A 213596-nucleotide genomic window follows, 5' to 3' on the forward strand; every position below is an offset into this window, starting at 1 on the left:
TACTATGGAAAATGCAAACTTCTAACTAACGCCTTATATATCTGTTCTTATTGATTTACTGCATCTCTCTTCTGTCTAGTTTCACTCTGGCACTAATAAGAACAGAGATATAAGGCGTTATTTAGATGTTTGCATTTTCCATAGTACAAAGCCATAGGATACAGTGTCCCAAGGTACAAATTTAATCGTGTCCCAAGGTACAAAAAAGCAATATTTAATAAAATTTAAATATCTTTATTTTTAATTAATAGGAATCTTTCAGATAATTGCCATGTCATAAAATTAAATAACTGAAAAGTTATACGTGACATCCATGTCTTTATTTTGAGCATGCCTCAATGAGATAAAGCAACACAAAAAACTATACAAAAGCTACTTTTGACTCCAAAAAACTTCATATTGTCTTCACCACACACTCGATGCTGGTATGATCACGAGACTCACTAGTTTTGCCAAGCGAGTAAAATACTATGCCTAGGGTAGAATTTTAATGTGTTTATTTAGCCGGTTTTTAAAATACAATCAATGTCCCGAGGTACAAGCGTCCCAAGGTACGTTACGTTACCCTACCAACTTTTTTTATACATAGGTATATTTGTGGTTATAATATGTAGAGGTATAATTAATAGGCAGTTATTAACTGCTATTCCCAAATAACTAATATCTGGTATAAGATGGGTTTTACAATGTCAATATTAAACCACAAAAATAAGCCACAGTTGGATCATATAAAAAACTATTTTAATGTAAGATTAATTGTTATCCCTGCTCTTAGGAACTAATAACACTTACCTGTACAGATAGAGATATCTATGTCAGTCAGTAAAAGGCCAATTAAACCAAAAAGCATTTGAACAAAATCTGTAATGGCGGTGTCTGTTATTAATTCACTTTCAGTCGGCGCGTGCGACACGCAGTCATTCTACTATGTACTTGTACATATATTGTACATCTTATATACCAACTTTGTTGAAAAATCACCCATAACACAAGGTAGTAGAGTGCTAGAGACAGCTGCGTCTAGGCACTGATAGTACTGGGAGATATAGATCTTAGGCAACGGTTCGCAGGAATTTTGAAGATTATGAAAGTTTGTAAAAGTATGAATATTGATTACGTTACATGCTAGTGTTTAGCAGAACCTCTGCTGTTGATTTGAAGTAACACATTCTTAATAGAGGTAGTCATAATTTCATCGAAAGATATTATATAAATGGCGGTCTTTATCACTGGAGATGCTTTAACAATTTTCAAAATCGCGTTTGAAATTTGACATGACCGTCATCAGCAGCTTAGCGTCTATCTTATCAAAATCTGCTGTTCAGCAGTAATGAGCTTAATGCTTATCATTGTTCATTACCACGAAACTCATTAGCACTTCCATCTTCATCATAAACTCAGTGATACATAAAAGAAGGAAGGAAGTAGATACCAAGGAGTCACCACGAAGGTCGCAAACATAAACGGCAGCCTAACTGCTAACAATACTATCAGCTTTCTCGCCAGGTCAACGGCCGGGAAAGCGAACAGCTGACCGGCGCCGGCGCAGCCTCGCTCCTTGCTCATTGGTTGTCTTAGACGCTGCTGATTGGCTGTCGCAAATATGTACTAATGTGATATTTGCAAAACAAATAGGTATAAGTTCATTGATACACCGTGTATCTATGTAATAATGTACAATGTATTTCCATACATTAGGTATTACACTTTAACAAATCGAAGGTATCGGTATCGTGAAAAACTTTTCCCGATAAGACAGATTCAACAATGGTGACATTGTTGAATCGATCCCTCATTTCAATATCTTAAAATATTAGCCACTCAAAATTGCGCATATCATGCATAGGTACTTTTAGCAGCTAAATTTTATGTAAAAAATGCTATAAGTTATGGCTATACTAACAGCAGTCAGTCAGTCTTGAAAACAGCCACAACAACTAAAACAACGCTTTTCCGAAGCATTTACCCATTTAAACTGTGACTGTAGCAAATATAGCTATCGTAAAGGATTTTTATTATTTATCGGTAGCAAGCGATAATCATCAATTGCCATAAACCCATGGTAAAGTTTGTTCGGTACCTTTTACACACGTAGTTAAATCATGCAATGGTTATATTGACTCTAGCCGGTCTCATAATGAAAAACTACTTTCATAATGTATTCTTACCTAGACCTACGTTATACAGAGTTATGCTGAACGACTTTTCCACCACGCCTGGTCCTGTTTGTCCAGATTTTAGCATAATCTCGGCCTTAGGTCTTTGACTCCATCATACAAGTTATTTTATGACGTTCTAACACGAACGTAACTAGTTCTTATGTTGGTATGTTTATGAAGATTACTTAAATTGATGAATATTATAAAGGAATATTCTGGGCTGTCACTGTGATATAAAAAGGTTAATTAAGTAAGTATAGTGCCACAAACTTATCTGTTCCGGTGAGAGCGAACTAAATTGGTCCATACCTCATTACTTACTAAATGAATTTCATATTGACATAGATTATATGGACCAATTTAGTTCGCTCTCACCGGAACAGATAAGTTTGTGGCACTATACTTATAAATTCATTGGTTATTGACTGAACTCATTACACAATCGTACAATGGACTTAAACTCTATAGATAGATAAAGCACTTCAGATCGCACATTCAAATTAATAAGTACGATTTCTCAAAAGCATGAGATACGGAGTATACTTTAATATTATTTTGGCATGTGCGTTTTAATGTAATTATCTTAACACGCGATGTACGATGTACCTACAATTGTACAATGTACATACACGTCACATTAAACAGTGCACATGAAAAACCTGCATAATTTTTATTAACATATTTTAGTACCTACTTATCTACTCTTATATCATGTTATGTATGATCTATGTAATCTTTCGCCTTTGGTTGGTGACAAAACAGAACTTTCTCTTTGTCATCAAAAAGCGGATTGAATAAGATTTAACATTACATTCATATGTCGCACGTGTTTTAATAGATATGTACCTAACTATACTTGCATGTTTGGTTGTTAAACATAAAAGTTCATTACTTACCTTCTTCCTCCTTCCGGTAAAATTAAGGTTTACCTATGCAAGAAAGTATGCTTATAATGATTAATTAGTACCTATAGTATACACTCGGGTGTATTTCACTCGCTATCAGTTTTCAGTATACAGCTTTTATTTTTATTGGTCTCCATCTATGCTGGCAGTTTTTATATAAATGCTTATTAATTTACGAATATTATAGATCATTTACGTATTTAAGTAAATATAACGTAGGTATAACCGGGCGCTTTACGGCTGAACACAGGCGTCTTAAGCATAATAGTTTCTGAAGAAGCCTGAAACATTAGTATGTACTTTCGTTTTCGGCTCCGCTGGTCGATTTCTCCGCGTTAGGTCATCCGCTAACGGGACCACTGCGCCCGCGCAGACGCGAGCTGGAGGGAACTAGCTTACCGGCTTATTGTTACCACCTGTACAGATTATTGTCTCTGTGTATTGGTACTTAGTGTATAAAATGTAACTCCCTTATTCATAGAAACGTTTTACCTATTGAACTATTTTGTCTCTGTCTGTCAAATTTTAAATAGCTAATACGTCCTCTAACTTTTCTATGAAGCAATATAGGTACTTACTGCCGTTTTCATAAATAGTGGGGTTTACACGTTAAGAGATTTGCTCTAATGAAAATACAGCATGTTCCAATACTTCCAATACGAATAGCTCAGGTGTGTAATTCTTTTAAGTATTTTGTGAGTAACGAGATTTATTTATTTATTTATTTTATTTTATTTTATTCAACAGACAACTAAAGGTCTAGGTATATTTGTTACAATGTACTTAGCCTATGTTAGTATCTATATTCTAGATTTAACACCTTGTTATACCTATCTAGAGCAGTGTTTTTCAACCTGTGGGTCGCGACCCCCTGGGGGGTCGCGAAGCTTCTGTAGGGGGGTCGCCAAAGGGTGAAAAACTGAGAACTTTAGTAAAAAAACAATAAAGACAATTAGTATTAATTTATTAACAAAGACTCTTACTTTAAAAATACTTTAACTTAAAATTTTGAGCTGAGCTTGTTTTTTATTAATTAAATTATCTCATCGTGGATCTGTTTTAGTACAATAGAATACATCCACACAGTAAGGAAGATTACACAGAAGACCGAAGAGTATAATCAGCCTCTGCATCTAGCCTTTGTGGACGATGAAAACGCCTTCAACTCCATCGAGACATGGGCAACTTTGGAAGCATTGCAGAGACTTCAAATCGACTGGCGCTATATCGAGGAGTTGAGGAGTCTGTACGATGCCGCTGGACATGGCTTATGTATAAATGGCGAGTACACGTCACACCTCCGCTTCGCGGACGACATCGTTATTACGGCAGAATCTCTGCAGGAACTCAGCTGGATGCTAAGTGGCCTAAATGCTGCTTCTCGACGTGTAGGCCTCGGTATGAACTTGGACAAAACGAAAGTCATGTACAATGCTCACATCAAACCGGAGCCGGTCGCCGTTGGTGAGGCAACACTCGAAGTTGTGCAAGAATATGTCTACCTCGGGCAGACTATTCGGCTAGGCAGAAGCAACTTCGACAAGGAGGCTGCAAGGCGCATCCAACTGGGTTGGGCTGCATTCGGAAAACTTCGTCAGCACGTATTCTTTGGCCATCCCTCAGAGCTTGAAGACTAAAGATTTCAACCAGTGCGTCCTGCCAGTGATGATGTATGGTGCAGAGACGTGGGCACTGACGGTAGGACTGGTCCACCGATTTAAAGTCGCTCAGCGTGCTATGGTGAGAGCTATGCTTGGGGTTTCTCTGATAAATCGTATCAGAAATGAGGTTTTCCGTCAGTCAGAGAATTAAGATTAGTGACATAGCTGTCAAAATATGCAAGCTGAAGTGGTAGTGTGCTGGTCATATCTGCCGAAGAACCGATTAACATTGGAGTAAACGAGTTCTCGAGTAGAGACCACGAATAGGCAAACATAGTGTGGAAGGCCTTCCTGCCTGGTTCAAAGACGACGACCACAAGTATTTATGTCTTGTAAAGCCAGGTATTTTGACTTTTTATTTTCATTTCACCATTGAAAACTTTTATTCAAGATATTTAAATGCTCAAAAAAGTCAAAAAGAAAAAGCTAATTTCGAAAAAGAAACTTCGGTGTAATTGTAAAATAATGTGTTTTTAAACCCGATAAGTACGTATACTACTTCGAATCCTAATCATGGAGACCATAAATACGTCGTATGGAATGAATATTGGGAATACTGTAACAGTATACACATACATACATGATAAAAAACCGAAAGGGTCAAGGGGGTCGCGAAATATATTTTTTATACCAGGGGGGTCGCGTCATGAAAAAGGTTGAAAAACACTGATCTAGAGTATTAACAAACGTATTTATAAATATCTATTTTTAGATCGCGACAAAGAAGCTTAATACTCAAAATGCATCGTCATCATCACTGTCACTCAAAAAGAAGAAGGTCGCGTCAATATTATACACCTATTGTATGCAGTAACTTATTGACTAGCTAAACGTAAACCCGAAAAAGATAACCACAATTGACGTCGCCACCGCCGCCGCCGCCGCGCGCGCCGCTCACTCTATTTTCCTTTCATTTGGCCGCTGGCAGGAAGTGTGTCAGTGGGGTGAGGTCATCTCGGAGGGGGCATGTGTGAAGACGGGGGGAGGGGTATAACGGCACTCGCGGCTTAGGAGCCCGCGTGGAATGTGGGCAACAACAGGTTAGCTTTTTTTGAGGGAATGCGTGGATGATTGGGATTGAGTGAGATGGATAGAGATAAAGAATCCGTAATCTACTGCACGGATTTTCTTGAAATTTATACTTATCACCCTGGGTTTATACAAATGCTATATACTTTTTATGTCTCAATTCCCATGGGAAAACGTTTTAAGGCGAATTCTAAGATTCACTGTAATCGGGGAACCTATAATTGGTTTTCTTCTTCTAGTGCCGTCTACTGGTGAAGGTCGGCAATCATCCTGCTTATTTTCGTCTTGGAGGCTTAGGAATTAGTTCTCTACTATCTAATAAGTTAATACTGATGAGATGATTGTTACCACCCATAAGTACTCTATCTACTAAATATCTCTTTGGCCTGCCTCTGTACAAGCGCTATTCTTGCGTCAAATAAAGAATATTAACTATAACTTATATACTTAACTATGAAACTGGTGCGGCGGCGGCGGCGGCAGAAGACTCGTAAAGTAATTCGATGATCAATAATCACATTAAATGACGTGAGTGAGCGCGGTGGCGACGTCGTGACGACCGTTACGTCGACGCATTCCGAGATGCCACGGAGATCAGGTTGGCACCCATCAGACTACAAACTTAAGCCTCAATTATAAGGCTAAATTTAAAAAATAAGGCTTCTTTAGGCACTACCTACTGAATAATTACTGACAGATATAAATACACTTTTAACCCCCAATCAGCCATGGATAGGATATAAATATGCATCCAGTTAAAAACAACGGGGGCTTTGTTTCGCCCTGTAGTCCCTTAAGTTACAACCACGAAAACCAATGAAATAAATTATCGAATTGGGAGATAAAACACTACGTTATAAGTAAAAAATCAAAGTCAAGGGTATTTATATTCATCATAACTAAGTAGTTATATTTTTTTCTGATGAACGTATGGAGGAGGGTAATGTTTTTTTACAAACTTCTCCGTACGAAGTGTACGAACATAAAATAACGACTGTACTCGTACTTCTGTGGTACGGAGAAGGGGCTCTTGTTGTCGTAAAAACATACTTTATTATGAGAGCTGCCTATCCTAGACAGGGTCGAACCGTATGGTCCAGCGCGTCTAGCGCCAATGCCATGCGTCTGCGAGCAGTGACCGGGTCGTAACGGGTCGGCGCCACCTGATTCCGATTACAACTGTAATCACTGATGTCAAGTGTAATCACTGATCTCAAGTGTAATCACTAATGTCAAGTGTAATCACTAATCCCAAATATAATCATTAATTAAAGGGTAATCGGACCACTCAATTTGGTAATTGATATGTCCCTGATTGAAGATAGGAAGACGTTTGGGTTTATTGTTTAATTTATAGAGTTAATTTAACTTATTGCTAGTAACACTCTCTTCTTCTTCTTTGGGTACCATCTCCTATCGGAGGTCGGCAATCATCTGGCTTATTCTTTCCTTCGAGACTGCTGCTCGGAACAAGGTACCTGTTAGGTAATTATTGTGAGTTCATATTTACTAAAGTTAATATGATTAGCCTTTTCCAGCAAGTTCCCATTGATGTTAGCGTTGTGGCTGCGTTTTGAAAGATGTAAATTAAAACTCCCCCGTCATTGCACTCATAGTACATCCTATATACCTAGTAGACCCATAAACTAAACATCTAACCAATTCACTCCCTGCAGGTCTTCATGATACCCTCCTGAACTAAACAGATAACCCCCTCTCCCCTAATTCTTCCAGACACGCTAGCTAAACTCATCAAGTCAATAATCTAAGTTCTTCCTCTTTCTCTCCCTTCAGGCTTCCTAAACACCCCCGCCAATCAATGGAACTTTTCTCTGCGAGAGTTCTCAAACACGGAATCTATTTCCTCTCTCATCTAACCCTCCCTTTCCCTCCTAGACACATCTACATAATTATCTAACCCTACCTGTCTCCCGCAGGTCTCCTATACACACCTAGACAACAAAACCTTTATTTCGCCCTCAGGTCTACTAGACACACCTAAACATCAAACCCTCTTCCCCGCAGGTCTACTAGACACGCTAGACACCCAAGTGGACGCCAAGAACTGCCCCGGCGTGTGCATGCACGCACTGGCCACGCTGATCTGCCCGCAGGTGCTCGACGACGTGGAGTGCCCCAACCCCTCCATGAAGTGCTGTGCTGATGAGCCGCCAGGTGGGTGAAGAATAGTGGGGCGTAATCAACCCGCATAGGTCGTATTTAAGACGTGACAAAAGATGTCGCCCTTGAGGCTGCGCGATGTGAGTGAGCGCGATGCAAAACCTTTGTCACGTCTTGCACTTCATTATTTCAGTACCGAGTTAAGCTATTGGACAAAAAAAACTTGCGACGGTTACGTTAAGTATTTCATAAATGACAGAAAATAAAATATCCTCAAAAGACTGCATCAGTGTACACTCTCAACAATGATGAGTTACCCAACTACTTTTGTATACATTGGTCCTCACCCCACAAACTAATCAGACAGTTTTATCGCTGTTTATAATTATTCTGTTTTATCTGATCAAGTCTTTTATTACTCTTGTAAAAAGCTAAAATCGTTATATCGCCCATACAAAAGACATCAACGCGTAGTGTAAGTTCTTAATATTAATATAATTATGTGTTTTAATTAAGTACTACCTATTGTTAACCATTGAATTGTAACTTGTAATCAGTGCTGTAAAATGCCCAATAAATCTGTCGAGTACTATTCTAAACACCTACTTAGCGTAATTTAAACTTAATAGTGTTAATACAGTTGCTAAAATGCTTAAAATTCCTAATAAAGTAAAAAATTAAATAAGTAAATATAAAATCAAATATCCTCTACCACTAAACGTAAGCGTCTACCTATCATACGTATCGCACCAAACGGATTTTCAGAATGTAGATGAGTAGACGCACTTGTGTGAATTTCTATACAATGAATACAGAATGCGATGCATCTGTTGCCTACGATGCCGAAGCGCTCACGCTTACCTTACAAGTTATCTGTAATACGAAGTACTTACCTATAACATTTATTCTCCCTCCCTCACTAACCCCCCCCTGTTTCCCCCTTCCCAGGCAACGAGACGCTCCCGACGACTCGCAAGCCGCCGACCACGCGCTACACCACCACGCCGGAGCCAGACGACGACGATGATGAGGAGGAGACCACGCCGCGCCCGCCGCCGCCGCGACCGGAGAAACACAAAGACAGTGGTAATTGTTAGGTACCGGTGTACTGTTGCACTGTTGCAGAGATGATGGGGTAGTGATGTTGGAGCTTTCTGCGTAGGTAGTCAAGGAATTGGGGTTGTTGAGGAAGTAGGGATAGCATACCAAATTGGGTGTGAAACTTCAGCTTGAATGTACCTACCTACTGAGTGGTAACCGACATGATTTGTAGAGCTCTCTGCTTACTTTTCATTACGCTGTATTGTGTACTGACTGACGTAATATAGGTTGGGCATTTGATCAAAAAGCCGCCAATGTAGATACTCGAGTAACAGTAGCCCTTTTTGCACGTATCTATAATTTCTACTCTAGTCACTCTGCAATTTGAATTATTGAGCCTTTTCAAAAAAGTTAAACTAGCGTTACCAAATTCCTCGTCTCTGAACCCCATTTCAATTCGTGGGTCTTTTCTACCACCTACTTAGCGTCCGGCAATCCCACGTCTCTTATTGACAAACATCTGCTAAACCGCTTAACCAACCTCTCTTCCAGGCAACATAGGCTGCCCCGGAGTCTGCGTAGAAGACCGCATCGCTCGCTACTGCGAGGCCTACCTTCCGTCGGAGCGGCTGTGCGCGGCCGGCATGCGCTGCTGTGTGGCGCGCGACGCCTACTCCGAGAGCAGCGAGCTGGTGGTGCCCAATGAGAAGACCACTAAGAAGCCCAGCACTGCGGTAAGGGTTCCTGGCACTACGTTAAGTGTTTAGGAATACTGTTCTGTTCTACTGTTTTAAAGACCAGCAACCGCCATATGGTTTGTTATCGAAGTAGATAAAGTAAAAGTAAACGGCACTATATCGCGATTCATCATAAATACGGGGCTGTGATTGGTGGAGAGAGCATTAAACGCGCGCGCCGCTGAGTTGAAAGACTAAGATGGCGGAATGACTTGAATTAGTTGGCTTATTGGCCGGAAGAGACGCAGGACTGGGATCCGTGGACATCATAAGGAACTTTTACCTAAAAGTACGACACAATACGATAGGCTACTGGAATATGCTACAGTTTTGTGTGTTTCTTTAGCACCGCGAAAATTTTTACTGTGTTACATCGGGCCCTTTCCAAAAATTCATTTTTTTCTAGAAGTACCTATATAGCAACTTCTTAACCAAGTCATCCGCATATTGGCACACTAATAAAAAACCTCTTCTTCCACTTCCAGCTAACAACGACCTCCCAGCCGCCACCAAAAGGAGGCAAGCCACACAAGTGCCGCGGCGACTGCATCAGCGGCCTGTTCGCGTTGCTCTGTGACCATGTGGATGAGAGCGCCACCTGCCCCGGGGAAGGCACGTGTTGTGTGCACGACGCGCCGCCGGGCAAGACTGAACCCACTACCACGACGACGCCGAGGCCTACCACTCCGGTAAGTTATTTGGGGAGCCTTGTGTAGCATGTAGAGATTGTACTTAAGTGAATGTTAGTAAAAGATGAAGAGGAGAGTTAGCTTTGTCAGAAGCTATATCTAGATATCAATCCATCAATAATTCCAAGATCGCTAAGGATTATGGTAGAAAGAGACAAGATTTCTGCATCTGCTTCGATTTTAAACAGCAGCTGTGATAATCTCCAAATTCGTATCACTTAGCTTCGCCAGATTCATTTGCACCCTCTTTATAAGGCCACCCACTAATCATGTTTTGCCCATCCCACTCCCCAGCCGCCGCTGCCGCGCTGCCCAGGCTACTGTCTGCTTACTATCTATAAGGGTCCCACCCTGCCCTGGTTGAGTTGTTACACTCAGCGCATTGAGGCTTATTGTTGACTCTACATCCTGTGATTTCTAAAGAATTCCTCATCGTCTGATATATTTTATCTACCTGTACTAATCAAGATTCTTCCATTACTTCCGCAGCCGCCGCTCCCCCGCTGCCCCGGCTACTGTCTGCTCAACATCATGGCGGCGTTCTGCGAGCGGCCGGCCGTGCTGCTGTCGCACACGCACTGCAAGCTCAGCGGCTCCGTGTGCTGTGACAACACCAGGTATGAGGACAGGGATAGCGGGCATTATATTATTGACAGACGAAAATTCAGGGACGTCATAAAGAGAAGCGAAATTTGGGAAACACTGCTCCAACCGACCTAACCATGACTTCATTAGAATAACCCTATAGCGACTTTTCAAGCTATTTTGAGCAGAACGAAGACATAGGATAGGTAATCCTCATCATCAGCCAATTGTTGTCCATCGCTGCTTCTCCAGGCGCGCCAGGACATTCTGACCTCGATCTTCCACATCCACCTGTGACGTACTACCACTCACTTTTCGACCATGGCTGAGGAATGGCTAGATAAAGGGATAGGGATTGAGTTCTGTAACTATGTTCATTCAAACGTGTGTATAAGGGATCTCCTTAGCAGGCTTCACTTCTATATTCACAAAATAATCCCACAACTTTACTCTCTACTCCGCAGGGTGCAACGCCGTACGACCCCGCGCCCCACGACGACCCCGCGTCCCACCACGCCGGCGCCCACCAGCCCCGCGCCCGCAGACCCGCGTCCCGACTGTCCCGGCTCCTGTATCGTGTCGCTGCTGTCTTTCACTTGCTTCCGTGAGTAACTTAACCTTAACTTAACCAGTAAACCAGACACAATTGGAATTGTGTTGTGTTGAAAGGTTCCGCGCTTAGGCGTACCAAAGGCTCATGGTATGGTTAAGAATCTAAAGAAGAATAGAAGCTCGATGTCTCTAATTGAGAATCACCTAATAAACTAATGGAAACCTTCGAGCATTGATAATGTTGGTGTCTGGACAATTTGACTTCCAATTAGTGTCACCTATTGAAGGCGAAGGCTTGTAGAACCTCAATGCGTCAATGCCTTCCTCATCTATCGCCTATCACCCCTATATCGTCGGTCTAGCTGACCAGAACACATCTCACTTGCCCGCTATACGCTTGCTCGCTCTTGAGTCGTGCTCGTGGTCTTCACTCAAGAACTCATTTACACCACCGGTCATCGTATCCTAATACAGAAGCCTAACCATGATAAACACCCAACTGTTCCCCCTTCCACAGGCAACGCCGAAATGACGGACGTGTTCAAGTGCAAAAAAGCCGGCACCCAGTGCTGCGCACCCAAGTCCCGCATCCAGGAGGCGCTGGGAGTGAGACCCGACGCGCGCAACGACACCGCCGCGCTCAGCACCGCCGGCTACGCGCAGTATACCACGCCAGTGCCGCATACCACGCCAGGGGATTATAGTGAGTGGTATCTTTTAATATGAGCTAAGCGAAGCGCACGGGTCACTTTCTGCTGTCAGCCGACTCGCCAGCTAAGTAAAAGTAGGGCTTGCAGGGATTTAGGGCTGGTAAAGTTAGACACTCGGCTCTAGCAGAGACAATGGTCAGTGGTATATTTTAATACGAGCTAAGCGAAGCGCAAGTGCCCTACCTACGGTCAGCCGACTCGCCAGCTAAGTAAAATTGTAGGGATTTAGGGCTGGTAAGGTTAGACACTCAGCCCTACCAGAGTCTATCCCACTTCTGATTCCCGACGCCCAAGTCGCGCATCCAGGAGGCGCTGGGCGTGCGCCCCGAGCAGCGCAACGACACCGCCGCGCTCAGCACCGCCGGCTACGCGCAGTATACCACGCCAGTACCGCATACCACGCCAGGAGATTATACAATACAATACAATACAATACAATACAATACAATACAATACAATACAATAATCTTTATTTGCACACCATAAAAAAACTTAAATCTAACTTAAATAACAGAGATGCACAAATGGCGGTCTTATCGCTAAAAGCGATCTCTTCCAGACAACCGTTGTAAGAAAAGAACTAAACATAGAAAAGGGCATTTACAAGGTGTATTTACAAATAATATTTTAAAAAGAAAAATACATATCCAAATAACATTGATACTTACTAACTATTATTAATTAAATACTCATATAAATACATAAATAAATAAATATATAATATATATATATATATTATATACATATATAGTATGGATAAATATACAATATACCTATATCAGCTCAAAGTACGCTTAATACAACAAAAAATATATTAGATAAATAGAATTTAACATAGATTAATAAAATAATATAACTATTTATTCTTGAAGATAATGGTTTTTTACCATGCGTTTGAAAGATGCAGGTGATGGGGCTTGCCTTATGTTCAAGGGGAGAGCGTTCCAAAGATGGATGGCTTGGACAGTAAAAGAGTTTGAGTAAAAACTGGTTGTATGGGACGGAATATTTATTCGCAGGTTTTCATTGGAACGCAGATTTCTATTGTGAGTCGTGAAACGAAACTCAAAACGTTCCTTAAGATATGCAGGTGAAGATGGGTTAAACAGTATCGAATAAAGCAGAGAGAGAATATGGGTATTCCGGCGAAGGCGAATAGGGAGCCACTTGAGTTTGCGACGAAATTCAGAAACATGGTCATATTTGCGCAAACCATATATGAACCGAATGCAGAAGTTTTGTAGTCTCTCAAGTTTATTGAGTTGCTCCTCGGTTAAATCAATATAGCAACTGTCGGCATAATCAAGAATAGGGAGAAGGAGAGATTGTGCGTGGTGTCTTTATGCGATTATAGTGAGTGGTGTCTTTTAATACGAGCTAAGCGAAGCGCACGGGGACTATTTACCGTCAGCCGACTCATCAGGGATTTAGGGCTGGTAAGGTTAGACACTCGGCCCTACAAGACACCCTATCCCACTTCTGTTTCTGGGGCCCAAGTCGTGGAACGATACCTCCGCCGGCTACGCGCAGTATACGACCCCTGTGCCGCATACGACGCCTGGCGGGGACTATAGTGAGTGGATTATAGTCAAATTTACGAAACCAGTTATGTATCTAGTTTCACAAACACACACACATCCACAATCCACTGTAGTCACGGTCGTGTTGGAGGTATTTACTGAAAGTAGTAGATAACAGTATGATGAACGAAAAAGAGTAGTAGGTATATGGCTTGCCCTTGCCCTTATTTAATGTACCTGTTTGTTGTGTTGATAAGACGTGGTTTAAAAGAGTTTTATTATAAAGTTAGGTATTAAGATTATGCATCTTTACTAATTCTATGTAATATCTGTTTCAGCTCCGTACGACCCTCCAAACTACGCATCTACGATGAGGATACCGGAGAAATACAACAAATACGTCTGCGGAGTTAAAGGTGACCACTTATATTCAAATATCAATTGCCTACTTATCTAGTGCTATGCCTGGAGATGATAAATATGTCGGAGTTTTTAGCTTAGTGATGACTGTGTTTACCTATATTGCACAAAAACAATTCAGCAAAAGCTGCTCTTCCCAACGAACGCCTTAGCATTAGCCTTCAACTGAAACACACTGTGCAGCTGTCGTAAGAACCACCATCGACACATTTCAATAAAATAATGCTTTTAGCAACTAACTATTTACTTATAGGTACCTACGAAGAAAAAATGGCAGCTGAACCAACTAATTAGAACTGGGGAATTAAGCATAGTCCCCTAAGGCGCCATCTGTAAGTAACTTTTAGTTTTTCTCTCCATTACTAACTTCATCCCCTCCCCAGGCACGTCATCCCGCGGCGCGCGAGTGATGGGCGGCGCGGACGGCGCGCGCGGCGAGTGGTGCTGGCAGGTGGCGCTCATCAACTCACTGAACCAGTACCTGTGCGGAGCTGCGCTGATAGGCACCCAGTGGGTGTTGACCGCTGCGCACTGTGTTACTAAGTGAGTGATCGTCACTATCATCTTCGGCCTAAGTCCTCAAGGGTGCACGAATGAAGCCTCCTAATGTGAAGGATCACTGGTACCTTATTTACGTCCGACGCACCCTTGGAAGACAGCGATGCTTATTACATTTGATCTGACATCCTTACACCAGCGTGACAAACCCTCTTCTAGCTCTAGTATTTGTCGCCGACCTGTTCAATAAAGAAAATAAATATGCGATTGCGCTGATTAGGCACCCATTCCTAACAAAGTCTTTATGAATCATGTTGGGGTCACCAGTGCGGAGATGCTAAGATGTTGGCTCATCCCCAATGAAAAGAGTCCTCTGACTTGGAGGTTGCGCGCCATGATGGGGCTTTAACGACACCTTCTCAATGTCTTAATTTATTTCCATCCCTTACAAAAACACACTCAATCACCCATTAAAACCTAATCTCTCCCCCCATTCTTCCAGCATCGTCCGTTCAGGCGACGCGATCTACGTCCGCGTCGGCGACCACGACCTGACGCGCAAGTACGGCTCCCCCGGCGCGCAGACGCTGCGGGTCGCCACCACCTACATACACCACAACCATAACAGCCAGACGCTGGATAACGATATTGCGTTGTTGAAGCTGCATGGGAAGGCTGAGCTGAAAGAAGGTTTGTGGTTTTGGTTGTAGTTTTATTATTAGAGTTGAGTATTCCTGTGTACTGTACTGTGTCTAAGCGATATCTTAGATTGGATGAAGAGGTGCCAGATTCTGCTAGATTTAATTGACAAGCCTACAGCTTACAATCAGCAGACGTTGGATCATAAAATAGGGCATTTATCCATACTCCATACAATCTGTAGCTGAAACTGAAATAAATATAGGCCTATCTACAGGATACATACAAAACCCTGTATAGTAGACCACTGTCAATACATTACATACTTTCATTTCAATTTGAAAAGAGTTCCTATATTATAAAGCTCTACCTCAGCGCACACAATCCTCCAACCCTACCGCGTATTCTAGAACATTCCTCTCTGCTTCCAGGAGTCTGCCTGGTGTGTCTGCCGGCGCGCGGGGTGTCCCACGCCGCCGGCAAGCGATGCACCGTCACCGGGTACGGGTACATGGGAGAGAGTGAGTATTACATGTTTATACTACGCTTAAGGTAGGCACTAGTTCACAGTAGAAGTTAGTCATAACTCTGAAGTTATCTACGATGATTGTTAGATGACAATGCTGAAAGTGTGACGACATGTTTTACGTTTACTACACTCATCCTAGCCTACGTATAAATCTTGTTTGTTTCCATAGTAGTCGGAAGTCACGTTAAAATATCTTAAGCAGGTATAGAGGTAGGTATCTAGTTAATGTAGTGGTGTAACGAATGTAACGATACGGTCTAGACTTTCAATCCTGTATGGATTCGGATTAGCATATCATGCTATGTTTATTTATTTATTTAATTCTTTATTGCACAAATATATAATAAATGCACAAAAGGTGGGCTTAATGCTAAGAGCATTTTTTACCAGCCAACCTACATGAGGTACATACGTAGGTACAGTACGAGCCTACGAGGAGTACTATGTAGCATCCGTATTTTTATTCCGTAATTCCCACGGGAAACCTTTTTAAGGCGAAGCGAACCTCGCGGGACCAGCTAGTAATGTATAATTTCTCTCCCCCACAGCCGGTCCCATCCCCCTGCGAGTGCGTGAGGCCGAGCTGCCCATCGTGAGCGACGCCGAGTGCATCCGCAAGGTGAACGCCGTCACGGAGAAGATCTTCATCCTGCCAGCCAGCTCCTTCTGCGCGGGCGGGGAGGAGGGGAATGATGCGTGCCAGGTATGTCCACCAATGAGAGGATAGAGGTAATGTTGCTGCATGAGTGCACCAATGGGAGGTAAGATGTAGCGCTTCATCGAAGTTATAGGCGAATAGCGGCTGATTTAGGCCGGTCATGACTCATCTCATGATGTATTTCATCCGCCATTTCTTCCATTCCATTACCTAGGTACGTTCTGCAATTTGTCCAAATTACATAAACCGGTATTCATCAGGAATTGCTGCTTAGGTACTATAGTTGTCCAACATACCCAAACTATTTACGAATAGTGATTTGGCCGAATACCGAATATTCGGCCGGCGCTCTCAGCCGAATACCGAATATTCGGCCACCGAATATTCGGCAGGTGATCTAGTATAATTCAATAAGTTGATGTTTTATTTAAAGAGTGTTCTTCTTAATCTTAAGGCAGATCCGTACAACTGGTGGTCAACCAACTCGAATCAGTAGCCAAACCTTATATATTTTGTTAAAAATACCTACCCGTGTCTCAGTTGCAGGTATTGTATATTTTATGAAGAAAAGCGCAATCGTCGCAAGCACGATTTGTATTAAGGTTTTCGCAATTAATTGTTGTTTGATAGTTAAATGTTTCGATTAAATTGTTTTTTTTATTCCCTTTTGTATGATATTTGCTACTTTTTTAAGTATTCGGTATTCGGCCGAATACTACTTACTATTCGGCCGAATACCGAATAGTGAAAAAAGTGGCCGAATAGGCCGAATACCGAATACTTGCCGAATATTCGTGGCATCTCTAACCCAAACATAATGCTTCAACGATTTTAATTCGATTGCCGGACTTCTTAAAGTAGAGCAAGTTTGTAGTGGGATGTGGCTCTCGCGACCCTTAAAACATAATCATAGCCAATGGCCACTAGACTTTTTAGGCGTTAAATCCTGGACCCTTCAGCATTTATAATAAATTTATTTATTCGAAGTATAAGGTGATTACAGTAAAGTTGTTATGGCTAGGATTAGGATGAAAATACATCATTGGTAGACTGTTGCCGTAGCGTCTGCTCTCATAGCTAGGCTATAGAATAGCCTGTATTAATGAGAAGCAGGCCCCTGACTTAAATAGTTTAGGTAGTTACAGTGCACTGTAACTGTACACTGCAGTGTTGAAAAAATAATAATATTTTGATTACTTTTATTACAGTTATTGTAAATACATAGCCTAGTAAATTTTTTGTGAAATACATTTACTTACATCTTATTAGTACCTATATTATATAAGTAGGTATAGGTATGTTTTATGTGTGAGCATTAAACCCCATTCTACTTACCTCAGCATACACCTACAGTTAACCCCACTTTCCCCCCCAGGGCGACGGCGGCGGCCCGCTGGTCTGCCAAGACGACGGGTTCTACGAGCTGGCGGGTCTCGTCTCCTGGGGCTTCGGCTGCGGCCGCCAGGACGTGCCCGGCGTGTATGTCAAGGTGTCCGCCTTCATCGGATGGATCAACCAGATTATTTCGGTCAATAATCTATAGGAGCATGGTGGGATGGGTAACGGGATTGGTGAGATGAAAATGTAGAGTGACGTTCGCATGGGCGTTTATACAACGTCCGATAAAAATCATTCACTTAGAAAAGTGTTAGAAAAGTTGTTGACTAGTAAATATGTTCGCAAGTTTTTTATCGAACACTATGTTAATTATGTACAGGGGCGTATTTAAAGATTTCGCGCCCTGGGCTGCTGTAGTTTTCCGCCCCATCAAGGAATGAAAGAAAACCAAAAGAACAGTCAGTGTAGAGTACCTACTGATCTTCATATGTATAAGAACATTGTGGTGATAGATTTGCATCAATAATGATATCTTCCGAACGAAAAAAAAGATTTTTCTGCATAGACGAAGTACATTTAGAACGTTTAGAAATAAACTTGTGCAGGGCGACGAAGTGAGGCATTTTTTTTTTCTTTAGATATCCTTCAAAAAAATACGTAGGCGGAAAAAAATATACTATTCCACCGGTTCAGAAAAGAAAAAAGGCCGGCTTTCATACTTAAAAAATCCAGCGCTCCTCGTCACCAAAATACCTCGGAGTGACCCTGGATAGATCCCTCACGTACAACACCCACTGCCAAAACACCAAGAAAAAGGTCAGCTCCCGAAACAATCTTCTGCTGCGACGGCTTACGTCTACCAGCTGGGGCGCCTCTCCCCTCTCCGCAAGTTCTACGAACAAGTAGCCTAGCACTCTACTTCTCAGCCGAATTTGCCTGCCCCATATTGAGCAAGATTCCCATGCCTCAAAGCCTGAAGACAAAAGTCTTCGACGTGGACACTGAAGGTAGAACTGGACTCCCGATTTAAAGTCGCTCAGCGTGCTATGGAGACATGCTTGGGGTTTTTCTGATGGATCGTATCAGAAATGAGGTTATCCGTCAGAGGACTAAGGTTACCGACATAGCTGTCAAAATATGCAAGCTGAACTGGCAGTGGGCTGGTCATATCTGCCGAAGAACCGAGAACCGTTGGGGTAGACGAGTTCTTGAGTGGAGACCACGAACAGACAAACGCAGCGTGGGACGCCCTCCTGCCCGCTGGACTGGCGACCTTAGACGCGTAGAGCCGGTAGTGGTTGGATGAGGAAGGCCGAGTACCGAGTGTTGTGGCGCTCCTTGGGAGAAGGCTATGTCCAGCAGTGGATGATTATTGGCTGATTATGATGATGATGATGATGATATGGGCAAGGTCCGCGCATGCTAGAGAAGTAGATTTTGCTCTTAACGACACAGTTCGTATAGTAACGGGATGCCTCAAACCGACACCGCTCTACAAAGTCTACTCTCTGGCTGGGATAGCACCCCTAGCATACGGCAAAAAGTGGCATGTTCTGTTGAGAAAGCCAAACAAGAAGCGACTCCAGACATCCACTATGAGTAATCACATACTGCCGCCCTTCCCGCTTTAAGAGCCGCAAAGCGTTTCTAAATAGTGAGGTGTCCTTAACGGATGAGAACCCACAAAACGCAAGGCTAAAAGCAGCCCCAGGATCCTTTCCTACCTCTTGCTCCCGGTAACAGTCTCCCCTGGCACATTAATTGGAAGACTCTAAATCGATTGCGAGCAGAGGTAGGCTGCTGCAAGGTCAATCTTTGCAAGTGGGGCTATACCGTTGGTACCAACTATGTGACTGTGGTACCGCCCACTGGCTATGGAGAATTTACTCTCCTGTCCCCTGTGCCCTTCCACATGCACTCGAGAAGACTTACTCCAGGCCAACCAGAATGCTACTAAAAATGCTTCTTTTCGGTCTAGACAAACTTAAAAATTCGCATGTTCACTGACATGAAAGAAGAAGAAGTGTAGAGTACCTACCGACCTACATAAATGTATAAGAACAAATGCAAATCTATCACCACAAGATTTGCATGGATAATGATATCTTCCGAACAAAAAAAAAAAGATTTTTCTGGATAGACGAGTACATTTTAGAGCGTTTAGAAATAAACTTGTGCAGGGCGACTGAGTGAGGCAGTTATTTTTTTCTTTAGATTTCCTTTAAAAAATTCCGAGGTGAAAAAAATTAGACTATTCCACTGGTTCAGAAAAGAACGAAGGCCGGACAACATGTGGAAAGATGGCTCAGGGCCGTTCTAGGCTTACGACCTAAAATATTGTTCTGTACTTTTTTAATCCTCCAACCTAAAGCCTAAGGGCGGCCTGCCGGCCGCCCCTGGGCCGCCCTTCACCGCCTGCCGCCCCGGGCTGTAGCCCTTTTAGCCCTAGGGTAAATACGCCCCTGATTATGTATGTAGTGTTTAATTTTTTTCATTGAGCATTGAATGTTTTAGCAGTAATATCGGGGATAACACTTTTAAACCTTCGTTCGTGCAAATGCGTAGATAAACATAATAAGGTTATTTTGGAGTCTAAAGCAAACACAGTTTTTTGGGTCCACGAGTAACTGCAAGAAATTTGTAATGCTACTACTAACAATGTACAGCATCAGATTTAAATAAAAAATATGAACCAATCCCGTTACCCGTTCTGACCTGCCAAGGTGGTCCCAGTGTAAGTGAAGTCCTATGATGAATGGTTGTGAGTGAATGTATGTAGGTATGTATAGTTTTTTGCTGTTTAAAGCTTGAACTTGTTTCTATTTCATCGACATCCCAAGGGATATTTTGTTTTCCTTAAAAATTAATGTACCGGATTTAAACCTTAAATAGGAGTATATTTTAGGTATTGTTTGTCACTCACATGATGTTATTTTTGAATTTATTGTAACAACAGTATTCACAATTTAATAGCTGTGTATAATTTGTACACGATCCAATAAAAATGTAAATACAAAACTTCTATTTTGTAGTTTTAGGTAAATACATTTTATTTATATCTAGTTTTAAGTTAATTTATTCTCGATGGCATTTAAACAATTCTCTCCCACCATTTTCTACTTATTTTTTTATTTATTGTGCCAAAATGCAACTATTTTGTATTATGTTCAATTATTTATATTTTTGGCGCCCTATTTATTTTAGTTTATTGTAGCTTTTTAGTCATAGAACGAAAGACCAAACTTTTATAAAGAATATTAAGTATAGTTATTTATTAGTTTTTTTAAGTGGCTATGTTATGTATTGTATTTCTTGTAATTTTCGGAGCCATAATATTAATTCTAGTTAGCATTTATCTCGAACTTAGTGCTCTGAGCGAGCTTTTGTAAATAGACCTATCTGGACGTTTTTCTACTTTCTTATTCATTTATCTGCCTGACAAGAATACCTTTACGGTCACGCGGATACATCGATGAGCAAGAGTGAAAACGCTACTGCAGTACTGTATTATAAATGTACTTCGTCTGTTTGCTAAATAAACAATTGAAAAACTATATACGTTTTTATTTCTGATTTACAACCGTCGTAGGTACAGTGGCCTGCAGAGAAAACTGGCCCCTCTTGGTGGGACTTGGCTACTGAGAGAAGGTGTAAGTTTGTACATTGACAGATGCTCATAGTTCATAGTTCATAGTTATTTATTCATAAACAATATACATTGTGTGTGAATTTTTTAAAACTAACTTAACCTAGGTAGTTACACAATTTAATAAAGTTTTGTGGTATCCAACCTATACTTTACAATATGCAATCAACTTTTTACGATTAATATAATTTGAAAAAGTCATTAAAATAATAAGTATACTTAATACAATTTGTCGAAATTACCAATTTAAAAAAAACCTCAATGACTTTTAAATAGTCTTTGCTGTCCTTTTCCGCAGCTGGCCACAGTTTACTCGTTCATAGGTACTGCGTAATAAATTTAATGTGTCCAGTTCTTCTGATTACGAGAATTCTTCCAGAACTTAATTTAGAAAAAAAATATCAACTTTTGAAATATACTAACGACTGCCATTATAACCTAAAAGTCATTGAGAAAGGAATAAAGAGAGGACCTGGCATAAAAATCGGTACTTAAAAATATATCGTCGTCTCTTTTTAACTTATTGGTGTTATCCTACGTAAAAAAGGACAACAGTAGTTTTGTCTTTGCCTAAAATTACAACATTGCGACCGGTCGCCATTTTGATTGACATCCAAACACAAGGTACTTCAGCTGTCAAACAATTTGTTTGTTTACATTTTTCAAGAAAAAAGCCGCCATTTTAATTGAAACCAAAGTTTAGGTAGGCCCATTTTTTTCGTGGATATGCCATGTCCTCTCTTTATTCCTTTGTCAATGCTAAAAGTAGAAAGAGCAACTTGTGTCATGTTCATGTCATAATACTTACAATACAAATTTAATTTTATTGTGTTGCAATATGGAGCATATTTGAGCGGTTCGTTGACTAGCGAATGGCTGTTTACGCCTAATTACAATAGAACAACTAGTGGCAGCCCATACACTACCAACAAAAAATATAAAAAGTCCTAAACTTTGCAAACAAACAAGCATATCAAGAGAGAATTGGAAGAATTTTTATGTGATCCATCGTATCTGATCACAACGAGCATCACAAACACTCGGTGACATTAACATTTCTTTGTTAACACTCATTGAGTATGAATGGTCTGGAGACGAAATAGGCTTCCGTGCTTCGGACGGCACGTTAAGCCGTGGGTCCCGGTTGCTGCTTCGGCAGCAGTCGTTAAGCCTAGTCAGAGGCCGCCCGAAGGGGCGGCTTGAAAGCATCTGACCGTCGGGTTGCCCACTTACCCGACAACTTCAGTGCATTGTACTCATTCAAAAACGGCGATACGGCTCGCGACCTATCACCTGAGTATAAATGTACAGCGAAAAGCGGGTGACTTCGTTTATTAATCATTCCTAATTCAATTTAACTATACATAATTAATTTGAAATTAGTATCATTCATCGATAACACTTATCGATAATTGTTACATCCATTGGCAAGAAAAATGAAGACACTGTGTTCATTATTAAATGTCACTTCACGTAACCCTTATTGCTGGGAATTAAAACTCATAATGATATGTCCCATGAGACATAATCATGGTAAACGGTAAAATTTCCCCCCGCAAAAATTGGCAGGCTTTTTTGTATCAAGAAAGATCGCTATGACGCTTCCCGAGGGTACACCCGAGTCCGCGTTGTTCTTTGTTAACACTTGACATTTATTTAACTTCCGCCGTAAACGCAAATAAGTTATTATTCTGAGATTGATATATAAAGAATTTTGACGTCACATCCGCCCTAAGAAAATGGGTGACGTTTCTCTGAAGTTAGAATTTACCGAAGTTTTTTTAACCGACTTCAAAAAAAGGAAGAGGTTCTCAATTCGTCGGGATATATTTTTTTTTGTACTTTTCAACTTCATTTACTTGGTCAAAAATAAATTATACTCGAAAATATTGATGGAGTCGTAGTTATAAAGTTTATTATAAATAATATTTGACCTTTATTTGACATACTCGCATATTCCCTATTGTAATAATTAATACTTATAATAACATACAGTGCCACAAACTTATCTGTTCCGGTGAGAGCTCACGTAAATGTCTAATATTTCTTAATTCTATAAGATTTTAGGTTTGCTCGTAGTTGTGATTCGCCCTTGCGGTTTTAATAAACCCACCTAATCTATATCAATACATAATTCATTAGTAAGTAATGAGATATGGAACAATTGAGTTCGCTCTCACAGGAACAGATAAGTTTGTCGCACTGTACAGTCAAAATTATACAGTCACAATGTGGCGCCTCTAGCGGAAAATATCATGAAAATCTCCCGCCATCACCGCGTGGTGTTCCGTTCGCTGAGCGGCTTGTTGGCGGAGCTGGGCGCCGGCAGCTTGGACGGCTTCTTGCCGGACTGCACCGCGCGCTCGTTCTCCTTGCCGTTCTGTTGCTGCTGTGGACAATGTTCCCAATGTTAGCCTGTAATCTAGAACAATGACTATCGAATCTTAGAAGTGGACGAGACAAAACACAGAATTCAACTTGTTATGGATGCGAAATTCTGTTTGTTCTTAAGTACATATGCATAGGTATTTAAGGACGTCGTAGCTATGATCTACATCCACACTGTGCAATTTTAATTTAAATATCTCTGACAAAGACAGATTGAATCTTAGATACAATACAAAAGCGATATGCCAAGTTTGCACACAATGATTTCTGTCCACCGGAAATGTTTATATGTGTGTAGCTTGACACTCACCCTCCGTATAGCATAGATATCCGTCTCGGACGTGCACTTGACCACCCCCTGCGCGGGGGGCGCGGGGGGCGCGGCGGGGGTGGGGGGCGCGGCGGGGGCGGGGGGCGAGGGCTCCGCGAACACGGCCGAGTCCTCCGACAGGGTCGAGTCGGTGTCGCTGTTGGAAGGCTCGTTGTCGGATTCCACTACTATGCAGTCCTGTGGAAAGTGGGGAGAATTGTTAGCATTACATCATCACAACCCATCACATCCCCACTGCTGGGGCACGGATCTCTCCTTCCAATGAAGGAAGGGTTTTAGGACTAGTTACCACACTGGCCTAGTGCGGGTTGGTGGACATAACATAATACCCAATCATTCACCAAGAAATATATATACCTACTGTGCAACTTTTATACTCCAAGGGAACTGTATAGGTGCAGTTTCATTAAAAACGTAATCATTAGCCAGTTATCGTCAGCTGCTGCACTTAATAAATAATAATAAATGATTTGAATTTGAATTTAAACCTGGTGCTCAGAAAAAGGACCTTGTGCCAAGCAGTCTCTAGAAAAAAATGACACTCCTTTGGGTATCACAGGATTCACTAGGGTTTGTCATAATTATATAATAGTTACCTGCTGCTCTCGCTGCCTGGGCGTGTCCCGGTAGCGGGCCAGGATGCGCTCGTGCGGCGAGGTGGCGGCCAGCGCGCGCGGGAAGCGGTACTGCTGCCGCGCTGGCGTCGCGCCTGGAATGACACATCGTTCATATTATATTAGAGTATATTATGTATTTACGGCGATATGGTTCGCAACCTATCACGTGAGTACAAATGTGCTGCGAAAAGTGGGTGGCTCGCTTGTGAGCCACCTCTGACTACCCCTTCGGGGATTACAGCCGTGAGTGCATATGTATATGTATGTATTTATCTATTAGCCAAACTATACTTCATTCATAAAATGCAACTCTGCCAAATAATGTTGTTACAACGTTTTAAAAGAGAGAGTTGAATCATGAACTAGTTAAACTGTTTTTTAGGAGTTTCCTTTCAGCTAATGTACAGATATAATGGCAATTCACACTTTAGGGGCATCTCACTCACGGGCACGGGTAAGCTTTACAATAATTTACATATTCTATAAGTCTATGTTTATGAATTAATCTATTTCAAATTATAACTTTGTTGCAAAAAGAACTAACGATATTGAAAACTAACATGACCTACAAAGATAATGTAAAAACTGAACAGTTAATCAAGAAGGCGAGCTGAGTAACAATGAAAAGTTAATACCAAAAAAATCACTCACCAGAAGGCGAATACACTTTGTACTCATTCATCAGATATGTCCTATCCAACTCGGCCAGTTTCTCCAGCTCTCTCTGCAGAGTGTCTCGGAAGGCGCTCGCAAGTTGGCTGGAAGACTGTAAGGCCTCGTCCTGGCTGGCGAGGAAGGCTCTAGAGGAGGGCACGAGCGCCGCGGAGGCTGACGCGACGGAGGAGAGGGTGGATTGCGAGGAGGTGGACGCTTCCTGTGGACGAGATGAGTTTGAAATAAATCAAATAAAAGAGTAAAAAAATTTCATGCACCTTGACTACTATTATCATACCTAGTGTTAATTTGAAACTATAATGGATGATTGTATAACGCGTGCGTATAACGAAAAAGTATGCACATATTATACATGTCATTACAGAGGTATTCATCTTCTTCAACTATATGTATTTTAGCTTGTGTAAGGATTAGTTTGTCCGTCGCTGACTAGGTACTCAGAATGTGCATAAATAGCTATGATAAGAGCATATCCGGACAAAATGATACCGTCCGCCATTTTTCTACTGTCTTCTCTTATCCACCCTACCCGTGGTAATGCTAGTCTAGAATCTATATCTCACCTCAACCGCGCTGGCGACATGTTGCAGGTCTTGTCCACATTCTTCCATTTGTTGGGTATACACGGCATCCGACTCGCGCTTGAACGACGCGATGTGCTGCTGCTCCGTCGATACGGCCTCCTTCACGCCGGACTGTGGATATTAGATGTGTTGTGAGTATAAGTAATAAAGTAATAAACAAATGCTCTAGGTGAAAGTAACAAGTAACTGAAAAGACAACAAGGGGCAAATAAATATAAATATGAATGTTAATAAATCTTTAGTAATGTTACAAAAACCTCATCAATTCAACATCACCCAAATCGGTTTTTTAGGCGTCTCAGAAGAAGTGCCACAAAACTATGTCGTCGACATATCTATAACATATGTTACAAAAAGCTCAACAATGCAAAATCAACCAAATCGGCTTTTATTGGACATAGGCGTCTCAGCAGAATTGCCACAAAACTATGTCGTCGACATTATTTTTTTTTTGTTATTGATCCAGAGTTTCTTCTTCTTCTGCCTAGCCTTGTCCTTATTTAGGGTCGGTTTTGTCCGTCATGTCACGCCATTTTACCCTATCCTCTGTCATTCCTCATTCACTCCGCATTGATCTATTGGTCGCTATTTATCCAGAGTTTAAATGGTTGAAAATATATACAACACTAGCTGTTCCCGCGCGCTTCGCTTCGCCTTAAAAAGTTTCCCCGTGGGAATTCCGGGATAAAAAGGAGCCTATGTTCTTTCCCAGGGTCTAGACCGTATGTATACCAAATTTCATTAAAATCCGTTCAGTAGTTTTGGCGTGAAAGAGTAACAGACAGACAGATACAGTTACTTTCGCATTTATAATATTATTAGGATTAGTAAGTAGTCCTCACCTCAATCCCCTGCTTCGTGTCCCTCAGAGCCGTCATGAGCTCCGCAGTGACGTGTGTCAGCACCTCCACCACGTTGTGGCTGAACGCTTCCATGTCCGCACTTATTGCACTCGTGCCTGCAAACACATACAACATAATATCACTTTAGTTTTCCACCAACCAAGGGTTGGGAAGAAATTGCTTCTAGGCAATAAGGCCGACTTTGTGTACTTCTTACTTTTCCGTCTTCATGTTTATGTCTGTGTATGTTTTGTGTATACAATAATTCTATTGTTCTACTTTCAAATTGAATCAAAGTTTTCCTAAAAATAAATAAATAAAGTGTCTACTATAAAATTAGGATTACTTTTAGTGTTAAACTGATGTAATTTGACTACCTCCCGTAGTCATTTAGGTCTCCTTGGAGGTGCTAGTGAAATGAATGCCGCTCGGGTACTGCTCTAGAGATGACATGCGCAAAGACAGAAAGTGGGACTGGTCCACCGATTAATAACCGTGATATAGAAGGAACTTTTATTTATTTATATATTATTATAAACTTTATTGCACACGAAAAACTAATTTTTCACAGAAGCATTTAAAACATATTTAATAATTTGCGCACAAAGGCCGACTTATTGCTAAAAAGCAATTTCTAATAGCCAACGGAACTCTTCTGCGGGTTTCTCTGAAGAATCAGAAGTAAAGTTCATAAGAGATCCAAGTTGTTAGTTGGCTATTCGTTTGCTGCGGCAAAGAGGCGTTCTGAAAACTCCGCTGCTTGCATTTTGTTCAAGAGACATGTTACTCAAACCTGGCGGTCTAGTACAGGTTTGATAGTTTGGCGAAAACTATAAAAGTTTACGTTTTCTCGCATACTAAGTGGCGCCTCTTGCGTCAACTATCATGAAATTTTTGACAGATAATGTATGCAGATGACAGGAGATAACGTAAACTTTTTTAGTTTTCTAAAAGAGCAAATCCCGTACTAGAGGCCCTGTCGACTTACCTTGGTCGAAGGCAGTACCGTAGGTCTCGACGACCCCGGCGGCGGCGGCGGCCCCGCTCGTGAACTCCTGTAGCGCCGCCTCGTCGTGACTCTCCTCTTCAGTACAAAGGTCAAGTTGCGAGCGCTGCAGTTCGACACATCTGGGGAACAATAACACATGTTTAGGATAGGACAGGGAAGACCTAGGCGGAGATTTAGTTATTTGAACACTTTATTGAAACACAAAAACATAGCACTAATACACAACAAATTAAAAATACAGTAAAAGCACAGGGGTATAATCGTGACAGTTCTGACATTGCGAAAAAGAGACGCTTAGCTACATTAAGCGTGAGAAAGAAACGTTAAGCTGTAAATGTTTTTTGTCCTTTTTGCTGAGGCGCCTGTTTACGTCAGTTCTCTGTGCCAAACAATGAAACAAATGAAAAATCTGTGCCAAACAAAGGCTGACAGTTACAACAAAATTTTCTAAATGCTATTTATTTTTGATTTGCTAGTGATTTGTGGGTGTTTATTAAGTTTATTAGACTATTATCATCACTTAACGAGTGTGTGACATGGGTGGGTGGATTTTGTTCGGTTGTATAGAGCATATTGAACGAAAACACGATGGAATGATGGATGAGATATATTTTCACATGTAAGTAGATACTATCAAGTTTAACAAGCTTACATTCATCATAGTACTATCTATTGGCTCGATTTTAATATAAAACGATACTAATTTTAATACTGTAAGGTCTTTTAGTATCAGTTTTAAGTAAAAATTACGAGGTACCATATCATAACAAATCACATGGTGTTGCAAGTTTTTGAAAATTTATTTTACCCACAAATATTATAGTATGCAAAGAAAATACTAGAAATTGTAACGGACTCGGGTTGGGTTTACAAATGGGGCGCACGAATTCGGTTTTTGTGAAGATTGTATTTTGTAGAAGTCATTCTCCTGTTTCAAATGAGGTGCCTCTCATTGTGAGGAAACGTTCGTTTCGTTTTTTTCTTCTATATGTGATTTCTTCTGTATAATATAAAGTTTATTGTATTGATACGAAATACGTGTTTCCTTTAAAAAACCCCCATCACATATTTGGCCCACGATTATAATGCTCATGCTCATCCATTTATCTCTGCTTCATAGGTTTCCGACAGACAAAAATATATCAAGAAAATGGATAGACATTAACGGTCGCACAAATTGGGAACCAAGGAAACATATAAAAATTGTGTTCGGCACATTTTGAAGAGGATTATTTCGATTGGACGAAGACAATGAATTATACAATCCATTCAGTTTGTGTATATTAAATAATTATATTGAAATCAAATAAGTATGAGTAAAGTTTTTTTTCTTATATCGTCGGTTGACAGGAAAAACTCACTAAGGCTGATTTTTCAATATTCAGATAAATGTTATCTGGGTAATACAAACATTGAGAAACATTGAGACGCAACAGCATCAAAATTATTTCCCAGCAAAACTTTTGTCTGGCTATTGAAAAATTAGCCTTTAGTGTCTTTTTCCTGTCAACCGACGATATAAGAAAAAAAACTCAAGTTTTGTTTTTGTTATTATGATAAGTTAAATTTCCCCATATTTAGGTTTTATTTTTTTGTCGGCAACATCTATGGTTTGAGTGAGAAAGAGAATAGTGCACACGGCGATTGCGAATCTATTGGTAGTTGATCTGAGAGTAAAAGCATACAAGGACGGGTTCATTGCCAAAAAGCGATTTCTTCGAGCCAACCGCAACTCGCTGATGAGTGAGATGGCGGGACGACATGAACAAGCTCCTACCTGAGTGGTCCGGAGTTGCCGAGGATCGCGATCATTGGACAAAACATAAGGAGACCTTTGCTCAGCAGTGAAACACAGTATAGACTGTCTATAGACTATAGCCAGTAGTGTCTGGGTTCCATGAGGAAAACCGGAACGAGTGTTGTGGCGGTGCTGCATACACCTACAATACAATCCGCACTCAAAAACTAATCTACAAAAACCTGCACAAACCTCTGGAAAAGTTCCTCGCCCCGCTTCAGCTCGTCTTCCAATGCTTCCGCCTTTTTCCTCAGTCTGTCCTCTAGAGCGGCCTTCTGCTCCTCCAAGTGCCTCTCGAGCCTGCGCTTCTCTTCCTCGAACCACTGCTGCAGGCGAGCTTGTGTCTCGAGACGCTCGCTCTCGATGTCTGACAGCTGTGTCGTGATGCGCTGGTTGAGGGCAATGCGGTCCTGTTCCAACTCCTGAAAAAGAAAATATATTGCAAGAATTTTGTAAATAACTTTGTTTTATTTACAAATGTTTTTATTGCTTCTGTTTGTCTGGACGGTTTTAATTAAAATGTCCGATAGTAAGATCCAAATAGGATCGTAAGAGCTGAGTCGAGCTTTACTCGCTGCATGGATCCGTTATCGATGTAGAAAAATCACTTTATCGTAATTCGTATCGGCCGTAAATACCTATCGTAATTCGCATCCGCCGTAAATACCGCGCTGCGTTTAGTCGAACGCGCATTATATTAAACTCGTTTAGTTTATTGACGTGGATAAGTAACTCGATAACAGAAAGGTTTATGATACTTTATTTCTCATAAGAAAATTATAAAAAACATTCACTCAAAATGAGAACTTAAAATTCTAAATATTGTTACTTACAGTCCAACTACAAGTCGTGAAAACGGAAGTGGATTCTAACAATTTTAAGATCGTATTTAACAATTCAGGACTTTATAGTTTGTCTGTAGTTAATTATACTTATTACTAAAAAAATGCGGAACAAGTAAAATGCGGGTTAGAGCTGGAGGGGGGCTAACGGACGAGTTTGAAGTCGTGACCGGACTTCAAACTCGTCGATATATGCCGATGACCTTGCGATCCTTGGGCAAAGTGAACGAGAAGAGGGGAAAGGTGTGGGTCTCAGACTCAGCCACGAGAAAACCGAATACCTTCACATGAAACGATATAAAGACCGCTCAACAAAGCGAAAAGACCTTCATGTGAATGGTATAACCTACAGGGGTGTCGACAAGTTGAAACGACGTGGATGAAATCGACATCCGTATAGTTAACGCCCTAAGATGTACCGCAGCCCTTCACAAGGTGTTAGTGTCCAAGTTGTTAAGCAGAACCACTAAAATCCGGATCTACAAAACTGTCATCAGGCCGATTTTAATGTATGGGTGCGAAACGTGGACGCTAACTTTAAAGGAGGAATAAACTTCTAGTGGCGGAACGGAAGATATTGCGGAAGATTCTGGGGCCGACAATAGGAGAAGATGGGGAATGGAGGCAGAGGTACAATCGGGAGATTGAAAATATAGTGTCCGAGCCCAACATCATCGGAGAAATAAAATCTTCCAGACTCCGCTGGCTAGGACATGTCGAGAGGATGGGAGAGGATCGAGCCGTAAGAAAAGCATATCTTGGTCAACCTTCTGGGCGTCGCCCGGTGGGGCGGCCGAGATACCGCTGGAAGGACGAAGTCGCCAAAGACCTGAAAGAGCTGGAACAGAATGGTGCTAGGGGCTGCTGGTGTGCTACACGAGGTTGTACAAATAAGAAAGAAAGAAAGAAAAAAATATTTACTGCCGAAACGTTTGCAAACATGCGGTAAGAAACACTAGTACTAATACTATTATTATTATTATTAATAAACATAATATTAAATTATTATAATTATACTATTACTAAACATAATTATTCCTATAAATACAGACTTTCGGCAAAAGGTGCCATGCTCAGCATGTGCTGCCGTAAACAGATGTTTTGTTTCTGTTTTTCAGCACGTCCCTGGGTGTTGTAACTAAATAAGTACCTCAAGCTGCGCCTGCAGCTGCCGGCGCTCCCGCCCCCGCTGCCCCGCGCGCCGCCCCCGCCGCGCCCGCGCCGCCCGCGCCCGCCCGCCCTCCGCCGCGCGCCACGCGCACAGGAACGAGGCGTGAGCGGAGCGGAGCGAGGCGAGCCGGTCCGAGCTGCCGGAGTACTGGGGAAAACCGACCATAAATAAGGAAAAGGCAGGAAAAGACAAAAAGAAGGGCGTTGGTTAATCATTTAGGGTCACTTGCAGAAACATTTAAATCTAGATTTAGTGTCAAATCTCGATTTAAGGAACGTCAATCCATATAAAATTTGACACTAAATCGAGATTTAACACTAAATCTAGATTTAATATGTTTCTGCAAGAGGCCCTTAGAAATTTGTCCGGATTAAAATAGCCAATTGGGAAGCAGTATTTGCCTTGCTATATACTAAAACATCTGTGTGTTCTTTTTAAATTACTATACTTCGGCCGTTGAGAGAATGCCTTTTGGACGCTATGTCTGGTAAGTAAGTAAATTTGGGTTTCCTTTGCAGTCGTCAAATATCTATGGGATTTCGAATGTCATAAACGCATTCTCTCAACGGCCATACTATAATTTATCCAAGATGTCTTTTTTATTATTATTATAGCATTTTCAAATATGACGACCGAATGGCGTAGTGGTTAGTGACCTGACTACTGAGCCGATGGTCCCGGGTTCGATTCCCGGCTGGGGCAGATATTTGTTTAAACACAAATATTTGTTCTCGGGTCTTGGGTGTGCCCGTAAAATGGCAATAGGCCCGCCCCCTATTACATTGGGACTAACATAACACTCTGGCGAAAAGTGGGTGCAGACATGCACCTCTGCCTACCCCGCAAGGGAGTACATTAGTACAAGGCGTGAGTGCGTGCGTGTGTGTGTTTCAAATATGATATAAAAAAATATTCGTATCTTTATATAGTTGTTTGATAACAATTCTTGTCATAATCATAAAATCCACTTACCCATTGCTCCACAAAGCTCTTCACACTCTGTTGTCCCTTCGTATCAGCACCCTCAGCCATCGCCACGCTCGCCTCCACCGCCGCCAGGAACTTGTTCAACAATAGCTCTAAACCCCCCGACTGACGGTCCAAACTCGCGTGCAGGTTGTCACGCTGTTTGGTCATTTGTTCGCTGATGTTGGTTGCTCTTTGTTCTGTTAGGGTTTTCACCTGTGGAGTGGGAATTGAGGTGTTGGATATGTGCTTACGGTATTAAAAAAAAAACTAAAACGCGTGGTTTACAAAGTTATCAATAACGAGATAAATATATAAATAAACGTTATTTGCATAGATTAGAAAGTAGATGGTGGATTTACCTTTGATACAACTTCACCAAGCTTCTGAACTAGCTCATCAATCTTGAATTTGTTTTCTTCTAGAACTTTTACATTGTCTGTGCTGTGTGCCTCTGTAAATGGAAAAAAGCAGATAAAATGTTGATGATATAAACAATCGTGATTTAAACGGTTTTGCTACGTTCGGTGCTGCGTCGGCAGCAGTCGTTAACCTCTAGTCACCTTTGGACAGCTTAAAAACATCTGACAGTTGGGCTGCCCAATTACACGACAACTCGTCCACCAGTTCACCAACCCGCACTAGGCCAGTATGGTGGACTAGGCCTAAAACCCTTTCTTCATTAGAGAAGGAGATGTGATGGGTCGTGATGATGATTATGATACATTTTTTGTGTCGGGTTTTGGACACAGAACATGTCATTTAATCTTGATCTCTACTCACCAGTACTCTGGTACAAGTTCGTCAGCGCGTCTGTGAGTCCGTCGACGAAGGCCGCGACGCTGTCGGCCACCAGTGCCCGCTGCTCGGCTGCTTGTTGTCTATATGTCTTTGTCACTTGTAGGTTTGTGGACTCCACGTTGCTATGAAGAAATTAGTAATATGAAAATACATAGTACATATATAATGCTCATGACTATAATCCCCGAAGGTGTAGTCAGAGGTGACTCGCGAGCGAGCGTTTTTCGTTGAACGTTTTGTACAATATGAAAATATTGACCGATACATTCATGGGAGAAGGTAGAGTAGACAGAGCTAAAATAAGCGTGGGATGATATGAATGCGTCCGCCGTTTAGAAATTGATCAGCCCTATGAACTTTATTGTCACTGCGATTATTTATACACTCATGATGATATCAAGGTAAAGGCGCCGCTTGTTGTCTGTATATCTTTGTCACTTCCAGGTTCGTGGACTCCACGTTTCTGTGAATAGATTGTGAATTTATAGAGGATGGATGGCGGATGTGAAGAAAAACAAGGTTACTGAATCTTATCGTACCTACTTACCACTTTAACAAGCACGGACAACGGACATGTTTGTGAACACAGTTTCTAGAAACGGTGATGATGATATTTGCCACACTCACCGTCGTCTATCCACCGTGTCGTGTAGTTTGCTGACATGCTCCGTCGCCACATCAGCAGTGGCCAGCAGCGCGCGAGCTTGTGCTGACAACTGGCGTTCGGTTTCCTCACGTTTGGCCACCAGGTGCTTCTGCTCTTCGTAGTTGAGCTTCGTCGTTTCTAGCAACTGGAATGGAATGGTTATTTATTGTATTGTTTACTTATTGGGAAATAGGAAGATACGTACAATGTTCGCTCTTGCATGGTAGGCAATAATGTATTGTTGTACAATTTATTACGTAATAAATAGGTATTCCTAACTCTCAGATACAATTAATAGTTTACCTCGTACCTAAGCAAAATTTTATACTTTAGTAACCGGTGAAAGGAAACATCGTAAGGAAACCTGCATATCTAGATTTAGCACATCTAGATATGTGAACCCACCAACCCGCAGTGGACCAGCGTGGTGGGAAATGGTCCAAGCTTAGGAAGGCAGTTTAGACCTTGGGGATATGCACAAAGGTTCCATTCGAGAGAGCCAGGTGCAGCTACTGACACCCCCACAGAGAATAAAATAGAATATAATAGAATAGGTATTCCTAACTCTCAGATACAATTAATAGTTTACCTCGCGGCCTCGTACCTAAGCAAAATTTTATACTTTAGTAACCACGTAATTTATGTTTGACCAACTTAAACATTTTGCATTAATAACGACTTATAAACCCTCCCCACGCCAAAACGTGCTATTTCGACATCTGGGGTAGATACTTGACATCCGCATCCACAGCGGTTTTGACACACCTCCTAGGGGACCCATACAGCTTCTTCTATGCATCGGTCAAGTTACCCTATTCTACAACATTCATTAACTATTTCTACAACAGTCAAACACTCACATTGCTAGTACTGCTAAGTTTCTCCTCCTTAGACCTGGTTTCTCATGATTCTGTTAGTTACAGTCTCAATAACGGATTTGCTGACGACGCGTTTAAGGATTATTACCCTTGTTAACTGGATGAGTCCCACGACGAAAATCTAACAGACCATTCATAAATCCAGCATGATGTGTATCATTCACTCACACTTCACTCAATATTCTGTCATATTCATTGAAATTTGTTGTCTATGTCTCTGTGATATCAAACAACCTCAAACAAACAAACTTTTTGGTTTTGAGGTTGCCATGGTTACTATTTCTACCGAGATTGTTTTTTGACATCCGTCGTTGAAAATAATATTATTACGCCATACCCTTTGAAAAACAATACAACGAACAAGATGGAGTGTCAGTGCAAAAGAAACTTCTCGGGAAATAACATATTAATTTCTAAGTAAGGTCTTATTTTAAAATATTTTGTTAGAAGATTTTTCACTTAATTCAATAGTACTCATTAAGTCATTAGGTTTAACTTCTTGAATCTACCTCTGTGGTCTAGTGGTAGAAGCTCAGCTTCATCATCCAGGGATCCCGGGTTCGATTTCCAGGTAGGGCCATGAATTTGTGTTTCTATATTGCAGTTCCAAGTTAGGTTAGGACATTAAATTTAAACTTTTATCTCGGTTTGACATTATATAAAACCCAGACAGTATTTTGCTTAATTTTTTATGTCACACAACATCTAGTTCGTATATTGTTTATCAAAGGCTCTGTTCATTTTTCCATCTTGAATCTTGACAGAATGAGTGACAAGTAAACAACCCGTTGCCTGGTTACCGGTCTCAACCAAGTCTTAGCGGAACCCCACAGCAGCAATCAAGTTTATCACCCGATCAAGGGAGTTAACCCCGTGATTTAGCATGGTGGGACACTCACTAACCTTAACGGTCCAACATGTAACCAAACCGAGGTATTTTTAACCTAACCGAATTGTGTGAAATTAGGCCTTAGGCTGCGTTGCACCATTTAACTTTAACTATTACAAACGTCACTTCGTCTGTCAAAGCATCGGTTAAGCGAAAAATTGGTTGCACCATTCAACTATGGTTAAAATGACGTCATAACTTTAACGATAACCATAACCACCCCATGTTGGCCGGTTACTGTTAAAGTTAAAGTCAGGTAGCTGTCAAACCCGTTGTATAACCTCAAAGTAACAATATTACGTACAAATATTAATATTCAATCATTCTTATCATGTCGCTTCTACGTGAAATATTGCTTGAAAGTTCCTCAGAAATTGAGATTGAGGTGGAGTAAGTACGGAACTTACGAAATATGAATAGAAAGGTGTACTTTCAGAGAACTGATAGATTCGCAGGTTCCAGGTCTCAAAAATGTGGCTCGTGTATTGGCTTTAAAACTAGAACCTTTCTTACTGCCTCCAACGACGAAGTAAGTGCACCTATTATTATGTTGTAGGTGTAATGATCATCTTCACCACCAAATAAGTGTCCACTTCTAGCCATGGGCTCTTCCAAGGAGCGAAACAACACTGTGCCCTCGGCCTTCCTTATCCAGCCACTACCGGCTACCTGCCGGTTGCCGGTCCAGCGCAGCAATCTAATATCAAAGTAACCTACGTAACTCTTTAATTGAATAACCTTGTTTTCAGAAATTTTGCAATGACTCAAATACAGAAATATATCAATGAAAATAAGGACAGAACTAAGAAGAGTGCAGCCCATTATTGTGGCTACGGCATAGCTGCATAATATATTATGTAAACAAAATAGAGACCCTGTGCTGTACCACCAGCTAGGTTTTTTATGATGATTCATCATCTGATGACGAGAACCTGTCTATGCAGTTAACAGGAATGATGAGCATAATCGAAGGATGTCAATAAATAATTATTTTAATAGATTACATCGTTAGTTTTTATTTGAACTTGTTAAGAATTAATTAATAAGATAATTAATAATAAAGGCTTCTATTCTATTCTATTCTCTGGGGGTGTAAGTACCTGCACCTGGCTCTCTCTCTAAACTGCCTTCCAAAGCTTGGACCATTGCTCCACCACGCTGGTACACTGCGGGTTGGTGGGGTCACATATCTAGTTGTGCTAAATCTAGATATGCAGGTTTCCTCACGATGTTTTCCTCACCGTAAGAGCGATGGTATACATTGTACTTATGTTAAAAGAACTCATTGGTACATGTCAGCGCCGGGATCGGACCCGCATCTCTGGCGTGAGAAGCGGGCGCTTACCTGACTGAGCTACCACCGCTCTTAATAAAGGCTTATTAGAGTCTACTTTGTCGCGGGTTTTATTGATGATAATCTTTTGGTCAATATTTGGAGGAACAACAGACTTAGTTCCTATGACATGTTGACTTTGAGTGCTTTGATAGAGAATGACGGCTACAATGTACTCTGTGACGGCTTCAGTCCGACCGCTAGATTTGGTATTGCCTTACATAAAAACGTTTCCCACAATAACTTTGGGGATAATTATGTCTCAAACGAATAACATTACACCTAATAAACGAATAACATTAACCCTAATAACATTAACAATGACCGACGATTTGATGGTGCAACACGTTACAGTAAAATATTAACTGTAACGACTCTGTCATTGCTAAGTTTAACCTTAACTATTACGATAACCGGGATGTTGATGCAACCCACCCTTAGTATCCAACCGCCTCACAGTCTCATTCAGCTGGCTCTCCCGCTGTTTCAATGCGGTCCTGAGCTCCGCGAACACCGACTCCGCCTTGTCTCACTCCATAATAATTATCTAAATTATTTCTACAACTGAACACCTGGAAACCTATGGATGCAATAAATTATTGAGTATAGAGAACACTCACATTGCTAGTACTGCTGAGTTTCTCCTCCGTAGTATCCAACCGCCTCACGGTCTCATTCAGCTGGCTCTCCCGCTGTTTCAACGCGGTCCTGAGCTCCGCGAACACCGACTCGGCCTTGTCCCGCTCGTCCTCGAGGGCTCGCTTGTGTAGGATGAGCTCTTGGATCTCCTTGCGTTGTTCCTCGGATTGGAGCGTCATTTCCGCGTAGGTCTCGCTTGCTAGGTACACGCCTGGGGAAAGAAATTATGTTTAGAATTTAGGGCCATTGATTGTGAATACTGTGATTGAAAAAAAAAAGAGTCGTTAGTTAGTCAGATTAATTTACGCGAGTCATCGGTTATTAATCGTCCACTGCTGATAGAGTGTTATGACGATCCATAGCATAGCAGAGTCCTAGGTATTATAAGCAGTGAAGGTTTACGGGCTAATGCTGATGATGATGATTATAATGAACCGTCGGCAATAGCCAACTAAGCTACACCATCCAGCTTAGTTGTAGAATCCTCCCTCATCAATGATTCAGTCGTCACACCTTTCGCTCTTTCATGTTATTATTAAATCAATCATAATTTCACACTTGGATGTCAGACACCTACACCGCCTCGACTCTTGAGCAGTGAGAGGAGCGCCAAGTAATCAGTAGCTGACACAACGGCTCACAGTTCTTGTCCCTGCTTGGTGACAAACCCTAGGCCTAGTCCGGCATTTGCCATCATGGTACACAGACTACCATGCCTGTCAGCTAAGTAGTTCTGCCGCTATGATGAAAGACCTGTGAGCTAAGGGCCCGGCCACAACACTGCGTTGCAACGTCGCATAGCAAAAATCTGCGACAGTACAGCTGAACACAAAAGAGTAGAGATTAATGTTTTTGGAACTAAACAGATTTAAACCTGGCAATTAAAAAAAACTTGTGATTTGTGGTCTGTTTCTATGGTTTGAATGTCAAACTCGCCCTGTTCCTGTATAAACAAATCGAATTTTGCTTAATTTTGGAGTTTTGTGGATTGTTGAGTTTGTTCACGAAGTGAAAATGAATAAAACCATTCGCAGAGAAGCTAGACAGATGATTTACAGCGTTTACCTACGATGTTTGGCGGAGAATGAGGCTGGAGAAGTATTAGTCAATATATACGATGTTTATGAAAGAGCAGCGTTTTATACTGGTGAGTAGGTACTTAATTTCTAACCATTAACATACATTGCTTATATTTCTTGTAAAAAAGTACTATTTTGATGTAATAGAATGCCTTTCAATGTGTATTTGTTATTCTTATAGAGGTTAGAAAATACTAGTGTCAAACGTTACATGACATCAGGGTCTGGATGCTAATGTTGTCAAAACATCAGGTCTAGATACTTTTTTACTAACCCCCGACTCAAAAAGGGTATCGATAAGTTTTACAGCTGTAGGTGTCTATGTGTGTCGGTCTCTCCGTGTAGAGTACCTATTGTAAAAATATGTGTAAGAATATGTAATGCCGAGTTGCAGCAAGGGACTTTAAGCTAATGTGGACATTAAATCTATGTCTGTCTCTTTCTGTCCGTATACTGTCAAAGCAAGGCAACAATAACTTTAATGCCGACATTAACTTAAAGATCCTTTCTGCAACTCAGTGTAAGAGTCGGAATAAATTCTCCAGACATAATAATTTGCAAGTCACTGCTTTTCTGACCAATTAAATAATTTGTTGCAGGAAAATCGGTAAACACAGTTTAAGAAGAATTGCCGGGGCACATTTGAACTTTTTCCTGAGCAAGAAAAAACTGTAATAAAATATCGATGTGTGATACTATCACTTTTCTCCTATAGTAATTACATAATGGGATAACCAACACATGTTTCAGTGCAAAAAAACATTATGAAATACACAATGAAATAAAAGTTACAGTTGATTTGATTTAATGAAATTCATTCAAGACTGCCCCCCTCTCCCCTACTAATTTCTTCTCTTAACATAAACCTCCCCAAAAAGTCGCATTTTATAATTAGTAAATATTTGAAACATTTCTCGTTTTGATTTTTTCTGCTAAAGTATCGTGATACTTTTGTCCGTTTTCTATACTATAATAGTGTGGCCACTTTCTTAGATTGCAACGCCCTCAATTATTCTCTACTCTTTTATGTTCCATTGTAATCAAGCATTTGTCTTGAAAAGCTGTCAAAATTGTCGCAGATTTTTGCGATGCGACGTCACAACGCAGTGTTGTGGCCGAGCGCTAAGTAGTCAGTAGCTGACACAACTCACCGTTCTTGTCCCTGCTGGCCTGCAGGTCGCGCTTGAGGCGGTCGATCTCCTCCGCGTACTCCTTCAGAATGGCTTTCTTCGTCATCTTCTGGTTCACTTCCGGCTTGTTCTGTTACATACGACAAAAATATTTAATATTTATTACTTGTGGAAAAACAGACATGGTAATATGTGTGCAGGGAGGAAAAAAACTGTGCATGTTGCATAAATGCCCCGTTAAACGGTGCTTGTAAGTATCTATGTTTGTGTAGAAAACACGCACAGTCCAACACACAGAAAACGTAGAAGCACTGGGAGAACTGCCTAAGGCTGCTTTGTCCGAGCGACAAGGTCACATGAACATAATATTTGTGGACGGAAATCGAACCCGGGTCCGGCATATCAGTCAGGGTCACTAACCACTACACCATTTGGTCGTCTGAAAAACACCCACCTGTATGTTCTTGGCCCTATGCGCGTACTCCAGTGTACTCATGGTCTCCTCCACGTCCTTGTGTCCGGGCGACACGGTCGCTATGATGGACGTCTTGGTGCGCCCGCCGAGAGACTCTTGCAGGATTCGCGTCAGTTTTGACTCTCTGGAAGATAGAAGTAGTTGGATATCATTTAAATACAGTAAGCTATCGTCTGAAGGGCTATCACGGGCGCATTTAGGACGTGACAAAAGTATCGTCCTCTGAGGGAGTCAATTAGGTATGTCAGTATTTTAGGTGGTCGAATAACCAGATCTGTTTATCAGGGTGTCCACTATGAATGCTTCAAAAAATTCCCTGACTTTTCCCTGACTTTCCATGACCATTTCAGAAAATTTCCCTGACCAGAGAGCAAAATAAAAACCCAATTTGAGTAATTTGAAGACGCAAACCTGAAGTTTTGCTTTCTTTTCTTTGAGTCTTATTGAAATATCGACTGTGTAAAATATTTTTACCCGGGGCTGCAAAAGCGGTAAATATACTAAGCTAAAAGTACGTGAGTTACCTGACCCAGGATAGGTTCTCTATTTTTTTATGTACTCCTACATTTACGGACCTTTTTTGATAAAAATAAATTATGTTATGGGTTGGACCTTAGGGTTGGAAAAAGAGTAAAATATAGTATTTATTTAAATTTTAGGCACGTATTAACCGATGTTAACAAAAAAATATTATGGTGACCTGGAGCTGATCTGATGATGGAGACGGAAGGCAGTCAATAAAACTCATCAACGGTATAGCAACTACCTCGTGTTTAGACTTGAATGATTCGTAATGACTAGTAGGACTTGGTATCATTTGCACCTTACATTAATTGACTGTCAATTATTGCAAATAAACTAAAACCTTTTAAACAAAATAATAATTTATTTAATGTTTAGAACGATTCTATGTGACACTACAAATATATCTTCCATATATGCCATATTTCTTCAGATTAAGCACTTCTTCACCGCACCAACATAAAAAAAGAATCGTTCCTACTTAGGTAAGTATAGTTGTACTGTCATGTCACTTAGAATTGGTCTACACATTAAATTAATTATTATTACTTTTTAGAGGTTCTATGAAGTCAGTATTTTTGTTCTTTAAATTCCCAAAAAAAACTCTGCATACAAACTCACGTTTGTTTTACCATAAATGTGTAAGTCTATCGTGTATTTGCGATAATGACTACGTAGTATTAAGATTTTTAGATAAATACTTAAAAAGACCAGTGTACAAATTGGAAAGCCAAGCGACATTCACTGGTTTTTATTGCAAAAAGATAAGTTTCAGCTGTTTGAAGTTGGTTATGGTGGATCTAGTAAGGAGATATGATTTTTTATGAAAACTAAGTATCTAAAACTTTAAAATGGCCGCCATTTCTAGAATATTGAGATTTGACCCCACATATGGGGTGTTTTCTCGGTGAAATCACTCGTAGAATACACCCTTAAAGTTTGTCGGGTTCGAAAAACAACACATAGTATATTGGACATCATTAGGTATACCACCCAAAACCTCTGAACTGAGACTGAGATCTACTCCTAGCTAATCTTTTAAATTCCTAGCACTTTTTTTTCCATCTTAGTCATATTTTATTAAATCACCATACTTTATGTAATAGTGACTATGGATCAGTTAAAAATGTTTGAAAACTAAACGAGATTTTATTTTATTATTTATGTATTTCACGTTTTTCTAGCATCTGTTACATTTTACATAGTCGTAATTTTAAATAAATAAAACTTTCACGTATAAAATTATAACGTTACGTACTAATATTTTTTCAAAAATATGCTGGAATAGTCATTTTTCCCTGACTTTCCAGGTGGCCCATCAATTTCACTGACTTTCCCTGACCACCTTGAGCTTCCCTGACTTTCCCTGACTTTCCAGATAGTGGACACCCTGGTTTATGACAGTGACTATACTTAGTCGCTAAATAAGTGGTAGATTATCTACTACCTAGAGTTACTTCTCATAATTGCATTAAAATAAAACTGGTGTAAGGTGAGTTGGTATAATGGTAAACCTACCTACCCCGTATAGTATCCAGCACCATTATAAAACCAGCGTAACACTAACCTGTAAGGTATATGCGGATGTCGCTCAACCAGCGCAGTGATCACCCTGCCCAGGGTCAACAGACTCTGGTTTATATTCACACATTCCCTCGCCCTTTCCTTCTTAGCGGGGTTATCAGACCCGGCCTTACTGATGTTCTCTGACCCTGCCAGGTCCACCAGGTTGAGTTTACCGATTTTCACTAGTTCTTCGCCTTCTGGACTGTTCTCTTTCATGTGGACTACTATTGTGAAGACGGTGTGGGAGCGGCTGTGGGGGGAAAAAGGGTTGAATGATTATTTATTTGCTAGAATATGGGTATACTGTATAAGGTGATACAAAAAAATTTGTCCAGCATATTCTACCTGTTGTATGGTTATGAATTGAGGTGGGGTGAAATTATCAAAATTGAGTGAAACATAACTACAACAAGATACCAGAAACTAATATCATGTAGTGTGGGTTCGTGAATACAAATAATAATGAGGATTATAATTACATCTTCGTCTAGCGATATGAGCAATAGGAATAAGATACATATAAATGTTTGAATATGCTTCCTCGTTTTCTTTGCAGCAACCAATCAAAAACCTGACATTGTAAAGAAAAGCTATTTTTTTTGAACAGAGGAAACATAAACAAAATTAAAATAATACTTCAATCTGATTTTTATTACGACTTACGACGATATGCTTCGAGATTGGTTACTGCAAATGAATAATAACTTCTTTAGGTTGTAATTGAAACTTGCGAATGTTTATTAAAAATAGTATTATACTCGTATCAGGCTAGTGATTTGAGAGGGAACTGACTAGACGCTCATAAAAATACATCGGGGCAAAACAGAATCATTTATACCGCGTAAATTAATGTATTATTTTGTTCATGGTTGGTTATGTTTTAAGGGTAGTTAAAATAGTATATCTTCGTACCTGGACTGCGAGTTCATGAGAGTGGAAGCCACTCGCTTCCTCTCCTGTCCCTGAGACATTATCTTGTACACTTCGTTCTTGTTGTACACCTGGGGACAGACATCGTGTCAGTAAATATAGTCGTTAATTATGTATACTCAACATTTATACACGATAGCGGATGGTTTTGCTCTATTGAAGATGGGTGTGCGAACGGCACGGTAATTTTCTAAAACGACTTGGCCAGTCAATCTCCCCTTGCTTTTGCTCTCTTTGTTTTGCAGCACAGTGTACAAATCAAAGTTTTTTTGCCGGCATTTTATACAGGTAGGTGTGGATAAAGTTTAGAATCTTAGCATGGCACCCATTGGCACCTTATTTAGCCTTTAGCTAACCACACCTAATTATACAGCTCGAGGTACAGGACCCGCAAGCCAGTTCCTTATACAGGGTGTATTAAGCCGAAAGAGGTGACTCTTGGGGTCAATGTGAACCACTTTTATACTACATCTTTTGGTAAGTATATTTGCTTCTCCATAGTAACTTTGATGGTCACATGACTTTGACTATGGAGAAGCAATGTTAGGATGAAAACGTAAGACTCACAGTAATTTCTTCCAGCCCGTTGACAATATTGCTGCCTTTCCTCGTGACATCCTCGTAGATCCTCAGCTTGCTGTTGTCCTCGGACGGGGACAGCAAGTCGAACAGCTCCTCGTTGTACAGCTCGAGGTACGACACGCGCACCGTGTACTCCGTGTTGGACAGGCGCAGCTCGTCGAACAGCTCGGAGAGCGCGCGCGGGATGATGCCGGCTAGCGGGTCCTGGGAAATGGAGGATTATTAGTATTATACTAATTCGAATCGAACGCTATTTTGCGAAATCAAAAGGCCTTACATTGCCTTTTGATTTCGCAAAATAGCGTTCGTCGCCGGTCTGCTCGCCCACCATGGTGTGGGTCTTGCCGGTCCCGGTCTGCCCATACCCAAACACGGTGCAGTTGTAGCCTTTTTACAACTTTTGTTGTGTTTTCATTTTTAAATTTTTACTAGGTAGTATTTGACTGATAAATCATGATAATGCTATAAGCACTTTTCACATTACACCGTGTCATGTCCAAGCGAAGCTTAGCGATAACTTGTTGCTGATCAGTATACCTTGAGTGGGTTCTTATAAAATTTATGCCACAATAGTTGACTGAGCTATGGCCAACGCTCGGGTCGGACCCAGGGTCTGTATACTCACATTCTGCCACGTGGTCCCGTCCGCGTCGCCGGGCTGCTCGCCCACCATGGTGTGGGTCTTGCCGGTGCCGGTCTGTCCGTACGCGAACACGGTGCAGTTGTACCCGGCCAGCACCTCCTCGATCAGCGGGCTCACCACGTCCTGGTACACTTCCACCTGTAGGGGGGAGAGGGGGGGGTTACAGATGTAAGAGGGATAAGTATGCTGTGGTGATCCTTGAAAGACAATTGTTGGCTACAGTGTGGAATTGAAAGAAATAAGAAGAGTTGTTAGTAGCTTCAAAACCAAAAACTTAACTTCCAGTGGCATGACTACCAGGCGTCATGAGAAATGTACCAGATTAAAAATGAATGATTTCTTGCAAACAGTATCCCCTGTGATCATATTGAAGGATTGCTCAAATTCATTATGGGTCAAAGTTTTTTTTATAAATCAAAATGCGGCCAGCACAGATAAGATTGTTCATATAAAAATTGTATTGGATTACAACACTATCTTCCTCCTTACCTGCTTGGCATGCGGTCCGAAGGCGCGGTCGAAGGTGAACTTCTTGGTGAGCGAGGTCTGCTGCGACTGGCGCACCACCACCTCGCGGTTGTTCACCACCTCCACGCATCCCAGCGACTTGATGTCCCTCTCGCGCTGGTTCAACGGCCTGGAATGAGATGTGGTGCGTGAGGTTCTGTGATCCTGATTGCTACCGTGCTGACATATTAGAAAGAAGCAGTGTTGCACCCCTGTCAAAAATCTGTCCGATCCATACATGTTAGATTTCACAAGCTGCTGATAAACAGGTCTGGAAGTGTAGATGACTATCTTAAATTCTATTCTATTATCAGGTATAAGTACCTGCACCTGGCTCTCTTGAATGGAACCTTTGTGCATATCCCCAAGGTCTAAACATATATCTAGATGTGCTAAATCTAGACATGCAGGTTTCCTCACTATGTTTTTCCTTCACCATAAGAGCGATGGTATACATTGTATTTATGTTAAAAGAACTCATTGGTACATGTCAGCACCAGGATTCAAACCTGAATCTCTTGCGTGAAAAGCAGGCCTTACCCGATTGAGCTACCAAGCGGGCGCTTACCGCTGAGCTACAACCACTCCCCCAACTGAGCTACCACCGCTCCAAGTGAGGGTTGTTAAGGATTTCTTATTGCTAATGTTCAGTGGTGGTAACTTCTCTGATAGGGAACATGTCTAGAAGTGTAGATAACTATTTACATTTGCTGATCTCCAAACAAACAAACACTAATCCCTTTTAAAATTTCCTAATCTATTTCCAGTAATAATCCATGAACACCAGGCAGGCATGGTGTTTATGCATACTTGACCAAACTGATGAGCACTTAATAAGAAAGGGGTGTTTTGGGAAACATGGCATTTAAGCAAATCTTTTAATAGAAAGATTAATATGCAGTAAGAGGATTCATTGCAAAACTAATATTTTAAAAAGTGATGTTTGGCATTAAGAACACATTGCCAATATTTCCAACTAATGTAGGGTGTATAAAAGGAGCCTTCCAGAGTGATGTATGTATGTACATAAATATAACTGTTTCCCGCGAGCCCTGCTTCAAGATAAAAAGTTCCCATTGAAAATTCAACACTAAAAAGTCTAGCCTATGTCCTCCTCCTGGTTCTTAACTATTATAAGTATAAGTACTTCCATATTATTATTTATAAAGATTACAGATTTACATGCAGTCTATAATAGGAGGTGGTAGGTACTTTATTTACAAATAAGTTAGCTTATAACTTAAAAATTAAGCATATACATACTATAAAAATCATGCTTTCATCAAATCATCTAAGTGAGAGCTTAATAACAATACTGAGGTATGTTTATGAGAAATTATGACTCACAAGTTGACCCACTAAATTTCATGGTATATCACAAGAAAATAAAGAGAAACACTTTGTTAGTTATTTACAAAGTGTTTCAGCACGGTTTCCTGGATAGAATCCAGCTTATACAGCATCATAGCGACATACCAGATTCCTGTAATGTGAACATCCTAGCAAAATATTATTAGACTTTGCATCTTTGACCGTGTATGGTCACATGCTTGGTATAGTCTAGTATCGTGCTTGATTACGTTGTTAAATGCATAAATTGTTTCATTAAAATAAGAATTCTATCAAGTTTTAACGGTGGTTTACCTGAGTCTTACAAAAACCTGGATATTTTGGTTTTTATCCGTTCTTCTTGCCTTTTCAGACATCATTTTGAATTAACGAACATAAAATGTGTCACAATATTATCACTCAATCAAAAACACAGCACTAAACTAAACCACAAAATAATTCTCAAATATTTCTCCAATAAGCGCATCAGCAAAAGTCCGTTGATTGAAGTCGTTGAACTAGTTCAAAACTTCAAATCACCTTCAAATCAAACAAAATTCAAATTTCGTAAACGGTGTTGCCATATATTGTTTGCTTCAGAATCGATCGATTATATAATATAACGTAAAAATATATCGTTTAAATATGATAACGCAGGCAGAAAACATATTATTATTCCGAGGAAGCTAATAAAATAAAAAGGGTGAAAATTTATCCAGCTGTGAATAAAGTGGTATATAGGCGGTTAATTTTATATTTCTGAAGTTGCTCAGTTAGTTAAATATCGCGTAATGACTTACAAACTAGATAACTGCTCATATACTCAGTACAAGTACCTACTTACAGTGTACAGCCTTCCTAGACCTTAGACCAGCAGACTATGACTAGCTCCCCGATATACCTACTGGTAAAACTGAACAACTTTCACAAGAATTTTATAGCCTGTGTACCTGAGTACTGTGTAGGGATCCTGGCAGTTTACTGACAGCTTATTAACTACCCAATCGACCGCGGGTGTGCCACGTACGTATATCGAGTATAATGTAGGTACTTACAATGTTTATAAAATACTTATAATTATCAATATCTGTATAGCAAGCCCCGTGGAACGACTTTCCTATAAATAATAATATTTTTTTGTCAACTACACATTTAAGTTATCGCATCTCTCTCTCTCTCTCAGAAAAAGACACTGATTAATCACTGAGCAGTTGAGCATGGTTGTGGTTGAGCCAAGGACTTTGTAAAGTCCTTGGGTTGAGCACAATGACGAAAGAACAAAGGTTGAGCACCACTGAGCACAGATAAAATTATAGTAGAATACTCTGTGTACAAAATGTCAATGTCACCAAGTTTGTTTCGTTTGTAATTTTAACTTTTATTTTTTGGTTGAAACTAGAGATCAGTCAATCCTGTCCTTGAAGTGACCGGACATGCACCGTGTCTTCTTCGGTGCGGACAGGGTTCCGTTAGTATAGTCCGCGGAGTATACTATAGTCCGGCACAGGGAGACGCGTTCCCGGAGTACACGATCTCGTTCTCGGTCCGCGGAGGTGGAAACTAATGATCTCAGTCCTTGGAGTATAGCTATTTGGCCAGTTTAGTTCATGTGATCTTGTCTATGGTTATGATAATCAATTGATTTACCTTCATACTTAACAGGCTTAGGACTGTCAACCAAAACTACATAATTTCAACTTTTACATTTGTTTGTACATACATGTAAAAGTTCAATTCAATTCAAAATTGAATTGAATTGAACTTTTACATGTATGTACAAACAAATGTAATGATTTTGTGACTAACATTGCTATTTTGATTATTTATTTATTTAATTAGTAAGTACATTTTGGTTGGCGTATTTATAAATCAACTGATTGTATATACATGATCTTTATTTTTTTATTTATTACGTATATACGTTGTTTTTTTTGTTTTTTTGTTGTTTTTTTTTTTTTTTTGTTTTTTTTGTTTTTTTTTTTTTTATATATAATTTTATGTGTTATTTTTAGTGGCATACGTATTATGTACATATTTACAAATATTTCTTTACTTATAGTTATGTCCTATAAACAGTAATTGTGATACTTTCTTCGCCTTTAATCTTCTCCTTCGGTTAGTCAAAGTCAACCCCGCTTTGGAAAACAACCTTTCACAGGGCACTGACGTGGCTACGATGTTCAATCTTTTTAATACATATCTGTATAATAGGGGATACACCATTTTTCTCGCTTGCCACCAAAGCAGTGGATCTTCTGACCTATTAATAATAGGTTCCTGCAGATATTTATTAATTTCGACTATTCCCGCCGCTGTATTGTTTGCTGGAACTAGGTTTGCTATTTCCGTATCAAATTCGTTCCAGATTGAGTTTCCCGAGGTTGCAGTTGCAGATGGTGTGTTCGATGCGATAGCAGAAGGAGGCGCAGGTTCAGCCAGGTGCGGCGTATTTGCTGGTCGCATTGCTCCTACTTTTGTTTTCAGGTCTGCTAAAGCTTTTTCGTAGTTCTGTTCAAGTCGGAAACCTCGGTGCTTGAATCTGGGGTCCAGTATCGTACTCTCCGCATGCAACACGCTCGTTTCTATATTTTTGAAACGCTTTTTCAATTGATCTTGCAATGTTTGCAGCAGATTCTTGATCTGGGTTGGATCTTCTAATTCTGTTCGCGACACGCGCTGATCTATGTGTCGCGAAAGTAGTCTACAATAGACGATCACTTTGGAGAGACTTACTGTTTTCTCGCTTGAAATTTCAGTAGTGACTTCGTAGAAAATTTTTAAAATCGGGACAGCACTTTCGATTACCCTCCAGTCTTCAGCGGATAGTACTAAATCTTGTCTGATAAGCGCCAATGTAGCAATCAAGGCTTCTTTTATCTTTGTGGCCCTATCCAGCATGTCATACGTTGAGTTCCAGCGTGTAATAACGTCCTGCTTCAATTTCAATTGGGGTGCATTCATTTGTAGTTGTATACTTTTTAGTTTATTTAATCCTGTTGTCGATCTATGGAAAAATTCTACAATTTTTTTTACTTTGCCTGTAATTTCCGATATACATCCGAGGGCAGTTTGTACAATTAGGTTAAGCGTGTGAGCAAAACAGCTGACTGACCGCCAATCACTTAAGTGGATTGCAGCCAAAATGTTAGCTGCATTATCACTTACGATCGCCCCCACTTTATGTCCAATATCCCACTCCTTGAACTGCTCTCTCAAAAACTGATGAAGATTTTCTGCCGTATGACTTTCTTCATATTCGATGCAGCCGAGTAAATATGAACAAAGTTCACTGGTCTCCGGGTCAATATAATGTGCAGTGACACCGATAAAACTCTCATTGTTGTCTGAAGTCCAGCCATCGGTTGTGACGCATACTGCAAGAGCCTTTGATAACTGATCCTTAACTTTTTGTTTGAGCTTTAGATATTGTTGGGGCAGGAGGTTTTCTGACAGGGTTTTCGGGGTCGGTAAAGTGTAGGATGGATTCAATAGGGTCACGAATTTTCTGAACTCTATGTCGTTTACTAAATTAAAGGGCTGGTATTCTTTTGCTATCATGAGCAGCAATTGCATGTCTAATTGGGCTTTTTTGCTCAGTGTAATGGGCCTTTTCGTAAATCCGTCCATTTTCAATTGTTCAGAAGATTTCGGTTTTGGGTTGTTTGCGGGGCGGAAATTTGTGTTGGCTGACAGCAGGTCTGGTTGTTCAAATTGCACTTGGGGTACGTCTGTTACAGGCATTGGTAAACGTTCTTCTGGCGCTAATGAAATCGTCGGGTGTTTCCTTTTCAAATGTCGACTTAAATTGCCCAATGTCCCTGAAGTGAATGAGATAAAATCGGAGCAATAATTGCACTTTCCTTTTTTACCGTTTTCTTCAGTAAAATGATCCCATAGTATGCTAGTTTTTTTCCGTGATGCCATTTTAAAAAGTATGCAAGTAGAATCACCAATGTACTTATTGAAATCAATTTAACTTTTTGTTTCACTTTAAACAGTCCAATAGTCCTTTATTTTAAAAATAGCTACGCACTTGACACACTAAATACTTGACAACACACTAAATATTTACAATTGCAGAGCAACACGAAATATTATATTTCAACATTATTCAATCGTCAAAACAATCCAATATAGTCCTTTATTTTTAAAATAGCTACGCACTTGACCCACTTAATACCTACTTGATACACAATAATATTTGCAATTGCAGAGCAACACGAAATACTATATTTCAGCATTTACGGCACGCGTAATTTATTCAAATTGTCAAAACAAAACTAAAAAACTTACGGAAACAAAAGCGGAAATACGGAAAACGGAAGTATGCAATGCAGGTGTCTATCCAAACCGAAAAAGCAATAACTCAAGAGACTCGAGTGCATCAATTGTGACTTATTTATAAGTTGTTTAGGTCGAAAATTCAATAACGGAGAGCATCTGTGTTCGCTGCACTCGGTCGGATGTCGGTTCACAAGTTCACAATCTCCAGCGGAGAATTGGCAACGTCGCGCTATCTCGCGTTCGGAGTTCAGGTTGGAGCGGAGCGGCAACGTCACAAGTTGTTCATTCACGATCATTGCGACAGTACGTATTGCCTGCCGGACATGTGGAGTATACTAATTTAGGCAGGTCGGACAGGAACGATATCGGTCCGGGATCGGACATGTCTCCTTGAACTATTACGGTCCGGAACGACTTATCTCTAGTTGAAACTTGATAGAATTTATAATTCATGAATTTATGCCTCAGAGGCAAAATAAATTTGTTGATAATGTAATTTTATATATTATAGTATAAACGCCTAAAACAGTGTACATGTCGGAAAATTACTCTTGTATCGGTTAGGCAGTGGTTCATTTTCTTAACCATTCATCGACATTTTTCGGGTCTAGAAAAGCCGAGAAGTAATAAATACGTGAATTGAATATCAAATTGTGTTTTAAAGCCTCTAAAGATGCAAGACAGTTCTGGCAAGAGAATCGCTCAAGAAGCTCAGTTACTAGCAGAAGAAAAATGGATAGTAGATGCACTTAGAAAAATTAGGTCCGAGCGAAATGGGCTACAGGTAACTGAAAATCACCTGTTTGTCTTAATATTAATAGCACATTAAAAGAATAAATACCAAAAAAAAACCTTTAAACTTTATTTATCCTCAAAACATTATACTTAACCTTTTTATTGCAGATAGAAAGACTGCAACTGGAAAGCATGTTGACACAACTGAAATATGGAAAAGTAAGTGAGACAGCTACCAATGACGCCGTTCCTCAGCCAATCGGTCCACAGTCCACTGCTACTTTGGATGAAAAACTGTTACAAAGCAGAAGTGATACTATGGCTATGTTTAGTGTGTCTCAGCCTATGGTTGAGAAGTCCTCTGAGGTGCAGATATTGGATGAAGGAGTCTGTAACTTTGAAGAACTGAACCTCTGTGTGACTAATCCTGTGCTGAGTAAGTTTTATATCTTCAAAATTAACTACCTCTTAGCATCTCTTCTTAAACCATCTGTTCAAGTTAAGCAGTGGTTAAGATTTGTTAATATCAATCAAATAACTTAAATACCTACCTTTTGCACTGTTCTCAACAATCTTTTGTAAAATTAGAAATAAATGAGATCATACCAATACTAGAAGTCTCTATAACAAATGATGTGTTTAAATTCCCCCATTCTACTCCAGATCGCAAGGGTGCCCTCGACTCGTACAACATGGACTTTGATGAAGAGGAGGAAGATGACGAGAATGAGACTGATAATGTTCTCATTGACATGAACATGTTCATGAACTCGGCACAAGATCAGGACTGAAGGGCAGCGGAGCAGAGCTGAAGCTAATACTGGCCAGGGGAGGAAGACCGAGGATAGTGTTGTGGCGCCTTTGGAAGAAGTGTAGTTCAGCTTGACAATGATGATGATGAGATTATTTTAAAACTATTTAAAAGTTCAATATCTCACTGGTGTTCATGTTTAGATTTCATTTCAAAGTTTGAACTGTAAAGGGTGTTTTGGAGACTGTATAAAAGGTACACGATCTTGATAAAAATATAGTTTGAATAAAAAGACACATCAAGATTACATACCTTTTGTATCAAGTGTAGTTTTTTTTAATGACACTCTGCTAGACTGATACTAATAAAAAAGTCAAATAATAAACAAAGAATTTTAATAAATTTGCCTTACATTTATAATTTATTTTTGTTTTTTATATAGTTAAGGTAGCAATATGTACAATTTCTGTCAATAGTTAAAACAGATTTATGTTTCTGATGCACAAGAACTTAGCTTTGCCAATACAACTGTAGAAATATGTCTTTACTTACAATTACAAATATAGCAAAACAACCAATTTTGCTTCATGTACTATGACTAATTAGCAAAACGTCCAACCAATGGTGGTCAGAGAAGAATATCTTGGACATTAAATTTTTATTTATTGACACTCTGAACAGAAAGTTAAAATGAGTAGTTATAGGGTCAAAGGTCATATTTTTAGACTTGGTTTCAATCAATGAAATGGCACAGAATTATGGAAACTCCGTAGTTTTAGGCACTAACATTCGTCATCTGTTTACATAATGTACCTACATTTAATTTAAACATTGTGATGAATGTATCACTCACGAGGTTCTGATTGGACCGATGTGAAATGTGTAAATTTAAATTCTCTATACTATGGCTGCATCAGCCTTCGAAGACATACAGTGAGAAACATTAATTTATACACATACGTAGGTGCAGATATCCGCATATCAAGTGCTTTTTAAACCGACTTCGCAAAAAAGGTGGTTCTCTGTTCGTATGTACAGTCAGCTGCATAAGTAGCTATACACTTTTGTACCTTGTCAATCTGAAACCGCCTATCCATCCATTGAAATATTGACGGTTCGTCAGTTTTACAAGTTACAAAAGTGTATAACGACTTATGCAGCTGACCGTATGTGTTTTAGTATGCGAATGTTGGCACAGACCGGCTGTGTTTTACACTGAACGCTCTAAGAATATGATGGAGCTGTAAAGCATAAAATTAAGATAAAAGTTTTATAGGCCATTTAATTACATTTAAATGATAACTGTGTCACTCAAAAACGTATTTTCAGAGTACTTATTATCACGTCGAGTCGTAATGCGATAATGTTGACACGGCGTTGCTTTTATTCTAAATTTTATAAATAATCATCATACGGTTTCTTTTTAATTTCCTTTGTCACTTGATATGCCGTTGCCTGCATTATGTGTGTTATTCCTAAGTTCAGCGCTACCATAATACAAAATACAGTATTTTCTGTTTATCTTTAAGTATCTAGCAGAAGCAATTATTTACATTTCTCCAAATGGATGGTAGGTCAAATATAATAACATTATTAACACATAATACAGAAAGAAAAATACTAAACTTTTAGACAACAAAATTTTAAAGTGGTAAGCATAACGCGCACAGATAAACATACAATAGGATAATGGCGAAAGAGGGAATATTAAGAAACTAAGAATTCAGCTTGTCCATTTTCAAATAGTTTATACCTGTGCGCGTAATGTTCAATTAAACCATTGGGACCCAAGGTAAGTAGGTATTTATACAACTTATTAGGTAAATCAAATCTATTACTTGTATTAACAAAAACAATTCTACACTATAACATACAAAATAAAATTACTGGGTGCTACTTTATACATTTAGGAAATTAACTACGGCTACATAAAAATAATGTTTTTTAAATAATTATAATAATCACAACATACAAAATCTCTTACATTCTGTGGTGACATTCCCTTGTAACAAGATATCCAAATAAGTAATTATATTATGGATCGCCAAATTTAAATAAAATGCTTTAAAAACTAAGATTTTATTACCTCATACTAAAGTACTGGATGATGATAAAATATGCCACTTATCATAGGGCTATTACTGTAGAATTTGGTGTACAAATGTAGTACATACTATAAAATTTCTAACCCTATGTAAACTTTATCCATGCAAAAGTATATAATTATAGCCATCAATAAATCCTGATAAAACATTGGTTATTCTTGATACAAGGGAAAACTCTAAGACATTGAATACTCTAATAATATTTTTACAAGTAGTTTTTTTATACAAATACATGTCGCTACAAACCTTATGTTCTCTTTCTAGCTGTGATCACAGACGCGTATACCCTTATTTCATTTGACGTCTTTTACATAATGCTCAACAAGTGTGGAATCCAATGTATCAGATTTTACACATCATATTTTTCACAAATCCAAAATTTTATCTTGCCAAAGAGTGAAACGGTAGCGAGTACATTGGGACGACTAGGGTAGGGAACGAAATGATCGCGATAACAATACACGTTTACACTTGTAGAACCATCCAAGACACGTCAATTTATGCACCAACCGCACTCGCTCACAAATTCAATACTACAAACAGCGCACTCATTAAGTTACTCGAGCACTATAGTCTGATCGGCCAATCATTGCAACAGGCACCAGAACTTCCAAGATATCTTTTATAAATGAGACTGCATTACATAATTGCGTCCAAGAAATATATCGTAATTTCCGTTTTTAAGATTACAATTTTTACATACGTGACAAGTGACACTCAAAATTTTTGACCACCAAAATATGCTACACCGAAATTTCCAGCACAAACAGCAACCATATTCACACGGAATTTTACCACAATTTTTCGCTACTCCCCGCCACAAAGGCTGGCCAATCAGACGCGTGGTGCGAGCGAGAGCGCCGCTACTGCCGTCTCGCTCTAGCATCACGTGACGCTGCGCGACGTGTAGAACAGGATGTAGGCGGCCGAGGACTTCACCTCGCTCGCCGGGATCTCGGTCACCACGTGGTCGTCGTATTTGTACCATCTGCGAACGGACGGATTATAGTATTAGTATTAGTTTGCTGCAAATAGATGTCCACTAACCCGCACTAGGCCAGCATGGTGGACTAGACCTAAAACCCTTCCTTCATTGGTAGGGAGATCCGTGCCAATTTATTTTACATTTCGGATAGGCTCGTACAATGGCCAGTAAACACGGACCCTATTCAAGGCAACAGAAGTCATACATATCGTATGCAGGGCACCTCCGCTTATACAATGTTATAGTGAATTCATGTGGATCGATATCCATATTATAAAGTTAAGTCGTGAATACAAAGTCTAGTTTTCTTCCTAATTAGGACTCCGGAAGATTTATCTATGTGTAAATCATGCGTTATATTGTAGACATATGACGCATGATCAACCTACATAGTAAAAACCTAAAAAATACTCACTTTCCATAAACACTACTCTTGCAATATGCCGTATAATGCCCTCCTTCCATCGACCCATAATGATTGGACACCGCGTACAAATTATACAGTTGATTCGAAGACCCATGCAGGGAAAACGGCCTCATATCTAGATCCTCCAACGGAAAGTCTATATACGTCTGTTTCTTTCTATACGCATTGCACATGTATTCTTTGGGGTCGACGTAGAATCGCTTGAAGTGGATGACTAAGATTGGGGGTAGACGGGAAATGTCTAGTTTCTTTACGGCGTCTCGCTTTTCTTTGCAGTTCGGGCAATTCCAGCCCGGGATTGTTTCGCCGTGCAGGTATAGGTTGAGGCAGTCCTGTGGAGAAAAATACGGTTTAGTGTTTGTAAAATAATATTTTTTAATATAATAGTCGGTCTTGCACAAATATTAAACAACGAAATGTATGCGCAATAAATAAGATGTTATAAGCTAATCACGTCAGGGTCACCACGTAAAATAAAATAAAATTATAATTGATTCAAAGAAGATTCGTTGTTTGGTAATTGAAATGCATGTATTGACTACGTACACAGGTGATCAGGGCGTCTAATCAAAAATGTTCTATTGACTGTGATTATTCTACAGTGTGTAGCCAAAAATTATCTTCCTGTTTCTTGCAATGTCGTTAACAGTGAGCCACTTACTCACGTTTACTATAGAGCTTCCACTAAATTATTGTATTTTTGACGTTTCCTTATGTCTGCTAAGTAAAGTTGGTTTTCCTTTGCAGTCATCAAATATGTATGGGAATTGGAACGTCAAAAAACCAATAATATAATGGACAGCAAAAGCGATAGCAAAAGTGTTATAATATACTGTGTCCATCTTTTGATAACCCTCCTTTAAAAACACTCAAAATCTCCAACTCACCTGCAACGTACACCGATTATGCTTCGACGGCAGCTCCAAGGACAGGTTACTAAACGACTCGTAGGTCAGTGAACTAGCGGAGCAAGTCTTGCAGTGGACGGACGACTTCATCTGCCCGTAGAACAAGCGGAGGACGAGGCTCTCCTTGCACTTGGTGTATTCTTGCCACGCCTTCTCGGCTGGCGGGAGGGTTTCCTGAAATATAATTGTAGGGTAGGTAAATTGTTACTTCTAATTTATAGTGTTTAACTTAGTTAAGAAGGTTCAAGGCCGATGCTACTCCATGACTGGATAAGAAAGGCTGAGAATAATTTATTGTGTTGTGTGTCGTTCCTTGGGAGAGTCCTCCATAAAAGGCTGATGCATAGTTGGCTTGGTGGGCTCCTGTATAGTTTACTTAGTGGAGTCACACACACACACACAATTACTTGGTAAGCTTGTCTGTAGTTGACCTAGTAGGTAGGCTGGTGCACAGATAGATAGATAGATACACTTTATTTGTACACCAACAAAGAATAATAATATTAACAAATTTCAACTCAATTAGGGTACAAAAGGCGGTCTTATCACTAAAAGCGATCTCTGCCAGACAACCTTTGGATGGAGGGAAACAGAGATTAAGATTGGATGTAGTGTACATGTTAAAAGGAAATGTAGATTAATTAATATATTACACACAGTTGATTTGGTAAGCTGGTGAATGTACTTGGTGGGCTGATGTACAGTTATTATGGGCTAGTCTGCAATTTGCTTGGTGGGCTGGTGTGCCACTTCACTTCCTTGGGGGGCTATTCCACAGTCGACCTGGTGGGCATGTCTATTACCTTGGTGGGCTGGTGCGTGGCCACCTGCAGGTCGTCGTGCAGCCAGTCCATGAGGATGGTGGGCTAGTCGACCTGGTGGGCTAGTCGACGTGGTGGGCTAGTCTATTACCTTGGTGGGCTGGTGCGTGGGCACCTGCAGGTCGTCGTGCAGCCAGTCCATGAGGATGGTGAGTCCTGCTGCAGCTTGGTGGGCTAGTCTGTCATTACCTTGGTGGGCTAGTCGACTTGGTGGGCTAGTCTGTCATTACCTTGGTGGGCTAGTCGACTTGGTGGGCTAGTCCGCCATAACTTGGTGTTCTAATGTACAGTCGACTTGGTGGGATAGTCTGCACTTACAGTACAGTCGACATGGTGGGCAAGTCTATTACCTTGGTGGGCTGGTGGGTGGGCACCTGCAGGTCGTCGTGCAGCCAGTCCATGAGGATGGTGAGGAACTCGTGCGAGTCCTGCTGCTCGCAGCCGCGGAACGCGCGCTGGTGCTTGCCCACCTCGTTCTGGGGGGTAGAAGATGTGGGTTCAGATGAGTGTGAAAAGTGATGGATTAGATAGAGAATGTACTTTCAAAAATTGTGGCAACGTTATATGTTTATAGGAAGAGCAGCGTCTCACTAAAAGCTGAAAAAGAGGCCTCAACTTTTGAAAAACAATCAATGTATGTTTTAAAAAAATATAGTGTTTTTTTCTGATAACTGGTATAATATTTTTGTTCTTTATTTCCTTGAAATTCAATTGGAACTTATAATGGTATTATTATGGTTCAACCATCAAATTCGCAACCAATATAATGCGAAATATAAATACCATGTTATTCGCGGAAAATAGTCGTGAGCTTATGTATGTTTTATTCAGTTGCCATCACAAATTTACATGTCTACGCTTATCGCAACCACGATCTTTCATTTGTTCCAAAAGTACACAAATAGGCTTTCACATTTGGAAACACTCCAAAAAACACGAAACCTAGTGTTTCCGGGATGTATAAATACCAAACACTTACAGCGTATAAAAATGTGGGATTATTTACTACTAATGAAAAGTTCATCGCATGTTCTAGGCCTATTAGTCTTAAATTAGCGATACGAAGGTATGAAAATATACTTGGCAAGAAAAATGCAAGAATAGGCAGAATTATAGTTGGTTGCTCCAAATTTATTATTATAATACAGCCTAACATTACATCATTAAAATATGTTAATTATCTGACTATTGAAAAATCGAAGATTATTTAAAACATTTAAATAAGATATAAACGCAAGTTATGACCAAAGCAACAAGGCTAACATTGCAAAACAAAAACTTCTTTAGCGATTACCGTTGGAGCTAAAAAACCGTACGGTTGATTTGATCGAATACAATCACTTGGCAAGCTCCACGCGAGCGGAACTTTCCTGCACAAATAGTTTGACAGTCCCTGATCACAAGGGGAGGGGTGTTTTCTATAGTAATTGCGACCTTCAACTTCGCCGTGTGTTGCTCGGCCGATAATCGCGCGCTTTGGATGGCTTTTCAAACGTTTTATATCGTTTATCGAGCTTTTATGAGATTATTGCGGAATCGCTTACGATATCGGAAGGTCGGCCTTGACATAATTATTATCTTCTCGTCATCATAATTTGTAACATATTCTACCACTATTGGTCCCCAGTCGCTGCGTCATTGACGACGAAGTAGCTCTATTTGGAAGTGAATCTTAATTACTGGTTGTCTTTAGTACTGGATTACTGATTGATAATAATTAATTACTAACCCACTTAAACTCTGCCAAAACACATTAATTTTGTATGTCAATAATTGTAATACTTAACTAGAATTGTTCACTGTTTGGAAGGAACTGGTTCCTGACACACAGGTCACCCTAGTTTAGGAACCAGGGCTACCCCACTTTGTATGTTTTTACTTATTACAATAAAGATATGTTTATGTTTATGTTTATAAAGTTTACATACGGTACCAACTCTTCCCTGTTCCTGAATGTCAAAGAATATTGATTGATAACGTTAACATACGGTACCACCCACGCCTTCCCTATCCCAAGTGTTATCTTTATGATTGCGAGTCACCCGGAGATCCAGTTACTCTTAAGGATTACTGATTGATAACAGTCACATACGGTGCCAAGTCTTCCCCATTCCAAGTGTTATCCTTCTCTCTCATTACAACTCACCCGCAGGTCTTTGGTGGCGATGAACCGGTACTGTCCGGACCACAGCGCGCGCACCACCGCCGCCAGCTCCTCGGCGATCTGCCCGCGCGTGCCGTGAGATCTACAGAGAAATTGTACTACAGTTAGTAAAGGTTTCATGGCAAAATACACGTCTGGAAAATCTAGTAAAATTCACTGGTTTCAGCTGAGCACTGGCACATTCTTGGGTCTTAAAGAAGGAACTCAGTGGAACAATTGCCAGCAAAAAAAGATAAGCCGGTAGTGATTGAATGAAAGAATATTTTTTAAATTAAAGAATGTGTAATGAAAGAAACGATTTGACTTAGATAGCAAACATTTAGAGACAAAACAACATTCATCCTTCCCCACATGTAATGACAAAGCAACTTTTCTCCGTCTTTCCCTACACCGTCACCCAGAGTTCATACACCGTCAAGTCCCAGCCAACACGCAACCCGCGTTGCCACAAACGTGCGTTAACTGGATTAGCTACGACGCGGCAGTAAGAGTCACCGCTGACGCAATACTGTGAGTTTCCTGCATGACTGTACTGGGGGATGCGAGAAAATTCGAGATGATGTAGGATGTTGCAAGAAAGAGGTGATTATTAAATTTGAGGTGAATACTTAGTTGGACGCTCTACAGCCTGTTTGACTGTCACCTTTAGGTAGAGGATAGTGATAGGCTGAGGACGATTGACGATAGAGTGTTGTGGAGCTCATATCTTAAGATTTTTCTTTTAGCGATAAGGCCACCTATTGTTTGCTGTATGTGGTGTTAAATAAACTAATATTAAAATCTATTGTCTTCTACCCACTGACCTGTTAACATGCTGCAAGTACTGTCCATTACAGAAGTAGTTGACCAAGATGGCGGTGTTGTTGAGGCACTGGATGATGGAGTTCATGTAGCACGTGTTGCCCAGGTTCTTGAGGCCCGTGAGCCCGCGGCTCTGTGGGGGGAGAGGGGTCAGATTAACTGGTCAAGGTTTTTAAAAGTATAAGGCTCGTCTCCAGTTGGAAAACAGTTTGCAGAGACTGAGTTAGCGGCGTAGTGATGCTGCACACTGCCGCTGAGTTGCACAAAGGAACTATCTAATTTCGGCCTGAAATATATTTCAGCCTTGGCAAACATGCGAACGGAAAGAGACAGGCATAGGTTTAAAAGTTCCTTTTTTCAATTAATCAAGTAACTGCTTCGCTGGCTTACTATATTAGCTAAATCAAACTGCGGCAAACAGTTTGCCTGGTGGAGACGCAGCCTAAGCCCCGCATATTACTGTTACATCTGGCTGCCAATAATAATAAGTGTTATTGACATGGATTATGAGATGAGATGTTTGGATGGCAAAAATTCAGGCGTATTAGCAATTAGCTGGGATTATACAAAGCAAACATTTTAACAACGTATCCTAGGATACACTGGAAAGACATAAGATGAACGTCATAGACGGCTCGCCTCTTCGATCCATTTTCATACAAAATATTTAAAAGCGTCGCGATTCGACACATGTAAATATAATATTTATACATGTAGGTACATACGACGTGTAAATATATAATGTATAAATGCCCCGCCGTCTGCTACCCTTCGTCGTCTTAAGTCTTTTCTGTGTGTCTTTTGCCTTACCGATAACTGAGGTTTTATTGTTAGACTGTCTCAAAGTGACCATGTTATAAATCGGCACAGTTAAGTTATAAGTGACATAGCTTGTATAAACTTATCAGCGAAAATGAGTAAAACAATTTGGTGGTTTGGTTCACACATCGGACCTTATAGTCGCAAACCTAAGTAAATTTACAGCTTCATGTGATTTGTAAAATAATATGATAAATAATTATTTGGGAATAAGTCTTCCAGTTTATACTTCCTCGCTACGACCAACAGGCGGTATGTATTATGCCACTTCAAAGATTTAGTAACGTTAACCCTAATCATATCCCAACAACATAAAGCAGAATCATAGTCTTTAGGGACTTGACATTTGAAGTGAAGTTCAAGGGGAAAACACGTGGAAAAATGTAATAATTCTTATTCTTATAAGTTTTCCTTACATATTATTATGTATGATGGACTGAATTGAAACTTAAGGTAATAGAATAAATAGTGTAATCGCCAGTGATTTTGATGGTAGTAAAATAAAATGCTACAGTTTGAAGCACTTAGCTCATTATGCATGCAACGTTACTTCGGCCAATAAAATTCATAACTAGATTTCGTGGAATCAACATAAAAAGAAATATGAAAAGGACTTAGCTAGACCAGTTGAATTTTCAGGTAGATGATGTAGTAAATAATGAATTTTGACGACCTTTTCACGAATTCTTTAAAGCCTCTATCTATACATTTAAAATTCTTCGAAGAAATATAGAGGGTTTTAACTGGAAAATCTGTCTGGCATGTTTTATATTATGAAACAGTTAGGTAGTTGTAAGACTAAAGTATTTCATGACCACAATTAATACTTTAAATTTCGTAAAAGATTTAAGTTTTTCATTTCCGTTTCGGGTCTGAATAACGATTCTTTCAATTAAATTTTGTAGATATTATGTGCTTGTAACGTTTACACGTGCTAAAAGTTTAATAACAAACTATTAGAATAGGTATAAATCCAATCAACAAAAGTAAGTATTTGTGCTATGCAGGGTGTTTTTTTACGACGGATCGTGCTACGATAAAATCTGTCTGAATGTTACTATGTTTAAAAAGGGAAATAGATAATATTTAAACTATGCCATTTTTTATACAAAACCAAGATCCTCTTGCTTCTTGCGGGTAAAAAAACACCCAGCATACAAGGATTCAAATCCATAGCGGCGATATTCGCATAGAGTCGGACAACGTTAACTTTGTAACGGATGAAAGTTGGTGGCCTAATGAAAAAAATAAATCGCACCATGACTGTCAGTGTCAGTGTCAGACATTACAAAGAATATTTTTGGCCCCAAAAAACTTTTTCAGCCGCTGGCACTACTGGTTTCTGTTGCAAAGTTAGCGTTACCTGACTCTACAAACGTCTCGGCACACATACTTACCCTTCTGAACAGCCACACAATATGGTTCTGGGAGTACTTTAGCCTCACTTTGACTTTGAGCACCATGTTAGCTGTGTCCAGTGGGATGCATCTGTGGTCGTATCGCACGCTCACTTTACACGCCAGCGCGTTCGCTCACTTTACCCACTTGAGTTCGTTTTCACTCACTTTAAGTCCGTGTTCTGAGCTTTCGTAATGTCCGAATGATTAAGACTTTTGATTTTTCTTCACAATGTTTTTAGCTTAGTTTTTAATACTGTAATAGTTTCTAAGTTAATCAATGATTAAGTTAAGTTTGTAAGTAACAGAGGGTTGAAGTTTTCCATTCGTGACTGTCGCCGGTTACTCTCCGTCGTGTCACTCGCACCAGACAGATTGGGGGCGACGAACTTATTCACGTTCAACAGTTTACAGCCAAAAAGCTTTCAGTCTTTTAGAGAAAACTACGTATTTTAGTGTACTTTGATAATGGAAACACTAGCACAAGAAGAAATATTAGATACAGCATGAAAATCGTCGACAAAACCGAACGCAGCATTTGTTTTGATTTCCGAACGTAAACTTTTTAAATTGAGCTGCAAAAGCAACGAACACTTTTTTCTTAATTTGAATATTTTTTCGTGTAAAAAGAGGTCGCTTCTTGTTTATTTTCGTTTATGGTTTGTTTGCGTGCGTTAGCGAGCATAGTTGTGGGGAAACTGAAGTTCACATGTAGGGGGTAAGTCACCCCCCAGTCTTGGGGAGGCGTGGGGTGGCAAGGTCAACGTCGGAGGTGAAATTTAATTGCAGGTTTTTTTCTTATTTGATCTCTCAGTTAAAGGTCGGGAAGATCTTATTTCTGATGGATTTGTGCTCTTCAAACGTTGTGTGATTGTTACGTGCTCGAATGATTATTTGGAAGCTTACGTTACATATTTTTTTTTTGGAGGTTTTCGAGGAATTTGTTATGACTAAAAGCTTAACGGATGCCATTATATTTTTCGTGAATTTCGAAAACTCGTAGGACTGAAGTTGTTTACAATAAGTTTGCAAAATAACTTTTGACTAATAATACCTACTTATGTATTTTGAGATACTCTTTAAATAATACCTCCACACTACCCACACACCCTCTTTCTTTCTTTATATCTTGTTTAAGATAGAAATCTTCGCATTTAGCTTTATTTATTTATTTATTTGTAAGTTACAAAAAAAAAAAAAAAAGAAAACTCTGAAAAATTGATATCTATTTCTGGTTTTGATAGATTTTCTTATGTGGGTGTATGCTTCGCTGTTATAAATTCAGTACACCATAAGAGAAAGGTCTTCACTTTGAGATCTATTTATAGTTTTTATAGATTTTCTCATGTGGGTGTATTTGGTATCCGCATCACTGGTTTATTAATAGTTAAATCTATTTTCACAATTATCGATTTTGCAGTGGGTAGGTATATCGTATCCTTAGAATTTACGAAAATAGTTATTATTTCCTTATTTGTTCAGACAACATATTTTTCATACTTTTTTTTTCAATTCTCATGTATTATGGGCACTCTAAAACGGTTTCCTTCGTGCAAAATATGATCGAATATGACTTGTAAAACAGTTCTATGTATACCTAAGCATATGACCTTGCCTATTCCACATTGCTTCGCCAACCGAAGTGGTTAAACCATTAATAATTTTATGGATCAAGTCTGAAAGGCATTAATTTTATTCAGTATGCGGTAGTTAAAAATAGAACAGCGGATTTATGGGGTAGCGGTATGTACCTATAGTGGTTTTACTAACCTAGACAAGTTAGTTTTTATTTGTTACGAATATGGCGTATGTAATTATGGGTCAAAATCAGAGAGGTGAGCATTATGCTTCCGACAAAGTTTTTCCTCATTTTATTACATGATATTACTAAAATACTTATTTCAAAATAAAGGTTCTGTGCATATAATTACGGTACACTCAGCCTATTTGTTTCGCTATGGTTAGTTTTATTTGATTTTAAACAAAAAAGGTCTAAATCGTCATTTCGGGAATGCGTCCTTATTCCATGTTTCATAGTTCAGACAAGTCAATTTTTTTTTTAATTATCACTTAATACTGTCATATTTTAATATTAGCTTTTAGTATAATTAAATTAAGAATATACGTATAAATTACATTATTACAAGTAAAACTTCTCCATATTTTGGCTATTCAAATGCTGTCCGTCGTTTATCAAATCATTCCGTGAACGTGGTGGATATCGGTCGATGTAAATAAAACAACACACGCCAGGTGGCGTTAGCGAGCAGCAGTGTAAAGTTCACAATTCAAAGCGAAAGGCGTGTGCTGTGTTTTCGAAAAATATATATTAGATTTTGTTGGTAAGTGCCTTTTAATTTCATATGTGTGAAGCGTACTTTAATTCCCTGTCACTACGGGAACGCTCTTTAGTAATTAGTTTTTCGAAAATTTGCGTACTTATAGCAAAATTCTTATAAATATTGTTGCTCACTTGTTCATAATCTCTAAAACCAATATTTAACATGGCGGCGTCAAGCGTGACATGAAAATATTTAACGAATAATCATTTCGGGAACGGTCATTTCGGGAACGTTCTGGTATATGACAGATGTTCCCGAAATGACGCCTACGTTCCTGAAATGCCATTTTTATGGGCAAAATGATGCTTTAATGCTTATAAAACCATAAACTTGCAAAATTTTGGTTTTAGGTATCCATTTAGTACGAGTAAGATGGAGAACGATAAAAATTAAGAGAAGGGGAAGTCAAAAAAGGCGTCAGAAAAAACCTTAGCGTTGGTAGCTCAGTCGGGTAAGCGCCCGCTTCTCACGCAAGAGATGCGGGTTCAAATCTCGGAGCTAACATGTACCAATGAGTTATTTTAACTGAAGTACCATGTATACCATCGCTCCGGTGAAGGAAAACCTCGTGAGGAAACCTGCATATGAACCCACCAACCCGCAGTGGACCAGCGTGGTGGGAAATGGTCCAAGCTTAGGAAGGCAGTTTAGACCTTGGGGATATGCGCAAAGGTTCCACTCGAGAGAGCCAGGTGCAGGTACTTGCACCGCCACAGAGAAAAGAATAGAACCTTAACGTTTGTGGACTATCAGAAGGCCTTTGATTCGATCGAGACGTGGGCGGTGCTAAACGCCTTACAACGGTGTCACATTGACTACGGGTATATCGAAGTGTTGAAACGCCACCATGTCAGTTTGAGTACAGGACCAGACTACGGAAGCAATTCTATTGCAGAGAGGTGTGAGACAAGGAGATGTTATAAGTATCTCCAAAGCTCTTCACTAATGCGATGGAAGATGTCTTCAAGCTCCTAGACTGGGAAGAACTCGGCAATCAACGGCGAATACATCTCTCACCTTCGGTTTGCCGACGATATCGTGGTTATGGCAGAATCGTTGGAAGACCTCAGCAAAATGAATATGGACAAGTTGAGAGTCATGGCCAATTCTCAGGTAGCGCCCACCTCAATATCTATAGGGAACTCGATTCTTGAAGTGGTGGAAAATTACGTTTACCTTGGACAAACAGTCCAACTAGGAAGATCCAACTTCGAGATAGAGGTCACTCGGCGAATCCAACTTGGCTGGGCAGCTTTTGGGAAATTACGAAGCGTCTTCACTTCCCCAGTGCCTCAAGACGAAAGTCTTCGAACAGTGCGTGTTGCCAGTGATGACCTACGGTGCCGAGACGTGGTCTCTAACTTTAGGCCTCTTGAATAGGCTTGGAGTCACCCAGCGAGCTATGGAAATGGCTATGCTCGGCGTGTTTCTACGTGATCGAATCAGAAATGAAGAGATCCGTAGAAGAACCAAAGTAACCGACATAGCTTATCGAATCAGTAAGCTGAAATGGAAGTGGGCCGGACACATTGCTCGAAGGACTGATGGTCGGTGGAGCAGAAGAGTCCTCGAGTGAAAACCACGTACCGGCAAGCGCACTGTTGGGCGGCCCCCCGCGATATGAACGGACGATATACTCAAGTCCGCGGGGAAGCACTGGATGCGGGCCGCCTCCGATCGGACAAGGTGGAAATCATTGGGGGAGGCCTATGTTCAGCAGTGGACGTCCTATGGCTGAGATGATGATGATGATGATTATATTATTTTCATGCACCAAATGTACCAAAAACCTAGCTTTGCGTTCATTTAGAGAAGGTCAACGTCATTTAGGGAACTTCGTTGTCATTTTGGGAACACTCCCATCATTTTCGGGAACATCACAAAAACGGCAAATAAGTCACTATTATGTAATGCTATTATTAAATCTTGCATATACAGCATTAAATTACCTTGAAACCTTTGTATTTATAATAATAATATATAACGTAGTGCAAAAATGTATACAATAAATTGAAATTATGGAACGAAATTTGCACAAATTGGAAATTTATGGAGAGTAATTTGAAAAATAAGTGTTTTCATTATGAAAAAAATCAAAATAATAATATTTTCTGATTTAGGAAAAGGTTAATTACAATTTGTTGAAGGGGATTCTTAAACGTGTTCGTTATAATATTATTTAAAAAATAATTAAAAGTGTTCCCGAAATGACTCTTGACCCTGTCATTATTCTTATTAACAGGTATAATTTCTAAAATATATAATTTTGTGCGTGCCTCATCACAGGATAGGTTCATGACAAATGCCACAACAGACTCCACTTGTTAGTTTTCTTCAAAATAAAACTTAATTTCTCAGATATTTGAAAACCTAAAATGCTCACCTCTCTGATTTTGACCCTTATATGTAAGCTGTTATAATCGAACATTTTATAGATGTAGGTGTATATTAATTTTATCTAATCAGGACAATTTTTGAAATTGTAAAAGCTCATTTTATCCTTGTTAGGGTTCGTACATGTTTCATTGTAACATTGTGGGCTTGTCTTATAAGAATAATGATCTGTATTTCAGTGCTTTATTGATGTTTTTATGTAATTTAATTCACATCTTTCTATCTTGGCTCTTCATAAGTTAGTTTAATCTATGACGCCGACTACGGCGTATCATGAACGAAGGTTAGAGTCCGACTACGCTAACTTTGCAACAGAAACCTGTGACAACACGACAAAAAATGGTACAAATTGCTCATCTTCATTAATTTACGGATACCAGTTAAAGAAAATATAATCTCCCTAGATTTACCCGCTGCCAAGTCAGCATTTTCTTTCTCTATTTCCGCCTAACATGTGTAGATGACAACAGTGGTCACCCAGACATATCAATTACACAATGTGAGGTGCCGTCACGTTGGCGGCCATGTTGCCTCGTGAGAATTGGGCGCTAATCCCGCACACACGTGTGGCGGACGTGTGGTGACCGATTAGGCGGTTCGGACATTTATTGTCGGGTTGCTATCGCATTATCACGTGTCTGAAGTTGGCAACGCAACTTTGCAATATTAACAAAAGTGTAAAAATAAAAATAAAGTTAATTGGCGCAACAAACAAATGATTTATCCTTTGTACTTATTTTCTCGAAGGACGTTGTTAATTTCTTCTTCATTCGTTTAGGGTTACTAGAAGAAAATACTATCCCATATTTTACTCATAGCAAAGTTAGCGTTATCTTCCTCTATCAATCAGTGTAGGTACGGTCAGCTGCATAACTAGCTATACTTCTGTACCTTGTCAAACTGACGAACCGTCAATGTTTCAATGAATTGACAGGCGGTTTCAGATAAAAAGGTAAAAAAGTGTATAGCTACTTATGCAGCTGACTGTACATTCAGCTGCCGATAACTGGGTGTTTTGAGAAATGAATAGGAAATTAAAAAAATTGGGACTTCAATGACTTGTGACAGATATGTCACTTCCTAACGTATCGTTACAAAGCTACAGACACATAACGTATAACCCCCTCTAGTTCAACAAGTGAGTCTACTAACCACAAAGACGCAAAGCGCACACACACATACGCGCATATAATGATGGACTAATCGTGTAACGTACACGTTGATTGTTTAGTAACGTAGGTCTTAGTGCGTTGCCTAGGCTTCCCGGCCTTGGCTGGGTACAGGCGGCATTGATTGCTCAAAGGGTTATAGGTCATCTGTGTGGCTAGTTAAAAATTGTTATAGGTGTAATGCATATTTTATGATTAAGTTACAGGTTCGCTTTTTGGCTTCTTCATCTTTTTTAGATTACCTATGGAAGTGTAGTATTTTAGAGAACAAAACCATCACCATTTGTGTCCCTAAATTATAGTTATGCTTTCGAATTCATACAAGCTATGTCACTTTGATTACCGCTTCTTTTAGTGTCGGTGACAAACACTAGAGTAAAGGAAAAAACGAAAATAACAGCCGTTTCACATAAGTGAGAGTGACTGCCACATGCGTCAGCTCGCCATTTTACATAGGTATTCCTTCTTTACCTGTAAGCGTCACAATCATCTCATATTTGTCGTTTTTCCTCACTACCTACAAAACCTCAACATTATCTTGTGCTGCTACCCCACTTGACTATTCAGTAAGTGATCAGTATATTCAGCGTATTTGCCTATAAAATGTCTATTTGAGAAAATTAACTATAGCCAGTGGAAGATTTGGCAAATACGCAAATACGAATAGCCAATTGTTATAGCAGCATTACATCTACACTCACCACGTCCCCCCAAACCGGCTGGAAGTCCCTCTGCTTGAGGTCGCTAGAGGGCGCCACCTTGGGCACGGGCTTGGTGCTGCGGTCGAATGTGGGGACGGCTGGTTCGTCCTCGTCAGAGGATATCTGGTGGGAGAGAGTGGGTTAAACTGCGAATGTAGGTAATAATACTCATAATCTTAACAATAAGTCAAAAAATTGGCAATTTAACGTATTGAAAATGTACAAAAATTCAGACACTATTGAATTGATAGATTTATTTATGTCTGTAAAATAAAGCATGAGCTCTATGACAGTGGTCAAATCCATACATTTTAGTTTTTTTTTTCAAGAGAAAATGACTGGTAAATAAAGTTTATTTACCAGTCATAAGCATTTTTCAATGAAACGTTATAGGACTCATGGTAGGTATATTTTACAAAGTATACAATAATAATCGGAAATGGTATAAATCTCCACGGTATTTTACAAAATGATTGACTTCATAGATTTCCCGTAACAGTTTATATTGCTGCCACTGATGGCGCGGTTCTTTTTAAATAACTGTCAACCTGTCATTTTGTAGCTGATAACAGTTTTTCCAATAAACTAATTTTAGTAAGTTTTATTTATGGTTTTTTACCTTGGCGATGTTGGGCGAGGAGTGCGAGCGGTTGAGGCCGGGCGGGGGACTGTCGCCCGGGGACACCATGTATGTGTCGCCATCTTCATCCTGACGGAATGATACACTTGTTAGAAATATCAGGAATAATGTACCGGGTAAAAATATCACATGGGTTTCAACAAAAGCCTTTATGTGCTACCACAAAAAACTTAAAACTGTTTAACTAGTATTTAAAACCAAATTTAATAGGTTTTATAGGCGTTTGACAGCGCAAAAAATCTGTTGAATACTGTCTAAGTTTTTGTGGTAAGGCATAAAAAGGTTTAAATTCGTAATCAGCGTTAGAATTTCTTCGGCAGTTCGGCACCGATGACAGTGAAATTGGGCAGAAGATTACATGTTTTTTTATTTAATGAAATTTAATATACACTGAGTTTTGTAAAACAGTGCCCACGTATTGCTACGTTTGGTTTGAGCCGCAAAAAGGAAACTTGGATTAGCTTCTACATTGGCTCTGCTTTTTTTGGATCGCAGTAAAGATACATCATTTGCGTTTACTATACCGTTCTGGAAAGGAAAGATTCTCTTCCTATTTACCTGATTCTATTACCTTGTCTACTGGCTTTCGGCTCTTGTCTGTATGTACGGTCATGTGCAGAGAAACCTGAGCCCCTCTCATAGTAACAATGCTTCTGAGAGGGGTCAGATTTCTCTGCCTTACACTGTATATGTATTTATATGTATATGTGTAGACTGTATAAGATAATATACTTATTTACCTTCTCGACGGGCTTGCGGCTGGCCCTGGCCTGCGCCAGGCGTCTCTTCCGCTGCGCCTCCAGCCGCTCCCGCGTGCGGTCCAGCCGCGCCCGCTGAGCCTCCACTTGCTGGATGCGTTGCCTCTTGAGCGCCAAGTCGGCGGAGACTAGCTGGTGGTCTTGGAGGAGGCGGGCCGTTTCTGGAGGGGGAAAGGTTTTGGGTTGGTATTTGAAAATGTAAAAACATATAACCGTAAAGTAGGCAGAGCCCTGGTCACTATAGAAATCAGACGAAAAATGTGCTGACTACGTAACCGATGTCGGTACCCTGCTATGGGCCTAATCTATGGGTATCAGACAGCTGATAATACGCATTACAAAGCAACATTTTTGGAAGAAGTTTTAGCTTCTACTCCTCTGCCTAATGGGACGATGATCATGTTGGATCTTCCTTAATCTGTTGAGCAGCCATCCATCCATCCTTAAGCTATGGTTGATGATAATGATATTGACTCACCGCTCTGCTGTAGATCACTTTGCGCGGGCGCACTACTACTGGTGATGGTCTCCGCCAGTTGTTCCGCTTCTTCTTTCTCTTTACGTTGGTATTCCTCGAGCTTCTCCCGGAGAGATTGGTTCTCTTGTTCCTGTTTTTGAGGATATTGGGGAATATAAGTGGATTTTATATGAAGTTTTAAAGACCTAGCTGGATCCACTGAAGCAATTTTGAAATAATTTGGCGGTCGAATGGCGTAGTGGTTAGTTGCCCTGACTGCTATGCCGAAGGTCCCGGGTTCGATTCCCGGCTGGGGCAGATATTTGTTTAAAGACAGATATTTGTACTCGGGTCTTGGGTGTTGGTGAAAGGTTTCTCGTTCTGCTTATTCCAAGATTCACCCGTATCATACTTGTAAATACCAGATACTCAGATCTACCAAACAATAAAAGTACAAAATACTACAGCATCGATGTTTAAATACTGTGACATACAGCACTTTTTCTGCCTCTTCTTTTCAAAAACATGTTTTAAACTGTAATAACCAATTCACTCACCATGTCATACTGTTTGTTTTCCAACTGCATCAGCTGTGAGATGATCTCCTGCTCTCTCAGTTGGAAGAGAGCCTTCAGCTCGTCTCTTTCTGCAGTCTCTTGTTGAACGCGGGTTTTCTCCCAGTCCTGGAAATTATTGTGAAGTGTTAGAATTTTGAGTGTAATGGGTAGAATAAAATATAAAATAATTTTAAAAAAGGTTGTAAAATGAAAACATTCAACCTATTTTCGCTCGCGCTCTTTCTCTTTCTGTCCTTTCCACACTATCTCTCATCTGTTCTATCTCTCTCTATCTCTCACCTGTTCTCTCTCTCTCCCTCTATCTCTCACCTGTTCGCACTCGATCCTCTGCATCTCCAGCGTGAGCGAGGTGTCTGCGATGGTCTCCTACTAGTCCAGGATCTATCTCTCTCTCTCTGTCTCTCACCTGTTCTCTCTCTCTCTCTCTCTCTCACCTGTTCGCACTCGATCCTCTGCATCTCTAGCGTGAGCGAGGTGTCGGCGATGTTCTCCTACTAGTCCAGGATCTATCTCTCTCTCTCTCACCGGTTCGCACTCGATCCTCTGCATCTCCAGCGTGAGCGAGGTGTCGGCGATGTTCTCCTACTAGTCCAGGATCTATCTCTCTCTCTCTCTCACCTTTTCGCACTCGATCCTCTGCATCTCCAGCGTGAGCGAGGTGTCGGCAATGTTCTCCTACTAGTCCAGGATCTATCTCTCTCTCTATCTCTCACCTGTTCGCACTCGATCCTCTGCATCTCCAGCGTGAGCGAGGTGTCGGCGATGTTCTCCTACTAGTCCAGGATCTATCTCTCTCTCTCTCTCTATCTCTCACCTGTTCGCACTCGATCCTCTGCATCTCCAGCGTGAGCGAGGTGTCGGCGATGGTCTCCTACTAGTCCAGGATCTATCTCTCTCTCTCACCTGTTCGCACTCGATCCTCTGCATCTCCAGCGTGAGCGAGGTGTCTGCGATTGTCTCCTACTAGTCCTGGATCTATATCTCTCTCTCTATCTCTCACCTGTTCACACTCGATCCTCTGCATCTCCAGCGTAAGCGAGGTGTCAGCGATGGTCTCCTACTAGTCCTGGATCTCTCTCTCTCTCTCTCTCTATCTCTCACCTGTTCGCACTCGATCCTCTGCATCTCCAGCGTCAGTGATGTGTCAGCGATGGTCTCCTGGCGCTCCAGGATCTGCGCCATGCTGCGGGAGCGCTCGCGGTACACCTGTACTGCCGCCGCCTGGGAATGTGATACAGGGTGTTCAGAAATAATAATAATATGTGGGGACATCTCACACACGGCCATCCGACCCCAAGCTAGGCAGAACCTGTGTTAGATAGATAGATACTTAATATAAATATCAACACCCAAGACCCGAGTACAAATATCTGTCTTTAAACAAATATCTGCCCCAGCCGGGAATCGAACCCGGGACCTTCGGCTCAGTAGTCAGCTCAGTGGGTCACTAACCACTACGCCATTCGGTCGTCAATGAAATAAATGTCGTAAATAAAAAAAATGTTAAAGGGGGCCCGAAAATATTCAATGATTTAAATATATAATTCCAGATACAGCATTCTATGCGGTAATATTTTAATTATAGTACTTTTTTTTAAAGTTACCTGGGAATGTAACAGAGATAGTTATTATGTACAGGTTTAAAGAAAAACGGGGTAGCTGCTGATCAATTTTTGTTTGCGACTTTGGGAAATTAAAAACTTATTATTGGTTTCATTTAGGGCTGATTTTTCAATAGTCAGATAAAAGTTATCTGAGGAATAATTATGATGCTGTCGCGACTGAATGTTTGTATTAGACAGTGACAGCTAAAATTTTATTCCTCAGATAACACTTATCTGACTATGGAAAAATCAGCCCTTAAACGAATGTAAACTTGAAAGGTTCTGCCCTATCAGAAGACTTCGTAAGTGAAACAAGTTTCTATAGATGTTCAAATACCCTATGAAAGACTCGAATACCGTGTTGAACATCCATTTAAAATGATGAAGCTGATGTCTTTTAGTTACGAAATATCAAATACATGAAATGAGTCAAAATCTCTGATTCTTGAATAAATTCTACATGAAAAATATTTTTATAAGTAGTACAGTGTATATCACAATTCCTATTACAAAAGTACCACTTTTCCTCACCTTACTACTCCGGTCGACGACGGGCTCCCCGAGTTTGTTTCTGTTCACAGTCTGCGGCGGGACGCCCGACGCCGGCGCCGCGATGTCCGACCAACTCGGGTACTCTATCTCACCTGGAACATGATACATAATTACCCCCTTATTCATAGAGAAGTTACAGAACGTTTTAACTAATAAACTGTTTTGTCCCTCTCTGTCAAAGAACAAATTGTTCTTTGTCGGAGAGGGACAAAACAGTTTATTAGTTGAAACAGTTGTTATGTGTGTAAATAAATTAACAATCTCAGCTATTGCTACACCCAGGCTTGCTGCTCCAGTTTACTCGGGAGCTAGGCTGGCTGAGCTGAAATCAAGGGGATATGTACAAAGGTTCCACTCGAGAGAGCCACGTATAGGAACTTCGACCCTCTAAGAATAGAATAGAAAGGAACAATATGATAATGGTTGATTGGCATAAAATGCTTTTGGCATTAATTCCACCTGATTGTACATTATTACTGTTTTAAATTGTGCAATAAAGTTTAAATAAATAAATAGATAATGGCGGACGGATTCATCATACGCCTGTCTATACTCTCTTGTACTCTCAATTATGTTTCGATCCTTTTCACATTGTTTATCTACTTACAGGTTTTATACTTCCTGTACTGTTATTATATTGCATAATTTACAGAAGTAATAATGTTACGATAGATATAAGATAGTAATAATATAATAGTATCGAACAAATAATGTACAATCAGGTAGATTTAATGGCGGTCGAATGGCGTAGTGGTTAGTGGCCCTGACTGCTATGCCGAAGGTCCCGGGTTCGATTCCCGGCTGGGGCAGATATTTGTTTAAAGACAGATATTTGTACTCGGGTCTTGGGTGTTGATATTTATATTTAGTATCTATCTATCTATGTATTTGTGTAGATATATCAGCTGTCCGACACCCATAACACAGGTTCTGCCTAGCTTGGGGTCGGATGGCCGTGTGTCAGATGTCCCCACATATTTATTTATTTATATTTATTTATTTAATACTTAAATCCTCTTTTAATTGAACTAGGTATACTTAATTCAAAATAGAAGCTCATTTGAAAAGTGAGACATTTATTTTGCACCGACACTCCATCAAGCCCGTAGTATTGTCTATCAAAGTGTCGCCACTTGTGTCCTTACCTCCAGGGTTGACTGGAAGAGATCGCGTTGAGGCGATAAGTCCGCCCTTGTATACTAGTCTAGTTTCATGCTCTCAATTTTTTATTGTTATACCTATGTATATTGTATACAATAAAGTGTTTAAATAAAATAAATAAGTAAAAGTGCAACTCACTGAGCATGTCCCGGGCGGGGGCGGGCGCAGGGCGGGCGGCGGGGGCGGTGGCGAGCGCGGGGTAGCGCAGCAGCCACTCGGAGTAGCCCCCCCACAGGGCGAGCGGGGCGCGCGCGTATTGCACTTTCACGTCCCACTGTGGATGGAAGGGTTTGTGTGTTAGAATTAAAGTACAATTACTTTATATGACTAACGTTGAGTTGCAGAAAGGTACTTTAAACTAATGTCGACCTTAAATGACTAGCTGCCCTGCTTTGACAGTATACGGGCAGAAAGAGACAGACATATATTTAATGCCGACATTAGCTTAATGTCCCTTTCTGCAACTCAGCGTTAGTCATCTTTAAAAGTAATGCGGTTATTTAAGCTTTGCTACACAAATTTACTATTTACTCTTGATTTACTTGATGAAATACATAAAATGACACATAATCTGGCTTAATATTTAACGGCCGAAAGAAAAAAGAACTTTTGAAGCACCAAAAGTTACTTATTGTTTTTTACTATTTTTCATGATTTAGGTTTGATACCAGCTATGACAGCAGTCATACATTTTGGAGCTGTCCACGGGCCTATCATATTTCGACGAATATAAGGGTGCGTTGCACCATTTAACTTTAACTATTGCAAACGTCACATCGTCTGTCAAAGCATCGGTTAAGCGAAAAATTGGTTGCACCATTCAACTATGGTTAAAATGACGTCATAACTTTAACGATAACCATAACCACCCCATGTTGGCCGGTTACTGTTAAAGTTAAAGTCAGGTAGCTGTCAAACCCGTTGTATAACCTCAAAGTAACAGTATTACGTACAAATATTAATATTCAATAATTCTTATCATGTCGCTTCTACGTGAAATAGTGCTTGAAACAAGTTCCTCAGAAATTGAGATTGAGGTGGAGTAAGTACGGAACTTACGAAATATGAAGAGAAAGGTGTACTTTCAGAGAACTGATAGATTCGCAGGTTCCAGGTCTCAAAAATGTGGCTCGTGTGTTGGCTTTAAAACTAGAACCTTTCTTACTGCCTCCAACGACTAAGTAAGTGCACCTATTATTATGTTGTAGGTGTAATGATCATCTTCACCACCAAATAAGCGTCCACTTCTAGCCATGGGCTCTTCCAAGGAGCGAAACAACACTGTGCCCTCGGCCTTCCTTATCCAGCCACTACCGGCTACCTGCCGGTTGCCGGTTCAGCGCAGCAATCTAATATCAAAGTAACCTACGTAACTCTTTAATTGAATAACCTTGTTTTCAGAAATTTTGCAATCACTCAAATACAGAAATATATCAATGAAAATAAGGACAGAACTAAGAAGAGTGCAGCCCATTATTGTGGCTACGGCATAGCTGCATAATATATTATGTAAACAAAATAGAGACCCTGTGCTGTACCACCAGCTAGGTTTTTTATGATGATTCATCATCTGATGAAGAGGAACCTGTCTATGCAGTTAACAGGAATGATGAGCATAATCGAAGGATGTCAATAAATAATTATTTTAATAGATTACATCGTTAGTTTTTATTTCAACTTGTTAAGAATTAATTAATAAGATAATTAATAATAAAGGCTTCTATTCTATTCTATTCTCTGAGGGTGTAAGTACCTGCACCTGGCTCTCTCGAATGGAACCTTTGTGCATATCCCCAAGGTCTAAACTGCCTTCCAAAGCTTGGACCATTTCTCCACCACGCTGGTACACTGCGGGTTGGTGGGTTCACATATCTAGATGTGCTAAATCTAGATATGCAGGTTTCCTCACGATGTTTTCCTCACCGTAAGAGCGATGGTATACATTGTACTTATGTTAAAAGAACTCATTGGTACATGTCAGCGCCGGGATCGGACCCGCATCTCTGGCATGAGAAGCGGGCGCTTACCCGACTGAGCTACCACCGCTCTTAATAAAAGGCTTATTAGAGTCTACTTTGTCGCGGGTTTTATTGATGATAATTTTTTGGTAAATATTTGGAGGAACAACAGACTTAGTTCCTATGACATGTTGACTTTGACTGCTTTGACAGAGAATGACGGCTACAATGTACTCTGTGACGGCTTCAGTCCGACAGCTAGATTTGGTATTGCCTTACATAAAAACGTTTCCCACAATAACTTTGGGGATAATTATGTCTCAAACGAATAGCAACCCTAATAACATTAACAATGACCGACGATTTGATGGTGCAACACGTTGCAGTAAAATATTAACTGTAACGACTCTGTCATTGCTAAGTTTAACCTTAACTATTACGATAACCGGGATGTTGATGCAACCCACCCTAAGTATTATATGCTTTATGTGCCGGATTTAGTATATTTAGGGCATTGCCCAAAAAACTCTGGCTGTTGTGTTGTCTATTGTCTATAATACGCTGGGCACTATAATATGCTAGGGCACTATAACTTTGCCAATAATGCATGCGAAGTGTGAATTTGTATGATGCGGCACAGTCTCCATCTAGCGGTACAGGGCTGCAATACTTCTAAATTCGAGTTAATTTTCGCTGTTTGATATCAACAACACGCCTGCCAAGCGCAGAGGTTATACTAATAACCTTATAGTATTCAATAAGGACCATTGCGATGTATTATTACGGGTTGTCCGTTTGAAAACTCCCACTAGGCTATCTGTACCTTGAGCAGTATAGTCTTGAGCAGGTACAACGCCTGCCCGGGGATGGCGGCGCGACTGCCCCAGTCCAGCATCACGATGAGCTCGACGGCGGCTCGCCCCGCCCACACCGCTCGGGATTCCGCCGGCAGGTTCTGTTCAAGGATGTTCGCTGAACGGCTGGAAGGGATGGTAAGAGGTAAATTAGTTATTTAATTTTAAAAAATCAAGCGAATTTGTCCCTTACTGCTGAGCATAGGCCTCCTTATAAACTGTCCATCATTTTGTGGTCATGTGTTTCCTTCTTCATATAACGTATAGAAAGGGCGGACTTGGTTATTGGAGGGCTTTTTATTATGATGGTGTTTATAATGTAGAAGGTAGTAGTAAGCGCCTGCTCTTTACGACAGAGATGTGGGTTTTAATTTCAGCTGACAGTTAATCTATGGAATTATTTGGAATTTGGGAAGGAAGAATACACGTGAAGAAATCTGCACACATAATGTGAGCCCACCAACCTGCAATATGGTGGGCATTGGTCCAAGCTTAGGAAAACAGTTTAGACCTTATGAACAAATGTTCTATTCAAGGGAGCCTCATACATAAAACAGACAAGGGTTCCATATAGTGTTAGTGTACAAGTTAGTGTCTTTGATATCTTGAGCATGTATTCTATTTTTCTCTTTGAATTATTTATGCACGCTGCTTGGCGGACGGTGCTGGAGGCCAAAACTCAGGTCTACACCTATCTTGGTCTTCAACGTTACCCATTAACTATTGTAATATTAAATTTATTAAATGTAACTTAGTTTGTATGTGTTCTAAGACTTTGTATACTGAATAAATATTTTTTTTCATTTTTTTTTTCAGTGTGCTGACTCACCCAGGAGTAATAACCTCCTCCGGCACACTAATACAGGCGTGGTGGTTGATGTGCGACCGCACAAAGTCGTCCCTTGGCCGCGCGTCCAGGATCATCACCTTCACCTTGCCGCTCTTGAGGATTGCGTAGAGCTGCTCGCACTTGATGGTCACTTCGTCTGGGCCTGTGGAGTGGGGGAAAGATGTGATAATATCTATGATAAAGACAACTGTAGCTCCTCATTAGATGAGTTGTAAAATATATTCATTAAGCAATAAGGCCACTTTTTTGTATTTTCCTCTAGGTGCAAATAAAGTGTGTGGTATTGTTGTATGATCCATGATCTTTATCCTGCTTATAAACCTGCTTTAGACTACTGGTATGTACAAAAGCTCTGGGTTAAACCATTTGGAAACCAGGACTATAGTTAGTGTATATTTCATATTTCCGTGGTAAGTCTAGGCTTTAGTCAATAGTGAATAATATTCAGTGTTTGTATTCAATCATCATCATCATAATCAGCCTTCTATCACCCACTGTTGGGTATAGGCCTCCTTATTTGTATGCCAATTCTTCAGGTCCTGCGCCGCTGTGGTCCACTAGGCCTGGTCTGTATTCAATCAAAAATCTGGCATAACTAACCATACATTTTTAAGTTTTCTAATGTTTCAAAACATCAATATAATGTATAAAAAAACAACTTTGAACACTCAGTACCAGTTATAGTTGTACAGTTATGTAACCTTTATGTACACTATGTTGATTGTAACTTTTTGCTTGCTTTTATATGGTTTCAGGAGGCCACACTTTACTTCTACCATTTTATTCTTAATCAAGTTTAAATTATGTAACAGTATTTCATGCTTAACCCATTGACTCGGAAATTCTAACTCTAAAGTGGTCATGAATCAGTCATATCCTCAGAAGAGAAAGGCAGAAGAAAGGGGGGATGTCTGAAAACCACTTGCCGCTGTTCAGTTGAGAAAGAGGCAACTGCGCTGGGACTTGGCAATCTCAAAAAAAAACTCAATCAAAAGAGTCAAATCAAGCCAAATGGAGGAAGATACTGCTAGCCCTATGTACCTGATTAGTAATCCAACGACCTGATGATGATGATTTCCTACTTACCAGGCAGTGTGACCTGCAAGCTGGTGTCACTCGGAGGGGCGGCCTCCATGGCCTTCTTGCGGCTGTCTTCAATCTTCTGCTTGATCTCTTCATGTTCCTTGATGTCGTTGAGACGCTTGGCTTTCTGCTCCTTGGAATACCTGGAAGAATATGAGAAGGAATTAAGTTGGTGTGTTTAGCTTTAATGAATTCATATAATGAGAATATGGAATGCTTTTTGTGTGGGGAAACCTGATCAGAAGATACTGAAGCTACTTATCAATTCTGATCTCTTCAAGAAAAAGCTAGGCTTAACAACTTGGCTTAGAATAAGCAAAAAGAATTTAATTTACAATGAATTTTACACATAAAATATAATCCAATAGGATTTTGTTTCAGAAAAAATTCAGTCACTCATGTTATTTTAAGCAAACTAAAACTCATGTTTATCATTATTTTGTCAATGTTATCTTGATATGAACAAAAACCTTATCAGTCACCATCAAATATGGCTGTTTACCCTCCATCCTAACATTAACCACCTAATCATCACACTGACCTTTCAATAAGGCTATTTTTCAGCTTCTCTGCGGCATCAATAGCTTTGTTGGGGTTCTTTGGTCCGAGCATGTCGGTGTAGTACTTTTTGTGTCGCTGGTAGTCCTGGTCCTTGCTGATGAAGCCGATGACGCGGAGGTACTTCATGTAGTACACGTAGGAATACTCCTCGTCACCCTTCTCCCGCGCTTGTTCAGCACTCTCAAGCAGCTTCTGGGCAGTCTTGCATAACCTACAATAATGGCCAAAATTAGAGGAGAAAAACTTACGGATTAAGGACAGAGGTGGTGGTAATGGTGGATGGACTCACAGTTTCACTTTCTTCGTCTTCAGATCGGGGACGTTGTGAAGATTGTCCAGATCCTCGATGCATTTGCCAAGGTGAAGCTGTATTCGACGCGCCTCCATTTTGATGGTTTCCGCACCGGCTGTTCGGCCACTGGGTAAGTATGGGATGCAATCTATTCGTCACTAAAACCACTTGACGCTACATTTGTGGATAAAAACAATAAGATTTTTCCAAAAATTCTTAGAGAAAAAATTTGCAAACAAAAACCTCCGCGAACGTCATTTGCAAATGTCAAAGTTTTTTTTCTGAATGTAGTGTTGGGCTATATAACGAATATTTAGATAAATAACGAAATATTTCGATTATGATTATCACTTTCCTCTTTACATTGTCTATGGTAAAAGCAAAACGTTTTGTTTTTGCAAAAATTGTGACATTTACATTGACAGTCTTGAATCTAGATTCTTCATTTCAAAACAAAAACCAAACGCAACCCTGAATTTTAGTACGCAACTCAAATGGCGCAAGTTTTCATGCGCACTGAATTCCCGTTTTCCCTGGTCGATCGCGGTTTTTCACTTAGTTTTCCAGCTGATCGCGCATTCCACAGCCGTGTCGCCCTGCCGTACTGTGTGTCATGTTCGAAACTGTTGAAGCGTAGTGAATTTGGCCGCGTTTGTGATCTTGTGTAGTTTACCAGTTTAGATAGTGCAAGTGAAAATGTTTTCAGGACTCACGAATCAGGTCAGCTCGTGGATGGGAGCCGCGAAGGGCGAGCCTCAAGATGAGGAAGTGCCCACTCCCACCAAGGAGGCCGGGGAGCCTTCCGTCGAAGGCGAAAAACAAAGGTCAGGCTCTTTGTTTACTTTTGTAAAATCTATTAAACACCTCAGTTTTAAAGTATTTTGTGTAATCTAAATTAATTTCGTTACGCGTTTTAATCGTCACTTTATACCTAGAATGGAGTTTATAAGTTTTTATGACTAATCAATAATCAAATGGGATTCTGATTAGCTTTTAGATAAGCACCCTGCACTGCAGGTACTGTAAAAATAGTTTAGTAATAATAGAAAAGCTGCACATGGTCATTGCATAAGCTATTTGCATACCTTATTGATCCATTTGAAAAAATCTGGGTCAACCATCACAATGCTCACTTTCAATGTCAATAGCTTTCTACATTCATTCCAATTTGATGAGAATCTTTGTTAATTGAATTTATAAACAATTTTGAATTAAAATCTGTATTCTAGAATGTTCTGTGTGACTAACAGAGACATGTATGTTACAGCCCAACAAAAGGGGCAAGCAAGTTGGAGCTGCTGAACAACGCAAAGTCACAGATCACTGGCTGGCTGGGCTCCGGGATCCCCATTCCAGGGCTGAGGAAAAACGAGGCCGCCCCTGCAGATGCTGCTGAAGCCGCCCCCGCCGAGCCGGCCGAGCCAACTGAGCCCAAGCCCGAGCCGAAGGATGATGATGATAACTCTAGGTACACTAGGTATGAGGGGCTAGCAGATGCGATGAGTTTACAATTCTCTTTTACAATCTCTGCTTGTGCACACAATACGCTGGAGATACCTTAAAGGAACTATTTAAATATGGGCTTTGCTTTTCTTTGTCTTTGGTGTGCTATTTCTAGAGTCTAGACCTGTGTGTAAAAGGCTTAAGTCTCACAGGAGTTCTAGGTCTAGGATATCACATCAAATATGCACATTTCCATGTTAAAGTAATTAATCTGTATTTAATTAAATGAGTAATTTTATTAATAATTATATATTAATAATTATACACCCTGTCATTGCTTTTACCTCTTCAGCTTAGTGTAAATCACCAATTATTTATTATTTCTCATCTTACTGTTGCACCAATTAACTATAATTATAATGATTAACATATTTTTAAATTTCTAGTTTTAATTAACTTTCTTAAACTTAAAATAAAACATGCCAGTGACAAAGGGTTTTAAGATAACTGGAATTAGTACTTCACCAGTTATCTAAGGTCTCCATATGATAATACCTGCAAGTCTACATCATTTAGATTTTTCTTCAACTAGTTTTCGTCAAGGTGAACTCATTTATTCTGCTCGACCCCATTTTTTATTTTTCATTGTTGTGCATTCTATTTAGTCAACTTTCCTAAGTACCTGCAGTTAAACACACACACTAAAAGACTGAATAAATAGCATAGCGCAAACATAATACATAGTTAACAGGCATTTACTGGGTAGATAGCGTATTATATTGAAAGAAGAGTCTGTTTTTTTATTATACTGAACTGGGCGTAGTCTGTTACGTGATCAACGTAAAACGGCCGTTTAGGTAAATACTAATCAGGTAGGTAAATATTTTCGCACTCCTCTCTGTCTTCTGAGTGTAGGTACTGTGACTTCTGGACGAACACGAGTAACTACATGCCGACTAGGGGTTTGTCACCGTGGTGGTGAAAAGACTAGCCAGTCAGGATAGCGTCGGTCTTTGGATGCCGGGGGGCGCCGGACTTAAATAAGTATACATATATATAGTACAGTTACATCGTCCCTGGAGGCCGTTTTCGTGCACCGTAGTTATTTCCCTAGGACAAGATATTATTAAAATGTCATTCGCCTTTTAAATTCAGTGATACTGTGTTAGTAAGTTTATTCACAAAGGACTTCCTGGATGACTTATTCTATAGAGACCCACCCTACATTCAAAATGAATCGCTTTATCAAAACCAGCCCAAAAATATTCGAGTCAATAGCCAGAGATGGAATTGTATCGAATTCAGAACCTTTTCGACTACCTACATTCAGAATCGTGCTCGTATTGCATAGTAATACTTACGTAATATATGAAAATACGGTATCCTACTGAATAATTCTCTAGAGGAACTCACAATATCCCCTCCCTATATTCTAGAATAAACCATTCGATTTGGTCGGATGACTTTTAGTTCTGCTCCAGGAATAGGTAACCAAAGTATTGATCTTGAATTTCTAAGAGAGTCTTAGTGTTTTACATTCATTCTCTGTATTGTGGGTGCTTGCAAAGTTACATTGGAAACCTTTTCGCATTTTCGCAATTGTTTTTATAGTCCAGAATCAATACACTTAGGACTAGGGCATGCAATACCGGAACAATTTTCAATACCGGTATTGAGTTCCGGTATTACAACTCAATACCGGGATCCCGGTGTTAATACCGGTATTAGACTACCTTGTAATAAATGGCATATACTGTGTTTAAAGGTCGTATACGTCAAAATAAAACAAGAAAATGCAATCATATTCTGTATTTTGTTGTAGATTTTTACGGGAATTAAGTTTTAGAGTTTAAATTTTAGAATAAATTATTTTTTTACATCCGGTGTCGGTTTACGCATTGTCAACAGTAGATTTCTAGCAGCCGAAAACTGCATTAAACGATTGGAAACAAGTGCGCATTCACAGTATATAGGAAAACAAGGCTAACTAAATCTTAATCGCTTTATTTATAGCCTAAAAAAGTCCGATTCCGGTATTACTTCAATACCGGTATTAACTTTCAATACCGGTATTGAAAAAAGCAGGAATTTCGTCCGGGATCCCGGTATTACGGATACCGGTATTGCGGTATTGCATGCCCTACTTAGGACTTAGGTACCTAACCTACATTTGCTAGTATCGATATAAAAGTTAATCGAGCATTATGTACCTTATTTGTTTAGAACTACGTATCGTATTTATAGTATGTTAACCCCAGAAAAGGTTTCTATCAATGACTGAGACTTATTTTATTTAATCGCTCTACAAGAACGAATTACATTATTATAATCGTAAGTTATACAGTCAGCGTAACATCCTCTTCTGAATTGATAAGCCTCACTACGAAGTTGAGTCTCCTTGAGAAATCCTCAGCCTACACCAACACACCTTTAGGCGTCATCCAAATAGAACGCGAATCGCGATCATTGCTCTACATCGAAGACCTTTTTAATATCAATATCTTTGCGCATTCATACGAGTAAAGCGCTCCGCTCACTGCACGTAAGCCGAGGCGGCGGTGACCAAGAGACGTGCCTTCTCTATATTTTCTATATGCCATCAAGTCGATGGTTACTGCTAAAGTCGAAGCAGAGTCGCGGAGCAGGCGAGGCGAGTTAAATTGTATATGAGACATAATTCCCTGTGCGTTAAAGCCGATGCGATGCCACCACGACGCCGCCTCGGCTCCAGTATAGTGAGCGGAGCGACCAAGAATTGCGCCAACTCGCAATAAGCGCGCTCCATACTCTCTGAGAGGTTTTGTCTCGGGTCTCGACAAAACTATCCACTATTAAAGCTACTGACGAGACCTGCCGAAAAGGGCTTCTACACTTCTAAAAGGTATTCGCTGCGTCTCGTGCAGTTTTGTCTTGACTCTGGAACGCGCTTTAAAGCTACCTTTCCCCCCTCCTGCCACCACCAGCACCATCTAACCCCCATCTCCCCGCAGCGCGACGGGCGGCGCGGACAGCCGGCCGGGCTCCACGGGCGGCACGCCCACGGACGAGCAGCCCGCCGCCGTCGGAGGGAACGGTGAGTTCAGCTGCTGACGAGGAGATGGATGTCGGTAACTTAGATTACTTAAGGCTGTTTTTAGGCGCGCGGGATGGCCGTCATCTTCCCGCGTCTCGAGAGCTCTGTCATACGAATGACCGCGTGCGGGGCAATCCCGCATGCGTGATCAATGCCGCACGCTGTTAAAACAGTTTAAGCTGGGTTGCTACAAGCTAAATGCTTATGACTGATGAAATTTAGCAATCCGCTTGGCTGATTAATCTGGTTTCTCAGTGCGCAAAAAATGCGCTAGTCTGAAACCGCTCTTATTCGTAAATTACGTATTAAAGTAGACTTTACCTATGTTATATATTATACATATTCGATACATTATATTTCACGAGTGGAAAACCGCGTATAAATGATACCTAAGCATTGCTAGCTAAGTTTTCTTTGATGAAATATGTAGAATATATGAACAAAGGAAAATAGTAGGTACATCGTCTACGTAAGCCCTTAAACAAGAAAAGGGGGACAAAGGTAACGTCTGCAATTTTAAAATCTGCGCGCTTCCCTCGCCGCTTCAGGCTGTCTGACGTCAATTGTGTGTACCTACCACCCACTTGCCTATTATCTTATTTTTAATATCGTATATGTTGAGTTGTTTATTTAAGTTTTAATACTCCTCTGTTATTATTATAATTCCTTTTCAGTGTAGTTTACTTTATAATTGTAGTATTGATTCTTATATACCTTCCTTTATACATATAATTTTTATGTTACCTTTTGTAGTTTGCTACTTTTATGTTGCTACCCTTTTTGTTTTGAAATTCACAGCCGCTCGCAGTAAAAAGATGTTCGGAGTCGATGCTAGCGATGTGCCAGACATGCAAGAGCGTTAGTATTTATATTTTCGTTTTTATTTTTTGTTTTATCTGTACTCCTCTCCAGTTTCTGTTTTTGCTTATTTCTGCCATTGATTTTAGTATCTTTTGTGATCTTTCTTTGAAGAAGACATATTGAGAAATACTGCTTATCGCGTTGACGACGATTGAAATTGAAATTCTATAATATGTAGGTATATTCCTAGGACCATTTTATAGTCTAACCCATGTATTTGTGCGCAAAACTATTCAATTTAAAGGAGAATTCCATATACATAAAGATTACTGGTAAAACTTCATTACCATCAGCCCACAACATAACCCGATTCAACTATCTATATTGAGTATAGGCTGATGAATGATGACTTAGGTATCTCCATCTCCAGTATCTTACACTAGTGATTTCCTCCCGCAGTGACCACTAAGGCCGTGGCTGGGGCCAAGTCTCTGGGCAACTTCCTGTACTCGGCCGTCAACAAGGCCGGGGCGAAGGTCAGCGAGGCCAGCGCCAAGATCAAGGAGACCGTCGAGAAGAACGTGAGTACTCTTAGAATGTTCTAGAAGTAGATCTTCCATTAGAATTGAACTAGCGTTTCAGGTCACCGCCTTGATGTTGAGATAGAAGAGGAATAAAATGGGGCCGAGTACCGTGCCTTGAGGAACGCCCGCTGAAAGAACTTACCGTTTATATTGAGCCTATTCATCGATGCCCGATGGAAGAAATAAATGATCCTGTATTAATTTTCCTCTACATCAGACTCAAATGACGAGCTCGATGTTGATTTTTCTCAATCTCTATAAAACCTTTTACTTCCGGAAAGAGGACATAAAAAGACTCGATAACTCGATTCAGCTGGTTGTGCAGCTTTAAACGATTCAATTTATCGTAACTTCTACTCGATTAAACACGGCATCTTATCATCATATGAGAAGTTAACATCGGAAAATGATTTTAAAGCTGAATTTTTCAATATTTATATCTATTGCAAACCTTCATCGCCTTCGCAGCCTGAATTTCTATTTATATGAGATATATTTGACTCAGAGCGACCGGAACAAATAGGGGGAAAGTAAATATTGACGATTAAATCGTTCCAAGGGTTGTGTCTTATGAAAATACATGGCTCCGATAAGAAAACAGATCGTGTTTTCCCTGTAAATCTGTCTTGATACAGATAGTCAATACAATCCGATTTGTGGGATATTTTCGGTTAAAGTTAACTGTATTGTGGTTATTTTTTTATGTAGATTATTCGATTTCAACCTAAGAAAAATATAAATAATCTGATTTAACGCTTCTCTGTAATTATGTAATTTTCTATATCCATCCATACACCCGTACTCATTGTGTATTTGCCATTGATGTCAATGTTGATTAATTTATAATGAAGCACGCCGAAACTAATATAGATCACTTAATATAGCCAAACCACTTCCTTTAATTAACTGGCTGTCATGGCGAATCATAGCTAATTGAAGATATTGTTGGATTAATAACGGGATCCCGATTCTGATTTTGATAGATAATTATTGATTTGATTTACTAAATATGTTATGGAGCTGCCTTATAATAAAACGTAATACATACCTAACTATTTGTATACTGACTGAATAACCTGTAATGTTTTCGAAAAAGCATACCTTAACTACAATAAATTTCAGATCCAAACGAGTTCCAATCGAATAGAAAAGCACTTAAAGGCCAAGAACCATTCGATCGGGCCGAAGCTTCTTTCTTTAACTGAATTGGGAACCTTTAAGGGTGGATAGCATTAGCTGACCTTACGACCTTATATCGTGGTAGTCTGTTGATAAATAGTGTGAAACGACGTACGAAGTTAAGCTTTTAGTAGCCGCACCGTCGCGACAATATGAGACGATTATTGTTATTTACTACTCCTTTTATATCTTCAGTCGTAATATTGTTGGAAACGGCTTGTGTTTTATTTCGCCTTTTGAGGGAAGCTTTTTCTGCGGCCCGGTTTTAATTAACATCGTGTTAATCGATAAGTTTGTGCCACTTATGACTTGAGTCATAAAAAGGTATATGCATTTATCTTTTTATCTTAGCCAGAGCTGGGTTAGAGTTTGTCGCCGTGGTGAAAGGATTTGCCAGTCAGAATAGCGTCAGTCTCTCACTGATTGTGCGTATATAAAATATAGTTTATACCTCACTATCGGAGGCTTCTTTCTTGCACCCCATGACGGAAGGGAAGGAGGAAAGGCCAATTCCCTGTTAAATAATAAAAAATAATTCTCCCTTGGCATTCCCGTGCCCTCTATAAATGCGGCCATTAGTAGACGAAAAGCTCTCAAGTCTGTACCGAAGCGTTAACGAGTCGTCAGGAACAAACGTAAAAACTGCTCCAGATCCCAACACATCCCCGCTAACATCTGCTAATGGCATCCACTGAGTACCAACAGTCGTGAACAGAATCACTGTTGGCTGTTTTCATTTATATCAATTTAGCGAAACGGACATGGGCCGGATATGTGCAAAATTATTGAATGTGGTTGATTGAAACGTGAATACTGTGCATGAAAGCGCAAATGAGTAGGTACGAAAGAAAAAATGGGTTCGATACAAAAACAGCTGCTATTTTCTATATTAGTTAAGCATTTGTCAGATGAATACAAATTATGTCCGATTTAACTGATCAACCTGCATATGAGATGGTGCTACGAATTGTAGGAATGGTTGTAGGAATTGGAAATACGCCTCTATATTTGTGGCACCCATTTATTTGGGAAGGGCAAAGGTATTGTTTCAAATCTAGTTCATTATAAACTCTCGTTAGTAGGTTTACTTCGATAGTGTTTTCATATTAATTAACGGACCATTGTTATTAAATTCTGTTGTAAATAATGTTGTTTACAGAATCAGTATAATTTAACTATTTCGTTGTATTTAACCATTGATTTGGTATTCATTTGATTAACTAAACGTCGACAGTTAGAATGGGATAATATTGGAAATTTAATAATGAACACAGTGATATTCTGCAGCAGAGGAATTTTGCTTTTGCAATAACGTTTTATGTTTCCATTTCAAAGCCTTTTCGGTTCTATTTGACATTGTTTCGTGAAAATATTATGCTCAAAGTAATTACTTATACAGCGTTTATAAAATGAAGCTTTGAACAAAGTTTCAGCACATATTCAACATACACACAAAAACAATAAAATCACAACTTGAAATTATCAATTGTGGAAATTATATTATTACTGTATATTTTTAAGAGCAAAATTATGCTTAGATTAATGAAAATATCGAGTTTTCTTCTACTTATCCGTCTTGCTCTTGTATTTGACGCGACTTTAGATACTTTTTATTTCTTTTTGCAAGAAATTATCAGTTGGAAATTACTTTCTTGTTGACTCTCCTCTTTGCGAGATTGAGGTCAGCGCTTGAACGAGGTCTTTGAATGTTAAATTATAGAAGTGACTTCATAAGATAACGGAATGCTAGACTACTCGTTTCTTTTCAATTATTCATCGTTCATATTCGCCCGCACTGCAACCCATTTCTTTACTTAATTACTTTTCTCCTTTGATCTTTTTTGCTAACATTATTAACTCCTATAGCTGGGGAAAAGATTTCAAATTTTCTTCATTTACATTTCCTACTTCCTTCCGACTGCTTTATCAAAATGAATCCAGTTCATTCCCTCAAAACTTCAACGTTCAAAAAATCTTCCAAACGACTCGTAACCAATCTACCCCTAAGAGTGCAGCCAAAACCTCCAGTGTTCCACTTACGTGAGGCCGCCGGGCCTATTGCTCCGGTTGTGTGTGGGGCTCCGTTGGCACGGCTCCAAGGTGCATGGATGTGGAACTGGGCCGCGCACTGCAGCCTTCCGATGTCAGCGGATACTTGTAATGAGCTGCGTTGTGGGTGCGATTGCGTCAGCTGGCAATGTAACTAGACATGATGAAAAATTGCCCTCACATAGGCGAGTGAACTAGGCTTTAGGGTGAGTAATGAAAAAGTTCCACTGACAAAATGCCGACACTAAATGGCCCCATTTTATTCTAAGGCTGGTGGATAGCCGCCGACGCCGTCTGCAATGTTGAAATGTACTTTAAAATTGCAGACGCCGTGATTAAGTTATCCTCTTCTGTTTAGGAGTAATTTGGCGCTCTGTCACTGGAACTTTTACATTGCTCGCGAGTGTATTATGTGTTGCGCATCATGCCTCCTTATAGTACATGGTGTGGAGAAGTTTGAAACGGATAATCACAGTCGAATATATCTATATCTATACGCTCTCTCTTCCTGAAATTCTAGATCCTAATGAGACCACAACACGAAAACCACATTTTCATCACATCGTTTGTGCTTAACGCTAAAAACTGAACATTTCTGTCCGTCAAACCAAAACCCCATTAGCGCTAGTTGCTGCTAGTTTCTTAGCACACCTGCTGCCGGCTAATGCAGCCTTCGCTTTAAGTTATTTGTAAAGCGCTACAGCGGTAATTACTGAGGCGCTTTTAAATTACACGATATCTCAAGGAGTAGAACCGCTATTGTTTAAGATTGCTTTACAAAGGAACTACGAGGTAGAAGCAAAAATATTTCTTTTGAATATTGCAGAGGCTGTGTTTGTATTATTTTAGAATCTTAGGTCAGGTGTGAGTGAGTATGGAGTGAATGAGGATATGACAGAGGATAGGGTAAAATGGCGTGACATGACGCACAAATCCGACTGTAAATAAGGACAAGTCTAGGAAGAAGAAGGTGTATATCAGGTTGAAGCAGATTATGTGTTGCAACGTCACTATTGGTTTCTATGTATTTCTATAGACGTATTGTCGACCGTCATGGTGTCGTCGCAAGATGCCAAATGAATCCCATAAAACTATATGGAAACCTTGACTTCACGACACGCCGCGACGCTCAGTCGAGTCCTCTTGTCGTCTGCCAACAATTTACACCTAAACAGTTAAACAAGTCAAAAGTCCGAGACCGCGACCTCAAAAATATCCTTCGGTCCCACACTTTACGCTGCTTAAAACTCGATATCGGAAAATGCTATTAGGGTGGTATTTCCTTTCCGCTTGTCAGGGTTCTTGGAACTTATTGCGCGGTTGGAGAGCCTTGAGCGGGGATCGAGTCTGTAATGCCGAGGCTGATCCAATCCCACTCGGAACATGAAGTCGCGGGTTCCGCTGTTAATGAACCGTTTCAGGATTAATCTGGATTGATGTGTGCTTTGTTTGGTTGCTGTGCGGGATAGTGAGATTATTTGTTTGTGATTATTTCTTTGTTCGTGTTTTGTCTCCACTTTGATACATTTCATAATGCGGGAAAGTAACCTCCTCGAGTGACGTATCACCTGTTTCTTAACTACATCCAGCGCTGACTGACGCTAATCTGACTAGAAAATACTTTCACAACATTGATAAACCCTTGTGTAGTGTTTAATGGGGAGAAAAACTAAAAGCTAATTACAGATGGCGCCTTAGGCGACTATTTTCCCAGTTCTAATTGGTTGGTTCAGTCGCCATTTTTCTCCCCAACAATGTAATTGGTCAGAATCAAAAAGGCACACTCGCTAGTGCTGCCAAAGTTTCACTTGTTTTCTTCCCCATTGTCATCGATAGAAGAGTGTGGGGAATGCACTAAAACGAAATTAAATTCACATTTTCCTCCATCCAATACACTACCGCATAATACTGCTAATACGGCAGCATTTTTAATTCCATTTGCACCGCCACCGGCACTAAGCCCCCATGGCCACTAATCTCAACTTTCCTAAGTCTTTTATACGCTGTGACCCAGATATGCGGCGGCTGACACGGCCTTCCTCCCCTTTCATCCCGCTCGCACCTACACTCTTGGTCGCTTCGTCGTCTATGACTTGGCTTTTTTTTAAGTCATGTGAATAAATATTTGATCGTGGTTTACAGAGAAATTTACACAGTACATGGTGCTTTTACTAGATACATAGTTTTCATTGCAAATCTTGACTAACACCTTGTTTGATGAAACTCTTACCTCGACCATGACTAATAAATATCTTACTTCGACTAACGAGTTAATAATATCAAATTTAAAAACCAATTAATTAAACGGAGGTAATGTTTACGTTACAGAGCGCCCTCTGTCTTTAATATCAAATTAGTATAGAAAAAGAAAAAGTTATTTCAATGCACAGTAGTGTATGTAAAAAAAAAAACCGTCTCAGACCGTAAGACGCCGTTACAAATATTATTATGTAAGTGAGTCACGGGTCATGTAATTAGTAGAATAGCCGAGCTTTTTGCCCCAGTTCCTTTGTCCGGTGTTAATTTGCATACAGAGCTGCGCGGCGATGTGCCCACTCGCTACTTGGGACTAAATTACATTTACCTCCTTGTGTTTCGAGGGTGTGAGCGCAAAATAAAATAATTCTTGGCGCCCAACGTGGGCCGTCGTTAAAAGTTTATAACTCGCCAACGTCGTTATCAGGCCGTGGAGGTTGTAAAAAACTTATTGCGTTATTCTATGCTTGGAGTTTTCGAATAAAGCGTATTAATTAGGTTGCCAATAACTTTGCCATGGCTTGGCATAGAAAAATTAAATGGATAAATAGTATCTGAACGAGAGACTAGGTATAGTTTGGATTGCAAAACTTTAGCTATTACAAAAATCCCATTGTACAAATATGATTTTCAATTACGAAGCTGAAGTATTATGTTACACATGAAACAACATGTTACAATAATTATTCAGTCGGCTTCTTTTCAATCTCGCTGTAATGTGATGAAAGTTCTTGTTTCAATTTACCGTCATGTATAAATATGAAATTGGATACAACCTTCGTGAAAAGAGATTATCTTATGTTTTTTTGCGGCAATCTTTTTTATTTTATTTTATCTGGATTATTTTTTTTTCCTATTCTTGGAATTTCCACAAAGTAACCATGCGTAAGTGAATTACTTATCAACCGACGGCAAACGTCCATTTCTTTGTGGTCAATCTCCTTCCTTACCTAATAAAAGGTCAAATACAACCTTTTTGGGCTCTCTGAGGTTCTGTGGGGCCGTTCTACTCTGTGTCCCGGGATCCCCGCAATGGCCCCGTGATTGCTTCAGTTATTCTGTCTTTTCTGGCTTTTATTTTCGGAATGGTAAACGTGCATGAATTTCTTTGTAAATATTGTTATAGCTGGGTGGAATTTGACCAGTATGATACTACGACTACTGAATTGGCAGAGCTATTGGGACAGTTCAAGTTATGTAATTTTGTAAGTTTAATAAACAATAATTTATTTTATTATCAACTTTTAAAACAGGGATTCTCAGATCGACCTGTATGTTGGCATTTATATGGCGTTGGGCTGAACCGTTTTGATCCTCAAACATTCTTTTTTTTCTTTGTACCAAACGTAGTGGTCAAACTCAGTTCAGTATTATTACTGATTAAATTCAACTCTGAATTGGACTTGGCTTTGTTTGTTTGAACTTGTTCATTAGTTTTGGTTGTCTTCGGTGTTCCGGGTTTCTCATTAATGTTTGTGTTGACTTGTTTGTCGGATTGGTGATTAGATTTGGCGATTCAATCGACGTCCGCCTCTTTAGGAGGCAATATTATTCATGAACAACCTTTCCCAGAAATGGAACGAAAAACATGATTTTAATTAAGTGTTATTTTGAGTGACGCAAATCAAGATAAAGAATAATAATGTTTTTTTTTTAACTGGTATTCCTAAATGAATGAAGAAGAAAAAATCCAACCACTTTAGTGTCAAAGAATAATAAAATTGCTAACCATATTTTTTTGTGTGGGCAATTTTTTCTGTTATCTAAGTTAGCATTGTCGGACTCTACTAAGTATAATACGTGTATTTCTATGCAAGTTTCCACAAAGCGCCAGAACCTGACAGCCATCGCCGCTGTCGCACGCATCTGTGCACCAACTTGTCGGCCATTTTGTAACCTATAGAACTATCGCGATGATGTTATGTAACTGGGGAACTTTGAACTTTGACCGCACTATTGATGTAACCCGGCCAATTAGAGTAGAATTGTGCTCCTGAGATTTAGGTTTAGGGTATACATAGTAGCGTTTAAAATAATGGTAGAATATTATATAGGCATATCCTAAGAGCCTATTTTGATCCATGTAAAATCGGTAATTCAGTTAGGTGATTCTGTTAGTTAACTAATAAGTACACGGTGATTGCAAAATGTAATTCAATAATAAGTTTTTCTATTTGATATTAGCATCCACAGTGTATTTCTCTACAAACTTACCACTAGCCTGTGCCCATACAATGTATGACAATGAAGGACCGTTCGTTCTTACCAAAACGCCTTTTCACCTAATAATTTGTTTATTCTGTGATACAGTTATCAATTTATATCACTCGCTGGCTGTATCACGCCCGAGTTCTAATAATCATAACTCCCACCGCCCATTACGCTCCAGAACATGCCGTGTAATCATAACATAAACCTGATTTATGCTCTCATATATTTGTATGTTCGTCGACGTACAATGCTATTGGACAATTCAGAAATGGTAGCAGCTAACAATAGGTCCCAATGGAGCCTTAAGGAGAGATGCGCAACCCGTCGCGGCGATAAGTTCGTATATTAGACGTCTTAGGGTGAATTCGTCCAAACATCACGTTACACGAGAATAACTATACCGGAATTAAAATTATACGCGAGTAAATATCTAGGATAAGTACATTTGCATTCTACCAAGTTATACCATGATTAAATTGAATGAACGAGGAACGAAACTGTAATGCAACTAAAATAAAAATAGCTGCGTTTCAAAGCATGCAATAGAAATGACATGCCAACTTAGTTTGAATGGATTATAAAAGTATGAAATTGTTTATGTTTTAATATTTTATTCGCTGTTGTTATTCTGAGACTTTGCCTTTAAACGTACTTTTGTTTATGTTTTGACAGATGTGTTTATATGTCATTATGACTGTTTTCTAATCAGCTGATGTGCTGCCGCCATTACAAAATTACTCTCGGATAAGCTCGTTACACGGTCAATTTTGGCGGTATAACATTTTATTCTTGGGATAAGCTACTTATCTTGGTTTCAGGTTTGGTAGAATGAAAAATCTGCTTACTCGAGAGTAAACTACCAGTTACTCGCGAGTAAGCAGTTACTCGACGTTGGTCGAATCCGCCCTTAAAGGATAAAGGAAATATCGTGAAGAGATTAGCATTGCTTTTGTCGACATCTGTGCTAGAAGCTCTGTTAAAGTTTTGTGTAGTGCAATGGAACCGTGTTTGTTTCTAAAATAAGATTAAGTATGTTTTCATTTGAAATATCATCAGAAATAGCCAGAACTTCTTTATAATTAATACTTTCCTGAAAATTTCAAGTAGGTACCATTATTCTTCCACAAAGCTACAACTGACAAACAGTTTTATACTTGCGAGCTTTTAAGATCTTTAAATTCTTATTATTTTATCCTCATCAGTTTTTTTTAGGATCTATTATTTAATTAATCGAATGATGCTTGATAGCCGTCGATGACCCTGTTTATTATTAAAGTTTATATGGGTATATAGCAGATTTTCCTCATTTCAATATGTTTTTATTCTATTGTTTCAATTTTACGAAACACATCAGAAAACAAATTCTTGTCTTTTATAAGTCCAACATACTTTAATTCAATTTGGTAAGAACTCTTCAAATCTAAAAATATTTTCCATATCGTGTTCCCATTATAAATTCACCGAATAGAAAGTGCCGAAAGCTCTCTCACGACAACATTGTGAACTACGTTTGGATCGCGTGCTCTTTGTAATTCAATTGGCTACAACCTCATATTTCACGTTTCTTCTCTTTTATTTTCTGTAGGTACCATTTGCGTTATCATTATCATAAGTTCTTCTAAATTATGTTATTTCTCTTCTTTCCTCTTACTTTGCGTTGTTATTTCTGGCCAGTGTTCTTGTACTTACTTCTTCTGAGTGTCTCGTGTTTTGCCCTCATCTTCGTCATCTTCACTTAAAAGTTGACAGAATACGTGACCTGCGAGACAATTCCCTTAACAATTTCCACGAACGAAAATAACCTCTAATTTGCCAGTCCAAAGTCGTTTCTTGTCTGTTTCGAGGGCAATTTGTATCCTCTTATTATGATGCAACAACAAAGTTTGCCAATTTTTTTGGCGAAATTGTCGCTTTATTTAATGTCAAGGGAGTTTTTATCCCGTAAATGGGGCATCAAACGTTTCTCGCTTACAGACGATGGTTTTAATTAAGGGTTTCTTAGTTGTTAATTGTTCTTTTATTGTTATTTGTCTACTCTGACTAATTACTTGGCTTTCTGTTGACCAAGAGTAATCGTGTTGTTGTTAATAAGTTGGTTGGCTCACTTAAATATGATTGTAGTGATCGTGAGGATACGATATTTCCCTGAAATCCAGGTATTGATAAGATTGCGTCTTTCGACCTTTGAACGGTTTTCTCAAAAAGGTTTCCTTTGATCCTGAGAGTGTGTGGAGTGGGTAGCGCCCTCTCAGGGATATCCAGGATGGGAGTAATTGGACGTTGGAATTCGGGAACCTATCAAATGTACTTTTGCCACCGAACCGAAGCACCGTTTTGGTTGAATACAAAACGTATTAAAAAGGTATAAGTTCCTACTTCGGCTAAAAGCGCCAGGTAGGTAATTTCACTAGAAACTTGTTTCAGCGTGCAGAATACTTATTTCTGAATATACCCAGAAATATTAAAAAAAACTGCAAGAGTTTTTTTTTCTGATGCGGGATGTCCAATTGTAAAGGTATTTATTTGAAATACTTATTTTGTTCCTATGGTGATTGTTTCTTTCAGTTTTTATTTCAAGTAGAACCTTTCCACACAACAAGACTGAAGACCCGAAGCTCATAAATATTCAAATATCGTTAGATACCCTACTTTATTTGTTCTTCTTGAACAATATAAGCACGCCCTAATGTATCGTTTATTTCGCTCTAATGAAATTACTGCGTAATTACTTTTTTATTGCATTAATTCTTGCGAGAAAATATATTTTCATTTTTACTTGCTCCTGAGTGTCTCCATTATTTTTTATTACCATCACGATGGTATGGTTGGCGTCTCTATTGTACACACGCTAATGGACCATTTATTTGAGTGAAACAAAATGTATCTTTAGAAATATGTTACTTTTATTGTTAATTGTGAAATAGGATTCTGAAATATACGGACTTTAGCTTGACTACATCGTAATTATACAATAGCTGTTCCAAAAGCTTAAGCTGTGTGCCCTCATTCCAGCTGTATGCCCTGATTCCATTTGTTATGGAATCAAATCGTCCTGCGTCATTAGTCATGCGTCCTGATTGTAGCACATCAGTCTTCATTCTCCGCGTCGACCGAAATTACTATTCACGCAAATCCCGCCCCTATTGACCGACTTCGAGTTATTAATCCTACGTTGAATGTCATTCAATATTCGCATTTATCGCCGAGGTGCTTTAGCTCTTTTACGTTTTTCTTCTGGTGAATATTGCCCCGTATTCTGCGTCGTTCGTAAGGTGAGTAATAAATCGGAGCGGAAGCGGGAGATGGGCTCTGCTATTGGTTATTGTTCCATTTCCGAGTCATCGCGCCTGAAACGACTTATTAGCACCGTCTCTGACGTAAATCCCAAATTATACTCCTTGTTACTATCCCAAGATTAATGAACAAAGCAATTTGCTTTATAACTTCGTAATTTAAATTAATTATCTCGCTGATCAAAAGCGCGAATTCCCTTTGCCCAGTAAAAATGGTGTTTATTCTCGAACGCGTGCGTCACAAAGCTCCGTCATAATTAAAACTTGCGGACTCAAAGTGCTTTGCGCTATACAAAAGCGCTTTCTCTCAAAGGACGTTTCAGTTCCGACGTAAAAATGGTTTTCGCACGCAGCGCCAGTATGTGACGAAATCAAACACGTGCTTTGTGACTACAGCGCGCGCCGACCAATCAGGGGCGCGACCGTTCGAAACGGCTATCGAATTAAAATTAAACCGCGCGTTGTGATTGGCCGGCGTAAGAGAGAGACGGCTGCGGCGTGCGAGCGGGACGGAGCTGGATCAATACATCGTCGGTTACGTAAGCGAGCGGCGGCCTTAAGGGACAGTTTCCTCAGTTATGTTCGCCCGCACATCGCACATTTTCGCCCGCAGAATCGCGGTTCATTCATACAATTTTCGGTCCTCTTTGTCTTCGTTACTTCATTTTCAACTGGTTAATTTCGCAGCCGCACTGCTGTAGCCGTTAGTTTTGATTATGTCATTATGACATAAGCACTTATCATGTTACAGCATACCTGAAACAAAATATTTATAAAATTATGTAAAAGCAAAAACTCATTCTATCCTAGGCTTTGGTATTGAAAATATTAATGACTTTAATTTTATTTCACTATATTTCAGTAGATAACACATTGCGCATTGGTGTTACAGAAATAAAATAAAAATACTCAAGAAAAACATATCATATTTCCGCCCCATATAATCTTAATATCCAATTGAATGGTCTTGTGACAAGCGTGTCTAACTAGGCTATAAAGGCTCATGTTGGAACCTTGTCTCGCTAAGGGTGGCCCAAATTGCTCCCTTGTAAATGAACACTTGTAACACGAATATGCAAGCTAGCTGAGCCTATACATTTTTACACATATATGTTTAATAATATATAATCACCGAAGGAGTAGTCAGAGGTGACTTGAAAGTGAGTCACCCGCTTTTCGCATAATTTTACACATCTCTGTTTAATATACATATAATCCCCGAATGAGTAGTCAGAAGTGACTTGAATTGAAAGTGAGTCACCCGCTTTTCGCTGTACATTTGCTCCCACGAGATAGGTCGCGAGCCGTATCGCAGTTTGCTGCAACAGCTATGGGGTGAATCATGAAGTCACTTAAACATTCACACAGATAATTTTATGCAGATACAGTGGCACCGGTATACTAGATATTAAAAAATATATATTTATTAAGAATAAAATGTGCTACTAATTATAATAATTACGCGACTGTTGATAACAAATTTCAATACTAAAACTGAAAAGAATTTTACGGCTACGGGCTACGGGCTACGAGTTTCGTAGCGCGTAGCGGCTACGACGCGGCGTAGCAATGGCTACGGCGGCGGCGGTGGCGGATGTACAATCAATTTAATCTACTTGGCATTTTTGTAATATTAAGAATGACCAGTTGTGTCCTTATCTTTCAGATGTGTCACTTTAACCTGGGACACCCTGTATTATTCTATTCATGCCCTATTCTATTCTCTACTCACACGCAATAAAAGCTAGAGTAAGTACTTTTTTTTTTTTTTTTTTTTAAATTTTATTCATCAAAAACTTACGACTATTTTTAACAATTTGTTTCGCCAAACTGGTAACAGTTTGTTGGCGGTACGCTCTTATCATATACCTACCGACATCATCATCATCATCAGCCAATAATCATCCACTGCTGGACATAGGCCTCTCCCAACCTACCGACATACATATAGGTTTTTTTTCCAATAGGTGAGTTGGATTCTCGTTGCCCTCTGTAAGGTCCAAATTGAAACCTTCATCAATCCCTGTCAATTAGGGTCCTCCTCAGCCAGCGGTTGGACTGGACCGGGCCAATTAGGTGTTCCGTTGACATAAATTTACGCGTTTGTTAGGGCCACCAACAAAACTTACCCTCAAATTCATAGAACTTATTGTAAATTTACAACAAGGTTAAAATTGATTTTGAATCACACGAGTTTCGACTCTTAACGTCAGTGAAAAGCTTGAAATTCGTATATCATAACGTCAATTTTAAGCCTATTGTAAAGTGTCAAAAATCTCTATGAATTTGGGCGCTAGACACATGCTTAACGCTGTCAGTTTGCTATCAAACGCTTTATTAAATGCTGTTTGGACCGCACTGTACATATTTCACCGTACAGCCGGCACTCTCAGTTAGGTATTCAAAGCGGAGAGCGAGCACTCACAGAATGTCGCTGTATTTTTAGAACTGTCCACTTTGGAGCAGTTTTTTACCTTCACACTTTTTCTGAGGGCCCTTCCGAATGTATTCCTATGTTTGACTTTCGTCTCTACTGCGCTGGAATAGAGTTTACTTTTGCTAGCTCGTTGTTGTGGGAGTCTTTATGAATATTTTTGTCGGTGTCAGGGTAATATTCTCAGTTTGTTACGTTGCTCGAAAGAGTTGGTAAAGGGATTTTGTTTCTTGTTTTTATCGTGTTACTTAGTGAATAAATGAGTTCACCTTCTTTAATAGACTACATTTTTAGTTTATATTAAAATAAACATGATTTTTCAATCATGGTTTTATGTTTAATCTAATGACAACCATTGTACCAATGAATAAAGTCACAAATCTTCTATCCGAACCAATTCAAAGTAAGAGCTCAGTGGTAGAAGTGTAGTGTTATTTGTCGCAACTTTTCTTTTGCACAGACACTCCATCTAGTTGGCATTAAAATATCTTTGGTATGTTCGAAACTACATAATTATTATATACATATGTAGAATTTATTTAAGCAGATACATAATAATATTAAATAAACTAATAATAGAAAACTTATATTTAACCAGATGTATAGGGAGTCCCGCTTCTGACAGATCAAACGTATGTAGCTAAATTAGTATTTAAATAAAATGTATGTGTGTTAAATTTTTCATCTGTTTGTTTCAGGTAAGTACTGTAAACTCACATGCAAGTAAAATAAATAGGAAATGATTCAACCAGAGGTAAGTTTTTGTCACCTGAGCCGCGAGCACAGGATTCGATACTATTTTCGAATCTACACAAACATAATGGAAAAAACAAATGCCACTTTTGGAACTAACAAATTTGCCTTACATTTTGACTGTGACATTTGACGATACGCAACGCAAACGGAGGTTTCGAATCCTGTGCTCGCGGCTCTGCGCAGCGAGCACCGGATTCGATACTATTTTCGAATTTTATTTTATTTTATTTTATTTATTAAAACACAAAACGGATTACAATTAATACATCACAATAATATGATTACGTACTATAAATTTAGATCTGAATTGAAATCCAAAATATGTGTTTACAGCATAATTAATTTAAACAAATCGTGCTTATGCTTAACCTATAGTATAACTAAGCAACTAAAAGACTTACACTAAATAACAAAAATGGTTGAATGAAACCAGAAATGGAGAAAAAAAAAGAAGAAAATAATAATAAAATTAAATTAAAGGTATTTGTATCTATTTAGTCTATGCGTCTGAGCGCATCTGCCAAGGATCCCTTAAATTTAATATAGTTCGCAACATAAATATCTATATTAGAGTCTATTGACACAATGCTGTTGTAGAGTCTGCACATTCGCACAATAGGGTTGTAAAACGAGGTGTTGTTAATATAGGACCTAAGGGCAAACGGTTTAAAAGCTCGAGTTCTATTATTTGTGTTGAAAGACAGTAGTGACAAAAGATAGCTGGAGTCAATACCATTGTATTGATTTGAATCTACACGAAGGGTCACTTTTACCAAACGCTAAACGTATTTAAATCAAATTTTAAATACATTTTGTACTAACTGACAGACGTATGACAGGCTACTAATAATAAAATAATAATACGTTTAGCGTTTGGTGAAATTCCACCTAACATATGGAAAAAACAAATGTCGCTGGTCAACGAATACTTTTACCAATTTCGTTTTCCGAAGCCCAATCTAATATCTATTCATTCTACCGTCTATTTTTCGGGTGAAAATTGAAAACTATTTTCGATTAAAAGTGAAAAAAACATTTAGGTCTGAAAGTTTCACCGCGACCAACATTCGGCCTGGGTCCGAATTTTTATTCGACGCCTGCAATTCCAATTAAAAATGGCTACCTCAGGATTGGTATATTTTTATGGCTTAGCTTCTTGGATACATTTTGTTCATGGCATTAAGATCCCATTGATTTTCCTTTTCCAATAAGTGGAATTGTGTTTATACTGTGTTTTGTGTACAATAAAGTATTCATAAGATAAATGTTATATCAGCACAATTAATCAAATATTTAAAGTAAAATACAATAGTATGAATCTGGCTGCTTCTAGCCTTCTAGCTAAATACGATTGAAGTCCAAATAGCTATCTTTTATATTACCTAATTTTTTACCACACATCTTTCTTTTACCTTATTGCGGTACCTAAAACCTGTAAATCACGTAGCATTACTTCAAATAACCGGTAATTGTTAAGAAGTATTTTCGAAATTTCCAGTGATAGTGTTCAAGCAGGGATGGACACGGAAACGCAAGCGTGAACCATCTGTGCATGAAAGCGGAAACACTGCAGAAAGCTAATGTTATTTTCCAGAACCTCCTGCTAAATTGGCATCGTCCAACTTGGAGGTTATAAACCGACGGCGCCGTGCAGACTCGAATTATTATCGTATTTAATTTGTGCAGCTCCGTCTGAACTTCGCCCATAAACGGTGGCTCCTAGTCCGGAGCTGCAGAGAAAATGTTCTGTTAGGATATTTTTTGGCAATGTTTTTTATCGTATGGACTTCTTGATGAATATGGAAAAACACACACACACACACACACTCACGCCTTGTACTAATGTACTCCCTTGCGGGGTAGGCAGAGGTGCATTGCTGCACCCACTTTTCGCCAGAGTGTTATGTTAGTCCCAATGTAATAGGGAGCGGGCCTATTGCCATTTTACGGGCACATCCAAGACCCGAGAACAAATATCTGTGACAAATATCTGCCCCAGCCGGGAATCGAACCGGGGACCTTCGGCTCAGTAGTCAGGGTCACTAACCACTACGAAAAAAATGCAACGTTATTTATTAGGTTTAGTTCAGAGAGATAGTCGAATATTTTAAATACTTTCCAGTAGTGGTCTTATGATTTCTGATGATGATGACTGAACAGTAACTACTGTACCTACCCTACCTAGCCAACCCCTAAAAACCTGCAGTTGCACCTAATTTAGTTGGCTAGGTATTATTAAATAAGGAGAAGTATATTTTTTCTCCTTACAAAGTTTAATATTAAATGCAACGTTAATTTCCATTACTGAAACAGCCATTTTATCTGTTCCCTACCGCCTGGACTAGAAATTGCTTCTTCCGCTTCACTTATAGTTTCCAGCTCGTAACTTTATTAAAGTGAATAAAACAGGATGAATACTAATTGCCGTCACTCACTTCGGAATGTTCCATCTTTTGCAGATGGCATATTACCTACCGTATATCGTCAGTATACCATACACCATCATCGATAAAGTATTTTGTTATTACCTTCTTAGACTTTTGAGCGTGATTTGTCGGTGCTTGGGTTTTACGAGAGACCTGCCCTGTGTGTGTACTCGTATATCCATTCCTTTTTACGCCCCGTGTCATATTTTCATCTCCTTTCTGTAGCAAAGCGGCACTTTATATTTGCTTACCAAACAAAATGTCTCTTCCCTCTTCTACCCTTTCAACGCAGCGATAGTGAACAAAGACACTCGAGACCTCTTATCTGAAAAGACTGAAAACTTGGAACGAGCTGCGTAATATCCATTCAATATTTAAATAAAAACTTTCGCCGTCACAAACGTTCGTAAAGCATACGAAGGAAAGCTGTTGAGTTGTAAAAGTTGAATGAATATGAAATACAAACAACTTTCACAAGTCTCAAAGGTAAACTCTAACGAGTAGCAGCCTTTAAACTTCGTACAATTTTAATGTCAGTGTTCCTTGCGTCGTCTGCCGTCCTTCAGCAACTGCCTTTGAAATATTGACTGACGCTAGTCAAAGAGCTGCCGGCGCCGCCTTTTCAAAGAACCGGAATGTTGTAACTACTTCCTGAAAGTAATTTCCATCGATCGTTCAGGTCACTGTAATTCCACGACAACTTAAATGTTCCGTAACAATTTGTCTGAATGATCTAATTCCTTATTCACGTTTACATGTTCACAGTGTTTTATAATGTTCAAAAATATAAATAATTTGTTTCAATTTATCTTGTACCTTCATATGTCTACATAATGCTAGTTAATTATATAATCTGTGATGGTTCTAAATATATTGCAATTAGTGATATCTGCTTCATTTAATTTATAAGTAATGAAATTGGTAGTTGCGTAGAGGGACCAATTCTGAAACAACAAATTTTATTTTATTGCTTCAAACTTATAAACATTATTGACAAGGCCAACTTTGTAACTTTTTTTTTGTGATAACTTATTTTATTAGCCTTCATTAAAGTCTTCCCGTTACACTCAACTTGTCTTCACCACAACTATCGTAGGCATACTCTTCCATCATTACGGCGGCTTTACTCGGCATTTCCTCTTTGCTTTTAGTTGCTAAACCAATTTGCAGTTCAATTTCCGCTTTGTCCTCGGAAAGCTTCTGTCAAAGGCTGTTACATTGTAAAGCATAGTAAAAAGTGAGGCCGCGTCGGGCCAATTTATAGTTTGGGCGCCCCAACGTTTGATCTATTGGAGAGGGAACAAATGAGTTTAATGTTACTTGAGTTGAGCGTCATAATGAGGCTCAGTTCTGGATGAGTTTATCTCTATAGTCTTAGTTTACAAAATTGTGCCCTAAAGATATGATGTATGTGATTTCAGACGTGAGCTTATGTTTATAAATGTTGATAAGGTAAATCCAATTTCAAACTGTGTATTTTGTTGTTCGAAGAAGTAATAAAAAAGACTTTCATCAACGATGTTACACAAAACAATAAACCTGATAAAATATTCCCAATATTTCCATTGGACCAATGTTAAAAATATTTGTAAATAAAAGTTTTTTTTTACAATCAAACTGGAAACGCCGAGATTAAATTATTTGGCAGGCAAACCATTTTAATCTACATAGCATCCTTGATTTACGGGGTTTTTTTGCTGCGTAAATATTGCACATAGTTAAACGTATTTGTGGCTGATTCAAATACCTATTTACCAGTACACACATATTCTGGGTTCAAATTCAAATTCAAATTCAAATGGTTTAATCGACGTAAAATTTTACAATTATTTGTCGATAGTCATCTACCACCATTTCACAAAGGCCCCGTCATCATTGAGAAGGAAAGAAATGGCGAAAGAAACTCCTCGAGCATCTTTTCAACTTTTTCCTTATAATCTATTACAATTTTTACTTATATCTAGTACCTACAATTTTACTTAAGTACCTATATCCATTTCATTTTTTCAATATTCATCTATAAGTTCATCTATAAGTTATGCTTTTTCTCTTTAAACAGTGTAAGTGCATGTCAAGTAAACGAAGCGATAATCGAATTTTCTGCCATGTATGATGCAAATGCAACTTTATAATCTGAATCATATTTTAATTTTCTAAATGTTTTTTATTCTCAAAATGGTACTTCTAACTTTCAACGCTTGGTCTTGCGCAATTATGCCGATGAGTTTTATCATCGGCATAATTGCAAAAACGAGTTAATCTGTCCAAAAGTGGGTTTATTTCGAGAAGGACTGGCTAAATGAAGATATATGACGCGCTCTCGAGCCCCGCCGGCGCCATTGTCCTTGCAGCTGAATATTCAACATTCTATTAAAGAGATTTGTGGGCGAGCATTACGAGGTGCTTCTCGTAATCACCTCTAGTTTCAGAACGAACTAGAGTTTCAGTGCAAGGAATTAATATGCGAATTATGAGAAAAGAGCTGATATGACACTGAAATTTTGTGGTGACAAAGAAACATCTTTTAAAAATGTCGTACGAAAATAAATAAGTTTTTTTTGGCATTTTTGATGAAATGTGAAACGAGTTATTGGCAAAACTGTTGAATTTCACGTTATGTATTTATTATTGGCCGTGGCTGAACCACTAACAAACACTATTAAAGCAGACGGTAGTCAGATGCGGCTAATACAAGACTATCAAAATAACTGTTCCACCGTTATCTCTGTGTTAATGGTTAATGAAATGTGTTGAAGACCCTTGCAGCCGTCCGCCGTAAACTCTTGAAGATAAATACGAATCGTTATTGCTTTGATTGTAATGAAAAGGTATATGAGACTGAAGCACTTTGCAGAGCTGTAAAAAAGGCTACTGTTTTTCTGTGAACTCTCCTCGATATTCTATTTCCATTTTCTCTGTCGACACTATGTTTCGGTGTCAAACATCATCTCCAGAGTAACTCCAGTTCAGGGAATTGTTACGATTCACCTCCCAAAGGGTAGTCTCTATTTCAAAAGCAGCATCGACCTCATTTCTCACGAGTTTTTCTCGCAAACAAAAGTAATGTGCACCAGTCGCAGCATCGATCTTTCCGGACAGCCGCCCCATTAATAATAGCTGTGCTGTATACTGCGATACTCTGTCTCCCTTTTGTTTTGTCTGCGTTCTTTGTTCTCGGCTTATGTTTGTTGGATTAGAGGCTGTATGGTGTCGGTTATTGATATTTTTTGCTATGAATTTGTGGTTCATTATTTATTTATTTTATTTATTTTTATTTTTATTTATTATAAATTACACAAAGTTACATTTTATATAAAAAGACAGTTACAGTGTGACAAAAACCAGTTTAGGTTTGACCGCACACCGACATTCGCACGGCTTCACTCATTATATTACATTGTACATTGGTCTTAAAATACTTAAAGATAAGGCTTACATTCTAACACATTATAAATAACATCGAGTCCGTGATGTTCTATGATGAATAACATGCAAGAGTAGTTGTTTGTGTAGACACACTAGGTGATTATTTTACATATTTATGATTGTAAGAAGAAAAGTGTAAGTTTGTTTTTAATATTACTGGTTGTTATTTGTTGTCTTATATTTAGCGGGAGTTGGTTTATTAAGGTAGGTATTTGGTATTGCAGTAGCTGTTTTCCATATAAATTACGATACTGGGGGACTTGTAGTTTATTATTTAGACCGCTTCGGGTATTTTTTGGATTATGTATTACGTTTTGATATTTATGATTAAAGAAGTTATCGATCAAAAGGCTATATTTAACTTGGTTATGTATAGGTATTATTTTGCAGTGGTGGAATAGTTGGTGGTAGTTGTCTTGGTGCTTAATTTTAGTTTTAAATGGGACAATCGCTTTAATAATTCTTAGTTGTAGTGCGTATATGGAGTCTAGGTTTGTTTTACAAGTTCTGCCATAAGAACTAAGCCCATAGTATATGGTAGTTTCACCCAGTGCTTTATATAGCTGCAGCAGTATATTGTATGGGATTTTTTGTTTGATAATTTTTATTTTTGCTAGTATTGCTCGCAGTTTATCACATACGTGGTTGATGTGTTCTGTCCATTTGAGCCTGTCGTCGAATATCAGCCCAAGATATTTTTGTTTGCTGACGACTTCGACTGGTGGGCAACAACAATGTTGGTTGTCCTGCATGTGGAGGCAGCGGTGGTTGTGTACAATTAGTTTAGGTTCTGTGGTTATTCTATTTTGACTAGAGCTAATATACATCAAGGTTGTCTTCTTCGCATTGAGGACCAAACCTGCATCATGGGACCACTTGGTTAGTAGGGTGAAGTCACTCTGCAGTTGTTTTAAAGCCGTTTCTATGTCTTTACTGGCTGCAATGAGGCATGTATCATCGGCAAATTGGTAGATTTCACAGTATTTTATAAGTTTGACCACGTCATTTACATATGTTATGTAGTGCAGGGGACCCAAGACAGATCCCTGTGCTGTACCTTCAGATACTGCTATTTTTTTGCTCAGTGAGTCACCGACTTTAACTGTGAAAGATCTTTCTTTGAGATAGTTTTTACACCATTCGCCAAGAGGTCCCCGAATGCCGCAGTCGCTTAGTTTTTCACCCAACTGTAATCATAAAATGATTACAGTTTTTTATGTCGTAGACTCTGTCGTATATCCCACTTTAGCTTCAAAAACAGGCAATCAATAATGTTAACCCTACTACGGTACATATTCGCTATTCCACCCATCTTCAGGAACATACAAACGACGAATTTTATTAATTTATGAATTTGGAAACAATTTCCGAATCGTTTTCCAAAATGGAGTTGTGGTTATTAAGCTTTTATGGAAATCGGATGTCTTCTATCAAATATTGAAATTGAATCCGTTCTCACCAGTACTATCCGATAAGCTGTTAACTTCCATTGAGGTCTCTCGTGTGGGCGTGCCCAATGTGATCAGCATTTTTAACATCCAATATCGTTGGGACGGTTACATTGCAGCCTGTAACGAAAATATATTTAAATTTTCACTCACTAACAGACCCCTATAAACCCTGATTTCATAATTCCACCAGAGAGTTCAGAATGTATATCGAGAGGACTTCCAAGTGCCCGAGAACTTGTTATAAGATTTCAGAGTCTCCTTCGTTACGAGAGCAAACTCAATTTAGGTAAACGTTTCAAACTAACAGAATTAAGTTGCGGAGTGAAACTCTAAGTCCTCAGTTTGATGTGTGCCGTGAGCTGACAGGGCTTAGCGCAAGGGTTCTCGGGTAAACTGATTTTGATAGATCCTGCTAAAGGGTTCTATCAACTCTCGCGTAAGTGGATTTCCGTAAAGGTTGTTGATCTAGTTAATACTCACACACTTTGTTCACATGAATGAAATTGCTAGCGGAACCCAAGAGTAGGTTGGAATCAGGGTAGCACCCTAACGTGTCCATGTCAAACTCACAAACAATATTTTCTTTTCTTTTAGTAAGTTTTACGTTAAGGTTAGCGTAACAAATGAGATCATATCTTGTTAAAACTTCGCAGAGATTTAGCGATGGCCTTAATCTTTTACGCTGTGTCCACTTGAATTTGATTTCTTATCTTTTTTGCGAAGTTTATCTCCAGCCGTGACCTACAGTTTCTTTGGAAGATACTTTCAAAGCTTTTGTATGGCGTGTCACTTCATCTTGTTATTGTTTCTAACAAGTGGCTTGATCGTCAATATAATCTGAAGTGCTTAATTTAAAGCTTGTAAGTTTTGTGAATGTCCTTACTTTCCTTATTAATCCTCAATAAATAAAATATTTCGAACGGTTTATGATTTCTGTGTTTAAATTATTTTTTACAATCAAATCCTTTTCACACATTGTTAAGTACGTTTGTTGTTATGTTTTCAGATCAGTTCACGCCCAAACAGGTATTGAGATAAATTTTATGAAGCCGTATTTATTTTTCTCTGTTATTTTGCTGCCTCCAAATTGAATTAGTACAATTTTTCATATTCCACGAATCCAATTTCGTTTCGTTTCGCGCGTGATCCAGACTCTCCGTGGTGGCTGGTTTCATATAGGATAATAATTTTCATTTATTTTTTTTCCTCAACCTCTAGTATCACTGCTGGGCAAAGGTCTCTCATTTTCATTTATTCAATATATTTTATTTTTCTGTGTCTTTATATGTTTTGTGTTAGGAGTTACGGCATAGGTATACAAATATAACACATTGAATGTTCCAGTTGCGGAGCGGTGGTAGCTCTCACGCCAGAGATGCGGGTTCGAATCCCGGCGCTGACATGTACCAATGAGTTCTTTGAATTTAAGTACAATGTATACCATCGCTCTTACGGTGAAGGAAAACATCGTGAGGAAACCTGCATATCTAGATTTAGCACATCTAGATATGTGAACCCACCAACCCGCAGTGGACCAGCGTGGTGGGAAATTGTCCAAGCTTAGGAAGGCAGTTTAGACCTTGGGGACATGCACAAAGGTTCCACTCGAGAAAGCCAGGTGCAGTAGAGCTATCCGGAAAAAACGCAGCACATTCTATTCGATAGTCTATTCGAAAGTGCTGTCAACCTGTCAACAACAAAATGGCGGTGTATAGATTTGCGAAAGTTTGACAGCTATCATTCCATAGGTCATTGTCAGAATAATATTATGTAATCTGTGGTCATTCTTTTCGAAACTCATTCGAAAGGTAAAAAGTGTTCGAAAGTGCTGTCAAGTTGACAATAGTCGCACTCGCATTCGATTCTATTCGTTAGCTCGAATTTTCATGATACGGGTACAGGTACTGACACCCCCACAGAGAATAGAATAGAATAGAATGTTCCAGTTCAAAAATATTGTCTAAGTGCAGTGGAATTCATTATTAGTATCCGTCATAATCCTTTGCGGGATAATTCGGTATGTTAAGTAATTTTATGGTGATTGTTTTTATAATTTTAAATTTAAGTATGTTGGAATTTGAGACACTAATTTGAATATTTTTTTTTTTACTGCTCTCGTTAATTTAATAAAAAATAATTAAAGATCGGCTCTTCGACGATTTTATGACGTCATTCGCTACCATGCAGCCGCTGACGTCATCAAGATCGTAACTCTGTGAATATTTACACTTTAGATTGACAGAAGTGACATTTAACAATTGAACATTTTTATTCTCTTTGGTTGAAACTTTAACCTTGCGCAGCGTCTTGAAGGACAAATTATATTTTCATTTTTGATAAAATAATCGGAATCCTTGAATATTTTATATTTTTAAGAATGAGACACTTATTAAGATGATAATATCTCGAAACGGTTTTGGAATTAGCATCAATTTTTTTTACTTAACATACCGAATTAAAGGGTAGATTTTATTAGACATTACTTAATATTGCATTTTTATAAAATATTAATAAAAAAACCTTAGCATTCGTCCCATCTAGTGCACTTTAATGTTTAAACAGAACAAATTCCTGTTTAATATTTATTGCACATTTCAAAGCAGCGGAGCTTTCAATGCGGAGAGCTTTCGGTTTTAATATTCTAGTAAAAAATATTTTTTATTGAACATTTTCAATCGTAAAATTGTAGGGTGACCTCAATATTGAAATTGGATTAGAACTTGACCTACTTCCTCTCTCCGGATACTGAGGAGCCCCGCGTCAGCGGAGTTGCAGTTGACGGTAAATGATGGTTATCTTACTGCAGGTACCTTGATTCTAAATATACTGTCCCTTCACAGAGAAGATTGAAAGATTTTGGTGCAGTGATGTATAGCAGAGCGAGCATCATTTTTGTTTCCCTTTTCAATTTTATAATATGTAATGTTTTTAAAAACTATTCCAGTAGCCCGATCCGGAAAAAACAGTTCCCGTATCACGAAAATTCGAGCTAACGAATAGAATCGAATGCGAGTGCGACTATTGTCAACTTGACAGCAGTTTCGAACACTTTTTACCTTTCGAATGAGTTTCGAAAAGAATGACCACAGAATACATAATATTATTCTGACAATGACCTATGGAATGATAGCTGTCAAACTTTCGCAAATCTATACACCGCCATTTTGTTGTTGACAGGTTGACAGCACTTTCGAATAGACTATCGAATAGAATGTGCTGCGTTTTTTCCGGATAGCTCTACTGAGGCGCGAGCATAGGATTCGATACTATTTTCGAATCTACACGAAGGGTCGCTTTTACCAAACGCTAAACGTATTTAAATCAAATTTTAAATACATTTTGTACTAACTGACAGACGTATGACAGGCTACTAAATACATTTAGCGTTTGGTGAAATTCCACCTAACATGGAAAAAAACAAATGCCACTTTTGGAACTAACAAATTTGCCTCACATTTTGACAGTGACAGTTGACGATACGCAACGTTAACGGAGGATCGAAACTTGTGCTCACGACTCAGAGCTAACGTATAGAATCGAGTACGAGTATTCTATTCGAAAGTGCTGTCAAGTTGACAACACTTTTTAGTAGCAAGGCTACACATACTTTTGACGTTTGCTGGATTGGAAATGCAATGTAAAATTAAACTTATCGATTACAAGTTAAGTAAATATCCATTTTCCAAAAAAGCGTTATAAGTGATTAATTTGCTAACTAACTATCTATGAAGGAGTAAGTACCTATCTAATAATTAAGTAATAACTGTTGAGCATAGCCTTGCGTAAGCTTTGTCATTCTGACGCTGCAAGTAATTTAATATTCATCTGGAGCGTGATTCGTGTCACAAAAAACCCCGTCGCTTTCATCTCGTTTTCAGATTTTTACGAACGAGGTGTCAAATTGCGATTCACATGGCACTAAAACCCAAGCTACATAGTAAGATCGTTTCGAGATCGCAAAATGAATGAACGAATGGAGAATGACGCGATTCATGTCATTTTTTTTGAACTTTTTGATATCGCCTATCTGTCATATTTTGACGTTTAAGCGATTTTAAACTTTCGAAGAAAAGGGTGAAATTGTAAGATAGTTTTCAGAAAAAATACCTACTGCTAACAGTGAAATTGACCATGTACGCATCTCTCCAACATCTTCAAGCCATTTTTCAGCCGGACAGCCGTCCCTACGAGATACGTTTCCATCTTTACCGAATCCGTAATTTTCCTTTATAGTAAGCTTGTATTAGTGATATTTATTTGATTGGCGTGGGTTTTAGCCTGAGGCCCTCGCAGAATGAGGAAGAATATTTTTCCCTCAGTGTGCAAATTGTAAGTTAATGAATTAAACACATTGTAATGCATGTCTATTTTATTTATTGATAGAACTAATAAATTCTATGAATTATCACAAATACATATATTAGGTCCCTTTACCACTTAATAAAGCTACAGATAATGGCAATCAAAGATTAAATTGTCTTATTTTTTCTCATATTCTCTCTTATAGGTTGACTGTTACAAAATGCTTTTAGCCTTGTGTATAGTTATTAATACTTATATAATACAATATTTTGTTAACAATTATTAAACTATTATTGTATATAGGAACTTAGGTAATCAGTAATCACAGGTGCTCCTCTATTTGAATTGACGCATGAAGAAGAGGAAGAAGAGAGGCGTGAGGCCATTGAGGGCCAGGCGCAGGGACGGGATCCTCCCGCGCACCGCCAGTCTTGATTGTTCCTTTCATTAGCCTAGAAAAGACAAAATCAAAAGTTCAGTATGATATTGTTCTAAAAAATTACAGACACTAACAAAACTACACTGTAACATAAATATTCAACATCAGTTTTCCTAACACATTATTGGGGTAGCAATGAAGTTAAATTCTATTCTATTATTTAGCCAAACATTTAGGAATAACCTTTTTCCATATGAGGAGCCCCTGCTCAAGAAGCCTCTCATTGACTGCAGCCTGTCTGTTCATTGCTTCAGCTATTCATTGTGAGGGCTGAAGCCGTGGCCCTCTCATAACGCAGTTGTTCCATCTGCAACTCAAGCACATCGGCTGCTGCTTGTGTTCAACTTGTTCATGATTCTAAAACAATTCAAACAGAAATTGGATACATCGTAAATTACAATACCTTCTTGACTACAACCAGTAACATTTATATTTCAAAAAAAATAGGTTAATACATAGATACTTACATGTCTCAGTCGTATTTCTCTAAGTTAGTTAAACTTCCTTTCTTCTTATTTTCCAAAAAAACTACGTGGACACGAAAATGAGCAAAGAAAATCAATGTTTTTATCGAGAAAGAAAACATGGCGACTGTCAAAAGTGCCACAGGTTATGAATTTCTTCAACGTTGAATTAAAAAGCCGTTTCTTGATACTTGCTATCGAAACTAATTCCAACAAAATATATTGTAGGAACAAAATAATTTAAAACAATTAGTGGTAGTATTTATTATTTTTGCATGGCAATTAAAAAAATATAGTTTCATTCATTTCACTCAAGCCATCCAAATACGAACTAGCGATATGAAAACGAGATCAAAGTATGTGTGTTATGAATCGCGTTTTTGAACATTGCGGATTTCATCTCGTAACTCGTTCGTATCGTTTTACAAATATTTCGGTTGAGATGTGAATCGCGCCCCTGAGCTGCAGTAGCAGGTTCGCCATGAGCTGCGATGTCGTAAATTAAATCTTATCACACTTAATTTGTCGACTGAAATTACGTTTCTTGGCCTCCCGACGGTTATTTATTAGTGTTTGTTTTTATGGAAAAGAAAACACTGAGAAATTTGCTTTATCAAATAATTGGAATAAATGCAGAGCTGAGCAGAGAATATTAGATCGTGATCATTGATAGACCTAAAGACAGATATGAAAATGTCCGACCAGTATAATAGTAGAGTATAATCCTGATATTTTTTGTGCTCTCTAGAACCAGTTGAAAGTAAAGAGCCAAACGCAGTCTCTTTGCTTTTAAATATTTACATTTGTGACTCAAGAGGTTGAAAGGCTTTGCTTGAGAAGCTGAATGTCAAGAGTGTTCTCAGCATAAGTTCTCATAGTACACCAAACACAGAAAGAAAAAAAAAGACGAAAAGAGCGTATTGAGCGAAACCCTTAATAATATCTCATATAATCGCATCATCATCATCATCATCAGCCAATAATCATCCACTGCTGGACATAGGCCTCTCCCAAGGAGCGCCACAACACTTGGTCCTCGGCCTTCCTCATCCAACCACTACCCGCCACCCGCCTAAGGTCGTCAGTCCAGCGGGCAGGAGGGCGTCCCACGCTGCGTTTGCCTGTTCGTGGTCTCCACTCGACAATATAATCGCATAATACGAATGAATTTGTACGAACCATCTAGTCAAATCAGTGTATTAATATTGTTTTGTGTCTCGTATTGTTTTAATCTGGCTGGTTTCCGTTATTGGGTTGGGTCCGGGCATGTATTGTCCAATCAGAATATATCAGTGTTAATACGATGCCTAGATTGGATGAGGATATTCAATGCGGATTTCATTTGCGACAACACGGCATGATACACGCTTTGATTATATACGACCCTATAATCAAAGGATACATAGCATCATTCCGAATCACATCCGAGGATCATATTATAAGGTGAATGGATATCATTGTTTTGTTACTCAGTTTTAAGCTCAAGTCTCGAATTCATTTCCCGGCTCCTGTTTTAAACGATTAGATAATTCGCTTTTAAATAAATAACTAGTTGTATTTTACATTCCTTTTAATAGTTATGCTACTTAAACCACTCTTTATGTCCTGCGTTGCACCAAAATGAAAATTTATGAGACACGCGACCAAACAAACGCTTCGTTGGCAAACTTTTAACATATTTATCAGCGTTAGGGGTTTCTAAACTGAATGGCGCTACATTTTCTCACCACACACGAGATGAAATAAGTTTGCACTCAACTTGTAGTTCTCGCAACAATGTGACTTCCTGCGCTGTTCCGGCTACTGTCAGATAAAAGTTGCTCGTTACATTTTAGACTGCATCATAACATTATGCTGCTGTTTGTTGCAGCGCAAACAATTTGCACTGTTTATGTGAAGTTACGCGTGTTCCTCTTTTATACCTAGAAAGAGTTGGTTAGTTAAAAGTGTGAGTTGGAATTTGTGTTTGCATTTATAAACCTTTTTAAGTTTGAGGTGCGTATCTGTGTTTGATTAGAATTCATTTGTATAGTATTTTTTCTTCCAAATTTATATTTTTTCTTTTTCATTGTGGACTGTTTTGTATTCAATTTATCATCTTCGTGGGTTATAACTTCGTTCAGGTTTTCTTAGATTTTCATATTACTTGGTCTCTCCCTTACATGTTCTTCCTAATATTCGACTCCATTTATATGAAATACAACGCTAGCAGCTTCACCTTCAAAGTTTCGTCCTCGTCAAAGTATCAGGAATGGATTTGCAAACTACCCTCGAAGTTGTCGCTCACGTCTCGCGCCAACTGCATTATACAGAAGTTATACAACTCGGAATGAGAGTGCGACTGCCGTCGCTGCTCCTTTGTGTTGGATCTGCCCTTGTGTGTGTGTCGTGTTGCTACTACAAGTTGGTGTTATTATACCACTGAAGGATATCCAATTCATACATGTTACGTGTAGCTGAATAGCTTTTAAAGCGAGAGTACGTTCCTTATATATTCATTGATAGCCATTATTTTATTTGTTAATAAAAATAATTAAGAAAATTCTATCACAAATTTTATATAATGTAAAAAACAATTACTTTATTCGGTACGTTTCTACTAACTTGATTGTATTGATTACTTTAAAAACTTTAGGAACATTCAAAGTTAACCTAATGATAAAAATTCTGAATTCCGAAAGTACTTCTTCAAAGAAATGTAGACCGTTCCCTATTAGCATTTGTAATTTATATTTTTCTTTTCACTCCACGTCTAGCAACTTTTTTCTTCGCTCCGCTACGTCAAAGGACTATTTCCTCTCGATCGAGTTTCTCAGAATTCTATACCTTTTAGTAACGGCTGGAGTTGGTACAATTCTGTATACTATAGGACTTAGAAGGTACATGAAAATTATACACACTCCCTTTTAGATATGTTTGTTTTGGCTTTAGTTTTAACCGTCCAATTGCGTTATGAGAGTGATGGATGTGTTCTTGTGTACAGTGTGCTTTATCAAAACTCCATGCCACTAGAAAGCTACATGTAAATCATTTTCACAATGGCTTTGTCGATGACGATATTGCTTCCTAACCCCTTACTGCGGTATTGACATGTCTACAAGGGGAAGAAATATGTGTGAATGTATTATCCTAAGGGCGTAGAGACATTGCTCTGAGCTATAAATCCCCGCGATAGATGTGCTCTCGTAATCCTAGAATACCTAAGCTTAAGCTACGGTTTGATATATGGTGTAAAGGTGCCGTATCTTTTGTGATATAGGTATGTATCTTATATTCATTTTGGATTAATTCAAAAATTCTGTACTATATTATATACCCTATTATTTATCACTTGATCATTAATTATTGGTACAGTATTCAATGCTATTTCCGCTTCATTCAAAATTTAATCACTTTTAATGAACCCGCATTACTAATGAATGTTGCAAATTAATAGTAATGCTTTCACCAGCGATGTTTTCATCGGGCTTTGTTTGTTTTCAGCTTTCATTCGCTTGAGCAAATACTCCGATGTTTCCTCGTAATGCCTTTCAACCCTAATTGGACACGTTTTGTGGTTTCGTGCAGTAAAACTGAACCGCCCACTTCAATTTGAACATAGTTTCGTTATTGGAAAATTAACGCTCAAAAATATGTAATCTATTAATAATCTATTAATCGATAATCTTATCATAATTATATTACGTAAAGTTGGGAACACCTTCTTTTTGCGAAAGTACCTACCCTAACGATCCTTAATCAAATAGGTTACGCAAATTGATTCATTTGTTACTAACGTAATTTACGTAATTTCTATCAGACTCTCTGTTTTCCACATTCGATGTCACTCGACCCAGATGCGTGGCGGAACGGCGTGGGCGTCGGTCGAGCACCCTCGTCGTGTTTCCTGAAGCGTCCCCGTGCGCGGTCAGAAACCCTCCTTTTTTTCCACCATCAATTAACCTTTTAATTACAACGTCAACTTTCCGGAAAAAGGTTGGGTGAATGGCAGAAGCTATGATGTTACATGTTTTTTTCTTGTTACGTTGCTCATGTAGGTATGGGAAAGATATATTGACGATATTGTTTTGGTCTCTTTAAGTAATATCGGGTAATTTGAAACTTTTTGAGTACCTATTTAATTAATTATTATCGATTGCCGACAAATTGTTAAACAGTGTTTGTAGACCGTAAAACTGGACGTAAATTTAAAAACCAATTAACAAGAATGTTTGAAGAAGACTTAACAGCTGTTTGGTATCGGCGTCTCCCCCACAGTTAAACAAGTGAAAAAAAAACTCTTCTGGCCGACTTCAACAAATGTAAAGATATAATTTTTTAAAGAAGATGTAATTATTGCTCACCTACAGTTTGTTGAAGAAGAAAAGTGTTTCTGATTTATACAACAGTGTAATTAATCCATTCCAGCCTCCGCACAGGGGTCAAATTCTGCGAATTAATCTGATTGGTCCGGACTCTATTGTTTGCAGTCGATTGCTTTCTGTGTAGACTCAATGAATGAATCCACCGTATTAGCAATCTGTATTTGATCAGGATCTCTGTGTTTCATCCTGTTCAACTTCACAAAAATATTTACACTATTATTAAAATGTTTGATTGGGTATAGCAATTGAAATTGTAGCAAACCGTAAGCCAGATTATGCTTCACCGTACGGCAAAACCTTTAAAGTGAAGCAAAGCTCCGGGAAAACCTAGTTAAATCTATATTAGCACATTACATACAACTTACATAATATATGTAGGTATATGAATATAACTTTACCCTCATGCAAGTTAAATTAGAAACACCCACGCAGAATATTCTGTGGACAATTTATAGCGTGGCTACTGAAGCGAAAAGTTGACGGCATCCCACACAGAAATTTCAGTGTGTCCTTTAGTTCTTAACTCTGAGGGTTTGCGCAAAATTAGAAATGAAGCTGAATATACAAAGGACAAAGCTTTTTAAAAGCATCTCCTCTGCTTTTTTCGTCCTTGCTGTTGTTGAATCTTTTGTTACATTTTATTTACTTTCAGCTTCTTAAATGGTCTTCAAATTATATGTTTTGAAATGGCTGACGTTCTTCTAAATATCTGTTCGCCAGTACTTGTTCAATTGTTCATACGTTAGATTCGATTCGAAAAAAAAATATATTAATTTAAAATGACACTCGAATGTTCGATCCGAAACAAAAAAAAACAATCTTTTGAATTATTCCTACTCTCGCCACTAAACGATAGAACCTCGCCGAAGGGAAAAAGTAAAACATGGAAGGTGACCCAAGAGCAATTAACCATTTTCACAATTTCGGCCATCCCTGGCTGGTCCTTTATCTCTCGTGTAATTTATAGCCAGCTCATGAAATTCCCCCCTTTCATTATCGTTCCGTAATGACGTGGTTAGTAATGGAAACCTTTTGTTCACAGTATTATATTGGGTTTGAAAGAATATAATATACTGTATATCGTGGATGAATATTGATAGGTTGTGGTTTTGATGTTGGAAACCTTATTTTTAGGGTTCCGTAGCCAAAATGGCAAAAACGGAACCCTTATAGTTTCGTCATGTCCGTCTGTCCGTCTGTCCGTCTGTCCGTCTGTCCGTCTGTCACAGCCGATTTACTCGGAAACTATAAGTACTACAGTGATGAAATTTGATGGGAATATGTGTTGTATGAACCGCTACAAAAATATGACACTAAATAGTAAAAAAAAGAATTGGGGGTGGGGCCCCCCATACATGTAACTGAGGGATGAAATTTTTTTTTTCGATGTACATACCCGTGTGGGGTATCAATGGAAAGGTCTTTTAAAATTATATAAAGTTTTCTAAAAAACATTTTTCTTAAAGTGAACGGTTTTTGAGATATCAGCTCTCAAAGTCGTAAAAAGTATGTCCCCCCCCCTCTATTTTTATAACTACGGGGTATAAAATTCTAAAAAAATAGAGGTGATGCATGCTAATTAACTCTTTCAACGATTTTTGGTTTGATCAAAGTATCTCTTATAGTTTTTGAGATAGGTTGATTTAAGCTACGAAACCCTTTGTGCGCGAGCCCGACTCGCACTTGGCCGGTTTTTTTATTATGTGTCGTCCCTAATAAATTTTCATCGATTTGACAGAGGTCAATTTCATAATAAAATATCTTCTCAAGTTATCCTCGTCTAAATATTACTTCCAATCTCGTTCCTCATCTAATTACTCGGCAAAAACGTTACAATCCACCAGCCAGTATCCAATACCATGGAGGTTTTACATTCCAACACATGCATATCTTGTAGCCAGTATCTAACCGTCTCGCTATCTCTTATGGAACGCCTGCATTTACAACAGTTTAGTATGTAGTATCCAACCCCTAATCTGAAACCTCTTTCCTCGGCAGAGCATCCTGGGCGAGTTCAACCGCGAGCAGGACGCGTTCATCAAGGGGCAGGAGGGGCGCGCGGGGGACGCCACCGCGCCCTGGGTCGGAGCCCCCAACGAGGCGGCGCTGAAGGAGGAGTGCCTGTCGCTGTCTACTGTAAGTGTTTCTGAACGGGTGTGAGTGAGATGGGTGATGGATGCGTTCAAAGCTTCAGCGGATAGACTCACTGTCAACAGATTCCTAATGCCAACTGATACAAGCATATGAAATCTTTTTTAGAACCAGATCAATGATTGCCTCTAATAAACTCTATTATACTATATCATAGTTTCCTAATACATGATGATACGTGATGATGGGCTTCATTCCAAAATTCTGGTGGAAAAGCAATTTTCTAAGCATGCCTACAAGTTTCCACTGCTGAACCCCTCTCCGTCTCCACTCTGTTACACCTATCTAATTAAGGTCGTCAGTCCAAAAAGCTGACGGCTTTCTGACGCTACGTTTGCTCGTTCGTGGTTTTGCGTGTCAGTATCTGAAATCTAAAATCCAGAACAAAGAGCAGCAACTTTATAGCCTGCACAAAATCTCATGCGGTTTTGACAATGTTTTTCTCCTTGGCTATTCCAGGACCGGCGGAACTTCGTGCGCGCGCCGCCAGCTGGTGTCGAGTTCGACTTCGACTACGACAAGATGTACCCCACGGCCGTCGCCATCATGGCCGAGGACCCCAACCTGGAGAAGATGCGCTTCGATCTCGTGCCCAAAGTGTAAGTCTACTCTGTCAGGATCTACTAAAGGTCTAATGTCTACTCTGTCAGGATCTGCTAAATCCCTACAAAAGCATGTCTTATCTGTCAAGCATCTGTCTATAAGTTAAGATGTGAATTGTTGATTGCTAATGCGTCGGTAGTGGTACGGTAGCTACAGCTAAGTTGAACCAAGGCTAGGTTGTTAGCATTAGCCAGCCATTTTAGTAGTCAGTCTCAGTCGCTGCCTGTCTGATTCGGTTTATCGTCGCAAATCGCACCAATAAGAGTGATAGTACATAGTATAGATATTGGCGAGATGGTTAGTAAGCTATGTAGACGAGGAGCAGAAAATCCAGATTTCGAATTCCATTCAATTCACATCATTAAGCTGACGGACAAATTGCATTAATTTGTGCAATCCTCAATAGCGCCGGAATTGTTTGAATTTCAAAATGTGTTCTTAATGTCTGTTCTCCTTTCCTCCAGCATCACAGAGGAGAACTTCTGGCGGAACTATTTCTACCGCCTGTCTCTCATCTGCCAGGCCAACGAGGCGGACGCCGCCGCCGCGCGCCAGCCGAGCACCGACGAACAGGGTGAGTGAGACACTGTCTTCATGGGGGATAGCATCCGGGGACTGACTGGGATAGATGAGGATATCATCTAGTTAAAAAATGCTGTTAGGGATCCGATAGTCTGCTGTCAAGCTTGCAGGTAGTACTGCCAGTTTATATCAGCTTTTATTTCTGCTATGGTCGGGCAGATATTTAGTTTAAGACAGATATTTGTACTCGGTTCGTGGGTATCTAGTATCTGTGTAGGTAGATACATCAGCTGTCCGATAACATATTACTGGCTCTGGCCTAGGACTAGCTTGGGGTCGGATGCTCGTGTGGGAGATATCCATTATTATTTACAAAATTGCAATAATGGAACATCCATCATGTAAACATTATGAATTATTATCATAAATTTGTCCTTTATAACACTCGATTTTGTAACTGTAATAATTAAAAGGCAGTTCCTAAACTATCTGCAAGCTTGACGGAATACTTGTTGGTGGAAGCATCCCTTAGGTTAATCCCTATTAGAATCATAAGCTGCCATGGAGCATACATACCAAGCGCATACAAAACAAGTTGTTATTTGAAAGTAAACATTTTAAAGGTAAAAACTTATAACATTCAATTTCTGATTCAATGAGCTAATTTTTTTCAGATAACAATGTTTTTTCCATCACCAGATTTAGATATTGCACCTTATGTAAGAACTGAATGAATTTTACTTATTTTTATGTGATCTAACTAAATCCATATTTATGGCTTTGTAAACCTCTTTAATATAAGAAGTTAAAAATCACTTCTTAAACAAAAAAGCCATGAACACATTTAGGTATTTATTTTTGTTTTAATTTTTGTTTTTTTTTTATGTTTTATTACCAAAGATCCAGAGTCACGTTTGACAGGGGATAAATTGGCAAGCGAAACGCTCATAGGCAAAGAGAAAGCTTCGCAAGAATCAATAGATGATGTCAAGAAAAGGATTAAGTCCTTAAAAGTCGATGGAGACAACGATGATGGTAAGAAATGTTCTCCGTATAATATTCTATACCTATAGGTATAAATATACTAATAATTGTAAGGGCGAAACTTACTAACATGGGATTATTATATATTATATCATGAAAAAAACGAAACTTTGGATTTTTACATTTCAATTAATTTCGGAATTTATTTCATTTTTAATATTTGGTGATTTATTATTTTTACGTCTTCCAAATTCATTTCACACATGGACACAGTAATTTTTGGTTGTACTCGTGTAACTGAAACATAATCAAATTAGAAATCTGGACATACACATTATTCGTGTTATAGAAATAAATAAAAACCAACTTTGAGGAATATTCGGCTTGCATGGATACTTTCCTATAAATTTTGCACTCTTTCATGACCATTTGTACTTATCACATAATCAAACAATGTAGCAATCTTAAAATTCATTTAAATGGAACCAGCTATCGTACGACCACTAACACATTAGCAATCAACAGTATTGCTTTCCCACCAAACGTGACCTTTGACGCATAAGATTGTTGATTGCCAATGTAAGATGGGTGGTACGGTAACTGTTTGTTGAACTTTAACACAAAGCTGAGTATTTGTTTTCTTTTCCTGGAATGCAGCCTAAGCGACACGATTGGACATTGGAAGGCAACTGCAATCACTTAATATTATTAAACTATAACACCATTACACGATTTTGCCCACTATTCATTAAGGTTTACATTCATTTAATGAAAACAATAAAATATAATAAAGTTGATTACCATAAGGTGGATAGTGCACAAAATCGAAAATATTCACTAGTTGATATTAACGAAGCTTATGTATGGAAGTGGAAATATATTTTGCAAAGTTAGGATCCTATTCATGGAATAAAATATATCAAATGTTCCTTGTAAAAATGCCACTCTGGATGTAGTTAGTGGTTACTTTCAGATCCCTAGGAGAGAATTAACGCACATATAAGTGTTTTTTATTAAAATTAAATAGTTTAACTGAAATTAAAAATTATAAAGTCTTAACATTATATCAAAGGCCTAGCCACAAAATAGTTTAAATGCCACTAAGAGGACGATAACTTACATACATCGATGATGTTTTAATGTTTTCAACTGGCATTATTACATGGAACTATGTCACCACTGTTAATCCCTTCACATATTTTATGTATAATTTGTAAAACTCTATCAATGTTTGCAAAGTGTTTTTTTAAACGTTTATAAAATGTTTATCACTCTTCATATCTCATAATTGTTGTTGCATATGTATGGTATAGATGAATGTTAAATGACAATATATGGCTTCTCTATCCCTTCACTGGAGGATTAAATATGGATTGTATATATTATTGTATCTTTATATATGACCTATTGTCTGTCACTACTAGTCTCTGGACTGTACTTCAGTAGCGTTGTTTATTAAAAAAAAACAATCTTGGTATAGTATTTTTCCTCTACGACATTAACGTTTGGTCCTCAGCCATTGAAGTAAAGTCCACGACACGAATTGTATACTTATAATCTCGATAAAAAATCTCAATGGAAACTGTATTAATGTCTACTGAATGTTACGTATATGTCTAAGTATTGATTAATTATTATCTATTAAGAAGTTATAGTGACGTCATCATTCAGTTTAATATTCAGCTCAGTAGTAGTGATAATATTAAGCGTTTCTTGCGTGGGTTTTGACATTGCTACTTGATTATTCTTATAACAGCTTGATTATTCTGGCTTGACGTTTTGTTTTGCTTTAAATTTTATTTTTATCTATACTATCTGCTTCCAAACCTATTGTTTTATCTATTTCTAATACTTTGGCTTCTATGTTTCTCAAAGTTGGTTTCATTCCACATGTGTGTAGCAATGTTGAAACTTATCTGTTGTACATAAAACTGTGTTGTCAGAAATGTTTTCCTCAGGCTGATTGGTTATTTTTTGATATAAATGATAAAGAATGTTAAACATAAATGTTTGAATCCGTTCCTAAATAAAATCATGAATGATGAACAAAATTTAAGCCGCGACATATCACTTATGGGTGAAAAGTCAATTAAACGATATCCCTTTTAAAAACGTCTATCACATCTTATAACCTGGCAACACAAACATTTTCTTCCTGTTTAGTTTTGTAATAATTTACTCAATTAGATTAGGTGTTATATTTCCGAAGGAGGAATACCTTGTTAAAAATAAAATGTGTAGCGTTACAATAAATTAGAAAACGTTAACGCATTATGAACGTAAATGTTTAAAGAACTTGATAAAGTGATATTAATGTTGGCCTACAGTTTGTTGAAATTATGAATCTCTACATTTAATTATATGACGTAGAATGAAAATTAAAACAGATGAAGAGCAGGGAAGGATATAAAAGAAAATGCTGGAAGAAAACACGATAATGGTAATTAATGTTTGTGATTATTGAAGAAGAAAATGTGCGATAACCTGTAAATCTTTTCAGGTCACAACTTCAAAATGTAGAGATTCATATCATAAACTAACTCTAATGTTGCTTCTTTAAATCCTCAAATTTCCAAACACTTCATTATTTCTCGTAGCTTCAGGATAAAAATGTTATTTGTAGCAATAATTTATAGTGTGATCAACTTCGGCCAGCCACTTGCCACTGTAAGATATCTGTTTGGTGTCCACTTAAAATATACTCGTATATAATAAAAGTATAATATAGTTCTGAAAAAATATGTGTCTTTAAACGGAAAATAACTATTCGTAGAAGTAGAAAGTAAATTTGTGATGTATTGGATTGCGAAGTCATCGGTGTAATGGATGTGGGATTGTTCGAGGATGGTTTTCTAACTTACGGTAGTTACCACGTTAATCATCATCATAAACATATTTAATGTGTCTACTTCTATAATATATTTTGGCTAAGCTGTGTGTCATGAATTGTCTAATGTATCCCAATTAAAATTATTACTAACAAATTAACAGACTTCAAACAATTTTGTCTTCTTCAAGTAATAGTCGTCGATATAGCACAATGCATAATGAAATAGGTGGGTAGAATTGCTACAAAGAAAAATCTATTTGATTCTGAATACATTTACTAAAGCTGGCAAGACTATATCTTAAAAAACTATAAACTGAATGATTTTGTCTAATACGACCTTTCTTGCATTGAATCAGTGGATCATATACATATTTTAGCAGTAAAATTTAAACACACAATGTATGTTGATGACATTTTAGTTTTCTGAGAAAATTCGTTATATAATAAGATGGTAATTGTAACGTTTTACTGTAACTAATAATTAATCCAGAAAACATTTTAAAAACAGTAGCTTTTAATTAACGACGGTGGCAAAGCCGTATAACCGTTGTAGTCTTTCCATAGCTTTTATTTCAATGACTCTATTGCATACCAAGAAATTCTTCAATTCAATCAGTTACATTTCGTAGTTTCCCAATGTTTAATTTTCAACGTGTACTTAAGGGGGTTTACATAGACACTTCAGTAATGCAGATTAAGATGTTTAGTGTTTTACGACGACATAGTCATTCAAATGAAATTGGCATTTATAGTTAGTTATTATGATGAATTGAAATAATTATATTATTCTAAAATAATATTCGTGTTGTTATTTTAAACTTTTAACTTTTTTGGTTACGTCATACGTCGGATAACTTACAGCTCCCTTGAAAGTATTTCTAACTGATTCCTTGGGTTGCGACTTCCATTGAGAGTGATTCTGAAGCATCAAAGAAGAGAGTATATTGTATGATACTTACCCAAGCAATTCAAATGTTGTTATGGCATATTTCTCAACTGTAATACGTATACAGCTTTGGTACAAAATATTCCAAAAGGTATATTTAGGTTGATTCCGTGTATTCTATACCCAGTTCAACAGATTAAACGTTCTGTCACTTTTCTTATTCTTATTATATATTATACGCCTATACCGACAAATGATCAAAAATACATCAAACAAAAAGATAGGCTGAATAGAATGGAATAGAATAGATATAGGCAGATTGAAATAACACACAAAAACAGAACAGACCGGTATTATTTTCTCGCGTTCAAAACGAAACCACTAAGTAAATCGTTTTCACGATTTTTTCAGAGCAATGGGAGAAAGAACTGGAGGCTGAGCTGAAAGAATACGAGGTTGTTGCTGAAAAGGCTGGAGATGACAAACAATGGGAGAAGGAGTGTGAGGATCTACTCGCTGATGACATCGATCTCAAGTAAAGTGCTGCTGGTGATGATAAGGGAAAGCGATAATGAGAAGTAAAATCTGTGGGTTTCTAAATTACAGAAAGGTAAAAAGATTCATCCGTGATTCATGTGCGATTAATTGAAGCATTTCTATAAATTCTTCACTTTTTGGAAAGTAATTGGAAGAGCCGCGGGCCTTTCCTTCCAAATTATCCATTAAAACCTTATTTACAGAAAGATTGGATAAGCGTTAAAATATATTTTAAATTTAATGAAATTGAATATTAAATTTTAGCGTTGCGAATAAGATTTAGAGAGATAAGGTCATACTAATGTTGCAGATTTAGATTAACCGATCGTTACTTTATAGTGTATACGTTCAGTGTATTTGTAGTGAACACGGCAGAGCCAGACTTCAAGTCGTTCCACGTTTTAAGGTAGGCCACATAGCCTTTCCAATAGTGCGATCATGTTGAATGGAATTATATGCTATTAGAAAATAGCCCTCAAGCCGTGACAACATGGATATGGATATTTTTAAGAGTTTCACAGAGCTCAGTTTAAGGAGTTTTCTAATATATTTCTGTCATTTGGTCACATTTCAAGTAAAAGAAAATTACTGGCTCTACTTTGGTGTGTTTACCACATTATTTTGCAACATTAGTATTGGCATGGTGTTGAAATTGAAATGTTCTGGTTCATTAATGTAGGTAATAAAATGAAAATTTAAATTTACTCATGTTGCGTCGGGAAGCTCAAATTGTATTTTAAAATACAATTGAATTAAAGTAATTAAAATGTATGTTATATAAGGTTTGATGCTGATAACTATCCGATGAAAATCTGCAAATGTTTTTCTACAATTACGTTACACTTAGAAATTATATGAACCACCCGATTTTGCTGAATAATGTGTATATTTTTTGTAAATAAGTAATATGTAATTAGTTTTTCTTTGTCAATTAAATTAATTTTAGTTTTTTACTCTTCTCTCTACTTCGAAACATTGTTATTATAGTTTATTTTATGAGTTGTTAATTATTTATAATTAAGTTTTAGGTCTAGTTACAGGTACCTACTTACTGTATTTTGGCTTTTGATAAATTTGTATAGACCTACCTACGTAATGTATAATGTTGGATGAATGATGCTTATATAAATATTTAAGTCTTTATGAATACATATTATAATTATAACATTCCTGTGCAATTATTAAATAAACAGTTTGTCACCGTTCCATGGATTTTAATTTTCTCTTACCTATCTGTAATCTTGTAATCCTTTATCAATGTACTTAAAAGGAAATAATTAGCTAAGTATCTATCGAATTATTAATAATGTATTTTAATTCAGAGTATCCACAGGTACCAATTTTTATTTGAAATACTTACAAGGAAATATAACAAAACAAAATTGAATATTTTCATAGTAATAAAACTAGCCACTTTATCTCTTCATCTAGCCTAGACCTCGGAATGGCGCGCAAAACTAAATAAACATAACTAGATACATATTTCAAAAGTGGTCGTTGCATCATAATTATTCACTAAATGAGTATTATGCTAATCTGTTTGCCCTCCAACACTTATTTGCCTTGTAAACACTATTCTTTTTAGTGTATGTTGATAATTTGTAGAAATACGTTTGTAAGAAATATACATGTATTTAGGTTTGATTTGGACCTGAGATTTGTACACATTTATAAGGCGTAAGTCAGAGGCCTTCGGGCAGCTTGAAAACATCTGACAGTCGGGTTGCCCACTTACCCGACAACTCTCTCAGCACAAGCTTGCTTGTGTTGGGGTCCACCAACCCGCACTAGGCCAGCGTGGTGGACTAGGCCTAAACCCTTCCTTCATTGGAAGGAGACCCGTGCCCTGGCAGTGAGGACGTGAAGGGTCGTGATGATAAGGCGTTGGACAGCCTCCTTCTGTCTGTTGGTGGTAAGGCCCTTGCCATAGTCCTTTCATAATGTATATTCTTTGCGGTTTTTTTTCGTTTATGTGTACCTACGGATTCCCATTTCTTCACAGGTACCTACTTACTTAAAATTTAAATAGATAGTTACTAGTTAATAGTTACTAAATCTGAAGGAGACTTATAAAATGTCTAGACTAGAGCAAACAAAGAGCTACACACGTCTAAATAGGTAAGTAATTTATCTGAACAGAAGCATTTTTTCTCGATTTTCCAACTTTTTCTCCAGTTTTTAAACGCGTAGATTGAGCCTGTTTCTTCCTTTGTTCTGCAAACATCTCCTTATTAACGAGTTATTAGCCCTTACGTATTGCGTTTTATAGCTGAGAGTAATTTGATTAAAAATAAATACCTTGATCATGAGCGATTTATTACGGAAACAATAGGTTTAATGCGATAATTGTATTTGAGTGAGTTTATCTAGTTCACACAGACATCGGCTTTATTTCCTGGGTTTGCTCGATTATTAAGATATTGCCCAGCGATGGCGAGTTAAAGAAGAGAACACCTTCCAAAATAAACATAAATTCAGCCTTTATATTACGCAAATGTATGTTACGCCGGCTCCATACGTTGGCCCCAACGCAGGTCCCAACGCTACTCGTCCAACGTATGGATCTAGAAAATTGCATTGGCCCCAACGTTGGGGCGAGCGTTGGTAGTTGGCCGTCTTGTGTCGGTTTTATCAAAGGAATCTGCGCCAACGCTGGCGATCACGCCCACACGTTGGCGCTTTGCTCAGTGCTGTTGCAACACGCAACGAGTGCGGACGTCGAGCGAGAATGGATCTCATCCACAACATCGTCACCTTTATGGAAAAATTAAAAAGCTACAGATTTTATTGAACTTAACAACAAGCACATCCAATAATATGGGACGCAACTCGAAAGGAACATAAAAATCAAAATGTATTAGCTGATGCATGGCGCAGCATTCAACAGAAGATGGGCATGATCTTCTCAATTGAAGATTCAAAAACGCGGGAATCATTAATGAGCACATATTTATCGCCTCAGAGCAGTTAAGATTTCTGTATCGGACATCTTTACGTTGGCCCTGCCGGGACACAACTAGTTTATTAGCCAACGTATGTACGCCTTACCCAATTTGCAGTCCAACGTTGGTACGAGCGTTGGGGCCAACGTATGGAGCCGGCCTTAATGTGTGCAATAAACAGTTGACTGTTGAAATTTAGATCCGTGTTTGTTTTAAACAAATCTGCAGTAGGTTGCATGTATCTGCCGAAAAACTGATAAGTAACAGTCGAGGCATACCTACATATCGTGGGTACACCTTGGGGACCGGGCCTTAGACAGGAAGTGTAGACTTGTCTTGTAGAGAGATTGTAATGCTGAGAACTGAATGCAGATTGGCAGTTATCTTTACAATAATGACGCACACACAAACATTACAATATCCTGGTTGTGTACCCACAATGATATTTTTTGTAAAATTATGTGAAAATGCATTTGGATCTAAAAAACAAAAGGTGCATTCCCAATGACGTATTAAATCAATAGGTATACTAATCCTTGCACCACGGTGTCAAACCCTAGACCAGCGTACCGTGTGAAAAAACCTTCATAGACGGACAGACGTGCAATTTCACAGTTTTATGTAATGTTTCGTGTTGACTTTGAACGATGTAAGTTCAAGGCATCAGCCGGCGAGCCGCTCTGTGTATACAGCCTTATTTATTAGTGTGATTTTTTAAAAAGCGGCTGTGTTTATTTTATACGAGAAATAAATTGATTTAGAAAACGAAACCGACCTAATATATAGCTTTAATTTTACAATTAAGTATTATTTTAAATATTTAATTAATTACTTACTTACATAGTGGTATTTGTGAAAAGTGAAAATGTGTAAATCCTTTGTGAAAGCATTGTTTCTTGTGTTCACTGGTAAGTATTTTTTTATAACTATCTACTTCACACTTGTCTATCTATGTACTAATTAGTCACAACTACTCACAACATCATATACCACCTATGGTAAATTTATAAAGTAAAAATACACACAGGTTGGAACCGCCATTAAATCGTATTTTTTTACCTAGCTAGAGATGATTTACTGTATACTTACTTAAATCTTTTACCTCAGTAGATTCGCTATTTTAAATAAAAACTACGTAACAATGCTAATTACATATTTTATGTAACAACTAACGTATTTCGGAGACCATTGCGAAACAGTCACTTTACTTATTTTAGGCATTCGGACTTGTAATTACTACTAATTTAAGAGTGCAATAGTATTTTGTATTATTCTTAGGCAGGTTGGTAGAGCTACCTATACATCCTACCTAGGCTTTGTTCTCCTGTCTGTTTATCTGTATCCCACTGTGACTCCAAATATATTTTGAAATCCTCTTTTAAGTCCACAATTATTAACTTAGCCTAATAAAGGCCGATTCATACACTGTTTAGTGCGTGTGTTTAGAAGACGTACATAGCTGAGTATGTACCTATGGCAAATTCAAATGTTTAACAAGCCCAGCAATGTATCTGAATATGAATAGTTACTATATTATACTTATTAATTACCTACCTTGGTAGTGTGCCTGATGATACTTTTAAGCCGTAAAAATATGTAGGTTTATTATTATTTATTTCAGCTGGTATTATTTAGGTACTGACAAAGATACACTATTTTAATATGACCGCCAAGGTTGGTATTGATGATATTTCCGTATTCGCTACACTTAATTCGAATATAATTTGCTTCTTATTTGTATGTTGATAGCAGCACCCTAATGGCATCAATTAAGTATTAGATAATAAGTAGGTAGGTGCCTGGTAGGTGATATTTGGAAGAAACAGAGGATCAAAACAGTTACCTAACCAAATAATAAATCTTATAATAGTATACCTAGGACGTTAATAATCATAGGGTAGCAAGGATTAAGGAGTTATTATTATATTAGTTCAACATCATCAGCCTATAGCAGTCCACTGCTGGACGTAGGCCTCTCCCAAAGCACACCACGGGATGTGATTCATAGCTTTCCGATATATTAGTTCACTTGTTGCTAATTAGCCGATAGGTACAGTCTACTAATTTGAAATTTATTATAATCCATAACACTCACATTTTCAGCTATAATTTCATGCGATGGACAGAGTGAGTTCATGTTGCCATTCGGCCCGGACACCCTTCGGCAAATCATCAGGACCAAGACCCCACGTAAGTATTACCGAAGCAATTAATAAGAGGTATCAGAACTAAAGTAAGTTTTTTAATCTAAGATACTGAACTGACAGATTCTTAACGGTTCATCAACAATCTATTGTCCCGCCAATAGAACGAAACATCACTTAATCGCGGGACAATCGACTGTTGATGAACCGTTCAAACATCAATCAATCAATCATCAGCCAATAATCATCCACTGCTGCACTGCTGGATATAGGCTTCTCCCAAAGAGCGCCACCACACTCGGTGTACGGCTTTCCTCATCCAGCCACTACCGGCTACCCGCCTAAGGTCGTCGGTCTAGCGGGCATGAGATAAAAAATCAGACTTTAGACAAAATTTTAGTAACTACATCCTCTTCTTACTAGACATCCTCCATAGATACTATTTCTATTTATTAAAAAGACACATATTTTCAGTGCCATCAGGTCGCAAGGCTACTTTAAGCGATGTCAGACTACATTATTATGGGTAAGAATAAAATTATTTTAATATATTAATTTACAAATTCGATCGAAATCTTTCGAGTAGTCCGATCCAAAGCCTATTGGGAATTTTCTCTATATTTCAAAATATACATAGGTACCTACATCCTATTATTTATGCAAAATATAAGTTTATTTTATAACTTATAATTAACTAAGTATGTCATGATCAATATAAAAATAAAACTTTTGAAAATTTCAGGGGAAATTCAACTGAAGATGTAAAGACATATCGACTGAACACGATTCAAGATGTACTACAAGAGTCCAGCTTTGATTCTGAAAAACCAACCGTGTTTTACGCTCATGGGTAAGCTGGATAAATTACTTTACGCCTTCAAAACAGATAATAATTGGAGTGGCATAATTAAATGGACGGTGTTTGCAGATGATTATAAATTTATAATTGTAATTTAATTCTAAAATCGAATATCAACAGCTACTGGCTACAATCTTCGCATGATTGTTTCAATGGCGAATAAACCGGTCCTAAATCAGGCTTGTTTTATGTGAAAATTGTTAATTTGTAATTCAATTTGTATCAATTAACTAATCTCCATTCTCCGAGTTGCAAATTCATTTATGTGGTCTTCGCTAAGTAATATTATTAGAACTTGCACAGTGGTCCTTATTGTCTGGACGATCCAATGACAACTCCGACTCCGGACGGGAATCGAACCCGGATCAATGATGGTCCTATACGTAGGTATGTAGCTCTACAGAGGAAACCGGCAAGTGGAAGTTGAAGTGGCACTAGGCCACGTAGATTTATGCAGAATCGGGTGTTCCAACGTACTCAATGGCCGGTCTTTATGTACTCATACCCTATTAACGTTGGTATTGTGGAGTCCATCAGTTCCGACACAAATTACATGAACATGCGTGCTCTCAAGCCCAATAGTTACCACGTATATAGCCACGTACCTATGGCGGTAGTGAAGCTGCTTCCGAAGCTTGGGGTCATGATGAGCATTTGTGTCTGGCTGGTTGTCGTTTATCTGGTGTAGGTAGTTATATCAGCTGTCCGACACTCATATCACAGGCTCTGCCTAGTTTGGGGCCGGATGGCCGTGTGTGAGAGGTCCCCACATTTTTTTAAACCTCAATTTATTTTTACCTTTTTGCAACACCTGTATTATTATTATTTATATTTGTTTCCAGTTTCGTCGAGCTAGCAGAAGACGAGAGCGTGCGTACGGTGGTGGGTGCTTACCTGCGCGCGGGCGGACACAACGTGGTGGTGGTGGACTGGGCCAACCTCGGTTTCGGAAGCTATCTGCAGGCCGGACGGAATGTGCAGCTGGTGAGGACTTGCCATTAGTTGAACGTGTTAGTCGTACTTGGCTTGGTCCTAGATTAAGGCAAACAACAACAACAGTAGGCATACAGTTTGATGCAAATGGCGTAGACAAGCGCAAATCTAGGAAGCAGTGAACACCTGGCACACTAAACTAATACGCCCCCCCGCTACCTCAGTCGATGGTGATTAGTTTCCCAACTTAGATCGACAAGATATTGTCAAATATTATTCCCGCCATCGCCTGTAGCAGTAGCACTGATTATTTTTGATGATGACGAATCTGTCAAAGAAGAAACTACGCGGCGGGCGCCTACCCACCTGAGCTCCTCTTTTAAAAGGCTACTTACGTGCCCCGCTGCTGTGCATATGCCTCAACATGTTAACTCCACTTCTCTTTCACTTGCCGTCTATCACCATCCCGGTACAACAGTTACGGGCCGCAAGACACGCAAAACATAATTGACATAAACACCTTGCTATATAGGTCTTTATATAGGTCCTTCTCTTATGAATCTTTCCAGGTGGGTCGCGACCTCGGCCGGCGCCTCCTTAAGCTCACCACCCTGGGATTGCCCGCGGCGCGCCTGCACCTCGTGGGACACTCGCTGGGAGCGCACCTAGTGGCGTATGCTGCTAGGCAGATGAAGACTAAGGACGTTGTTGTGCCTAGGTAATGTAGGAGCCAGGTTGCAGAACGTCACCACTACTTATATCACAACCTCTAGGGCTCCAAGTCTGCTAAGGAAACCATTTAAATGACACAGCATTGAGCCGCCATTCCTTAGCAGACTTGAGGCCCAGGCGGCTCCTCAAGCTCACCACCCTGGGCCTCCCCGCATCACGCCTCCACCTTGTGGGACACTCGCTGGGAGCACATCTAGTGGCTTACGCTGCCAGGCAGATGAAGACTAAGGACGTTATTGTGCCGAGGTAATGTAGAATATAGGTTGCAGAACGTCACCACTCGTATCACAACCTCCAGGGCATCAAGTCTGCTAAGGAATGGCGGCACTGTTGTGTGTTGGAAGCATGGTTTTCGCACTGTAGGTATTAAATATCTGCATTTTAGGAAATATTTTTGCATATTTTCTAAAGAACTCACATTAATAAACAGTAATTGTATACTACTGGGACTCACTAACCAAGAGAAAACGGATACCTACCTAAAGTCGGAAAACCATTCAGACGACACAGCATTGAGCCGCCATTCCTTAGCAGAAGTGAGGCCCAGGTGGGTCTTCAAACTCACGACCCTGGGATTGCCCGCGGCGCGCCTGCACCTCGTGGGACACTCGCTGGGGGCGCATTGATTTTGATTGATTTATTAAAACTTTATTTTATCATAATAAACACGAAAAATACACAAATATTCCGCCAAACTGTTAAAACAGTTTATCGGCAGACATGCTCTCATTATAAACTACTTACTTAATCTTAATCTATTTACTGTTAATATCTATTCACTACTAAAGTTACTTGCTAAAATAAATAAAAATATGGTACATCGCAACAGTAGTACAAAGCGGCCAAGCCGCACCGGTATCTGCGGGTAGACATAAAATCAGTTCACAAAAATAATTGTGTGTGCGTTGCGCTGGCAGTGCCATGTATAATTACTATTAGTTAGGTGTATAATTATTTTTGTAAGTTGGTATATTTTTTAATGTGTTTTTATTATTGTATTTCTTTATTATTATTTAGATGTATAGGTACGCTGTTTTAGGTGTATAATTGGTATTTATAAATTTTAATAAAATCTATAGATTTGAAAGTTCCGTATCGTTTAGAAAGAATTGTTTTAGTTTATTTTTTATCATATTTTTTGTTCCTTTAATATCTTTAATCTTATCTGGGATTGAGTTAAATAACTTTGGAATTAGCCAGTCTTTAGTCCGTCTACCATACAAATTAATTACTTTTGGCACTACAAGTTTACGTTGGGTTTTTGAACGCGTATTATAGTTACTTTTTATTTTATTTTTATATTCGTCATTCCAAAATTCGTCGAGTGTTAATAAAAGAAAACATTTTTTGCGTGCTGTAAGAACTTTGCATTTTTGGAATAATAATTCATAGTTTTCTGCATACTGCTTTTTAGTCTTCTGACCCACAATTACCTTCAGAAATCTAATCTGTAAATCTTTTATTATGTAGTCTGAGCCTATCTGAAACCTAGTTAAACATTGTGAGATATGGCGTTTCGACTTTCTCCGTGTTCGGCATCATAAGGGTCACAGTGACAATTAAATAAAGTCCATTTTTCTCTCCACCTTTAGTTTGCAAGGTGCGGGTGCCTATATAAATAGAGTGAGTCGCCCGCGCGCCTCAGTTGGTTTTTGATTTTTGAAGTGAACACTTCGGCAAAATGGCTCAATGTAGCCTCGGTTCCCGTCGGCTTCGCTCCGAACGGGGAAAAATATAATATTGAATTTGCGGAGTCCTCACTGCCGGGAGCAGCGTGATACGGACCAGGCGGCGCGGGGCGCGGGACCTGCCGGCTGCTGCGCACGCAGCCATTGCTGAGGATTTCGCAACGAAGGTTTGAGCTGATAAGCCGTGAGTAAAATGCTATTAATTACTGCTTTTAAAAGCTCAGCCACTGGTCATAATGCTCCGGCGCTTGGGGTTTTTATCCCACGCAGTAGGGTCCGATTCAATAGTCGAGGTGATGATTGATCACATATTCCGGTCCTACTAGTGGCGCTTGAGCTAGATACTTACATTAATGACCGCTTTAAGTAAAGCATAATGTTTATTTTATACAGGAAAAAATAATAAAAATATATTTTTCTACCCTCAATTTCTAATATTTTTAAAAAACAGTTGATAAAAACTTTGCTATTACAATAATGCACTTTATTATAGCTGATGTAAGGCTTTACAAACAGGAGCTTTCCAGGACCGTCATAGGATTTTTTACAGGAAGCACGTGGCTCCGAGTTTCAGTATGTTGGGACATTGTGGCATGTGCGGCGAGTAATGTGATCGCGCCGGTACCTACCCGGTGAAGGGTAGGCAGGCCGATTTGGTGAAATTGAAGTTTCGTGTAACCTGCACCCGGCCCTGTGCTCCCGCGCTGGCCGCCGTCTCGTGCCACCTGCATCGCAGCGTACACCCGGCCCTGCGCTCCTGCCCTGGCCACCGGTTTGTGCCACCTGCATCGCAGCATACACCCGGCCCTGTGCTCCTGCGCTGGCCGCCGTCTCTTGCCACCTGCGTCGCAGCGTACACCCGGTCCTGGCCCTGGCCACCGGTTTGTACTACCTGCACCGCTGCATAGACCCAGCCATGCGCTCCTGCCCTGGCGGCTGTACACCCGGTCCTGGCCCTGGCCACCGGTTTGTGCTACCTGCATCGCTGCATAGACCCAGCCATGCACTCCTGCCCTGGCGGCTGTGTTGTCCCACCTGCATCGCTGCGCACACCTGGCTCTCCTGTTCTGGTTGCCAGATCCAAACGCCCCTGTCTGGGAAGAGATTTTATGCTCAGCGGAACCGCCTCCACTATTGCTAGCACGGTCATCATCATCATCATCATCATCAGCCATAATTGTTAGCGACTTCTTTAGAAGGTATCGTGCGCTATTCATCAGTGATTATGGCATATGCGGACGAACGTTTACTGCCAAGGTTGGTCATGTTAGCCATACAAGGGCACACCAACGAAGCCTGAGTACCCACCTGCAGTCGCCGTAGCCGCATCGGCATGGATGACGACAAATCGGGTAACGTGCACCGCTTCTACAAGTGTTATATCAATTTGATGCCTCCGCTGAGGTAGGGTATTCTGTTAAAGCAGCTTTCTTCTGAACTGCCCAAAGTGACCTGTAGACTGCTCCTGGGGATAGTTGTGCAAGAATTTTTTATTTTTATTTCGATGTTTGCTGAAGAAACTGTCTAATGCAGCTTTTGTTCTAAACTGCCTAAAGATCATTGGACTGCTCATGGGAATGGTGACGCACGGTAAGTACAGGAGCGTTACTATATACTGATGAGAAACGAACGAACGAGAGCTGTCGTGCAATCGGCACGTTTAATACATACAAACAGATAGCTCGCGCTGCAGTGCACTGAAAGTTAGTTTTTCGTTATATAAAGTGACCCCCCAGACACTATCTTTAAGTGTCATGACACATCGGCAGATTCCAGCTTTGAGTCTTTTCTTTTCTCGGCTGTGAGCAAAGTGAATCCCACCGGCGAGTGTTCAACCTGAAAGCACTGAGCTAATTCCTGATTTCGTGAAAGTCGCTGTTGCTATACCATACCGCTTCACAAGTTACCGAATTTATTATGATCCTACTGTCGGATGATCATGATCAGAGTGTCATTGCGGTTTCTGAGTGACACCATATTAGCTGTCTTCCTTATGTCCCAGTGGATTGTGAGTGTGTGTCCGAGCTCTTTGTTGAAAAATGCGTGAACCTCCTACGCAGCAGCTGTCTACTAGTTGTGTATCGAATAAATCGAGTAACGGTGCTCTTGCACGAGACGACTACCTTTTGGTAAAATTATAATTTCCACTATTCTGGGAACATGCATATACCTACTGTGTACTGTGTATCACATCACGTGTAGCCGTAGCCCAACTCAATTTACTGGGCTAGATAATAAACAATGGCAGTCGTCATTAAATTTCTATGAACTTCGAAGGTCATCATTTGGAGCACAATTCAAAGGGAGAAAGTACCTATTCATGCCTAAACGGCTTCTCTAATGAAAATGTATTTTTAATTCGATTCTGGCGCAAACGTTTCATAACTATTTTTCAACACTGTATCTTTTGAAACTACTTAGACTGACTGGTTAAGATGCAGACGTGCCGTTTTCACAATTCCATTTTGGTTAAGTTTTGTGACGACCGAATGGCGTAGTGGATAGTGACCCTGACTACTGAGCCGAAGGTCCCGGGTTCGATTCCCGGCGGTCTTGGATGTGCCCGTAAAATGGCAATAGGCCCGCCCCCTATTACATTGGGACTAACATAACACTCTGGCGAAAAGTGGGTGCAGCAATGCACCTCTGCCTACCCCGCAAGGGAGTACATTAGTACAAGGCGTGAGAGAACTGCAATACCAGGTCGCTGAAGTAGGTAACCTTCCTTAGCTGGACAACAACAAGCCTTTTTGTTTTAAAGAATGTCGCTGTTATATTCGCCGTTACACTGTCATATCGATGTCCAAGGACTTTTTCTTGGTATAGCTAACTACCTAAGTTTACCTATAGATAGCCGCAAGCTATCTGCTGTTGGCGAACTATCAATTAAAAGTCTGATTGATAAGTTAGGCTCGAGGTGGCTCGTCCAACTGTCCATGTTCCCGCCACCATGATTGTTGCTTCCACAGATTAGAGAGTCTATCTATGTTGGCTGTCGTTGCATCAGGTCTGATCAGGTACAACTAACATCTTTACGTACCATCTTTATTTAATCGAGCTATTTTATTTTGTTTTGTCTTGGTTGACTTAATGGTTTTAAAATCGAACCGACCAGAAAGCTTTGTGTATTCTACTTAACACTTCAACATTCATAACCTACAACAATGTAAGTAGGTACCTACGTACCTTTGAAGTTGCAACAAGACGAAGCCTAAATTAAGGTTTTGGCCGGGACCTGCCCTTAGTATTGACGAACATACCTACAGGTGACCTTGTTAATGTTTTTCATATGAAGTACTGAACATTTTACTTATCCCGGTGGCATGACTGATCATTTACTTACCCAGTTAAGACATTTTAGCCGGGATTGTTGTGTTAATCAATCTTTATTAATTGATGTCATCTACCAAGGAATGCTGCCAGAGCTCATAATATTCACACATGATGATACAGAATGATAGTAGCCAACAAAATCGGTGCAAAGGCTTATAAAATAACTTTCTTTCCTAGTAGGACTGCACAGGAACTCGTTAACCGCCGAGTTATTTAGAATACAAAATTAGACTGTGTGTTACTTGTCAATCTAGAATATGAATACGGTGACCTGCATCATGTTTTGAAAAACTGAATACTTAGTTATCCGCCAGTGTCACAGCCTTCATCTAATCTTTTCCAGTAGCTGATGAGGCGTGATATTTAGTAAAATTATCTTCCCTTCAAGCACCACTCCTCTTTCCAAGGACTAGATGCCGCGCCAGGTGTTGCAGGCCGTGTCGTCGTACAGGGCTGACTGAGCAGGTCCACGAGGTTCTAGGGTCGGCTGCTGCATTTCTGAGGTCCAGAATTACATACCCTAGTCAGCATGTGCTGACCTGAGCCCCAGCGGCCTGGATCGATATTCTACATTTTGCAGCTTTTAAATATTGTTGCAAAGTATTACACTGGTTCCATCCATTCGGCTAGTGTATGTTAAAAATATTGCCTTGACAATAACAAGATTTTGATCAATAATTACTTATAAGTATTGCTTTCGAAGAGGCACTGTGTGTATCCATATGTATAATACCTACCTATATGTATAGGTACATACCTTCCATAACTTTCTGACAAGTCAGGAATAATAAGGAAGTACTTAAGTCTTATGTATACTTATACCTTTCTTTTTAGTATATCTACTACCTAGAAATCTATGCATTATAAATTTATAGATTCAAATATTTATCTACTGATATACTCATCAGTAGCTTATGGGTCACAGTTGGTTTTCTCTCCACCATGCGATAATAAACACATCTCACAATGTTTAACTAGGTTTCAGATAGGCTCAGACTACATAATAGACGCATTTTTCCTGAAATAAAAATGACATATTATGTATCTAGCCTATCTGAAACCTAGTCATTTCTGCATGGTGATATTACAACTGAGGCGCGCGGGCGACTCACTCTATTTATATAGGCACCCGCACCTTGCAAACTAAAGGTGGAGAGAAAAATGGACTTTATTTAATTGTCACTGTGACCCTTATGATGCCGAACACGGAGAAAGTCGAAACGCCATATCTCACAATGTTTAACTAGGTTTCAGATAGGCTAGATACATAATATGTCATTTTTATTTCAGGAAAAATGCGTCTATTTTATTAGTCTGGGTTTTGAAAGTAAATCCGAAGCACTCTATCCCATACGATAAAACTGAATCCACTAAAGCGTGGTACAACATATATAAAATTGATCTGGGGGTACAATAGCTGAGGCTTTTAAATTTACTTAGCAATACTCGAAGTTTATCACTTACCTCGTTTATTTGATATTTCCAACAAAAACGGTTGTCTACTGTTAGGCCTAGATATTTATATTTAATTACGCTCTCGATGGTTAAACATTTACAGTTTTTGAAGTCGAGATGTAAACAGTCGTACGAGTGTCCCTTTAATTCAATTTGTTGGATATCTATTTTGCGATAGCTGGAAGAGATGTTCATTATTTTAGTTTTTTGATTATTTAAAATAATTCCGTTATCGTGTGCCCACATCATAATATTATTCAGGTCACTCTGCATATTGTTCTGAATAATGACGGGATCATGTCCAGCGTACATTAAACAGGTGTCGTCTGCAAACATGTACTTCTGGCATTTTTTAATTATAGATACCATGCTGTTCACGTGAACTATGTAACATACGGGACCAGACACAGAGCCCTGAGCAACGCCATATTTAACCATTTTTCTTGAGCTGTATTCGTCTGAAATTTTTACCGTTAGAGTACGGTTCTTTAGGTAATTAGCAAACCAACCCTGAAGTGACCCGCGTATCCCGCTTTCATCCAGAGCAGTTAATAGTGTGCTATGATCAAGTGTATCGAAAGCCTTTTTAAAATCAATGAAAAGTACAGCTACTTGTTTTTTACTATTTAATGAAGTGTTTATTTCATTTGCAAATTTTGATAATAATTTTGTCAAAGTCAAAGTCAAAGGCATTTATTTGCTGAATATAGGTTACATAGGTGATAATAATTATATTAAAGGTTGCTTAGCTATACTCTACCCGAAAGGGTTTGCAAAATTTAAAATATTAACAATATAATTTTTATACAATTCATGAAATTAGGCTTAAGTAGTAACAAATATCAATGCTATCTTACAATTCACACTGGGTACATATTTAACATTAATTTATAAGGAACCCTAGGCACAGCCACAAGGAAGGAAACTAAAGTTTGTCTTGGAGAAATTCACTAAGGCTATAATAGGCTTTTTCAATGAGAAGTTGTGACAGCCTTTTTTTAAACAAATGAATAACTTGTATTTCCCTAATACTATTCGGCAGATGGTTATATACTATGGGCGCCATTCCAAATATGCTTTTATTATATAAAGCTGTTGAGCGACTCGCAGCACTGATCTTATTTTTATATCTTGCACTGTTAAATTGGCCAAATAAATCATTGTTCGTTTTTACAAATAGCGCTATCTCTAAAATATATAATGACGGCAATGTGAATAATTTTAGTTTTATAAAATGGGGTTTGCAGGTATCTGTAGATTTCAGTTTACAAATTGATCTGATGCACCTTTTCTGAGCCTTGAAGGCATTAGTTTGTTGTGTTTTTACCTTTTTGAAATCCGTACTGATATTCCGTGATTATATTATTTATATTTAAATAAGATGATACTTGGTTTACGATGGCTTTCTCTACTATTTTGTTTAAGGTAGGCAAAACTGCTATAGGCCTGTAATCACCAGGATTGCTGTGATTACCACCCTTGAACAAAGGTCTTATTATAGAAACTTTAAGTTCATCCGGATACAGCTGCTTGTGTATACACAAATTAATAAAGTGGGCGATAATTGGACTGACTTCTTCTTTGATTAGTTTAATATCACACAATCGTATTTTGTCTATTCCTGGTGATTTGTTGACATTTAAATTATTTAGTATTTTAATTACTGAAGCTGTTGTAACTTTTTGGAATCTCATAGATTTGTTTTGATAAATTGTATAGCTGTTCCGGTCTAAAAACTGTTTATCACATTTATGTTTTATTGAATCTATCTCATTACTAAAAGTATCTAGCCGCGTATGCTGCCAGGCAGATGAAGACTAAGGACGTCACCGTGCCGAGGTAATGTGGGAGCCTAGCTTAGAAAGACTGACATTAGAGTGACACTGCTGTCGAAAGTTCATTGCTTGGCTCTAACGAAACTATTAACACCGCCATCGCCACTGTCGCCGCCAGGCAGATGAAGACTAATTACTCGTATATATACGTTATTGTGCCAAGGTAATTTAGGAATGTCGAACACAGAGTCAAATGTATAAACGTATAAAATTTTCTTATGAACATCAATTCTTTACAAACTACTCTCCGTTTGTAAAATGGGGCCCTTGTTGTCTTTGGAGAAGAACGGCTAGAAACTCCTGAACCATCTATCCAAAATAGGAGACAGAGGTAGCATAGAATAAACATTGACATTAAATTGACACTACTATACTGTCAAAAGTTAATTTCTTGGCAGTGACGAAACTATCCACACTATCCCAGGCAGATGAAAGCTAAGGAAGTCACTGTACCTACTTAATGTAGAGTCTCTTCTATCTTCAGTTTTATTACAAGTAGATATTCGGTAATGTTTCAGGATAACCGGCTTAGACCCGGCCATGCCCGGGTTCTACCCGCCGCTGTCGTTCCTAGGCGACCACGTCACCGCTGATGATGCGGCCTTCGTCGACATCATACATACAGGTACCTATATTTTTAATGGAAAACAAGTATGATACTTGATAAAAATATCGGACATCTTGCATTGCTCCGTAGAATGAAGCAGACAATTTGATAGAAATGGGCCATGTTGCATCGTGCATATTGCATTTATGAAAGGTGGTTCGCGATATTGACTGACCCCGTGAGTTTCCGGATAAAAAGTAGCCTGTGTGTTAATCCAGAATTCAGTAATTTTAACGTGACTTATGCTAGTCATGACGTCACCAACCTTTGGTACTACGATGTGAAAGGAGGCGACGAAAGAAGCGTCGTGTGATGTTACGTTCGAAGCTTTCACTATTACTCATATATTCAGAATATACCAGCTGTTTTACATTTTGTCCTTTAGCTATAAGTTACATGTTTACTCTGCTCTATGCACCTAATAGTACATTATGTTAATTAGTTATGTTCTTTCTATTATTAATAAAATCGCCCCAATTTTGGCTAACATTTTTAATAAATGTATCGCTGAAGGTGTGTTCCCAGATCTTATGAAATTGAGTAAAATTATACCTCTGTTCAAGAGTGGGGATATGGAGGACCCTGCAAATTTCAGACCTGTCTCGGTTCTTCCAGTTTTGAGTAAAATATTTGAGAGGGTCATACTCAATCAGATGCTTTTGCATTTCAATGAAGCTCGATTGTTTCATAGCCAGCAGTATGGTTTTACAAAAGGCAAATCAACAACCGATGCCGGTACTGCGTTAATTAAGCACATATTTGACGCCTGGGAAGACCATCACGATGCTATTGGAGTCTTCTGTGATCTGTCGAAGGCGTTTGATTGTGTAGACCATCAGACTTTAATTTCGAAACTGAGATACTATGGAATAGGAGGAAAGGCTTTAGATTTGATAGCTTCATATTTAGACAAGAGGCAACAAAGGGTCGATATTAACAATACTAAATCACAGGGGGCTCATGTAAAGATAGGCGTCCCTCAAGGATCTATTCTGGGACCATTTTTATTCCTCATTTATATTAATGACTTGCCTTTTATGGTTGAAAAATTGACTAATATAGTTTTATTTGCTGACGATACTTCTTTGCTTTTTAAAGTTAAAAGAAGTGAAAATAATTTTTATGAAATTAATTCTATTCTATCTGACATACACGATTGGTTTACCGTAAATAATCTTTTATTGAATTCTAAGAAAACGAAATGTATTAAATTTACACTGCCGAATGTTAGACAATGCGATACTAACATTATTCTAGATGGGAATAAATTGGACCTAGTTAATGATACTGTCTTTCTTGGTATGACTATAGATTCAAAGTTGCAGTGGGGACCTCACATTGCCAAATTGGCTGGAAGGTTGAGCTCCGCAGCTTTTGCTGTACGGAAAATTAGACAACTGACCGACGTTGAAACCGCCAGATTAGTTTACTTTAGTTATTTCCACAGCTTATTGTCGTATGGCATTTTGCTTTGGGGTAGAGCCGCTGATATTGAAACTATATTTGTATTACAGAAAAGAGCCATCCGCTCTATATACAAACTTGGTTCCAGGGATTCATTGAGAGAGCTATTTAAAGAAATTAACATCCTTACAGTTCCATGTCAGTTCATTTTTGCCAATTTAATGTATGTACGAAAGAATATTTCCACTTTTGATACAATTGGCAGTAATCATGACATTAATACTAGGAACAAGCATAAGCTGGCTTTTCCAGCGATGCGTCTGGCGAAAGTTAATAAATCGTTTTTAGGGTACTGTATTAGATTTTATAATAAGCTTCCAACAGAAGTTGCTCAAATGCCAGAGAATAAGTTTAAGTGTTACATTAAAGAGAAACTCAGTAAAAAAGCTTATTATAAAATTGATGATTACTTAGAGGACGTTAATGCATGGCTGTGATAAGTAGTTAGCTCTGCTCATATTATTATAATAATTATTATTAAGCTTATATGTATTGTATACCAACTAGTTTTAAGTCTTTTTTTGAAAAGATGGCTCAGGAGTTTCTTGCCTCCGTTCTTCTCCTTAGACAGAAAGAGACCCCCCTTATCCGAACGGAGAGTAATTTGTAAAAATTGACGTTCATCAGAAAATTTTATATTTGTACGATGAATAAAAAATTTTGACTTTGACTTTGACTTTGACTTATAATATGCAATGTTCCAGACGGCGGTCGCTACGGCGCGTCGACCAAGACGGGGCATGCGGACTTCTGGCCCAACGGCGGCACCGCGCGCCAGCCCGGCTGCCAGATCAATACCGTGCTCTTCACTTACGAAGGTAACTATACTAACTTACTAATATGGTTGACTACTGATACTTTATAATGGTTGTGGGATAGGTATATGGTAAGCTGAGGAATTGTTAGGCCACAGAATTTATCGTCTATCAAATGTTTCGCCAAAACTTGGTCAAAACTCTATGGAATCGTGACCCAGGGTGAAAAGTAATGAAATTGTATGACATTGCGCTCCGGCATAATGTACCAACAGTGCCATATGCAACAGTGAGACATATTGAAAAATCTAGTTTTTTACGGCCATTTTAGATACCAATAGTTTTTTTTACCTTTGAAAACTTAAAAACGATAAGCCTATTCAATATTACACGCTACTGCATTTGTTTCATAATATTGATTATTCAATACTAAAAACAAACATCACTTCTAATTTCCAGACTTCTGCGGGCACTGGCGCTCGTGGCGGTTCTGGGTGGAGTCGCTGGGCGGGCCTGGGTTCGACTCCCGCCCGTGTACCGACTACGAGGCCTTCACGCGCGGCGAGTGCAAGACGGCACCCGTGGCGTATATGGGCGAGAAGGCTGATAAGGAGTTAGTACTTACTGTTGTTTTTGAACCGGAGTCTTGTTCTTCTTAGATTGTCAGTGGGTAATACTAGTTCTGAACTGGGGTTGGCCTTTTGCTGAAAGGACTAGCCAGTTAGACGTATATAGGTAGGTACATAACATAGGCGGTACGCCTAGAATGCGCTGGACGAATTAATGACTTATGTACCTACATACGCATTCGTACTGAAGTTAAAACGCCTTGCAATGCTGAAAAAATGCATCCATTTTGTGATACATTGCTATTCACCCTCTCCATTAAAAACTTATTTTAATTAGCCCATTATTTTGATTTTACGATTACAGCCGCACAAATTATAATTATCATCATCATCAGCCAATAATCATCCACTGCTGGACATGGGCCTCTCCCAAGGAGCGCCATAACACTCGGTCCTCGGCGTATACGTTGGTACTCTCTCTACATTGAAGTACCTACATAGTTCTACTTGCCGTTATGACAAGCTTAATTAATTAAACTCATCAATATATTTGTTAATTTCAGTCTGCGAGGCAACTTCTACCTGAGGACAGCTGGAACTAAACCGTTCTCTCTGGGAGCACGCGGGGCAGAGTGATACAAGTAACGTTTAACTATGTTCTATGCTTAGTTTGTATTGTATTCATGTGCCTGCTATTTTATTTTACCTAGTAAGTAATTAAGTAGAATTATTTTGGAATAAATTACGATTTAAACCGTAGTTGTTGTTTATTACTTATTTATTTCTGTACTAGTATATTTAGTATACTTTGTAAAATATAGTATGAGTCAATCCATACACTTTATTTGTCATTTGTTAGTTTTAAAGGGCAAACTAAGTTTATATACCAGGCATAAGGATCTGACAATCGTCATAGGATTGATACTATATTTAACAAAGTTTAGTAGCATTTATTAATTTGTATTTAATCTAGTCGGTAGTTAGGTGCATGCATTTTTACAATATCACACGCATTTTCAGTCGTAATTACATAAATCTTATTTTAATATCACACTTAAACAACATAATATAAATTCGTTTGTCTACAATTAAATTATAAATAAATTACTTACACAAAATTTTCAACATCATCAACACTATCTGGCAACTTTCTATTTTTCGTCTCTGGCAACAACATGCAAATGGCGGCCGCGACTAGTGGCGCCAAACCGAAAATGACAGTGGGCATCCACGGCAACGAATAGGAGACATTCGCCACAAATGGCGCGATCATCGACCCTATTCTCATAGACATAGAGCACACTCCCATCCCCATATTCCGAGCTACCGTAGGAAAAAGTTCCGAAGTGAAAATGTAGATGGCGGTGTTAAAAATGGCGCCACAGGCCGAGCCTAAACTGCCGAGTGTCAAAGTGAGCCAGAATATTTTGGGCACGCATCCTAGAATTATTATAAAAATGCCTCCCAATGCGAAGAAAATGGCCGTGGAAGTTTTTCTGTTGAACGTCCTCACCATCCATATCGCGAACAGGTTGGACGGGATCTGCAACGAAACAAGAAGCAAGGTAAGTACCATACATAATGTTTTTGTTGGTGTTGGATAGGGTAGTTTTAAATTTGTAGTTTGTGGTAGCCTATCTGTAATGGGCCTGTAACTGCGAGAAGTCTATCTATGATGAGGGGGGCAGGGCAATTTTCCATCACTTCTAAGTACCTATTAAATATTGTAGCTATAGAACTCACAAGATAATGTCGCGTGTTGAGTTGATGTCGATTGAAACAAACGTTCGAATTTTGCGATATGTTTTCAATGTGAGATGTAGGTATAGTTTTCCTCCTCTTCTTTTAACGTTCTATTCACCAATATAGATGTTATAAACCTAGCTTAGGTACTTATGGTATTTTCGTGTTTCCCATTGTACTTACCCTTACCACCATTATCATCATCATATCCGAGTTAAGACTAAACCCTACCACCAAACTCCTGCCTACCTGTATAGCCCCGGCAGCCGCAGCGCTCACAAACGGGTCAGGGCTAGTCTGCGTAATGTACTGGTTGACGCCAAAGAACGTGAGTCCTCCAATGAGCCACAGCGCGCAGCTGCAGACTGTGCGCTTGCGCAGGCTCGAAGTGCGGAACAAGTCTATGTAGTTGAGTTTAGGCTCGTCGGTTTTGTTGTTGAGGATCTCTTTGGAGAGTTTGGTCAGGGTGTCTTCGATGTTGGCGGTTGGGAGGTTGTTTCTGGAAGTTGAGATAGTGGAAATTGGATTTTAGCTATTATAATAATATATTATTTATAAGTTATTATATTATTTTATGTCACTTTACAATTGCATTAGTGAATAACGTTTAAATGAAAATACTGTTAAATGTGAAATTACCTACGCCGAATAGAATAGAATAATTTTAGGTCATTAGTTACTACATAGCAATTTAATTCAGATTTCGGCGTTTGATAAATCAGCTATTAATGACGCAAGTTGGTTTAATTGTCTTTCATAATATTGATAACAGTAGGTAATTGAGATAGGAACACTTGTCTACTACTTATATTACGAAATAAGGCCTATGAAATGTTATCGTCAATCTAAAAAATATGAAATACGATTATAGTAAACTAAACATAATGGTATCGAATCAATCTATTAAATGAACCATAACTTATCGTAAAACTTTTTAATACCACGTGCGGATAAAGAACAATATAAAAATGGTGTAATTCATACTTTTTTCGATGTACCTAGTGATAACTCTGACAAATCAAACTCACTTTGACAAATTATTTCTCTCTCTATATACCTACAAATCTGATTGTCGGCTGATGATGAAAAATACAACTTACAACAAAGCGGCATCCGTGACAATCCTAGTAGCTTCCTCCACCCGCCCCACCGACACCAGCCATCTCGGCGACTCGCTCAGCAGAAAGAAGTACCCCAAGTAGATCACCGGAGGGACAGCCAGAGCCAGACTGTAACTGTCCCAAGTCCTGAAGTAATACGCGAATAGCGGCACACTCATGTGACCTACAATGAAGGGGATCTGGAAAACGCAGCCCAAAACCTGGAAGAGAATAGAATATAATTTTATTCGACGTAAAATTCTTACATAGTAGCTGTTCCTGCGGGCTCCGCTTCGCCTTAAAAAGTCTCGCCGTGGGAATACCGCGATAAAAAGCCTATGTGTTTATTCAGGTTCTCAGCTAACTCCATCTCCATACCAAATTTTGTTAAAATCGGTTCAGCTGTTTTGATTTGAAGAAGTAACATACACACATACTCACTTTCGCATTTATAATATAAGTAGGATTAGTTGATAGTCATAATATTACTCTACCACCATTTCACAAAGGCTCAGTCACTCAGGAGAAAAAATCGAGCATCTTTTTCCCTCACCTCCCGGTATTTTGGCCCGACAGTCTCCATAACGATGACGAAAGAGACAACCATAGTTCCTGCGGTTGCTATACCCATCATAAAGCGTAGTAAGGTGAAGATTGTGTAGCTGGGTGAGAAAGGGATGGCGAATCCGAATATTATGAGGAGGGTTATCGATGCCAGGAAGGAGCTTCTGCGGCCATATCTGAAAGGATAATTGTCCAATAAATTGTTGGATAAATTCTTGTCGGTAAATGCTAAGGAAAATATGTATAGTATACGATGTGTGAGCTGGAGGTCATACTACCTTGAGGATAGTGTATCACACATCTTTATCATCTTAAGTAGTTAATTGTATGCGTTGTTGCGTACGGCAATCATTAAAATTAGTTCAGGGTTTGGATTTCATTGCCTTCTTTTTGCGATCAGCAATATTTTTCTATCATAATCTCGTACATAAGTGAACTTCGGTTTATAATACCAGTTCTGCAATCTGCATTAGGTATAAAAACAGTAAAAACACGTTATAATATAGGGCAGTTTATAAACCCATATCTGGCCCGTTTGGGAATTGAACTTGCCTTTTGTTGGATATTAAATAATATTCAAAATTATAAGTAAGTAATAGATAACTTTCTTATGATAATATGGTTATGGTGTATGTGTTCAGAAATAACAGTTAAACTAAACAAACCTATCAGAAAGAAACCCGAACATGATGCTTCCGATCAAGATGCCGAACTGCAGCACAGTCTGTGTGAAGCTAGCGAGCCACTGCCGCTCGCAGACCAGGTCCCACTCCGACACGATACTGGTCTCCATAGGACTCGTGTCGTACTCATACTCCACGCAACCACTGTAGCACGTGTTATTAACAACAGTTGTTGTACTGTTAGAGTCAAATTTCGAACACCAGAAGGAGGCTTTTGGGGTGAGGAAAATGATCGCCATTTGTACAGTCCCTGATGAGAATTTTACCAGAAATATGGAAGTGAAGACTATGAGCTGCCATTTTCCAATATGGCCGAGTAGTTTGGCTAGAACGTCTTCCTTTTCTTTGCCTGTGTCGGTGTTTGAGGTTATTTTGCTAATGATCTTGTGCACCATTTTGAGGCTTTGTCTGTTTAGTTTAGTCTAATTGTTTCTGAGGTTTTTGTCCTATTCTGAACGAAGTTATTTTTGCTGATCTTCCCCAGTTTGTGGTTTGTCAGTTTCGCTTTGCATTGAAGTCTTTCGCATAAAAACCGGTTCATGAGATAGCGATTTTGTTTTGTTATTTTATTTTATCTTGACTCAATGTTATTTCTGGGACTCTCATGCTTAGTAGAACGGTAACCTCGGTTTACTTTGATTAAGTTATCTTAACACTATTATTATATCTTCAGTCGCGGATAATCTGCATCTGTAAATTAAACAAACATTCGTTTATCTATAAATATTTCTTATTGTTGGTATAGTTTCAAGAAATTACTCGTATAATAATAATCTTTCATTCATGACAATCACGTGAGATCTATTTTATTTAAGTATACTCTACTATCAAGCAGATTTATTTCAGGACCAACTAAATCGTGATAATCTTTGCTACATATATTTGTATTGAGGCTTATCATTATCATCTTACAAAGACACATTAACTGTTTTTGTGCCAACATTTTCACAAAGGCTAATGTGTCTTCAGTATCTTTACACACGACAATATGAAGAAGAATAAACGACGTAAAACTAAGCCTTGAGCCTGACCTAGAACTTGATTTAGGAAATAGTATCTGCTTAAATATTTCAAGTGAGGTTTTGCGACATCCATTTGTTTAAGGAAGTACGTACTTATCTGTACTTTTATTTCATTACTGTGTAAAATATTAGGAATTTAAAATTATGAATAGACCTCTGTACTTTTCCATCTATTTCTTAATTTCATTTATCTTTTCGCGCGAGCTTAGGATCTTGAAAGGTTTTTCTGTAGAAATGCTTATCTTCCATGCCTTTATAAGTAGGTACTCTATAGCTTTATACAGGGTGTCCCAAAAGTCAACGTCATCCCTTAAAGGGCGGATAGGTCAGCTCATGAGAGGCCAGAATATCACAATATGACCTTAGTAAAAACCCGATAATTTTCGAGATATTGACACTTTTATAAATTTGCTGAAAATCAACACTTTGGATCAGTTTTTTGCGTGCCACCGGTACAAAAATCCATATTGTTAGAATTTGTTTGATGCTGCATCACCCTGTATAGCCCTGCTATTGATCGCAGACAAAAAAAATATCGAGTAATGCTGTATGGTTAAAAAAAACACGGTTTTCAAAGTCATATAAGGTAATCGTATTTTTTTATAAACAACTTTGACTATACATACTGTAAAAAAAATATAACAGTATACATACTGTTTGTTTTTTTAAATAAGGTGTAAAAATATGTTTTATAAGAGTTTGGTAAGTTTTTTCTTAGCTATTTTTGCGTCATCTATGTTGCCACGGCTGACCCCACCACCTATTTTACTTTTACTCATTCCTACATGACTTACCCTTAATAAATTCAGTCAGATAAATTTCCTTCAAACAATTTTAAACCGAGGTCGTTTGGTACTAAAATAGCAATAACTTTTTTGTTAATTGAAACAATAGCAACGTTTCATATCATTTTGGAAACTGCATTAAGTAAGCAATCTTTTCAAATAAGGTGCCAGGTTTGCGTGGTATATTTTTTTTACAGTATGTAGAGTCAAAGTTGTTTATAAAAAAATACGATTACCTTTTATGACTTTGAAAACCGTGTATTTTTTAAACATACAGCATTACTCGATATTTTTTTTGACTGCGATCAATAACAGCGCTATACAGGGTGATGCAACACCAAACAAATTCTAACAATATGGATTTTTGTACCGGCGGCACGCAAAAAACTGATCCAAGGTGTTGATTTTCAGCAAATTTATAAAAGTGTCATTATCTCGAAAATTATCGAGTTTTTACTAAGGTCATATTGTGATATTCTGACCTCTCATGAGCTGACCTATCAGCCCTTTAAGGGATGACGTTGACTTTTGGGACACCCTGTATATCATGAATTGAACACCTACAACACGAGCGGACAGTTACAGTGCAACATCTGTAGCCGCACGTTTAAGACCAAGTTAGTACGAGCACATGCCAGGAACTGACAAGGTGTTGCCGTCGACGGTTACGTCGTGGAGGACATCATCATCATATCATGAATTGATCACATACTCGTAACATCACCATAACAAAGATTAGCATGTAGGTATAAGCCACGAGTGGCCACGACTTATGTTTTGGTACGATTGTCCGATTGCAATAATTCAAAAAATAATCTGCAGCTATTGAAACAGTTATGAAGCCGAATGAACTTAATCGAAATTGCATGTTCAACTATTCTAGTGTCTTATGTAAAGACTGTGACAACAAAGCGATTGTTATCCTATTTAAAAATATAAAATAGAAAAGTGTGCGGCTATAATTGCGGTAAGTATACAATACAAATTATTGACAATATTTCAATAAATAGCAGTGAATGTAGGTAATATATAAGATTTTTTAAATCCTGGAACGGTTCGCGGAGATAGGAATATTAATTGAGTTGAGCGACCGGTGGCGGTCGTCGCCCGGGACCTAGACACAGATAAATATGACACCTAGGTATATCGGTTCCGCAGATATTATTGAAGGTTATATGAGGGCAGTAACTTCATTATTCAATCTATAAATAGGAATTTGTAAAAAATAAGAATAGCGTTATGAAAAGACAGAAAAATTTGGTGCGGTAATGCGGCTTATTCGGATAAACAAATCTTAGGTTGGTTAGTGTAAATAGGTTTGGATACGCACTCAAAAATTATTTTAAGTCTCAGTTCTAATAGATTTATGAATCAAGGCCCTCATCATACAAAATTGTTTATGTTCATTAAATCTTGCGCAAGTTATTTATAATCCCTTCTCTAGTTTACAATCACTGATGGTCAAATTGCTTTTGACATTAAGTCCATCTGTAATGCGTTCAATATATTAAGTGATAAATCGTTGATATGACCGTGAATTAAATATATGGTTCTATCTACCTCGTGTCCACAAGGTTTAATCATATAAGTTTTTATTACAATGTAGTAGAATCACATTTGTTTTAGCATCATCATTTATAAAATACACGAACATAATGTATATTGGTATAAAATGAAAAAAGTCATAATTTTAAAATTTTCTTTAAATTCACCTTCGCTATGTAGGTAACAGTGTGCCTAAGCAATCTTTGCAATAAATGATTTTGATTTGATTTGATAAGTGCTACAGTTAAATACAGTTTTATTGGTGTCACCATAAAAAATATAGGTAATTTAGGTATTTGTAATTAACACTGAACACATTATTAAATTAACTACCGATCTAGGCACAGATACCAGATATTATAAAACTATTACCTAGCCAGCCTATAGGCCAGGCTGAAGCTGTGTACCTTGGCAATTTGCTGTAAGACCTAGGTAGGGTGTTATCAATATCATAAGAAATCTGCATAGCAAATATTTTTGCATAAAAATTAAGTTAGCCAAATATGAAGAAGGTGAGTCGTTTTAAATAACATTTGGCCTAAATAGCCAGAAGAGGCGATGTTTCGTGGGCGGACAGTCGGGCACCATTATTGAAGGCCTTGAAACTGATTTTAAACACGACGTGTGCAGCCTGAAACGTAGGATTGGTACTGTACTTATGTATCCTATTTATACATATGTACCTAGGCAGCTAAAAATTAGTCACTGCTGGACAGCCCCCCCTCAGAAAAGTCATAAAAATCTTTATTGCACATAAAAAAAATACAAATAAGTCACACATAATTGACAAACAATCATGTATTGTGAATTGTGATTACTTACAGAAGATATTATAAATAAAGTACAATCTGTGGCCTTATTACTGAAAGTAACCTCTTGCAGAACCAATAAGAAAAATAGGAGTTTAAAACTAAGTAATTTTGTGCTTATTCCTCTACCGAAAGTTAAGATTAGTCGGCCAGTAGACAACGCATCCTTAAAACAAAATTCTTCGGCAAGTTTAAATACGTTCACTTACCTACAGTAACTAAGGTTGATTAAATATTATCGTATTAGCTCTATAAAGCCACTCCACTAGTACACATTATCAGTATGAAATAAATAGGTTTAGGCACTCGTTACAATTATTGACCCTGAGCTCTCTGATACCTATAGGTGTATAAAATAGATTGGTATGGTATTAAAATGCAAATCAAATAAATAGGGGGTAGGCAGGGTTACGATTGGTATTTTTGGGGCACGTTTAAGACGTACATAGTTCACCTTTGGATCCCTGAAAGAACTCTAAACAAATGCCTTAACTCGTAGACTACTCACTAACTCGTTATGAAAATTAGCATGAAACCTTCAGTAACTCTGAGATGCATTTTGTTATTTTAGATATTTATAATCTAACTTAGGATTTTTAATTGAATGTCCAGACTCATTCATGCCCCATAATATACTAAGCTAAACCTACATATAAACTATACATATAAAACCATATTATTTATTTAAATTCTCTATTTATTTGTAAGTAGTTGTACCAAATAAAGATGTGTACTGAAAATAGATGACAAAAAAACAAATATGGAAAAGGTCACGCTTATTTAAGTAAATTCAGTCATAAAATAAAACTTCAGAATTATGTAATTGTGAAAAAAATATTTTTTCTGTCATCAACAACAAAAAATGCGACTCACCGAAACAACTAACCGGTAAAACGTGACCAAACACAATCATCCATAAAACCAACACATAACAATACAAAGTATTCACAAAACTAACAATAAATAAGTCATTTATACACGAAACATATCGTTACAACGGAATACATAAATGAGTAGTCTTAAAAATAAAACAAACGACTGCGCTACGGCAGGCGTTGTTCGGAACTGATGCTGATAAGGAAAAGCATGAGATTGAGGAGACTGTCGAAGTAAGGACGCGACGTGTGAGGTACTTCCGATGGAAGGCGCCTGGTTCCGTATGTGTATGATGCTTTGTAAGTATAAGGAGGATTTTTATCAGTGAACTAGCTGTACCTTCTTCTTATTCAATTTCTACAGACAATATATTCTGAAAGTGCCGTTAGGTGAATATTCTTATGAATAGGTATGACTAGATCTGCGTCGCCGTCGGTATTGTTAGATGCAGTGTGTAGGTATGTAAAAACGTTATTTTGCACTTGTATTTTTTTCTTCTAGGTACTTACTTATAAATTTTACGCACTGCCTCAGTGGGAAATTTGTACCTAAACATTGTACTTAATTAGGTACCTAATATGGATCAGCCAAAAAAATTGTTAGGTATTAATTTAATGTTTTATCGATGTGCAAGGACCTTAAGGATGCGGTAGGCAGGTGAATAAATCCGGTAATACTGGAAAATCTGCTAAATTCAGTAAAAAGGTAAAAGACACTAAACTGGTTAGACCGGACTGAGCAAGATAATAAAAGTGTGCGCACAAAATGTTTATCAAATTTATATCCTTAACATTTGCAAATCGATAGTAAGGGCCTGTTTCACAATGTATGGATTACTTTGTATTGTTTCACATTGTATGGCTATCTTATCTGCGGATAAAAGCCATGCTGTCACTCTCTGTAATTATGTTTTAGATAGTGACAGCATGTCTTTTATCCCACAGGTAGCCACCAGACATTGTGAAACAGGTCCTTCATTTGAGTCCTTCGTCAAGTCGCGCGCCTTAGACTCGCGCGCCGCGCGCGAGTTGCCCCTCCCGTATTTACCTACTTTTTTTGTCGTCAACTCGCTCGACTGTGAAAATATGTAGAGTCAGCCACAAAAGTTATAATTTATTATTCTATTTATGCTTAAGGTAACTACTTAAAATGTATAGGGTATTTTATAGGACTTTACCTTAAAATAAAACACAATATCCTTTCGGAGATGTATAATTTAAGATATAATATTCTAATAATAATCAACAACAAAAAATTGGTATAATATTTGTGTGAGTTTTGGTACTGCCTAAATCTATTATACGGCAAAATAGACTTGGTAATATAGTAAAGTTAATTTATTATAGACTTACCCCCACAATACATCAACATCAGTAAAAACTGACACATTTTAATATTTTTGCACTGTACTGTAGACTGTAAGTAATGCACTGTACATCTCTGCTTCGCATTAGGAGTAACACTAAAACGAAGTCACTAAAACAATGACGTTTTAACCCTTTAAACCGGTTTTTGCAACAAAAACTTGAAGGACATAGCTATGACAGGTAAAATTGGCGCACGGGATGAGAGAGATAGCAATCTTGGGTATCATGCGTCATAGGTCACATCCCCTCCCCTTTTGCCTCATTCCGCACTTCCAACATAGGCTTTATTGTCCCGAAATCAAAGCATCTACTTTAATGGCGACAGTCTAGTCGGTACCTTCTTATGCTAATCAGCCAGGGGACAATATTTAACTATATTTTTTAGTTTCAATTCGTTTGCATCTGACCGTACTTTACATGTACTTTACATGGGCACGCGAGTTGATGATATAAAAAAACAGTAGATGCCATCTCGCGCGGCGCGCGACTCTAAGGCGCGCGACTTGACGAAGGACTCTTCATTTGAGTCCTTCGTCAAGTCGCGCGCCTTAGACTCGCGCGCCGCGCGCGAGTTGCCCCTCCCGTATTTACCTACTTTTTTTGTCGTCAACTCGCTCGACTGTGAAAATATGTAGAGTCAGCCACAAAAGTTATAATTTATTATTCTATTTATGCTTAAGGTAACTACTTAAAATGTATAGGGTATTTTATAGGACTTTACCTTAAAATAAAACACAATATCCTTTCGGAGATGTATAATTTAAGATATAATATTCTAATAATAATCAACAACAAAAAATTGGTATAATATTTGTGTGAGTTTTGGTACTGCCTAAATCTATTATACGGCAAAATAGACTTGGTAATATAGTAAAGTTAATTTATTATAGACTTACCCCCACAATACATCAACATCAGTAAAAACTGACACATTTTAATATTTTTGCACTGTACTGTAGACTGTAAGTAATGCACTGTACATCTCTGCTTCGCATTAGGAGTAACACTAAAACGAAGTCACTAAAACAATGACGTTTTAACCCTTTAAACCGGTTTTTGCAACAAAAACTTGAAGGACATAGCTATGACAGGTAAAATTGGCGCACGGGATGAGAGAGATAGCAATCTTGGGTATCATGCGTCATAGGTCACATCCCCTCCCCTTTTGCCTCATTCCGCACTTCCAACATAGGCTTTATTGTCCCGAAATCAAAGCATCTACTTTAATGGCGACAGTCTAGTCGGTACCTTCTTATGCTAATCAGCCAGGGGACAATATTTAACTATATTTTTTAGTTTCAATTCGTTTGCATCTGACCGTACTTTACATGTACTTTACATGGGCACGCGAGTTGATGATATAAAAAAACAGTAGATGCCATCTCGCGCGGCGCGCGACTCTAAGGCGCGCGACTTGACGAAGGACTCTCGTATTGAGTTTAGTGATGAGCAGACAAACATAGCGTGGGATGCCAGGTGACATACAACTAGACCGTCAACTATAGACAGGTTGCTGCTAGGAGCTTGATGAGGAAGACCAAGTACAGTATTCTGGCACTCCTTGGGTGAGGCATTTGTCTAGCAGTGGACTACCGTTACCTGATGATGATAAATTGTAAAGACACAAGAAATCTACATCAATTTCATAACAAAATACATTCATGTTTTTTTAGTGTTTTGTTTAAAAGTGTCAAGCAAAAACTTTTATTACTTCTGCAACTTAATTTACTTTCCCTCCTTGTATGATTTTTGTGTTGAACTCTTGATGCAACACGATATGGGTGGGCTGCAAGGTTGATTATTATTACGTCGTCATAATTTGCACACCTTGTATGACAAGGTGTGAAGTTATGCATTTTTGACCCCAGCAGATAAACAAGTAAATTACCTACGCTACTGGCTACAGTTGATTGATATCATTACAAATACCCTGTTATTCATGAAAAGCGTTATTGAACGTTTAGTTATTGAACTTATTTTAGTTAATAAATAACAGGGACAATCTTTATTGTACAAAATTTCAAGTCATAAAAAGAGCTCAGAAACTAAATCGTATTTCACTCACAACTTATCTTAATTTTATGTAAACGGAACACACGCACTTAACACTATTGTAGATTTTAACGAGATAATTGTTAATAATGTATCGATTATAACATTCATAAATTTATAACACATATACAAAAGTATTAAAGATATACAATTACATAAAACTTTATGTTTTAAAAATAAAGGTTCGAAGATATTATTATATTACTCTTTTTTGTTTCTATAAATTTACTGACACAATGAATTTTTTAAGTTCATTGTTACTAACAAAATATGGATCAATCCGAAATAAATGATTTATTTATTTATTATAATTACTTTACCTAATAATGTAGGTGACAAAAATTGTCAAAACTAAAAAAAGACCAAGAATTTTATTTTAGATTGCAATATTGTCAACGCGATTCCTTCATAATAAAGAATTCAACGGGGTGCCTATGCCTGCCACCAACTATTTTGAGAATGCCTCATATACCTCATAGGCACGAGACAAAACTTCGTATGTACTCTTTTATTAACAAACCATGAGGCGGTGCTATTTAAAATCGGATCTTTATGAGAGACAGAATACAATATATGAAACAAAGGATTTGAAATCCCGCGATGTAACCAAAACCGAAATTAATTAATTGAAATTTTAAAGATATTCTATCTAAGCATTAATTGCTAACTTATAAAAAAAATAATAAAGCTATTTGTCAAAATTCACACCTACATAAAAAAGTGATAAATAATAAATGTAACGGTACCAGTTTCCACTTGTCAAAACATTCCAAACCATAGCAATAGAACCATAAATGCTGCTAGTTTTTCCTTGAAGAAAATTGCGGAAATATAACTAGTCAAGAAGCAATTTTGCACCATTTAGTTTGTTAAATGTATAGGTACATATAGCAGATAGTAGCTACACAGATTTGGATCAAAAAGTATGAGAATTATTACAACTAAATACACTCACGACTCACGACCAATGAAAACGTTCCACCTGCCAATGCCATTGTCGATCCATACATAAATGTTTAGTATTTTTTATAAGCGAATATAATATGTATATGTATAACGCTATATGCACTATGTGGTTAGGTTTCCAACTCATTGTAACTCAGCCTTTCTCATCCAGATGTTACTTCATCTCTAAGATCGTCTGTTTCTCTACTCCTACTTCCAGTCTTCAGCAGTAGACGTAAAACATAAATTCATTTTTGTCGTTGAACAAATTAAGTGTTCCAGAATTAACCCTTGACAGCCCCCTTTAAGCTTACAATACCTCTTTGCAACAGCCTGTATTAGTACCTAGTAGTACCTACATACGTAGGTACTGTTATTTACCAATAGACTATATCTGTGACAATCCTGGTGTGGATAATCGCAGAGGCCACCGACTCGGCTGAAGGTCCACCATTATGCACTAATGGCTCCATCTGCAAGGACCTTGACGGAGGTGTAGAAAAAGAAGTGTTTACGTCGCAAACAGAGATAAACTTTGAAGACTGAAAAAAGTATATCTACCTTAATACTTAGGCCGTTAGATATGTACTAGTCGTTCTATTGAGACTTCGTGTTTTTCCGAGTTAGATAGTTTTTAGTTATTTTAGTATGTTTACTTACATTATAATATGTTTTTCTGATTATTATACTTAACACTTTTCTGATTAACTTCAAAATTTGATTAATTATTTTAGCCAGAAAACGCAAATTCAATCGTCTCAATATATTATTCACTAAACTAGACCATTTACTTATGTAGGTATACTTCTTCACATCGATCGGGTAGATACTACACGCTCCTTTTGAAGTGACGTATAAAGTTGCAGAACCGCTGCAGTGCTCATCACATATTAGAAGGCGTCATTGTCAAAATCCGTTGATATTGATACTTACTTGAACGTGGTTTTTATGGGATATGAATGATAGAGGTGGATTAGTAGCACGTGCTTTTATGGGACATTAACTATAGAGGGGGGTTTTAAGTAGTAGGCTTTATTTTTGAACGAGCGAAATTTTAGGCGACGATCTAGAGTGAATCAAGGATATTTTAATATTTAATCTGAAAGTAAATTTTACTTCTATTGAGTTTTTTTTATGAATGTAGTAGGTACCTCTTGTATGAACATAGTTATTGAGCAAGATAATAAGTCACAAACAATGCCCTTACCAACCAACTTTAAAAATGGCAAGTGATAATATAAAATCGATACCGGTACCGACGAGCGACGAGCATGAGCCAATAGATCGATAGTCAGTCACGATCCGGGCAAATCCGGCCGGACCAAGGTGAGGAAGTTATAGTGAACTCACACACAAACACTTTTGACATTTGACATCAAACGTTTTTAATGACGTTACTAAACTCCTATAGGGACATTTATTATCCCTAAAAAATTAATCACTATTCATGTCGATTAAGATAAATCAAAGGTTTCCTTTTTGAAATATAAGCTAACTAAAGGATTTATGGTCCTTGTCCTCTATGGCCCATCATTTTTTCTACCATTTATATCAAAATGCATCTGGTTAGTGATATTGCTGTAATCTCTACTTTTGGAAGACGTATGGATGGACGATCCCTTTATCCACAAGGAACTACTATCGATCTGCCTGGTGTTGCAAAATGGGTATACTAAGCCGAAACCTACATGTGCAACATGTTATATTTTATAGGTTTCGGCTTAGTTTAAAGTTTTATATTAATCTGACTTTAAAATTATAAATTGAAATTATTATTAGCGACAGAGATTGATTGAAACCAGGACCGTTCGATAATGATCTACAAATACCACATATCATTCCGTAGTATTTGATTAATTTAAACCTAAATATTCCGTCTTTAGTTATGCTATGGCCATAGTAATAGACTCACAACGTTTCAAACTGTCTTAAATATGAACGTTTTAAAAATCATTGTTTCCGGTTCAACCTTTAAAGCCTTCCTTTCTCAAACATCCGGACCAGTTCCTGCGCCCAGTTGAGCAACACCTCCACAACTGTCAACCGTTGCTCAACCACCAGCGCCAGGCGTCAGCCAGGGTGATGAAACCACCCTCAAGGTCAGGGGTCACTATTGTTTTTGACAGTTTAATCTTACCGGTTTGCAGAATGAGAGTAGTGGAAGTTGGAAGTATTTTCCTTCAGGGTATATTTTGGAAAGTGGAGTGCAGGAGTGAGAAGATACGAAGAGATTTAGGAAACTTCGTAAAGTTGTATGTTTATACTTTTTTCTTTTGTACGTTAGAAACCATACTTACCCATTATTTGGTGTTTTTTTTTAAACGGTTTCTTGGCTATATTGTTGCGAAATCAAATTCTAAAAAGGTGGCTCTGCGGAAAAAGAGCAGACGCAAATTTTATAAGTTTCTAAGTGATAGCAATTATAAAAATGTATGTTTAAAGCGTGTTTATGTAGGTCTACCTATTCCACTAACGAATGTAAATTTTCCGGCCTATCAGATTTTATTTCAGTTTTCGAAATATTAGCTAAGGCTAGTGTGGATAAATATCCATATACTGTGACCGTTATCATGCTATGTGGGTAGGTTTGGCTATAAATTTATATTGCGTGAAGAAATACGCTTTTGCAGAATTAAAATATGGCTAAGTATACGCTAGTTTAGCTTTGCTCTTTAGATACTTTACTATATTATTTATTTTGACACAAAAATCACATTGACGCATAGTCGAAGCGAAGCGACGGATTTTCAGTAGGTCTAGTATAGGTTTGTTAGATTTTCGGAAACTATAAAGGTTTACGTTTTCTCGCATACAAAGTGGCGCCTCTAGCGGAAACTATCATGCGACTTTTGACTTATAATAAATGCAGATGATAGAAGAAAACGTAAACTTTTATAGTTTCCAAAAATTGCAAAACCTGTACTAGACGGGCAGTAGGTAGTTATAGGCAGCAGTTACTGACTAGTATTTTTACTTTTGTTCACTACCTCAGTACCATGCAAGTTGTCATTACCGTGATTGATTTTCCCGCGTCAATAGTTATCTGCCTATCAGATCTGCGAGCTACTCACTGGCATCCGAAGGTTACCAGCGGGGTCACTGCAACTTACCAAAAACCAACAAACGATAGCTGGTATGCAATCGGTCCGCTTAATACAACGAGACATAGTCGTGGTTAGTGCAGGAATGCTCCTAAACTTCGTTTTTCCTAGCCTTCGGAGGGCTGCGCTGACCACTTTATATCTCGTAGTATTAAGCGTACCGATTGCATGACAGCCGTCGTTTTTTGCGAGCTAAAGTGACCCCTGGGCTTCAAGCTGTGACAGGCCAAACACTAATCTCAGAACTAGTTGTGTCCCAAGATATCGGGACATCTCGCGGTGATGAAACAGTGGCGCCGCGAAGGTCAATGCTGGCTGGTGATGGTGGTCGATAGGCTTTTGTTTTAGGTGTCGCCCACACGGCGAATGGGGTGACGTTGACAAGGGCGAATCTATAAGCAAATAAACTAACGCGTCTTCAATTCGTGACTTGTAATTTTTAGTGCTATTTTTTTCCATATTTTAAAATCTTTATTCATCTATGTGATTTATATGAGCATACATATCGCGGGCTTCATGCCAGAGGGGCGTATCTGCATCGACCCTACTTTTCAGGAGAGCAAAAAAACATCATACCTTTTTAAATAAGTAATCTAGCTTGCTATAATTTTGCATATACCTTAGTTAATTATTCTTTGTTTTAATTAAAACTCAATTTTTATAATATCTATGCTTTAAGTACACTTTATGGCGTATACGTCTATCTGCCTTGACGGAAATTATTGTATTGCTATCCCTTTTTATCATATTATGTATAGAATTATATTATATATATTTTATTTGTTTTACACTTAAACCATTTAATATACTGATAGCAAAATATAACCAAAAATGTAACTGCTTCTATTTTTTTCGAATTTCATACGCCCCTTTGCCATGGCGTAATTTAACGGATGTTCTCAATTTAAGAGAGATGATACGCCTATAAAAAGTAACAATCTATTTAAGTAACTATTAAATACATAGTAAAGCTGTAAAAAACACAGAATAATTTATTAGAAACAATAAGAGTACAAAATAAAACAAGAATTACTGTTAAAACAAAATTTACTCTTAATTAAGTGAACATAAACTCAAAAAACTCCTTAAAGAAATGACAGAGGGCTGAGGCTGGAACTTCGCAGAATGCAGGGGCTTTCCTTGATGAACTCTTTCTTCAAAAAGAAGCCCCAAAGAAGGTGGACCTGGTGCAAGTCACACTCTGTCACGAAAAATTAAATCGATTTCATCATCATGACTGATAAAGAGGCACATATTCAGAGATATCTCAGAGATCAATCGGTTTAATCACCGTATACTCAGAGGAACTCTGAATATAGACCTAAAGCTTGAAGAACGGCGACTGATGAAGTCCACCCTCTGACCAACTCTGCGCCAGACCACTGCAACGACGTGATCAATGCAATACAGAAAGATGGCACTAGGTTCTGTGCAATGTAAAACACGGGAAGGAAGTCTAAGCTTTCAGGGGGGACTCTTGGACTTACGGAGACCAAACTGTGCTGGCTTGTGCTGGACCATTCCGTCAGAACTAGAGGCTCTCAACATAATGATACGCAAGGCTATTTTCATCGTGACCTCCAGTGGTTTAACACACTCCGGATTGAAGAAGCTATTAAACAAAACCGGGGATCGAATGTCTTTGCCAGGCGACTTGAAGGGACCCTAACGAAAAAATTGACAACCAGCCATAGCAGAATCGTCAAATCTGAGCCGGAGATACTTGCAGCGATCAAGGACTTATATGCAAGATTGTACGCTTCACATGCACAACAGCTAGAACCCCAGATGTGTAGGTCTATTGTTTTTCAAGAAAGCAGACAAATTTGCTTTTAAAAACCTATAGACTGATCACGCTCTTGACCACGTGAATAAGATGTTTATGTACATTTATAACAGTCATCACGAGACTTGATTTGATGAATTTCAGCCGCTGGAGCATGCCGAATTTCGTGGGGGTTATAGCAGTTCGGCAGATTATACAGAAGAAGGAAGAATATAATCGGCCTCTGTGCCTAGCTTTCGTAGACAACGAAAATTTTGACTCCGTTGAGATCTGGGCTGTTCTGGCATCCTTGCAGATATGTCCAATAGATTGACGATACATCGAGGCGCTGAAGTGCCTAATGACACTGAAACGATTACTGTCCAAGTATAGAACCAGCCACAAGATCTATCCATAGGCAAAGGGGCGTGAGGGAAGAGGACGTAATTTCTCCGATACTGTTCCGTGATGCATTGGAAGATGTATTAAAACTCTGGACTGGAAAGGACTAGGCATCAATATCAACAGTGAAAGCATATTGTCATTTTATTTTGTTAACAATATGCACATACGTCTATATGACATGACGATAATTATTTGAATGCGCCCCACTGATGCTTATACGCCGTCTATACGCCTCTCTGACATGGCGAAATTATTGAAATGCGTCCTACTGATGTTTATACGCCGTCTATACGCCTTTTTGACACGACACAAAATTATTGATACATCGTATACGCCTTTATGTTATTTATTAATATCTCAAAAACTAGTTTACTGAAAATTTAAAAAAAAATACAGAAAGTGTATTACTAGTATAGGAATCGATTGGCATGAAAAACGCAAAATCAATTTTTTGCGCTTACGCCCCTCTGGCATGAAGCCCGCGATATGCTTTTGGCGTGACTTATATTATATTTTCCCCATTTTCCCCATCTTAATGAGAGAGAGAGAAAAATCTAGTGATGATAAAAATGTACCTCTACCAAGTATATTCTAACATACGAGTATTATGTAGTTTTTGTGCACCTAGAACCAACGAAACAAAATAACCTAATATAGAAATTAGCTTCATTGTATCATACAACAAGGATCTGCCGCATTAGGCGTCGCTGACATCACGCGCTTTCATCCTCCCACAGAACAGAAAAGTGAAATTTCCTCGTCCTTCTTTCCTTCTCATTTGATTGTGTGCCTTCGAGCTGTGTGCTGTGGAATATATATTTATGGTGAGTACATTTTTGCAATAAAAGTAGGTACATAAATATAGTAAGGGCCTAATTTTGTCTGTCTATCTATACTACAAACCAAAAACTATCTTAATAAATCCATTTGTAATAATCATTGCCTATTATAATAATATGTAAGTAGTTTAATTATCTCTACAATTAACTCTTTCATGATCTGACATGAATGGTCCTGTATTTTAAATTATGATTTGTTGAAAGTTGTTTTTTTTTTCAAAAAACAGTACTTACCTTGATCTTTAACCAAAATAAACCCTAGTGCGGTAATTTAGAAAATAACGTAAGGACACGCGGAATTAAGTAACAACTTTTACTCGCTACAATGTTGCGTAATATTATATTCACATGTCACAAATATTAATTTTTGCACACATAAATCAGTTTTAATTATTTAAGATAAATTCCTTTTCCTGAAATAAATCAGACCGATGAAGCATTTTCATGATCTGCATTTTTTAATGGTTTTAAATGGAGAGCAAAACAAATATTTATACAATAATGATTTAGCTACTTTTAAGGTATACAAAATAATAAATAGCGAAGCTTTCATTCCAATTTCAATTAGAAACTTTTATAGAGCTTTTCAACTGTAGGTGTATTTATGATACCAATAAATTATAATCTGATTACAAATACAATTTAAATGATTAAAAGATGATACATTTTACTAACCTTATGCATAAATAGCCTTACCAATTAAAGACAACCAGTTATGGTGATTTTGATTACAAAAGAAAACACATCGTTTGTCACTTTCTTGTAACAGACGCGGGAATGGGAACATTTTACTGAGTTAGGAACAAGATAGGTTTTTTCCACTATATTATTATTATAATATATAAAGCTGGATTACCACTCACTGACTAACTGACATGATTGTTCTCCCAGAAGGAGCCATTTTTTGATATGAAAATGTTTTAGGGAAATGTACAGGGTGCTCGGGTGAGTAGAGAAAAAATCCGACATTTTAAAAAAAAATGTAAAAAAAAAAAAATTTTTTTGCTCCTCTTTTTTGGTGACCATACATTTTTTTATATTTCGAGGGTGTGTTTAGAATGTCTGACAGATTATAAAAAAAATATAAAAAAATAAAAAAACAAAATGGCGGCCGAGTTGTAGTGAGGTAAAGTTTAGGGCGTGTCAGACCTGACTTGAGGTGAATTGATCTCCCGGAAGGGGGGGAGGTGGGGGGATGGTGTTTTTTGTAAACGGTGGGGCACATGATGAAATTTAAGGGAAAATTCCAAAAAATGTTTTTTTTTTAATTGCGGGGGGAGGGGAGATTTTTTTATAAAAACGTGTTTTTTCGGGGATTTTTAAAGCATTTTTTTATTGTGTTCGAGGCATTTGACAGGTTTGACTTGTATAGAGCGGTTGTGTAGTTTGACGAGTAGAGTTGCCATGCGAAAGAATTTTCCCCATTTTTAGGGTAAATTTTGAGATTTTCCCCAAAAACATGAAAAGTAGAAATGGCCACTTTTGATTTAAAAATTTGATGCAGTTTTGTTGGAAAGACCCGTACTAATGACATTTGACCATTTTCATTACTTTCGACTGGCAACCCTGTGCGATAGGCGTGATTATATTTTTTCGGATTTTTTTACGTCGACCCAACTTGAGGTGAATTGATCTCCCAGAAGGGAGGCAGGTGGGGTGATGATTTTTTTTGTACACGGTCTGTTGTATGGTGCAGTTTATGGGAAAATTCCGAAAAATTGAAAAAACAAAATGGCGGACTGCTGTGGCGGCCATTTTGTAAAAGTGACTTTTTTTCACGATTTTTGATTGGATTTTTTACCTATTTAGAGTCGTTGGGGAGATTTGTCTTGTATGGCGCATTTGTGTAGTTTGTAGGGTAGGTTTTACCAGCTATATAAAATTTCCCCATTTTTAGGGAAAATTTTGAGATTTTCCCCAAAAACATAAAAAATAGAAATAACCGTTTTGGATTTTAAAAAATGATGCAGTTTAGTCAGAAAGGCTCAAACTAATGACATTTGACTATTTTTATCACTTTCGGCTGGCAACCCTGAGAAATACGGGAGATTATATTTTTGAAAAAGTTCGACGTCGATTCAAGTTGAGGTGAATTGATCTCTCAGAAGGGGAGGAGGTGGGGTGATGTTTTTCTTTGTACATGGTTGGATATATGGTGAAATTCATGGGAAAATTCCGAAAACTGCAAAAATCAAAATGGCGGATGAAGTGGCAGCCATTTTGTAAAAGAGAAATTTTACATGTTTTAAGGCTATTTCACCTGTATTGAGTGGTCTGACAGTTTCGACTTGTAGAGCACGTTTGTGTGTTTAGGTACGCTTAATTTTTCTATGAAATAAAAACTCCCCATTTTTAGGGAAAAAAACAAAATTTCCCTAAAACATGGGAAATTTTACATAAATATGCAATTGTATCGTTTTGTGATGGTCTGAGGGGATTAGAATGTATGGCGCGTTTGTGTAGTTAAATGCGTTGATTTTTAATTAATAATAAAAACTCCCCACTTATAGGAAAAAAAACAAAATTTGCCTAAAAACATGGAAAAATTTACATAAATATGCAAATTTATCACTTTGAGATGGTCTGAGGGGTTTCGAATGTATAGCGCGTTTGTGTAGTTAAATGCATACAATTTTAATTTAAAATAAAAACTCCCCACTTAAGGGTAAAAAAATCAAAATTTCCCTAAAAACGTATAAAAAATTACCAACATCAGCAATTTCACCCCGTTGAAGTGGTCAGACAGATTTATGGTATATGGCGCATTTGTGTAGATAAATACAAACAATAATTATGTAAAATAAAAACTCCCCACTTCTAGGGAAAAAATAAAAATTTCCCTAAAAACGTAGAAAAAAATACCAACATTAGCAATTTCACCCCTTTGAAGTGGTCAGACAGATTTATGGTATATGGCGTATTTGTGTAGATAAATACAAACAATAATTATTTAAAATAAAAACTCCCCACTTTTAGGGGAAAAAATATTTTCCCTAAAAACATACAAAATGTAAATCAACTTTACCACAGATTAAGTGCCGAGCGCAGCGAGGCCATAGTCCTCCTACAAGCTATACCAAAATAAAACCAGCCGAGCGCAGCGAGGCATCCGATCGACAAGTAACCCTGCCATAAAGAAAGGAAATCCGAGCGAAGCGAGGCATTACGTATCATAATTATTATTATTAATAAAGAAAAACTACGGGAAAAGTCCCGTTTAAGAAGTGGAAAGCCGAGCGAAGCGAGGCAAAACAACCTAAACCATCAATTCAAAACCTAGAGAGCCGAGCGGAGCGAGGCAAAAATACTGAAATCAACATCCGGAAACCCGATGAGCCGAGCAAAGCGAGGCTAAAGCGCAATAAACAGCAAGTGCCTATGTAACTGCAAAGCCGAACGAAGCGAGGAAAAACAACCGAAATTATCATTCCGAGACCTAGAGAGGAGCCGAGCGAAGCGAGGCTAAACTACTTTAATCACCAACTGCCTGTTTAACTGGAGGGCCGAGCGCAGCGAGGCAAAACAATCCAAACCATCCTACCACAAACATTGAAGAGCCGAGCGCAGCGAGGCAAAACATTTCAAAACATCATACCACAACCACTGAAGAGCCGAGCGCAGCGAGGCAATCCAACTTAAGTATTTATAACCTAACCGTAAAAGAGGAGCCGAGCGAAGCGAGGCAAAACAATGCGAACCACCATACTGCAAACCCTGGAGAGCCGAGCGAAGCGAGGCAACACTACTCAAACCCTCGTCAACACAACTATATAACCTGAGAGCCGATTGTGGCTTAGAAATATCTTGAATGAATAAAAAAAATACAAAGTGTATGTTTGGGCGTTTATAGTTCCAATTATGGATTAAATTGAAGTAAAACATAGCTCTGTAAAAATAGTCTTAAACAGCAAACCCACGTAAGAAATTAATGAATAAAAAAAAAGCCTGTGTATTTCTTTTGTATGAAAAAGTTTCTCTTCAGGACAGAGTAAACTAATAATCAAGATTCTAGAAAAACGCGCGAATGGGGGTGACTCAGATTTATGAGGTATTAAAAAACCCAATATTTGTACACAAAACGATGTCGGCTCGATACTAGGTAAAGTTTACGAAACCATTTTTTTTTTCATATAGATTAGTTTCTCTACCGTATTTGTGTGAGACAATCCGTAACAAGAACCAATTTTATGAGTACGAGTACGGGATGGAGAGTTGGGATATGGTCCGAAAATTTGGATGCGTCTTTGACTTGAACACCAGAAAGATCCGCTACGTCATTGTAAAGTATACCTACCTGAATTTTCCTACTGGTATTTTTAAGGCGAAATGAATACCACTAAAGTAATTATAATAGCAACATTTCATAATAAGAAAATCATAAGCATAAAGCCATAAGTATTCTTCACTCAAATTTGAATACAAAGGAAAACGCCAGATATTTGGTATATTATAAGTAAAGCCAGCTGACCGACTATTATACTTAAAAAACTGTTTTGAAAACAAAAACAAAAGCATCAATACCGACATGATATCGAAATTCATAATGAAAATAGTTTTTAAGGCCTTACAAAACGCAAGAAAGATTTTCTACAGTATGTTCAAGTCAATACCCTGCTGAAACCAATATTCATACTGAAAACGTTTAACTACCTAAAACAAAATCATCAGTAGGTACCCCTTTAATATAGAAATTCAAAGTGAAAACAGTTTTGAAGGCATAACAAAACGCAAGAAAGATTTGCTACGGTATGTTCAAGTCAATACCCTGCTGAAACTGAAATTCATACTGAAAACTGTTTCCCACGTCAAACAAAATCGTTAGTACCCCTTCAATTTAAAAAAATCATAGTGAACACAGTTTTTAAGGCGTATCAAAACGCAAGAAAGATTTGCTACGGTATGTTCAAGTCAATACCCTGCTGAAATGGAAATTCATACTGAAAACAGACACCCACCTAAACCGAAAGCATCAATGCACCGCGCGGCTGCTTGCAGCCCGCGCCACAACGCGACCTCTAGTTATACTATATAAAGCTGGATTACCACTGACTGACTGACATAGTAGTTCTCCCAGAAGGAGCCATTTTTTGATATAAAAATGTTTTAGGGAAATGTACAGGGTGCTCTGGTGAGTAGAGAAAAACCTCGACTTTTTAAAAAAAGTTGTAAAAAAAAAAAATTTTTTTTGTTCCTCTTTTTTGGTGACCATACATTTTTTCATATTTTGAGGGTGTGTTTAGAATGCCTGACAGATTATAAAAAAAATATAAAAAAATAAAAAAACAAAATGGCGGCCGAGTTGCAGTGAAGCAAAGTTTAGGGCGTGTCAGACCCGACTTGAGGTGAATTGATCTCCCGGAAGGGGGGGAGGTGGGGGGATGCTGTTTTTTCTAAACGGTGGGGCACATGATGAAATTTGTGGGAAAATTCCAAAAAATGTAAAAAAAAAAATTGCGGGGGGAGGGGAGATTTTTTTATAAAAACGTGTTTTTTCGGGGATTTTCAAAGCATTTTTTTATTGTGTTCGAGGCATTTGACAGGTTTGACTTGTATGGAGCGGTTGTGTAGTTTGACGAGTAGAGTTGCCATGTGAAAAAAAATTCCCCATTTTTAGGGTAAATTTCGAGATTTTCCCCAAAAACATGAAAAGTAGAAATGGCCACTTTTGATTTTAAAATTTGATGCAGTTTTGTCGGAAAGACCCGTACTAATGACATTTGACCATTTTTATTACTTTCGACTGGCAACCCTGGGCGATAGGCGAGATTATATTTTTTCGGATTTTTTTACGTCGACCCAACTTGAGGTGAATTGATCTCCCAGAAGGGAGGCAGGTGGGGTGATGATTTTTTTTGTACACGGTCTGATGTATGGTGCAGTTTATGGGAAAATTCCGAAAAGTTGAAAAAACAAAATGGCGGACTGCTTTGGCGGCCATTTTGTAAAAGTGACTTTTTTTCCTGATTTTTGATTAGTTTTTTCACATGTTTAGAGTGGTTGGGGAGATTTGTCTTGTATCGCGCATTTGTGTAGTTTGTTGGGTAGACTATACCAGTTAAATAAAATTTCCCCATTTTTAGGGAAAATTTTGAGATTTTCCCCAAAAACATAAAAAATAGAAATAACCGTTTTGGATTTTAAAAAATGATGCAGTTTAGTCAGAAAGGCTCATACTAATGACATTTGACTATTTTTATCACTTTCGGCTGGCAACCCTGAGAAATACGGGAGATTATATTTTTGAAAAAGTTCGACGTCGATTCAAGTTGAGGTGAATTGATCTCCCAGAAGGGGGGGAGGCGGGGTGATGTTTTTCTTTGTACATAATTGGATATATGGTGAAATTCATGGGAAAATTCCGAAAACTGCAAAAATCAAAATGGCGGATGAAGTGGCAGCCATTTTGTAAAAGAGAAATTTTACATGTTTTAAGGCTATTTCACCTGTATTGAGTGGTCTGACAGTTTTGACTTGCAAAGCGCGTTTGTGTAGGTGGATGCATTTAGTGTGCTTATGAAATAAAAACTCCCCATTTTTAGGGAAAAAACAAAATTTCCCTAAAAACATGGGAAATTTTACATAAATATGCAATTTTATCGTTTTGTGATGGTCTGAGGGGATTCGAATGTATGGCGCGTTTGTGTAGTTAAATGCATAGATTTTTAATTAATAATAAAAACTCCCCACTAAAAGGAAAAAAAAACAAAATTTCCCTAAAAACATGGGAAAATTTACATAAATATGCAATTTTATCACTTTGAGATGGTCTGAGCGGTTTCGAATGTATAGCGTGTTTGTGTAGTTAAATGCATACAATTTAAATTTAAAATAAAAACTCCCCACATATATGAAAAAAAAAACAGTATTTCCCTAAAAACGTAGAAAAAATTACCAACATTAGCAATTTTACCCCTTTGAAGTGGTGTAGGTAAATGTAAACAATTAATATTTAAAATAAAAACTCCCCACTTGTAAGGGGAAAACAAAAATTTCATAAAAACTTGTAAAAAACTACCAACATTGCCAATTTTACCCTTTGAAGTGGCCGGACAGATTTTTTAAGGTATATGGCGCATTTGTGTAGATGAATGCATGTTCTTTTAATAAAAATTAAAACTCTGCACTTTTGGGGAGTAAATAAATTTCTCTAAAAACATGGAAAAAAAATATCAATTTTATCTTAATATGCCTTTCAAATGATAGGTATGCCAAATCCATTATATAATTGATCCAATCTTTGTTAATTACAATGATCATAACATTCAAGGTAGATTTTAGTTAGACATAGACACCCATCTTATTACTTATTCAATATTCATCCCTGGATATAATGTACATACCTACTTCAAGGTTTACTAACTGATTTGGTCTTAACAACAATTACCTTAGTAGGTAGATAAATGTTTTAAATATTCTCCACACAAAGAGACATACTATGTAAGTATAATTTTACCCCCTTATTCATAGAGAAGTTACAGAACGTTTTAACTAATAAACTGTTTTGTCCCTCTCCGACAAAGAACAATTTGTTCATTGACAGAGAGGGACAAAACAGTTTATTAGTTAAAACGTATTGTAACTTTTCTATGAATAAGGGGGTTAGTCTATAACTATGCAGGTCATAGTGTAGTAGTTTTTTTACCTACCTATAATAAAACTATGACTTCCTCATAATCTAATCTATAATATAAACTGTGTCTAAATTAAACCAAATTAGGGCTGATTTTTCAATAGCCAGATAAAAGTTATCAGGAGAATAATTCTCATTCTGTCCTGTGTGAATGTTTGTATTAAACTGTGACACAGCTATTTTATTAGTCAGATAACATCTATCTGGCTATTGAAATATCAGCCCTAGGAAAGACATCAGACAGAACCCTTATTAAATTCGAATAACTGTAGTTTTTGTTTGTATCAAATGTCTTTCCCCGTGGAATGGGATATAGTCACTAGATTATTGTATTGGATTAGAAATCAAACAATGATTAATTTCTTGATTAAGGATTTATTTAACTCATCAAATTATTATTATTGAACCCATTTTGACAGCTACACAAAATTAACAATTTAATTATTCTTGATAATCCAATCAGTTTATTGTTATATAGGCTGTTATAAAGTAAGATTGAATTATAATGAATTGTTTTTGTTTCCTCTGTACAAGTTAACTTCATAAACACATTAGTGGGACTCCTTTCCAGAATTTGGCAACTACTTAACCAAATTAACGTTTCTCTTTAGTAGTAAGTATACTTTTGTAGAATTGCCCTTGATTGATTGTTCATTAGGTTCATAAAATAATAAATTAATCACTATTGGCAGGTAGGTAGTGTTGTGGCTGTGGCACTTCTTGGCTAAGTGTTCACTCACACTCTCTTTGTGATCTCATCTAATTTGTCAGGTAGACTCTCATCTTTCGGAAGTTTTCGAAAATTGTATATTGTTCCTGTTGCAGGTAAACATCAAGTTCTACCTTATTTTATATTTTATCTTAGATTAATCTTTCAGTTTTCCCATCAGCAGGTAAGTAGTAGATAGGTAGATAGTTAGTGACACTCATTATTTTAATTACAGTCAAGATATATGCAAGATGTTAGTACTTTTACCTATTAAAAATGTATTAAATATTCCCACTTTCCCAAAATTCCCAGTTCCCAAAATCTACGTTTTTCGTTTTATCCACTGAGCAAATAAACTACGTTAGTTTTATCAGTTTTATGTCTACAAAAAAGAATCTGTGGTATCCGTCGGAAATGGTCGGAAACGTCAGAAATCATGGGAAATCGATACCACAGATCATCCGATCTGTCATTCTTACAGATAATTAAATTATCATCAGAATAAGGAGTTACAACTAAAAGGAAACCCAAAAACATGGTGGTAAACATTGAAGAACTCGCTCTACTGCTGTAATTATTATTGTTGTTTAATTCACAATATCGAATGGTAATTTGAAATCGAAAAAAAACTTAAAAAATCAAAAACCAACAGGAATCAAACAGCAGAATCGTAGTCGAGGCGACCGACACGGCACGGCACGTAGTGTTATTTCCACGGCGGCGGTGGCGACAACCAAGCCAACCTTCCCTATTTTTCTACATTCGAGTTCGTTTCGACACTCACTTAAGACGTCAGAAGCAGCATCTTATGCTGGCACCACACTTGGCTATTCGCATTTGTTTTGGATGTTTGATGTATTTGCTAAATACCAAAAATATAGGCGAATTCGGCAATCATTTTGAGGAATATAACATGTATACTGACCACACACGATATGGTAGTTTTTGATAACAAGCAAATAAGAATAGCCAAGTGGCATAGTAATATTAGTTAGGTACACTTGTTTGCCAAAAGCTGCGTACAGACCGGCGGTTTCGTTGACCTTCGGTGCTGCAATCTGCCCTGTATTATGTATGATAAATATCCATCGTTGGGCGTTCATTGGGCCGGTCTGTACGCAGCTTAAAGCAAACCACGCACTAAGCGAAACCAATACGATAAAATTATTCTTATTTAAAAGATAGCTCGTGGCAGATTCTTGCGCTTCTTTAAGGATTTAAAATTAGGATCGTATTTCATTAACTACTTACTTTACTAACACGATATGAAAGATGCCTAAATAGTTCTTTTTAATAATAAATCATTATAATGTTAGACGAGCGAGAGTCTGGAATGAATGAACTTAAAAAGTATTTCTTTCAAATCATTGTCTATGGTTTTTGCATTAAAAAATATAAGTGTTTCATGAACAACCACTGTTTTTTACCTCAGACCTGCCCTGTATTATTATGTATGATAAATATCCATCGTTGGGCGTTCGTTGGGCCGGTTTGTATGCAGCTTAAAGCACACCATGCACAAAGCGAAACCAATACGATAAAATTATTCTTATTTAAAAGATAGCTCGTGGAATTTCAAATTAGAATCGTATTTCATTACTAACTTTACTAACACGATATGAAAGATACCTAAATAGTTCTTTTTAATAATGTTAGACGAGAGTCTGGAATGAATTTAAAAAAATCTTTCTTTTAAAACATTGTCTATGGTTTTTGCATAAAAAAAATATAAGTGTTTCCTGAACAACCACTGTTTTTTTACCCAGTTTAACGAGGGCGCTGGTGTCTATGTCAAATAAAGAGTGTCAAGTAATGTTGTCTTGTTATAGCCACCGCAGAAGGCCATTTTTTTTAGTTAATCTTTACAAGAAACAAAACTTTGCCGCCAATTTATTAGAAAAGAGCAAGAAAAAAGTTAAAGTGAAAAATTATGTTGTCACTTTTTGCTTAAGTTTCAGAGGTGAGTGCATGTGAATATTTGTAAATTTTCTTGAAAGTCCCTTAATGTTTATTTAATTATGATTTAATGATATAGAAGTATCAATTGAGTCTAATGGGCAATAAAAATATATATTTATGTTACTATTTACCTAAAATAGACATAGTGGGAACAGTGAAATTTCTCTACATCTCATCAACTCCAGGAACCTTTTCCGTTCCTAGATAAAGTGCAAATATGTACATTTTAACAAATTTACAACATTTATATGGATGGTTTATTGTGCTAAATGTTAAGTAAGTACGTATTTATAACTCTAATTTGAAAAAATCTAGGTAGTCTAGGTACTTATCTAAAATGGCGTCATGATGCTAACGACGCTAATGCTGTGAAAAGATTAGCTAGACAGATCAGCGTCAGATTAATCGTGTAGCACTTAAATTCAGACTCCTTTCGGGCACCTCAATATCCATAACTCCTTGCTGAAGTTGTCTGTTGGAAATAATGTATATTAAAGTTTTATTTTACAACTAACATTAAATTATGAGCAATAAACTTAGTATAACGATGTTGTAAAAGTTGTAAGCTTATCCTGGTTGCCTGTAATACAAAATCTATTGTTTCTAATGGTAATGTTTCTGGTTTACTTATGGGTCACCAATGAGTTACTAAGTGGGATATGTGTAGTTAACTCAAAAATTGGAAACCTCTTTGTGATCACTACAAAAATCTTTTAAATTTATTAATACTTATATCTATTATTTTCTCTCTGTGCGGTGTCAGTGTCTGCATGTGACTAACTTGAATGTAATCTTTGTGCAATTATTATGCATATCTCCAAGTTATCTCCATTACTAACCATGGACCATTTCTCATCCTGTCAGGAATTAAATCCAAATCTCTGACGTGAGAGGCAGGCTAGCTACCACCTCTGATAACTTTAATTATAGTACTTTAAATAAGTTAATTACTAATTCGTCAATTAAAATAAGACATAAAATTCTAAATCCAGATAATCCCAACTTATTATATCATTCATTCACTAACTGTGTTCATTCATTATTAATTTCCCTGTTAGAATGGAATATAGTTAGTATTCCAAACTAAATATAGTAGAAGTACCTGAAATTAACTGAATTTTTTTCATAAATGATTAGATTAAATAAATAAATTACTTATTTCATTAAATATGTTGTGAAATGTTTTCAATTCATATAATGATTTTATACTTAAAATTCAATTTCTGATGATATCATGAACCCGAGCCGTTACTCATGTTTTGTTTACAGTATGGTACCTACATTGAATAAAATCAAAATAATTAACAATTATTTATTGGCAACATTTAAAACGAACCAAACTAGAAATGAGTATTTACAAAAAACTTTAAATTTATTGAATGATTAAAAATCAAAATACCTAAATTCTGAAAAAATGAAAAAATATTTATTTAAACTAAAGATTATGAAAGTTACAAAAAAAATAGGTTGCAGTGTTTGGTAAAAATTTGAATAGGTGATATAAGAAGGGCTACCACACTGGGCTAGGCCTGTGTCGTGTTCTAAACCTCCCATCCATTTAGCGTGCACTTCCCAATGATATGTTTAACTTCCCATGTAACTTTTGTATAATAAGTCCATGTTTATTGTGAAGTTAATAACAAATACTTAGCTTATTATGCAGAAACAGAATAGTTATAAAAAAATCATTTCTACCATAAATTATTCAGCTGATTAATGAAAATGATAAATTTATTTAGCAATTATTACTTTTCTTCGTTTGAATACTGGTTGTTAAGTAATTATTAATAAGAAACTATACTTAATCTTCACATTTTTAAAGAAAATTCCCAACAACACTCATAATTTTGACCTCAGGTTTATAATCATCACATTAGTTCAAGGGATTCCCAGAAACACTCAATCTTGCTCTCAGGTTTTTAGTCATCACATTAGTTCATCAGACGTTCACCATTGGATGCAGGTTCTATGGTCCAACTGGTCTTATGTAGGTTGCTAAGTATTAAAATAAACATTGCCTTGATAGATGATTCTTCTTCTTCCTAACCTTTTCCTTATTAGATGATTATCATGTCTTATCGGCAGCACAAAACCAATTATTTAAAACTGTTTGAAGATTTCACTTACTTTTACAATTAGATGAAAACAAAATATTTTTTATGTACTTATTTGTATTAGCTAAACAAATTGAGATTATTTCACTTTGAACATATGTCAATATAGAACAATGACAACTGACAGGTGACAAGTAGAACTTCTCTGACACACTCTGAGCTCTGACACAAATGCATTCCGTTATACATATTTTTTTAACGGTGTAATTTATCAGTGAACTTCATATGACTGGTTCTATCAGGAGAAAAACAGAGGAAGATAATTATTTTAGAAAAAATATTGTCGATTATTCCTAATTATTTTTTATTTTATAGTTTATAAATGTAGAATCTACAAGATTTCAAAGCTAAAAAATTACCACTGTATCCCGTCTTACCCAAATGGCCTAAAGAATACTCATGAATAATACACATGCATTTTTTTTACAATATAAAATCGTACTTATGTACAGAAACTATATGTATAAGTATTGAGAATATTATTATAAAAAATACATATATAATTCACACTGTCTTGCCTTACATTTGTTCTAATAGTTTTTTGTAGGTATGAAGCATTCTCAATTCCTCAACTTCAACTTTTTATTATTCATTGCAGTGTTAAACATTATATAGGTATGTATTATATATGTATATTAGATAGTAAGCTTTTAAAAAAATCATATTTATCTAAGTATTTTATAAATTTATATTACATACATATGTATACTATGTATAAACATGCTAAAAATAATAATTTCAGACTACAAACAAAATGCAACGCAGTGCGGGACGTCCCAAGAAGATTCGTCGCGGTCGTCGCAGCACGACGACGACGGCGCAGCCCACCTCGTCCAAGGTGGGAGAGAGCCTCGGCCCGGCCAGCGACGGCGGGATCGACGGGGTGAGCTGCGTGGCGGCGGCGTCTACGCACCAGGGCGGGCCGAGGTTTGCAGGTGAGGGTCAAGGAGCTCAATGTGTGGCCATGTCTACTTGTGCATCCATAATATCCGTCATCAAAAAGCGACAAATATTCCAACAGACTGACATGGACAACATCCTTGATGCTGGACACGCTTTGTATCCAGTAGTACCTCGACCAGAGGGAGAGAGATTTATTTGCCCCGAAGATTTACCTACCCATATAAAGGTTCCAAATTTCGATGTAGACATATCTGTTACATATAGTCATAGTGCGTTGTATCCTTCCCAAATGTGCGATTTGAATAATTCGTTGCAAGAATTGAGCAATTTGATTCACAATTTGATGTGTAACGAACAAGATGATACAACCAGCTATTTATTTACTGGACAACATCAAACGGTATCGTTTTGGCGTTTTAGGAATGAATATTATTTATTTAATAGTCACGGTGTCGATCCCACAGGGCTGTACAATACGAACGACAACACTTTGAACGTCGCCCGGTTATTTAGATGTCACGATTCTCTGTCTCTCGCCAGATTATTATTAGGTAACTGTAGTTTTCAGGGAGTAAATCAGTATGACATTCATAAGTTAACCGTTATCAAGTATTTACCGCGTAATTTAAATCCGATTGTATTATTAACGAGATTACCCGAGATTAATTTAAAGAGAAAAATCGATACCGTTGCGGTTGATCCTAAATTATCAATGAACCCAGTTGTTATTATAGAACGAACTGCCGCTGCCGTTGTAGAAGATAAATTAATAAACGTTGGTGGGCGACCAAAAAAAATATGTAAAGGCCCAAAAAAAACTGTATCGAATCCACATTTAGTAGCGGTGAATAAGTACGTAGCATCTCATCCAGAAGTCCATAGAAAATCGGTTCAACGTTATAATCGTGCGAATCCAACAGTTCACAGGGAAGCGGTAGAGCGTTATAGTCAGGCGAATCCGGAAGTTAACAGGTTAGCTAGCCAACGTTACAACACAGTTCGAAATGTAGATGAACGCTTACGGGTTTCTGATTCCTTGATTGCGGTTCGAAGCGGTAATAATCTCAACACCGTGCCATTATTTAGTTTGAAGAGGCAATCACTGAAGGAACATGATGCGTATCGGTGTTCACATTGCAATGCAACATTATTTTTTGAAGAAAAAGCCCGAACTCAATGGTGTTGTGGCAGTGGGAAGTATAACGTTCAGAATTTCCCACCTTTGACCGAAAACTTTTATGATGGCCGGCCATTTAATGACAGACCGCGAGCATACAACAATTTATTTGCATTTAGTGCTCTAGGCGTGTCTCATGGTTTTCAAAACCCCGATAGTGGTTTAGCATTCGTCAAAATCCAAGGTCGGATCTACCACCGTGTATTTGATTTAGGATATAGAGACACGCAAAATCCTATCGGTCTATACATCGAAGATCATGAGGAACGTCAGAGAATAGCTAGCGGACAAAGACTCGACCGACAGACTGTGACTGAAATAAATAATTTTATGCATAGTGTCAACCCGTACATAGATTGCTTTAAACAACTCGCTCGTGAAACATCTGATGACGCGTACCTTAGATTTGAAGCCACGTCGCGTCGAACTCACGGTAACATCCTCGGAGATATGGCTTTAGGTAATGAAATCGCCGCGATCATTAGCACAGAAAGGGAAGAGTTTAGTCCGCGTTGTATAGCAATTTGGAAAATCGGAAACAGGAGACCTCATCAGGTAGATTATTTTAACCCGTTATATGAATCTTTTCAATACCCGCTGTTGTACCCTCACGGAACTCCCGGTTGGACCATTAACAAACAGACTAACGACGGATCAAAGCTTTCTCAAAATAAATACGTACGTTGCTTACTTTTGTCTGAAGCGCGTTTTGTTGATTACGGTAGATTATCAGAAGAATGGGTAGTCGATATGTATTGTCGTGTTGAAGAAGAACGGCTTAGATATATATTAAATATTCAAAATAAAACCGACTTGCTAAGATCAGCCCCGTTTAATGAAATTAGGAACAATGAACGCGAATTTGTAGGCGATGAAACCGTACAGGGGGAGGGTGGTATCGTACCGGGACGTGTTTATCTACCCAACAGTTTTACTGGCGGGCCACGTTACATGAAAACCAAATATATGGACGCTATTGCAATTGTAAACCGGCTAGGCACACCATCATTCTTTTTAACAGTAACTTGTAACCCAAAATGGTCAGAAATTCAAAAATCTCTTGCACCAGGCCAAAAACCTTATCCAAGCTTGTGTGCGAGAGTATTTAACTTAAAATTAACACAGTTGTTGAGGGACATACGGTCCGGTACTTGGTTTGGCAAATGCACATACATCATACACGTCATTGAATTTCAAAAGCGTGGTCTGCCACATGCCCACATTTGTTTCCGCGTTGATGGTGGCGGACCAATTCAAAACACCGATATCGATAAATTTGTCAGGGCAGATATACCATCCGCGGACGAAGCCGAAGGTAGATTACGACAGGCAGTTTTAAATCACATGATCCACGGGCCCTGTGGACCTCCTCACAGAACAGACCTACCTTGCTGGGATAATGAAAAAAGTAAATGCTCCAAGTTTTTCCCCAAAAATGCTACAGACGTAACATATACAGACGATAAAGGGTTTGTACGTCTTCGTAGAGATGCCAACAATAGCGGTACTATAAGGTTTCGTAACCGGCCAGTAGAAGTGAGTGATTTGTGGGTAGTACCTTACAACGCTGCCATCCTCCTCAAGTATGACTGTCATGCTAATTTAGAGGTCTCCTCCGCGCATAAAGTTATTAAGTATTTATTTAAATATATAACGAAGGGCAAAGATGAAACGCGCGTAGCTATGGTCACCGGTGATCAAAATGATGAGGTCGAGAATTACGTGACAAAACGGTACATAGGGTCTTGTGACGCGGCGTGGCGGATTTTCGAATTCGACATTACAGCTCGCGAGCCCACTGTCCAACAACTGACGGTTCACCTTGAAGGGGCGCATAACGTAGTTTTTAGAGCGAATGCTGCAAGTGACGCGGCCGACAATTCATGTTCCACGTTGATGCTATATTTCGCGCGTCCGACCGGTCCAGAATTCGACAATCTCACGTATCTAGACTTTTATGAACGGTATATTGTCCACACGCAAAGGCCAAAATCAAATAGGGTGGAAGTTCACCAAATCATGAATAAGTTTATTACTAAACGGCAGCGCGGAGAAAATGTAACGCGTTTGTTTTGGGTTGCACCAAATAGAGGTGAGCAGTTTTACCTGCGTATGCTTTTGGCTTTATACCCGTGTCGGGGATATAACGATTTGCTCAATTTTGGGGGTCCAGATTGTAAAACGTTCCAGGAAGTCGCAAAGAATGTAGGTATTGCCAACGATGAGCAGGAATACCAACGAGCCATACAAGAAGCTGCCACATTTTTTACCGGTCCCCGGTTACGCAGCTTTTTCGTGCTACTGGCCGTTAATGGAGCTCCTGCGGCTCTTTTGTGGGAAACATCGAAAAATCTTATTTGTGAAGATTTCATTGAACGATGCCCCAACGACACCGAAAGAGCTTACAAGTTAGCATTAGTACAAATTGATAGACTTTTGCGAAAACACGGCACCAATCTTGTGGCACAGGGACTCCCGGATGTTCCAGATGACACGACTGAATTAATTCGTGAACAGATGAGTGAATTCAGCACAGTTCAACTCCATGCTTTCGTCGAACGTTGGTTGCCTGTCTTATCGCAAGATCAACGCGAAATATTCGATTACGTTGATCAACTGTTAAAAGACCCAGTCTATCATTCAACGAATAACAATGCGATTTTCGTTGATGGGCCTGCAGGAACAGGAAAGACCCTGTTATTAAACGTGGTCGCGTCTCATGTCCGTGGCTCATTAGGGGGCGTAGTGTTGTGTACCGCAACGTCCGGCATAGCGGCGCAAAATTACGTAGGCGGGACAACAGCACATAGCATGTTTAAATTTCCTTTAGACATTGTGGACGATTTAGGATATTGGAATATTACGAACGGCACTCAGAGAGCGGAGCTTATTTATCATGCGTCAGTAATAATCTACGACGAAGCCCCTATGGCACACAAATATCTCGTGCATTTATTAGATCGCTCTTTACGGGATTTAATGAAGTCTGATAGACTTTTCGGCGGGAAGGTCATTATTTTTGCGGGAGATTTCCGTCAGATCCCACCAGTAGTAACAAACGCTAGAAGTAACGCAGACGTAATTAATTGTTCATTAAAGTCCTCTCATATTTGGCCCCAGTTAAAATGTTTTGCCCTATCAACCGCTCAGCGGAGTAGAGATGACCCGGAATTTTCAGAATTTTTATTAAATATCGGATCTAATAATATTCAGTCAGAACCTATAGATTCAGGCCGCAACATCACCAATTTGATAAATGTCTCTAACGTAAATTATGTCACAGAAGTATATTTTTTTATTGATTCTGTATTCCCAACTGAATGCCTCAATGACCCAGATATCTGTTGTCAGCGAGCGATACTGTGTACACATAATAACGGCGTTAGAGAAATTAATAATATAGTACTAAATAGGGTTTCCGGAGAACTGCTGCATTTCTTTTCAGTCGATAAAACCGTTGCGGACAATGCCGACGAAATATTTTTAGGTACGGATACGTTGAACAAAGCGCAGCCCAAAGGAATACCGGAACATGACCTGCAATTAAAGATAGGTAGCGTTTGCATGGTCATGCGTAATTTAAGTTTTTCGGATCGTTTAGTGAACGGCACTAAAGTAATAGTAGTAGCTGCGTCTCCCCGTCTAATAACTGTGCGGAAACCTAATGAACATGAGTTATATTTTATTCCGCGAATTTCATTTAAAGCGCCTATCGCTACGAATAGCCCCATAGAAATGTTACGTCGTCAGTTTCCGTTGCAAGTTTGCTACGCCATGACTATACACAAGAGTCAAGGACAGACTATCAACCGTGTGGGAGTTGATCTTAGGTCGGACGTATTCAGCCACGGACAACTTTATGTCGCGCTAGGTCGTGTACGGAATCGAAACGATCTAACTATTCTTATTAACCGTGATCGTGTCGTTAATAATCACCCGTACGTTAACAATGTAGTATTCCCTGAGTTATTAGGTAGAATGTAATTAAGCGACTTCTCTCACCTCTATTTGGCGGGTAGTTAAATCAATTTTGTTCGTGAAATTATTATTATGTAAATAAAATCAATTTAAATCATGGTTGCATATTGTCTTTTTGACCCGTTTATTTATTGCTTTAGATTAAGATGTAAATCATGCCAAATATTTTTACACTCTACAAATACACTGCTCAATTATTTAAATTTATGCGGGCTTTTTTTTACAACGCTATGTAGGTATATAATTCGCACCCTTATTCCAACACCGTCAACATTTAGTAACTTTTGGTATAGTGACGATTTGGATTCGACGCGGAATCTAAATATTTTTATATTGCAGTAACTCATAAATTTTATTGAAAATTTTGTATAATGACGGTATTGGAATATGGGTGCGAATTATATATTTTTTATTGATATTCTGTAAATAATAATATGTACACATACTTACCTACATTGAATGTACATTTTGTTTAAATTACTGCAGGGTGCTAATTTGAGTATAATTGGCTATACTAAAGCTCTCGGTGAAGAAATTTTCATAATCCATTTTTTGAATCATTGCACTTCTCGATATGGTAATGATTGCAATCATCGATTGACGATGTTCGGTATGCATGAACTTCGGAGACCCAATTTCCCTGTTGGGCCAGTCTGTGCAAGTGCTAATAGTCATTCATGACGATGAATCATAGTTCAGTGTCGGGTGTATCTGAGGATCGTGTGAGTTGGTTTTGATTCGTTGAGCTGTTCTGGGCCATCATTGTCAGAGACGCAAAGGTGTCGATACTGGGGTGCATAGGTCAAATGCATTTATTCACAGATATGGGCAGAGACGGGAGCGTGTGTTGGCTCACAATTGTTTGTGGTCATCGCAACGGCCGGCCAAGGGGCGGTGCCGGCATACCTACACCTGACGGTATCATGTACACCTACTATCTTCTGGGAACTTCGTGCACGAGTGTCCTGCGCTGAACAGGCGGTGGCGTGGCCCAGGCACCCACCTCGCTAGCGGGTGGCGCGTGGTGTAGCTCAGGGGGGCTTGGCGTGTAATCGAGCGTCTATATACGCCAGTGTCTGTCCCTTAAACTGTCTAATCTACTATAAATATGATATAGTATTTTTCAGGTAATTTATTTGTATAGTTACATACATATATCATGTCGCTTCATGTTATTTTTAGTGCATTACTTCTTTGGCGAAAATTACATCTAACTGGAAGACATACTATCATTACCTTAGTTTGTCGGTTTCGTAACCGGAATGGCAATTCTGTCTGTACATAATTATTTCACTACACAACTACTATATTCCACAGTTATCAAAACAACATTTAAAAAGTATATAGGAACGTACTTATTTTGTTTCGCTCAAGTTCTGACCAGAGTATTGAGATTGAGATAATCCTTGGTAGGTGTCTACCTCCAGTGGACGTGTATTAGATAACATGTCAATATTGTAAATTAATTATTATTATTATACTTAAGACTGTTTTAACTTATTAATATAATCATATAGTCATTCGGGGAAAAATCGCATCACGGTGCACGTAACTATGAGTATCAATCCAACTATAGCCTCCTGTTATATCAGATGTCTTTTAATTTTCTTTTAGTAGCAAAATTATAAATGACTCTTTCTGATACTTTCTATGACCTCCGTCATCCATCCTTTTAAAAATAAAACACACATACAAGACTTATGACGATAACGCGTCGCAGACAAGCGCGCCCTTTCGATTAATTTCCTTACAAAATGTATAGAAGCGTCGTGTCTTCTCACCCCGTTCGCGTTCGCGCCCCGTTCTTTCTGTTTGCGTTGACTCGCAATACTTCTATTCATTTTGTATGAAAAATAACCGAAATGCCGCGCCGTTCGCGACGTGTCCTCGTCTTAACATATTTCAATAGGTATTGCGACTTAAATGACTCAGATGTCTTTTAACTTTCTTTAAATAGCAAAGTTATAAATGACTCTTTCTGAGTACATTTCAAGTCACAGTTTTTTTCGATAAACCACCGTTCATGCCTTTAAATTTCTCCAATGTCTCAACTTTCACTTAGTACTAATGCTATAAGCACTATTATTTTAAAATAAATTTGTAAAAAGTTTTCGGGAATTTCAATTTATCACTAAGAAGGTGAGACTCGAGAAGCTCGCGCGGCACTATCACAACTTCCAGAAGACGGTACTGCTAATTCTGCGCCTGCAGTGTCGCCATACAAAAGAAGAAAAGATGGATGCCGAGCCCGCCAGAATGCCTTACTCTTCTCAGGCATTAAAGGATGATGGTGAAGATCCATCCACGTTGAACCATAACATGATGGTCTCCAACTTTGATACAACATCCACTGCGTGAAGCTTGTTGTACGACACACATTCCACACGACCAATTTCGGAAATTTAAAGTCAAGCCATCATCAGTCATCATCAGGATGTTCATGACCTAGCCCAGGCAGCGCATCTTCCCTTCACACCCCTGACTCTTCAAGATCAGCAGTTTCTGGCGCATTCCTGTTGAAGTTGACACTGAGGCCGTACTGGATGAGAACCCCACAGTCACTACAAGGGCCGAGGTGGCAGCCTAGGCTCACATGATCAAACCGACGACCAACCAGTACAAGGACACTTCAACCAGCAGTCACACTGCAGCTTCGGCGCCAGCACCAGAAGCAAGGCGGCAGGCTCGGCGGCATCCGAAGGCATCAATCATCGGTCGTGATATTAGCTATTGGGTCTCACCAAATCTGGCATAAAATTCTTCGGGATGGTTTCACTGATTTTATTTTAAGTACTAATTAACGGTAGTGATTCTTAACAGAAACTAAGTTGCTCACATGGCAGTATAGGTATAGGTAATGGTAGTAGATTTTTTTCACGACATTCTTAAACTTATTTGGAATGACCCCTTAGGTTTGTATACAACTTTTGCAATCTATTTAAGTAAAATATGTTTTGTTTATGGTATGGTCATGTAGGTTGGTACAATTTTATGTAAATAATGGTTTGTCTACAAAAAAATATAAAAAAACATAAAAAGAACAAAAATATACTGGCATAAAAAAGATAAAAAAAGAAAAAAAAACTGTGAAAAACATAAAAAGACAAAAAAAATGAAATACGAAATAATAAAAAAATACATAAAAAGGCAAATCATTATTAGAACATTATATAGGTACTTAACTATCGAAATAGGCATACCATAATACATTATTATTATCATCTCATCTTTCTTTTTCGTAGGTAACTTGTAAAATTAATTCTTACTTTAATTAGTCTGAAATTATTATCTATGCCATCGCGCGATTGAGTGGCTCGGCCGAAAATATGAAAATAGAACAAAGTATTATTATTGTGTAGATACTAAAAATTTATACACGTTCGCTGTGTAAGTAGGCACCTCCCAAGAAGCGGACCTCATTTGACCTCAACTGTTCAGTGCTGCGATCACAATTTTGACACTTCTCGATGTTGAATACGCGATTCACCCTCTTTATTATTTTTTTTAACTCTAAAACCCTATTTCGCCCCTTCAGTCTTTCAAGATAATCAAGATACTGGATTTAATAATAATGATACACGATACATTTAATAACCTTAAAATGTAGTACTTATGTAGTGAACGATAGTATGTCATCCAGTTTTATGTAGTTTAATTAATGAACTTTAAATCATCAATTTAAAGCGGTGGTAGCTCACTCGGGTAAGCGCCCGCTTCCACTGTTGAGTTCTTTTAACTTAAGTACAATGTATACCATCGCTCTTACGATGAAGGAAAACATCGTGAGGAAACCTGCATATCTAGATTTAGCACATCTAGATATGTGAACCCACCAACCCGCAGTGGACCAACATAGTGGTAAATGGTCCAAGCTTAGGAAGGCAGTTTAGACCTTGGGGATATGCACAAGGGTTCTATCTCGAGAGAGCCAGGTGCAGGTACTTACACGACAAAGAATAAAATAGAATGATCAATTTACATTATATTAGCATTTCCCGCAAGCTTCCCTTCTTCTAAAAGATATTCCCGTGGAAATTCTGCGAAAAAAATAAGCCTGTATGTTCTGATGATATTTCATGATATGCTTTGAGTTTTATCAAAACCGTTTAGTTTTGGCTTAAAGTTGTATAATAAACCATACAGCTTACTAACAACTTTCACGGAATATTTATCGTTATTTCACACTAAATGTTTTTTCTAAAACTCCCGTTCCCGTAGGAATTTCCTGTTGTAACTTTAAATTTACTAAGATACCTACCTACAATCTACATGCCAAATTTCAAGCTTCTAGCGTAAACGGTTTAGATTTTTCTTAAAAAAATCGGGAATACCTTTTTTTAGTGCACCTCCACCTCCACGGTACCTAAGCTACGTTTGTTCGAAATTCCAAAACCCTACTATTAAAACTTTAGAAATTTCATACTAACTTTGACACCCCTTTTTACCCCTGCTTTTTTATTTTTGCGAAATAGGGATTGATTTTCGCAAAATCCCGTTTTAGTCAGCACCTAAGTCCTAAAAGGAACCCCATGCAGTTTCTGAGATTTTGTAATGAGTCAGTGTATACGTGACAAATATGTGTGATGTACAAATAAATTACCTGAGTTATTGAAAAATACTATATCATATTTATAGTAGATTAGACAGTTTAAGGGACAGACACTGGCGTATATAGACGCTCGGTTACACGGCAAGCCCCCCTGAGCTACACCACGCGCCACCCGCTAGCGTGGTGTGTGCCTGGGCCACGCCACCGCCTGTTCAGCGCAGGACACTCGTGCACGAAGTTCCCAGAAGATAGTAGGTGTACATGATACCGTCTGGTGTAGGTATGCCGGCACCGCCTCTTGGCCAGCCGTTGCGACGAACACAAACAATTGTGAAAAAACCACGACCCCGCCATTGCCCATATCCGAGGATATTTGTGTTTGACCTGTGCGTCACAGTGTTGGCACCATTGTGGCTCCGATAAAGGTGGACCTAGAATCAGTTCTTCGATCAAATACTGACTACACGGTTCAAGGGTGCTCCCGATATCTGTTCTATCGATCCATTTTCATGCTTGGCTGTTGGTGCTTCCACTCATTGGCACAACCGGGAAATGGTCTTCGGGTTTCTTGTATACTGTTACGTCATTAATCATTATTGCATTCGTTCTCATATCAGGAACGGCAATAGTATTCAGAAAATGGTTGTGTTAATTTCTTCTACCGATCGAGCTGCTTGTATACCCAATTAAACTTAATGACGTCCCCAGTCAGTACATTTAAATAAAATGTACGTTCACAAACACTCACTACATACTTACACAAATATTTTATTATTGCTTTTAATTTAAATTAAATTTAATTCGTAATTTTGCTAATCTTTATTAGACTGTAATATAGTAAAAAAGCTTTATAACTATGTCTTATTTATCATCAAGACACACAGGTATTTTTATTATAATCATGTACTATTATTTATTAAATTTGTTAATACAAATTATGTAGCTTTATAATTGAAAAAAAAAGATGACTCTGGAGTTTCTTGCCCCCGTTCTTCTCCGTAAAGAACGATTTGCACTTAAATAAGTTGGAGCGAGTTTAGTTGTTTGACAGTTTAAATTATAAGTAGTTCATAGAAATTGCGCTACTGTACTTGTTAAAATGTTAATCGGGCTTTAGTAGAAGGGTCCTTTCCGAACGGGGAGTACATTATTTACTATGGCATAGAATAGTAAGTAGAAGTAGTTAGATGGGAGGATTTTGTCCTACGTCCGCAGGCAAGACCACTGAAACCTGACATAGAGCCTTTAATTATTCATGGTCATTAGTGCTGGTTGGTACCAATAAAGACTATTCGATTAAGAAATTTGAGTACACCTAAAGTCAGTTTTTTAATCTCAGATACTAAATTAACTGATTCTGAACGGTTCATCAACAGTCGATTGTCCCGCGATTAAGTGACGTTTCGGTCTATTTGAGGAAGAAACATATTTGCTTACGCATACAGGACTTAGCAATCAATTATTAAATAATTACAAATAAAATCATTATTTCATTTCCAAGTCCTATATTTTTCAACAAATGTTTCTTTATCTCAGAACATAGTATTATTATTAATTATGTATAGGTATAACTAACTACAATCTATGTCAGACTTCAGTTACCCTGCACGTTCCTTCCGGGTGGTGCTAAAGGACTTATAAAATTAAATATGTAATGTGTTTTCGTGTTAAAAAAAATAGTACCTATTGCCAGTACTTTATATATTTCATATGAAGTTAATACTTTTCAGAAAGCTGATTCTCAAATACGCGTCGAAAAACAAAAACCAGTTGGGCTGAATCTTCAAAGAACCAAAATTAAGAAAACACGAAATAATATTTTTCAGGTGTGTAACTATTTCGTTATTGTATCCAATCCTTTATCTTAGAATATTCAGACACAAAATAATTAATATGTATAATGCCTTAGTTAGGTAATCGATCATTAATGAAAACTATATTACAAATGTACTTACCCCTCTAAGTACTCCATAGGGATAAAGTTAACTAGCCCCTTCTATGACAGCATTACACCTTCATAAATAATTACTAAAAAACAACCAATTGCCACTCGGACTCGCGCACTAAGGGTTCCATACCATTACCTATTAAATAGTTGTTGTGACCCATAGACTATTCTAAACAACGACGAAGGGTAATCCCTTTCGGCTTTTAAAACATCTGGTAGAGTTTACATTGTAATTATGTAATTTATTTATTGATGATAACGAAACTTTTTTTAAATTTTCAGACCAAAGAGTTACTGTAACGCCCCCCACATCGCATAGCCGCCAAAAGGAATGCACATTCCTGCAGCGTGCATCGCCTCAACCTGAATGATGAAGAATCTTCTAAAACCACGAGCAATGTAAGTTCCAGTGAGAAAAGCACAAAATTACTCCTAAACGGAAAAATCATAATGGGGCATCATGATATTGCCAACTAAAAACATAAATATTTGGTTAAAATCTTTTTATGTGTCAAAATCCTATGATAGTAGACTGGCAGTAAGCTTATTATGGACCAACTGCACTTAAGGAAACCTGTCCGATGTCTTTCCAATTTACATTACTGTCACTTTCTTAAACACAAAATATAAAGAAATTTGACTTTGACTTTATAAAATAATCTTCACAACTATAATTATTAAGTATATACAGGTATTGAAAAAACGGTACTGTAAGACGAAAATGGGCATCCCTTTCGGCTTTTAAAACATCTGGTAGAGTACATTGTAATTATGTAATTTATTTATTGATGATAACGAAGCTTCTTTTCAATTTTCAGACCAAAGAGTTACTGTAACGCCCCCCACATCGCATAGCCGCCAAAAGTGCATTCCTGCGCAGCGTGCATCGCCTCAACCTGAATGATGAAGAATCTTCTAAGGCCACTGACGGACAATGTAAGTTCCAGTGAGAAAAGCACAAAATTCCTCCTGAACGGAAAAATCATAATAGGGCATCATGATATTACCAACTAAAAACATAAATATTTGGTTAAAATCTTTTTATGTGTCAAAATCCTATGATAGTAACTGGCAGTAAGCTTATTATGGACCAACTGCACTTAAGGAAACCTCTCCGATGTCTTTCCAATTTACATTACTGTTACTTTCTTAAACACAAAATATAAAATAATCTTCACAACTATAATTATTAAGTATATACAGGTATTGAAAAAATGGTACTGTAAGACGAAAATACGTAATCATATTAAAACTTGTTAGACCTAATTTATTTTTAGTCTTAATCAATGTCATATAGTAAGTTTTTCCTATAAATATAAAATAAAAATCATTCTTCACATTTTCATTACAAGTATCTTCGATTCATTATAATGTACTCAAAGATTTATATTGTGGTACCAAATACCTGAAAAAATACTTCCTAATTGTGCTATTTATATTTGCAATTCTATTAATGCTGATAACCGGTTACACCTAAGTACAGCATAGCTCATTCGTTTTTCCACTGTGGTAGAAACTCGTATAATATTATCAAGTTATTCTCACAGTTAGATAGTTATATTATTTTCCTATTGAATTTGAATTGTAGATTAAAGAATTTATTTTATTTTCAGGTAAACTCATGAAATATCACACCTACAACAAGTTAGAAAAGCATAATGAAGCACAATCCAGAAAAAAGTTAAAATGTCTAATAAATAACTATTTAATGCTCAAAAAAATTGTTTTCATTGTATAAATATATAACTTTTAGCCTAATTATGGATCTACTCAGAGTTGCTCAATCATTCGTTAGCTTATGAAAAGTTATAAAGAACAACAATCTTAAATCCATACCTACTCGAAGAAGAATTACTTTAAAAAACTAATGAATGATTAAGCGACTCGACGTAGAGAAGAAATAGGATAGGGGCAACCTGGTGTTAAGTAAAATTATATACTTTATTGTTATAATACAGCATATTATATACAGCTATATCGCAAAAAGGGTATACTAAGCCGAAAGGAAACTTGTTGGTCAGGTGACTTTTTACTACAGGTGTTGCAAAAAGGGTATGTATACTAAGCCGAAAGAGGGTGACTCAGGGGGCTATTCTGAACAACTTTTATTCTACGAGTTTTGGAAATTCACCCAATTAGGCTTACCCTTTAGGGAACAAATAATTTTTTCGTAAATTTTCAAAACTTTTAGAACTAAACTTGTTTAGAATGACCTCCTGAGTCACCCTGAGTTTCGGCTTAGTATATCCTTTTTGCAACACCCCTACATATATATGCAGCTACACATTTACAATCAAACAAAATGATTATCGTAGCAAATATACTTATAAATCCGATAGCTTATGGTAAAGTCTATACCCGTTTTAATACTGAAAAAGTTCATTCCTAATAAATTTTGAAAACGAAATCAGACTGACGATAGGCCCTTATACCACTTTCACTCTGCTTAATGTTCCAATGCATTATGCAACACTCACGTGATACCAATAATCACAATGCAAACTCTTTTTTTATGCAAAACAAAACTTCAAAAAGATTCGCTACGGCATGTTCAAGTCAATACCCATATCACACCAAATCCATACTAAAACCGTAAGTACCACACCTGAAACCAATTATCAGTACCCCTGTCATAACGAAAATTGAACTGAAAACAGTTTCTAAAGCAATACCAAACGCATGAAAGATTTGCTACGGTACGAGGTCAATACCCTGCTGAAACCGAAATTCATCTTGAAAACTGTATCTCACCTGAAACAAAATCATCGTACCCCTTTAATGAAGAAATTCATAGTAAAAACAGTTTTGAAGGCATAACATAACGCAAGAAAGATTGCTACGAAATGTTCAAGTCAATACCCTGCTGAAACCAAAATTCAAAATGAAAACAATCCCACCTAAACCAATAGCATCAAAGCACCGCGCGGCTGCTTGCAGCCCGCGCCACAACGCGACCTCTAGTTTATATATATAAAGCTGGATTACCACTGACTGATTCATTGACATAGTAGTTCTCCCAGAAGGAGCCATTTTTTGATATGAAAATGTTTTAGGGAAATGTACAGGGTGCTCGGGTGAGTAGAGAAAAACCTCGACTTTTTAAAAAAAGTTGTAAAAAAAAAAAATTTTTTTTGCTCCTCTTTTTTGGTGACCATACATTTTTTTATATTTTGACGGTAAGTTAAGAATGTCTGACAGATTATAAAAAAAATATAAAAAAATAAAAAAACAAAATGGCGGCCGAGTTGTGGTGAAGTAAAGTTTAGGGCGTGTCAGACCCGACTTGAGGTGAATTGATCTCCCGGAAGGGGGGGAGGTGGGGGGATCCTGTTTTTTCTTATCGGTGGGAAACATGATGAAATTTATGGGAAAATTCCAAAAAATGATTTTTTTTTTATTGCGGGGGGAAGGGACATTTTTTTATAAAAACGTGTTTTTTCGGGGATTTTCAAAGCGTTTTTTTATTGTGTTCGAGGCATTTGACAGGTTTGACTTGTATGGAGCGGTTGTGTAGTTTGACGAGTAGAGTTGCCATGTGAAAGAATTTTCCCAATTTTTAGGGTAAATTTCGAGATTTTCCCCAAAAACATGAAAAGTAGAAATGGCCACTTTTGATTTAAAAATTTGATGCAGTTTTGTTGGAAAGACCCGTACTAATGACATTTGACCATTTTCATTACTTTCGACTGGCAACCCTGTGCGATAGGCGTGATTATATTTTTTCGGATTTTTTTACGTCGACCCAACTTGAGGTGAATTGATCTCCCAGAAGGGAGGCAGGTGGGGTGATGATTTTTTTTGTACACGGTCTGTTGTATGGTGCAGTTTATGGGAAAATTCCGAAAAATTGAAAAAACAAAATGGCGGACTGCTGTGGCGGCCATTTTGTAAAAGTGACTTTTTTTCACGATTTTTGATTGATTTTTTCACGTGTTTTGAGTGGTAGGAGAGATTCGTCTTGTATAGCGCATTTGTGTAGTTTGTTGGGTAGACTATACCAGTTAAATAAAATTTCCCCATTTTTAGGGAAAATTTTGAGATTTTCCCCAAAAACCTGAAAAATAGAAATAACCGTTTTGGATTTTAAAAAATGATGCAGTTTAGTCAGAAAGGCTCATACTAATGACATTTGACTATTTTTATCACTTTCGGCTGGCAACCCTGAGAAATACGGGAGATTATATTTTTGAAAAAGTTCGACGTCGATTCAAGTTGAGGTGAATTGATCTCCCAGAAGGGGGGGAGGTGGGGTGATGTTTTTCTTTGTACATGGTTGGATATATGGTGAAATTCATGGGAAAATTCCGAAAACTGCAAAAATCTAAATGGCGGATCAAGTGGCAGCCATTTTGTAAAAGAGAAATTTTACATGTTTTAAGGCTATTTCACCTGTATTGAGTGGTCTGACAGTTTTGACTTGTAGAGCGCGTTTGTGTAGGTGAATGCATTTAGTTTGCTTATAAAATAAAAACTCCCCATTTTTAGGGAAAAAAACAAAATTTCCCTAAAAACATGGGAAAATTTACATAAATCACTTTGAGATGGTCTGAGGGGTTTCGAATGTATAGCGTGTTTGTGTAGTTAAATGCATAGGTTTTTTATTAATAATAAAAACTCCCCACTTATAGGAAAAAAAACTAAATTTCCCTAAAAAGATGGGAAAAATTTACATAAATCACTTTGAGATGGTCTGAGGGGTTTCGAATGTATAGCGTGTTTGTGTAGTTTAATGCATACAATTTTAATTTAAAATAAAAACTTATGGGGAAAAAATCAAAATTTCCCTAAAAACGTATAAAAAATTACCAAAATTAGCAATTTCACCCCTTTGAAGTGGTCAGACAGATTTGTGGTATATGGCGCATTTGTGTAGATAAATACAAACAATAATTATTTAAAATAAAAACTCCCCACTTTTAGAGGAAAAAATATTTTCCCTAAAAATATACAAAATCAGCGCAGCGAGGCCATAGTCCTTCTACAAGCTATACCAAAATAAAACCAGCCGAGCGCAGCGAGGCATCCGACAAGTAACCCTGCCATAAAGGAAAGAAATCCGAGCGAAGTGAGGCATTACGTATCATAATTATTAATATCAATAAAGAAAAACTACGGGAAAAGTCCCGTTTAAGAAGTGGAAAGCCGAGCGAAGCGAAGCAAAACAACCTAAACCATCAATCCAAAACCTAGAGAGCCGAGCGGAGCGAGGCAAAACTACTGAAACCAACATCCGAAAACCCGAAGAGCCGAGCGAAGCGAGGCTAAAGCACAATTAACAGCAAGTGGCTATGTAACTGCAGAGCCGAGTGAAGCGAGGCAAAACAACCGACACTACCATTCCGAGACCTGGAGAGGAGCCGATCGCAGCGAGGCAAAACAACCGAAACCATAATTCCATGACCTGGAGAGGAGCCGAGCGAAGCGAGGATAGACTACTTTAATCACCAACTGCCTGTTTAACTGGAGAGCCGAGCGCAGCGAGGCAAAACAATCCAAGCCATCATACCACACACCTTGGAGAGCCGAGCGCAGCGAGGCAAAACAATCCAAGCCATCATACAACAAACCTTGGAAAGCCGAGCGCAGCGAGGCAAAACATTTCAAAACATTATACCACAACCACTGAAGAGCCGAGCGCAGCGAGGCAATAGAACTTAAGTATTACCTTACTGTAAAAGAGGAGCCGAGCGAAGCGAGGCAAATCAATGAAAACCACCATACCGCAAACACTGGAGCGCCGAGCGAAGCGAGACAACAATACTCAAACCCTCGTCAACACAACTATAATATAACCTGAGAGCCGATTGTGGCAAAGAAATACCTTGAATTAATGAAAAAGAAAGATAAAGGTTTGAACGCGTTTATAAAGTTCCAATTATGGATTAAATTGAAGTAAAACGTAGTTCTGTAAAAAAGTCTTAAACAGCAAACTCAAGTAAGAAATTTATGAATAAAAAAAAACCTGTGCATTTCGTTTCTATGAAAAAATTTTCTTTAGGACAGAGTAAAGTTATAATCGAGACGCTAGAAAAACGCGCGAATGGAGGTGACTCAGATTTATGAGGTGTTAAAGAACCCAATATTTGTACACAAAACGATGTCGGCTCGATACTAGGTAAAGTTTACGAAACCAAAAAATGTTCATATAGATCAGTTTCTCTACTGTATTTGTGTGAGACAATCCGTAACAGGAACCAATTTTTTTGAGTAAGGGTACGGGATGGAGTGTTGGGAAATGGTCCAAATTTTGGATCCGTCTTTAACTTGAACACCAGAAAGATCCGCTACGTCATTGTAAAGTATACCTACCTGAATTTTCCTACTGGTATTTTAAAGGCGAAACGAATACCACTAAAGTAATTATAATAGCAACACATCATAATAGGAAAATCATAAGCATAAAGCCATAAGTATTCTTTACTCAAATTTGAATACAAAGCCAGAAGTTATAATATAAGTAAAATAAAGCCAGCTGACCGATTACTATACTTAAAAAACTGTGTTGAAAATAAAAGCAAAAGCATCAATACCGACGTGATATCTAAATTCATAATGAAAATAGTTTTAAGGCAAATATTTCGTGTCAAGTTTTTTTTTATGTAAAGCCAAATGCCAGAAATATCCGTTGTATTATGGCAAAGTCATCTGTTACCATATTTAATACTGAAATTATTTTTCAGCTACGTTAAATGCTTCCATATCTACATTATACCCATAGTCATTTTGAGTCATTTATTGACTGGACTATACTGAAATTAGATTTCATGGGAAAACGAAACCCTATGTTCGATACGTTATGGTCAAGTTAATAAACTTTATCCCACCTGAAAAAAAATTTATCAGGTACCCCTTTAATAAAGAAATTCATAATGGAAACAGTTTTTAGGCATAACAAAATGCAAGAAAGATTTGCTACGGTATGGTCAAGTCAATACCCTGCTTAAACCGAAATTCATATTGAAAACTGTATCACCCCCTGAAATAAAATCATCAGTACCCCTTTTATAACGAAATTCATACTGAAGACACTTTTTAATCCAAAACAAAACATGACAAAGACTTGCTACGGTTTGTTCAAGTCAGTTCCCTGCTGAAACCGAAATTCATACTGAAAACTAATCCCACCTGAAACAAAATTATCAGGTACCCCTTTAATAAAGAAATTCATAGTAGAAACAGTTTTTAGGCATAACAAAATGCAAGAAGGATTTGCTACGGTATGGTCAAGTCAATACCCTGCTGAAACCGAAATTCATATTGAAAACTATATCACGCCCTGAAATAAAATCATCAGTACCCCATTTATAACGAAATTCATACTGAAGACACTTTTTAATCCAAAACAAAACATGACAAAGACTTGCTACGGTTTGTTCAAGTCAATACCCTGCTGAAACCGAAATTCACACTGAAAACTAATCCCACCTGAAATAAAATAATCAGTATCCCTTTAATATAGAAATTTATAGTGAAAACCGTTTTTAAGGCCTATAAAAACGCAGGATAGATTTGCTACGGTATGTTCAAGTCAATACCCTGCTGAAACCAAAATTCAAAGGCATCAAAGCCCCGCGCGGCTGCTTGCAGCCCGCGCCACAACGCAACCTCTAGTTATTATAATATATAATAAAGCTGGATTACCACTCACTCACTCATTGACATAGTAGTTCTCCCAGAAGGAGCCATTTTTTGATATGAAAATGTTTTAGGGAAATGTACAGGGTGCTCGGGTGAGTAGAGAAAAACCTCGACTTTTTAAAAAAAGTTGTAAAAAAAAAAAATTTTTTTTGCTCCTCTGTTTTGGTGACCATACATTTTTTTATATTTTGAGGGTGTTTTCGGAATGTCTGATAGATTATAAAAAAAATATAAAAAAATAAAAAAACAAAATGGCGGCCGAGTTGTAGTGACGTAAAGTTTAGGGCATGTCAGACCCAACTTGAGGTGAATTGATCTCCCGGAAGGGGGGGAGGTGGGGGGATGGTGTTTTTTGTAAACGGTGGGAAACATGATGAAATTTATGGGAAAATTCCAAAAAATGTTTTTTTTTTTTATTTCGGGGGGAGGGGAGATTTTTTTATAAAAACGTGTTTTTTCGGAGATTTTCAAAGCATTTTTTTATCGTGTTGGAGGCATTTGACAGGTTCGACTTGTATGGAGCGGTTGTGTAGTTTGACGAGTAGAGTTGCCATGCGAAAGAATTTTCCCCATTTTTAGGGTAAATTTCGAGATTTTCCCCAAAAACATGAAAAGTAGAAATGGCCACTTTTGATTTTAAAATTTGATGCAGTTTTGTCGGAAAGACCCGTACTAATGACATTTGACCATTTTTATTACCTTCGACTGGCAACCCTGCGCGATAGGCGAGATTATATTTTTTCGGATTTTTTTACGTCGACCCAACTTGAGGTGAATTGATCTCCCAGAAGGGAGGCAGGTGGGGTGGTTTTTTTTTTTTTGTACACGGTCTGATGTATGGTGCAGTTTATGGGAAAATTCCGAAAAGTAGAAAAAACAAAATGGCGGACTGCTTTGGCGGCCATTTTGTAAAAGTGACTTTTTTTCACGATTTTTGATTGGTTTTTTCACATGTTTAGAGTGGTTGGGGAGATTTGTCTTGTATGGCGCATTTGTGAAGTCTGTTGGGTAGACTATACCAGCTAAATAAAAATTCCCCATTTTTAGGGAAAATTTTGAGATTTTCCCCAAAAACCTGAAAAATAGAAATAACCGTTTTGGATTTTAAAAAATGATGCAGTTTAGTCAGAAAGGCTCATACTAATGACATTTGACTATTTTCATCACTTTCGCCTGGCAACCCTGAGAAATACGGGAGATTATATTTTTGAAAAAGTTCGACGTCGATTCAAGTTGAGGTGAATTGATCTCCCAGAAGGGGGGGAGGTGGGGTGATGTTTTTCTTTGCAAATGGTTGGATAAATGGTGAAATTAATAGGAAAATTCCGAAAACTGCAAAAATCAAAATGGCGGATGAAGTGGCAGCCATTTTGTAAAAGAGAAATTTTACATGTTTTATGGCTATTTCACCTGTATTGAGTGGTCTGACAGTTTTGACTTGTAGAGCGCGTTTGTGTAGGTGGATGAATTTAGTTTGTTTATAAAATAAAAACTCCCTATTTTTAGGGAAAAAAACAAAATTTCCCTAAAAATATGGGAAATTTTACATAAATATGCAATTTTATCGTTTTGTGATGGTCTGAGGGGATTCAAATGTATGGCGCGTTTGTGTAGTTAAATGCATAGATTTTAATTATTAATAAAAACTCCCCACTTATAGGAAAAAAAAAAAACAAAATTTCCCTAAAAACATGGTAAAATTTACATAAATATGCAATTTTATCACTTTGAGATGGTCTGAGGGGTTTCGAATGTATTGAGTTTGTGCAGTTAAATGCAAACAATTTTAATTTAAAATAAAAATTCCCCACTTATGGGGAAAATAATCAAAATTTCCCTAAAAACGTATAAAAAATTACCAACATTAGCAATTTTACTCCGTTGAAGTGGTCAGACAGATTTATGGTATATGGCGCATTTGTGTAGATAAATACAAACAATAATTATTTAAAATAAAATCTCCCCACTTTCAGGGAAAAAATCAAAATTTCCCTAAAAACGTACAAAAAATTACCAACATTAGCAATTTCACCCCGTTGAAGTGGTCAGACAGATTTATGGTATATGGCGCATTTGTGTAGATGAATACAAACAATAATTATATTATAATAAAAACTCCCCACTTGTAGGGAAAAAATCAAAATTTCCCTAAACAGGTAGAAAAAATTACCAACATTAGCAATTTCACCCCTATGAAGTGGTCAGACAGATTTGTGGTATATGGTGCATTTGTGTAGATAAATACAAACAATAATTATTTAAAATAAAAACTCCTTACTTGTAGGGAAAAAATCAAATTTTCCTAAAAAGATGGGAAATTTTAAATAAATATGCAATTTTATCCCTTTGAGATGGTCTGAGGGGTTATGAATGTATGGCGCGATTGTGTAGTTAAATGTATAAAATTTTAATTTAAAATAAAAACTCCCCACTTGTAGGGAAAAAAATCAAAATTTCCCTAAAAACATGGGAAATTTCACATAAATATGCAATTTTATCCCTTTGAGAAGGTCTGAGGGGTTATGAATGTATAGCGTGATTGTGTAGTTAAATGTAAAATAAAATAAAAACGTAGTTTTAATATAAAATAAAAACTCCCCACTTGTAGGGAAAAAAATAAAAAATTCCCTAAAAACATGGGAAATTTCACATAAATATGCAATTTTATCCCTTTGAGATGGTCTGAGGGGTTATGAGTGTATAGCACGATTGTGTAGTTAAATGTATAGAATTTTAATTTAAAATAAAAACTCCCCACTTTTAAGGGAAAAAATATTTTCCGAAAAATCATACAAAATGTAAATCAACTTTACCACAGTTTAAGTGCCGAGCGCAGCGAGGCCATAGTCCTTCTACAAGCTATACCAAAATAAAACCAGCCGAGCGCAGCGAGGCATCCGACAATTACACAGGGACAATTACAGGGTTACCCTGCCATAAAGAAAAGAAATCCAAGCGAAGCGAGGCATTAGGCATCATAATAATTATTAATATCAATTAAGAAAAACTACGGAAAAAGTCCCGTTTACGAAGTGGAAAGCCGAGCGAAGCGAGGCAAAACAACCTAAACCATCAATCCAAAACCTAGAGAGCCGAGCGGAGCGAGGCAAAACTACTGAAAACAACATCCGAAAACCCGACGAGCCGAGCGAAGCGAGGCTAAAGCACAATAAACAGCAAGTGCCTATGTAACTGCAGAGCCGAGCGAAGCGAGGCAAAACAACCGAGACTACCATTACGAGACCTGGAGAGGAGCCGAGCGAAGCGAGGATAAACTGCTTAAATCACCAACTGCCTGTTTAACTGGAGAGCCGAGCGCAGCGAGGCAAAACAATCCAAATCATCATACCACAAACCTTGGAGAGCCGAGCCTAGCGAGGCAAAACATTTCAAAACATTATACCACAACCACTGAAGAGCCGAGCGTAGCGAGGCAATACAACTCAAGTATTACCTAACCGTAAAAGAGGAGCCGAGCCAATCGAGGCAAAACAATGCGAACCACCATACTGCAAACCCTGGAGAGCCGAGCGAAGCGAGGCAACACTACTCAAACCCTCGTCAATACAACTACGTATATAACCTGAGAGCCGATTGTGGTTAAGAAATAACTTGAATGAATAAAAAAGAAAGACAAAGTCTAAGTTTGGCCGCGTTTACTATCTAACACATCTTTGATTTGCGTAGGGGTATTCCCTTTCAAAAACCAATATTTTAAGACAGCTCGATACTCGATTTTTTCAATTTTCACAGAAATGCTCACATCGACTCACTCAAACGGCTGTAAAATAAAAACCACGCGTCAAAAATGGCTGAAACTTTGAAGTGTTGCTGTCAAAAGATGCACAGTTATATTCCCTGACTTTAATTGATGTGTGTTGCCATCTTCACGTTGAGGTCGGAAAATTTTGAGATAACGTACGTATAGTTCCATATAGGTACGTGTGCAACCAATTATGAATTAAATTTCAGTAAAGCATAGTTCTATAATGTTAAAAAACGCACTTTATCCTACTTACTGTGTCTTAAACAGCAAACCCACATAAGAAATTAATGAATAAAAAAAAGCCTGTAAATTTCGTTGCTATGAAAAAGTTTCTTTTCAGGACAGAATAAACTAATAATCGAGACGCTAGAAAAACGCGCGAATGGAGGTGACTCAGATTTATGAGGTATTAAAGAACCCAATATTTGTACACAAAACGATGTTCGCTCGCTACTAGGTAAAGTTTACGAAACCAAAAAATGTCCATATAGATCAGTTTCTCTACCGTATTTGTGTGAGACAATCCGTAATTTAAAAATAGTTTTCACGGCAAATATTAACATTCCTGTGGAGTTTTAAAAAACTCTACAGGAATTGGGGTCGTATGGATGGGGTCGGCATTTTGTGAGTGGAACTTATTCATTGCCCGGGAGTGTACAACGGATATTTCTTGAATTTGTAAGTTGTGAGTGTATTATGAGATAATCAATACCCATCTACTACCAAATTTCATACTGAAATTAGATTTCAAGGGAAAACTAAACCCTATAAAATATTCGATACGTTATAGTCAAGTGAATAACCATATCTCACCAAAATTCATACTGAAAACCGTATCACACCTAAAACAAAATCATCAGTACCCCTTTAATGAAGAAATTCATAGTAAAAGCAGTTTATAAGGCATAATAAAACGCAACAAGGATTTGCTACGGTATGTTCACGTCAATACCCTGCTGAAACCGAAATTCATACTGAAAACTGTAACCCCCCTGAATTAAAATCATCAGTACCCCTTTTATAACGAAATTCATACTGAAAACAGTTTTTAATCCAAAACAAAACACAACAAAGACTTGCTACGGTTTGTTCAAGTCAATACCCTGCTGAAAAAGAAATTCATACTGAAAACTAATCCCACCTGAAACAAAATCATCAGTAGGTACCCCTTTAATAAAAAAAACATAGTAAACACAGTTTTTAACGCATAACAAAACGCAAGAAAGACTTGCTACGGTATATTCAAGTCAATACCCTACTGAAACTGAAATTCATACTGAAAACATTTTCGCACCCAAACCAAAAGCATCAAAGTACCGCGCGGCTGCTTGCAGCCCGCGCCACAACGCAACCTCTAGTTATAATATATAAAGCTGGATTACCACTCACTGACTGATTGACATAGTAGTTCTCCCAGAAGGAGCCATTTTTTGATATAATAATGTTTTAGGGAAATGTACAGGGTGCTCGGGTGAGTAGAGAAAAAATCCGACTTTTGAAAAAAAGTTGTAAAAAAAAAAAATTTTTTTTGCTCCTCTTTTTTGGTGACCATACATTTTTTCATATTTCGAGGGTGTATTTAGAATGTCTGACAGATTATAAAAAAAATATAAAAAAATAAAAAAACAAAATGGCGGCCGAGTTGCAGTGAAGCAAAGTTTAGGGCGTGTCAGACCCGACTTGAGGTGAATTGATCTCCCGGAAGGGGGGGAGGTGGGGGGATGGTGTTTTTTGCAAACGATGAGGCACATGATGAAATTTAAGGGAAAATTCCAAAAAATGTTTTTTTTTTAATTGCGGGGGGAGGGGAGATTTTTTATAAAAACGTGTTTTTTCGGGGATTTTCAAAGCATTTTTTTATTGTGTTCGAGGCATTTGACAGGTTTGACTTGTATGGAGCGGTTGTGTAGTTTGACGAGTAGAGTTGCCATGTGAAAAAAATTTCCCCATTTTTAGGGTAAATTTTGAGATTTTCCCCAAAAACATGAAAAGTAGAAATAACAACTTTTTATTTTAAAATTTGATGCAGTTTTGTCGGAAAGACCCGCACTAATGACATTTGACCATTTTTATTACTTTCAACTGGCAACCCTGCGCGGTAGGCGAGATTATATTTTTTCGGATTTTTTTACGTCGACCCAACTTGAGGTGAATTGATCTCCCAGAAGGGAGGCAGGTAGGGTGATGATTTTTTTTGAACACGGTCTATTGTATGGTGCAGTTTATGGTAAAATTCCGAAAAGTTGAAAAAACAAAATGGCGGACTGCTTTGGCGGCCATTTTTTAAAAGTGACTTTTTTTCACGATTTTTGATTGGTTTTTTCACATGTTTAGAGTGGTTGGGGAGATTTGTCTTGTACAGCGCATTTGTGTAGTTTGTTGAGTAGACTATACCAGCTAAATAAAAATTCCCCATTTTTAGGGAAAATTTTGAGATTTTCCCCAAAAACCGGAAAAATAGAAATAACCGTTTTTGATTTTTAAAAATGATGCAGTTTAGTCAGAAAGGCTCATACTAATGACATTTGACTATTTTCATCACTTTCGGCTGGCAACCCTGAGAAATACGGGAGATTATATTTTTGAAAAAGTTCGACGTCGATTCAAGTTGAGGTGAATTGATCTCCCAGAAGGGGGGGAGGTGGGGTGATGTTTTTCTTTGTAAATGGTTGGATATATGGTGAAATTAATGGGAAAATTCCGAAAACTGCAAAAATCAAAATGGCGGATGAAGTGGTAGCCATTTTGTAAAAGAGAAATTTTACATGTTTTAAGGCTATTTCACCTGTATTGAGTGGTCTGACAGTTTTGACTTGTAGAGCGCGTTTGTGTAAGTGGATGCATTTTGTTTGCTTATGAAATAAAAACTCCCCATTTTTAAGGAAAAAAACAAAATTTCCTTAAAAACATGGGAAATTTTACATAAATATGCAATTTTATCGTTTTGTGATGGTCTGAGGGGATTCGAATGTATGGCGCGTTTGTGAAGTTAAATGCATAGATTTTTAATTCATAATAAAAACTCCCCTTTTATAGGAAAAAAAAACAAAATTTCCCTAAAAACATGGGAAAATTTACATAAATATGCAATTTTATCACTTTGAGATGGTCTGAGGGGTTTCAAATGTATAGCGTGTTTGTGCAGTTAAATGCATACAATTTTAATTTAAAATAAAAACTCCGCACTTATGGCCAAAAAAATCAAAATTTCCCTAAAAACATGGAAAAATTTACATAAATATGCAATTTTATCGTTTTGAGATGGTCTGAGGGGTTATGAATGCATAGCACGATTGTGTTGTTAAATGTATAGATTTTTAATTTAAAATAAAAACTCCCCACTTGTAGGGAAAAAAATCTGAATTTCCCTAAAAACATGGAAATTTCACATAAATACGCAATTTTATCTCTTTGAGATGGTCTGAGGGGTTATAAATGTATAGCGCGATTGTGTTGTTAAATGCATAGAATTTTAATTTTAAATAAAAACTCCCCACTTGTACGGAAAAAAATCAAAATTTCTCTAAAAACATGGGAAATTTCACATAAATATGCAATTTTATCCCTTTGAGATGGTCTGAGGGGTTATAAATGTATAGTGCGATTGTGTTGTTAAATGTATAGAATTTTAATTTAAAATAAAAACTCCCCACTTGTAGGGAAAATAATCAAAGTTTCCCTAAAAACGTAGAAAAATTACCAACATTAGCAATTTCATCCCTTTGAAGTGGTCCTACAGATTTATGGTATGGCGCATTTGTGTAGATAAATACAAACAATTATTATTTAGAATAAAAACTCCCCACTTTTAAGGGAAAAAATATTTTCCGAAAAATCATACAAAATGTAAATCAACTTTACCACAGTTTAAGTGCCGAGCGCAGCGAGGCCATAGTCCTTCTACAAGCTATACCAAAATAAAACCAGCCGGGCGCAGCGAGGCATCCTACAAGTAACCCTGCCATAAAGAAAAGAAATCCGAGCGAAGCGAGGCATTAGGTATCATAATTATTAATATCAATAAAGAAAAACTACGGAAAAGTCCCGTTTACGAAGTGGAAAGCCGAGCGAAGCGAGGCAAAACAACCTAAACCATCAATCCAAAACCTAGAGAGCCGAGCGGAGCGAGGCAAAACTACTGAAACCAACATGCGAAAACCCGACGAGCCGAGCGAAGCGAGGCTAAAGCACAATAAACAGCAAGTGCCTATGCAACTGCAGAGCCGAGCGAAGCGAGGCAAAACAACCGAGACTACCATTCCGAGACCTGGAGAGGAGCCGAGCGAAGCGAGGCTAAACTACTTTAATCACCAACTGCCTGTTTAACTGGAGAGCCGAGCGCAGCGAGGCAAAACAATCCAAACCATCATACCACAAACCTTGGAGAGCCGAGCGTAGCGAGGCAAAACATTTCAACACATTATACCACAACCACTGAAGAGCCGAGCGCAGCGAGGCAATACAACTCAAGTATTACCTAACCGTAAAAGAGGAGCCGAGCCAATCGAGGCAAAACAATGCGAACCACCATACTGCAAACCCTGGAGAGCCGAGCGAAGCGAGGCAACACTACTCATACCCTCGTCAACACAACTATATAACCTGAGAGCCGATTGTGGCTAAGAAATAACTTGAAAGACAACGTATAAGTTTGGCCGCGTTCATAGTTCCATACGTGTGCAACCAATTATGAATTAAATTTAAGTAAAACACAGTTCTATAATGTTAAAAATGCACTTTATCCTACTTACTGTGTCTTAAACAGCAAACCCACATAAGAAATTAATGAATAAAAAAAAGCCTGTAAATTTCGTTACCATGAAAAAGTTTCTTTTCAGGACAGAATAAACTAATAATCGAGACGCTAGAAAAACGCGCGAATGGAGGTGACTCAGATTTATGAGGTATTAAAGAACCCAATATTTGTACACAAAACGATGTTCGCTCGCTACTAGGTAAAGTTTACGAAACCAAAAAATGTCCATATAGATCAGTTTCTCTACCGTATTTGTGTGACACGGCAAATATTAACATTTCTGTGGAGTTTTAAAAAACTCTACAGGAATTGGGGTCGTATGGGGTCGACATTTTGTGAGTGGAACTTATTCATTGCCCGGGAGTGTACAACGGATATTTCTTGAATTTGTAAGTTGTGAGTGTATTATGAGAAAATCAATACCCATCTACTACCAAATTTCATACTGAAATTAGATTTCAAGGGAAAACTAAACCCCATAAAATATTCGATACGTTATAGTCAAGTGAATAACCGTATCTCACCAAAATTCATACTGAAAACCGTATCACACCTAAAACAAAATCATCAGTACCCCTTTAATGAAGAAATTCATAGTAAAAGCAGTTTATAAGGCATAACAAAACGCAACAAGGATTTGCTACGGTATGTTCACGTCAATACCCTGCTGAAACCGAAATTCATACTGAAAACTGTAACCCCCTGAAATAAAATCATCAGTACCCCTTTTATAACGAAATTTATACTGAAAACTAATCCCACCTGAAATAAAATCATCAGTAGGTACCCCTTTAATAAAAAAAACATAGTGAACACAGTTTTTAACGCATAACAAAACGCAAGAAAGATTTGCTACGGTATATTCAAGTCAATACCCTGCTGAAACTGAAATTCATACTGAAAACTGTCTCCCACCTAAACCAAAGGCATCAAAGCACCGCGCGGCTGCTTGCAGCCCGCGCCACAACGCGACCTCTAGTTATAATATATAAAGCTGGATTACCACTCACTGACTGACTGACATGATTGTTCTCCCAGAAGGAGCCATTTTTTGATATGAAAATGTTTTAGGGAAATGTACAGGGTGCTCGGGTGAGTAGAGAAAAAATCCGACATTTTAAAAAAAAATGTAAAAAAAAAAAAATTTTTTTGCTCCTCTTTTTTGGTGACCATACATTTTTTTATATTTCGAGGGTGTGTTTAGAATGTCTGACAGATTATAAAAAAAATATAAAAAAATAAAAAAACAAAATGGCGGCCGAGTTGTAGTGAGGTAAAGTTTAGGGCGTGTCAGACCTGACTTGAGGTGAATTGATCTCCCGGAAGGGGGGGAGGTGGGGGGATGGTGTTTTTTGTAAACGGTGGGGCACATGATGAAATTTAAGGGAAAATTCCAAAAAATGTTTTTTTTTTTAATTGCGGGGGGAGGGGAGATTTTTTTATAAAAACGTGTTTTTTCGGGGATTTTTAAAGCATTTTTTTATTGTGTTCGAGGCATTTGACAGGTTTGACTTGTATAGAGCGGTTGTGTAGTTTGACGAGTAGAGTTGCCATGCGAAAGAATTTTCCCCATTTTTAGGGTAAATTTTGAGATTTTCCCCAAAAACATGAAAAGTAGAAATGGCCACTTTTGATTTAAAAATTTGATGCAGTTTTGTTGGAAAGACCCGTACTAATGACATTTGACCATTTTCATTACTTTCGACTGGCAACCCTGTGCGATAGGCGTGATTATATTTTTTCGGATTTTTTTACGTCGACCCAACTTGAGGTGAATTGATCTCCCAGAAGGGAGGCAGGTGGGGTGATGATTTTTTTTGTACACGGTCTGTTGTATGGTGCAGTTTATGGGAAAATTCCGAAAAATTGAAAAAACAAAATGGCGGACTGCTGTGGCGGCCATTTTGTAAAAGTGACTTTTTTTCACGATTTTTGATTGGATTTTTTACCTATTTAGAGTCGTTGGGGAGATTTGTCTTGTATGGCGCATTTGTGTAGTTTGTAGGGTAGGTTTTACCAGCTATATAAAATTTCCCCATTTTTAGGGAAAATTTTGAGATTTTCCCCAAAAACATAAAAAATAGAAATAACCGTTTTGGATTTTAAAAAATGATGCAGTTTAGTCAGAAAGGCTCAAACTAATGACATTTGACTATTTTTATCACTTTCGGCTGGCAACCCTGAGAAATACGGGAGATTATATTTTTGAAAAAGTTCGACGTCGATTCAAGTTGAGGTGAATTGATCTCTCAGAAGGGGAGGAGGTGGGGTGATGTTTTTCTTTGTACATGGTTGGATATATGGTGAAATTCATGGGAAAATTCCGAAAACTGCAAAAATCAAAATGGCGGATGAAGTGGCAGCCATTTTGTAAAAGAGAAATTTTACATGTTTTAAGGCTATTTCACCTGTATTGAGTGGTCTGACAGTTTCGACTTGTAGAGCACGTTTGTGTGTTTAGGTACGCTTAATTTTTCTATGAAATAAAAACTCCCCATTTTTAGGGAAAAAAACAAAATTTCCCTAAAACATGGGAAATTTTACATAAATATGCAATTGTATCGTTTTGTGATGGTCTGAGGGGATTAGAATGTATGGCGCGTTTGTGTAGTTAAATGCGTTGATTTTTAATTAATAATAAAAACTCCCCACTTATAGGAAAAAAAACAAAATTTGCCTAAAAACATGGAAAAATTTACATAAATATGCAAATTTATCACTTTGAGATGGTCTGAGGGGTTTCGAATGTATAGCGCGTTTGTGTAGTTAAATGCATACAATTTTAATTTAAAATAAAAACTCCCCACTTAAGGGTAAAAAAATCAAAATTTCCCTAAAAACGTATAAAAAATTACCAACATCAGCAATTTCACCCCGTTGAAGTGGTCAGACAGATTTATGGTATATGGCGCATTTGTGTAGATAAATACAAACAATAATTATGTAAAATAAAAACTCCCCACTTCTAGGGAAAAAATAAAAATTTCCCTAAAAACGTAGAAAAAAATACCAACATTAGCAATTTCACCCCTTTGAAGTGGTCAGACAGATTTATGGTATATGGCGTATTTGTGTAGATAAATACAAACAATAATTATTTAAAATAAAAACTCCCCACTTTTAGGGGAAAAAATATTTTCCCTAAAAACATACAAAATGTAAATCAACTTTACCACAGATTAAGTGCCGAGCGCAGCGAGGCCATAGTCCTCCTACAAGCTATACCAAAATAAAACCAGCCGAGCGCAGCGAGGCATCCGATCGACAAGTAACCCTGCCATAAAGAAAGGAAATCCGAGCGAAGCGAGGCATTACGTATCATAATTATTATTATTAATAAAGAAAAACTACGGGAAAAGTCCCGTTTAAGAAGTGGAAAGCCGAGCGAAGCGAGGCAAAACAACCTAAACCATCAATTCAAAACCTAGAGAGCCGAGCGGAGCGAGGCAAAAATACTGAAATCAACATCCGGAAACCCGATGAGCCGAGCAAAGCGAGGCTAAAGCGCAATAAACAGCAAGTGCCTATGTAACTGCAAAGCCGAACGAAGCGAGGAAAAACAACCGAAATTATCATTCCGAGACCTAGAGAGGAGCCGAGCGAAGCGAGGCTAAACTACTTTAATCACCAACTGCCTGTTTAACTGGAGGGCCGAGCGCAGCGAGGCAAAACAATCCAAACCATCCTACCACAAACATTGAAGAGCCGAGCGCAGCGAGGCAAAACATTTCAAAACATCATACCACAACCACTGAAGAGCCGAGCGCAGCGAGGCAATCCAACTTAAGTATTTATAACCTAACCGTAAAAGAGGAGCCGAGCGAAGCGAGGCAAAACAATGCGAACCACCATACTGCAAACCCTGGAGAGCCGAGCGAAGCGAGGCAACACTACTCAAACCCTCGTCAACACAACTATATAACCTGAGAGCCGATTGTGGCTTAGAAATATCTTGAATGAATAAAAAAAATACAAAGTGTATGTTTGGGCGTTTATAGTTCCAATTATGGATTAAATTGAAGTAAAACATAGCTCTGTAAAAATAGTCTTAAACAGCAAACCCACGTAAGAAATTAATGAATAAAAAAAAAGCCTGTGTATTTCTTTTGTATGAAAAAGTTTCTCTTCAGGACAGAGTAAACTAATAATCAAGATTCTAGAAAAACGCGCGAATGGGGGTGACTCAGATTTATGAGGTATTAAAAAACCCAATATTTGTACACAAAACGATGTCGGCTCGATACTAGGTAAAGTTTACGAAACCATTTTTTTTTTCATATAGATTAGTTTCTCTACCGTATTTGTGTGAGACAATCCGTAACAAGAACCAATTTTATGAGTACGAGTACGGGATGGAGAGTTGGGATATGGTCCGAAAATTTGGATGCGTCTTTGACTTGAACACCAGAAAGATCCGCTACGTCATTGTAAAGTATACCTACCTGAATTTTCCTACTGGTATTTTTAAGGCGAAATGAATACCACTAAAGTAATTATAATAGCAACATTTCATAATAAGAAAATCATAAGCATAAAGCCATAAGTATTCTTCACTCAAATTTGAATACAAAGGAAAACGCCAGATATTTGGTATATTATAAGTAAAGCCAGCTGACCGACTATTATACTTAAAAAACTGTTTTGAAAACAAAAACAAAAGCATCAATACCGACATGATATCGAAATTCATAATGAAAATAGTTTTTAAGGCCTTACAAAACGCAAGAAAGATTTTCTACAGTATGTTCAAGTCAATACCCTGCTGAAACCAATATTCATACTGAAAACGTTTAACTACCTAAAACAAAATCATCAGTAGGTACCCCTTTAATATAGAAATTCAAAGTGAAAACAGTTTTGAAGGCATAACAAAACGCAAGAAAGATTTGCTACGGTATGTTCAAGTCAATACCCTGCTGAAACTGAAATTCATACTGAAAACTGTTTCCCACGTCAAACAAAATCGTTAGTACCCCTTCAATTTAAAAAAATCATAGTGAACACAGTTTTTAAGGCGTATCAAAACGCAAGAAAGATTTGCTACGGTATGTTCAAGTCAATACCCTGCTGAAATGGAAATTCATACTGAAAACAGACACCCACCTAAACCGAAAGCATCAATGCACCGCGCGGCTGCTTGCAGCCCGCGCCACAACGCGACCTCTAGTTATACTATATAAAGCTGGATTACCACTGACTGACATGATTGTTCTCCCAGAAGGAGCCATTTTTTGATATGAAAATGTTTTAGGGAAATGTACAGGGTGCTCGGGTGAGTAGAGAAAAACCTCGACTTTTAAAAAAAAGTTGTAAAAAAAATAAATTTTTTTTGTTCCTCCGTTTTGGTGACCATACATTTTTTTATATTTCGAGGGTGTATTTAGAGTGTCTGACAGATTATAAAAAAAATAGAAAAAAAATAAAAAAACAAAATGGCGGCCGAGTTGCAGTGAGGTAAAGTTTAGGGCGTGTCAGACCCGACTTGAGGTGAATTGATCTCCCGGAAGGGAGGGAGGTGGGGGGATGGTGTTTTTTGCAAACGGTGGGGCACATGATGAAATTTATGGAAAAATTCCAAAAAATGTTTTTTTTTTTTATTGCGGGGGGAAGGGAGATTTTTTTATAAAAACGTGTTTTTTCGGGGATTTTCAAAGCATTTTTTTATTGTGTTGGGGACATTTGACAGGTTTGACTTGTATGGAGCGGTTGTGTAGTTTGACGAGTAGAGTTGCCATGTGAAATAATTTTCCCCATTTTTAGGGTAAATTTCGAGATTTTCCCCAAAAACATGAAAAGTAGAAATAACAACTTTTTATTTTAAAATTTGATGCAGTTTTGTCGGAAAGACCCGTACTAATGACATTTGACCATTTTTATTACTTTCGACTGGCAACCCTGGGCGATAGGCGAGATTATATTTTTTCCGATTTTTTTACGTCGACCCAACTTGAGGTGAATTGATCTCCCAGAAGGGAGGCAGGTGGGGTGATGATTTTTTTTGTTTACGGCCTGATGTATGTTGCAGTTTATGGGAAAATTCCGAAAAGTTGAAAAAACAAAATGGCGGACTGCTTTGGCGGCCATTTTGTAAAAGTGACTTTTTTCACGATTTTTGATTGGTTGTTTCACATGTTTAGAGTGGTTGGGGAGATTTGTCTTGTATAGCGCATTTGTGTAGTTTGTTGGGTAGACTATACCTACTAAATAAAATTTCCCCATTTTTAGGGAAAATTTTGAGATTTTCCCCAAAAACCTGAAAAATAGAAATAACCGTTTTGGATTTAAAAAAATGATGTAGTTTAGTCAGAAAGGCTCGTACTAATGACATTTGACTATTTTTATCACTTTTGGCTGGCAACCCTGAAAAATACGGGAGATTATATTTTTGAAAAAGTTCGACGTCGATTCAAGTTGAGGTGAATTGATCTCCCAGAAGGGGGGAAGGTGGGGTGATGTTTTTCTTTGTACATAGTTGGATATATGGTGAAATTAATAGGAAAATTCCGAAAACTGCAAAAATCAAAATTGCGGATGAAGTGGCAGCCATTTTGTAAAAGAGAAATGTTTTAAGGCTATTTCACCTGTATTGAGTGGTCTGACAGTTTTGACTTGTAGAGCACGTTTGTGTGTTTAGGTACGCTTAATTTTTCTATAAAATAAAAACCCCCCATTTTTTGTGAAAAAAACAAAATTTTCCTAAAAACATGGGAAATTTTACATAAATATGCAATTTTATCGTTTTGTGATGGTCTGAGGAGATTCAAATGTATGGCGCGTTTTTGTAGTTAAATGCATAGATTTTTAATTAATAATAAAAAACTCCCCACTTACAGAAAAAAAAACAAAATTTCTCTAAAAGCATGGGAAAATTTACATAAATATGCAATTTTGTCGTTTTGTGATGGTCTGAGGAGATTCGAATGTATGGCGCGTTTGTGTAGTTAAATGCAAAGATTTTTAATTAATAATAAAAACTCCCCACTTATAGAAAAAAAACAAAATTTCTCTAAAAACATGGGAAAATTTACATAAATATGCAATTTTATGACTTTGAGATGGTCTGAGGGGTTTCGAATGTATAGCGTGTTTGTGAAGTTAAATGCATACAATTTTAATTTAAAATAAAAACTCCCCACTTTAAGGGAAAAAAATCAAATTTTCCCTAAAACGTAGAAAAAATTATCAACATTAGCAATTTCACCCCGTTGAAGTGGTCGGACAGATTTATGGTATATGGCGCATTTGTGTAGATAAATACAAACAATAATTATTTAAAATAAAAACTCCCCACTTTTAGGGAAAAAATCAAAATTTCCTGAAAAACGTAG

The 213596-nt window shown here is 38.1% G+C and overlaps 8 protein-coding genes and 1 long non-coding RNA gene across 19 annotated transcripts in view; 5 read left to right on the plus strand and 4 right to left on the minus strand.

Annotated features, from left to right (window-relative positions):
• Window positions 1-18161, plus strand: part of LOC105387637 (protein masquerade) — a 22738-nt gene extending 4577 nt beyond the window's left edge. The window contains exons 2-14 of the mRNA XM_048622206.1: window positions 7780-7929; window positions 8824-8961; window positions 9469-9650; window positions 10139-10342; window positions 10811-10952; window positions 11412-11531; window positions 11997-12182; window positions 14048-14125; window positions 14513-14672; window positions 15130-15317; window positions 15698-15787; window positions 16344-16498; window positions 17829-18161. Coding sequence (XP_048478163.1) covers window positions 7780-7929; window positions 8824-8961; window positions 9469-9650; window positions 10139-10342; window positions 10811-10952; window positions 11412-11531; window positions 11997-12182; window positions 14048-14125; window positions 14513-14672; window positions 15130-15317; window positions 15698-15787; window positions 16344-16498; window positions 17829-17996 — 1961 coding nt within the window. The 3' untranslated portion in view covers window positions 17997-18161. The remainder of the gene's footprint in view (window positions 1-7779; window positions 7930-8823; window positions 8962-9468; window positions 9651-10138; window positions 10343-10810; window positions 10953-11411; window positions 11532-11996; window positions 12183-14047; window positions 14126-14512; window positions 14673-15129; window positions 15318-15697; window positions 15788-16343; window positions 16499-17828) is intronic.
• A 5216-nt stretch (window positions 18162-23377) lies between these two features.
• LOC105387635 (kinesin-like protein Klp61F) lies at window positions 23378-47118 on the minus strand. The gene is made up of 23 exons (XM_048622305.1): window positions 46925-47118; window positions 45263-45410; window positions 44756-44911; window positions 44116-44334; window positions 43531-43619; window positions 42620-42868; window positions 40510-40654; window positions 40077-40185; window positions 37828-38057; window positions 34089-34252; window positions 33871-33924; window positions 33444-33583; window positions 33023-33114; window positions 32667-32876; window positions 31674-31841; window positions 29874-30103; window positions 27863-28002; window positions 26875-26990; window positions 26012-26143; window positions 25425-25647; window positions 24753-24865; window positions 24136-24333; window positions 23378-23826 (listed from the first exon to the last, which is right to left on the minus strand). The coding sequence occupies exons 1-23, from the start codon at window positions 46987-46989 to the stop codon at window positions 23710-23712; spliced, it is 3507 nt and encodes a 1168-aa protein (XP_048478262.1). The 5' UTR covers window positions 46990-47118; the 3' UTR covers window positions 23378-23709.
• Window positions 47119-47805: 687 nt separating this feature from the next.
• On the minus strand, window positions 47806-50350 carry LOC125488816 (zinc finger BED domain-containing protein 4-like). The gene is made up of 2 exons (XM_048622306.1): window positions 48870-50350; window positions 47806-47860 (listed from the first exon to the last, which is right to left on the minus strand). Exons 1-2 carry the CDS (start codon window positions 50348-50350, stop codon window positions 47806-47808), a joined length of 1536 nt encoding a protein of 511 aa, XP_048478263.1.
• Window positions 50351-51323: 973 nt separating this feature from the next.
• Window positions 51324-52764, plus strand: LOC119690851. The gene is made up of 3 exons (XM_038106932.2): window positions 51324-51677; window positions 51797-52064; window positions 52292-52764. The coding sequence occupies exons 1-3, from the start codon at window positions 51567-51569 to the stop codon at window positions 52417-52419; spliced, it is 507 nt and encodes a 168-aa protein (XP_037962860.2). The 5' UTR covers window positions 51324-51566; the 3' UTR covers window positions 52420-52764.
• On the minus strand, window positions 52758-81037 carry LOC105397557 (ubiquitin carboxyl-terminal hydrolase 8). Of its 5 annotated transcripts, XM_048622091.1 has the most exons (19): window positions 80758-81037; window positions 80449-80679; window positions 79911-80050; window positions 78804-78966; window positions 77944-78100; window positions 75301-75436; window positions 73981-74093; window positions 72947-73066; window positions 71825-71950; window positions 71289-71418; window positions 70793-70971; window positions 70032-70121; window positions 69413-69535; window positions 60593-60723; window positions 59772-59871; window positions 57976-58101; window positions 56784-56978; window positions 55885-56228; window positions 52758-55472 (listed from the first exon to the last, which is right to left on the minus strand). In XM_048622091.1, exons 1-19 carry the CDS (start codon window positions 80853-80855, stop codon window positions 55370-55372), a joined length of 2805 nt encoding a protein of 934 aa, XP_048478048.1. In that variant the 5' UTR covers window positions 80856-81037; the 3' UTR covers window positions 52758-55369. The 5 variants fall into 5 exon arrangements, with proteins under 5 accessions (XP_048478048.1, XP_048478050.1, XP_048478051.1 ...); XM_048622093.1 differs by lacking the exons at window positions 72947-73066; window positions 73981-74093; window positions 75301-75436; ... (3 more) ...; window positions 80449-80679; window positions 80758-81037 and adding an exon at window positions 72559-72604; XM_048622094.1 differs by lacking the exons at window positions 72947-73066; window positions 73981-74093; window positions 75301-75436; ... (3 more) ...; window positions 80449-80679; window positions 80758-81037 and adding an exon at window positions 72280-72286.
• Window positions 81038-81208: 171 nt separating this feature from the next.
• Window positions 81209-127429, plus strand: LOC105390826 (synapse-associated protein of 47 kDa). Of its 7 annotated transcripts, none has more exons than XM_038106929.2 (10): window positions 81209-81584; window positions 82028-82237; window positions 85194-85276; window positions 86075-86134; window positions 86537-86658; window positions 119710-119847; window positions 120322-120461; window positions 120930-121039; window positions 121888-122022; window positions 122629-125100. In XM_038106929.2, exons 1-10 carry the CDS (start codon window positions 81457-81459, stop codon window positions 122631-122633), a joined length of 1131 nt encoding a protein of 376 aa, XP_037962857.2. In that variant the 5' UTR covers window positions 81209-81456; the 3' UTR covers window positions 122634-125100. The 7 variants fall into 7 exon arrangements, with proteins under 7 accessions (XP_037962857.2, XP_037962858.2, XP_037962859.2 ...); XM_038106925.2 differs by lacking the exon at window positions 122629-125100 and adding an exon at window positions 126099-127429 and having other exon boundaries at window positions 81211-81584; XM_038106926.2 differs by lacking the exon at window positions 122629-125100 and adding an exon at window positions 126099-127429 and having other exon boundaries at window positions 81212-81584; window positions 82028-82228.
• Window positions 127430-129693: 2264 nt separating this feature from the next.
• Window positions 129694-146299, plus strand: LOC105387620 (pancreatic triacylglycerol lipase). The gene is made up of 10 exons (XM_048622307.1): window positions 129694-130074; window positions 131270-131356; window positions 131785-131836; window positions 132053-132160; window positions 133012-133153; window positions 133672-133820; window positions 142664-142770; window positions 144921-145034; window positions 145431-145584; window positions 146104-146299. Exons 1-10 carry the CDS (start codon window positions 130032-130034, stop codon window positions 146174-146176), a joined length of 1029 nt encoding a protein of 342 aa, XP_048478264.1. The 5' UTR covers window positions 129694-130031; the 3' UTR covers window positions 146177-146299.
• Window positions 146300-146508: 209 nt separating this feature from the next.
• Window positions 146509-154867, minus strand: LOC105387621 (organic cation transporter protein). The gene is made up of 6 exons (XM_048622097.1): window positions 154665-154867; window positions 149613-150320; window positions 148937-149123; window positions 148384-148604; window positions 147533-147782; window positions 146509-147083 (listed from the first exon to the last, which is right to left on the minus strand). Exons 2-6 carry the CDS (start codon window positions 150023-150025, stop codon window positions 146649-146651), a joined length of 1506 nt encoding a protein of 501 aa, XP_048478054.1. The 5' UTR covers window positions 150026-150320; window positions 154665-154867; the 3' UTR covers window positions 146509-146648.
• Window positions 154868-189855: 34988 nt separating this feature from the next.
• Window positions 189856-191829, plus strand: LOC125488738. The gene is made up of 4 exons (XR_007266453.1): window positions 189856-189986; window positions 190391-190507; window positions 190927-191044; window positions 191722-191829. It is a non-coding gene; the product is annotated as an uncharacterized LOC125488738 (long non-coding RNA).
• The last annotated feature ends 21767 nt before the right edge of the window (window positions 191830-213596 follow it).

This window comes from Plutella xylostella, chromosome 7, assembly GCF_932276165.1.
Source record: "Plutella xylostella chromosome 7, ilPluXylo3.1, whole genome shotgun sequence".
Lineage (NCBI taxonomy): Eukaryota > Metazoa > Arthropoda > Insecta > Lepidoptera > Plutellidae > Plutella > Plutella xylostella.

Bases quoted from the DNA above. Each gene is read 5' to 3' on its own strand.
- LOC105387635 (XM_048622305.1), bottom strand. From the start codon at position 46,989: ATGATGTCTGAAAAGGCAAGAAGAACGGATAAAAACCAAAATATCCAG. The intron at 43,620-44,115 runs GTGAGTCTTACG...GTCTGTCCCCAG, and splicing joins ACGGGCTGGAAGAAATTACT to GTGTACAACAAGAACGAAGT. The intron at 28,003-29,873 runs GTTTGTGCAGGT...ATTGTTCCCCAG, and splicing joins GGCGAGGAACTTTTCCAGAG to ATGTGTCGAACTGCAGCGCT.
- LOC125488816 (XM_048622306.1), bottom strand. From the start codon at position 50,350: ATGCCTGTAACAGACGTACCCCAAGTGCAATTTGAACAACCAGACCTG. The intron at 47,861-48,869 runs GTCAGAAGATCC...GCTCAACCCAAG, and splicing joins CAGGAACCTATTATTAATAG to GACTTTACAAAGTCCTTGGC.
- LOC119690851 (XM_038106932.2), top strand. From the start codon at position 51,567: ATGCAAGACAGTTCTGGCAAGAGAATCGCTCAAGAAGCTCAGTTACTA. The intron at 51,678-51,796 runs GTAACTGAAAAT...TTTTTATTGCAG, and splicing joins CCGAGCGAAATGGGCTACAG to ATAGAAAGACTGCAACTGGA. The intron at 52,065-52,291 runs GTAAGTTTTATA...ATTCTACTCCAG, and splicing joins TGTGACTAATCCTGTGCTGA to ATCGCAAGGGTGCCCTCGAC.
- LOC105397557 (XM_048622091.1), bottom strand. From the start codon at position 80,855: ATGGAGGCGCGTCGAATACAGCTTCACCTTGGCAAATGCATCGAGGAT. The intron at 80,680-80,757 runs GTGAGTCCATCC...CCATTATTGTAG, and splicing joins AAGACGAAGAAAGTGAAACT to GTTATGCAAGACTGCCCAGA. The intron at 70,122-70,792 runs GTAAATAAGTAT...TCATTCCGTCAG, and splicing joins GCCGCAAGCCCGTCGAGAAG to GATGAAGATGGCGACACATA.
- LOC105390826 (XM_038106925.2), top strand. From the start codon at position 81,457: ATGTTTTCAGGACTCACGAATCAGGTCAGCTCGTGGATGGGAGCCGCG. The intron at 86,135-86,536 runs GTTAGTATTTAT...TTCCTCCCGCAG, and splicing joins TGTGCCAGACATGCAAGAGC to TGACCACTAAGGCCGTGGCT. The intron at 121,040-121,887 runs GTGAGTGAGACA...TTATTACCAAAG, and splicing joins GCCGAGCACCGACGAACAGG to ATCCAGAGTCACGTTTGACA.
- LOC105387620 (XM_048622307.1), top strand. From the start codon at position 130,032: ATGTGTAAATCCTTTGTGAAAGCATTGTTTCTTGTGTTCACTG. The intron at 133,154-133,671 runs GTGAGGACTTGC...GAATCTTTCCAG, and splicing joins CCGGACGGAATGTGCAGCTG to GTGGGTCGCGACCTCGGCCG. The intron at 142,771-144,920 runs GTACCTATATTT...GCAATGTTCCAG, and splicing joins CGTCGACATCATACATACAG to ACGGCGGTCGCTACGGCGCG.
- LOC105387621 (XM_048622097.1), bottom strand. From the start codon at position 150,025: ATGGTGCACAAGATCATTAGCAAAATAACCTCAAACACCGACACAGGC. The intron at 149,124-149,612 runs GTTTGTTTAGTT...TTATCCTTTCAG, and splicing joins TTCGGGTTTCTTTCTGATAG to ATATGGCCGCAGAAGCTCCT. The intron at 147,783-148,383 runs GTAAGTTGTATT...CTCAACTTCCAG, and splicing joins GTCACGGATGCCGCTTTGTT to AAACAACCTCCCAACCGCCA.